This window comes from Scomber scombrus, chromosome 9 (genome assembly GCF_963691925.1).
Source record: "Scomber scombrus chromosome 9, fScoSco1.1, whole genome shotgun sequence".
Taxonomy (NCBI): domain Eukaryota; kingdom Metazoa; phylum Chordata; class Actinopteri; order Scombriformes; family Scombridae; genus Scomber; species Scomber scombrus.
The window spans coordinates 7412262-7694599 of record NC_084978.1 but is presented as its reverse complement, the minus strand read 5'-3'; the positions used below and the strand labels follow the sequence as shown (position 1 = coordinate 7694599).

The following is a 282338-nucleotide window of genomic DNA, read 5'->3' as shown; positions in this document are numbered from 1 at the left end:
GCATTTGCTGAGTGTGTTAGCATGTGATTAAAAGGTCGCAGCCTACTGAGGGGTGATATTTTAAAACACAAAAAAGTAGTCTAGGCAGTCCATTATGAGGTAATAAGCCCTAATTTATTACTGGACACGTAGTCTCTACATATAATTTGCTCTATAGTCCAGCACTGTTTCAAATATATGGGTATTTCATTACTGATAAATCATAGTCAGGAAAAAGCGATCATTGTTGAAAATGTCAGAAGTAAAACTGTTAATGTCATAATATCTAATTTCTTCATGGGGATCATTAAAGTTGTATTAATCTGCTCTTATAATGTTACTGCAGTGTAAGCAGCGATCTTTAATTTATTAATAACATCAATGATAATCTGTGGTGACATTTACATCAGGCACCTGTTTTAAAAGTCGTGGATTATAGAAAACAAAAATCGGCAGGTTTTTATCTGTTATGCTGTCTGACATTTCACTGAAGTGCTGTGAACATACAGTATGAAACTATTGTTCACTTTATTGTTAGACAGCTTTTTTTATGTGCCAGCTTTTCAGATAATGACACTCAGAACCCAGGTTTTTTAATCTGCTTTGAATTGGATTCATATACGGCTACATAAAATACGTTAATGAAATATATTTCTAGCTGGACGACTATTATCCAGAGTTACAGAAAACTAATCTGAGTAGCAGCTCATAAATGATGGCCCTATTATCAAGTTAATGACCCCTGAACAGCCTGATTTATTACAGGTGACTGTGGAGCACTACAAACTAGACACTAAACTGCTTGGTGGACATCAAAGGGTCCAAATCATTTAAAACAAGAATTGGCCAATCTCAATCAGTTTTTTTTTAAACATTTTTGCAGAAATACCTCACAATATTTAGTAGTAAGCTGATATTTTCCATACTGGCATTCCTGTATACTGCTATATACTTGTGTTTCTAATTACTAACTATCCATGTAGGTGTACACACTGCACAGCTATGTAAACACTAATTTCAGATTGTGGGTGGATGTACGTCAAGCCATTTGGTCCTCCTCATCACATTTGATTAATTTTATTCACAAATGTATAATGATTGTAAAAAGGTAACAACTTGCAAAACTAGTTATGAAAATAGTCATATATTGTTATGGGCTAACGTACTTCATGCTAATTTTAAATAATAGTCATATATTTAAATGTGGTGGAAATTACATTTATTCATTAAGGGTAAAACAAAAAAAAGTCAAAACTACCAATTATCTTATGATAAATGTGCAATGTGTCTCCTGCAGTGCGACATATTAGATAAACTTATAAGACTGTGATAAGTGTGATTTTAATGGGTTTTTTTTGCTCCTAGTTGAAGAAACCCCCAATACTGATTAAATAAAGAGAATAAGAAAGAATAAGAATAAGAAAGAGATGAGATACGATGGTAGAGTTTATAGTGTTAAAATATTTTTTTTTAATGTATGAGCTGTAACTAGAAAATTAAATTATAGACTAGTCAGTTTACTTACATTGTCTACCATGCTTGTAAGAAACACCAGTAACACCAGTAAGAGAATAATAATACAATAATAGTTTAATATTTCTATTATGAATTTTTCATTTTAACTTAACAATTCTGCAGCTGCTCAGCTTTCACTGAAATAAGTTATAAAACACATTTTACATGACATAGTTATTGAATATTTCTTGGTTTCAGACAGCATGTCAGAAAAAGGAAGACATTTGATATTAGATATTGTAATAGACATTTTTCACAGTTTTCTGATGTTTTATCTCATGATTAATTGAGGAAATAATCTGCAGATTCACTGATTATGAATTTAAGTCGTTAGTTGCAGACCTATCTGAATGGCTAGGAGCAAATTACGAAGATTTCAAAGATGCCAAAGATTAATGACAGCGCCATCTCAAGTCAGAGCAGGCATTAACGTTACATTATAGTCCTTTTTTATATTAGATTGTGTGTGATATGTTTTAAGATCACTATCAGTCAGTACATATTGGTGCCTGATGCTATACTGTACAGTATCAGAGAGGCAGTATGCAGTGCTCCTCCCCCAGGCGCAGATACTATATTAGCCAGCTGGTGTGACAGTCATCAACACAATGAGTTGACATTCACCTCACTTCTGAACCACTAATTGGCTATTAGGCCTAACTGGGTTTGATGGGCCACAGACACTTCTCACATCACAGGTCGGCACCCATCTACAGCGTCTTGCTGCTCTGGCAAGTGCCCACATAAGAGGGATCACTCAGTGCTGGTCAATATTTGGACCGCATGTCATTTGGGAAAACTTGTCAAACCTCTGATGTGTTTATGTTGTACTGTTGCTCTGTGGCTGTACTGTATGTAAGGTAAAGGTAAGTCTAAAATGACAAGGAACTGACAGATTTATTAATCAAGAGCATATTAATCAAAAAACATGTTGATCAATGAATAACTTCAGTTGTTCATCAAGCCAAAAATGCATCTTAAGTGTGCATTATCTGCTGCTTTTTTCCTCATTTATATCTTTGTAAAAATAAATAAAGTAGAAATTTTGAAGTGCTGGTCAGACATAAGAAGCAATTTGAAAATTAAATTAAACATCAGTTAATCTAAGGATAAACAGAAATATTAATTAATCACACAAGTCGTTAGTTGCAGAGCTTTATAATATTGCATTAACATTGTATTAGTGGTGATGTGGTTGTTTTGACTATAAATATGATTAATTATGAAAACAACTGATAAACAAACTGAATTATTAATACTACTACTTCACAATATATTGCAATGTGACAATACAATTACCAAGCACCTAATGGAACAACATTAATTAATTTACTGTTGTTATATTGTTGTAACTTTATTATTATTGCTTCAAGTGTATCAATATCTGATGCTACAGACGTGTATGATAATGTGGTGACTGGTGTGTGTGGGTGCTGTCAAATCACATTAATCTCTTAGGCACTTTAAACAAGCAGGTTTTCACTCGGTGCGGCGTAGAAAACAAAGGTTACAAATATAGATCAGAACCAGAGAAAATCAAAGGAGGAATAGTTGGCGATGGAATTATAGTCGTTTTTCACGGTCGGGTTCACTGAAAACCAAGATCTAAAATGCAAGATCTGCTGCATACAAACACACGGTTCAGGATGAATAAAAGGTAAACTTGCAGGTCAGAACATCAGACAGCTCTTTCAAGTCTGTCAGTGCTTAGAAAGAGAGATCGGTGCACAATGAGGGACATTACTGAGGCCTGGCTGTCACTGCTTCTTACAACCAACCGTATTAATCTGGGGCTCTTTCTGCGCAACATAAAACTGGCATTAGTTCTGCTACTATTTCTGTTTCTCTCCACGGACACCAAAAACCATTTCAGCCAGGTTTAATTACAGGCTTATTATCGGAGTGGTCCTTTGAGGTGGAAAATAGTGGGATGGGGACAAACCCACTATACCAACTAATGAGTAAAATTATGGATTGTTTTATATAAAATATGTTTAACCCATGGATGGTTTGATAATTACCTTTAAAGATATCCCTACCTAATGCTTTGGTGTTGCTGTTCCAGTTACTTTCATTGATAAGTCACCTGCACCAGATAAAGTAAAAGTGATTTCAAAATGTAACATTTGTGATTTATTCATGAACCTTCACGTTTGCTGTAACATATGAACAGCACAGTAAATATGGCAGAATAACTTTGTGTCAATGAGCGGAACAGAAAACTCTACGTTAAGCTTGATTTTTGCTAAGCTGATTTAATCTGTAACGTCATTTAAAAGGCTTTGCATAATCAATATTCAACATGTAATCATTTAAGGGTGAAGTGGAGCTGAAACTGCCTCCGAACCAAATTCTCATTATGCCCCAATTTTATACTTCAAAAGCTCCTCATATAGATGGTCAATAATTCATCATTAGCAGCGAGTGGTGACAGAGCACATCTGAATTTCTTAAACTTATCAAATTTATATAATGCACATACATTTTAAAAAGTGCCGACTTATTGCATGATTCACAGAGTAAAAGTTTGCTTGAAAGGTCAGAGGGCTTCAACTGGTGTGGTTTGCATAGTGAGGTGAACGCTTAAAGATTTTTTCGGGTTTTGTGGGAGTATATGTGTAAAGCAGCATGAATCGCCGAATGACCATCCTTCACTGCCTGCTGGCAGTTTAAGCAATTAATATAAACATCTGCCTCAGCATGTGCATACATGTTCTACACAAATCAGATTTTGTTTCTGCGCCTCAGTCGTGACAAATTTCTACAAAATCCTGTTTCACTTGACAAATACGAAGACTTTGATGCTTATGGACATGTGGAGTGAAATTAGGTTAAGAACACCATCCTGCATCTCTTTCTTCAATTTGACTGACATTCTCAATCTTCTCTTTGCCGTATGCACCAGCCACTGTTGTGTACTGTGTTGTGCTGGGAAAGCAGCACCACAGCGGGGGAGGCAGGCAGGATAAACAAACTGGTGTAAAAAAGCTCTGGACAGCCTGGAGGCAGCAGCAGAAGGAAGGATGAGGACTTAACTGAACTCCATCCTAAGCAACATCTCCCACCCCCTCTATGGTGGGCTGAGAGTCACAGACCATCTCCAGCCTCTGCTGAGTGTTGTAACTGGTCTTGTGTAATGAAACCAAATTGTTTACTTTATTGTGGTTCTTGATGAAGAGGCCTCATGCAGCCTTCACATAAAAGCAGGGAGTTAAATAAAGGACAGTGCTGAAATGAATAGCTGATTGAGAGAAAAATCTAAAATAATTCTAATAACTAATTATTCGATTTTTAAAAGGGAGTAGTTCCCCATTTTGGGACATATGCTATTGTGCTATTTGGTTGAGAGTTAGATGAGAAGATATTTCACATCTGTAAAATAAATGTGATGCTACAGCCAGGAGAAAGTTAGCTGAGCACAAAGATTGGAGTCCTATCTTGTTTAGAAATCAAACTTGTTTTCTTTTCTTTTTTTTTACCTTGCAAGGTATTTTCATGATTTTCAAATGTAATGATAACATGTTTGCAAAAAACAAACACAAATCAATTTTCACAGATTGAAAAGCTGCATTTTTCTGTTCTTGTTTACACACGTAGGACACAACTTGTTTACATCACGTCCGTTGTAGATTACATTACTCCATTCCTGCATGAAAAATTCTATTTAGGTAAAAGTACATAAGTATTAGGAGCAAAATGGACTTAACGTATAGCTTTGGTCCCTCTGACTGATATATTATTATATATTACATCATTAGATTATTAATACTGAAGCATCAGTGTGTAAGCAGCATGTTACTGTTGTAGCTGCTGTAGGTGGAGCTAGTTTGAAATACTTTATAGTTCATAGTTTGACCTATATGTTATAGTTAGCTAGTTTAGTCCAGTGGTTCCCAACCCCTCCAAAGGATCACAAGATAAGTCTGAGGGGTTGTGAGATGAAGAAGAAAAAAGTTCTGACACACAGTTTCTGGACTTTTTCCTATAATATTTGATTTGTGATGAAATACTGGATCATTTGGACATTTACTGAAATGAAACCATGTGAAAAGTTTAGAGGGAAAAATCTGGTGGAGCTGTTAACAACTCAACTCATCAGAAATGTTATAGGAGCAGCTGTGACTCAGGAGGTAGAGAGGGTCATCCACTAATTGGAAGATCAGTGGTTCGATTCCCAGTCCTCCAGTCCACATGTCGAAGTGTCCTTGGGCAAGATACCGAACCCCAAATTGCTCCCGATGCGTGTTAGCTTTGTGCCATCAGTGTGTGAGTGTGTGTATGTGTGTGTGAATGTGTGAATGTGGCTTATGGTGTAAAAGCTCTTTGAGTGGTCAGAAGACTAGAGAGGTGGTATATAACTGCAGTCCATTTACCATTTACAATGAAATGTGACCCCAACTACATGCTGCTTTTTGTAAAACATCAGAAGCTTAAAGAATTGGAAACCACTGGTTCCATCTTTAACAATGTGTTGTATTTTAAAAGCTTATAATAATATCCATTGTGCTAAATATTTATCGGAGTCACTAAAGCTGTCAAATAAATGTAGTGAAATAGAAAGTATATCCCTCTGAAAGGTAGTGGAGTGGAAATATAAAATAGCATAAAATGGACATCAAGTACAGTACCTCAAAACTGCAATTAAAGATCCCCTCCAGACATGTTTTAGTACACATAAAAATCCTCTGCTTGGAATAATAAATCCTGTCATCTTTCACAAAAAATCCTCAGCTACCATGTTAAAAACTCTTAAAATAGCACCTCCTCCTTCTACCTCATAAAAATTCAGTCTATTAATATGCAAAATTTAAACTGCTGGACACAAGATGTCTCCTAATGTTCATTAGAAGCTTCAGGCTTCCATATTGCACATGTGTAATTGTAAACTGATCCTGGATAGGCTCCAAAATAGCTGTGATGTCACAAATCACACTCTTAGGTAAACACCCTTAAACTCCAATTTAAAGAAAGCACAGAGACATTTTCCACTTTTAGCATGTGAATGTGAAAATAGCCTTCTAGTGTCAAACTCTGGTCATTTGTACACTGGAGCTCAAACATCCAAATGAAGGAACAAGAAGAAAAACACATTTTACTTAAATTACACTAGGCCTACACTAGGCCTAATTGAGAAAATATAGCTACTTAGTTACCTCTGAAAAACACAACCCACTGCAAAATAGAATACCTGTGTTTTTCCCCTATTTGCATTAGCAAGGAAAACTATTCTGTGTATAAATGCTGATTTCCTTCTCTATTTATTACTCTCCCTAACAGCTCCCTGTCCCTCTTCAACACAGGCATGCTCATTAAACTTAATTGGCTGCACCTGTGTATCATTAGCATGTGGCCACCACCTACCTGTCATCTCTTCATGGCACCACAACTCCACCCAGAGGTGTCATCAGGAGTCTCTCCTGAATGAAGTGGCTTTACCTTTCCTTTACTGTGCAGTATTTTCAATTCTGAAACGATTATTTCTGAAAATGTAACCGTTTCAAGTAGTAATGTGCTAGCTCATGTAGCATTTGATAAACCAACTTAAGCTACATGTCAACAGTCAATTCACATCACCTCTGGTTGTGTTGTTGAGGAGAAAATAATGCTGGAGCTGCACTCCCATCTGCTAAATGTGGGCGTTTCACTGCTGAGGTTCCCCAGAGAATCACTCCAGGTAGAAGCTGACTTTCATGTCCTGCCATCAGCACTTTTGGACTAAGGACAGGAGACACCAGGAAACACTGTGTGACTTCATTGCTGTTTTTGCTAGTTAATGTCAGTAGATGTCTTGGCTCTGTCTTTGTGTGCTGTTTCAGGGCTTCCTGCGGATCTTCTTGTTGTCAAAGTCTTGCTGTTAATTGCTGTTTGGCTGGCGTTGCTTTTGCTATTTGTGCATATTTGCATTGGTATTAATTATAAATTAACCTACTTTGCTGTTGTGGCTAAGCTCATTGTTCATTGGTGGCTGTTTGGCAGGTTCATTATGGTGTTTTCAAGCTGTTTGTTTACAAAGTGGTAAAATATGAATGCTCATATTTGAGTGTTGTGGGCACAGTTGACTTTGCTTATTGCCTTCAGGGTTGTTGCCATATTATTTTGACTTGTTGGCTGTTTGCTGCAAACTGGGATCTGTATAATGTGCTGTATATTGGCTTTTGGGATGTAAACGCTTTTCTAGCACACCACCCACTCACATAATCATTCCCTTGTAATATTGGCCTCATACATATCCCCCAAAACTGTCTCAGTCATATATATTATACATTCATATTCACATTTTCTTCAAATACTTCATATTAAACTACTGGAAAAGAAAATCAAAGCAGCTTGCTTTACTAGTCTGCATATCTTAATTATATCTAAAATACTGAGTTTCCAATTGCTACTGCAGTCATAATCATGTTCTGATGGTCATCTGCTTATCTTGTTACACAACATTTAAAAACCAAGGGTATTTCTGATTATTTTATATGCAGACAATAATATTAATTTCTGCATAACTGATGTGTCTTATCCTGCTGCCTATCAGGCGGACTGCTGGGTTTAGATTAATCCATCTTGATTTATTAGATAATGTAATTCCTATCGTTGCGAGGTGCTTTGTTCGGGAATGGCTCACACAGACAGTCACTGCTGTGTTGAGCTTTGTCTGTGCTGTTGGGGGGCCTACAGATCAACACTGGAGATATGTGTTCATAAAAATAAATCTGTTTTATGTGATGTGGCTGAATGAGATGAGGGGGACAGAGTGAACGTCACTCGGGATGGGGGGCAGGGTTGGGTTAGGAACAACTTTCTGTTCTGTTGTGTAATTTGCAATCTAAAGTATGGCAATAATTTAAATTTTATATACTTAAATCACACATATCGTACATTAAACAGAAAAGGTGTTAAGACCCCATCTTTACACAAGCACAAGAATTTAAGGCGGCTTTTTCTAGCATACTATAATATATTTTTGAACATCTGTGATGTTGATTTAAATATACATGATGATGAATCTGATTTTATGTATGTATATATATATATATATTTATTATGTAGGCTATGTTTTGACATTTGTGGCATTTTTGATGTATTGTGTTTTTTTGAAGTAAGGCCTTTGTAGTCCTGCTTGTTTCTATGTACTTTAATGAATTATTAATTGCTTTGAGATGATTATCACCCCGGGCATGTCATCACAGAGCCTGTCAGCCTATTGGTATGCATGATGTATAAATAGAGGTGTGTGTTTTCCATATTTACAAACATTCTGACCTGACGAAGATCTGAGTAGGATTGAAACATCAGATTACCTTTTGTGTTAGAGCTTGTGTGCAGGCGTTCCCTTTTTCACTGATAAGCATTCTAGTAGCACCTATACATGATGTGTGTACAATTACTCTCCTCCAACTTTTATGTAAAATGTCCCTTTTTTAAAAAGGTGCACACATGATTGAATGTGCATGTCTGTCCGTCCTGGAAGAGGGTTCCCACCTCTGTTGCTCTTCCTAAATTTTCTTAAATTTTTTCCCCTGGTAATTTTTGGGAGGGTTGTAGTGTTTCTTTATTTGGATCAATGGTGTATTTTATACTTAACTCATCTGCATGTAGTACAGTATGTTTTTAGTCTAAAGTCAGATATGTTCGGATGACAGCTGTAACAATGAAAACAATTCATTCGACAGCATGACATAGTACATTTAACCTACAGTAGCTTTACAGACAGCTGGACAACCAACAACTCAAATATAAAAATCTACACATCTGAAATACTGTTATAATGTTAGCTAAGAAGCTTATAATCTATACTATTCGCAAATCATTTTTGTAAATTCCACAATTTTAAAGTATTTCGAGTAGGTTTATTGACTCTCTCTGGCTTCTTAACCCTTACATACTCTTCAGGGTCCAATTTGACTCATTTTTTAACATTTGAGAGCTGTAAAAACACCCTATACACATTTCTTTTAGCTGGACTTTTTTCCCTAATGTGAACCACAGTATAAAAACTAAATGGAAATAAAATTCATCTTTAAAAAAAAATAAAAAAAATTGTGCAGATAATACAGTTTTATATATGCAAATGTACACGTTTGACCTGTGTTTATCTTAAAAAAAAAAAAATCTAAAATCAGTATTAAAACATGTATTCATCATATAAACTGTTCTCCTGGAACATACAATAGTGATTGTGAATGTCTTTTTTTGCTCCATAAGATTAATCAAACAAACATTTAATAATGGCTGACGGGACATTTATGAATGTGAATTGGTGTAGAGACTAATTGAGTGAGAATATGAACAGTATGTAAGGGTTAAGCGTGCCCTGTGAAATCATTTATTTCCACTTGAATTCATATTGTCCTGCTGACATTATTGCAATACTTCAGTTATATACTTTTCTTTGCACTGTCCTTTCACTTTTTTTTATAGCATTTACTACCTAGTAGGAATTGTATCGAAGGAACAAATCACTATTAAACATTGCTGTTTTTGACAGTTTGTGTCATGAGATGGTTATTGAAGCAGTGTATGTCTTGATGGAAGGCTTTTACAAAAATGCATGGCTTGTAATAGTATGGCTACTACTACTAGTGTTTCCATGTCTCTGAGCACTCTTCACAGATTTCCCAAACAGCTGTGCCATCTTTAGCTGCAGGCACTCTTTGTTGGAATTACAGGGACTCCCACACAGATGTCATGTGACCTCTCATACAGCAGGGGGAAGTGGAAGGCTGATGGCAGTGTCCAGAATACAACCCGACCATTTCCCCTCCGCCGTCTCTGGAGAACAGCCAATCAGCCTTCTGATATTAGTATTCCTGTATCCTGCCTTGTGTTATTTTCACCAGCTGCCCACCAAATATCTGAGTTGACGTGTGCATTTAAATGGTGTCCACTTGAGTTATCTTGAGCCATTAGAGTCTAGACTGCTGCTTTCACACAGCATTAAGCCAAATTCAGAAAAATATCACATTCTTAGCATGATCATCTGAATTAGTTACGTCTGATTTTCTGATGTGAGGTTCTGAAATCTTGTATGGGAGTTTAATTTGTCATGCAAAAAAATACAACTACTACATTTATTTATGCCCAAATACATTAGGTAATATATTAAAAAGGTAGAAAGAAAAACAGAAATAGAGAAGACAGGAGGGATAAAATAGATATTGTATGTCCCAGAGCAAAACTAAATGAAGTACCTACATGCAGTTCTATTGCTACATCCAAATATAATAAAGGCCTGAGGTAGCTCTGACCAATGGATCAGAACAAAAGTATTTCACATGAAAGGTTTTGTCATTCAAATTGGTAAAAGTTCCATCAGGATGTAGCAGCAATTTATTTATTTATTTATTAGAACTGCTGATGTTAAATGTTCAGTTATAGGAAAGAAAACAGAATCAGCAGGCTTGCTTTTGTGCACAACACACTGTTTTATCTTTTGCACTGTTCAGTGGGATAAATCGAATAGTCAGTTGGTTATTGTTTCATTGTGAGAGCACCCTCACAGCAAAATATAGGCTTCGGAGCACCCCATGATGTTATGCAGCAATCGTAACCAATAACAGGTGAAACTCCAGTGATTCTCTTTCACTACACACACATTTGGAGGGCAAAACGGCATTATATTAATTGTTGTTGCAGTAAGCGCCCAGCAGCTCTTAGCATAATTAACACTGAGCAATTTTTGCAGTGTTTTTCAGTCTTACTCTGTATATTAATACTTGCAAAATAACACATAATGATTAGATATCCTCAGGACAAATTATGCTGATGCAGCTGGTGGAAAAAGTGTAAAAATATATATATATTTCAGTTTCAATTTTTCACCATTAAAAGATTGGTTAGACAACTGACAAGCTTCACACTAAGTTAGGGATGTGGCAGTTCCTAATGTTTTGGGTAAGTTTAAGGTGTGAGGTCAATCCATTTTAGTCATGCCACATGTTTCCATAGTCACTGAAAAATCTCCCTCTTCTCTCATCGTGCTCTCACCAATTTCCCGTGGGATTCCAGTAATTCTTTTTTTGTTTTTTGTTTTTTTAACATCTTGGTTGCAGTCTGTGTCAGGCCGTACGATGAATGCGTGGGCGAATTGCTAAGATATAAATATTTTTTAAAACTACATGAAAGCTGAGGCACATCATCGTATTAATTTGTTCATAGACCGGTTATAGCGGTACAATCAGGAGAGACAAGTGATTGACAACAGAATAATGTTTATTATATGAATAGGAATGATAGTCATAAAGACTCCACATGGACATCATCCCAGACCAGCCATGAGATAGATCCCCCCATGGAGTCCAGACACTGGTGGTGGTGGCAGCCGATGACTTCGGATGATAATGATGGTGGATGAAGTGATGGGACTGCTGACACTGCGAAGACTAGGTGGAGAAGCGAAGGTGGTGGGCGCATGTAACAGCTGCATGCCAGACTACAGCAAACAGAGAGAGAGAGAGAGAGAGAGAGAGAGACACAAACACACATTTTTTTTAAAAAGCTACCAGATTATAGGCTAATGGTGGAAGTGTGTACACCCTCTGAGCATTGAAAATCAGGAAATATGTGAGTATAAGTGAGTATGACATGTGGAAAGTGCAACATCTATGTTTGGTCTTTTGTTGCCAAAGCTCAAAATTGGGTGTCCATGGACATTTTGGAAAGTAGGAGTATGATTTTGGATTGGCCACCAAAGATTTCCACAACCACATTTCTCACACAATTGTCACCTTTCATCTCACATAGCCCAAAATCCCACAGAGGTCTTTATTCAGTTTGTCTGATCTTTACCATACCATCACCTTACTGTAACTGCACTAATTTTAAATTATTTGCACCATTATTGCTATGATAGCAGGTTAGTATTTTGCAGGAATAATTAATCAAAAAACATTGCCATTACATTTTCAGAAACATTAATGATTGTCAATTATCAGTATGCTAATTCTGTAGATTGTGGTTGTGTCAGGTTCTGTCAGTTTGTAGACACTGAGCTTTTCTAAAATTGAAGAATCTGCTGTAATTTAACTCCAGAATGACCTGCCTATCAGCAGCAGTTAATTAGTATTAGTCCGGCTTACTGTTACTACCATAAATGAGTTTATGATTCTTGTTATGCGTTAAAAAGGCATGAAACATAACCTCAATACAAAGTGGACATTTTGGATGCTCAAGATTCACAGTCTCAGGTGAAATGACGCCTTAAACAGGCCGTTTTCTTGTGGTAAAGACAGATACGTCAAGTATTAACTGTGTATATAACTGCAGGAAAAGCAAATGATAACTCCACTTAAAATGTTCTCATATGGCTCTTTACTGCATCAATAAATCCATTGAAGCGAGGAGCATGTTTTTTCTCCAGCATCACTCATTAACGTTCAAAGGGATGGCGCTGTTTGAATAGGCTGTATTGACAGATGTGATGTGACTCTTCAATTCCTTATCAAATAATAGAATGGAGTAAAAAAAACAACAATGGAGTGATGAAACATGTCTCGAGCCTAGTCCTGTCTAATGTGAAATGATTCTACTGTTTTATGGATGATTGATGCTCTATCCTGAGAAAAATAGTGCTGCGAACATGACCAATTTAGTCCACTGTTCCCAGTGGACCTTGTCCGGCCTCAAAGCTGTTTTTGTTTTTTTTTCAAAACTGACTTAATATGAATAACATTTGAAAACTGTTGGTTTCTTTATCTCAAGTTCACTTTGTGGGCATTCAATGAAGACATTTTGTAACTCCAATTGGTAGGGGGCCATTGAAAGAGCATTGGTCCTTGACTGTCCTAATATTTAGTTTCAGTGCTCAGCATGCACTTTTTTGTGAGCCCTTAATCAAAGTCTAAATTACCAGTACCACCGTCTGTCACCTCTATAAACCCCAGCTCAATGCCACGACTCAGAGATCCAACACGCCGCAGTAATGCAGCTCTAAAACCTCATATTAAAATGTACCGGACATATACTCCATTCAAGGATTATATGGAAAACTGTTTGAAGGGCAAAAAAACCTGTTGCTGTGCTCATAAAGAGAGGTGATGGCATAAATATTGTTTTAGACTTAGGTATTATGACCTTTAGAATTTTTCAGTGTTTGATTCATGAAGTCACGGCCCCCTAAGGCTATTGGGCCCTGACTAGCTTGATATTCGCCTGAATTGCCTTCGGCTAAGTGTCCTGGGTGTATGTGTAAAAGAGGCACAGTGAGAAAGCCGTCTGCCAGGCATTTTGGAGGTCAGCTCCTCTGCACTATAGAGCCTGTGAAAAGCTGATTGGATTTCTAAATTTAAAAGCTTGACTCTCTGAAATGAAACACATAGATATGGTTCATTTGTGTTGTTTTTGACCATTAACCAATCAAAGAGTGGGCAATCTCACTCAAACCTTAAATGGCCAAATTGATTTGACATAGCCGCCAGGGAGGAGAAAACTTTTCAACAAGCTGAAAAACAAGAAACTTTGACATATTGCTTCTTTAAGTTATGGTTGCTATACTATTTACATATCTAACAGATGTGGGCCAACATTAGCATTCATTTGAGCTCTGTTTTGGTGCACTTGATGAATATTTACTCACGACATGTCATATCTTTTGTGGCTAATTAACATCAATCGTGTGAGTAACTTGATGACTTGACGATTTTGCTGTTGTCGGGTCTGTGTGCTCTCTGCAAGCTGATGTCTGCACTCAGCCAAAGATCATTTGTGAGGGAAGAAAGTCTACTCTGTGTTTCTGTTGTCTCAACAACTGCAACAGAGAGCCAAGTCTTATCTAGCAAAACGATCTAACACATCACATCACACCAAGTTCACATGCTCTCAAATGAACTTTCATTCATAATAATTATCATTTAGACTGATCAACTTAATAGTTTGGAACCAGGACTGTCAGTATTTGGATTAAGTAGCTGATGAAATTTAAAGGTGTGACAAATGTTGTGTCCTACAGTTGTTAGCATGCAAGATATATATTGAGTCAACACTGCATATCGACTGCTGAAATTGAATTGTATTAGGAGTAATTTTAAGAAAAACATATTATTATTTGTTTCTTGTTTCTCAGATAGTTCTTGTAGATAGTAAACTGAATATCTTTGGGTTGTGGAGTGTTGTGGACAGAATAAGACATTTTAGCACATCATCTTGGGCTCATGAAACTACAACAATTTATTACCATATTCTAGGATTAGAACTGTTTGTGCTTATACCATGATATAAGGGAGTGTGGTCATGTTGGTTGGCATGTAAAAGCCAGCATGGTATCCAGCCACCACCCTTGGAAAGACAGGCAATCCTAAATATGATTTGGTGCCTTACCAGCATGATTCAGATTCTGCACCCCTGCTGAGGCTAACAATGTAAAATCGAAGAACACACCACACTCTGCCAGTGTGGGTGCAGGCATGTGGAAAAAAGCATATCTAATCTTTACTGCTGCTGTCAGCTGTGACCATTAGAAGGGGGGATAAATTACACAGAGTGGGAAAGTGTGTTAAAGAGCCAATTAGTTCTTATAAAGTGTTTTCTTTGCATTTACCTCAGTCTGACCAGCTGACAGCTCCCCGTGGCTATAGCTTGCATGTTTTCCCCCAGTTTGTTTGTTTTTCTGGATACAGGAGAACACTCATGCTTCATTAGTTGAATGTGGAGAGAACTCCCCTGGCAGATTCCTTTGTCACTATACTTTACAGTCCGTTCAAAGTGCTGTCACTGTAGCTGAGAGCAGCCCAAAAAGCTGAACACAGAAGAATCCATCATCTTTTTTTGTTTTTAGAGGTTGACTGTTGTGTGTACCGTAAACACATTGTAAAGAATCCTCAAGACACTAACCTAGATACACAATGATGCCTCTCCATGTGCAGTACAACTAAAATTAACTATTATTCTGCTTTTAATTTTCTTCATTTATCAATTAGTTGATTGGTGAAAATTGGATGTCAACGTAAAACCCCAAATGTTGTCACAGTCCACAAATGAAAGATATTCAGTGTATCATAGCAGAACTAAAGAAAGTAGAAATATTCACATTTGAGAAGCTGGGAACAGATCATTTGGACATTTTTCTTAAAAATGACTCAAAACAATTTGTTGATTATCAGAATAGTCAAAATAGATACATTTTCTGTCAATCGACTAATCAAATAATAGACTAATTGTTGCAGCTCTTCATATGCACTTTATACAATAATATTAAGACGTGTTTTTTAAAGGAAACAGGAAGTATAAAGATGCAATTTTGTGAAGAATAATTCAGTGTTTAATGTCTTCTTTCAGTGTAACGTAATATGATGTCACTGACAAATGTGTGATATATTATATCATATAGTGTACTTGTAAAACAAGTAGGCCAAATTTGCATATTGCACACATGGCAGATTTTTTGCAATTTAGTGTCTCCGCTGACAGTAACTGGCAGCACTCATGGCAGTGTAGTGTTGTTTTATGTAATTTAACGTGCATCAACACTACCCTGTGTAGTAAATAGGGAGAACTTTATGACAATAACCAAGTAGAAATGTACCTGGCCCAGAATAAACTGTAAATGCATTATAAGCACCACAGTTGCAGTGGCCATAGATGCTACTGAGACTGTACTAAGCATAATTGAGCCTCAATTGTTATCTTTTGTTGAAGAACCATACTAATATCATACTGCCTCATACCAACAGTAGTAAACCAACATAAATTAGGCTTGCAAATAACAAATATCAGAAAACAAGCATCTAACCTGAAAGCCTTTCTTCCAGTTTTTCATTCTATTGCTCACTTGATGTTGTGTTTGACATTATCCGTAGACCATTTTATAAAACAGGATTACAGTTATGGTTTGTGGCACAAAATATCAATTGCTTATCACAGTTAGAAATAACTCGACCATGTTGCTTCTTTAAATAGTAAATATGGAATAAATCATTACTGGTACATCAGTTCTAGAGCAAACCCATCTGTTGCCACTCACCATATTGATTAAAATGCAGTTGATCCAGACTCTTTCTTCCATTTCACAAAGCAATTGCTTCAACACACCACAAAGAAATCTATACAAAAAAATCAGTTTTGGATTGTTGTATAAATCTCAACTGATGCCAGCTAACTGAAAACTGTAGTTCTAGATACAAGTTGAGGTCGGTCTGAAGTGGATGCTAAATGAGCCACAAAATCAATGTCATGGATTATTTCTTCAGATAAAACATCAATGGAATTCCTGTTTTATTCGGTTATTAAGTTTTGTTAGCTTCTGTTAGTGTTTGCCATTTAATTTTCATTTGAAAAGGAACACTAAATACACTGCACTACCTTTTCAAAGAGGCATCAGGTGATATATATTATTCTAATCAACTTTTTTTGCCAACCAGGAATCACAGCATTGACAAAATGTCCCCACTCATTGTCTTTTATGCATTATTATGGCCTGTAACTGACACTTATTGCAAAGCATTAGTTTAATATTCCAGTGAGCCGGGGTTTTTTGTTTTGAAAAAAGCAGCCTGGGTCAGGAAGTGAAATTACACCAGGTGAAGTGAGGATTATTAGTATTGATCAGCAATCCCCTGCAGGTGCAGTTTGTGTGTTTGTGCAATAAATATTTAACGTACTGCTAATTGGAAAGAATAGGGAGAAATCTGTTTGTTTGAGACTTTAAATGCTAAACTTGATCAAAATATTTACTAAATTCCAATATTATTTAGTCAGAAGTGCAATGGAAGTGTGCACTTTCTGTGTCTATTCGTTGATAATAATGTATTTCATGTTGTAACTAATGTCTTACAAGAGTTACTCAAATAAACAAATACAGCGTATATTCAAACCATCTCATATCTAATTCACTTGATATCTTTGGTGCTAATTTATGTTTTTTCCTTTGCCATTTTTTTATGTTCGAGTAAGTGATTTGTTTTGTATGTTTTAGGAACAGGTTCCAATGTAATTCTTGAAATCAGTTGTGTGCTCAACAGCCCCAAAACTGGAATTTGCCTATTTCTTGTCTTAGTAAGAAGAAACATTAAAAAGATTCAAATTTAAGAAGATGGAAATCAGTTTTCTAGGAATTTGCTGAAAGTCATAATGGAATAATTAGTCACTGTTATTTAAAAAAAATATCGAAGTGATCAAAGTTATTAACTAATTATTTCAGAAGTAGTGTGTTTACATACATTTTAAGTATATTATCGGTCGCTTTCTACAGTTGCAAATATTAGAGCTGGAGCAATAAATAAATCTGTATGTCAGATGATAAATAACAAGAAAATACATGGCAGAAATATTAAGAAATGTTTCAGAATAGTTTGAAACAAAACAACAAAACTTCATACAAGAAGTTAATCTGGACATAAGAAATCAAAGTAGGCTTTCTATCAATGGGGTCTAAATGGGAGCATCTTCTGTGGACCATTGCTAATGAGCTCATTTGCATTAGTAATGTCCAACATTAAGAGTGTCACAAAAAGCCAGTATAGGTGTTGGCTCCAACATGCAAAATGGCTGTCCATAGCTTGGTGGTTTGTTTTGCAAAGTGGCGAGCGGGAGTCCATCCGATGAGGATTGTGGGTAATTAGCCATTGGGGCAACAGCTGAAAGTCACGGTCTCCCTCAAAGCTGTCGTCTGTTGCATGCTGATAACATTGACATGTCCTCCTCTCGCGCCACATTCTGCTGCATGCCAGACAATGGGAGGGGAGCAGAGAGGAATAGAAACGGAGAGGAAAGAAAGGATGGCAAGGAAGACAGTGATGGATGAAGAGAGGGGATGACCTTCGCTCATTAGTGAAGCAACCTTCTATAATCGATGAGTGGTGCAGTTGAAAGCATGGACACCCAGCTTCTGATACAGACAGTTCGAAGCGGAGACATTGGAGGGTTTTTATAATAAACTTGGGATGTAAACTTGAATGTTCCAGTAGTTATGCAACGTGCAACTATTGTGTTATTTGAATAATGCAATAAATTTAAATTGGAGTTGAAATGTGACAACAATTTACATATCAGGCAAACTGTATGGCTGTACAAAGTGCTACTACCATATTAAACCTTGCACTTATTTCATCATCTACCTCTTATAGACATTTTACAAAATACAAGTTGACTTTAAAGCAGTTACACAGCTGTAATACTTGGGAAATGTTTGTGTTTCCAGGAAATTGCTGCCACCAGAAGTCAAATGAATAAGGCATTTGTTGTGTCTGACATATTTGTTAGCAAGTGGGCTATATCATCTCTTGGTTTAATAGTGCATGAAAATAAGTATCAATATTTATCTCATCATAACCATAACTGCACACATTTATATTCTGTGTACTGGTCTTGTGAGGATAGACTAACCAGTTGGTAGTAGTGTCTTACCTTGACACAGTGCATAAAATATTTCAGTAGCAGAGCAAAGTAGAGATAATTAACTCGGTTTGGTTGAATAGATGTTGATCAGCTTGTCGGGTCTCACCTGATCTGGTTGATACTACTAATACAGTCTTTTTCAGAAAAGCCAGTCAACTAGAAGTAATAAGTTTCACAGACACACATTGAAGTCAGCAGTATAGACCTTATAGTGAACAAAACTAAAACTGACTTTTCACAGTGGTTCAAATGAGGTTCAATAAAATTCTTCTCTTCTCTGCTTGATTTTTCTTTTATGTTTCTCAATAGAAGGAAGCGAGATTGCTTTCATCTTAACCTGACTCCAAAACAAGATTTGAACGGTACACACTTGTTTTCAGAATGACCAAAAAATACCAGCTAACTTCAGTTTATATGCAGCTTTGATTAGAAAACAAGCTGATTTATTTAGGAAAGCTGAGGCGGCCCATAACTTGGAAAGTAGTTTTTTCCTGGTATAAAGCAAAGCATGAATACCAATCCAGCCTCCAAAACATGTCAGTCCAACACAAGGACTACAATCTATCTCATGATGCTGATTGCCAAGGTTACAGACACAATATATAATGTTTTTTTAAGGCTGGATCATATACGGTTGTCGGCAGACACGTCTTAGTCTATTCTATAAAATATATGGAGGTTATTAAAGCTTGAATATTGTCAGATGTAAAGTACCCAACCTGGAATTTCATTCATAAATTAATTGGCTGTAATGTTTATTGTGGAGGTCTACAGGGGTCCACTAGGTCCCAAGGATCCTGAGGCCTTACTTGGGTGGAATCCAAATTATAATAAATCTGAGTGGGTCGGGTAAGGTCCTTTTGTATCGGAGATTCATAGTGACTGACTATTTTCAGTATGTTGCCTCTTAAAGCTGTTCATAATCATGTTCATGGCTTTTGAGAGTTTCATCAAGCTTTTAACCATTCAGTAATACACTGTGTGTCACTGCTGAGCTGACAGAGGTGCTCTCAGTCACCAACAAAGAGGAGAGCTACTGCTAAAAGCAACTGGTTTGGTTTGTGACAATGGTGAGTCAGTCCTGTCAATTCACTTTGAATATTCTGTGCTAAATATTAATTTGTGCAGGTACTGAAAAAGTTGAATACCCAAATGGATCTGAAAGGACTGAGAGGGCTTGCTATTATTTCAGATCACAGTGTGCCTTTTGATTTGATTGTAGTGTGCAAACTCTAAAATGCAAGTGTTGGTGTATTCTGTCTATTTGGGCCAGTTCATTTGGTCTCCATTTTGAATCCTGTCTAATTATCCTCTGATTTGGACAAGGTCTCTTTTTTAATTAATGCACACTGGTTTTGGGTAGCTTTCCACTGGTTTTCAGAAAGAGTCCAAATTTCTAGTTTGCTGCAAAGATGCTGATGTTTTCTGAGCTTTCACTTGGGATCTTGTTTCATTCCTTCAAAGATATTTTCTAAAGTGCATGATGGAATTAGTGGTAGTGTAGTAACTTTTACGCACTTTTACTTTGTGACAAACATTGTAAACATTCAGTCTTCTTGGCAAACTCTAGGTTATTTGTCCTTCTGCTCAATTTATTAGTCTTCAATTTGCTTGATTTGTGTAATCAGACTTAGTTTTTTTAAAACAATAAAACAATATAATATTTCCCTGTAAGTTAAAGGACTATTATAACGATCAACCATCCCTATTAATGTATTTTTATTCATCTGATTACTCTTGAGCTTGGTAAGCTTTATCGTTAAAGCCTTTTCAAAACATCCCTAGGATGAAAGGCTGTATAAACAAACTACCTTGAATTTGAATGACATTTAAGAGGTTTCTGCACTTTCGGCCTTCAGTTCGAAATAAATCTAGAGAGCAGACGTGACTGCGCCCCAGCTCCTCTATGCTCTAGCCCAACAGATGAGCAGATCATAGCATTAACTAGGGGCCCTGCTAGTAAGGTGAAAAGGGGGAATATTTTCACAGACACCCACAGTGGTGGAGGTCTATCAGACAGGTGAGGTGAAATAATATGCAGCTGGGTGGAAGACCTGGAGTCAGATCTTCAGCGATCATGTGTTTGGCTGTAATAAGCTGGGAATTAGATTCAATTTGAAACTGCCTTAGAGGATGCCTTCAAGGGTTGTCTACATGTGATGCTGCCTGGGGTGCAGAAAATGCCAAGACTGCCACTGACCAAAGTACTCTCCCAGCAAAAACATTACCTACAGCCGCAGTCACAGTCTGTCTGTGTAATGAGCAACTGATCAATTCATTCAGCCTTTCACACACCCAGTCCCCAGCCTCATTGGGCTGCTCTGTGGTGTGTGGAATATCAACTAAGTATGTCAACAGGAAGTACTTTAATGAGGTCAGAATAACCAGACTGAATGGAGGCATTACAACAATTCCTGTGACCTATTAGACCTTTGAATTCTGCTTGTATTTTGTTTGCTTGTGGAGGAGGATGTGTCTAGTTGGAGTTGTGATTTTAGACCAGGGACTTGAATCTCTTGACCTCACTCTGTCAAGGAAGGGATATATTAACAATGGAAGGGCTGATATTGAATTATACAATGCACAGCCCTTAATAAACTCTTGAGTTCATGGTCATTGCACATCCCACACACCCACATGCTCATTCTTTCTCTGGTGTTATGTCAAAGGTGGGCTTTTTATGCGTGTGTGCTATTGAAAAGCAAGAGGAGAGAGACAGTGTGAGGAAAAGGTCAAACACAGATAAAATAATTAGTGAGTGAAAAGGACTGAGAAAAAACAACGAGGCAAGTGCAGAATTAGTTTGTTAGGGAAACTAGAGAATAGAGAGCTGCAGGAACAAAAAACTGGTGACCGGACAGACTGACAGGGCAGCTGGGAGTTTTTGGATCAGGACAGATCTGACCGGAGCAGATCAACCTGGGAACCCAGCTGTTGTCCACCACCTGCCACCTTCCACAAAGGAACCAGAGACTACAATGCACTGCATGTTTCCCTTTGCCTCTCTGTGCCCTAACAAATGTAAGCTAATAATCCAATTACAGAACTAATTTGTGGATGCAATCTAGTTAAAGTGAGGAAACTCTTAACTTTGCCTGATGAATTTGAAATGGCATAGTGTGAAATTTGCTTACACCACGGCGGGAGATAAGCGAGACCACCAGCTAAGGATTTGAATATGAATATGTTCATGGAACTGGTGTGTGAGTCACTCACAGATTCATAAACTCATTCGTTCACATTTAGCAGGCTGCAGATTCTCCTTTTGAGGGAGCTGTGCATTCATTGTCAGACAAGTTGGACAAAGTACGTTTACATAAGTAAGAGCAGCAATGGTCTACACAATACACTTTCAAGGAACTGGTTTTTGGTACTTTCAGGAAGTTACTGCTTGGTCTACACGTGCAGATGTAGACATGTTATTGGCACCATGCAGCAATGAGACTTACAGTTGTGCTGAACTTTGACATTGAGAATTGAAGGGTTGGAACAATCTGACTGTGGTTACATGCACCCCAGCTCTCTTTTTTGTCATCGCTTGAGCAGAATGACATTTCTTCTACCTCCGTTGATTGTTTAGTCTACAAAGTGGCAGAATATGGGGAAAATTGTCCTTGTGAATTTCCTACAGCACACAGTGTTTTTAATGACAAACAGTTCATATTGTGTCCCGAAATGAGTACATGGGATGAGGGGAGTAACAATGATCTAACCCAAGGAAAAGGAATCAGGATAAACAGACTTAAATTACAAAAACAAGATTTTAAACAGATATATAATATATACAAAGACGCCAACAGAAAGCTACTTTTTACAAAAGGAAGAAAGTATAATTAATAAGGGAAAAACCTAAATCAACTGCTTAACTGAGTAAATAAACAAAGTTCAACATGGACCAAAGAGTGAATGAGGAAAACAGTAAGAGCGGTCACCCTCCCCCGAGATGGGAGTAAATGCAATAGCTAAGAAAAAACACCACAGCTCGAGTTACTTTTAACTAGTTTTGCAACAAACACACAGCACAGAGCTGCCGAATGGCCCGCTGGCACCGTCTGCTGACTCTCAGGTCCTTTTAATCGTCAGCCTTAATCAGCGAGTGGGCACTGGTGTGCTCAGTCACGCACATTGACCACAAGGAGGAGAGAACATAATGGGAGAATTGAGAAAAAAGGAAAAAGAAACACACCCCACTTCACCCATAACAGTTCAAAAGATATTCGATTTAAAATCATATCAAACTGAAAAGCATCATTAAAGTGTGTTTCTATTAGCTACAAGAACTTTCTCTCACTTTTCCTCTAGGACCACCAAGAGGTTGGCATGCCACTATTACTATTATAAATAACTATTGGTTGCCATGACACAGACATGGTACAGACATTCATGTCCCTATCAGGAAGAATTTTAATTACTTTGGTGATCCCCTGAACTTTTTATCTAGTGCCATTTTCAGGTCATAATTTTTATTTGCCTGATACTGCAAAAAATGCAAAACTAATTCACATCAGCCCTATCTGTGCTGACACACTGAATTAGATGATAAAAACCGTAAAAAATATGCCTGCTAAAATTAGCATGTTTCCAATGTGGTTGTTACCATTTAGCTCAAAGCATTACTATGCCTAAGTAAACCTCACAGAGCTGCTAGTGTAACGGTATATATTTTTTTCTTCTATTGTTAATATGGAGGCAAATTGAACAACAATTGCTGTTGTCAGGTATTTTGTCAATTATTTGACTAAATGTGCAGTGGTGCTGTAATTGAGAAAAAATAGAACCTCATTGTTTCACACTACCACAGACAGTGGATATTAAATATTTTAAAAGAACTATTGACAAGTGGGATAATGTGCAGGAAGTATCTCTTTTATCCCCTTCAAGCTACATGAGACCACTCCAAACTGCACATTTAATAAGAGCCTGTATAAGAGCCTAATGCCCACAATCAGCTATAATTCAGGAAGCCATAATCCAACAATTTCTTAGTCTTAACACCCTAAAAGAGGCTTCACCCATTGTTTTAGGAGCACCCCTTAACCACTTTGGTTGATCTTTCATTCTCCTGCTATGGGTTGGTGAAATTCATGTTTTGCACTGAATTCTTCCTCAGTAAGTGCTCACAAATAACTTGATGTGAAACTGAAAGTGTGGATGCACTTAAATATTATAGGAGGTCAAAACTAATTTAACATACTGTTCCATAAGAAACAACAAATTATTGTAAAAGTTAAAAGATTGGAAATAAACAGTTTTCAGCACAAGCTCAGACCCTTTAAAGCTCTAAGGGCACGGAATATTTACATACTTTGTACACTGACATTTATTTACATATTGTTTAACTCAGGCAAAAGCTGAAAAAACTGTGGTACAAGACATTGCCTTGTTGTCGAATTCTCATTATTTTATACTTTTTCAGGTTTTTTTTTTTTTTTTTAATCTTTGAAATGTTCTTGGTGTCATAGTAACTTCTCTGATGTCTTCAAGGTAAATTGTGTGAGTGTATAAAGAAATGTGATAATAAATCTATACATAAAAACAGTTTGCACAATGATAGCGAATGCTTTCATAAGCAAAAGTTCCCCACTCGAAATTGCATCAAATAAAAATGTAGCAAAATTCACTTCTGCATTGCATTAGTCCCAGAAGATGTACAATGTAATAACGGTAACAATAGTAATTGTGTGACAGTGTACTTTCTGCATTGCTGGTACTCTGTATTTATAGGTCCTTCAGGTTTGACATTACAGAGAGACTGTAATGACATCTCCTTTCTCAGTCTAATTTCCAAGACTCTCCAACTAAAAGTGCATCTTGTTTTTGGTTGAAATTAAATCAACCATATTTGAAAACAGCTGTAGCTCATGTGACAGGCGGCAAGATGACCTGATATAATGGGAACCACCACGGATTCCATGTGGACTGATGAGTTTTTGTCTCAAATCTGGGCATGTAGTCTGCACAAGGCTTGAGCATCGGTTGTTGTTAAGGAAACCAGTTGTCTTGACAGACTGCTCATCTGCTGTCTTGCTGACCCATTCAACAATCCCTGATTCATAGCAATACAGTAATCAAATTCTCTGTGCAGGCTTTAACTAGTTCAGCGTTCCTGCAATATTCTTTCACTCATGGCAGCCCACCATGCCTAAATTTTCAGTGCCTCAGCAATCCCCTGTGTGTAATATTGCCTTATTTATTACTGTTTACATACAGTCCTTTCTGTCACTCAAACGGCATTGTCACAGCGGGGGCTCCATTTTCTTCTCCTCTGTTAATTTGGCTATGGTGAGGAGCAATTTGGGTAAGTTAAACTGTTATTGATAAGTGCTTGCGACTTCCTAAATGTGCATCACAGTAATTTGTATTTTAATGTGATGGCAGTGGCAATACTGTTAAGACAGACATTAAAATGGCAGTGAGGTTTGCTAATGTTACCAGAAGTTGACAGAATATAGTTTTTCTTCAATGTGAGAGAATATTAACTGTTTTGATGACATTTGTGCAAACACAATAAAAGAGAGAAGAAAACAAAACAAATAGGGTTGACTTTAGTTTGTGAGCAAAAAGAAGAAAATAATGGAACCATGCACAAATTTAGAGGTAATATTAAAATACTTTCTTACAGTCTTGTGGTCACTGTAGACATATGAAATAATGCATAAGGGAGATATTCAACTGTCAGGAAAATGATTTAGACTTAAGTTGTAGTAAGCTATATTAGAATTATTTCTCTGGATGTCTGTCTACCCAGTCAAGATAATTCAACTACTGTGGTCACCTCAGTAGCCACAGGAACAATTTTTGCCTGTACAGTAAGTTTCATTTACAGTTACTTACTGTCTCAGTCGTTTGGATTCAATCTTTCTCCCACACATCACTTCAGAACTTCAGAACAGACTGTGCTCTTTGTGAGCTTGCATCAGGCTGAAAAGTCTTATGACATCTATGCAGATTAAGATGTGCTTGCTTGTGCTTCTCCTATTCATACTTGGCCTATTCACTGTACGCACAGAGGATTTGGGATGGGCCTTTGCTTGCAGATGAGTTTATTCAAACCCTTTTGCATCTTTGTCCTCTTCAGCTGCTTCCATTGTCTTTTTTCTATCGCATTTCCATCAAATACTTCGTACTTTAATGCAATTTTGTTTATGGTGCTGCACACAGATTGAATTGGCAGCTTGCCCTTGGGGTTTTTACTGGATAAAGAATATACTGTATAAAATATACTGTGAGTGGACACAATACAAACATCTGTGCATTGACATGCAATCCTACAAAATATGCCTGCAATGAATACTAGCTTTGTAAAATGCTATATTATTTTTTAGACTACTCAGAGAGGATTTCAGAGGTTTGATGTGTAATTGTGTTGGATTGTGTGAGGTGTGTGAGGTAACAACTAACAATTCATAGAGCACATTTCTTTGTTTATGTAATTTACATACAGATTGAAATATGGTATAAATATCACACTATTAATATCAATATCACAATATTAACAACATTATTTTTCCAAGAGACTCAGGTAGCCTAGGGGTTTAATAATTTAACCATAACATCCACAGCTTGAGTTCTTGGATGTCTTTCCTCATCTCCCTCCCCTGTCTCTCTCCCTGCTGTCAATTATCCAAGAAAGATATAAAATGCCCCCCAAAAAACTTTAAAAGGAACATTTTTTCCAATAACGGTGTATAATACAACATAGCAAATCTATGCAATGTCACTTAAAATAACACAATCATTGTATAATGCAATGAGGTGTGCCCCACTGTGAAGTATCACATAAGACCTATAAGAACTATTCACCTGCATTCTTTTTTTTTTTTTGCGTGATTGCAATGAGTCCCCTGAAAGTCAATAATCCCAGCTCAACGTTGTGCCCTTAACTGTAATTAGGGTTTATGGTTCTCAGACTTTTTTTTAAACAATAACTCAGTGAGAAAAAACACTTCAGACTATAATGAAGTAGTGTTCTTTCTGGACTGAATGGATGTCAAAACACACCAGTGGATACAGAAACCAACTCCAGAGCCATAACAAGGGACAAGGGGTGATAATTAGGCCTTATTATTATTATTATTATTATTATTATTATTATTATTATTTTTGCATATCAATACTGTGCAAACCTACACTGTGCTCAAATCCACCCCATAGTCACTCTCACACACAGTCTCTCTGTCATTGTTCTCTAAAATGAACTAAAGCAAGTGCACAGCGTTCTTAAAAAGACCATGCTTTATATGGTATGTCATCATTTTCCCTTCACTTCACAGAATTAAAGCCTCGCTGTCTCATTTTCAAGCAACACAATAAATGATGACTGTGACATCATAACAATAGCCACTAGTGGTTTAAACCTGTTTTTCTGGCTTATTTGTGGCTAAGTAGCAACTAGACCACAGTCATGATCGTAGACGAAACAATTGGAAGCACACTCCAAATGCTGTGCGGAAATTCAGGGTAAGGAGGTCAAGCATCATTACACCCAGCAAGCCTTTTTCACACTGAATATTTGTTTAGACAGGCAGTTTTAATCAGAAATCAGGGGTTTCATTCCAATAATGGCCACACATTTGTTTGTTTCTGCATCAATTTAGTCACAAAAATAAAGGTTCATGTTTGGAACAAAACTCTTCATACTTGGGGTTCAGGCCATAAGAGACCAGTTTCTGGACAAATGAAGAGGTCTCTGGCCTTGTCAGTGGCATGAAAAATACATCCCTCCTCTATGTTGTGTGACAAACATGTATTTTTCACTGCGAGTAGAAAATGTAATCTTACAAAGAAGAAGCAGCAACATCAAAACATTCTCACCATTATCTTTGCCAGCAGCCAGAGATGTTGGGTAGAAAATGAAACATCAGTCAGCCTAAACACAAAGCTGATCACAGTATTGTGTTACTCATGGAAGATATCATCAATGTGTAATGTTCAGCGCATTGAAGACAATGATTTAGTGACTTCTTGTATTGCCTTTATCAAACTCTAAGACAAACCAGAGTCCAAATCTGAAGCTGCTGTGTTCAGCTTAATCATGTAGCTGGAGAAAGTACGTCACTAATCCACTGCTTAGACATGAACTAGAGAGACAGGTTTCCTGGTCAGACAAAAACTGATATTGACTCTTGAAATTCCCCCATGACCGCATTACATTCTGGTCCACTGAAGCTACTGTTGGGGGAAAAAATGTTCTGCGATGAATTTGTCCATGTGTGCTGTTTCTGTTTATTGTTGGCAAAAAAAAGAAAAACAAAAGAAAAAAAAAGTTAGTCTGAAAAACTTCCAATTGCTTTGTGATTCTTGTTTTTACTGTTGATGTTTAAGATAAATTGAGGCGTTTAAAGTAATTAGACTTCACTCAAGCTGTGCTGGAAAGTTCATGATGTATCATATGGCTTCAATTTGGCTAATTAACAACAGAAATGAGAATATAGTATAATATACAGTATATAGTCTTTGAGACGTTTGTCAATTAGATGAAATTAACAGTTCCAGAAGTGTCTGTTTATCTCATAAGTGGGTTTGTGTTTTTGAAAGATTAAATTGTTTTTCATAGAGGTGTTATATTATATTGGACTGCATTTCTATCTTAGTTTTCGGGAGATTTTCTCATATTACTTATATTTGTTAAAAAATGATTTGATTATCAAAAAGTTGCTGATTCCTGATCAACTAATCGATTCATTTACTAATTTACTTTGAGTTAAAATGTTGTAATGAAAGTCAGGTCACAAGCTGATGGCTATTCAGTTGTCTATTCACTTTCATTTTCAGCTCACAAACATGTTACCTGTGAATATGACATGATCTGTACCTCCCACGATTATATTTATTGGATGAATTCACCAACCCAGACCAGTCCTCTATTAACCAATCACTTGGGTATAGTGCAGGGTGCTGTATCATGTAAACATGTCCAAACATATTTCACCATTAACAGTGTAAGTAACCCGCAGGTATGTAGATTGGTATGTAGATTCCAGTTGGGGAAAACATGTGATATCCTGAAATAAGGAGGGTGTCAGTAATCTTCTTATATCTCATAAATTGGAAAAAAGGTGGGATAATCACAATGGTTTATGATGAAAATTACTTGCCAATATATGTTCTGTTTTGTAGAGTGGTATGGTTTTAAAACCACTGCAGCGCCCCTTTGATCCTCAAGTTAAGACTCACAACTCTTAATCACAACATCCACAGTTTGATTCAGGCTGTAGACCTTTGTTGCACATACCCTTCTCTTCACCTGTGTTTCTTGTCTCACTACACTTTTGACTGTTGAATAAAGGCAAAAAATACCACAAACATTGCATTTTTTTATAGGAATTATATTAGTAACAGAAAATAATAAATAATATGCATCACATATTGCATTACTTGTAGCTGTATAATAACAGATCAGTATTTGTGTTTTTTTTTGACCAGGTTGCTATCAACTGTGGCTAATATCCAAGCCATGCTGCCCTGTGATACAGACAACAAACAACAGATATTGAGGTTTCATGAATTCGAGAGGCTGCCAGCTGCTCAGCCCTCCTCTTAGGTAATAAGATTCAGGACCCATCGGCCTGCTGTCTAAACAGCCAAGGGCTAGAAGGTATGTGGGCAAAGTGTGTAGGTGTGTGCATGTGTGAAAGTGTGTGATGAAGGGTTTGGGGTGATTGTCATCAAAAAGAGTCACAGTCCAGCCGCAGTAGTGATGATTTTTGCTGTCGCCTCTGGTGAGTGGAAGCTGTAACTCATTCCACTGTCTAACAGAAGCAATCACCGCCCCGGGACTTTCCAAGGCTCCCAGGGACCCACTTAATATGGACCTAATCCTCACATGATATGCCTGCTGTACACTACTGCTATGCAAGTAGTGAGCTTTAGCAAAAAATGGTTAGGAGGGATTTTCTTGCACAGTAGACCATCTCTGTTGTCATCTGCTCAACTACAGATTAAGATTTTGTTTTCCTTCTTCCTACTTACTGTTTATTAAAGTTGTCTCTCCACTCTGGAAAGCGTTGACATTCCTGAGCTTGACACCCAAGTGGGGCAGAGTCCAGAAAATACTCTGTCTAATTGAGTAGCCTAATATTATGGTTGTAACTGCTGCCAGTCTCAGGTTTACGTGTCAGTGTGTGTTACATCCAATTTGACTGGACTTGCTGTCAGTTCTGATAACACAAACTGTGAGGTGCAAGAAAATGACATGTATTGCTAGTTGTTTCATTCACCACTGCTGGTTAATTGGTGGCAAACTATGCCGCTGTCGGAGTTTGCGTTCTCTTCTTGTTTATGTCTGTTCAGGTTGACTGTCCTCAGACCAAATTTACTTCATGCACATTAGGTTGGGGTTGGTTTTTCAACAGGTCTGTTTTAGATCAAGCCCAAACTTTCAGACCTGTGAAAACCTCTATTACCGAACACTCACATAGCCATTATTCTAACACCAACAGATTGGTGGTCAGTGGTCAGATTAGATGGTAACATACATGAAGTGGACTGGGCTTTACTGTCAAAATCCCAGGATCATGGTCCTGAATAGTAAATCTTGAGAACATTTGTTAAATACACATGCAAACCATTTCCTTTTTCTGTAATAGCAATTTATATAAGTTGTCCTCTTTTAAACACCTGCACTCATCAACTCCCAAACATTTCAAATAAACAAAAAATGAAACAGACCATAATATAATTAAGTAAAACTTTTACTCCCTGGCATCAATGTTTTATTTCTTCTAAAAACAAAGAAGGAAATCCTGACAAGATTCATGAACCCATTTACCTGTTTGAAAATTTGACAAATCACACTTACTTGGTGACACAAAGGTCTGTGTTGTTATTTGATGCCCATTGATCCTTATCAGTCCACAAAAAATAAACCAATCTGCATGTTGTATGCAGTTGTCTCATTATTCTGGCTCAGAGATCTGTTTACGATAATTTGTTGGCTGTGTCCCGGCGCTGTAACGTTGCTGCCAGTTCCCCAGATGCGCCAGTAATATGACATGTGAAGCTGATGCCAGCCAATCAGAGGGCAAACACACAGGGACACAGTGTCTCCCTCATGAATGTATTCATACCTTAATACTAGTTGGCAGTTAGTTCAATGGTCATCATCAGACATGAAAAAATCCCACATTTAGTTTAAAACTCCCCTGGTAAGTATTTTGTATTAGAGTTCTAGGCTGGCAGACAGTTCAGTAGTTTAGTAGAAGAAAGACTTTGTAATCCCATCACAGATAGCTGTACAAGAAGCCTTGAGCACTGCATTAAACAGTGGACATACCAATATTCTCCCAAACAAACAAGGTTACAGTAAACATCCCATCTCCTCTGTCTGACCCTAACCCGCCCGACCAGCCAATCAGAGGAGAGAACAGTTTCTCTTCAGTTTAACCTTGGATTACTCCTTGGATCAGTTAGTAACAATTAACCAATCATTGTGTCACCTAGGTAATCAAAAGCCCTTTAATAAAAAGGCTTTAATAAAAACAATTTAATTTAATAAATAAATAGCTTAAGTTTGTGGTTCATCTATTGTTTTTAAAATACATACAAGGTTAAAAACGAAATGTAAATAGTTATACTGTTCCTTTAACTATGTGACCTGCAACAGCCAATCATTTAACTAGCTCCATATAGGCCTACGGAGAGAGAGAGGGGCGGCAAACCTGTCATCGGAAGTTAAAAGAAAAACATTTTGACGCTGTAAACATTACTTTCCTCACTTTTGGTACGATTTTTCTCTCCTTTTGCATAGTCTCCATGCCGAGGATTGAAGGGGACTAGGTGAGTTAATGGTCCAAAAATGTGTTTTGCTTATTGTTACTACATTTAGATGTTTGACCCTCACTATGCAGGATGATGTGTACAGAGTTTGACAGCTGAAGGCTGTTTTCACATTCTTCTGCTGAAGACGCAAATTTATCTGCGCTTAGCAGAGTTTAAGGGATGACCATAAGAGCATGATTTGTGGCATGGCAACTACTTTAGATGCCAGTGTGACTGCTGTGACTGGCTTCTAAAAAGGTGGAAAGCTGGCTTACACTGGTGGAAAGTGTGTAGACTAGTAGTTTTCATTTGATATTATTTTTATTTTTGGAAGGAAACATTTGCATATTCACTGTATATGTCAATGAGGGAAAATGAGACTGTGACTTTAATAATTCTTCAAGTAACTACATTGTTTTTTGTTTTAATTGAAGAACTTTGAAAATAATGGAAAGGAACAACTGTTGCCACATAGTTTGGACAGAATCTGATTTTGTGATGTGTGTATATAGTGTAGTAGATGAATGTACAGATGGACAGCCGGATCAATAGTTCCTCCCTTGAAATAAATGTAAAACTACTATCTGTTTCAGCTAGAAAATAGAAGCTTGTTTTGTGCAAGAGTTGTATATATGCTTATAAATTATTGAAAGGACAGATGTAACCATGGCCAAGGAGTCATTGGCTTTCATGAAGGCCGTCTCATCAAAATTAACTTATTACATGGATGCATGCATGTTTGGCTTAAATGTGTTTTGGCCCTGTGGGCAGTTTGAGCTGAAAATCCCTCACAGACAGATGTCAAGGAACGTGACATGCCTCAATTAAGACAGTCATGAAATTTCCAGCCAGAACTCTCAACCTTGAATGTGGTAATACGGTCCAGTCCTGGAAACCCTGTCTAATTAAACTGACATAAGGCAAAAACTCCTGAGACTTAAATTATCAGCTAGCCCCCTATTAATGACCAACTAATGCCAATTAGAATTAGTTGATTGATTGATGTTTTTCAAAGTATTCATTTTATAAGTCAGCAGCAGCACTAAGAAGAAGAATAACTTAGTTTATCTTCTTGATATCTTGGTTGGCTTTACTTTCAACCTAAGGATGTTTTGAGACCTTGTAGTCTAATTGAATCTGATTAGTTCATTTTCCACTGCTAGGCGTTAAGGCTGATGTGTCATGTCTGACACACGGCCTAACCCGCACCCCCACCAGCTCAGTTGTGGTACCGGATAACAACATCACCATCCCATGGTCTTGCTCCGGAGGCTGCCTCTTGCCAGTTTGAGGATCCTCGGTGTCAGTATCCTTGCATGTTCATTGACACCTGCTGGACATTTTTTGTGTGTTGCAACCATGTGCTTTTGTTTGTTTTGGGTAATGACTCCGCCCTCACCTGTCATGCTTCCATGTGGTCATTGTCGGCCATTTTGTGCTCACCTGTACTCCGTTAACTCCTAATGATTAGGCCTACTTATTCTGTGCTCTGTCAGCCCCAGTTTGTCAGATTGTCCCAGTCTTTTGTTCTGAGCACATCTACCGTTGTTACCTGCTTTTCCTGTCTGCCAACCTGCTTGTTTGTACTCTGCCTGTGAACCTGGTTTTTGGATTTTGCCTGCCGATTTGGATTATCTGCCTGTTTGGACTGCTTATTTGGACCTGACCCTTGCCTGCCTCTAGACCACTCTTTGGACTGCCCTCTAGTTTGTCAGCTCTTTTCCTGTTTCAGTTTTGTGGCCAAGAGCCTGCATTTTTGTTGAGTTTTTTCACCGTTTGACGGGACATTCTTTGTTGGAGTTGTTTTTTTGACTTTTTCTGTTCAATTAAAAACTCTTGAATTTGGAACTTTCTGCATTTGGGTCCGAACTTTCTACAAAACCTGACATTACAATCTGACCAGATAATGGACCCAGCAGAAATAAGTAAGGTTCTTGATCGGCATGGAGCAACGCTGGGGAGACACCAGGCACAAATTGAGTTTGTTTCCAGGACGTTGGAGGCAGCTACAGCAAGTGTGACTGACCTTGCTGCTAGGGTGCAACAGCTCCAGTTAGCCTCCTCAGTACCACCTCCTCCAGCTGCTCCAGCCCGAGAACCTCGCCTGCCTCCACCTGAGACTTACTCAGGAGATCCAGGATCCTGTCAGTCATTCCTAGCTCAGTGTGAGCTGATTTTTGGACTACAGCCATTGACTTTTCCTTCCGATCGTTCTAAGGTTGCCTACGTCATCACCCAGTTGTCTGGAAGAGCTCGTGAGTGGGGAACGGCCATCTGGAGCAACCAGGTGGCGATCCAGGATGACTTCACTCAATTCACTGGTGAAATGAAGAAGGTCTTCGATCGCTCTAAACAGGGAAGGGAGGCTGCTCGTGAGATCCTTAACCTCCGTCAAGGCCGCAGGTCAGTGTCCGACTTTGCAATAGAATTCCGGACTCTGGCGTCCTCTACTGGTTGGAACCTGGAAGCTCTGTATGATACGTTTTTCAATGGACTTTCTGAAGGGATTAAGGATGAACTCATTCCCCGCGATTTGCCTTCATCTTTTGATGGCTTGGTGGATGTGGCTATCCGTGTGGACACTCGGCTAGGTCAGCTTCATCGGTTGAAGACAACCAGTAGTTCTCAGCGGACTGAGCTTCGTCGAGGGTCCAGTTCTCCTCTTCAGGTCCTTGAGGGGGGATCAAGGTCGTCCACTCCGGCTCCTCCAGAGCCAATGAAGATAGACCGGACTAGTCTTTCACCAGCTGAGAGACAGCGAAGGCTGGAGTCTCGTGCCTGTCTGTACTGTGGTCAGCGTGGCCATTTTGTTTCAACCTGTCCTGTAAAAGACAATGCTCACCAGTGAGGCGGGGAGTACTGGTGAGCGCAATTCCCTCAAGGATCTCCCCATCCCTTCGCACAGTTCTGCAAGCAACTGTGATGTGGAGGAGCCATCATCACACCACCTCCGTCCTCATTGACTCTGGAGCTGAAGAGAGCTTCATTGACGTATCACTGGCCACCAGATGGGGAGTTCCAGTAACCACCCTGCAAGTGCCATTGACTGCCTCAGCGCTAAACGGGACCTGTTTCGCCAAGGTAACCCATATCTCATCCCCGGTGAGTTTGATGCTCTCTGGTAATCACACTGAGGAGATTGCTCTTTATGTTATTGATTCACCACAGATTCCCATAGTTCTTGGTCACCCTTGGTTAGTCAAACACAACCCGCACATTGATTGGGAGAAGAATTCTATTTTGGGCTGGAGCCCATTCTGTCATTCCCAGTGTCTGAGGTCTGCCCTTAACCGGTTCCCTGTTTTTCCTGAGCTACCTGAGGAGTTTCCAGACCTGTCAAGAGTTCCGGAGGAATACCTAGACCTGAGACCCGTCTTCAGCAAGTCCAGGGCAACTTCTCTACCACCTCATCGTCCATATGATTGCTCTATAGAGTTGCTTCCTGGAGCTTGTCCGCCTCGAGGTCGTCTGTACTCTCTGGCGCCCCCTGAGAGAATGGCCATGAACAAGTACATTGAGGACTCCCTAGCAGCAGGTATTATCCGTCCCTCGTCCTCTCCAGCAGGGGCAGGGTTTTTCTTTGTGGACAAGAAGGATAGATCATTAAGACCTTGCATTGATTACCGGGGCCTCAATGATATTACGGTTAAGAACAGATATCCTCTTCCCTTGATGTCCTCAGCCTTTGAACTGTTACAGGGTGCCACAGTGTTTTCTAAATTGGACCTTCGTAATGCCTATCATTTGGTGAGAATCAGGGAGGGAGATGAGTGGAAGACGGCATTTAATACACCCACAGGGCACTACGAATACCTTGTAATGCCGTTTGGACTGACCAACGCCCCAGCTGTGTTCCAGACTTTGGTCAATGATGTACTGCGGGATATGGTAAACAAATTTGTTTTTGTTTATTTGGACGATATTCTGATTTTTTCCAAGTCCCTTCGTGACCATGTCCATCATGTCCGATTAGTTCTTCAGCGGTTACTAGAGAACCAACTTTATGTAAAGGCTGAGAAATGTGAGTTCCATCAACGCTCCACATCGTTTTTGGGCTTTGTCGTCTCTGAAGGTGGTGTTGGGATGGACTCCTCTAAGATCAAGGCAGTCATTGATTGGCCTACCCCTCAGTCCCGCAAGGATCTGCAGAAGTTTCTGGGTTTTGCAAATTTTTACAGACGGTTCATTCGTAACTATAGTTCTCTTGCCTCTCCTCTAACTGCTCTGACATCCTCCTCTGTCAGGTTTTTCTGGTCGGAAGTGGCGGAGAAGGCGTTCCAACAACTGAAGAAGCGTTTCACCTCTTCTCCCATTCTGGTTATGCCAGATCCTTCGTGTCAGTTCATTGTTGAGGTGGATGCCTCTGAGGTAGGGGCTGGAGCTGTCCTGTCCCAGAGGTCCAAGGAGGACAGTAAGCTGCACCCATGTGCCTTTTTCTCCCACAAGTTAACGCCTGCTGAGAGAAACTACGATGTCGGGGACCGGGAACTTCTGGCGGTCAAACTCGCTCTGGAGGAGTGGCGTCATTGGCTAGAGGGCGCTGAGGTTCCTTTTCTTGTGTGGACGGACCATAGGAACCTGGAGTATTTGAAGTCTGCCAAACGACTCAACGCACGCCAGGCCAGGTGGTCTCTTTTTTTTAGTCGGTTCAATTTTACCTTGTCTTTCCGTCCTGGGTCCAAGAATGCTAAACCTGACTCTCTTTCTCGACAGTTTAGTGCTCCAGATGCTGCCCCTGCCCCTAACACCATTTTGCCTTCTCACTGTTTAGTGGGTGCAGTTTCTTGGCATATAGTCTCTGTGGTTCGCAGTGCCCAGCAACAGGAGGCTTGCCCAGCTGGTTGCCCCCCTAACCGCCTGTTTGTCCCCAGTTCTGTCCGTCCTCAGGTTTTGGAGTGGGGTCACTGCTCCCGACTGACCTGCCATGCCGGGGTTAGGAGGACTATGGCATTTCTCCGTCAACAGTTTTGGTGGCCCCGAATGGTTGCAGATGTCCAAGCCTTCATTGCTGCCTGTCAGATTTGCGCCCAAAACAAGAGCTCAAATCAGCCACCTGTCGGACTCCTCCAGCCGCTCCCGGTACCCAGACGACCATGGTCCCACATAGCCTTGGATTTTGTGACTGGCCTCCCGCCTTCTGATGGTAACTCTGCTGTCCTGACTATTGTTGATCGGTTCTCCAAGTGTGTGCACTTTGTCCCTCTGCCTAAACTCCCTTCTGCCAAGGAGACAGCTTCTCTCATGGTTAACCATGTCTTTAGGATCCATGGAATGCCTTTTGACATGGTGTCTGACCGAGGTCCTCAATTTGTGTCCTCGTTTTGGAAGGAGTTCTGTAGGCTTATTGGAGCCACCGCCAGCCTCTCTTCAGGATTCCATCCTCAGACCAACGGCCAGACAGAGCGGGCCAACCAGGACCTTGAAAGGGTTCTTAGGTGCCTGGCGTCCCAGAACCCCACATCCTGGAGTCGGCATTTGGCATGGGCTGAGTATGCCCACAATTCTCTCCCTGTTGCATCTACGGGTCTCTCCCCTTTTCAATGTTGCCTTGGCTACCAACCACCTCTCTTTTCTTCCCAGGAACTTGAGGCATCGGTTCCATCGGTCCAGGCGTTTGTCCGGCGGTGCAAGGCGACGTGGAGACGTGCTCGAGCCTCTCTGTTGCGTTCGGGTGCCCAGGTCAAGCGGTTGGCAGACCGCCGAAGGGTCAAGGCCCCCCACTACAGGAGCGGTCAGAGGGTTTGGCTCTCTACCAAGGACCTACCTCTCCGAGTGGACTCACGTAAGCTGGCTCCCCGCTTCATTGGGCCCTATGTCATCGAACGGGTCTTGGGCAGATCTGCAGTCCGGTTGCGCCTGCCCCTCTCACTTCGCCGAGTCCATCCCACCTTCCATGTGTCCTGGGTCAAACCTGTCTGTCACAGTCCTCTGTCTCCCCCGGCTGTGCCCCGCCCTCCCCCCCAGCTCGTTGATGGGGGTCCTGTCTACACTGTCGAGAAGCTGATGGATGTTCGCCGGCGTGGGCGTGGTCTCCAGTTTTTGGTTGACTGGAAAGGGTATGGGCCAGAGGAGCGGATGTGGGTTCCCGCCCGCCACATTGTGGATAAGACACTCATTAGAGACTTTCGCCAGCAACACCCACGCCATCCTGCCTTGACGCCGAGAGGCGTTCGTTGAGGGGGGGGTAGTGTCAGTATCCTTGCATGTTCATTGACACCTGCTGGACATTTTTTGTGTGTTGCAACCATGTGCTTTTGTTTGTTTTGGGTAATGACTCCGCCCTCACCTGTCATGCTTCCATGTGGTCATTGTCGGCCATTTTGTGCTCACCTGTACTCCGTTAACTCCTAATGATTAGGCCTACTTATTCTGTGCTCTGTCAGCCCCAGTTTGTCAGATTGTCCCAGTCTTTTGTTCTGAGCACATCTACCGTTGTTACCTGCTTTTCCTGTCTGCCAACCTGCTTGTTTGTACTCTGCCTGTGAACCTGGTTTTTGGATTTTGCCTGCCGATTTGGATTATCTGCCTGTTTGGACTGCTTATTTGGACCTGACCCTTGCCTGCCTCTAGACCACTCTTTGGACTGCCCTCTAGTTTGTCAGCTCTTTTCCTGTTTCAGTTTTGTGGCCAAGAGCCTGCATTTTTGTTGAGTTTTTTCACCGTTTGACGGGACATTCTTTGTTGGAGTTGTTTTTTTGACTTTTTCTGTTCAATTAAAAACTCTTGAATTTGGAACTTTCTGCATTTGGGTCCGAACTTTCTACAAAACCTGACACCTCGGCTCCTCCTGGCAGCTAAACCCAAAGCACTGGCCAGGTCTACTCCCCGTCATGAGCTTGTCTGTCATGGGTGGGGTTAAACACGGTGGCTAGCGGCCTTATCGCCCTTATCCACCCTAGGAAATTCTACATCCTGGATTTACAAGACTTCCCCCGATTGGACTGTCAGTCGCTCGCACTCAGGCCATGCTGGCTATGCATTCGCTCCTAGGGATAGGGACGGACTTATAGCCGCCGCACTTGGCGCAGGCTGCTCTCGGACCATCCATTTGGGGTGGGTTGCAGCTCCACCACCTGCTCTTCACTGCCCAGAGCCACTGGTGTAGCACTACCTCCATCACCACCCATGGTCCAGCTTCAGGGGTACAGCTCCTTCAAAGACAATACTCCCCACTTAAGATGATGATTATCAGTGACTCAAGTCAGCAAAGACTTTTTCCTTCCCTGGTGCTATAATCTCAAATTTAATGGTCGAAATCCCCCAACTGCTCTCACAATACTCGAATTTTAAACAAACAGTCATACACATCAGCACTAATGTTACTGTCCGGCAGCAATCAGAAGTGCTCAAACAAGATTTCATCAGATTGTCAGGTCCCTGAATGGGACTTCTCTCCAGCCGTATACACTCTCTTGGCATGTTTCACCAGACTCCTGCAGACTCCTTCAGCTCCATGGTTGGCTCCAGCTTCACTGCAGGGTGCAGAACATTGGTTTTATTGACAATTTTAGTTTGTACCGGGAACGAGCTACACTTTTTAAAAGGATCGGTTTACATCCAAACTGACTGGGTTCTTGCACGCAGCCAATATTCATCACAACACTGTGATTAGCCCAACTGTGTAACAGTCAACATACTCTAGTACATCTGTCACAAACTCTTCTTCCCTAACAGTACATGACTTTGCAACCAGCACAAGTACTGTACCTTACTCCCGCTCTTCCTACTGGTCCACCATCATAGTAAATAATAATTGTTCTCAGGTTAGAAACCACGCTGTTCCACCCATTGTCTTGTAGTACAGCTCCCCCTTTTGGCCTCTGGTTTCTCATATAACTGTTATCTGGAACTCCAGATCCAGTTTGTCTGTTTCCACTAGCAAGTCTAGGGGTGGTCATAATAAGAGGTCACTGCAGTGTATTAAGTGTTTGCCTGATCCCCAACTCCCTGTTCTGTGAACTGCCCCTCTAAAATGTGGCCTGTTAAATGGCCGTTCACTTTCCAATAAGACCTTTATTTGTAATGATTCTATAACTGCTAATTGCCTGTACTTTTTATGGCTACTGAGACCTGGCTCACTCCTAATGATGTCCCCTTGATTGAGGCTTCCGCTGCTAACTTTTACCATTTCCATATCCCCCAGCGTTCAGGTCATTGTGGTGGCATTGCTGTCATCCATAGAAATTGTTTGTGCTCTTTTCTGTTTTTTTGATTCTTTCAGTTTTAGTTTTAGTCGCTCTCTCTTGTTATACAAAAATATGATACAGTACTCATCCTTGGTGACTTCGCTGTCCATTCATGAAGTCCTATAAACCCTCTCTCCTGTGATTTCCTGGATCTTATTGATCAATTGATTTTCAGAGGTGCCATACATGCTTAAAACCATATTACTTTGGTTTTCTTCCCATAAATGTGAAGCTTGTCTACTTTTATGTCTCATATCATAAAGCTACTGTTTTCATGCTATCAATGCTGATTCTGCCATTGATTTCTGTGAAGCTTTGTCCAATACCTTAACTTCAAGCTCCTTTATGCAGCAACAGTGCCCAGACACTCTTGATAATTATTTCAACACTATCTGCCCCTCTATCCTTAGCCATACTGCTTTACTTAAAACCAGAAAGAAAAAGCATAATCCTTCTCCATGGCTCAATGAACGCACTCAGGCCCTCAAGAGACAATGCAGAAAAGCTGAACTATATGAAAGGATAATAGGTTACAATTCTCCCTTGACATCATAAGCAGTCACATGGTCAACTATCAGATTGCTGTTAAAGAGGCAAGATCAGCATATTTCTCCAGTTTGATTTCCAGTAATTCCCATAACTACAAAGTTTTATTTAAGGTTATTCATTCTGTTCTGTGGGCAGTTCCTCTACCTCTAATATTGATGTTGGCCCTGAATTAGCGAGGGTATTTCTGACTTATTTTGTTAAAAAGGAGGAGAACATTAGGACTTGGATCATTTCAGACACGTGTCTATCTGTCTCCCCCTCAAACTGTTCAGTGCTGACTCAATTTCAGCCAATTTCTCCCGCAGTCCTATAAACCACTGTCTCTTATATTAAATCCTCCTCCCAGCTTGATATTATTCCCTCTAAACTTTTAAAAGATGTATTGCCCACTGCCAGTCCTTGCGTTTTATCAATTATTAATTGCTCCTTTGCCACTGGTAATTTTCCTTCTTATTTTTTGAACATGCAATTGTGAAACCCACATTAAAGAAACCTAATCTTGACCTAGTCACCCTTAGCAATTACCAAGCTATTTCTACATTTTTAATTTAATTTAATTTTAGAATTCTACACAGTATAGAGACAGCCTTAGTTAGGGTGACAAATGACTACTCCCTACTCCCTGCTGCAGATAAAGGTGAATGCTCCATTTTGGTCCTGCTAGATCTGAGTGTGGCCTTTGATACAGTAGACTACTTCAACCTTCTACAACATTCAGAAACTTGGGTTGGTCTAAAGGGGTCTGCTCTCAACGTACTGTGCTCCTATTTGTCTAATAGAATTGTTTCTGTTGTTGGTAATTCCCCATCCTCTGTTTCCCTGTTCACTCATGGCGTTACTCAAGGGTCAATTTTGGGGCTGTTACTGTTCTACTTGGGTCAGATCATTAATAAGCATAATGTACAATATCACTGTATGCTTGCATTTTCTGTTATCAATTGTTGGACTCTTGTTTTTCAGCCTACGTTAATTAAGAAAACAATGGTTTTACACAGGGCTGTCCATGACAATTTTTTCTTGTTTAGATTTCTGCAATGCCCTTTACTCAAGTATTACACAGGCTTCCCTCTATCGCCTTCAACAGGTTCAAAATGCTGCTGCTACGATTATGACTGATTCAAGAAAACAAGATCATAAAGCTCCAATTCTTCTACATTGGTTTCCCATTCATTTTTGAATTGATTTAATTTTTTTTCTTTACTATTGACCTTTAATAACCCCCCCCCCAAAAAAACACTTGGTTAGGGTTGGGAAAGATCATGGTTTGGGTAAAAGAAAAATTGCTGAAAATGTCCTGATGTCTTCTTGGAAATACCTGGTCACCAAAGAAATGGCTGAAAATGAGAGTCAGGTCATCTAAACTACATTACTTTAAATGTTGATATGATACGTATTAATGAAATTTTGATAGGCTACAAATTAAATGTATTGAAACATACAGATTCAACATATCCATGGTTTGCAGACACAATGCCAATGTGTTATTCTAGCGACAGGGCTACTGATAGTGAATTTCTGGTTGTTCCCAGAACCTAGTTGGTGACTAAGGGCTATCGGGTTAGTCTGAGCCCCCAAACTCTGGAACAACTAACCAGAGTTGTTGATATTTTTTATCACTAGTGCTATTTGTTTGGGCAGGTCTGAAACAACTGCACTGAGACCCTTTGAGGTCTTTGTCAGTCCCAAACAAACTCTGGTGTGGTTTATTTTTGCTAGGTATGTGATCAAACCTTGATCCGACCCAACTACTAGGCACACTCTGCAAGTTTGAGTCAAATGACTCCTGTAGCTATAGGACACGGATGAGAAAAATCTGCAATTGCTCGCAGCTAGATGAAGAATGAATTGAGGTCTCACTGGGACTAGTCAATTTGGCCAAAGGACCTCCTTCAGGATCTTCTTACGGTGTTTATGTTCTCCCTCTTGCTCCATACGCATCTTACCAATAAACGAAGTGTTCTCACGTGGCTTGTAGTGATGCATTTTGGTTCACCTAGATATTTCTCTATTTGGAAAGACACAGAATCAAGGGGACAATCCACCAAGTTTACGAACTCATCCACTGCTGTAATGCCCTCAAAGGAAATTACCGAAGCCCAGCAACTAAAGTAAACAATGGAGTATGACATGCATACCAATTAGGAAACCCTAAACCAATAATCTATGTTGGAAAATGACATGACTGGATTTGAATTCATCTTTAAATGCAAATTACCTGAAAGCCAGTGGCAACAGGGCAGTCCATTAGCTGGACTATTAAGGTTATTGCCACTGTCATTTCTTACCAGTGCAGTTTAAACAATCCTAGTATTGTATTAGCAATGTTGGTTTGCCCCTTTGGGCATGAAAAGAGAATATTACCACTGGTATGTATTCTGAAAGCCTATTATTTTGGGATATTCATTTGCATAGTGTGTCCTTTTGTTCTTAGAGTTTGCCCTGTAATTAGACATACTGTATGAGGCCACACAGCTTCTAAACTTCTGTGGTTGAGCCTGAATAAATTCAATATTGCTCATCAGTACGTGGTTTGCCTACCTTTTTCATTTTCTCAAGCATTATCAGAAATTGTTATGCAGTGTTAGAAAAGAATGGCAATGATGCTTTCATATTATTTGGTGGGGCTCATATTAGTACCATGAGTGAGTATACAGTAAGGAAGGAATTTATAATGCTGTTAAAACCTTGTGCATTTGTACGATTAATTGTAATATTTCTATATTAACCCACAGACCTTGAGAACAAATAACTTTTAAAACATTGCAGTGATGTCCACTATGCCAAAGCATATGTTGTGTTAAATCCCATATAAAACTAAGAGATTTGGCATTGAGCTATGTTGGCTATATGACACCAAATTGTAACTATACACATATATATATTGGTAACCTAATTAAAATCCAAGTCTATCCACAACATTTACTGTGCTATTTAATTCTTATTGCACATCCATATCTGTGATGAGATAAGCACTCACTAATTGGCTGTTTCTGCTCACAGATCAGCAGCCACTGCTAGCTCCACTGGAAATAATGAGCTAATAGGATCATGGAAAAATTGCAGATTGGGAACCGCTCATATGAATCAATCAATCCATCACGTTTTTTGTCACATGTAATCATATAAAGGACAATAACAGTGAAATGTAATCCTGCCAGTTCCTTCAATGTTTGGATTAAAAAGAGTTTAAATAAAGTAGTTATAGTAATAAATATATGTGTATGATTGAAGGAGTGGGGGGGTAGCCTTAGGCAGTTACCTCATTTAGAAGCCCCCAGTCGCCTGAGGGTAGAAGCTCTTCCTGAGCCTCTCAGTGCTGGCCTGCTGTATCCGGTACTTTCTTCCCAAATGCAGCAGGGAAAAAGGCTGTTAAGGTGGTTTGTCTCATTCTTGCCTCGCCTGGTGTAAATATTCTTTAGGCAGGGTAGAGCACTGCCTATTGTATGTTCAGCCAAATAAACCACTATTTGAAGGGCAGTGATGTTCCCTGTTAGGAGGCTCTTGGTGGTACATGAGTAGAAATTCCTCAGTATTTGGATAGATACTCGGAATTTCCTCATGCATCTGAGGTGAAATGGTCTCTTGTCTTACCATTCTCACCACTGACTCAGGATGTAGAACCCACGTCAGGCCCTCAGTGTTGTGGACACCAAGGTACTTGAAGCTGTCCACCCTCTTTACTGAGGACCTGGGGATATTAAGAGAGACATTGTTCCCTTCCTGCTTCTTTGCAATGTTCTCTATCAGCTCCTTACAGCCTAAATACACCAAGCACGGATGCTTTTTTCCTCTATGCATAGCTACGCAGCCCTCCAACAAGTAAAAACTACACAGAACTGGGGAAAAAATTAGTAGAATATTTATTCAAATTATACCTCATTGCACCAGAGAGCAGATGCAACGCAGCAGTGCAAATCTATGTTTTTTTTTTCATTGCATGTTAAAAACAAATCAGTGTGTATCCATGATCCTGTAGTTAAAACAATCTAGTTAATTGATTCAGTAGACTAACGGTTAATATAGCCTATGCTTCCAAACTCTGCAAAACCAACTGCATTATCACTATGCAAAACTCAGTATGGATCCAGTGATGCTAATCATCTGCGTGGAGCTCTCCATGAGTGAATGAAAACAGTGAAAATAACGTAAGTAATCTGTAATCTCTATCTATGCTTCAAACTGGGCATTGCTCGTTCATCTACTCCCTTCAGGTAGGCCTTCTCATTGGTGTTGGAGTTGAAAATGGCTACACAGCCATGTACATGGAGTGCAGCAGTGGGCTCAAAACACAATCCTGGTGCCTACCCTCACCACCTGGGGTCTGCTCATCAAGAAGTCATGGATCCACATGCACAGTGAGGTCTTTAATCCATAGTCCTTGAGTTCTGTGATGAGCCTGGAGGGAACAATGGTGTTAAATGCCGAGCTGTAGTAAATGAACAGTAATCTCAAATAGCTCACTTTCTTGTTCAGGTGAGATAGGGTAGTGTGGAGGATTTGTGACATGGTGTCTTCTGTTGATTGTTTGGGATGGTACACAAACTATAGTGGGTGAATGGACTGTACTTACTGTATATATAACGCTTTTATATTTCATGTCACATTCTCCCATTCACACACACATTCATACAATGAATGAACATACTGGGTTAGTCCCTTTTCACCTCATTTATTGCTTTATGATGCTGTTTATAATTGTCCATGTTTCCAAACTGCAGCCCCAAGTAGTAGGCTGCATGTGTTTATGGCATCCCTACTGGTTCTGGTAATCCATTGTTTCTAATGTTGGAATGACTTAACTGTAGTTTTGGGTACAGTTGCTTGTTTCACAAATTAAATCCACCATAGATTTAGTGAATTCATTGATGTCATTGGTTATGTTGATGGTAATATCTTGGAACGTGCTCCAGACTACATCATGTAGTGCAGACTGTGTGACTGTGGATGCACATTATGTCCTCTATTGTGAAGTAATTGAGAATCAGTTTATTCTATTCAAGTTGTCTAAAAAAGAAATCTGTGGTCAAATCTAAGAAACTCTGGGTTTATAATATAATGTGCGGAGACCTTGACTGCTGAGACCTTCGTTGCTGTATTATTTTAAATCATTGTTGTAAATACAATTTATTCTCAAGACTGATTGACTTCATTTCAAAGGTGAAAGGCCTCATATTATGTTTTTGAAAGCAAAATGTTTGTAAAATAAAATCTCTAAAATGTTATATAAACACAGCACCCTGTTGGCCTAATGGTTAAGGCACATACCACATATCGGTGCAGCTATGCTACATGTCATACATCTCTCTCCCAACACTTCTACACTGTTAAATAAAGGCAAAAAGCTTGACAAATATTATTTAAAATGTTACACAAAATACATGCACGGAGTCCTGTACAGTAGAAGTTTGCTATATGTTACAGACTTCCTTAGATGACACATATAGACTTATAGCATGTCTTGAACAAATCTTACAATCTTGCAGTGGCAGCCTAGGTCACTGTCAGATGCTTTTATTGTGTTGGTTGCAGGAAATTGCTTTTGGTTGGGATGTATTAGAGCTAAGTCAATATATTGCTACATAAAGGAGTACCTCTTAATTGAAAAGCAGCCAAACACATTGAACTTTCTCCCAGTTGAAAGAGCAACACTTTTGCACTAATAACAAGTGAGAACAGCTAGAAAAACAACACAAGTATCACAATAAGAATATTGGAATTAAAGTTTTTGTTTGGGATATACAATATATCTGTTATATTGATTAACCAAATCAATACAAAATACTGTACATAAGCAAAGGTGTAGTAGATTTCTAAATGGCCCATAAAACTGCTGTATTTGCACATAGCTGCAACAAACACCAGAGCAGTGAGATTACAGTTATAGTGCATAATGTAAATAAATGACAATTTATCTCAGAATAAAACAAGCGCAAAAAAAATATAGTATCTGTGAATATTGGCATTTGCATCATTGTCATCTTGCTGCTAATCAGTGATCAGTGCATGTTCTGTGTAGAAATGTATTAAGGGCCCCATTTACACCTGGTAAAAACACGTGATCTGTATCTGGATTATTTCAGATACAGACACGTTGGACTGCTGCTTGTATTACACGCCTTGGCATGATACCAGGTTTAGATCTGACTATGGTTTTTAGATAGACTTGAAAAATTGTTAAAATCCTTTCCTTTTAAGGTAGATTATGCATATCCAGAGTTTTAAGGTAATGCTATTACACCCTTTAGCTATTGCAACTCAGCATTCACCCTGTGATCAGAGTAATACCAGTCATATCCTGTCTGGATGTAAAACGAGTTGATAGACCTAGCACTATAACATGTTATCTGCAAGTGCTCAATATGCAGGAAACTCCAATTAAGAGAAGATGAATGGCTAACATTTCATACCCTGCAATTGAAGAGAAACCCATGAGTCAAATAGTCTTTCTCTGTGGGAGGATGATGCAGGGTAGGATAGGAATTTGATATTATGAAATATGGGTAAGTATGCCTAGTCTCCACAGAACTAATCAGCGGCAGTGCAAGACCTGAACTTTTGTAATCCCAGTCTGCTCTTTCAGCCAGATTTGGGTTCAGTCAATGTGGGATAAACTGGTTCAAAGTGTTCAGGACGCGCTCTGTGATTCAGTAAATTGTTGTCACAGTACCATCTATCTTTAACCTAGCTATTCTTGATGGCACTGTGGAGATAAACAGTGCAAAATGAGATTCTGTAAAGACAAAGCAGAATTAAAGCTGGAAGGGAAAATTAAATCAAATGAAAAACACTTTTAAATACACGGATCTCCAACTTTGCTGTAAAGCAATACACAAATACAACTTGTCAATGAATCTATATATTTTAGACATTTAACTACCGAGGGATATAATTCAATGGGAATATTAAATTAACAAGTTATTGCCCGACAGAAGGAATTATGAAATGTAGTTTTTCAAGTCAAAGCACAGTAAGGGGGGAAATAGTTCTAAGTAAAGCCAATATCTAGTTCTGTAACTCTGACAGAACACATGGAAGATGGTTAGTTTCCTATTGTTTCTGTAATGATGGAGGGCTGTTGATGAGGCGACTTTTTCTGATCTTCAGGTTGCCAAGGTGACAGCTGTTGTAGGTTCAGTGAAGCACTCTTTAGGAGGGTAAATACAATGTTTGATAATCTCTGACTAGCTGAGGCCACATAATAAACACACAGCAGGGATGTGTGTTTTGGTCTTGATGCGTTCAGTTGCAGGCTGTAAAGATTGATGCTGGAGCTCTACCCTACAGAAAATGATCTTGGGGAAAGTCTTGAATACAGTTTTTGCATACTGGGAGGAAGGCTTGAGTGCTTAATGTGAAAATGTGTGTACAATTTTACATAATTTTTTCCCACTGTACTATAAAAATAGTTTACAAAACTAATAGAAATTCCAAATGGCAAATGGCATGCAATGTCTTAAGGGATACTTGTTGGCTTTAGGCATCTTTGCAGTCTTTCTTCTTAGTTCAGAGTTTCTTTCTGGAGCTTTCAGCTCTCAGCAAAAGTGAAAAAGACAATGCCTGAAATGCAATGAATGGGCCAGAACTTGGCAAGGCTGTGAGTAAAACAGAAGAAGCCCAGACAAAGAGCCTAGACAAAGAGTTGTAAGGCATATTTTGGAAGAAAGAGGATCCTTGGCGTGCTATTGGAGGGGAGGTCATGATTACTAATTAATTTCTTTGTGTTAAGAGGAAAACTGTTCTTTAGCTAAAAAAGGGAATCATTTTATTCCCATCCTATATTTGAAAGATACACACTTGGATATTCACTCATTTCTGTCGGCAGTGTTGAAATATCAAGAACACCAGCGGGAACACTTAGAAACGCTCACTGTGAATAAAAAGTAGAGGAGGAGAGATACATGTTGACTTATCTATACATTTATGACCTGAGATGGTGTGAGTGAGTAGAGGAAAGGAGGTTGGGGCAGTCAGTTTGTATCAGGAAAAAGAGCAAAGTCGTTAATTCCAAAATAGTCAATTTCCTTTTATGGCTGGTGGGAAAGACCGGCTTTTTTGTTCTATTCATGGTCTACTTGTCATCGTTCATACCTTGAGGACAGGGGTCATTGTGTGTGCGCTGTGTATACACACACTGATGGACTGTTACACTAAATCACCCTAATGTTTTTTTTAGAGAATCTGACTTCTGGAGCGCACTGGTGGTCGAGTGGTGAGAGCGCAGCTACATAATGGCAGCGTCCCTGGTTCGAATCCGACCAGGGACCTCTTCTACAGGTCATTCCCTCTCTCTCTATCTCCCTGTTTCCTGTAGGCCTCTCTGCTACCTACTGATTGAATAAAGGCAAGAAAAGCCCAAAAATAAAATCTTAAAAATAGAAAAAATCTGACTACTTATGTTCCTGTGACAAAAAATGTAAACATAATTTAAAAAAACTGTACATCACAATCTCACAGACTCTATAGTTTGTGTGGTGTTCAGGAATGATTGGCATTTTAACTTACAAAAAAAAGCAAAAATGTGTGACTAATTAGTGTGTGATCGATTCCATCAGTTGACTAATTTGTAACAGTACATTTCCCAATGTTGGCTCTGTACGCCGACACATTGCATTTATAAATGAAACAATGACTACAGTGTTAAAGTGCTGACTTTCAGCACTTTAACACTGAAATCTGAAAGTTTAGTTACAGAGTGTTAACATCCAGATTGGGTTACAAGTGTAGAAATGAACATGCTCAAACACTCCTAAAGCTGACTGTCAGCACTTTAACCTCCTTCATTGTTTCATTTCAAATCCAATGTGCCGGAGTAAAGATCCAAAGCAATATAAAATGTGTCACTGTCTGACTACTTACAGTAGACTGCACTGTAGATGTAATTGGTTATATCTGACCTAGATCTTCATCACTGTAATGGAGCGCCTGTATCAGACATGATTTATATTTGCTTTACAACTGGTGCTAGAACTGTCTGTTATAACTCACTTTAGGTCTGCCAGACCCTTTTTTGCACATATTTCCCTCCACTTTCTTCAGAAAATGCTTTAAAAAAAGAAATAAAAGCATCAACCATACAATAATACAGTATAATTTAGTATTTTTTTGGTTGGTGTGAGTCTAAATTAGCACCATTAGTAAAAGTGTACTGGCACAATCGATCAGTTAAGCCCATGATAAGGCCGTGTAGGCATGGGACACAATTGTGCCATGTTTACATTATCACAGTAAAACAGCTTTTATGTACTCCTCCTTTGTTATTGTCTATGCAATGTATTGCTACAGTATTGTGCTTCTACTGCTGCAGAAAACCGTTGCTGGTCAAAATATCAGCCTTCAGATTCAGTTACAAGGTTTGTTACAAAAATGCTATTTGAGTCTGTATGGTCTTAAAATGTTCATATTATACTCTTTTTTTCTTTTCTTTTTTTTACAAAAGGATTACACAAAGTCTTTGGGGGAAAAAAAGTAATTTCGAGTGGCAGTGTTATTGGAACAGATGAGAAAGTAGAAGACAACTAGTAAAATAAAACTAGAGCTACAACAATTTATGTTAATCAACAGAAAAATAATTGGTACTATTTTGATAATCCATTAATTGCTCAGTTTTAAAGCAAACATGTCACACATTCCCCAGTTCCAGTCAATCATTTGTGAAGATATGCTGCTTTTCTTACTCTAATGTGGTAGGAAGTTTAATATCTTTGGGTTTTGGACTGTTGGTTGAACAAACCAAACAGGTTTAAGGTGTCATGTTATTGGGTTCATGCAATATTTATTCACTTCATGTTACTTTAGGCCACTGATCATTGTTTTTATTTCTACCAACCACACATCATTAAACATCACAATACACCATCACTTCAAATCTGTACACTGGACCTTTACTGTATGTTCTTGCTGTTAATGCTTTTGCACCTTTTAAGTTGTATCTTTGTAGTATTTTATTATTTACTGCATTTTATACTTTACTGTTATAGAAGCAGCAGAACGCTGGAGGCAGCAGATACTCAAGAATAACCCTTTATTCCCAAAAATATAGCGGGGGAACAACACAACTGAACAAGAATGAGCAGATAGAAAAAAAGGACATAACTAAGACTCAACTGAAATTCAGGACTTAAAAACTAAGTTAACTAATGAGATGATGAGGTGCAGATGGGGAGATGGTTGGAGAAGCACAGGAGAGGGGAGTGAGGTGACAATCAGGAGAACAGACAAGGAGCTGATTGGCTGGGGTGAACATGGGGAGCAGGGCAGGGCTGACAAGGCTGATCCACAGCAGGTGTGCAGGGCAGGGCAAATGAGGCCAGATGCAGGGCAGGTGTGTAGATGGGCAACGGAGGGAAAACCAGGCTGGGGAAACGAGGGGTATGACCGAAAACCAAAACCCACAAAACACAAACACAACCTAAATAGACAGCACTTTAACCTCCCCCATCTGCAATAAACAAACCAAAAAAAAGTCTTAAATACAAATGCACCATTTGCGGTTGGTGTAATATGAATGTTGTTGTGCTTGCATAATGACTAAAGTTATTGAATTGAATTGAATGTCACCTCGGGTGTGAAGACACTGACATACATTTTTCCCTGTTGTCAGATGTTTTATAGAACAAACAATTAACCAATTAATCAATAAAAATGACAGATTAATCAATAACGAAAATAATCATTATTTGTAGCCCTCTGGTCGTAGACAATGCAGAGCTGGGTGCTGCTCACGATGCGCCTGTTCATTTCTATTTTGACCATACCTGGATTGCACAGCATTCTGAAATCAAGGCTGAAAAGCTAATGGCCCAGCTATGAACTGAAAACAAAGTTAGTAATGCCATATGTGACAATTTGTGCTTTCATCAGTCATTTGATTTCAGCATCCCAGTGGAGAAAATGCTTCATTGTTCCTGTAGTTTTTTTTAACATTGCTCTTGGGTTTGACTGTCACACGTTGCTGAGTCATGTAGAAAGGAAACTGATATTGGTTAATAAGCTTTGTTATCATTAATGTATATGCTTTAGATAGTCCTGAGCCTTAATCACAGAGAAAGATACAATCCATCAGCCTCCAGACAGATCAAAACACATCATCTGGAACCTGTGTGCTACTACAAAATTAAAGATATTATCTGTAAACACAAGATATCACTATCAAAATATGCTGACATCGCTCCTACAACTTCAAATTGGGTTTTGTTGTTGTTGCAGTACTTCATTTATAAATTGGTCCATTTAATTATTTTCATTTGTGTGTGTGTGTGTGTCAGTGTGAAAGAGAGTAGTGCATCCTTAAATATGAACTATGATTACCTGCATCACAGTTGTACTTACTTTCTTCATCCACTTAGCAATGTACAGAAGATAATTTAATTTTAAAGTAAAAACAAAAAAATAAGTTATTTTACCGGTTCATATGTAATATTGCAAAGCGATTCACAATTTGACAAAATAATTCCTCTAAATGTCCAACTACTGAGAGAAACCTTAAATCTTCACCATAACGACAGTTTTAAGACAAATACAATTATTTACATTTTCAATACAATCTCAAAACCATCCAAAGAAAAAAGCTAGAAATACTCAGAAATACAGTTTCCCAGAACTCAAGGTAACATCTTCAAATTACTTGCTTTTTAAATATTTTTTTTTACAGCTAATAGTACAAATCTCAGAAATATTCAGTTTATTCTTCCATGTAGCAGAATGAATGAATGGGTGAATGCTCACATTTGAGAAACTGAAACCAGCAAACATTAGTTTTTTTTTCCACTTGAGAAAAACTAATAATTTCAGCTCTACACATGCATCAATGGGATTTAATGGGTGATCTTGATTCATCTATTCTGATACCACACTTATATACCATGTCTAATTCGCTAGAAAGAACCAAAAATGAAGGTTCAAAAACTTCTGATGAATAGTACAACTACAACAAAGTCTTCTTTTAAAGATTTGTATTATATGCTATGCCTTACACCACCATGCATAATGCCCACTCATCACAAAAGGAACATATTTGAGCCACTGAGAATTGGTTTTCTCAATACATCCTTCTGAGTCATGTAGAGTGTAGTGTATGGGGCCATTTCATAAAGTCTGATACTGGCCGTCAGGTTTTGCTGCAGCAGCCATTTCAGGAGGTCACATGACATAATTTAATGCTCCATTCCACAGTTATAATTGACTGGTTAAACTGTTAAGTACGCAGGGAAATAAGGAATCTCCCAGCCACTGTGAACTGTTAACAAAAAGGTACACTTCCTGCCCTGCATAGACTCCAAACCTCATTAAGAACCAAAGCCGCAATCTGTCTTCTGTTGCAATTTTGTCCTTTATAGCTTCCCTTGTCCTTTTTTAAACTTGCCACATTTCAAAGCAGATGGGTTACACCCAAAGATTGGCCCGCTACTATTCATTCTCATTCTCTTTTTTTAGCACTTCTTTCCACTCTGGTTGTTCCTACATTGGGGTAATTACCATTCCGCACTCTCCTGAAGGCTCTGGCTGTAAAATTCAATCAGCAACCAAGCAAGATTTAACTCCCAAATTCCCATATGTTGAAGCAGTAAAGCTCTGTCAATTGATTTAGCGGTAACATTCCCTTTCTCTTTTGGTTCAAACTACCCTGACACTGGCTTTTTATATGTGATTCCAAATAATATTGGAAATAGATGGACTTTGCAGGACTGTGGGGAGGGTTGAAGAATAAGGCTCTAAACAGAACTTTTTGCAGGTAGTGTCTCAGTTGTTGCTACTAAGCTGAGCCACATTAAGCGTGAGAATGAATTGAAATATTTGGATGACACTTTGTGCAAAAATATTATAATACTAATGATTATGCTTGCAGCAGTAAATTGCTTTTAAACTTGCCTAACATAGATGAGGTTTGAATTTGCAAACCTTGCACCATTAGACCAATTAAAGACAAAACACAACTCCATTTGAGATGAGTCTAACTTACTGTGCTCCTGCAAAGGCTAATGTTTTTCTCTTTTGCCTCCACACAGCATGTTTTGTCGCATGGATTAAAACCCCCAGCTACGCATTTGCTAATGTCACATCTCTTTTTACTCATTCTCCTGCCTCTCTCTTTGCCATGGTGACAAAAGGTAATAAAGTACCTGCAGAGGGAGCTGCGTCCTCTAAAAGGTCTTTTATCAATCAGTGTTAACTACCTGCCATGAGCTTATTACTTTGGGCCATATGTGACACAGCAAACCCATTACAAGTGCACAGTCAGTTTGTTGAAAAGCCAGCTAACAGCTATGGTGAGCTTTTTGCCTGTTTTAGCCTCCACTGAACCTCAGCAGTTACATTTAATGATCTCAGACACTGGACACTGTTCACTCTCTTTTCCTTTTTCCTGCACTTTTCTTATCTAATATAATCTCCTTTCCTCACTCAAATTCTATCCTTTCCCTTCTGAATATATATAGGTATATTTTGATGGTAGACCTTTGCATAATTTTTTTGATTTTCCTCTCAAAGTTTTGAAAACCTGTTGGGCCTCATGCCATACTAGATGACATAAAAATGGATAAGCAGTCATCTATAGTAGCAGTTCTCAGTATGCGGTCCAAGGGCCCAGAGAAGTCCTTGAGCAGTTTAATTTTCCTGTAAAAATATTCCCCAAATCATTGAAGATATAGTATATTTGAATAACCACTCTTAGGTCTAAAGCTACTTTTCTAGCTACTTGGAGTCAGAATAACTACACATGGATACGGCAAACCCACAACCTTAATATATTATTACCTTGAATGTAGCTATGACTAATGGATTAGCAAGTTGTTCATGTCCAGCAGAAAGTAAGCAGTATTATCATTGATCTTGGGCCACTTTTCCAGCTGATGTAAGTCAATTAAATATTTACTCTAATATCAGCTCTGGTTTAGACTCCACCAACTCCTGAGAAAAACAACTCGTTTCTAGATATTTGACTTTAAGAACAATGAGATGTAAGAGGCAAAATAGCCCCATAGAGACAGATTTTAGTGGATTTGTCAGTATGAATTGCCTCTTTGACAACACACGTAGTCATTTTAATCACAGTTTGTAATAGCTAATATTAATTACTGGCACTTTAACTATTATTGCATTGCTTTAAACGATTTTGGTAAAATCTGTTAGTATGTGTCACTTTGATGAGATACTTTTTCTTTTCAAAAACATCTGGCCTATAATTTTTTTTAAACCTCAGTTTTTGGTCTGAAAACAAGTTTATTACTTGTTTTTAGAACAAACATAATATCGCCCCCCTTTTTAAATGTAAGGTTTTTTCCCCCGGTGGACAAACTTAATTGGTTGCTGGTCTTGGCTATTAGACAGATGTTTGATAATTCTAGCCCAACACCTTTCTCACAGCGGACATTTTGACTTGTCAAACACAGGTGTAACTGATATCATTAATATTGGCTGCATTCCATTTAGGTGTGCCAACACCAGGGCACTGGTGGTGTGCATGTTGGCTCACTGGTTGCTAAATGGAGCAGAGCCATCATTAATGTTATTAGTTAACACCTGTGCTCGTCCTTCAGATGCGAAAAAATTCTGTTTGGCTGTGAAACACGACCAAATTTGACAGTGATGCTTGCTGTACAGCTGAGGTGAGAGCTGGAAAAGTAACACATGTATCTATGCATTTATACACCGTTCTCTCAATTTTCAACAAATGTTACACATATATTTCACATTTTAGACCCCACAAATTGCCATTTGTTGTTATCACTGAGTTGTTAGAACCATCTTTTGGCTTAAAATGACCACATGGGATCAGACTGGTAAGCTGTATTTTAAAACCTTAATAATGTTAAGCACCATAATTACACTCCTCAAAGGCACTGACTCCTGCTTTGAACTGTGTCCCACTCTAACAAACATTCACTTAACCCAGTGGAGAATTTCAGGTCAGCAGACATTAACAGCTCTATAGAGCACAAACTATACATTTTAATTGAGTCATTTTTCTTTGTCAAAATGTGCATACAAGGACAGGCGTTCCTTGGGGGGACGGGCTTGACGTCACACACTAGAATCACTTGAGCAATAGTTGATCTACATACACTGTTTGGATGAATGTAGGATGTTTTGGGGCAGCAGATTAGTGGGTGGATTTGTTTAACCGGAGATTCAACCAGTATCTTATACGGAAGTTTCAATACTTCAAACAGGTTTTAGACGATGATCTCAAGGAGAAAATACAAAAAAAAGTACCAAAAAGTTTCCAAAAAACCCTCCTTCGCTTTAGAGTCGCTTTGGGAAGAATGTCAGATGATGCAAGCGAAGACTAAGGCAATGCAATTACCCATTTCATTGCTCATTCCAACAGCATCCAAAAACCTGAGAACAGTCCATGATGACATCGCTTTGATCTTTAATTAGCGAATCTGATCTGGACAGTGCTATGAATCTTAATTATCTACAGTAGAAACCCCCAACACATGGACACACCTTAATGTATGAAAACTTAATGTATTGTGTTTGATTGAATTGCACTCTGTTATTTCATACGAAGGAATGTGGTACAGTTGAACCCAGTTGCTGACATAATTCTCAAAAAATCCTGTATTACCACATTTGAAATGTGTCGAAGTAAAAGAAGTGACAAGATTACATGAATAAAACAATAATATTTAGCATTCACTTAGAACATCTCCCAGCACATACCGAGCAGCATTTCCCTCCCCAGTTCATTTTAATGAAGCGGATTCCCTGAAGTCATCTGTAGTTACAAGGTAAAATACGTACATCACCTCTGCTAATAGCTGTCAAAATATGGGTCCTCATGCAGAACATCAGTATACAGACGCACCGTGTGAGAGACAGTGACAGAATTCATTAAAATAAAATGTTTATATGCAGCTTATACTGGTTGATAATAATCATATTTTAAAATAACCTTCACTGATATCCTTCAATCAAATAAATTAACGTACACATTAACATACAAAAATTAACACCAAATGAACACATACAATATGATAATAGATGCTTGCATGTCTTGAATCACAAGGAAAAGCTTTTTGTATTTGTTTTAGAGGAACTACCAAGAAAGAGTACAGTTTGAGCTTTTTTAAAATGCTCTGCATAGCAGAAAACAAGCACAATTATATATCTGCAAGAACTGATAGGGGCTGTTGATCAATATAAATGACTCCTGTGTTACTTTGCCAGTTGCTGACATTTCTGGCTTTCAAAACTAATTTTCTAACCAATTTAAAACTCATTCCGCCCACTAGACTTTGAAGCCCTTGGTTAAAGTCTTTCAAGGCAGACCTGCAGAGACACAAATGTATTAAACAGTAATGTGTTAGGTACAATTAATGTATTTGTCATAACAATCTTTCTCTTGTGTGATTGTAACAAATTGTGTGTATTTTGGCATAGACCATAAAGATTTCTACATGTGCCCTCCAGCAGTTTGCAGTGTGTTCAGTATTGTACCTGCTGCCTGTACTGAACTGTAGTATTAAAAATGGGCTGCTACCCAAACATGAAATAAAATCTTTTATGACCATAATTAATCAGCTGATAAAAGTTTAGATTGTTCTCTTTGTCAAACACAATGCTTATGATGAGGTTTGATACTGGCTGTGTTGTAAGTAAAGGGTAATTACATTGCATTATCTCTTTCACATCTTAATCTGTTATGGTGCATTATACAAATCTGTGTCACGTTTCACATAATCATAATTCATCCTTTATAGTTTTTGAAATGCATGTTTCACAGCAAGAATTTTTCAATTTCTATCCCATACCGTCAGTATGCTTAATTAAAATCACTGACATTTTCACCTTTTGTTACATTGCTGTGTGAAACAGTAAATGCACTCATTAACACTGTAGGGAATTCAACATCTGGTGAACATTTAGCACCAAATGTTAGCATATTAAGTATTATATTGTAAGATTTATATCACATCAGATGGCAATTGTTAAAAAAATATTCAGCAACTGTGGAGTTTCATTTTGTAAAAGTCAGCCTTTTGCAATCAATATTTACACACATGCTCTGTATACATATGCACACTGCATCTGTCCCTGATAGAAAAAAACTGAACCACTGTAATGAAGACCCATGACCAAAAATGGCAGGCAGTGTAGTAAAATACCATTAGCGACCCATACTATACTATCATTTTGCACACATATTGTGGTTTTAGATTCAAGCTGATTGCTACATAATTCCCCTCTCCCCAGATCTAAATTAGCAAATGTGCATTAGCAGGTAATTGTTGGTTCAGCTGGATTTTGCCTTCACAGGCTGAAGACATCATAAAAATCTGGAAGCAGCAGTGCCAGGAACGAGATATTAGTCCCCTGCTAGCCGCAACATGGCACAAATGGTCTTCAAAAAAAGAAGCTCAGTGTGGGCAAATCTCCCTTAGAGGTGAAGATTTCCCAGGGTAAACTTGACAGTCTGCGAGATCTGTTAATGATTCCCAGTTCCGACCTTATTGTGTCTGCTAGATTTATGTCTTGTTCAAAGAGAGGAGTGAAACCTCATATCTGTTGTGGGGAATCAACAAATAAACTGTAACTCTGCCCGCTTCACAAGGCCAATGCTGTTTATTGATACTCCTCCAAAAAATGTGGCATTGAACCAAGAGTGTCTTCAAAAAGAAATATATTTATGGGGAAGTGGCATTGAATGAGCTTGGTGAGGGATTCTGTTCGAGCTGGAAGAATATTTATGAGCATTCGCCATGTTTTAAGATTACACTGAAAATGCAAATACTGAAAAATGTGCCTCAGGTCATAAGTTAGGATTTCTTGGGTCGGGAGCATTGTATATACAAAGTTAATATAGCATGGAGAGGAAGAAAAACAGAAAGAAGTGAATTTGTTTTTTAATGCATTAAAAGAAAATGTATGCCCTGTAGCGTTTGTGATTGAGTTGTAGGCTTAAATAAAGTTGAAGCCAATGGCAGCAGACTTCTACTCCACGGCTGGTCCCAGAGGGGTTGTACACAGTGAAGAGTTGTATAAAAGGTGAAAGTATAGCCTTTTTCACAGAGTCACAGAGGGGAACAACAGTAACTAAGGGTAGTGGAGGATGACAAAAGTGGAATATCACATCTGGGCAGGGAGGGAATTAATATCAGCCTTTGGTCATACTCAGTCTGATTGGTAAGTTTATCCACTGCATCTTCCACTTGTTCTCGTATTATCAGTCATAATTGAGGCTATACTGTTTCTTTAACCCATCAACTGGAGCTCAACTAATACAACAACCACGCTAAGATAGGGATGACTTAATTAATTGCAAATATTAGAATATGTAGGCTAATAAGTAACAAGAAATGGTGATACAGAATTATGTTAATGTTTTATGTTTATATTTTTTTCATAATCCCAGTTTGTCAAATATCAATATTGGTATTCTCAAAAATTCAGTTTCAGCCAAACTACAACATTAATCAGCATGATAATTACCAAGTACCACATTCAAATACTCAAAATTGCATCTACTCATTCTGCCTCATTGTAAAATTCAGAAGCTATAAATATGCAAATACTTTCATTTCAAAAGTTTAACTGCTGAAGGCAAGATATTTTCTAATTCACTGAAAAGTTCATTCGCAGTGCATGTGTACTGGAGGCTTCTAGTTTCCATATCTTACTTATGTAAGTTGCATACTGAATTACCAACAGTTTGATGATTTGGCAGTTCATTAAATAATCAGAAATTAATTCTATATATTCGTGTACATGGACACACATTTTCACTTTTTTCATGACACGCAGCCAACTTTCAAACTGAGTTTCAATTTAAAGCATCTTCGTGCGTTCACTGTGTTTTTTCTGTCAGTCAGGGCTTGCAAACTGTTACAAATCACCATTAAAAAATAATGATGTTTTATGATGTGGCATCGCTTTGGTGAAGGTCTGGTTAGGTTTAGGCACAAAAATCATTGGATTAGGGTTATGGAAACATCACAATTTGGATTGCACTTACATGTTCACTTAAATGGTCAATTTACTAACATGACTTCCTTAAAGTTAGGCAACCTTTGTGCCTTTTTGTCGAAACATAAACACCATGAAAACAAAAAAGTCCCCACTTGCGGTTAAAAACAGAACTTTTGTGGTTTGTGTTTGTAAATTACTGATTCGATTTTTTGAATATTTCACAAACTGCGGTGAGACTGAGTCAAAACCACAATTGGCGCTAAACTAGTTGTGATGTCCAAAATCATAGGTTCACACCGCTTTCAGTGATTACAGAGAAGATTTCCACTTTCAGAAAATTCTTGTAAAAACATACGTGTCGCTTCAAACCCTGCACACAAATACATCCTTCTTCACAGTGCAAATCAAACATCCAACTAAAGTAACAAGAAGATAAACATATGTTTGAGTGGAGGGGGATTTTAGCAAAGTAGTAATTTTAAACCAAACCACAATTTTTCCCTAACCTTAAACCTTAAAGTATCCTGAACCTAAAAAGTCACTTTTTGACTTAAACGTAACCAGATCTCATGAATTGAATTGTTGCATCATAAAATGTATTTTGTACCAGTGTCCTGTAATGGTTTTGGAAGGCACAGACAAATGATGTCATCCTGCTGGTAAATGCACATCAGTAGCTCCGATCAAAAAACATTTCTGGACCAATGACATCATTTTTTGTTTAATTTGGAGGATTACATCACAATATTCCAGAGTCAAAAATTATTTCTTAGTTTAGTTTTGTCCGACCAACAGTGCAAAACCCAAAGATATTCAGTTTACCATGATCCCATGAAAAGCAGCAAAATGTTACATAGGAGAAAGTGGAAATGACAAATATTAGATTGATTAAAAATAAATAAATAATGATACAACCCATACTGAATACACATTATGGAGGGCATGACAAGCACAACGGTGCCTTCAACATAATTCAACACAATTATAACAGAATATTGTCATGATTTAATTCCACCATAATCAATGTATTATATAAATCAATATATTATTATACAGCCTTTAAATTGTGCCATCTCAGGATAAACTGTCAGTTGTTGCAGTTGACAAATTGGTAGTTTGTTGGGCATTATTAATGTGTTGCCAGTTAGAAGACAACATTTTTTTATTTTCAAGTCAAACATAGTTATTTAAAATAACAGAGGCAAGGTCCAGTCCTACCACACAATGCACTGTCTCCAGTTTGTTTTTGTTTCTTTTGTTTTGCTGTTTTGGAAACTCAAAACAAAAAACACAAAAAAAAGAGGGGAAAAAATAATCTTGCAAGTCTTCTACTTTCTCCATGCAGTTGCACCTTCCCATAATGATCTAGTTATTTGTACAGACCCATGGTTTCACCCATACCACAACCATCTATAACTATAAGATATTGTAATCTCCCTGCTATTCATTAAAATATGAGGGCAAGAAACCATGCACGGAAATGGGCATTTGACAGATTTAATGAGACTGGCTACGAACAATGAGCAGTTGGGGTCTATGGCAGGGCGATTCACACTTACTCAATTTAATGGGGAATTAAATTCAACTGACAGACAAAGGTATTAGTGAGAGTTTGTCACTCCCACCTCCCTTCACAAATGGATAAAAATTCAGTAAATTAAGTTGGGGGCAAGACTGAAAGTTGAACAAAGGAAACTGCTTTCTTATGAAGCTGTGGACTGTTTTCAATGCATCGAACAATATGAACTCCATGATAGTGATGTAATTATGATACAGTCATAAGGTACAGTGAGATTCTGTGGCTGTGGAGTAGCGGGTGTGGGGGTGTCATAATTGCATTTCATTATAAAGAAAGGCTTTACAGATGATCCTTTTCATTAAATGTTAATTAGCTATCATACATATGTTCTAACTCATAAAAGAAAATGTAATTTGACAAAAGTGATTGATTGCAAATTGAGCCATGTACGAGATGAACTTAATTTCCTCAGCTGATCTTCAGTTCTTGCATATTTTTAAAGAAATGAACAAATTATGCTTTCATTAAAATATCAGGGTGACAGACAGCATGAGATCCAATAGGTTCATCACCTCTGCACATCTTATATTTTGACAGTAGATGTATAACTTTGCCAGTGATCAGCCCTGTTTCCTCACATTCAGAGCAGCTTATTTGACTTCTTGAGGGTTTTTTTTCCATTTAGCTCACTTTAATCAACTCTAGACACTAGAATACTAGATACCTGAAAATACATGTCTCCATTAAATATCCTTCAAGCACTGTGGTTTAGAGGATGTACCTCCTGTGGGAGCTGAGGAAGTTCAACCTTCCAAAGTCAATGATGATGCACCTCCACACCGCCATCATTGACGACTGCAGCATATCATTGGCTTTGCTGAGTAGAGGATTAGGTGCAACCTGCTGTCCCTCCCGGACCTGTGCGCCTCCAGGACACCGAGGCGAGCAGGAAAGATCATGGCCAACCCCTCTCACCCCAGACATAAACTTTTTTAATGGTTCCCCTCCGGCAAGAGGCTGAGGTCTATCGAGATCAAAACCTCTTGCCACAGGAACAGTTTCTTCTCGATTTGCAGCTGGCCTCATCAACAAGGCCTCCTACTGACATGAACTCTATCCCACTCATAGACACCACACTTTATGTTAAATGAATATCTTATAATCCTATATATTTTTTTTTTTTTCACCCATCACATCTAACATGGTGCCTTTCATTAACACACACTTCTACTGCCATTTCTTGAAAACAGCATACATCTGTTTACATGAACATTTGCACATTCCTGGTCAAAATGTTGTACATTTAGTTTTCCTCAATTTAAAGTTTAAAACTGTAGCAGCTCTTTTCACGTATAATATATTTCACATATTTATTGCAATTTTTTTTTCCTGTTATTTATGATTGATTAATTTTTTGTATATTTTGATTGTTATGCACCATACACCATGATAAATTCATTGTACAGTATATGCAAACCTACTAGGCATTAAACCCATTTCTGATTCTATTACTATGGAAGCTGAAAATGGCTGTGCTTCCAGTTATTTTTTTATGCCGTTATCTCAAGATCATTAGTTAATTATCTCATAATCTTGTTTTGGTTGGTTAATTTATCTCATTATCTCCAGAAAACAAAAGGCTGATTTCTCGAGATAACAAGATTATGACTTTAGTTTTCTTGAGATCATGATGTTTTTACGGAGAACTCAAAATTAATGTCTGGTTCACTTCATCACGCTGATTTCAGCCTTCAAGATCACTTACATGACTGTAGGGAGGATTCATCCCTAATTCATCAAATACTTTATAAGAGTAGTAAGGGGTTACTGTAAGCCTTATTAGCAAACTATCAATTTATAATGATAAATTATTAATAAGTATCTCCATATATATTTGTGCATTCACACACTGAGACAGTTTTTGGAAAATAACCTTTATTGAATGTGATAGGCAACATTTATTTTGCCTGTTTCATGATGTCTTGCCACAAAATCCTTACATATTAAAGCAATGTCATAGTTGCCTAGCAGATGGTTGCCAGTCTGACAATCAAAAGCTTCAAAACCGTGAACCATCTTCAACACAATTGCTTGATATGATTCACAGCTTCAGAAAGCTTTGTTTCTCCCATCACTAACACTGGCTCCCCACTCCTAATCTTTGATAAACATTCTAAGTAATGAGAGGAAACCTTTTTGTTTTCTCGTGATAACGGGTTGATTATCTTGTTATCTTGAGATAATAAAGCTCATTTTCTTGATATAATGAAATAATTAACTCATGATCTTGAGATAACAGCATTAAAATATAATTGCAATCAAGGCTGTTTTCATATTCCTCTGGAGAGGCTCAGCAGCCAAACATTTCTCCGTTCTCTGTTTAGGAGCAACTGAGATTGACATTGAAATGAAAATAAGCTGATCCACCGTAATGGTCAGTCCATCATAAGTGAGCCGGGTCAGGTTAGGCTAACCCACTGTTGCTAACTTTGGTGCTAACCCCATTCACTTTTTCAGTTGTGGGGAAACAAAAGACGAGACTTTTCTGTGCTCAGAGAAGCTGCATCATTTATTAACTGACACACTGTAGTCTTTATCTACTGCCTGATTGACAACTTAATGCTAACCTTTTCCTCTTCTCTGCTCGCATTCACAGCCACTTTTCTGCCGTTCGCTCTCTCCACTCAACCATGCACTGACTATGCACTACGCACAGCCCTATTCCTTAAAGGAGCTACGATACAAAGGTTTTCACAGGCAATGACACAGAGATTGACTCAGGTTCAGAACAGCGTTGCACAAGGCTCCCAAATGCCACTGATTTCCATGTGATTGGATATTTGGAGTTATTTTGCATTGTAAAAAAAAAAAGTTTAACCCTGTGGGGGTTCCTGTTGCAATTATAGGGGAGGCACTGGTATGCACACTTTATGGAAATACATTTAATATATATTACATCAGTTACTTGTTGTTGCAAAGCATTAAGTGATGCTAATATTACTTATATCAGTACCTCTACACCAGTAGCAGTGGCTTGGGAATTGAGGCATTAACAATGAGCATTGGATCCTCATTTCTAATCATCTTGCTACTGTCCATAATATATGCTTAAAATTCCCCCATTTGAGAACAATAATAATGATGATGATAATAATAATAATAATATAAATGAGTATATTTTAATGAGTTTATAATCACATGAAATTTTGAATCATTGTGTTTTTTGTTTTTCTTTTACCTTAGACTGAGTCCTTTCTATCTATAAAGCGAGCAGGCCCTCTACCATTGGAGCTCACCTTGTTGCACCGCCATGTTTCTACAGTAGCCCAGAATGGACAAACCAAACACCGGCTCTAGAGAGGGCCTGTCACATTGGTTGCAATCACAAATATTGAAAAATGACAATCAGCACTATGAGTGATGGAAGTTGTGTAAGTATATGAGTTGGCGTTAGGAAGGCTTCTTAATCTACAGTATTCACTCCCAGTAGTCAAGAACATGATTGTAGCTGACAAACACAGGGAGTCTATACAGGCGACAGGTATGGGGGATTGGGGAGGGGGGTGTTGAGATGGATTTCAGAGGTAATTAGAGATGACATTCTCCAAATAATGCAGTCACCATCAAAGTCTGTCTCTCCAAAGGAGCTGCTAGTTTCTTGGGAAAAGGTTAGGAAAGACCCCTGAAGACTGCAGGCACCAGCTCCCTTTTCCCTCTGCTTTAGTGAAGCCGATGGCTGACAACTTGCTGACACTGTACATTATCACACTGTAAATGTCACTGAGAGGTACATGAAAGTGTCTGATTGACAGAGGCATGAATGGCAAGGAACAGGTGGGTAGAAGAATGAGGGTAAAAAATGTAAAGTTGACGGCCTGTTTTAGCTTGTCTCTTTTTCATAAAGAAGATATGAGGCAGTAGTGGTTGCTCAAAGGGGCTTTTAAATAGAAGAAGTCACCAATTTAAAACCCCAGAAAATATATGTGACTACCTTCTGGTGTGAGATCCAAAAGAAATATCTAATGAAAGAAAGAAAATTGAATCTCATCTAGTGCTCCAAGAATTGACAGTGACATTTTTGTTTTAAAATCTAAAATTCCCCCAAAAGAGGGTTACAACAACCACTCTAGGAACCAATACAGTGTAGGATGGTTTTGGTATACTTACTTCCATCCAGCCATTTCTTGCACATTTTACCAAACACACAGACACACTACACACACAGACAAGACCTATCTGAAAAACGCCACTTAGTAAGATTTAGTAAGACATTGCCAATTATCTTTTCCCTTTCTACAGAGCCATATCAAAGGTATGTGCTCACTGAAGAGAAAGGGAAGGAAGGAAAGGAAATGTGTTTGAATTTCTCGCCCATATTAATAACAGATAAGACACAGCAGTGGAGGGATCATGGTCTGCATATAATCTGCTCATTCAATTCAATCCAAAGAACAGACAAAAACATCAGAATTTGGTCACAACTTAAGGGAAAAAATAGTGGAAACCGCTTATGGTGATCACAGTTACAGTGATCAACGGCTTATATAGATCAGAAAGTGTTGGGCAGATTCATTCCTAAACAAACTGTTTAAATAATTTGCTTACAATTATCAAACAGTCCACTTACAGTGTTCATTTTGGGTCTTTTCATACATGACAACATAAGGGAGAAAAATTAAAACTGCAGTACTTTTTTTTTAATGTTACTCTCATGATACATGTATGATTTGTGCTTAGTGACTGAAGTCCATCCTTAAAAACACATTGGTGAGTAGCTACAACAAAATATTTCACCTGTGAGTTTTACTTAAATAAGGTTAGTAGGCTATCTGTCATTAAGAATACTTCCTCTAAGAACATTTTCAAATGCCTTACCCATGAAGTGAAACCTAATTTCCAATATTAAATTGTCATGTCTGGCAGAGAAACACAGTACAAAACAAAATAATAGAAAAACAGAAATACAATAATTAGTGTGGTTAAGATGATTACTCACCCCAAGACGAAAACAGAAAAAAACGATTTTCTATTTTTGATCCACACACATACAAAAAAAGATGATGAAATGTTAATCAATTTATTGTTTTTCATATTCAATATTGAATTAAATGATTGAATAAACGGATGACACATAGACCGGTCATGCCCGGAAGGATATACGATGCAACACACAGCACATCCTTCCTTGGCTCAACCTAACAGTCAGAGGACACTCGTTTATTGCTGTGCTTCCATTGCACACATTTAATACATGTTTTTAAATACACAACTAATATCAAAGAGACTGAATTTAAAACAAATCCTGTGCATGGTATCCCTATCCCTCATTTCCATTCTCTTATCGTACAGCTTAAGATAAAGATTATATTTTAACTGTGTGTTGTAGATGGTTTATGAGTATGGAAGCTTATAGGGAAATATATTAAAATAATAATGTAAACTTCAGAATGAAAACCTAACTGTACCATGTTCATGGTAATGAAGGAACATGGCACCCAGTCTAGCTAATTGATGTGTTTTTTGCCATGTTAGTGGCATGACTATAGGGATGCCAACCAGCTGCTGCCACCAGCAGGTTGACATGTTTGGCTTTTAGCGAAATATCTTAACAGCTTGCCATGAGATTTGATACATATATCCATGGTTTCCAGAAAATGTATCCTAATGCCTTTGATGATCCAGAGTTTTCTTGTTACACCACCATGAGGTTCCACCAACTATTGGATGGATTACCATGTCCCTTGCAAGATGAATCGTTATCACCTAAAAGCAGAATATGTAGGATTAGTTGGTTGCAATTTGTAAACACAACATTTAAAGTTGGCCCCTCCTCCCCAGCTCAATGACACCAGAGGCTATAATGCAGTGCAGCGCTATGTCGCCTCACAATTTACATGCTGTTATTGGCTGGGGGCTACACACCCACTGTCCAAAGGCAGATGCCTAAATTTCTGTGTCCCAACACAACAAAGTAAGAAAATAAAGACAGAAGGCAGAGTGTCTGCAGATACAGACTCACCTCGCTCTTATGTTGCGTGATAAGTGATCATTTAGACATTGTTAATCCCACTCAATCTAACTTTAAGATTTGGTATACCTTAGTTGACCCTGTCCATGTGTTATCTACAACTATAGGTCTTGCTGGTATGGACCAAGCAGCAATTACCATAGTTTAAGGCTTAAGCCAATGCAGAAGTATCTTAAAGTTCAATGTCACTGATGCCTGGTTCCAAAAAAAATGCCTGGCTCCAAATGACTCTCAGTCAAAAAGACATCAATCCTTTTTTTCAGCGAATCATTATGGTCTCAATCGCTAAATTTTGCCCTTCTAATCTAAGTGTGCTGGTGGTCATTTTGGAAATTATTACTCTGTTAATAAGATTTGAAGTCTTTTAAGAAGGCTTTGGAGTTTGCTGTGTGGGTGTTGATTGACAACTGTAATTGACAGTTTGCTCGTGTGCTGCTCTCCAAGTAGTAGCTAATGTTACCTCAAGTGTGCACCGTGCAGTGTTACCAGTAAGTTAGTGTTCGATTCAGTCTGATGTAGTAGGACGTGGAGTGTGGAAGGCAACACCTTACAATCCTAATTTGTAAAGTCCTGGCTCCAAATGGAAAAGATGGCACTAACCATAAGCTACAACTATGGGCTTCAAACAGGCTCCAAACCAACGGGTGATGTCACACCTTACTACTTCCTTTATATACAGTCTGTGGTCTGTACACATACCACTATATGTTGTTACTTTGGGGTAGTCCTAGGCTACTTGGGCTATAGTGCAGGTCACAGGATGATCTGAGCTCATAGTTCACACAGCCAATCACGAGTCAGTTTGGTGAAATTAGTGATCATTTGTCTGGTATCTTCATGTAATGTATAATACAGTATTTTATAACAAATACACATTTGGAATTAGAAGTGTGGTATATTTAAGATAAGTTTGGTTGTTTACATTTCTGAAAGAACACAACACAGGACAGAGCTTATTAATTAAGGTACATGTTTGTTGGCTGTTATTTACATTACTAGTGAACTGCCGAAGGCACCTTGCCTGTGATTATCAGACATGTCTGGCACTGGGCTTTCTGTGCTTGTGTTAGTGCAGCATGTGCCAGTACTTGTGTGAAGACAAGGAGATGATTTTTGTAGAGCTATGGGGTGATGACATTTTGGCATTTTAGTAAAACAAATGTGTGTGCATTATTATCTTCCATTGAAGTGACTGCAGAAATCATCTGTGTCACCATCTGTCGCTTTGTTGATGTTTGTCATTCTAACTCTGGTGAGGGTTCAAACTTTTCTTGTTTTTTTTTTAATATAAAAACATCAGTCAACAGAACTAGATTTTGTTGTAACAAAATTTGTTTTAGGTGGAATATGTGACACCAAAATTCATCATATTGCCCTCTAATTTTTTGGGAACATACACGATTTAAATTGTTAGTTTAGTAGAATACACAAGCACTCATAATTATTGTGTGGTACCTACACTTGGTTGCCTCTCTAATCTAATTTTAACGATATTTCCAATGCAAATCATTAAATAATGAAATTAGTGTATTGTGTGCCAGTAAATGATTAATGTCTTATCTCTGAACGATGCACATCTTGGAACAACTGCTTTAGAATTATACGCTTCATTAAAACAGTGAAGGAAAAGTGGGGGGAAACGCGTCCTCTGGCAGGAAGTACACTTCTGTGTGTATGAGAGTATTCCCAGTGCAGCTCAGCAAATATCCACCATGGCACCGAGCAGTCTGAATAATGATGATTCGATAGTATTAGGGGACCACTGCGCCCCCCAATTAAATGATACAAAAGAGATAAATACATTTTGTTCTCAGAGTCCTCTCTATCAATTGTCTAAAACGATCAGATTTAGTCATTGCTTTCTGATTGGGGAAAAAACAACAAAAACAACCAATTCAGGAGGTATTTTGTCTCCCATTTCACAAAATATATTGACTCATCAATACATAATGCCATCCCTTTTTTTTCTTCTTGGAACTGCTGGCAGACAACCACACAAGCGAGTCTCTGTGATTTCAACCCACTAACTCAATTTGTGACACAGCAGAGCGGTATGGATATAAAATGTGTTACGCTGTATCCCCCTCTTTCATTATATTTTGATGTGCTTTTGGGCTGCCTGATGCTCATATTGCAGATCTTTTGGGCACAATGCTGACACATACACCTTCTTCCAGCCTTTGTATTTCCGCTCCAAACAGCCCTCTGCCAATCAGGACCCTCAAATGTACCACTGGACTTTCAGAAAAGAGTAGAGGGGCTTTTATTTGCTGATGTTTGAGACCTTCATTTTCATTTTCCATACTAGCTTTTCACATTTTCTTGTTTTTTACATCACTTCCTATGAGCTTTATGGTCCACTGGTCTGCTCCTTCCCTATGCTGTGGCTGACTTAAGTAGGGAGTCCGACTTAGCTGTGGAGTTGTTGAGAATTACTGCTTAAAGTGCCTTCATGGGCCACACACTGCTGTATAATGTCGGCAGTAGGGCTGATCAGTTTCAAATCATCAGTATACAGTCACACACAGAATAATAATCAAATTTATGTTAAATGCAATAATATCATGGTAAGTGTGTTGTTTTATACTCTTATTCAGCTTATACTGGTCTTTTAAACAGCCTTTCAGTTCAACCTCTGTCTAAGACAGGCTGTTTTAGCTCCTGTCTCTTTAAGGCCCCCCTTCCCAATGAGCCCACTCTGTTCTGATGGAAGCTGCCCTTCTGCAGACTGCTGCCAGCTCTGGAGGCTACATTAACAAACAATAGTAGTCAGATGTTACTTATTTTCACCTTCCTTTTAATCAAAATATAAACAAATACTCAATACATCCGTACATGTTTGAAACTGAATCTGATTTGAAATATTCATGTGGACAGCACAAACAGCCCAAGGAATAACCTTAGCAATAAAGATTACTGAACAGATGGTAATTTGTGAGCATGCACCAATGTCCTGATGTCACTTCAATGTGGAAGTATAAGTAACTTTACAAACGTTTCATTTAGATCAGGATGAAGCAGAGAATATTTTTCAACCAGGCTCTTATTCCCATGATTGTGGCCAATCTGACTATCGTTCTGACTGAGTCAGGCTAATTTTGCACTCACAATCTCTGTTGTAGAGATTCAGGAATTGTATACTCCAGTTAAACAAAGTATTTCAGGGGAAGCAGGGTGATGTTTTCCAAATAAAAATGTTTACACGAAGCATTTCAAACAATTTAGTCTGACTGAAAGTAAAAACAGAAATTAGCCCCCTGGATTAGCTATTGTAGCCAACAAGCATAAGGATCTACTTCAGGGGCAATTTACCGCCAAAGGAGTTATGAGAAAAAAGAGAAGAACAAAAAAAAAAACAAGGTTTAAAAGAACTGCAGTTGTATATTTTATTACTTCTGTGTGTTTTACATGTGCGATAACACATAATCTGTATTAAAGGATATGGCTTGAAATAGGCATTCAAGGAATATGCAAATATTTTTTTATTTCAAAAGCTTAACTGCTGGACGATGTCTCCTACTTAACTGAAAAGTTCATTCTCAGTCTATGTGGAAGCTTCAGGGTAATACATCACACATCCCGCTCATACATACTTGCCTTGAACTCAGTTTTAAGGTGAGCACAGTGAACCTTTTCCACTTCTGCTGATGAATATGAAAACAGCCTTTCCATGTCTAACTTGGCACATACACCATTCAGCACAGTGATGCTCAAACATAGGAACAAGAAAAAAACATTTTTGAGTGGAGAGGGACTTATTGAGAATATCAATGGTGACTGAACCTCGACCTCCTTGTCAATAACAAGCTGTTTGTATGCTTATGCAATTCCCTGACCTCCACACCATTACTTTCATATTCACTATGTGAACATCACACTACTCCCTGCATTGATACTATGTGTTGCGTACTGACGATAAATCATACAATCTTACTTATACTGTAGGAGACAAGGTTTGGACTCTGCCACTATTTTGTTGGCAAGTTCTTGAGCTCGACCATTTTTCACATTTTATTTTGCAAGGAAATAGTCTACAATTTGTAAAATTGGAAATGGAATTGAAAAAGGAAGCCCAAAATGATGCAAGGAAAGAAAAAAATTTAAAAAAAAATGAAAGGAACAACCAAATACAGATCATACCTGCAAGGACCACCTGTTGAAATGTGTCCAGTGAGTCTTCTTTCAGCATGTTGAGCCCTTGTTCCCTGTTTCACCTGCACATTAATATTGAGCATACAGGTGACAATAGTCAAAGTTTCTGAAGGCCACAGTCATTATCATTGTGCCTCTGGTTGTCTCCTCATATGTAAGAGGTAGTTCAGTCATTTTTCACTCACACATCTGGCAGGGATTGTTGAAGGAACATGCCAGATGTGTAACAGTGAGTATACAGACATGCTGACAAAAACTATTCAACAGAGATTTCCCAACAGCTTGATTTCACACAGGATCAAGTTCATTTCTGCTATATTGTTGCCTTCATACTGTGCTGTGCTGCCTGGGCTGTCTCTGTCTTCCCGCTCTGAGTTTTTATTGTCTAATCTGTCTCTTCCCTGTTGTTCTTTATCTTGTTCTATTGAAGTTGTGCAAAAAACAATAATCAGAGACAGTTGTCGGTGATTATGAAATTTTAGAATGAACTAATTCAGAATCTATTTTAAAATGTTGGTGGCAACTCTATCCCATTTTATTAGTATACACCTCTAATGACTTTATGTGTAACGTATGAAGACTTGCAAATTGTTTTGCCTGTATCATCCTGTGGTAGAGAGTATGTCTGCAACTAATTTCATTATCTGTTCTTTTTTTTTCTTTTGATTGATTTGATTTCCAAATGTCCAAGAGGACATCCTAAAATGTTTTGTTTCGACCTCCAGTCAATAACCTTAAGATATTCAGTTTACGACTAAAGCAACCAAGACATTATTTATATTTAAGAAGCTGTAACCAGATAATCTGGGATTTGTTTTCTTAAAAAAAACCTCAAAATGATTATTTAATAATTAAATAACTGGCAATTAATTATCTATTGATTGATTAATCATAGTAGGTCTACTAGAAACCTAACAAACATTGCAAGCCAATGCAGGTAATAGTCTCCTCTGAAAATGGCTCTAATCTATTCTGCAATAGTGAAATATGTAGAAGTGTCGCCAAAATAAAACTACCTATACATTCTATTGGCTAATTTAAACATATCTTAAGTCATGTCTTGGTCCACTTTGTGTAATTTAAACTTCTGCATCCCTCAAATTGTAAATACCAGATGACACCACTGCACTAACTAGCTAAATACTGCAGATAACTATCTATAGTTTTATGCTGACAAACTAGCTAGAAGAGTACTTCATCTTAAAATAATTAAAATACATTTTCCAACTGAAAAGCAAAGGTCAAGAATCTACTGTTGGCAGTCAGCCTGTGGGGATTTACAGTAAATGCAGTGTTTTCTGGCTCTGTGTTGCCTCCTATCTATCTAGTTAGAATAAATTAACATGACAATGAAAGATACAGAAAGATACACTTAGACCTACTAAGTGCAATATAGGCCTTGATTTATGGCCTGACGTGTACAATACCAGCATCTAATGTCTGACCATTAAATCAGACTTCTTGTATTTTTTTGTGATATCATTGTTGTCTTTTTCTTCTCTATGTAATTTATTTTTAATTCAATGAAATGATCTGGTTAGTTTGAGTTTTGGTTAATTTTGGTTAGTTGGAGTTTTTTGTTTTTATAGCAATGTTATCTGCTTGTTTTTGTATTTTCTTTGTCTCTTGCCCCCTTCTGCTTCTTGCTCTCTTCTCTTTTTTTATTTGGTTGATATGTTTTGGTGATTTTTTATACTAAAGGGGAGGATTTTATATAAGCCCCTTGGGCTTCTTTTCCTCTCCTGCACAGTTATTTGCCTTTGTACTGTGAAATATAATGTTTGTTTTATTATTGTGCATATGAACAAAATAAAAAATAGCGTATGTGTATGTATGACTATGTGTGTGTGTGTGTTCGCCCAGGACGAATCGCCAGTACTTATGTTGGTGCTAAGGAGGATCTTAATATAGAAAGAAGGGAAAAAGAGTAATCTAAACTTTCAAGATAACAACATGACTGGGGAAATGTACCAATTTTGAAACATTTTTGGTGGAATACAAAGCACAAAAGTAAAGATAACAAATGTGGTTGAGAGGATGCTAAGTTTATCATAGCAACATACTGTGGATCTATACATTATTCAATTCAAGCAACATGTCAACTGAGACAACCGAGTAAATAAAAGTTAACTTTAGGGTCTGGTGCTTCATTTAATCCTCTCAGTGCTTCATCCATCTGTTTGGCTATCTGGTAAAACATGCTGAGCGATGTTCGCGGGCGACTTGATACTCATTTTTGAATACAGATTCCCTGGATCACATGCCAATAGAGAAAGAGTCATTATAATTCTCCTGCCTGTGTCAGCCTCAAAAGAATTCTGCACTTTTGATAGTGGCAATTACAAAGTTATATTGCCTGTGACAACAGATGGCTTTGAACTGCTGTTTGAAAAATGGGGGCCATGATCAAATTAGCCACGCTGAAAGTGTTACGATCAGTGAAGGCGGAACCAAATGCAAAAACAGACAATGGAATTAAGTAATATAAAAAGGGTTTTAATGTTGGAATAAAGGGGAATGAGGATGGCAGGCAAGGCAGAACAGAGAGGTGATGGTGGATGGTGAAGTCGGGCTAAACAAGACAGGTGGTCGAGGGAGTGAGCGTTCCTGGCTGAGGATAAACTTTTGGGTTTAGTAAGCAAGCAGGTGGGGCATGAAGGCAGCGGGGCGAGAGGGTTGTGATCCACTGTAGTTGAAACAACAATCTGGCGATGTGTGGATGGACAACCCCAGTAGATATACTGCTGAGTTGATGGAGGGCAGATGTCAATGTGTTTATTTCTTCACTGGCTGTTTATGGAGGGGTTTAGTCACCAGGCAAAATATGCGAGTTAAGGATATCATAAAGTTTGATTGTTTCACAGATCACTAAGGTAGACCTATACATTAATTCCTTTGTATCTTCTAAGGACAGTGGCTAGATCAGGAAGGATTTTTTCCCCCGTCGAGGCTACTAGCAATCAACCATGTTTTCCCTTAGATGTTTGTAAGGAGTTTGATGTTAATATGTTTCGTTTGGGGGGAGAGCAATGAATCTCAAGTTTGAATTTTATAGATCTTTAATGTCTTAATCTGTTTAAGTAGGAGGAGGTTTATGATGTCAGTAGCCAAGTTGGCTGGCATAGGGAACAACCCATGCAGCTCATTATTTTCAGTTTGTCCCACTATTTCAGTCTCAGTTGCAAATGTCGTCGCTGCACTGCTGTGGAACTATAGGTCTATGACGACATTATGTCAGATTATTTAGCAGAAAGATGTAGTCTTTGCTTTGTTAGTTTCATCAACTGAACTAAACTATTAGTTAAACTAAACCACAGACTGCATGTAAAGATGGACGTAGTGAGGTGTGATGTTGGTTTGTATTGGAGCTGGATTGAAGACCAGAGTTGCTGCTCATGGTTGGTGGCATCGTTTCATTTTTTAGACAGGACATTTTGAATAAGGAGTGCAAGGTGTTGTCTTTCACACCCTGGGAGCACGCCTCGCTACCTCGGATCGAAGTGAATGAGAGCTTAATGGGGACACCCAGCAGCGCACACTTGGATTTTATGTTAAGCTTGGATGTAATATCGTGAAAGCAGCAAGTGAGCAAACTGTCACTCACAGCTGTCAGTCAACAGCCACACGGCAGACATCAAAGCTACTATAAGTCTTCAAATCTTATTGACCGAACCATTGTTTCGGAAATGGCCACTGACAGTGAACATGTTCATTTCTTCAGACTTCAGACTTTTGTACTTCCCTTCTTCTTCCTTCCCTATAAACAGGTTAGTAACCTTGAGCATTTCAGCATCATTATGACTAAACTGCTCTCTCATCTCATCTAGATGCAAAAATCTCATTTACATGGCACATCTCTGGGAGAAGAATTCCACACCCCAATATTGCATTGCAGAACTAAATGGATTTCCAAGTGCCTTCACACATATTACCACATCTTTATGTGTTTTATGTAGACAGCAATATTACTGCAGTGGAAAGGATTGTGTAACACTGAGTTATCTATAGACACTTCAATCAGTTTACTGGTAATGAAGTTGCCAGTGGTTGAGTAATTTATTGGTGTGGTTCTCACTATGCTAATGGTATTTTGCTTCATTAAGCCACATAGTGTAGGCAGATATTTTGTCTTAGGGGTTAGCTGTTCAGGTTTCACTTTTATTCCAGGTGATAATTTGCTCCTTCTTTCCTTTGATTTGACATATCAGCTTCGGTTACATATGGTTATGGGGCTCATAATTTGTTTTATAATTCACTTTTATTTTATATGCACATCAGAAAATAACTTACCACAACAATATGCAAGCCCATTTTATCCTTGCATCATTATCATTGCAGCAATATGCATATATCAGTATTATACTGTACTCCAAACAGCAAAAGTAGGGGGGGTTGATAGTGTAAAAAATCATTACCCTGACAGTCTTTTTCTTCATCTGTAAACAATACCTTTAACCAAGTTCTCTGTGAGTAGTGCTGGCCATGAAATCATGAAGCAGCTTTACAGAGGTCATTACTTTTAATGGCTACATTGATGAATGATGGTGTTGGATCCGGTTGATGAGGTCAGGGAAGGATCTGAGTGTGGCAATACCCCTGTTGTCCTCACAGGGAACAAGTTGTATGACACCTTCATACATCAGTGTGTATGTACTGTACTGTATATGTATCTTTAGCTTTTTTGTGGGGAAAAGTAAAGTTTAGTTTGTAATAAAGTTAATCCACACTAATGGCCACAGTATACTCGCAGCAGAAATCAGTCTCTCAGCAGGTTTGTACAAACTAAAGGTTACAGTTGCTAGGAAAACAAAGTACTAAACTGGCTTTGCAGTGTGCGCATGTTTACTGGGAAAATTAATTTAACACTTTTAACAGCCAACCTGCTGTGTGCAATTAGTCTTAAATAGTACACAGTTTGTTTTGTCGCCTTGGAAATCTTCAGTGTTATAACCAATCAAATGGGCTCTAAATCCTTGCATTCTCTCAGCTGCCGTTGTCACTCTTTTCTCACAGCCATTGTTGTTATTGCTATTGCTTGATTTTTATCACCACTACGGATGTTTTCCCTTGGTTTCCTCTTTAATCTTCACTGATCCCACTGTGTTAAAATAAACACAAATACACAGTATGTATATGCAAATTCCTATATAATGATACAGTAAGTTCAGCCAAGGTTCTGTGTCTGAGAAAGTTTTTTTGACAGAATATATAGGATATTTGTTTTGTGAACACTGTAAATGTTGTGTAAGCCACACAGGAACTAACAGGAATCACTCAGATGGATGTGAGAAGCTGCTACAAATGAAATGTATAACATTTTCTGCTATTCAGCAGTGATTAAGTGCACTCGCCAAGGGGAAATCACATAATGATCAATTATTGTAATTACTTCTTAACATTTATTGTTTATATGGACTCTATCCTTCATCCAAAAATCAAATCCCACACTCCTAAGTTGATAGTTATAAATAGTCAAAGATATATTAGAATAGGAATCATAAATAAATACAGTCCACTTCTAGACTTAATCAGGTATAAGCTTGAATAGGATTGTTCATTGCTTCGAGGCCTATTGACTAAATGCAAAGTTGTTCTGCACGAAGGTCAGATAGTATTGGCCATGAAATCTTCATCAGCCATCATTTCAACTTTCACACTGAGGATAATGTCTCTGGTGAAGAAAAAGAGGAAAAAATAAACTTTTTGGTAGAATTCTTTAATTAAAAAAATAAAACATCAAGGTCAGGGGTGCTGATGGCCCAAACAAGTTGGATCCCACCTTGTTGTTAAAGGGCCAACTGACATATCAGGATCCTGTGACACAATTTTAGGTGCAATTGTAATACTGTTGTTAGAATCCACACCATACGGTTACATAAAAAATAAAAACACAATGAAATGTAATTGTTTTCTTCTTGCACAGGCCTGTTATCTCACGCTGTAAACTCACACAATTAACCACACATGGTTAATGAGAGGTCCAATGTGAATATTATCATGCATATTAATCAGCTCTATAAAACAGTTGCTTGTAAAGACAGATAAACAGCCAGCCTGCAAAGCTTAAAAAACACTGTCACTGAGGTTAAGGCCAGTCAGGCCACACTGTTAGTCTGGTGGGAGCAATAAGACACACAGAACCTGTTGAGTGGCAGCAAGTCATAGCAGTAATAAATACTGACAGCTCAGACAGCCAAACCATTATGCAAATTTATAGGTATAGTGCCAGATATTAAAGTGAACAGCCAGAAGCACATTGCTGTGCATCAAACAAGGAGCGGTTCCACATGTGGGCTACAAAAAAAAGGAGATGAATGCAATCCATGATGGTGTCCTACAAAAATGAAATAGAAAAATAATGATTAAATACATTTTTTTTAATATTTAACAAATAGTTGATTCATTTAAAATAGCTTTTAAGCTGAAATGCCTATTGTTTTGTTTGAGATACTCAAATCCCTATCTTTGTAAATATATTTACTAATAATAATAAATAAATATTATTTAGCATTTTTCACTATCTCATTGGCTAAATATTTCATGGATAAATCAATCAATTAATCAATGGTTAAATTGATAATAAACATGTATCATTATCAGGAGCCCTAGATTTCTAAAATAGGTTTTTAAGATGATTAAATTATTACTTCATCATATTATGTTTATGAAAGCCCAGGAAATAACTATTATGATTTCACAGAGCTGATACTTTATCAACAAATCCGTTTTACAGTGACATGATCACATCTTGACTCTGTCTTAACTGAGTCCATTGGGTCTCAGCTCAGAAGAAATAAAATTAAAGTAAAACACTCACAATAAATCAGTATTACTTTGACTACTTACAGTGCTTTGATAACTTCTTATCATTTAAACTTCTGGTTTTCAAAGTCACATCACACAGCATTATGGTTACGCTGTGATGCCAACTTGGATACTAAAACTACCTTTAACTGTGGCCAAAAATGCTCCCACGTCTTGGTGAACTTAATTGAAAAAAAAAAAAAATCTACTAAAATAATTGATATGCAGTTTTCATAAATGTACGAACAAAGATTAGAGAGAATAATGGACAGCCAAATTATGAGGCTGTTTGACACATTTGTTGTTCCGCTATGATTTAATTGGCTCATGGTCATATTCAGACCTCAATATTTAGCGGGAACAAAAGGCGAACTCCAAAGATTGTGAATCACTATGTCATTAAAATGTTACCGGCTCTCAGAGTTACCGAGCTTGGTAGGTGACTCTTATTGATTTATTCACCAAAGGCATTTGGTAGTTTGAGAGTGCTTATTTCAGAATATGTATTAACAAGCCTATTTGTCAGGTTATTCAGAGAAGATTGCAGAAATTACTTTTGGGATAATTATTTATTTTGCTATAGAAAGCCATCTGCTTAGTCAAATATAGATGGTAGAGGTTACAGGCTTATGTACTATTATGTTAAGCTATTCTGGGATACTCAATTAGAGTATGATAGGTTCCTTTTAAATAGTTTAATCCAAATTAGACCTTAACCAGAGTATGGTCTATAGCCAATGTGCTTTGTGCATGCAAAATGTAATAGACGAGAGAGAAGTAAAGACATTTCAACAGTAGAAATGGCTGTCGATGGATGTGTTGGGCGCTGGTGGGATTTAACCTGTGACTTTGTAATTACAGCACAGTATCTTTTAACCACAAGGGCACCTCCTCTCTACTCTACTCCACCAGGGAAATCAAATTCTGAGACTTTCCCTCTGGTGTTTGGTAATGAGATGCTTTGCATTATATTTTATTGTTTTGTCCTTGGTCTTCACTTTGTCTTTTTACATTCCGCTACATCTCATCTTGCCTATTGAGATGTTTCAGTACTTCCAGGTTTGGGTATCTTGTGTCCTCTGAAGCTCAGTGGGCAGAGCGTTGCACTAACACTGCAAGGATTAAGGGTTTTATTACATGTATAGCTCAATAGATAGAGCATCATCCTGACACTGGCAAGGTTAGGGGTCTGCTGCACAATGTGACAACTCATCATAACCATGATGCTGTATAGATGTTTGGATTAGAGCTGCAGTACAGGGAAAAGCTGATCTAGAATGACATTTTATCTATTTATAATACAGGTAAGCACACAATTGACAAGTTATGGAGACAGGGTAGCCTTGGAAAAAAATGTAATGGCGGTCTGTATTGTATTATATGTTTGAACCAGGGGAGCTTTACAAATCTGAAAAGTGTGGAGGATGAGTAAATAAAAATAGAATAACCTTGTCATGTTCAACCCAACAAATAACTGAATAGTGAGGTTTCCTTAAGTGTGGGTTTATGTTGATGGAGCATGTATCTGCATACAAACTGGGGATTTAAATTATTTTAATTATGTTTTAGGCACTTGAGATGTTTAGATTCTTATCTATAATGCAATACCATCACTTCTCGGTCCCAAATTTATTCTGCAGCATGACCCCAAACATACAGCCACAGTGATGAAGAACTATTCTCAGTGACAGGGAGAACAAAGAGTCCTGCAACAGATGATATGGCCCCCACAGATCCCTGATCTCGACATCAGCGAGTCAGTCAGGGATTGCATGAATAGACAGAAGCAACCTAAAACCACAGAAGAACCAACCTGCCATGTACCTTGGAAAAGTGTACTCAAGTGCTATTTTAAAGGCAAAGTGTGTTCACACCAAATATTGATTTGATTTAGGTTTCTTCTGCTTACTGAACTTTGAAATTAATTACCTTAGTTTTAGAGGCCAAAAACTCAGAATAATCTTTATTGACTAAGTATGTTTATGGATACAATTTTTTTTGTTTGTTAATGTACTTACACAGAATAATAACACAACAATCTCCAGAAATATACCCAAGGAATGAGTATGGTGAAACTGTTGCTGTGGACTGTAAACAGGATGCATAGTATTGAACAGCACTGTATGCATTTTTTCCCCCAGGATGTCAGTCATGACTGAGTACGTGCTTGCCTTTGTTGGTTGGGTTGATGAAACAGAGTAAGATTGGTTAGAATATCAGAGTGACCCATCAGAGGCTGAATAGGGCAGGTCATGACTTTACCATCCTAGGAAGAACAATATTTATTTAGCAGTGCTTAACTCCACATTTTAACACTGAATTTTGTGGTGTTCTTGTTGTACAGCTAATAGTAACAAGTACAGTATCACTGCCAATTCACAATCAATTTCTGGATGAAATGTGCGCTGCATCCAAATATCATTTTTCATTGTCACTTTGGATGTGTTTGAATTGTGTTGAATGTGTTATGGTGTAGCACATGTTTCTTGCACTGTTGCAAACCCCATGCAACAGCACTATTAAATACATTAAAATCTGTATTGGAACCAGGAAAACAAGATTGAGAAATGAAAGTAAGATCAGATACGTGCTAAGATAGACAGTGAATAATATTTCTAGGGGTTGTTGGCAAGTTTATGGCCACTAAATTAACATATATTTAATTACAGACTAGTTATCAACTCTTGGGTTGGTTTTGGACCAAACTAAAACATCTCAACAACTAGTGGATGGATCATTTGTACAGATATTAATTGTTCCCAGAGGAGGAACCTGAATGACACTGTTTTTTCCTCCAGCACCACTATGAGGTTGATAGTTATGGTTTTGAGTTAAATGTCTCAACTGCTGCATTGATTTCCATGAATTTTGGTACAGATATTCACATCAGTACGTTTTTCACAGCACATGACGTGCAGTGCAAACACATGGCCAATTGATAACATTATGTATTGCTGGTTCCTATTAAGTTTTCCATATTCATGACTCTGGTATACTGTATGATGATGCTCTTATGCGGCCTTATTGGACTCTTCAACAACATGACCTGGCGATCATCAGGCCATGTCAGGTTTCTTGGTTTGTTTTATTGCTAAATACCTGGAAAACTTATGTTATTTCCACCAGCCTAAATATACTCCATGTGTAGTGCTAATTAGCAAATGTTGCCAAACTAAAAGAGTAAACCTGTGAAACATTATATCTTTGTCATATAACATTGTCACCATTCTGTCTCATGCAGTGCTAAAGTTAGCATAATGTTGGCACCATTGTGCGTAAGTGCAGCCTAACAGAGATGCCAGAATGGCTGGATTTGTTTTTCTTGTTATGTTGTACGTAGAAGCACTGCATGATGGTGCTAGAGTATAATATACTGTTTTTTGCTTTATGGTTACTGTAAATGTTTTTTTATCATTAGACAATATTGACATGCTAACATGGTGACTATAGCTTAGCTAGCTATTGCATAACCCAGCCTATCATACCTATGCATTTCTCTAGGTTTGCTGAGACAATGATAAGCTCAAACGTACACACTTGCTGCAACTGTTTTAGAGGAAATGATATTATAGCGACAGTGTTTTCCTGACAATGTGTTATTGCAATGAAGAAGGCAGCAAAATGTTCATGCATCCACATGCATGCACTCAGGAAAACACTCTCCTAAACCTCTTTATGTTGAAGCTTTGTGGTTCTATATTTGTGCCTCTCTCTCCCTGACATATTTCTCACTCAGGAAAGCTATTGATTTAGATTACTCGATCCTTAGCGCTTTGATGTTTCCGCGCACCACGGTGTCCTGCAGGACATCTTTGTCTCCTCCACACAAAAACATCCTCATCAGCTCCACCGTGTTGAGAGATTATCTTCCAGCAGGTTTCACTTTTCATCCTTTCACACAGACAGATTGCTTAATGTGTGAACCAATGTGTGGAACGTCAAAAATAAAACATTTGACGTTCAGTGGCTGCAATGCTTTATGGTGCTGCACATTTTATTAGTAATGCCATCAATTTCACCAATCAGTAATTTTAATAGTGAATACAAAGAGAGTAAAAAGATTATCCAAGGCAAAAGTCATAAAGTTAAAAGACATCTTAATTAGAATCATTCACATAGGGCAATTTAAAAAGTAGCCAAAGGAAAGTCCGGAATTAAGATCAACAGATAAATGTATGTGCTGCAGCAGTGACTGCAAAATTACTCACCAGCCAGGGTGTTTTTACAAGGGCTTTTTTGCCTTTGTGAAACATGCTTCATTTTTTTCAAATGCTTGAGAATACCTTAGTTTTATGTTGCATTACAGACCTTTAATGACCTTAAAAAAAAGCAAAGTAAACAGCTTAATTTATAATGAACATGTAATGGTTAAAAACACATAGATTTATAATCCCAATCAGAGATTATAATGTGTGAATGAACACACCATTAACAACATCACAGTTCAACATCTCCACAACATTGCTGATTATCTGACATGTTATGTATGAAACTTTGTGGTTTAAAATAACATGCACTGTTACAGTTTGGGTAGCTTTTTTAGGCACATGGCAGACAGGGAGACGGTCAAGATTTCTACTTTCTTTTTGAACTGAATGTGACTCAACTGGAATTAAAAATTGTCATGGTGAGCACACACCAGGCAGTGAGTCAAGACTCTGTTACTGCATTGCCTATTATTCAAATGTTTTCACAAACATTTAGTGTACTCTTAAGCTGCAATATGAGAAAGCTTTGTGACCAGACCGGCATTTTTTCCTGCTTGGAAATGGATGAGATACTGGCTATGTCACATACAGCTGTTATCTCATTGGTTGCACTTTGAAAGGTCAGTGGCAACTGAGGTAAAAGTTTAAATGAATTGATCTTTGAGGGCAGCACTCAAGCAGTGCATGACACCAACGGTAGCAATTCTGCCTAGTTAGCTGGTACTGCTTTCCCCATAGGAAAACAATGGCACAGCCGGTGAGAGCAGTTTCTCCGTTGATCATGACTGAACACCTTTAGTAGCTGTCACAGCTGCCTCACAACCTTGCTACGCTTGAGCGGGAGGAGGTACAGAAGCCTAGATGTCCTAGTCGTTTCCATTTCACAAGTCACTCTTTGAATACAGAGCAAAACACAGTTTACAAAATGTATTAAGTCTTTAACTGTTTTCTTGTCACCCCAATTTCAAGGGGAATTTTACATTTTGAGGTGCATTATGCAGCTAGCCCGCATTAATTAGTACTCACTGTTTTTGTTTGATGACCCAAATACATAAGGATAAAATTTAAAGCAACGTTGGAGGTCATTACATTTCAAAAACAATTCTGTCATATAAGCAAAATATGATTTACAAAGTAAATTACATTAAAATCCCCAATTTAAATTCTGCTGTGGATGAACGTCACCCTTTTATCAATTTATTGTTTCGTTTCATTCAGTGAATCAAAGGTAAATATAAACATGGTTGGGGATCTTCTCAGTGGCCTTGGTTTTGATTATGTTGTTGTCAGCCCTAGTTGTTTTATGACTGGGTCTAGATTGGTTTCTGCTGGCAAGCCTTGATTATGACTGCCACACTGCTCATTTCACAAATGAACAGCTCAGCAGGCGCCACACCCTTTTGTATCATCAATGACATGCTAAAACTGCTCCCACAGCCCAAAGTCCCACTGTTGTGGAAGAGCACCAGCTGATGTTTAAATCTTCTGTGCAACAGTATGATGCTGAATTGAAGATTTACTGTAGGAAAATCACACAGGAAGATATGACAATAGAAATATATGCCCTTTTTTGTCTGATACAACTCCTGTGCTGCATTTCAGCTTAGCACCAGGCTGAAGTTTGAGGCCATTCTAATCCAGAAAGTTCAACATGTTGCCTCAGGAGTCCTGTATTTCAACGGTACAATAGCTGTTGGACATGTCACCTGCTGCTGGTGTTTATTTGCTACAGGCTAAATGGTATGAGGAGCCTGTTATGAGTTCCCTCATCTAATCCACTGCTGGAGTTATTTATACTGCTGCATTGTCACTGTGGAGCCAATCTCATCAGGAGTGTGAGCACCAAAAGAGTTGTCATTGTCATGTGTCATTGTCAGTGCAGCTCTACATGCTGTGCCTCAGTGCATTTCTCATCAGCAAAAATGCCTTATCTTTCCCTTTCACATATGGTCTGGGGTAGAGAATAATGCTGCCTTTTAAAAAACATCATAAAGACAAATCTGATGTGGATTTGACCTTTTAACCCAGCCCGAAGGTGGCAGGCGATGCAAAGCAAAAAGATAGAGAAAGCCAGTTGCAGCCTGGCTGCACTGCAGTCCAGAAGCAGGCGAATTTACACTCAGATAGGGTGTTGGGGGAATACAAGTCTCTGTTTGTTCCATTAGTCTCCTCCCCTGGCACATCCTATTCCTTCAGGGAATTAGCCTGTCGATAAGAAAGCATCAAACACGCAGCAAAGGATAGAATCCATTTAACCAGCCTTTTGTTTCCGACATTTTTCAGCCGCCATCTGGAAAATGTCATGGCAACCTTATCACAAAAGTCACGCGCTGTAGTGTCGACAGTCGGCATCTGACAGATAGAGGAGTGTTGGAAATAATGTGACATGTCAGTTCATATATGGTCCAATCAAGTTCCTGCCATTTTGCTGAGTTGGCCCTAACAAGCTGTGAGTGCTAACAGAGTCACTAGTGCAGGGATGATTGTTGATGTGTTTGGTTTGTACAATTTTTATTTTCACAGTATTCTTGTCAAGAAAATTGTTGCAAAAATGAAATATGATGATTATGATAGTCTGTTAAAATGACTTTCATCACTAAGAAGTTATCACTAGCATTAATGATGATAGTTCTGCAAAACAGGACAGCGAAAGCACTTTCAATTCTACCACCAGTAGAAAAAGAGTATTCACTGAAGTAGTAGAAGTGTTTCTTGAGGAAGTGGTGTAGTAATAATGGTCTTAGTGGTGGTGATATTATTAGTTCTAAAAAGACGACAGTGGTTTTGCAGTTTTGGCAGTAATAGTAAAATAGTAGTGGTTGCAGTAGCAGTAGCAGATGGGGTAGTAAAAGAGTAGTACCTGTTCTTTCCTCACACCCACCACTGAGATGCTCTTAAGCAAGGCAAGCAGTCAAAGTAGTGGCAAAAGTGATGTTGGTGGTGGTAGTCGTAGTAATAGGTTTCTTTCAAAAAAACTCCCTTAGACAGACATCTTCTTCCTCCCATCGGTCAACATTTAGAACTCATTACTCATAAAACCCATGATTGATTATGACTGGGATCATTTTCAACAAAAATGGTAACAGTTTTTAAAGAGGAATCAGTCTTTATTCATTAAAGATCCTGTGCTTTTCATAAAGTTTTCATTGTACTTTTATTGAATTCTTTTGTGTATTTTGTATTATTAATTGTGTTATCCAAAGGTACTTTTAATAATGTAATATGACGACACTGGTGTACTTTTAAAACATCATGAAAATACCAGTCACTATAGTATTAGTAGTAGTAGTAGTAGTAGTAGTAGTAGTACACCAGTGAAAAGTGACTTTATAGACAAACAAGAACACATGGTTTTTCCACATGTCCGTAACAAAAATGTCAGCTACCTTTTTTGAAACCTTCTGTGTACATTGTTATATAACATGCATTCAATGTGGTAGTACTGCATTTTCTCAAAACACTTGTCAGGTATGTCACAGTGACTGAAGCACCACACAGCCGATGGCATCTCTATTTCAAGATGTCTCTATTTAAAACAAGTATCTCATGAAGACAGCACCTTTTTTATTTTTAAAGTGATTCTTTCTTTCAGCAATTGCAGTATGCCACAGTGTAGCAGACAAGCAATTAGTCCACAAAGGCCAGACAATTACGAGGACCGCAGCAACACTTCAAAGAGACCTGGGCATAAATCCTTAAGGGCACAATACGCATCCCCTCACACGTCTTCGCTGGTCGACAGTTTGTTATTTTGTCTGTTGCTGCTGCAGAGAACCAGCTGGAATGGGTCCGTTTGAGTCTCCGTTGAGCCTAAGGCGAGATAAAGCGACACAATCGTCCTGCAAACAGAGAGGGGAGAGACCTGTCAGTAATTTTAGAGGAAGGCAGCCTCCTCTGTTACCATTTGCTTTCCTGCTGTGGGGCTGCTGTGAATACTTACACTCTGCCAAGTTTGACCTCCAGTGATGTTGCACTCTGAATAGACATTTGCATCTGAATCAACTGACTCTACCCTGCACAACATATTGTCTTATGGAAATTAAGTCAGTGATTAAATCAACTCTATTATCTGTAAAGATGGCCGGATGGTCTAATAGTAAGATGGGCTGTCTTATGACTGGAAGGTTGACTCAATCATACCGCTGCAAACACACTTACGTATTACCAGCCATTTCTCCTATTGTTGTGTAAATGTAAATGTAGTTGTGAAAGCGATAAAAAAGGTTCCAAAGGTTTACAACAGCCTGTGCAATTTTAGTTTTCCCGTGATTATTGTACATTTAGTGTCATATTACATGAAGACAGAGAAAAGCTTGGTCTTGTTATATGAGTCAATATTTTGAGAACCAAAAGAACTGCTAATGATGAGAAGCTGCTGCGCTCAGTGTCTTGCCAATGCTTGATTACACTGTTGTTGATTGGAAGAAAAACACTATCATTAGATCAAATTATAATGATTTGTTGCAATTGCAGTCTGATATATTAATTCTTTTTAAGTATGTAAGGTGAACTATGTGCAATAAATCTGCCAATTGCAAAAGTTTGTACTGACAAAATTCCTTTTCACCCAAAGACTTGCACCCAAAAACCTCTAAAACACTTTTTTTTTCTTATGCTTTTTAGAGCTGTCTCCTGGTTGGTTCATAAAATCTTTATAGATTTTTTTAAACCTATGAATTTGTTATCAGGCAAGGTGAGTTTATTTGTATATCACTTTTCAACAACAAAGCAATTCAGATTGCTTTACATGAAACATAAAAGGCTTCAAGAAAAAAACAATCCAATATAAAAAGACACATATGGATGGGATTTAAAAGGAAAAAAATAAGGTAGAAGATAAAATAGAATAAAACGTATTAAAGAGAATAATAAAATATAGTGCAGCTACAGTGCAATGTGAGATATGAATATATAGTTCTGAGCAGGTTGAAGCCACTTTTACATACGTTCACCTTCTGTACTATTTTTATTATGAAGATCTGACAAAATAACAGTATATAAATGACAGAAAATCACAAAAGGCATGTAATATCCCCCTCAATAAACACAGTAGCATGGGATAGATGCTTCGATTTGTATTAAATTTCTCCTAAATTCACACAGCTAATAAATAATCCTACCAGCCCCATCCTGTATCCCCATCCTGCGGGAAACACCTTTTATACATAGTTTAGATTAAACCATTTCACCTCTGACCTACGTTAATTAGAAATATATTTTATATGATAAGGCTCCTGAACACTTCCCGTTAATACTATATAATTTACATTTTTTATAATGTCCAATATGAGTTCATTCCAACATTGACATTTTGTTGAGGGATTTCGATTGTAATAGTATACATTTCCTGAAGTCATAGTTGGGGTGTAATAAGTGACTGAGCTCTTTATACCACTACTAATTATAAAAGCAGAGGATTCAAATACACATAAAAATGGCATTGAGAGATAAATAATGTAGAAAGTCAGGGTTTATTTTAGGAATATCCAGGCCAGAGGCTTACTACAGTATGAACACTACTGCTGATGTAAGCACCACACTTCTTTGCTTGTGACCTCTTCATGCAAAGTCATGTCTGCTTGTGGCCCTCAATGACTGGTTGCATAGCTATGAGTTGTGAGTATTCCTCTCACAGGATGATTTTCAGTGGCCTGGGCAGGTAAAATCATTTAGTATTTCTCAAAATAACAGCAAAGATTTTATGAAAAATAATATAAATATACTGTAATTGTGTATACCAGAATTCTGTGCTTTCTTAATTGCTGTAATCATGCTGTAACCCTTGAGTTTTCAGAACCACTGTTCTAAAAGGTAGTGATTGAATATGATTAAATATTTCCTGTGGATCTTTATTGTGGTTTATTGCAGTATGTTTCTTAGAATAGCATTTTCTTTCTTTTTTTTGTTCTCCTCAAACAAGCTTGATTGTCACTGTGGAATAGTCGTCATGAGAAGGAGCTGCATCCCAGTGAGTGAGTATTCAGCACAAGGGTTGTATTGAAGTTACTACAATTAATCCAGCTCCCTAAGGGCAGATGACTTGCAAGGAAATGAAGCCAGGAACCCCATCCGTCATTCTGGGAAGACTTAATGTTGACATTTGGGTGGTCCCATTATTTTGACCTTACCTTGTATGTAATTTATCATAAAAAGCGCCTGCTGATCAGAATAGCTGTCTGTTTCAGCTTTGAAACATATATATCAAAGTGCTTTTCTGAAATCACCGGAGCACAAAATTACAGCTCCAGTTACCTGACAGAGGCCTATCAAGTTTGTGATTAGGTGTCCAACCTGAATGTGAACCAATATCCAGCCGCAATTGTTCTCTCAGCCACCAGGCAGACCTTGGTTGATGATGTGCCTCCTTGAAATACAGATGAGTCATGTATGTCACTAATCATCTGCTCACTGATCACTACTAATCATTCCCATCGTGCTTGGACTCGATTGAAGCGGCACACCACTTGAATATTGCTGAATATTTAAAAGAAGCTCTTTCATCCCCATGCAGAAATCATATCTGTTGATGCTTGAATATGTAACGTGTTGACTTTCAAAGATCCTTACATTAAAGAGATTTTTTTTCCCGTGCATCTGCTTTTTGAACCAGCACAAATCATTTTTCTCTCAGGTTAACATCTTTATCCATTACCTCGTTGCTGCTATTATGTTGACACCCCAATAGAAAATTGACCAGAGAAGCAGAAAAAGAAAGACTACTTCCCTGACTTGCGCCTGCTAAAACGAATAGTCTTACATCTGAGTACGCTGTTCTGCTTGACTGGATTTGTCTGCCAGCTCGCTTTTGTCAGAGCCCGACAGAAACCAAGAAAGAGAAAGAAAGAGAAATATGGAAAGGGAGACTGGGAAGCTTAGCTCTGCCAGATGCTCACTTGCCACCTTGAAGAGACAAAAGACAGAACCAGAGGGTTCAGGGCAGCAAGATCATTCCTTCTTTCTCTTCACCTCATCTTTATTCACTCTCCTGTTCACCTGCATGGCAGATGCTGTATATCGTCAGGAGCTTCAAAGCTAGTGGAAAGTGAACTTACTGTGGCTTTCAGACTCCCAGGCTCCCTGAGGATCAGCTAAATGAGCAAATTCCTAAGAAATCCGGTTTACTGAGGAAGACCAATACCAAGAAAATACTCGGGCAACCAGTCCTTTACTGAAAGGAGGTGTCACACTTTGTGGGTGGTGGCTTTATTTTGTAATTAAGCACTGATTACCACATTGGCAGGCTTTTAACAAAGCAGGCTTTCATTTATTTGGTGAGTGAGTATACATATTAATTTACCTCAATGCTGTACCATCAACAGTGCATTGTGTGAAGTGTAAAGGACTGCATTATTAATTAGTTTTCCTTTTTACTTCTAATGGCTTTCACTGCAAACAAATGGAAAAACAATATATTAAATTTGCTCTAAATGGTTAATTTAAAAAAACGCAGGTGTAGAGGAACATATCCAGCAGCAGCGTGAGCAGCCATTCATCATTATGTGACAAACAAAGCTGGATCTTGCCAGTGGAAATCTGAATTTAGGTTTTCTGTGGGCCAACAACAGTAGAGCGATGTAGAGAGAAGCAGAAGAGGAAGAGAGATGGGTTCGGAGGACAGGAAATGTAATTAAAGCAGAAAAGAAAAGGAAAAGGAAATGTGATAGTGAAAGGAAAACAGACATGGAATAGGGAGGGAAAACAATGTGAGGGGTTATGACTGGAGGTAAGAAGAGGGGTTGTGAACAAAAGAGAGTGTAGCAAGGACTCAGGAAGATGGAAGAAGGCAGAAGGGGGTGGGGGTATGGGGTAGGAAGAAAGGACAGTAGAATTAAAACGGAGGAAATGAGGATCCTACAGGGGAAACAGAGACTTTTGGATGTCTGCCCTGCTATTGTAATGCTGCCAAATCCCCTCTTGGACCTGGGAGTTGCTGGAGCAGCTGAGACAACTGTGGGAGGTTCTGAGATGCTGAGATTTCATCTCAACTAAATATCTACAGCAATGATGAAAAGGCATCTGGATATTATTAGATTCTTTTTTACAAGTGATGCATTTTACACAACTCTTTGTTTGACTTTGTAGTCAGATTACATTGCACAGGGATGAAATTGAAATAATCTGTCAGAAAACCTCCGGTGGAATTGTCAGTCTCTCAGTGGAATGTCGAATCGACATTTCTTAATGACTACTGAATCATGGTCAACAGAGGAATGCACGATAAAAGCTTAAAGTGACAACCTATGATGAATGGTTGGACTGCTGTGTGCTAGCTGAGTTTTCCTTTGAGGAAAGTGGTGTCACCCAAACAAGTGGCATGCCCAGCTGGATCTACTCTTTATGAGTCTTGGGATGCCTAAGGGTATGGTCACACCAGGAGGCAGAATGATATTCCTTTTTAAGTTGTAGCAAAAATAGACAGTACCAGAAGCTAGCTAGCTCCCTAGCTACATGTATAGTTAGCCATACTACTGTGCTAAGCAGCTCGCCTACTAAACATGAAGTGCATTTAAGACTACACTGCAGGCCTGGACTGGCCATTCAATAATGGGCCGGCAGTGGCTGCCCTTTTTTTTTTTTTTTTTTCTGCGTCTCGCAATGGTAATTCTCACACATCAAATGCATACTGATGCCCAGTGGCTTGTGACTTGTCTGTCTACCTGGCTGGCCCAATGATGGGCTACACAGGCCCAGGAGTCCCACCCATGCACTTTTTAGACCCCCCCCCCCCTCGTCCAATCAGCTTTAATGATGACCAATTGTTATGACAGGTAGAGAAAAAGACAGAGAGAAATAGCGCAGCACAACACGCACGCAAAATGGAGAAAAAACGAAAAGGTGGTGTCGAAAAATTGCGAGAAAAAAAGAAAAAAGCACTAGCTCAAGATGCCGCGAAGAGTGGTAATATTTTAAATATGTTCGCTGCGCGGGCCAGTGTCGCCTCAGGGTCTTCAGCTGCAGCTGCGGGTCCCTCTCATCAGGAGGAGGAGGAGGGAGAAAGTGAGGCTCCTGCAGCCATGGTGCTAGAGGAGCTTAGTGGTGGTGATGGCAGGTGTGTGCTAGGCTAACACGTTGTGGATAAACAATTAACACCGTTAATTGTAATAAACATTACTTGACACAATCGCAAACTCTGCATAGCGTGGAGTGTTAATGTACAACTACATCTAGTTATCTAAAGTATGGGAAAATGATAACCATATTCATATGATTAATTGACGCGTTTATTAACCACTATTTTATACTAGATGTGGTTTGAGCATGTATAAATGCTATTTTCACAATTTGTAACCTATAATTACATTCCCCAAATCAGAATTAAAGTGTTTTATGTATCATCATGCACCTTTCTTCTGTACACAGTCCAATTTGGTCAGGATATGTGATACAATAAAAAGTATACAGTATTATTGAGATATTAAATATATTGCAATATACTGTGATTCCTTGGGATTTTAACTGTAAATTATGTATCAAAATTAAAACTTTAACAATAAGATAAGCTCAAATGTCTGATAATCTATTTTAATTTTTATTGATGGAGAATTGTAAAGCAAACATATGCTCATGAAAAGTCATGAGTGTAGTACACTGACAATATCAGCTTGATTATAATCATGACTGAAAGTTGTTGATTTATGCTTTAGCTAAAATGTGATATGACAAATTTGATAAGCACCACTTCAAAGATCAGGATCTGATAAAGGTTCCCAAAGAAGTTCTTGACCACTAGTTGCGCTGTGGAGATAGACATAAAAAGGTTGTAAAACATTCAAAAAATGTTTAATGAAGAAAGAAATGCATTCAACATATTTAGGCCATAAGGATACGGACAATGCATTTACCTGAGAAACACTGAAGATAAACATTTAAGCAGTATTTGTTTGTTGGTGTGCTTCACAATGTGCCTTTAGAACATTTTGCAGGTGCTACAAATTCTTGTTCACTAAAGTGGAGCTTCAGTGAAATGATGGATACTTATCATTATTATTATTATTTTTAAACTAAGTCAGATAAAATTGCTGTAAACTATCAAAATGGTGTGAATGAACACAAAGCAAATTTTGATTCCTTGTTGTTTTGTTTTGGCAAATTTGACCACATAATAGTTTTTTTTGCAGTCTGCATTTATTGGTTTATAACAGCCAGTTGATGTAGCTCGAACTGATTTTGTCCTTTTGTGATGTAACATATTGCATCACAAACATTGCATATAATAGATTATCAGTGCATTTTAGAGTTTGCTAAAACATGGGTGCAGTTACAGTGGGTGAAGCCTTAAAGAAAAAAATCCGTCTTAAACCTGCTCAACAAAATGGGTTATTTTCTGGGTCTTTCTGAAAGCTTTGCATTTTTCTTGCAAAATAATGCATAGTTTCACCTTTTCAGGCCTCTGAATTATATTCTAATTAAACAGGGTGCACACATGCACCCTCTGACAGGTGGTCGAAGGTAGATTTGCTCTGTATTAAAGGGTCACACGCAAAAAAGGTAACCTTTCACAGCAAACACAATAAATAAAAAGGAATATACACTGTATGTCCAAACAAAGCAAAGCAACAAATGACAAACGTTGACACCATTAAAATTATACACAGCTATAGTTGTGCTGTTTATTTTAGGTTTTATCTCACCCTGATTAACATCTTTTATCAGATTTTCCGGTGGAAACTTTATGTGTACTTTATAGTTTACAGCAGGAGCTTTATTAAATATTATTGGGTATCCTACTGGTTCTGCAAGAAAGAAAGCAAGAAAAATACAAAACCAAACATGGCACATGGACAAGCAAAAAAGAAACATATTTTTGAGAAATGACTCTCTTTCACAAGGGAAAGATCTTTTTTATATAAAAGGACAAGGTCATAGACAATGATGTTTCATGCATATTACAGTATCATTATACCTTAATTTAAAGTCCCTCAGACAAATGAATTTTTTAATTGAATATTCTTGCAGAATAGATGGACTCAGCGGAGCTTTATCATTCACCGTCTCTCCACTCAGTGTAATGAGTTTTGGTGATGGAGTGGATTCCAGATTGGCCAATTGAAAAACAGATGTGCAGCCATCAGATTTACACTCTTCAGTTATCCCATCTGTCCAAAAAAAGGTGATCATATGTCTAACATAGATGTAATATAACGTAAAATAAGCACACACTTGCTTTTAGAGCAGCTGCTTAATGTTACAACACAAATCAGAAGTCCTGATCATAACCTGCAGAAACAAGAAAGCGAAAGAAACTCGGCGGAGGAAAGAAAGTGTCATGGGGAAAAAGGAAATGAAGTTCACTTTGTGTTTGATTGTTCTTGTCTATGATGAGTAATGAACTTTACAGAAAAATGGATTTATTTCTGCAGATTTATTTTGGTTAGATGATTATCATAATCCTCCAGAGTTACTGCAACAAAATGTTCTACAAATTTAACTAAATTGTTATGTATACTGGAAAGTATGTAAATGTGATTTGTTCCAGCTCACTTATGTTTGCTATACGTCATCATTGAATGCATCTTTTGAGCTTTGCTTTATTTTCTTTAATTCCATTGGATAAAACAGTCCTTTAATTCCAAAAGTGAGCAGGTTAGTGAATCCCAGAGACAAGGAGTGAATGCCTCACCCAAGACCTACACAAACTGCCCTTTTACTTATTTATTTTATTTTTATGTTACTTTAAGTGGGGTTTTTACAGCTTGACACTGGCCAAAATCAGACACTGTGACACAATGAAGTTTAAACAGACCTCCTGAGAGACCCTTTTCAGACCAAATAAGTAAAATTATTGCCTGAACTAAAAGGAAAAATGACCTGTTGGGTCATTTGAACTGGAGAAAGGCTTGAACCACTTCACACAAACAAAGACAGAAAACTGTCTTTTCTGGTCTCCTTATCTCTTATAAACTCTGGCTCATTCCTGAATGATTCCTTACTGCTTCTCTTGTATTTTAGCCAAATCTGAATTTCATGTGTAGAAATGTCTAATTTGAATATAAATCATACCATTTTGTTTATCATAAAATTACAATAAGAGTAATATGACTTTGAACACTGTGTAATAATCTATTGATGATGATATTACAAATTGATTTTATTATATCTATCGCATATTGCATATGCGATAGATATAATAAAATCAATTTGTAATATCATTACACATTGCCCCTTGAAATGTGCATGTTAAGACTGCATTCATTTTTACTTGAGGTAACCTAATTGCTGTTTAACCTATTGTGTTTAACACAAGTACATTATATTTGGATAGGGAAAGTAGACAATAAGTCATAGTGAATGAATGTTTGAAGAATTTCAGGTTGAAAATCTTCTTACTGTAGAACCTCAAGTTAAAGGCCACAATTTCTAAGTAATTTTAAATTTCTATCATTTAAATACCCTATTTGTCTTTTGCTATATAATCCCATGCTTTATGAGGTAACATTATGATGTTAAGCTATTATTAATTGTCTTTATTTGTCTCAGGAAATTGTTGTTGTGGTTTCTTTTTAGTGCAGAAGAGGGAGATCATCATTTCAAAGAACTTATGGTTTTATGAGACTGATTAAATGATCAATTGATAATGTAATTCAAGGTTTAATGTTTCTTTTGGACATTAAATGTGTCCCTTGGACTGGTTGTGCCCGAATAAGAATTTTATATTAATTGAAGCAGATTAAATTCCTACAGTTTACTTTACTCAATATAGGCCTTGAGTGATAATAAAAGAGTAAAGCTATCATTTAGGGAAAGCTGATTTGAAAGCAGCTTGGGCAAAACAGAATGTACTTTCCTCTCAAACTAAACTTTTGTGAGGAAAAGGTGCTGTTGGTGTCAATTACAATATATCACATTATGTAGTCCTTCACACCTGAAACAACATGACACTGAAAATCAATCACACAACTTTTTTAGTATTTAACTTTCAAGCAAAATAATAAAGGTATATATTTTCAGGTCTAAAATGTTATTTATTCAACAAAGACGTAGCATTAGACCCAATGTTCTGTGTCCTACTCCTAGCTATTCTAGTGCTAAAGTTGATTAGGAGTATCACTTTATGAAGTTAGATCTTAACAGCACAGACTGAGAGGTGCGCTTACAGTAAATTGTTTTGTTCTGGACGTTCAATGAGACTATGATTAACTGAGACTGTACTGATCTAAAGTAATATTTTGTTTGTGAGGAAAGATTCTTGATATCAATTGCTTATACAGCTGATAAACCATTCAATTACTCAATCACCTTGCACCACCTTTACCTATTCTGACACTGTATTTGTGCTGACGATCTTGTTTAATGCTATCATCACTAGACTTATGTTCAGTTATTCATGGGACTACCTTAAATCTTGCGACTTGAGGCATGACACCGGGAAGAATCAGAATCAACTTCATTGGCTTTTAAAGTATGTTTATGCATACAAGGAATTTGACTCCTTTTTCTTTGGCTCTTAATGTAGTTACACAACATTATCTTCAAGAAAATACACATGGACAAACAGCCAAAGCAAGGACAAGAAAGCCAAACAAAGATAATTAAACATAAACAGATCACTATTATGTACAAGCAAGTAGGTGAGAAAAAATTATACATACAGCACATGCAGAAACAAAAAAGGGACAACATTCAATGTCTATATACAAGGTACAACAGTTTCTGCAAGTTGTAAATAAGGATATAAGTAGTGCAATGGTGTATGCAAGTGCAAACAGTGCTGAATAAATATTGAATTGGATGACATAAGTTACTATATGCATATAGTGAGTGGTTATGATGATTAGGGGTGTTCACTTTTACCAAACCACCATCATTCCCTAACTAAAGTGTTTTGATAGCCTCACTCAGAAGGCAGGATACAGGATACAGTCCCCGGTCTCCAGTGTCAGGATCCTGTGCTTTATACATGCACCATCTACCAAGATCACAACATGAGGCCAGTGAACATAAACCAGTCAGCCGTAACTGTCGATTTCCTGCAAAACAACCAATTGTATAAAAGTGAATAGGAGACATCAGTATTCAGGAACAATATCCCACTATTTTTGCTTTTACTGCTTAAAGAAAACATAGGTTGTTTGAATAAATCACCAATGGTTTTGTTTTTTTTCCCATGTGAGCACTGTCTCCAATTATTTTACTGCAGGAAAAAGGTTTCAATAATTAACAACTAATCCTCAAAATTCCTCTTAAGTTTTAATCATTGCAGATGTAAAATTAAAAAGATTTTGTAATCCTATGGCTTTTTCAGAAATCACTTTTGTGTATAATTTAGGAAGATTTTTTATATACTTTCCAATTAACCCAGCATTACTGGCTTTCCAGTTTCAAAATTGGATACAAAGATTAGTGACAGCAAGTCGTGCATGCATTCAGGCAGGTGTAGAAGGGACCCATGGAAAGGAAAGGAAAGCACTAAGCACTTTCCTGTTGAGCCTGGTATTACCATCATGAGAATGTGAGGATGGTTATTTTTATAAGAATAATGGTGAAGTCATAGTCTAATTAATAGAGAATCTTTGTATTTTGTTGTACTTATGTTACAAGGAGTGGAGGGCTTTGTGTGTGTATGCCTCTACATCTCCATACAGTCCAGATTTTGTTAGTATAATTTGTGCAGTTATCTGTTAATGAATGAATCTGCTGTCTTTTGGCTTCCGCTCCACTCCATTTTATCTGCAGTCAGATCCAGTTGCGGTAATGCACTGAGACATGATCAGGCCCGGCATTCAAAAATTAGAGTTTAAGAAAAAGATGAAAATGGCTTTCACGCCCGAATAGTCAAGTGAATTCAGGATTATAATTTACAAGGCTCTTCTTTGATTCATAAATCACAAATTCAATTAATTCAGCAAATACCATTCAGGAAATGCAATTTAATATTCCCCTAACTTATTAATATTGGCTGCAATTATTCTTATGAAGCTAAAAAATGTACTATTTTTTATAGTGATACATGCATGATTAGTAATCCACCTTTGTTCCTTGACAGAACTTTAAAAAAGGGACCTAGCAGCTGGAGGCCAACAGATCTGTCATGGTTGCAACCTTTTTGTAACTCATTCTGTATTCTTAAATCATGCATAGTCCTCTCATGCCTTATTCATCTCTTTGGCATTCTCACTAGCCACTCTCACATATGAATAGGTACTATATGAAGTAGAGGTATTGATGTCCAACTGAGTAAATGATTCACTTTCCCTTTCCTATATAGATGAGCAGAGTGAATTGCGAGGAAGGTGTGAAACACATTGCACCAGACAACAGAATAATTTTCAGTGTTTTCAAAGACTAAACACAAAGGGACATAATACCTGAAATTATTGGTATTATTTTTCCTTCCAAAGCATGGTTTTAAGTGCCGGGAACAAATAGAAAAGTATCTGAAAGAATGTGCACTGACCTTCCTGTTTTATGGTCCTATGTTAATTTTTCATGTTGTGCAATGTCTCTTGAAGACAAAACATTTTTTGTATTTACTATGCATGAGTAATTAGGCATTTTCTAGATGGCTCAGTGTGTGACTCAGCATCATTTTGTATGGCTGGCACATCTTACAAAACAATAAAAGAACAAAGAGGATAAACACAATGTCTCTTTTTGTGCTTTTGCAAAAATGATGTTCCATTTTCATAATACTGTCGTGTCATGCAAGTGACACAGATTTATTTTATTTTTGAAAAGCAAAACGTTTAAATGTTATGTTTTGCAAGTGGGGAGATTTATGGTGTCACATCTGATTTTACAGACATATGGAAATAGGGAATGATGCTCTTTCTTTGAGTCTTAAGCTACAAAGTCACAAGCTGAGAAGATTAAAATGTAACTTGTATGATTAAAAAACAACATTTTTATTATGCTTCTATGGCGGATCTTATGCTGTGCTGTGTTGTACAGTGAACAAAGGATGTGGTCCTTGTTCCAGGGACTGTTATTCTGGACTTTATTGTAAAACACCAACAAGGGCATCAGTATAACTTTCCCAACATATATTAAAAGTAATAAGAAAAAACATTCATAGGGTATCTTTTGCAGAAATGCAATTGACAGTACAAGCAAGCATTGCAAGCAACATGGGAGACCTACTGCACTTTATGCATGCATAAAAAAATTAAAAAAGTTGTAGACTAGCTCTAAAATGGAAAAACATTGATACATTTACATTTGTTGAAACTAACTGACATAAAACAAGCAGAAACAAAACAAGCAAAGAATTTGCATATGCTCCCAGGGGAAAGTCCATAACAAAAAAGAAAGTAAAGCATTGAAACATATGCAGTCATAAATTAAGACACACACTAAACCTCTAAACAAAACACAAAACATTCTCCTTTATATGAAAGTGTACACATTCAGGATTAAAACACATTTACTCCCATAATAACACCAAAAAAAGGAGAATTAGGAAGTAGCATGTCATCTTACAGGATTTAAAATGTCCTGTTTATAATTAAGCACAATAATGCACCTGTTACAATACTTCCAAAAGCTGCAGCCTAAAAATATGCAATGCAATTGGCATTCATCATATTGTTCCTTTTTTCTCATTTTCTACTGCTTTATCAGTCCAGAGGTTTAAGTCTCAGAAAAATGTAGTCATACAATGCATGTCTGTTATACTATGTGACTAGTATAGATATGCATTATTTGAATGCAAATTCTCTGACACAGGGAATGAAATTGGCTGAGGAAATAGAAAGCCAACGTAGCAGCAGAATTCCATGCCTCAGTACACTGTAAGGTGTCAAGAGACTGAGTTGGCAAAGCCCTGCTTTAGATTAAAGGCTGAGTGGGACCATTTCAACCAATGGTTATTCAGTTCATATTAGTTCAATGAAGTGCACAAGTCGAGATAAATGCCAAAAAAAAAGAAGAGGAAACTGCTAAGACAAGTTTTTTTAAGTCGCGAAAGCTGGCAGGAGTTTTGCTGCACTGTGGCATTGATTGAGTCGTTGTCTACACCTCAGCAACCTCACTCAAGATTATGTGAACAATGACGATGTTCTGTCTGTGCTGAGGGAATTTTTCAGGATTTCTCACGAATGTTCCACTAAGTTTATGGCAAAAAGAAAAAAATAAACAAGCAGCTCGTTTGATGGCCAGTAGTTGGCTGCCATTCTCCATCGTCCAGACCAGAAGAGGCTGATTATATTGCAGGTACATCACTATTGGACTATTGTGTTGTTCCAAAATGATTATGTGCTCTTATTAAATGCCACAAGAGTAAACTTAATCCTACCCCGAACCTTCCTCACACCCAAACAGTCCAAACCTGTATGAAAAAATCATTCACAGTTATTAAAGGTGTCCTCTTATGTGTTGTTTCTCCCACTAAATAATACAGGATAAATATAGAAACAGACGAATCAATAAACGTATCTCAATTAGGTTAGAAAGTTTACGTTTTCATAAATAGAGTTACAAAACTTGTTTTTTTTTACCTTCTTGATCCACACCTTTATTCCTTTTAGTCCTTCACACTTGATCCTTGAGCACAATATATGAAATGAAAAATACAAGTCAATATGGACTCGAAACTTTCCCATCTGCTATAAAATAGCACTCAACAACACATTAAGGTTTCTGTATGGAAACAGCAGAAGTAAAATCACAGAATAGCCATGATTGTGTTTTGTACTTACTGTATTTTGGCTCCCTGCACTGAATGATGCAGAAAATATGTTTGAAAAAGGACTTTTACAATGCACAGCCAATTGCCCGTGTCATGTACCTAACATGAAAACAGAATTGAAGACATTTTTTGGCTAACAACAACACTGTCATGTTGAAGGTATTTATTGGCTTTTTCCAAAACCCACACAGCATACAGCTAAACAATTTGGTCCGCCTTATGAACTGTAATTTCTGCCATGTTTCTGTCAGGGATAGTTGAAGATTGTGAAACCAGCTTTGTTGGTTTTGTGCTTCTAGGATGTTTTTATTCCTTCAAGTGAGATTTTTCAAGAAATGGAGCTTGAAATATAAGTTTAATTTGGACAGATCTCTTTATATGCCCTCATTAATCCATTTCTCTGCCCTACAGTGACCAATTATGGTTTTTGGTGCTGAAGTAAAGAGCAATATGCGACTGTTGAATTTTTATCACAATTCAAGGAGAACATATGGAGGGAAAATGAATGGGTGTAGTGCAGGATTTCCCTTGTATATAGTGATTAACTGTATAATGGGGAGTTTTGCTTGCTTTTGGTCTCCCTCTCATTATCTCTGTAAATGGGCTCTCTGTGTGGTAATTAAATGCAGTTCTGCAGCGGAAAAATGCAAATGAATAGGACAAACAGAGCAACAAGTCTTGGTAGTTCCCTGTGGACATGCCAAGCCAGGAAGTGATTCAGAGGCAACAAAGGAAACAGCATCCATTGTGATACCAGGAGGAGCACATTTAATATTTTGTGTCTGTTCTGTTGTAGCAGAACATAATGAAGTACTTCACTTTGTTTTTGTACAGTACAGGGTGTTGATATCCCTGCACTTGTTAAGAAGAAAATTAAGCAATGCAGCTCTGCTTATTGGCTAAATGTGAGTGTAACAATTAAAATGTGTGATTTCAAGAGTGCTATACATTGCACAGAGAGTGTTTGATATGTACAAGTATAACTCAGAGTCCGAACCTAAAAGATTTTAATCAGACCCACAGAGTTATGCCCACGGTAATATAGGTAACTGCACTGAATTATTTTGTCATATTTCCATAATAGCCAAGGTCAAATAAATAAAATAAAATACAAATGCCAAAATGTGCATACAAATAATGGCAACCCATCACAGCAAATGTCTCATGAATTTCACTAGCCCCTCAGTGGGTCGCACAGCCAAACAAATTCATCTAGACAGCGCAGCATGTGGAGTATATGATGGACAGATTTTGACAGGTGATGTTTATCAAGTGAACATGTCAGTAAAATATGAAAGCAAAGAAAATGTGACATAGTTTATTTTGCTCTTAAATTCAACGCAAATGTCAAAGTCATGAGAGTGAAAGAACTTATGTAGTTGATGTTTAATAATATTTAATTGTAACATTGCTGGATATCTGTACTTGGGAGCAGCAGAATAAACTACAATCACAACATTGTTATCATCCTATAAACACCTGGCAAGCAAATTAGCAACATATTGGCTTTTCATAGAGTTACAGAGTGTTTTTTCCCCCTTAATAACAACTACTGTGACATGTCAAAATGTCTTATGTTGAAAAAAACCTGTTCATTTACATATCCAGCAACAGACTAACATTAGTATTGATTTGGAGTTGTGTTTATGTCCATACTCAATGGATAACATAAATCTGATATTCAAACCCAAGTTTTCTGATTTGTAAGCAGGTTGAATAAAGCCGGCTGGATATGGATGGTATACATCAACACCTGACATAAAGATTTGACTCTTTACTGCTAAATGCTCTGTCATGTTCAGCAGCTATTGCTGAATATTGCTAACATTGTTTAATTTGTGCTGGACCGGTAGTGCACAGTAGGTTTATCAGAGCTTTTTAAGGTGTCTGCATGTGGCTGGAAACAAGATAGATGGCAGCGGTAAAACTGCAGTAAAACAGTAAAATAGGCTGAAAAACCAAAACATTGAGATAAAGAAACAAACACTAAAACTGAAGGAAATGGACGTTGGGAGAGGGGAGGGAAGGGGTAGTGCACCTCCTGCTTACATGAATATCTTCTGCCTCCCCGGGCCCTGACCAATTCAGTGCCCTAGGCAAGATTTTAGCTTGTGCCCCTCATGTCACAGCCAATTCCACCACCAGTGTCCATACACTGTCACAGATATTCTCACAGAAAAGAAATTAAGAGATGAATTTAAAAAGGAAAAATAAAAACTTATTTGAGGAGCCCCTGTGGATGGATGACATCCCTAGCCTTTACCTATACCACCTATGCCATAGGCCGGGTCTTGGGTTATTGTCAACCTAGTGAGTTTGTCACTAGATTTAAAATATATATATATATATATATATATATATATATATATATATATATATATATATATATATATATATATATATATATATATATATATATTCCATTGACGGACTTGGAGAAAAACGAGGGAAACAAAACAATAAACACATAACACACACATAATACACACATACACAGTAAAGACACACATGCACCCACACTAATTATTTACAGTATAACACATGCTGTATACACACCTTTCTCAACATTTCATCTGCAGAACTATGCAAATTGGTTCTCATGGTTTCAACACAGCTATTTAAAATTGCAAAGACCTTTAGAGCTGGTCACAGGATTATTTCCTCAAAGCCACTGCAGGCATAAAAGAAATGTTGGCAATAATAAATGACAAACATGTAGCCTTATGAAAGGTACTTCTCTGTTCAATATATCCTAAGAAAAACTCCCAAAATCCCAAGTGAGGGGAGTGTGGTGGGTTGCAGGCAGGCAGTCTGTTGAGAGATTCTGCAAGTATTGGCTGGCTCTATATTATTTTGGGAAATATAAGCTTGCTTGCTCCATTGCATTTAAATTGCCTCCAACTCACCTGCGCATAGCGTTCTCCTGGAGGGAATAGCTGTTTATACTTGTGCCATATGTGTTGTTTTCTTTCCTTATCCATAACAAAACCTTATTTTATTGAGCAGCATATTGTAGCTGTAAGAACTATAACTTTGGTCAGGGGATGTGTGAAAAAGATTAAAACCTTATTACAGCTTCATCATTAGTGAAACATCTGACAAGTTTGTGGCTGAAAATGTAAATCAAACATCCCTACGGATTTGGATGCCCAAACACTTTGATCTCGCTTCATGTGCCAGTTCAAGCACTTCACCTTATGAGTGAAAAAAACGAAAAAAGAACCAGGTCATGAAAGCCGAATATCTAAAGCCATTAAGATGTGTGTGTGTGTGTGTGTGTGTGTGTGTGTGTGTGTGTGTGTGTGTGTGTGTGTGTGTGTGTGTGTGTGTGTGTGTGTGTGTGTGTGTGTGTGTCATAGCCAGGGATAGAAAACTCAGGACAAGACATGCATCAAATATTGTATGTGTGATATTAGACAAACTATTTTGACAAGACTAGACTGGTGATAAGTGAACTGTCTTTCTTATTTATCTTCTCTTGTCCAGTCAGACTGAAACAAATGAAATATGTTTTCATAAATAAAGGCAGGTTGAAAGGAACAAATATCTCAACAGCTACATTGGTTGAAACAAGTGTTGGTCTGACACATCACTAAATAATGAATTACCGTACATTAAATAAACCTCATTGACCTCTTTGGAATTTCTCTAATTAATTCCTATATGTATCACTCCACTTTGTCGTTTTTCTCGATCAATCTTGGCCGAGCTGGTGAAAATGAACACATCCAATAGATTAGCACCACTTAAAGCCTCCCTTTCATTGGCAGACCTTTATATGAGAAATTACTGTGCTTGAATCAATTTGATTTTCCCACTAACAAAGAGGCGTAATCCTGTCACCATGTTATAGTTTTAAAAAATAGTAAAAATGGTATCTTGAAGTGTTTTGGTTACATAAGTCAAACAAAAGCTATAATAGCATTATTTTTTGTTAAAGATCCCCTCCAGTCATATTTTAAGACATATAAAATGCTCTCTTTAACATAATAAATTATGTCTGATATATTTTTTCTGCTAAATAAGTTCAATTACCCTGTTAAGATGGTTCAGATATAACTCTACACCTCTGCCTTCATTTAGTATGCACAGATTTATGAATATGCAAATAGTCTCGCCTCTATTCAAATCGTCACCCAACCCTAACCCCTCCGCCTCTCGCCTGCAGCACACTGATATTGTGCATATGTGTTCACATCCAACTCTGCTCATCATCACAGCAACCTATGCTTGTCCTCTGTTTTGTTGGTTACTGCGAGCCACACAGCAGCAAGTGGAAATACAGGAGTAACTCAGATATACATGTTCAAAGTGGAAACCGATTCTGTAGAAGAGAAAGAGAGGGTTGTGTAAAAATGGACATATTAGTATGACAACGTATTTTATGTATCACTCTCTATAACATTAGAAACACAACAGTGATAGATAACTAAGTCATCAATCAGCTAATAATGTTTTGCTAATGTTAGATAAACCTTTTTCCCATTCGCCAGCTCTGACAAGCTATCAACCTTGTAAAAATAAACACCCAGGTGTGCTGTTAGGAAGAAATGCATAAAGCGTCTAGAGAAAGGCATCCAGCTTATAATTAATACCGTATCATACTACCCCTCATGATAGGTGTTCATATGTTTACTGTGTTACAATGCCACAAGAGCAAGAAAACATTATTATCACAGCTTATATATAGCTATGTTTCTTTGGTCTCTGATGCAACATATATCTGTATGTTTTGATGTTGATAAGGATCTAAGGGAATTACCACATTACATTACTAATTAATAATTAACTCTGTTACATATGTACAACTGATGCTTTTAAAATGAAACTCTCCCACCCTCTTTAAGGCTTACAATGACAATGCTGATCTTGAAACCAGGTCTCTACAGGGTGTTCACCATTTAGACCAATCATTGTAATTAGATCAGACACAAACATACTTTGTAATGCCTTAGCCCTGGGATTTCATAATATTAGAATAGTTCTAGTGAACATAATTCATGAATTTGTTTGCTAAAGATACAGCAGTATTATCACTGGATTCTCTGCAGGCCTTTGATATAATAGAATGGTCATATTTATTTAATATCTTGACAACATTTAGATATGGGAAGAAGTACCTTAAATGGAATAGCCTCTGTCTCAACATATAGTACAGTTTCTAAACCAGTCATTTTAGATTGATCAACTCACCTGGGATGTCCTTTATCACCAGTGTTGTTTATATCAAAGCTGGTGAGAAACAACATTTAGTTTGAGCCTGTGTATTTTTTTGTAAATACCATGCTAAATGACAATAAAGAAATTACGATTATGAATTACGATTAAGACATTAGCCCTGCAGCCTTGGCAAAATGAAATTAGACAAACCTGTTGGGCATACAGCTAGGGAGCATAGAATATCTCTATATGCCAATGACACAATTCTTTTATTTAACAAATCTATCTGTCAGTATCCCAAACTTAATGCAAAATATCAAATAGTTTGAACTCAAAATTAGCAATACTAATATTGAACAAAGAATAACATATTAAAACCAGTAGTAAAAAAAACATTAACTAATGCTGTGGAATGATTCACATACATTGGTGTCAAAATCCCTGCTGTAATGTAAACAATTATTTAATTAGATTGTTTTTCAAAAAGCTACTGTCCTCATCTCAAAATAGTAAGCAAACCACATGACTTTCGGTCCAGATAACCAGATAACCTCTATTCCAAGGTTGAATTTTTTGTTATTATTATTATTTTTATTAGATACACATTTTAATGATAGTTTTTCATTTTTCAAGCAAAACTGCCAGCCATACTCTGGTTCCAGTTTTACAATTGTGGTGATTTGCTGTGTTCTTAGTAATTTTTATATTTTTCTGTTAGTTGGAAACATCTAAGAAATTTGGCTTTAATACAGATTAATGATGATTAAAACAAACCTGCAATGATTAGTCAATTATTTCATTATATGATTGGCGGGACATTAATCCCCAACTATGTTGATAATTGATTTATTCCTTTGAGTCGTTTCTTAAGAAAAAAATATTTCTTCAGCTTCTAAAATGCGAATATTTCTTGCTGATTTCCTTTTATTTAAACATTTTATACACCAAAAGCCTGATTTACTGTATTCATTGAGAAAGAAATTCAACAAATAAATCAGTGATGAAAATAGTTGTTAGTTGCAGTTATTTAACTTCCATGAGTGTAATGTGGAGGCTTGAAGCCTCCAGGGCACATACTTTTCTGTGATGTTGGAGTTCAGAAGTTTTAAACTTTTGAAATGAAAAAATGTTTACGTATTTATAGATTCTGGATTTTCAAAGAGGCAGAAGTAGTATATGTAATTTTAAGTATTTTAAGGTAATTAAACTTTTTCATGTGAAAAACTATCATCATTCAATCGTCATCATCAAAGCAAAGTATTTTTATATATAATATCTGGATGGTTTATTTAACATTATACTCGTAAATAAAACAGTCAGTCAGCATACAGTCGGCTGATAGTAGGAGCCTCAGGGGATTTCCTCAGGCTGATTCCTCACCTCTGAGCTCAGAAACTGGCTTATTTCAAGTTTGTTAGACATTTTCTTTTTTCTTCTTTTTTTGTCACCTAAAAAAACCAGTATAATGCATTTTATTTTATTTTGATTTTTTCCACAAGTTTCATTTTGTTTCCATCTTTGAACATTTGAATAGTTTTAACCCTTTATAGAGCACTCATTGAAATACTTGGAAACTCAAAATGGTCAGTGAAGGTACCATATATGGTCCCTCACCAGTCTAGGGTAAAACATTTAACAAAATATCTATATGTTAAAAAAAATCCACATGGTTCTACAACCTCACAGAGAGGCATTGGGAGGCTATTTTGGATGCTTACCGAAGTTACCAAATATAGTTATTTGCCCGATAAAGGATTAATATTAAAGATGATTGTTTAGTTTCTTTGTAAGTTACTCTTGCCTGACTGAAGGAGTAATATTAGAGTAGCTACCCTTGTCTTCTGACTGCAGCCATGAATGACCAGAAATCATTATAAGCCAGCAAAAGACTGCAACTAATAACTGGTCATGTCAATCCAAGGAAGACAACAACGCCTGAGCTACCCTGTTTATTGCCCAAGCAGGATTGCCAAACCGATCATTAAACTACTTCGCATCAGGTCATTCTGCTCCTAGGCTGTTTTCCTTATCCTGTGAGCTAATCTGTCAGCGAAAACCTTTAACAGCAGTCTGAAATAAAACTAGGCCTAGTCATCTACAAACACTCATGCACAGCTCAGGCCTGTCCTGCATTGCCCCGCTGCACAACCACAGCGTACTACAAGCTCAACTGAAACAACATCTCTGCCGTGACAAATCTTCAGCACAGAAAACATAACAAAGTTTTAGATTAAGAAGTAGTAATTGATTCATCCTGAAATAACAGCCGATGCAGCTGCATACAGAATCCCAGAGGGTAGACAGAGGCAAGCTATGTATGTACAAGCTCAAGGCACTAAATATGACATGTTTTGTCAGTTACATCATGGTACCATCAGACTAGCATTTTCTTATACTGATGTGACATTCATAAACTTAATGTTATTTTACCGGCTGTCATCGTCAGGTAGACTGTGCTGTGGAAGCACATTGGCCCCCCTGGGCTACAGGTTAGATCTCTGAATAACTCTGAGGGTAGTTGGTGAGTTTAATGTATTATTCAGTTATGTTTTTTAAAGACACAACACAGCTCTCTGTAATATGCATGAGGTATGAGGAATAAGTCCATTGTGTAGGCGTGAAGTGTGCACCTTGAACAAGGTAACTAGGATTTAGAAGGACATCATCGTCACATCCCTAACCTTAACCCTGTTTGATTGTGCAGGTTGATGTATGTGCAAAGTTTTAGAGCAGAAGGCAGAAAGTGGAAAGTTGTGCTTGAGTTTCAGGGGTGTATGTACAAACTTGATTTTGTAACATTACATTAATTATTAACAAGTATTTCCTAGAGTTTACTTTCCATATTCTAACACAACTTGGCTGCAATACAACACTTGCTCTCAGAATTTGAAACATTTTTGACTTTAATAAAGTTAAACGATTACATTGTGAGTACTGACCAAACTTCAGTTCCCAAGAGAAAACTATAAGCACGAGTACTTCTGTCATAGTAACTCGGTTTTGTCCATATCCATAACACTCCCCAACACCATATTCTGAAGTCATTTTTATGTATTTCTAGTCGTAAACTGTGCTGTGGCATTGGTAAAGCGTTGGCTCCTCTTTGTCCCACTGTTATTACAGATATGTCTGAATTAACTGCAGACACTCAGCTTACTCATGGATGAACCTCCTCTGTTGAGCCATGACATCTATCGCTTATGGGAAATGGTGCATGTTAAAGGTCACTTCAAACATAAATATTGATTAAACAACATTATTAAATCGTTTTTCAAAAAAACTACCACACTTGTCTAAACATATTAAGCAAAGCATATAATCTCTGGAGAGTGTCTTTAAGATTACGGTTATTCAAACGTTTGGTGAATTATTGAACATTTATATTTTAGAACATAATTTATAATTTAAATAACAACAACAAACAAACAAAAAACAGTGTGTGCCAGTGAGAGAATATGCCTTTTATTTATTACATTTCTGAGAGATATACCTTCTTCTGCAACTCAGGTTTTGCCCAGTATCAGTGCTGTATTCCTCCTGGCTTCTTGCCCAGAATAAGTTTACATCAAACCATGCAATTTCATAAAAAAAAAGGCTCACTGTATTTGATCCAGCTGAGGCTCTTGATGCTTTTGATGACTGGTTTTATGAGAAAATTCCAATAAGAGGTGTCTCAACAGATTATAGCTTACCTTGTCCCTCAGAAAATGGACAAAACAATATTTCTTTGAAAACTTTCTTAATAAAAATAAGAGGAGTTGGTAAACTTTTTATTTATAAGTGTAAGTATTGACCATTGACTGTAAATAAATATGGATGTCATAACAACTCCCCAAACGTGAAGCCAAAATATCTCCTGCAGTATCTGTATTAAGTCCTGCCCTCTCCAAGTTAGCAGATGGGACGTCATTCAAACTAAAAAAATCAAAGTACACATCAAATAAGTTTGTTTTAATTAGTTATTTGATGTTATTTTAAGGTGGGTGTCATGTCACAATTGACAGCTAGAACAGCCGCTCTCAAACCTCTGTCAGGTGGTAGTATGACGTTGGTCCATGGGACACGCCCCCTAAACTCTCCCACTGCCTGATTCTCCTGCGTAGACCCTGGCTCCAAATGACCTCACACAAGCAAGATGGCAGCTCCATGAAACAAGATATATTGTCTTCACTTTTACATAGCAGTAGAAATTGAAGATGCATTATCCATATTTATATACAGTCAATGGTGTTAGTTATCCTGAAGACAGTTTTAGGGTAATGTTTTCATATCAAGATCACAACTAAATTATATTGTTTTAGGGTAAGACATAAACCTAATACTAAAACTACGAAGCTAACATAGCATCCTCATGAGGGGCCCGACAAATACACGCTGCTGTGTCTTTATCATTATGGGAAATGAGCTACCAAGGAAATCTTGTTCTTGTTTAAGTGTCACATCTCTTCAGCTTCATTTGCTCAGCAGGAACAGAAGGAAATAATTCTGACAAATGTCCAGGCCACTTAAAGACCGGTGATAATGTACAGACAGATGGATACAGTAGATATTAACAGTCGGGTTCCAGTGATTGTCCTCATTCAGATCAGCAGTCTCACTCTTCAGTTTGGAGCTTTACATATTGGAGGAGTCCCTCTCGGGCTAAAACCACAGGACTTTTTCCTTTCTGTGCTCTCAGACTTCCTCTCTTAACAGCTGGCTCTTTGGCTAAGAGCTGTCAAGCTGGAGAGAGCTGTGTGATGTTTCCTCCTGGCAGTGATAGAGCTCCTCTCTAGTATGGTTTCCCCTGGTGCAGGATGCGTCACGCTGTGTTTGGCAACCCAGGAGACGGGCATCACATCTGGTCCTCCGCTCAGCAGCGTCAGGCAGCGAGAAGTAAATTCTCCTAATGACGACCAGCTGGCCAATGGCCCGATCCGCCAGAGCCTGGATGTAAAGCTGGCCTCCTGCTCTAGTGGAGGGAGAAACCCTCCGTATTTTGTGAAATGGTGAACATTTCAGGTTTTTTGTATTCGGTGCCCGAATTGAAATGTAGAAGGCGAAACAGAACATGAAGCTGCTCTGTTCACTGCACTGTCTTACATTTCACTCTACTGGCAATTTTGTGACTCCAAGGTCACAAAACTACTGCAGTCTGAAAGATTTTGTACCACAAGGACTGTCAGCCAAATAAATTATAGATGCTAAGAAGTCCACATTGGATTCTGTTAATGATAGATACAACATAATAGGGATTTAACTCACAAGAGTCCTAACAAACGCAGTGTATTGAATGACAGTCAAACACCTGGAGACCTGAAGTTTAGACACAAAATAGCTACACAGTCCTTATAGTTTATATTTCTCTACACAAAAGAAGAGAATTTAAATAGGACATATCATTTTTTTTTGTGATTTTCTGATATCTTTTAGGCTGTTAGGATGTTGGACTTCTTCGTTATATGTGGTCAAAGAGCTGTTCTCCTTATGCAACCTGGGAGATAAATGGACAGTGAAGACCTTTTGTGACTAAGCCGCCTCATCCACAAAGACTCATCCACAGCTTAGGCCTGCCCCACGCTGTACTGCTGCCTAAGCCTGCACAACAGCAGCTAACTACAAGCTCAACCTCTATGCTGCGACACATTTTAAACATAGTCGGCATAAAAAGCTTTGTGATCAATGTCAATTAACTGTTTTAAGAAATCAGAAATGACTATCTTAGATAAGTTAAACCCCTACCATGTATTTATTACCATTTAATTATTGTTATTCATTTGTTTTATTATTTCCTTTGGTCACTGAGTTTTTCTGAGGTCAAATGTTTCTTTAACATCAAAGAGGTTGCCTAAAAGCATTCAAACAAATCCTTTGTAGTATTCTAACACATATAAAATATATCCACCGTATTTCCCACAAATGTCTATAACCGGATACCGCTGACAGTGAGCTGCTGTAGTCAAACATCTGCAGTGATGAGATACAGAAAGAAGTACAGAGGAAGCAGTCATGCAGCTATAGAGTACTTGCATGATGCTGCAGAGCTTGCTTAGAGACATGTGATGGTCATTTCATGCCTTTTAAGGGCTCAAAAACCACACCCCTGTTCCACTTTAATGGTTAGAAGGAAAAAGTTGAGGTGGTACAGCAGGGACTAACTTACAGATTGTTCTGTTCAAAGGCTCGATGTTCAAACGAGTCTCGACTGTTGTTAGGCAAAAGGAAATTACAGTTTTAATTTTAGGTTGTAGTGATCCCTAAATGTCTCTAAACTCTTTGGTTAAACTCCAAAGATATACACACAGTGTTATATTGAGACATGATGAAACAGTCATGAAAGCATGAAAGTAAAATCAGCTCCGACTTTATATTACTGCTCCATTAGTTCTTCTCAGCATTGGGGTTTGGGGATTTAGGATGCTTTTGTGAGACTGTCATAGATATTTTGCATGAATATATAAAAATCATAAAAGAATACATTGTATTATGGCTGGGGTTCATTTAAAGTTCTTCGACATCAGTGCCAACTTGATTCCTGTGTTTCTGTGCAGATATCAAAACATTTTTTTTTGTGATAATTCATCTTGAGGATTATAAATCGTTTTTTTCTATGCATGTAAAGCCAAACTTTTCGTAGTCTTCATTTTCTCTAAAACTAAACCATCAGTCTATAACAGTATAGCTACAGTAATGCAATTTACATTTAGCAAAATAACAGTTTAAGTGTGTGAATGTCTGATCAAATAACATACACAAATCCACACAGTGGTGTGTTTGTGAATGTATAATCAATACTCTGACACAATTCTGAAAGGCAGGTGTGAAAACTGCTGAGGAAAACCTATGGGTTTCACCTTGAGGAGCCTTCCCTCTGCTGCCTTTTAGCTGCACACTGAACAGCAAAAGGACAGACAAGATGCATGTTTAGCGGAGGTGGTGGCTCCTGTCATGGTCAACCTGGGTGCTATCAGAACGGATTCAGTCAGCTGTGTCTGGATGACAGGTCTCTGCCTGCGTGCCCGTCACTGCTGAGTGTCCACAGGCGTCCTCTGGCCTTGGTGTCATGACAGCCAGCTCAGCAGGACAATAGGACAACCAAAGGAGAAGCAGTTTCTGCTGTCAGCATCTTAAATCACTCATCCTGGGCAGCTGCCATCACCAGATGCCCAAACCTTTTCATGTGAAAATCAACTCAAAATCGATATAAACATGAGAACAATAAAAATCTACATCTGAAGTTCATTATGTAGCATAGTCTGCATCATCCAGCATGTTAAAAAATGATCAGCAATGATTTACTCACATGACCTTTAAAAAGTTCTGTTATTTGCATAGACTGGCACCCAGATCCCTGAACACCCTGAAGGACTGCTAAACACTGGCTTAATGACCAAAACCACTAAAAATCCCATCTGTTGAAGGAACAAAAACAGAGAGGAAATATAGAGAAAAATAGTGCTGAAATTATTCTTTGAGTAATTAATTACTATGGATGATCAACTAAAAATGAATCCGCAACAACATGGGGCTGAAGTGCTGATGTTCAGTGTTGTGTAAATTGTCTGAAAACACCACAGATATGAAATAATACACAAACACTGCTGGGTTGAAGATTAAACAAATATTATTGTACAATAAGAAGACAACATACATACATCTCAACGAGCAAATAGTATGCCTTAACAATTATAGTTTCTAAGAGAACAAAGAAATCATCTGTGATTGGTCAAACATATCAGCCATATGATTTTACCCAATAGAAGATGACCAAAAAGCAGAACATATATGCATATGCACATCTTACACTCATGCAGCCCCAAAACCTCTTAGGTTTAGTCTTAGGTCGTAAATGACTTCTTGACAACTTACTAGGGTCCCCAAACCCAAAACGCTGAGCTTCTACCTTATTTGGATGTAGGCCAATATAAAAGAAGAGCAGTGGGCCTCCTAAAGATAACAACACACATTGTGTGATCTTACATCTACAGTCTTAGATTTAAATGATCAAATCAATTGTTGATTCTTCTTCACTTTTACATTCAGATTCATGGAACATCAGCTCTGTAATTCTGATTATTGAAAGCTGTCGCCTTAATGGCTTTGAAGGAAGCACATGTTTTGATTTTTTTTTGCTTCATACATGAAGTTTAAGTCATTTCAAATTTCCAAATTTGCTGTTTCTAACTTCTCAAATGTGAGAAAGTGCTGCTTTTTAAAGCCAAACTTACAAAGGATTAGATAAACTCTTTATTCACAATACTCTAAACTCTCTAATGGGCAACATTCATAAAATTGCATTGTTTTTATTATTTCGATATGGCAGTGTTTATTTGTTTCATGCTGAGTGAATGTTCAGTGGGAGAAGCATCTGTTTTAGCTGACATTTTAACCGTGTTAACAGCATGGGTCCAGGGATGTCAGTGTCTCCCAGTTGACCACTTTGGTAAAAAAATTATTCAAATTGGCAGCTAATATTAACAAAATCATTGCAGATTCATTTTCTGTTCGTTAATAAATTGTAGCAGCTCTTTATATCCCGACAACCTTTGAATGCCATGAAATTTGATACAGACATTCGCGGTTCCCTGAGTATGAATCCTTATTACTTCCTTTCTCTTTATCTGTGCAATACTTTAGAATACCTGCAAAACTGGGACATTCCCATCTGCCTCAAATGTACTTTGCATTAATTCAATTGTTAGCAACAGGCTAAACTAAGATGGTAACCTGGTAAATATTATATCTGCTAAAAATGAATATATTAGCATTGCACTCTAGAGGATATGAGCATGCTTGTGTCAGCATTTAGTACAACCTCACAGAGCAGCTGTAGAGTCTTGTTCTGTTCTGAATACTGCAAATAAAATAGCAATGTGTTATCAGTCAGACAATACAAGCAATTTGAAGGAATTACCTTCAGCCTTGTCATTTTTTTATTCTCTGGCATTTTATGAACTAAACTACTAGTTAATTGGATGTTTAATTAATCATTAATGAAAGTAATCACACTTAAAAAGAGCAGGATTTAGGCAGCCTGTAATGCATCCAAAGTACATGTTTGTTATTGTAATTAAACCAAGTCTATATTAACATTTTGCTTACTGCACCACTGTGACAGGTCCATTTTGCTTTTATTTCCAGAGAAAAACTCAATTTTCTAACTGCAACCATCTACCGCCACACAGAAGTACACTGATTATTCTGGATGCAGACAGAGAGGGAGAGAGAAAGAGAGCAGGCAGGAGAATGCAGGATGAGGACTTACAACCAGCACAAGGTGCAGCTCCACCAGTGGCCTCAATCAGTCACCGGTGGCTCGGTATGGATGGAGCAGAGAGGTTGTACTTTTGACAGGCCCAGTAACATGATTAAGAAGCCAGAGGCATGATTGCAGTATGTGCCTTATGAACGGAATAATAGAGAGAAGCAGAGTCTGGTGCTAAATTCTCCTGATGTAGACGAGACACAGGAGTGCAGTTGGGAGGAGTCCGAAGCCCTCCCATGTGACCGGGAGAAGATAAAGGACTGACAATAGATAATGAAGGAACTGCCAGGGCCTATTTTCTATGCACATGGCTGTTTTATTGAGGGGGATTCAGTAAGGAAGAATATTAATATAAACTACCAGCTTGTGTGACTCAGAGATGAATATAAATTGGGACTGGTGGGGGAGGAATGCATTAGGGAGCGTTTATCAAGAGCACAGGGGGGGGGCATGTTGATCGTGAGAATAAGCTGCACACTTTTGGATTGAAGCTTCGGCTCTGTTAATCTCTGGTGTTCAACCGTACACATGTCATCAGCAACAAATGGGCCTTCAAAGACTTGCATGTACACACATTTATACAGCTGTATGCTGTGTGTAACATTTGTACACTTTACACTGCTTCTCCTGCTGCCCAGTTTATGCTTCTTTATACCTCCAATCCATTACATCTTATATGAAAATGCTGTACCTATCTGACAGCTGTAGTTATTAGTTAAGATTGCAGAATAAGACAAAACACATGATCAGTTTATGTTAATGCATCAGTAATAATAATCCACTAACGTAATATAAATCTCTGAAAGGGCTTGATCTCATTATGAGTACTTTAAATACTTTAAGTACATGTTTTCATACTTGCACTTTTCCTGAAACTTGCAAAAACTATATATTTTTTTTTGGGCCATGTGGAAACAAGTTGTGAATACTCATTATCACCTTCTGAGTTGATATGTTGAATTTCTTAACAGTTGCTTATTTAAACATTCAGCAGTTATAGAGAACTTTATCATTAATTTTGAGTCATGTTTTGATCCACCTGGTGAATGTAAAGTGTACTTCCTGCATCTGCAAGTATGCCAGGGTCAACCAGGGTCTGCTTGGGTTCACCATAAAGTTCATCATCGGAGGGTGTACCTGTAAGCTCTGTGCAGAAGTCTACACACCTTCAACTTGTAATGCTACAATCAATAAACACCAATCTACTACATATGTGTGGTAGTAGTGGACTCAAGAAAGTAGTATAAACATAACTACTATGTGCCTGTGGTGTCTGCAGCTGTCCATGTATGAATCCCCTTGGGAGAATATTCGGGGCTTAAGTCCAATATTTACTCCTCTTTAGCTCCGTTTTTGATCTCTACCAACTCCCGAGGGAAATATCTGGCACTAACTGTGTGTTTGCTGTTTGGTGCTGAGCAGGTAATGTACTGTGGGCTTTTGGAGCTTTTATGCTGAAAACAGCTGCCTGTTGCAGCTGGAAATGACGCTGTGAGAGCGCTGGGATTGAGCCAAAACACTGAAGTTGCAGCCAAAGAACTAAACAATGAGCTGAAATTCGCTATAAAGCTCGGTGAAGCCGAGAGGAGCTGCAGAGTCACTGATAATTTTTTGTAGGCTCATCACTACGAGCCACACCTCTCACATTACACATTGTCATTTGATAAATTCTTATAAAAAAAAAATAATAATAATATAGTCACTTTAATTATATATTTAAATGGAGAAAAGTTGTAGTACTGTTTACTGTGCTGTATATACTGGTAATGCTCCATCACTTGCTTGAATATTAATCATCTTAATGACAAGTTATCTTTTTTTGCATCATGTTAAAAGTGATGTTTTTACTATTAGATAATAAAGATGACTGAATTTTAGAATCAGCAGCAGGCCCAAGACACGTTTACTTTATACCTAAAATGAATGATATAATGAATACAGGAAACAAGCAGAGAATGTGGGAGCCTGTTTTCCTTTGTCATAGACATGGGTGAATGTGGTAGGTTTTCATTATCAGTGGAAAGGTTTATCTGATGTAGAGGTTGTTCAGATGGAAGTACCTCTCCACATGGATTTCAAAGATAAGGGTGCAGCCTTATGCACTGTAGAGGATCCTTTTATCCAAAACACCTAACAGAACCTGGAGCCATATACATTTTAAATATGAATAACACACAGTCTGAGAGTGTTGCCTGTGGTGATATGGTGTACAAAACATAACTGATAAAGTTTTTTGCAGTAAAGTTTGCCTGAAAAGAAGAATGATATTTCACTGATGTCAATGATGAATGTGCTTTAAATTAGTAGAAAACAGAGCTCTAAAACATCTCTCATCGGTTTAATACATTTTGTGTTTAAGTCCAACCAGAAACGTTTGGGGTGCAACTAACAGTTGTTTTTAATTAACCATCAATTCATTAGTTAATCAATTTCTCCATAAAATGTCAGAAAGCACTAAAAAACATCCATCACAGAGGCCAAGGTGACGTCGTCAAACTACTTATTTTGTCAGACCATCTGTCTAGAACACAAAGATCTTCATTTAAAAATGATATAAGACAGAGAAATTCAGAAAATGTTCACATTTGAACAGCAAATACTTCTACTGGATAATTGAAATGATTAATCAATTCAGTAAAATGGTAATTGTTTGATTTTTTGGAAATATGGTTGGAATTTGTTTGGGTCAGAAAGTATACAAAAAACCGGGACTCAAATACCAGCTTCATGATTTCTATTATCTCTGTATAATAAAATCACACCTCAAATAACCAGTTTATCTTCTGCTCACCATAGCAACAGTTCTTCTGCATAATGCTGCCACGATATAATAACTATGCCGAGTACAAGCAAATGGTGAAGAATACATAAGTAGAACAAAGCCTGCCTTATTTGTTATTTAATAAAAGGCAATGGTATAAGCATAAAATACTCTGAGATGTCCTTATATACTTTATGAGTATCACAGTTTACAGGAAACATACTCTACTTCCTGTTACTCAGCTGAGCCTGCAGTTAAGCCAAAACATGTGGGTAGATACTATACCCTTGGCAAGCACAATTTTAAGGTACTTGTGCTTAGCATGAGTATTTATACTTTCCTCTATTACATGCATCCTGTAACCTTTTTGAGTCATTAAAGTCTCAAAAATGCCAAATTCTCTGGTTCCACCTTCTTAAATGTGAATAGTTTGAGGATATTTTAGGTTGCATCTCAGGAAACTGTAATCAACATTTTTCACTATTTTCTGACATTTTATAGACCAGACAACTAATCGCCTGACTGAGAAAATATTTGACATCTTCATCAATAATGAAAATAACCATTAGTTGCAGCTCTACACATGAATAAAATATGATCCACCATTATAACAGACTAAACTAACCAACAGCACCATATGCAAAGCAGTTAAGATTAGCTGCACCCTGTCCAACCAGACCAGTAAAATGATTGTCAGTAATAATAACTCTCTGAGAGCATCCATTCGGCATAAGGAGTGTTTTGCTTTTTATTCTGATGAGTTGCCAACTATTGAATTATTTGCTGACACATTTTTTTCTTTTTTAATAATTTGACTCCAGCTTCCCACATATGAATGTTTTCTGGTTTCTTCAGTCGTCTGTGATGTGGACTTTTGGTTGGGACAATATCGCCTATCTGAGTACATCATCTTGGGCTTTGGGAAACAGTGATTGACATTTTTCACCTTTTTCTGACATTTACTGGACCAAACAACTAATCAATTTTGTGAGGAGTAAAATCTTGTATCTTTTATCGATGGTAGATATTTTTTATTCAGCCTTCAGGAAGTCATACGTTGAACTGTGTGTCCATTTTATGTCACAATTTCCAAAAAGTTCACAATATCATCATTATCTTACTATATTAGACCAAAAAAGACAACATCACCCATCCTTGCATAAGGTTGTTCACTGCCTATACTTTTCTTTCTTAAGTCTAACAGTTGCACTTTTCTTTGCTACAGTAATTATAATAATGCGCTATATTAGATGTTTCTCTGGAAGATAAATGTGTCTTGACCTTGCTCTTGTAGCTTTCTTTTTGCATGATAATTGGCAACAGGCTGCTTTGGCTCCTAAAGTAAACTTGTCAATGTGTCATTATGTTTATAAGAAGCTACACAAAGTTTTTTTAATGAGGAAAAAGAGCAGATAGTGCACATGTTTTTCATGGTATAGATTTTATTGTTGGATAAAATGGCAAGCGTGTTTTCTCTATATAAATAACAACCACATGAAGGAACATACAAGACATGGCTATATGGACATGAAAGCAGTGTTCGTGATCACAATGTGCTTGGTACAAGATGTTTTGTAATGACAGCTGTGTTTGTTTAAAAAGGAGTGTGCTGATTATTTGCTCGGAAAATGAATAGAACCTGCGTTAATCTGTACAATAATGGGAATTCAATGGACTCACAATCAGCTGCTATGTACAGAACATGAATAGAGAGAAAATTTGGAAAACAACATGTGACAGAGGGTAGAAATTGGGGATCAAATTAAGATAAAACCAAAATATAGAGAGAGTTTAACAGGAAAGACAGGATGACTTTATATAATCTGTACACATCAAAAGTTCATACTAAATTTGAGATACAGTTGCCCATTGTGATTCACAGAGTCAAAGAGTGCTAGGGTGAAAATGCATAGAATGTGTCCAGCTAGGAAACGGTTTCATTTGACTTGCCAGCTATATATCTACTGCGGGAGCATTTAGAGAAAGTTGTTTCTCGTTTTCAAGCTTATCATCAAACACCCTCTACACAAAACACCACAACTACCCACTCCGCTAGCTCATCATTACTTCACATTAACATTCACTTGAAACCCACTGTCAAACAGAGAATACAATGCATGTTTTCATAGTTTGTTCTATTATATTCTAAGATTTCTTCTTCTTTTTTTTTTTTTGGTTCAGGGATATTGAAATTATGATTGATTTTCTTCACACACGAGTGCTCTATTGACTCATTGCTAAGGAACATTTGAAATAATTAAGTTTCACAATGTGTAGTGTATAAAGCTGGTACGATTTTACTAACATCACTGACTTTCATTTTTCTGCTTTGGACTGAAAAGGAAAACAAAAACAAAAAAAAACAAATCAAAAAATCATTCAAAACCTTCCAATGCTGGTTATAATTTCGCATTAAAAGGTTATAGAGCGCACAACCATAATGAACCACTCAGTCTCTCAGTCTCCACTTCAAACAGGATGGGATCACAGCAAGGGCTCATTTTAATTAGACTGAGTCGGCTGCATCGGATGGACGGATGGATGAGAGCTGTAGATTGTAGGAACCACGCTCACCACGAATGAAGAGGTCAAAGGAAGAGGTGTAGTCTGCAGTCACACTGGGAATAATTACATTAATTCCTCTGATGGAGGGGAATTTTCCTTGAAGGCACAGGAAAAAGTTTGGGATGGGTAAACTTAAATTACAAGATTCAATCTGGACATATGCAGTATATATATATATATATATCGACTTTTGCCAATTCTCTTAAATATTGGTTTTGTTGAAGATTAGCTACAGCATTCCCACACGTTGAATACAACCAATTGTGAATAATAATGCAAAGTTGCACATATCTGCAGAACACTTGCGGATTCATACTAATTTTTCCTGAAAAATGAAACCAGCAAGCAACTTTATGTTGTCTTGGAGATAAACCACTCAGTGGAAATAATATCTTCACTTGGTTTTAAGATAATATTGATTAAATCATTCGTATTTATTTATTTTGTTTTTGTTTTTGGATGTCAGTCTCTCATCCAATGACTTACAAATGGTCAATTTGGTTTTGAATTGTGATTTTCACTATCGCGCTCCCACAAAATAAAAAAAATCTGCAACAGAATTCAGTGCAACAGTACCTTTTGAGGAAAAGAAAGCTCATTGGGTCTTGAAGTTATGACCTAAGAATCCCCAACCCACACCAACACGTTGCCTTTGAGGACATCAGTGATCTCACAGTTGAGCTTGTTGAGCCGTCCGTCCAGGATGAAGAGGGATTCTCTGGACGGGGTCATGAGGTACTGTCCGAACAGTCCGCTGCCAGCCATTACCCTGTTCCTACTGCTCCACGGCCAGTCGAATGACTTGATGGCCTCTTTCAAGCTCTTAATCATCTTGACTTTGCCGGTGCTGAGCTCCACAAACAGAACATCAGTTTGGCGGCCGGAACTGCCAAACACGTTGTACTGGTGGACCTCGGTGAAGGAGCGCTGGAAGGCCAGATCAGATAGGTGAAGGTTGGTGTGGATGTCGAAGGGCTCCTGGATCTCTCCGTGCTCTGAGATAATCTGGATTCTCATCAGACCATCGCCGTCATCAACAGTCACCAAGTAGTGGCCGTCTGGAGACACAAAGGGTGTGCCAGTGACATCGCGATTCTGACCGATCACACTATCAGTCACACTGTCCAAGATGAGTTGGGGCTGGGAGGCACCGGTGGAGTCGGGCTTGCAGTTGACAAAGTAGTAGCCGCCAAGGTGGGTGTAGGCCACAGATTTGGGAATGCAGTTATACTCCCGCAGGCTGATGTTTTTAACGTACGACAACGTCTCCAGGTCGATCTTGTAGAGGACAGGCTCATTTCGATGAAGGATGAGGCCAAATCTGTTAGCAATAAAAAAGAGAAAACAAAAAGAAGAATAAATCAATAACACATTTTTGTCTTCGAATAAACCGCAAATTATGAAATTTCTTACAGGTGCTAGCGCTGTGGCTGTAGGGCTCCGTCAGTTGGCTGAAAAACTACGTTGGTCCAGACTGAAATATCTCAACAACTATTGGATGTACAGCAGTGAAGTTTTGTTCAGACATGCAAGTTCCCCAGAGGATAAATCCTACTGACTCTGAGCCTCTTTTTTCCCTCTACCTCCAGTATTAGATTGAGGTTTTGAGTGAAATGTCTCTACCACTTTTAGGTAAAATGCCATAAAACTTGGTTGATATATTCATGTCGCCTTCAGGATGAATTGGAATCACTTTGATTAACCGTTGAATTTTTTCTCTACCACCATCATTAGGTCAAAAAACTTTTTACAGCCTCAGTTGTGCTTTGTGTTTAGTGCTAATTAGCTAATGTTAGCATATTGATATTAACATAGCTATGGACTTTTAGTCATGTTTATGACCTTATCCAGAGGAACAGAGCATGCTAAACCCAAATTATAAATGGGTGACAACTACAACTGATAATGCATTTTAGGACTGTCTACAGCAGCTTCCCAATCCTTTAAGATGATTAAAACAGCAGGACATCTAGTCAATTCCAAGTAAAAGTAATTTAACAATGTAATTCAATCATACATGGTGTCTGAAAGTCACTTTTCTTCCTATTTTAAGAAAGGGATTTGCCAGTACATTGTGGTGATGCCGTTTGTCTCCAAGGTCCATGAATTATCAGGCAGCAAGTATAAAACATCTTAAAATAAATCAGCTCAATTCACATATCAAGCTAATATGAGAGAGGAAATGTAAATTGATTTGTACTGGATAATTATGGAAACTGCTAGACTGGTATCACTGAAAACAAAAATGATGATAATGATTGGACTGTACTGGTCCCTGACAATATTGGCAGTCTAGCATCATCTACACTCCACCCTCTGATAGAATTATAGCAGTTTTATGTGTGGCCATTGATCAGTAAAAATGCTACTCATTACAAAAGCCCAAAGAATCTGTTAATGGCATATTACATTTTAACAGCTGAAGAGGGTAGAAGAGGAATATGCAAGAAGCTGACAGGCCTCAATTAAATGTGAATACCAGCTGATCGATGCTGACAGGCACTTCAATCTTGCCGTCATTCATCATCTTTTATGCCATTTGAACACCAAGCTGGCTGTACCTGTGAACACAAAATGGCTGTTTGAAAGCCATGGAGCACATTATCATCCCTGTGGAGGGGAATCATTGATCTAGAGATCACTCTGTCCACTGTATCCAGCCAGGAGGCTAAACTGAGTCAAAAGAGACATCTTATTATTATCTTTTTTCTCTTTGTGTGGGCATCATCGAGGGGGGAGAAAAAAAAGATCTTCAATTAACAGAACGTTAAACTATTTTTTGACATATGTAGACTGTTGGGTGGATACTATACATATGAATTCTGAGTTTAGCCCCACATTGATCATCATTTTAGACTAATACAATATCTGATGAATTTGAAGTTTGTCCCATCTGTCTTGAAGTTTAAACAGCGATTCGGTGAGGGTCAGTGGACACCAACTGATATCCGCTCAATGTAGCATGAATAATGATGTAGAGCTGGTAGTTAGAGCTAACCAGCCATAAGCAGCTGCCGTCCGGTGGAGCTTTGACTTTCACTAGAAGCACATTCATATCCTTTGTCAAGGTTTCTGTGTAGTACTTCTGTTGCAACTGAGCTACTGGCTCTACTATGAGAGGCTCTCCGGTGTGTGTGTGTGTGTGTGTGTGTGTGTGTGTGTGTGTGTGTGTGTGTGTGTGTGTGTGTGTGTGTGTGTGTGTGTGTGTGTGTGTGTGCATGCATCTGTGGGGGGTGTCAGTATGTAACTCTACTGCTCTGAAAATCCTGTATAGCTGTGCATATAGCACTGAATGATCAGTGGGGCCCATGTGTTGTATTTACTTCCACAGACAGGGAATAAATCTTTGGGTTATTTGTATAACCTCGGTTCTCTAAATGGTACGATAACACCTCTTTGCCATCTCTTATCAGGCTTGCTTATGCTACCAGCAGCTTTGTGTGAGAGGCACAAACTGAGGATACAGTTCCCCAATTTTCTGGTCCGTATACTTGGTGTGGCAGCTGATATATGAAATAGACCTCAGAGTTTTGCGTAATACATCATGATTAGAGAGGGGCCAGAGAATTTGGCTGGACTGAATTTTCAAATCCAAGCAGACAGAAAAAAGCTAATTTTGAGCATAAAAGGTAGTTTTTACACACAATGTGTGTATTATTGGAAACAGTCACCTGTATGCCAACACAGACCGATGTGATTATGTGTACAGTGTAAAAAAAATGATGTAATGTGTGTAGTTACTGTCCAAGCTTACATGATCAAGTCTACATAGCAAAGATGCATTATAAGCTGTGGTGAGCTTGTTTTAATATTATTGGAGTAGTATTTTGTGTTGTGGCTCATGCTGTGTTTGCATGTTAAGGGATGGATGGGATAGACTGCAAAGATCCCCATGTTAATGACTTGTCAGTGTCAACAAGACTATTTGTGGATATTGTGCCTTAAATAATAAACCACAATAGTGTATCTATTGCTACATGATCTTGAAACAATTGCAACAAAAATATTTTATTCAGATATTATCATCTTTTTCAAAATGTATTTGATCTCTACTGGAAACTGAAAAAGCAAAATGACTTCAGTGAGGGTACATTTGTTTTTTTTTTAATCATTCTCGAAAAATAATTATATTAAGCTCAAGCACAACTAAATGAAAAAAACAATCTTCAAAGACAAAGTCTGTAGTTATGATGCCATTGGCCTAGACTGCCTGTGGACTTCCTGTGATAACCTGAGCTCCTCTCTCCTCCTCCCCCTCTCTATTAGTTCATATCCATGTACCATTAATACATTTTACTAACTTAACTTCTTCCCAGAGTTTTTAGTGCTCTGTCATCTCACAGGTTCCTATAGAAGCCTGTCCTGTAGAGACGAGGGGAGTTTTTCCTTGCAGCTGTAACTAAGAGTTGCTCAGCAGGGAATGTTGGGTCTCTTTAAATTAAATTAAAGAGTACAGTGTAGACCTGCTCTATGTGAAGAGTGCCTTGAGATAGCTTTTGTTGTGATTTGGTGCTATATAAATAAAATTGAATTGAATTGAAATATTACATCCAACCTGTATTAAAAAAATAAGCTCCAAGGCAGGTGAGTATTTGAGTGGAAAATCATCTTTTTAAATGTACTGTGCAATTTACCATTTTTCATCCTCTGGGAGATAGACCTGGTAATTTATGGAGCAATGTTACCGCTGCCTGTCAAACACTGCTGAAATTGCTTTGCTATGCATTGTATTCAATATTGTGGCTGTTGTGACAGATCAATTGGTAATGCACACATACTGTGGTATGTTGGCAGGAGTTAAAGGTCAATGGTGCTTTTAATCTGCAATGACAAGATTATTTTCAACAACAGCTAGTTTTTTTCCCCCCTGTTGATAAATTAATAATCAGACATTGTTTGGCCTCACTCTGATGTGAACACAGCTGGGCTGCTTCATTGGCAGACCCAGATTGCTCTCAGCCAAACTGACAGCTGCAGTTTGTCGTTTGTACCAATGATTAATGCAGTAAAGATTTCCTCCTGGTTCTGCACAACAGTGCTATGTTCAACTAAAGCTACTTCACATTTTATCATCTTATCTTCATGTCAATATTTCCACTTTAAGAAATGACTGTCTGAACCCTAAAGTAACATTTGCTCTGCAGTTTATTTAAAGATCTGGAGGGCAGAACTCATGAACAGAAAACAGAACAATGCATGCTGCACTGTAAATGATATCTATAGTACAGCAATTCTTGTTCACCCATCCTCCGGCACAAAAACATAGAATCAACATCTCGTTCAGCTTGTTTTTGCCAAAAGGCAGTCTGTGCAATGATTAGAAATTTGTGAAAAATAGGTGTGGACTGCCTGAGCTGCAGGCAACTGTAGACGTGGGTAAAAATAAGAAATAACATATTTTTTGCTGACATGCAGAATTGTCTATCTGTAAGTCGATAGCGTTAATGATTGACAGCCCCCAGAAGTTCCTGCTCACTTTATAGTTGCTGCTGAGGGAAATCCCCAGTCATTAAACAATCCCCCGGAAGTTGCTGAATATATGTCGGGTGTTCACACACTGCTTATGTTGCTAAATCGACTAATCGATGCTGCTGTCCTGTGAGCAGATAAATGGCTGTGTGGGTACTAGATCAAAAAATCTGAGCCACAAGGCAGCCATTAATCTAAGAATTAATTTAAGAAAAAAGTAGCTGTCCAGATATAAGAACATCATCCATATGCATGAATAGATTTAAAAAAAATGTTGTGTACTTCAAATGTAAACTAATACAATCTCTTGGCAGTTTTTGCATCAATGTCTGGATTGGTCAGGTATTTTAACCAGTTCAAAAATAGACTCTCCTCTTTCCCAGGCTTTTTACTATATAACAATACATATAGACATCACAATATACAAATACACTGTGACAGAGGATTTTATCCATATTGCTCTGTAACACCAGTTCTAGGATTTAGTTTTACTTAACTCCCTGTCCACAGTCTTGCAGGTGTACAATGATTGAACATTTTAAACCCTATGGATGGATGGATGAATGGATGGATGGATGGCCATTATTAGCTGTTTTTTGTACCTAACAAGAGGTCCAATATTTACACGTAAAAACAGCTTTTCTGGCAACATCTCTTTGTAAAGATAAATGTGTTCCAGACTACAGCCATGTACACAGCACTGACAATAAGGCTTGTTGGCCAAAGGCAGTAACATACAGTACGCTTATTTTTAAGCAACTAGCTGGTAAAGACAGCAATTTTCAAACAAAACAAATAAATTGATCCAATTACAGCTGTGCTTCTCTCCAGGAGACTGTTAACATCTTGAAATCCTCCAGACCTCCTGCTTACTCTTGGCTTCTCCATGATGTGAGTCAAGCATTTGTGAACAGCCTTCCACATGAAGCCAGAGTGTGACTCTGCATCTAGTAATTCTGTGCTTTGTAATTAAATAACTAATCTTAAAGAGGAGAAGGAACTATCAATTCTGGCCTCTTTCATAGCCGTAAACATAATTTAATGTATTATTTTATCTCAGTGAGAGCAGGTTGCTGCTGCATATAGCGATTGCATCAGCACTGATGGGGACATGTGTTGTCATTGAAATATGTTCCTTCTGATTTCTCTCAGATATGATGAAAAAAGGAAATGGCAGCAGCTATAAGCATCATTGAAAGCGACATTTAAAATGAGCCGAGTTAAGGCTCCATCCCCTGCACAGTCCAAATGATGGTCATCAGCATTCATTTACCTTTCTGGCTGCTAAGCAACAAAATTACAGTACCGACCCTTGTTCGAATGACATAAATGTTAAAAGCAGTGTGCTCAAACACTCAGCAAATTGCTTAACATCACCTCTGGTTTCTGACCAGTTCACAGACAGAAACAGAGAGTTCCAGCCTGTTAGATAAAAAGACTTGGTAATTAAAAATTGTCAGTGGTTATTAATTAGCTTTTGGATCCATAAAATTCACATAGCTAATGTTACAAGGGTTTATTTTTAGAACTATGTCAGGTGAGCAGCCGCATACTCATCTGCAGCACAGATGACCCGTGCAATATTCACCTGAAACCTCCATTGACACATTAACAGAGAAGCACACACTTGCTATCACACAGTTCAGACATGCTCATCCAAATCATTATTGTAGTGCTGAGGCGCAATTGCTTTTAAAAGTGAATGAAATGCCAATGGGGTGAATTTAATTTGCAAATCAATTTGCATTAAGAGTTCTTGGATCACACTGGATGTACCTGATGTGGTTAATGATGAGGCTGGATGCAGGGATGAAGAAGTCGTCCACCCTGTCGAAGCGCCTGCCGACCGGCTGAGTGTGAACGGTGTGATGAGACACTCTTCCGCTGGCCTGATTGATCACCTGGTGAACACAAAGGATAAGGAGGTGGGTGTTTAACATGAGCCTGATGAATATGTGCTGTGCTGCTCATTTAAGTCTGTAACTCTTGCCTATTTGGAGCTTACAACCAGTAGGAGGATATAATCGTACAATTTACTTGTTTTTAGCATTAGCCTTATTTCAAAAAGCAGTGTCTTTGCAGGATCAATTGTACGCTTTAATATAGGATAAAACTCCTCAGCCTGTTCACCTGCGTCGCTGCTGAGATGTTGGTGCTTCACAGTGGGAGGTGATGTGTGCCGTTGTCATTGGTGTCTAAATAATGCTTGTGCATGCATGGAAGCGTGCAGACATGTGCTTGTGTGTAGGCAGGGTTCGCTTTGATTGTGCCACAATGAACAAAGCAAATAGCCACGGACCAAATCTGCACATAATGAATTTCTGTGCAGGCGATGACAAGCAGGATGTTCAAGAAAAAAACAGTCAATACTAAAGCTGAATTAAGATGAGGCTCAACAGAAACAAATAAATGTATCATTTTTTTTAATATAATTACCATTTCGTCAAATATGTGTTGATTCTAGGTGTAGCATGATTTTCAAACGTGTCATTGTGACCTGCAGTGTAATCTGTAAGTACTTGCACTATGTTTTGGTTCTTCACTCCAGCACATTAAACATAAACAGTGACTTAGGCATTACAAGTGCTGACTTTGAGCTTTCAATGGTGTTTATATGTCTTGTTTTCAAAAATCATGGGGCATTCAAAACAAGTCATAATTCCTCCTATAAAGGTGTGGTAACCCTTAAATGAAGCTGCAGAAAGTCAGCACTTTATCCTCACTGCTTTTCTTTCATTTGAAATCCAATGAGCAGGAATACAGGGCCAAACAATTGTTTCCGTTTTGTCACTGTGCAAAGTATAACGGACTGAATATTAATTGCTTCACATCAGACAAGAAAAACAAATCAACAAATGAAAACTAAAATCCCACAGAGAGTGAAGTGATTAATACCACATTTATCTTTTATCTCCTCTTTTTCCAATATGAAGAATTGGAGCAATTCGCATGTTTTGATTCTCTGTCAAGACTGCTATTATATGGTTATTGACACTATACTGTAGGTTTGATAAAAAAACAAAAACAAACTGGTATTTATTTCAATCAGCACTACAGACTGATGTGAAGTTGCTGTCAATCATCTCTTCATATTTACAGTTTTAGAGCTGAAGAAGTTCATCAATCAATTAGTCAACAGACAGAAAATTAATTGGCAAATATTTTGACAATCAATCAATCATTTTAACCCTAATCCTAACCCACCTTGGGCTTTCAGAAATTGTGATTGGCATTTTTTTCACATTTTACAAACAATGCAATCAAAGCCAAACATTTTTAGGAGATTAGTTGTAAATTAAAATAATTATTCGTTGCAGACATTAACAGGACACGTACAACAGACACATCTACAGCCCCTCTGCTTGCATTGGAACAAATCCTTAACAATGCCATAAATGTCTACATTTTAAATGTCTTATTCTTTGCCTTTCTACAGTTTCACAAGAATTAAATCCTACAGAAGAGGGAAAATATCTGATCATATTAAGCTGTGAATTTTGGACTTACCTGGAGAGTAGGGAAGTTCTTCTCCATGTCTCCCCAGCTGAGCAGCCACACCTGGTCGTGTGATTTGTCATAATGGAGCTTCACAGGATACGGGTCAGTGCTCACCGTCTGGAGGATGACACACAACCAAACCAAACCAAACTGAGCCTTTCAAAGACAGCTGAGCCACATAATAACAATTCAAGGTAATCTAGACTGCACTCTTGAAGAGATCCTTCTTTGATGTGCAGTGGTAATGCTTTTGAAAAGTTTTCCTGCAGACTAATGCATCAGGGGTTGACAGGAACAAGTCTTCCTTTAACAAGGCTGACTAGGGGTGTGCTTTTTATGTATAAGGTGTGTTTGGTGTTGAGCTGCATTTCAAATCAAGTGGTGACAGACACAATTGCTTTACCACACTGAAGTAATTGCTTTCAGTCTTTATCCATTCCTTGACACATGGCGGCAATATTCCAAGTCAGAACAATAGATGAGTTGCGTCTGACAGAAAGGCGCTCCTCATGCATTATGTCCACCTGAGTGTAGATAGATAGCCCGCTCAAATGGAGAAGGGAAAGCACATGGGAGATGAATGCATGCAGTAGTTTTACCCTCAATGACAGCAAGAAAAAGCAATCATCTTTTTCAAGAAAATAATTGCAACCCTGTATTCCCAAAATCCCTTTTTGACTGCCTCTTACTTTCTATAATATTTGTTTTACTTTGGGGCCCTAATAGTATTGTTTAGCGAGACAACATATATATTGTATCACTGAGAGAATAAACAGCTCCTGAGAGGCTTATTGCAAATAAAATGAGAATATCTGTTGAATCCTAACTAATCTCTGAGCATGTAGTCATCTGAGAAAACAGGTGTTTGTGTTGTTCTGTTTCTCTTGACTAACAACTACTTTCTGGCTGAGGAAGATTATCAAGATCCTCCGCCAATATGCTCTTGTAACTTCAGCACTGACTGCGGATGTGTTGGAAATGAGTCATGGAAAACATTACAGCTACTTCAAACATTTATCCGTGTGCGATTTGCAATTAATTGGTTTTAACACGCAAAATACAATGCACTCATTCAAATTCAATTACCTCATTATTATTACTGTATGCATGTCAATCATATTAATAACTCAATGATAAAAAGGAGAGGACAGAAACCAAAACCAGAGCTTGTTTCTCTTACTATTCCAGACAAGAGATGGGTTCAGGTGGTTAATTAACAGCTGCTAATATAATGCAATGAAGCTAAACCTCCAGGCGACTGAATAATGAGCTTGTTCAATCTCTGGGACACCAACCTGCTTACTGGCAGGTCCCTGAGAGGCCTGTGAGTTGTAAACAGTCATCATGGTGTCAGGAACATCTGCAGGGATCTGAGCAACTCTGGATTAACCTGACACACCCAAAAACCCACTGACACCGATGATTTAACTGAACGCGGCTCACTAGAGACGTGCCGAATGTTGTCAGGTAGGAACTGAGCTACTTTTTGAGGCAGCCTCACAATATTAAAAATTCCCTCAGGAAAAAAAAATGGCACTGTAAGGTTGGCATGCTCTTTGAGGGATTGCTTTTTACACGAGGAGGAAAACTGCAGGGGTTGCCATTTTTAGAGTATCTATGAGGGGTTGCCAGGTTACACTATCCATGAAAGGGTGGGACACAGGGTTACTTGGTCAACACATAAATGTCAAGGTAAAATGTAAGTCTTGACAGTTGCAGTACGTATGTATGAAATAGGTCAGGGCTTAGGTCTTAGCAGTTGAACTGAAGGTGAGAAAGCAGATCTTAAACCTTAAAAAAGCAGCACTTCAGACTGTTTGTTTGAGTGGAACAGAGCAGAGGTGAAGCATTGCCAAACTTTCAGAAGTGAGAAACCTAAAACTGTTTGTCATGTAGGGAAATTCAACACATGTGGATCCAGATCAGACAAAGTTCTTTAATCTGTAATCAAAGCGTTAAGGTTCAGTAGCATTGAAACCAAATCCAGCATCAAATTATTGAATCTTTAATCAGCTTTTGCTGGCTGAGAAAGCAGACACACTGTGGCAGCCTGATTAATGTTCACAACCTGTAGCTACAACCTGAAAATGAGACTAGCAGCAACAGATAATGAAATGTTGATTAAATATATCTGATCTAACAACGGATGCAGCCTACTTACTTTTAAATCTTATTTTTCACAAGCTACTTGATTCAAATACAGGAGTTCCTGATTCAAACTATTAAGTTAATTAGCTCAAAATATTGAGCTAAAAGCCAAAAAAGTAAAACTGATTCTCCTAAATTAACGTGACGAGATAAGTTCTCACCAAATCAAGTCAACTAATTGGTCTTGTTGAACTATAAAAGCATGCAATCCATTCATGATCATAAAGTGTTACTGGGTTACTGTTTTTCTCTCCTCAAAAATGATACAGACATTAGCTTGGAGAAGGCAATTAAAGCAGACGAGAGCAAAGTTTCACATAATCTGCCACCATTTATGTTTTCCCGAACTAGCAAGCAGCACCAGCTTTAAATGAGAAGCCTTCTATCTGAATGCTATGTTGCTCTTTGCTAATAAAGAGGAATGAGGAAAGATAAAAGGTTTGATATGAGATTTGTTGGCAGTGCATCTTAAAGAATAAAATAATTCGGCCAACCGGGAACTGGCTCCAAATTGAAATCAGCTATCAGAGCTCAGCACGATTTTTAAAATTGGTTTTGTCTTTGTTATGAGTCTGTTGACTTCGATGGAACTGTTCTTTCTTTATGTTTGTTATTTATTTTTGCTGATAGTCTTTTTTTGTTTTTGTCTTATGGCCTGCAATCCCACAAAACACATGTAGAAATACACACATTTCTGATTTTGGCAGCCCGGATAGATAGATTTGGCCTCCGGCTACATAAGTGTTGTTTTCGCAAGACATTTTTTTTTCTATTTCTTTTCCTTAATTTTAGTTTTTAAATTTGGTCCATGGCGTCAATTGTTGATTAAAAGAGTATTGTAATGCTCAAAAACTACATTTGAGTTCTAATTGTACAGGATGAACCCCTGCCCCTCCCTCTTTAACTTTTTCTGTTACAGTCACAACAGTTGATGAAAGCAAATGGAGCGCCCTTTGGAGCAGCATGATCCACGTCTCCCTGACCTGCCTGCACTGGTAACAGCCAGGTAACGGTAGCATTGTTTGTTTCTGATGTGAAATTACAGCCAGCCTAATTTAGCTCACCATTAAGCTTAACAACAAACAAGCTAGTCTGGCATAAAATGAGTGAACTTTGGTTTGCTAGTTCCCTTTTCAACTGAAACAAATAAATATGTATTACATGGTTAATAGTCTGTGCAGTCTATTTGCATATCTCTCCTCTCCTTTCCTCTTTCATCCTCTCCTTTCCGTTCCTGTCCTCCTTTCTCCCCTTCCCTCCTCAGGTCCAGCTGAAGCAGGACAACGAGACTGATAGTTTTAATTTTGTATCCTCTGCGGGGTTTCTACTCTGAGAAGGAGTCTGAATTTACTGGTGACCAGGACTCAAATGTAATCCTGATGAACTTTTACTTCCTGAGTGTAGATTTAGATCAGGTTCAGGTTGAAAAAAACTTTTGATGTAACGCAGTTTGATTCCCAATCGATTGTAAAATTTTAAAAGTGTGTGTGTGTGTGCACAGCCCTGTCCAACTGGTAGTTTAAAACAGCATGAATGGGCTTTAAGCAGCACACAGCGCACCACTTTTCCCAAACCTTGCATTATGATTGGCTGACAAAGACTGTAATGAATTCCTGGATGTCTCTTCTTACTCAGCTGTGTTATACAGCTGTTACCAAGCAACCAACTGCACCTTAGTTACTGTTGCCAATAAAGAGGAACAATATGCATCATCTCAACTATTTAACCAGATGTCAATTGTTTGATCTTACAAAAACCACAAGCAAACCTGGTCATGTTAAATGTTAGCTATGTTAACACCAGTCACTACAAACAGAAAATATGCCTTAAAATTACGTGTCAAATTACGTCTCATGATCGACTGTTTTATTTGTGAATTGGATGGCGAGTGATGAACAGTGCACTGCAGTTAGGTTGTATCAACGAGTATGTGGGAAAAAGCGCAAAGTGGATACTGCCAGCAATAACCAAAAGCCCAGCGGGAGAAAAAACTAAAAGAAGAAAAAGTTAAAATATGTCTTGCTAATGAGTAGCTTTTTAAAAAGAAGAAAGAATGAAGAAGAGGAGGTACTAATCCAGCTTTGGTGATTGTTATGTTAAGGAAATAAAGCAATTTATAGTTTAGACATTGTTTACCTTACTGAGTAATGAAATGTAATTCAGAGTCAACACCCGTATGTTGCATGTTGCGTATGTCTGAAGCCCACCAGTGCCATGATTAACACACCATAACACAGCACTTACTCTTGTGTATTTGTATTCCACTAAATTATTACTCAAGTTTCATATTGTGAGTCTAAGCATACCTAATGTACTAGCTGTTTCCAAAAAGTCTAGAAAAAGTTTTGATTGGGAAAAACTCAGAGAATGTATGAGCCCAGTGCTCTCAAATAATTGGGTTTCTGCTTGAAGGACAAGGTATTGTAACAAAAATGAATCCTGAGTAAAATGGGGTGATTTGATGAAATAAATTTCATTCAGCAGAATCTGTCACAGAAAGTAATGAATTATCAAAGCTTCTTTTGAAATATGTTGTATAATCAATGTGGGAACCTTTTTTTTGTGTGTGTGTGTAGCTGTGCAAAATAAGTGAAAGAGAAGGAAAAAAAAAACTCTTCATCCTAGCAACCTTGAAGTTCGCTGGCAGATACGGAAGCAGATTTTCATTTCTGTGAGAAAGATCTGACACTTTCGCGAAGGCACAAACAGGAACGATTATCACTTTTTTTTTTATTGCTCTGTGGTAAATTGTTAACCTCTCACATAGTACATATGTTGCAGAGTTACTGGCAAAATGAACATGAACCTGGTTTTCCAATTTAGTCTGAAAATTACCTGGACAGCCTTCTGAGACTGGATGTCAACAATGAGCACTCGATCCAAGGTTGGCTGTGTCACATAAATAAACTTGTCCTTGACATTGACCGCTGATGACCACACACACCTCTGGACTGTTTCTCCTGCTACAGAGGGGCACACTTCCTCCTGGAAAAAAAACAAAAACAAAGCACACATATCATACAGAGTCAACTAATTGCTTTTCACATCGCAGGGAAATATGTCTAATTAAAAAACAATTATCTTCATCTAATCGTTGTTCTGTGTTGTTTGCTACTTGCAGTCTTATCACCTATGCTGATGTGAGTCGTGTTATCTTGGCAAGTTAGATAAATTAGCTTTGTGAGGTCCTGCAAAATCTCTGTAATCACTCCCATTTGTTCACACGTAATCCACAGAACAAAGCCTGCGGACGATCTGTGGCTGTTCAGCTTCCAGTCCTGGCAGCTCTCTTCCTTCCAGGCAAACTGGGAACCTTAACCGGCCTTTCTGGCTCTGAAGCGTCCCTCCCCTTCGCCTCCTCCCAAGCCTTCCAAGCCTCCAGGCTCTGCCCAGTCGCCTGTTCCAGACTGTGGGATGATTTAGGGAGCTTCTGGCCGGCAAGGATGAATGAAGGGCTTCGGCATGCCAGGATGAACTCTTTTTCCATATTTACAACCACACATGCAGTCCAGTGACAGGTGCCTTCCCACAGGCCAACTTCTCTGTCAGAGGGGCATAAGGTAATGCAGGAACTTCATTGAACTCTATCGGGAATGAGGGGGAGCTGCAGCAACAGTGACAGAATTTATTTTCATCTTGTGTGCCGCCCCCCCATTCATTCTGTCCCCTGTGTTTTCCCAGTAGAGGAAGGTTATGATGGTTAATTTGGGCAGACATGCAACTATAACATCAAGTTAAGGTCATTTCAAGATGGAAAAAGCTAAAACAATGATAGTGCTTTGGTATTTTTGGCTTCATAACAAGGTTTTTAGTTCTTTGTAGCTGTAATGTCTGGCAATGTCCAGCTGAAAGCACAATCTGTCAGTGTGTTTGATCTAAAATAGGATGGGAACGCCAGTCATGAAAGCCAGAATTCCTTGCACTTGCTGAAGTTATCGTTGAGTCATCGGTATTGAACCTCATGAAACCCCTGCAGACCCACAACATGGTTATTTTGTGATTGGGGGCTGTAAGACCTTTAAGAGGTGAGAAATCGAGCATCTGATGCCCAGCTGAGGGTGTGAATGGAGGTGGCTGTAATCTTCCTTGTGTTTATGTGTGTTGCATATGTCTGTATGTGTGTGGGTGCAAAGCATGTATGCAATTTATTTAGTAACTGACATCTTCTGACAAATGCAGAGATATGTTTTTGCCCTTTATTATGGAAATGCTTTAACTCTCCAGATACACAACAGTATACATGTTTCATGGACTCATTAAAATCCCTAACCTACATGACATTAAGTAAAACTGGAAGATGCCAAGAACAAAACAATACTGCATCTCTTAATCATACTAAAAAATACTATCATGAGATTTTTTTTCTTCAAACAATTTAAACTCTTTACACTTGTGAATGTGAATGATGGCGTTTAAAGATCTAAACTGAGGAAAATGCAAATATATTTTGGACACAACATCAGCCATCTTTGGGGAGGAAAACTGAAGAAAACAGTATAGCATCAACATCCAAAGTGTCAAAAAGAGGAACTTCACAAGTACTTTTGTACTCTCAAGATGCATCTCTATGGTCTTAATCCAAACTGCTTTAAGCATAGCACCAAAAGTTGATTTCAGAATTTTTTGACATGTGTATAACTAAGTTGGAAATAAACTTTTTACATTTAATAACTTTATATTGAAGCATGGATTCATCAGAGAAGAAATAAATCCATTGAGGCTCATTTAACAAATTTTCACCTGGATAATGGTTTGTCCCCATGCATTCACAAATTGTGTTTCCTTCTGCACCGAGATGCTAATCATCACAGTTTAGTGTAAACAAGGCCCTCTTGGAAAACTAAGCTCAGAAAATGCTTTTGGTCATGGGAAATTAGGATAAAATTGAGAAGAAGTGTAAATGTAGTCTTGATTATGCACAAATCCTTTGAAGTCTATAAAACACCAAAAATTACAGTGTTTAGCCTTCAAGGGGGATTTTTAAAATCCAATTATCATATATATTATTGATTTGTATCCAATTTTCTTTTAAAAATGATAAATAAATTCTAGGATTTTCTTTTAAAATGAAAATAAAAGCTAAGCCCTACACATACAGTATACCTATATATACTATGTACACGCTATATCACAATACATAGCATTCCTTTATGTTGAACTAAAAAAGATAACCCATCGTAAAGGGAAGCAAAATAAAGATACTTCCTGGACTGACTTAACTTCAATGGGACATTGTTTTGCCTGATACCGCATGTATCACAGTAAAACACTCTATATAGCAGTTAAGGATAATAGATTAGCTGTGCGATTACCATAAACAAATCAATCAGCGCTCCTTCGCAATGGAGAAAACGTGAGCGCCATGCTGGGAGCAGGCTCATGTGTTCACACAGCAATCCCCAAGACAGCACTGGAACTGGCATTGCGGTGATCGCAGTGATTGATATCCTAATACAAACACACCTCTCAGAGGATCACTTGGCTGATTGTTGTGCATTCATGGCATTGCTTTATGTATAACAGCCATCCAATCAGCGCTGGTTCCTGGATGAAAGGCAGCTCAGAGGAAAGTGTCCATTCAAGAACACATGTATATCTAAAAGGTATCTATCAGTGAGCTGCTTTGAAAGCTTCAGCGATAAACAGTGATTCAGTGGGGAGTCTCGGTATAAAGATTCCGCAGAGAGGTGTAACCACCTCTGACTCCATGTGGTCTGTCAATGAATTAAATCAAACTGGCTGAACAGTGAAAGGTGGCCCCAGTTTCTGCTGGGTATGATTTTCTGTTGGCTAGCAATACTGAAAAGAAGAACATGGCTGACTAACAACAATAAAGCTGCCCTAATCAATATTTTTATATTAACAATGAAAAAAACAGCCATGTGTGATATGAAAGGAGTTGCTCTTAGTGATGAACCCACAGAGAAAAATCCCTTCAGCTCTATGGAGAATATTGGCAAACAGGTTTAATATTACACTTGGCATTTCAAGTTGCGCCTGTTTAATCAAACAGCTGTGACAAACCAACTGTCCACTACCTGTCCAGCACCTAACAATGGACAGGATGGAAGTTAAGGACTAACTCATGAACACAGTGAAAAAGGAGGGTATTTCGTTTTATGCCTTTTCTTCAGAAGTATGCAGAATCCTTACCCGAGCAGCTGCATTTGCATAATAATCTAGACTAAATCCCAGTACAAAGTACTGTATATTGACTGCTAATGATTGATTTCAGTAGCTGACACTTTAAGTGTTGCTTGCCAAGGCCAGTGAATAATAAATCCCATCATGAGTAACAGATTACAACATTTTTCTCTCAAAAACAAAAAAAAAACACTTTCCCATTTCCCCACAGGAATTCACTGTTATCTATATTTTCTTTTATCATGGTAAAGAAACAAATGTTTACGTCACTTCACTGCATATTTAATTATGTACTGAAATAATACAGTATACCATCGACGAAGAAATAAAATAAGACAAGTTCAGCCACTTCAACTCGAGTAGAGCTTGCAGACACACTGCACTCCATGCACCTTATGCAATCAGACGGTGTATTTAGAGTCATGCTCATCTGCCTCACCACTCACTGCACTATCACAGCTATTACTTGTAGTGTTAGTAATAGATAGGATAAGACGTTTCGCCTCTCATTGCAAAGACTTCCTTGGCCTTTTGACTTTTGTATGAGAGATGGAACGTCTTCAATAATCTTAAGAAAGTCCAGGTACTATTGGCTTTGCCCTTCTGGATATACCATGACCTCAATGACTGCGAATCTTCAGACATTACTTACAGCATTTAATCACCCCCACATTCACTGCAGCATCTTCTTGCAGAGTCTGCTTGTAGTTAATCCTGAAGGGGAGGGATGTTCATCAACACTCCCCAATCTCTCTCTGTGTGAGTTTACATGATGACTGAACCTATTGATGAGGTCAGAACCTAGATGCATAATATAAACTAATCTGTAATCTGTTACAGTATTAACATAAAATATGTTGAAAAGAAATCATCTAGGTTTCTGCCAACTCCTGAGAAAAATATTTGTTTCTCTAGTCAAGCTTGTATTTATTCACTGGTTTCTCTCTAAATTAGTGTGTGAGCTTAAAACTCTGTCAAACGCAACAGACCACTAACAGAAAGCTAAAGCTAAACATTACACACAAACATCCTGTAGTTTCAATCAGTTCCCTTTTTTAGATATAAAGTCGAAGTGAAATAAATTCACCTTTCCAGTGCAGTGTATTGTTCCCAATTGCAAAAACAAATTGTTTTGTTCGAATTGTTCTGAAGTTGCAACAGCTCTGATTCCCCTGAAGAGTCGGAGGATTATAGTACTATAGGATACCAAAGAAGTCTGATCTCTCAGGAAAAACAGTTGAACCTATGTCATTATTAAATTATCAAGGAGAAGTCTTTGTCTCTCTATGTGAAATGACAGTAAGGATATTATTAAAAGAAAATGTTTGAATGCGGAATTTAGCTTCTTTCCTGATTACCTGTGCCAACAGCAAAGCCAAAGTGCTCATAGCTCTAACTCTTTCAGACGACTGGTAGGGTCCAGTCCATCTTAAAATGAATCACTGTAAACCACTCACCTGCAGAGCCAGCAGCTTTTCACTGGGCTTAATATGTCGTTGTATCTCGCATGCCACTGGCTGGATAACTTTAATGCCGTCTTCATAGAACACGTAGAACATGTTTCCAATGCCAAGACCTGTAGGAGAGAAAAAAAATAGCCTTGTTACATACCTGACATAGGCCAGATGAGACTTCACAGCGTGTACATTTGCGACAGAAATAAGCCCTACAACATTGTTATCTACTTTCAAAGCATCGAATCATTTAATCCCTCACATCGCAGTTCAGTAACCCTATTACAAAAATTCAATTAACTTAGTTTAATGAATGCTGGAGTGAAGTAGAAGCAGTCTAAACGTACCTTCTTCCCGCCACAAAATGTTTGCCACTGTGAGGGAGAAAAAGAATAAAACACAGTTGAAAATAAATGCAAGAATCAATAAGGGTCTTTTTGTCAGAGCTAACACCCAAACACTAACTCCTATTGAGGCAAAGAGGAAAGCAGACTGCATGAAAGTTTTATGGAAACTGTCTCTCTGACACCTAGTGCAACAAACAATCGATAGAGCCCTCTGCTTGGAAATAATTTGATACCAAACACTGGAAAATGGAGTGCAGTCAACAAACGACTGTAAAACACTTTATGATTTTCGGTCGCTGCAAGCCAAGTAAGCTTATGGGGAGAGAGTTGAAATAACTCTAAAAAAAAAATCTTCAGCATCAGATAATCATCCATCAATATGAGTGTTATGGATAAGCCGCCTTAGACACCCAAGAGTAGTCCACAGGTTTCAGGCTCAGATGATTATCATAACTCATTAGGAGGGATTAGTGTGCTCATTCTTCAGTGGCAAACCCAGTTTTGGCTCTTAACGGGTAATTTCTCATTAAATTCATTTAGAGGTGACATACAGACATACAAATAGATATGAAATGAAAACACCCTGAGTGCTTTAATAGGCACCTGAAACACAGACCAGCTGTTCTGCTCTGAGGCTGCTCCAAAATCAGCCACCGGTCTCTGAGAGAAAAGATGTCATTACTTCAAATTATATCACTAAAGAGTGATGTAGGAAGAGGAAAATCATAAAGGTATTTTCCATGCAAATATCAGAGAAAATTCTGCTACACTCTCTTTTTAACTGTGACCTTCTCTCTCATTGTTCATCTGTCCCCCGGTCTTCTTTCTGCTTCCATTCCATCTTCCACTTTCAGGCGTTTTTCAGTCTACAAACCAATCTCCAGTCCAATTCACACCCGATTCTAATCTTGCCTCTATTGCAATGCTCATTCCCTCAGCCTCTTGCTCGGGTGGACCGATGCAGAGAAAGAAAAGGGGGGAGACAAAAGCCAACTAGACACCACTGTGCCTTTAGTCAACCTTAATCTTTCAAAAGTGCTTTGTCAAGTGTTTCCAGTGCACTCTTGCATGCCATTTAGCTCATTAAAAGTTATGCAAAGGAAGTGGTGTGTAGATAGAGGGACAAGGAAGGAAGGAAGGAAGGCAAGGACAAAACAGAAAGAAAAACAATACAATTTATTTGATATGTGCCAAAAATGGAAAATGGAGAAAATGGAAAAGAGGAGTTGAGATGAGATCTTGTGTGCTCCAGTCTTTCCCAATAGCCCACAGTATTGATGCTATTCATCACTTGGCAGAAAGACTGTGGCTGTTCTGCGCATACAAGGGGCCCATACATCAACTTCATCATCCATATAACAATACAAGCTGGCTGCCACTGTAGGCGGTGAGTTCACTCTTTCTGGCCATAATAACTGTGTTTCCACTGGGCTCCAAACACTGGGAAAACCACGCACACCAGCCAGCCTGGACTCTGTAGTTCCTTCCCGTCAGCAAGGTTACATAAATTCAATTTGTTTACAAGAGCACGCTGCTGCGACAGTGGGCCAAACAGCCTGTGGTGTTCACCGTAGTGGCATCACAGTTGACAGCGAATGCATAATATAGGTAGAGTAATTGGGTCACAGTGGATGGGAAATGTAAAAATGTAACTCAGGATGCCTTTTGGTTTGGAGGTTTTTTGCTGCTTTTTCCAGGGATTATCCTTAAAGTTTCTTGGCAACATTGACTTATACAGTGCATTTAATTTATGATTTAATTATAAGCACAACGCAAATACTTTATCTATGACAAGCGACTGCTCACTGCTGTAGCCAGTTATACTGCAGAGGCAAAACTTTCATGATACTAAAAAGAGAGAAAACTCGTTCTTCCTTTCAGATTTTTTTAAGCTTTTTTTTTTTCTATCTGTATTGATATAAAACAACTATCCTGTCAGTGCAATGACTGATAACATGCAGAGCAGGTACACTGCACAGTATATCCATCACTGCAGCTATCCCAGTAGGGTTTTAGATGCACCTGCCAACACCCACTTAAAGTACACCAAGGCCTGGATTAAGATGTAACTGAAATGCAACTAAAGCACAGTGGGGTTTTGAGGGTCAAATCGGTTGCTATGAAGTTCAGTCTTAAAAGGTTAGTACAAGACATCATTTTCTAGCATTAATTGCAAAATTTATACAGTCAAAGAAAAGTCGAGTGGCTCATTTTAAACAGAGATATTTCATGTCTTATTGAAAGCCTTTCTAATGTGAAGCTGATGAAACACACATATCAGTGATGAAAGCTTTGTGTTCGCCCATCTAGTCATATTTCTGACAGTGCAAGCAGTCTTTCACCTTTTATGTTTTACCCATGCATTCTTAAACCAGCAAATTCTCAAGATTTTTTGTTGTGTTTAGCAGCTCCGTGTTGGAGGGAGCTTGAAGACTGAGGGCTACCTTCAATAGCAAGTATACCTGGCAGTGCTATTCAGACTCAGGTAGAGGAATGACTGCACTAGAATTACAGCTGAAAGCCTGTGAAGGACTGAAGGCTGTATCATCTCTTTAACAAGAAAAAGTATTCAAGAATAATTAATCCTTAGAGAAAAATCCCTGAGAGATATGAAAAAATATACTGGAGTTAGGGTTAGGTTTAGCTTAAAAATAACATTTTATCGTGGTTTTTAAGTGTTGTGTTCCATCACAATCAAAAACTGCGACATGCAGGAGACATGTAGAGATAAATATCTATCTGTGCAATGGATATTACAGCTCACTTTTAATAATTTCATCCAATTAATAATGACTTTTACATTTCTTTATCTGATTTATAATGGTGTCTTTTGTCTGTTTTGCTCAATAATATGTACAATTTCACAGTATGGAAATGTTTTACAAGAGTTAAGGTGTCACCTCTATTTAACCTTTGACCTATTTGAAACCTTTAAGTTTGTATATACTTGTTTTAAAAAACAATTGCTATCCATATGTCTGTTTCTGTGTGCATGCTTGGTTTACACTGCTCTTTATCTTTTGCATCACTTTGTTACAGAGTGCATCATCAGAAAGCTTTATAAACTGCCATGTTGTAACCAGAGCTTAAAGGCAGTAAAAAACTTTCCACCGGATTTACAATATTCATCTCACAAAGCCTACAGCATGAAACTCAGTCGACAGGCAGTAGGCTGCAAACAGTGTGGATAGCGTCACTGCCTGGTTAGAGCCCCTTGTTGCTGACAGCGTGTCCAACACTGTGTGAAAGCCCACTGTGATGGGAAGGTACACCACTGATGGAAACATGGACAATATTTTGGCACAAGCTGATCTTCTCTATTCAGAGGATATGGAGCAGACGGCATGGCCGACAGTGTAGACTAAAATGGTTTTGTGAAGACTTTGGTGTGGAGCGGTGGCGGATCTCATTCGTGTGCCATCGAGGCCCTGGAGATTGCAGGGCTTTGTTCCAATCAATCATCTCGCCAGCGGATTTCACTGATTAGTTCTTCCTCTCTGTCTGAATCTGTGAAATCAACCAGTGCCGTGTTTGATTGGAAGAAAACACAATGAACTGCTAGATTTCAGAAAATGGTTGAGAAACAATGTAAAATAGTAATGAATAAGGACAACATAGTATATAGAAGATGGCATAAGATAGAGGAGGTGGTAAAAAGCACAGAAAGGACCATGTGGAGCATAGACAGCACAATCTATAAAACAATAAAACAATAAATGTTGAATAAAGAGGCAATAACATGGGATTTTTTGAGGAAACATCCATCATTTGGGAGCTGAGAGGGTTACTATTCAAAAACAGATATTTCTCAAGTTTAGAAATGTCCACACTTTACCATTACGGTCATACGTAGACTTTTTTTTAATTAAAAGAAAAGAAAATTCGATATCCTATGCAGTTTACTTGTTTCAGGAAATATATTAAAATGAGTCAAGGTAATTTGTTGGCAACAGAGTAATTAGATGTTGGAGCCAATACATTATGCTTGTTGAAATAATTTCAACACTTCTGCAGATTTCTTAATTGTTCTTCAATAAAATAATATATTTAAACTCAATAATGAACTGAGTGGAGATATTTTGCTGTGCTACACATAACCTCACTCTCCAGCCCACTAGAGCTTCTAGATTCTGTTCCCACTGAGGTAAGTAAAGGTCATATATTACTTAAGGGACCTCTAGTATGAGTCATAAAGCATGAAGTACAGTAAGGAGAATATACTGGAGTCGTGAGTGGAGACCAGAGTAGGATGCTAAGTGGGAATGTACACAGATATTTTGATGGGAAGTTCTGTTCCTACTTCTCATCCTGATGCTTTCTCACTCAAGACCTTCAAACTAAACAATGTAAACACTAAAGTATGTGAGTGATTTCCTTCCAAAGTGATCCATACAAGTGTTTTGTCATCTAGTGTGGTAGACGTGTACATCTGGAGAAAGAAAGCAGGTGCTGGACCAAATAGCAAAAGTCGGAAGAAGAGCATTGAGCTTGAAATGTCACGTGTGATATCCTATTAAATCTACCTGCATTGGTAGCTGCAGTGTGCAGACTTTTTTCTGCTTTTATAGACATTATATAGAGTACATAACAAACACATTTAAATCAAAATGTAACCAAATGTATGGGGACAAAAACACATCTTAGAGATTAAGTGTTTTGCTGATCATTATAATCATTATGAGTCATCTATTGGGTAGCTTTTTTCAATCACCCCCTTAGTCATTTCTGTCTGTGCCTCTTTTTCGGGTGTACTGTCACTATAAACAATGTGCAACACCTAACATTGAACTATTATCTATGAAGCTACATTAATCTTAGTGTGCCATCTATCATCATCTATTAGCCCATTAAAATGTTTTAGCTACTAGCGTGAGTGCTGAGACATGTCATGTAATGTGTCATTAGCCATTAATTACCAATATAAGCACTGCAAATGTCCACAAATCTTTTTAAAGTCCTGGTGATTTGCAAGGGTTCATGGGTAACTGTTACAGAACAATGACCAAAACCCAAATGCCAGCGAAGCCACAATGTTGTGTCCTCTATGTTAATTACCCCTTTAATGAGAACCACTTAAGATTAAAATGCATTCAGTGCAACTTTAGTCTCAGGCAGACACACAAATGTAATATAACTGCTGGGTAAATTGCTCACATAACAATAAAGTCCAATTTATATTGAGATTTTCTATATGCACAGTGAAAAAGAAAGAAAGATAGAGATGGAAAAATGCAAAGTTCTTCATCAATTAAGTCTATGAAAAAACAAGTGTCACTGAAGACAATAATGTCATGACTCTTGGAAATGGAGTTGGCAGACTTCCTCTAACAATAATAGCCATACAAAAAATTCTATAATTACAATTTCTTTATTTAGTCCAGAAGGGTATTTCAGCTAAAGAGGGCAAGAGGGGCAGAAGCATGAGCCAGTATATGTACTACTACAGTGCTCTGTGGGTCCCTGATATGAGGCATGAAATGCAGCATAATGTGGACTCATAACAAAGTGGAGAGACTAAAGCAACAAAGCCTTGCAGATCCTCTGACACTGCAGAAATAATTGGCACATTGTGAAGGGCAGATATTTATGCCAGTTTAGCGGCAGACTGTCAGAGATGGATGGTGCTCTGCCTGCTGTTGACAGACTCTGTTAAAGAGATCTCTGAATAGTGACTGCTCAGGTTTTCCCAAACAACGAAGTGCTTGGGTAAATTTGAGAGAAAAACAATTCACTTCAGTGCTGTGCCTTTGAGGAGAAGGTTTTGACCTCGGTGCTGCTCCTCTGTGGTGACGTTATGTGCAGAACATCATTTATGCCTCACTCATCAAATCATGTTTTTCCACTTCATCTCCTGCAATTATACCTTTTTCAGCCATTTGTCTAAAACCTTACTGAGTACTTTGTTAACTGGTTTATTTAGTTATTCAGCTCTCTCTTATTTGAGTGTTCGAATGAGAAGCCTTAGGCAGGTCATAAACACATTGATTTCACAGAATGAGATCATTATTTTCCTTAAAGTCAGATTTCTAAAACATTTCCAAGTACATTCACAATGTGTCATATGAATCTGTGTGTGTTTCAGATCAATGCTGTTAGATCAAGGGTAGTCTGGCACCACAACATGCCCACCAGCATCTGAACTTCTGTGGTATCAGAGTATGGAGCTCTTGGCTGAAAGCATCCAAGATCCAGCTACTAAAAGGCAAATGATACTCATTTTAATGATGTGAATCTTTTTTCTTGAGCCCCGTGATAACTCATTTAATACTTGTGAACATCAATGGTTTTCTTGCCAAAGCTAGACAAATAACAGGACTAAAGCTTGAATATTTGAGGAGACAGTGACAAATAAAAATAATGAAAATCTTCTGACTGGCAAAAGCTGTTTTTGAGTGTTACTGTTAACTGTTTGTTGGTTCCTGTGGTGTGATGATTACATAGCAAATTCCTCATGTCACCAGATTAAGTCCTGATTAGTGAATCAGAGAATGAAAAAGAAAATAGAGGTATGATGTACTTGTGTCCTGTCAAATGGATTGTGGAAGTTATAGCTTAAAAATGGTTAAGGGCATGTATTATATTAGACATGATCAAGTTTATCAGGCTTTGGTGTGCTTAAGCTCAAAACTACAACAACATTTCTGTTTTTTCTCCATATTTCTCCCTGTAGCCTGTCAAGATGTCAAACCAGATGCTGTTCTGTAAATGGGTAATAACTGGACCGATGATTTTACAGGGTCTATCTGGCCAGAACATGATGCCATATGGAGCTTATCTGGATTGAATGCGCTTAGGTCTGAGAGTTTGAATGAGGGTTCTGACATGACTGCGGGAAGTAGATGTTCTCAACCTGACTATTCATTAACTTTTGGTACTCTTTGTTGGTTAAAGGCTGCATTTTAACAAATGTGAACTGGCACTGATGTATGTAAAACAAGAACAGTAGCTAACAAAAACACATTTTTTTTTTAGATGTCTTTAACAGCATTACCATTAACATATAATTACATCATGTTTAGGGCTGAGTGCTGGACCTTAATCCTAGACTACAATGGCTAAATGTTTTGAAAAAAGAAACTGCTGCAGCCTTTTCGGCCATGATCTTAACATTAACAATATTGTACCCTCCTTGAATGTCACCATTAGTAAACAATAGTATAGAACCGTATAATAATATCAAAATAATAGTATCACTAGTATCAACAACTGCGTCAGCCCTAGTTATGAATATTTTCTGTGATATTATTTCTTATCTTGACCCAGCTGAAGATGTGGATGGAGTGAGTGTGTGCAGTGTGAATCATGCTATCAAGTAAACTACAACCACTCTCCTTCCCATCTGAGAGTTATTACCAAGAGAGGGATAGAGTTCACATGGGCTCTGCTCTAATAGCCACTGCTGGTGAAAAACTTAGATGAAAGTTCGTGCCTGGTTTCGTGTATTAGTGAGGCTGGCTGAGTGTTGATAAATATGAACAGCGGAGGTCAGCGAGAGGCCGCCAGTTGCTGAGATTCAGAGAGAAGGGAGAAACAAGGTGAAGGATCATTGAGGATGAGACAGACGGACGATATCGTGAAAAGGTGAAGCTCGGCCAGCTGCTGTTTAAAACTGGCTAACTGCTAATGTTTGTGGCTCTGTCAGTGAATGATATTATTAAAACATAATTCAATTCTAATGTGATCTCAAGTGCACTGGCTGCATTTGGCATCTGCCTGTGAGTGTTTTACAAATGCATGTTACCTCTGCCTCATCATTACTAGATGTTGTTTCTAGGAAGGTAGCTCATGCAAATGAGTATACAAGTGTTGTGGCAGGAAAATGAACAGTGAAAAGACAAGGAAAGGCAGGAATAACAATAGTCTTTGAAGCACATGTTGCTTTATGAATAAATACTCTTAAGGCATTTGTGAAGATTCTTCTCATGCTGCGTGATCATACAAATACTGTTGCTAGAAAAAACATCAGTGCTGATTTGAACTAAACTGCATTTGGCAGTGCTTGTAGATCACAGGCTGATATGTCTTTATGAGTAACCTGATCAGAATTGGTTTTCTTCATTCATTTCTTTGGTCAGGTTACCTTGACCGAGAAGAACTTGTATACAACCAAACATTTATTTATTCCTACCATTTGTAACTTTTCTTGAAAATCTGAAAATAGATAACCTTGACTGATAATGTATTTTTCCTTTTTAAAAATGTATTCTTAGTTTTATTTATTTGTCGTTATAGATAATATATTGTATATTGTCTGCATTTATCTGTTTGGCAGAGTTGTTTTTTTAGTTGGGATGGGGATTAGTAAAACATTAAAATGTTGATTATTATGTTGGCTTGTGTGCTCATAAAGAGATTAATATAACTATGTTGTATGATTTTAGATTTGGACTTGAGAACAATCACTTCAAAATGTGTGAAATAAATATGCACCAATTAATGGAGGTGTTAAAAGGTTTGTATTTTTGAAAGGACTCCCCCCATGCATGTGAGCATGAAGCAGCAGAGTGTGTTTAATCTGCAGATTTGAATTAATGTTGTTAAAGTAACACATCCAACAACTTGCTAAATGAACAGCCCTGTATACTTTAAGCATTCTTTCCAATGTAATCTGTTTCCACTAGACATAAAGCACCAAGTGCCAATCCACTAGTGTTATTTCTATTTTTATGTCTTTATTAACAGCTGCCTTTTAAACATATTAATATGCATTAACGAGACAAGAATCGCTCAGTTAAAAACAACTGCAGTGTTCAATTGCTGTGCCTGATAAGTTCGCTGTATTAACACAGAACATCACAATACCCAGGAGCAGCTTAGACTCTCCTAGTCTCTCTGCTCTGACCTAAACACTGATGTATTGACGGCAGCTGGCAGCTTTCCTAGAACATATCACCCAACTGCCCCCTTATTCGAGAGCCTAATATAAATATCTGTCCATCTGCAGTGGCTAATCAAATACCAAGATAATGCAAATGACAAGACAGGGTCAAAACTCAAACCTGCAGCCTTCTCACAGATTTAATGAGCGCTGTGTTTGTTTGTTTCACCTTCTTACATGAGCAGTTGCTCCGCTACAAACAAGGCTACACTCCAACCTCAGTGTCCTATACACCAATATTGAAGTGATCTGGTCTGTTGCATTTGGAAAGAAATGAATATATTGTAGTTGTTGCACTTTAAGTCTAAAATCCATTTGGTCACATTTTGTTTCCTAATCATTTTAAACTAATTTACATTTATTTCACACATTGAGAAACAACTAAGTGATTATAAAATGTAAACATTGACATTTGTGAGCAGTTTTCTACACACTGAAAACCCCTTTAGACTGAGTAGACACAATTTGCTTAATAGTCTACAATCCACTTTATTTCACACCTCACTTTGTTACCACACACACACACACAACCACTTACTTTTTAGCTGTAAAGTACTTTGTGATGGGCCTGTTATAAACGTACTTTAGACTACTGTAGCACTTAAGAAATAAATTTGACTTGACTTGACCTTTTGTGACTATTAAACTAATTACACTTCTAAAGCTGCACAATCTGATAATCTGTCTCTCATGGGCCCAGACCTCTTTTGTGTGATTTTACAGAGCTGATAGGGTGCTGTGGGTGCATGAAACATGTCTGGTTTGAATTTGACTGACTTATCTAGTTACAGCTATGGAGTTAACAGTTCTTTGTCCTGATATTCTATACTCAACATAATTACAGAGGGTAGGTATAGTGAAACTTCCTGGAAATCATACTGAAATGACTCAGTTACAAAAGGTGAATTATATCAGATTTGATGCCAATTAGCAGCATTTTTCAGCTGTAAAAGAAGACTGGAAATCTGATCTATGCAGGAAAGTGTAGAGGATATTCGAGGGACCCGAATTCATAAAATGCAAATAATTCAATATAAATAGATACTATAATATGAATATACTAGAATGACAAAACTATAACTTTTGAGGCACTGTTAAAGGGATATTAAAATGTAGGTATTTAAAACAGACCTATGACTGTTGGTTCAAACACAGCTACTGTACAATTCACATATTATATCATAATACTGAGGCTTGGAAGACATCATGCATATAAGCCACAATTCTAAAAAGCAGCACATAAGCTTTTGATAAGGCGCTGGTTTATTTTTTATTGATTTAAGATCAACTTGGAGAAATACATAATATGACAGAGTCATGGATCTATTATATTTTCCAGTGTTCAAACACAGTAGACGGCCACTGCAAAAGATGTCTGTAAAACCGTGACAGGACACCTCGAACTGCTAACAAGGTCAATAATGACTCTTTCTATTATGATTTTTTGATCCATGGAGATTTTTATATTTGTAAACATTGCTTCAAACTGAGAAAAGTAATTTAAAAATCTCTGACATCATCAAAATGTATAATCTGTGGGCTTAGCAAGGGTCGGAGCCAGTGGGGGAAACACTACTGCGCATAGTCAGTGGGCAACAACACGGTTTACATGCCAACTGAGCTATTTTTATTGGACTGAATGGGCACCATTTTTGGTTTGGTATCCAGCTCTTATAATACATCCATAGACAGTATCCATAACCGCTTTGTACGGGATGTGCGATGACCATAATAGTCCCCCTTGAAACCTTAGTTTCCTTGCTACAGTCATTTTACTTTCACCGTAATTGCAAACACTATGAATAATCTGTCAGCTACACTCGGAAGATATAAGGCACAACAATAATGTTGTGTATATACTGGATGTAGCAGGAATAAAAGGAATTTATTTATAAAAAAAAAAAAAAAAAACACCTGCAAAAAGGGCACCTTCTCTCTAGGAAGCCAAACGGCAGGTGCTCAACCCCCTTTGAGGTCTATCTATGCACGTGCCTGGCTCTTTGATATGTGAGTTTTCAAAGCCACATGAGATAACAAATAGATTTCCAAAGAGACTAAATCACCTGTGATCAAGACTGCAGGTGCATCAATCCAAAAAAAAACTACAAAATTATTTAATATGTCAAGTGAAACTTCAATCATGGCAATATGCAGGTTGTTAAAAAATACCGTTTAACTGATTTTTAACTTTTAAAATTGTAAAGCTGAACCATCTATTCTTAATCCTTTTTCTGTGTATCTCTAAAACACAGATTCTGAATGTCCAGGATAAAGGGCCGTCTACACTGAAAACGATAACTATAACGACAACGATGTGAGCGTCCACACTGAGAATGATAATCTGACCAAACTGACCCGCAGCACATGTTGAAGCGCAGTGTGTAAAAGTGCACCGATGCGGCAGTAACACACAGTATGAGCACAGATCCGCTTACAAAGATCCGCTAACTTTACTGTTTTTCACCTTATAATAGAGAACAAAGCTACAGCATCTTTGTATTAATAAAGACCTATCTAAATAAATCACTTCTGTCAGTCCGTGGTGAGAGAGGAGCAAACCTGCATTAAAATAAATAAATAAGGATTTTGATTGACAGTCAGTGTTTTCAAATCAAATCACTCTAAAAGTGATATTGTTCTCCTCTATCGTCATCGTTATTGTTGTGGTGTGGACTCCGCCATCCACTCGAATTAGAATGACATTTAAAAACTATACATGTATAGTTATCGTTATAGTTATCGTTCTTAGTGTGGAAGGCCCTTAAGTCCGGCACAATTTAGTGTTATTTTTATTGTCACAAAATCACCTAAAAAGACCAAAAGCAGCAATTATTTATTCTATACAGTATGATATTGTTTATTGATTATTGTATTTTCATTCTTCTTTGCCATAGAGCTCCTTGTTTAGGGCCATTATAGTTTATTTTGAGTAGATCATGCTTCTTGTCATGGTTCTGTCACAGTCTCGCTCTATTTTCCATGGTTGTCATTATCCACCGGTCCACCAGATGCCCTAAGGCTTTTCCCCTGTTTGTATACTGAGTGGGTGATGGACAGATAAGATAAGGTTGCAGACTATATTAAAGGACTACTTGAGATACTGTTGCTCATTGTACCGAAGCTTTGTCCGGGCATTTCACAGCCTAGTTTGTGTGCAAAGTGTAATCTGTACTTCTTTTGATTTAACCTGGTTAATGGTATTCTTTGTTTGAAGAACAGATTATTTTTGTAGTTGCATTTGGCCTGCTGACATTTTAAGCTTTCTCAAGTCTACTTATTGTGTTTTCTAGGTTTTTAGTTTCAGTTTGCTCTGACTTTCCCCTCCAGTGTTTATGTACTCCTCCTCGCCCTGCTTCTCCCCTCACACCTGCCCTGCATTCAGTCTCATTAGCCCTGCCCTGCGTCTTCCCAAGCCAATCAGCTTCCGACTTGCCCTTGTGTCCTGCCACCTGTTCATTGTTATTTCATTAGTTTAGTTTATATATAAGTCCTGGTTTTCAGTTGAGTGTTGTTGGATCCTTAGTTCTGCTTTGTTAGTTTATTCAGATCAGCTTTTCTCTGCCTGCAGTCAAGCCTAAATAAAGAGACATTCTTCATTTCATTCTAGCTGATGTTACCTGCATTTCAGTCCATCTCCTGACACTCCTTTGACAACATCAGACACTCACCAAGTATACCATTTCAAACATTTTGTTGGGTCTCTGTAAAATAAAGAGTACAGTGTAGACTTGCCTGTATGTGAAAAGTGCCCTGAGATAACTTCTGTTATGATTTGGTGCTATATAAATTAAAAAAAAACACTGTACCAACATCACCTTGGGCTTTGGGAAATTAGACTATACATGTTTTATTGTTGTATTTTATTATTTTTTTAAGCATTTTACAGCCCAAAGCAATTTATCAAATATTATATTCTTTATTTTCTCATGTGAACAGTCAAGAAAACATTATCTGTTTTTTGCCCATTCATAGGATTTGTCTATAGACACAGAAACAACATTTTGAAATAAAAAAGATTCTAAAATTCTAAAAATCACTAATATCAAGATGTTATTTGATTCAACAAATAAGCTTAAAATTGCTTATTTCCACGAAACAAGACTCCCTCCTGTATAAAGAGACTTATCAGAATATATATTTTTTAGGAGCAGAGGTGGTGGTTTCATTGTTTGAGGGCTGCTGGTGGTATGAGCTGACATCCCACATTAGCCTCAGCCTCAGCCAATCCAGGGAATATAGTCAGCTCCCATTTTCTTATTTAACACGTTTCTGAATGTAAACTGGCAGTTTTATAGTAAAACTAGATTGGGTCAAGTATGCAGTTAGTCTGATATTCAGGCCAGACGACAGTGTAGTAAAGTCTTTTCTTTCTTTCTTTCCTTTTCGTAATGTAGTACAGCCACGTCTGCCTGTCTGCTGACATCCTTTTGAACTGCCATCCTGTGGGGTTGCTCACTCTAAAAAGGCTCTACAATATCCAACTCCTAGCACCATTTTGGTCCACGTTAGAGCTTCAAAAGCTTCAAGCACACAAGTGACTTCTGACCTCACCAAGTATGATCCTCTGATGCGTGACAGGCTGGGTGGAGTAAGTGCCGTACCGCTGGGATTACATCTAAACATGTCAGGTCTGGCAGAGGTGTGGGACAGTGCAAGGGGGATGTGTGACGAGACTGCAAAGTTCCTGCATGTGCTGTTTGGGGAGCCTAATTATCCACAAGAAAGTACAATACAGTAACAACTGGTCTTGAGCCCCAAAGACAGATTCTGACATTTCTGAAAAGGTCGAAGTTAATTACTGAAGACTCTATTTCTGGGAAGGTACAAGAGGAGATTGTTTGTGTTGAAAAATGCTTTCAAGTTTGAATAAGAAGGTTACTTGCATTACAACCCTGATGTTTAATGTTTAGTTATTGACCAGTGTCTATGAATACCAAATACCACCTTAATCAATGAATATTCTCCCAATTAATTGTTGCACTGAACATCATCTAGAAGCAACATGGCATTAGTTCAGTTTTAGTTACTAAATCAATCAAGACAAAATTAACAACAATTTTGATAACAAAATCATTTTAAGTAATTTATCCAACAAAAATGCACACAGACAAAAGGGGGGGGGGCATGAATATTAGGTTCTGCTTCCAAACCAGGAGACAAGGAGAATATAGATAGTATCACTATTACTTCCCTTACAGAGGCTCTATCATTGCATCACAGGATATAAACTATTAAGAACTGACAGGTTAAATTATTAAGAGCTCCATTTGCATGGGTCCATCATCTCTTGAATAAAAGCAGAGACAGAAATCATGACTTATACATACAAGTTTTGCGTGCAGAGTCTTCCACAAATAGCGAAGAGATGTCCTCGTCCACACCAGCCTCGTTTTTAGCAATGCAGGTATAGGCGCCGGTGTCCTCAAAGTGCACGTTGCTGATGTGCACCTCGCTTCCATTAGCTTGGAGGAACAACAGAGGGAATAGACACAAAGACAGTTTGCCTTCCAGAAACAGATAAAAGGTGACTTCCGTGCTACCATCCTCAGCTAACATTACTCTGTTATATAACAGTTCTCTAATATGAGAGGAAAAAGGCAGGGAAGTTTGTTTCAGGCAGAATTCAAGAAGGTAGGAGTTCAAAGTAAGAATACGGCACAAGTCTGCCACATGCTACGTTTCTGTGAGCACTAGAACAGTTTCTGGTTTGCCGAGTTTTGTGTGTAAAAACTAAAAAGCATTTTACTGTACTGATTATTGCATGTACTGTAACAAACTTTAAATGTCTGCTTCACTGCCAGTTATCTTTAACAGTACAGTACAATACAGTAATTCAACAGCATGGAAACATAATCAGGAGTAAACAAACATGAGAAAGAAAATTCATATCAGAAAAAACTGATAAGTGTAAATGCAGTAATCTCTGACTCCTCTGTACCTTGCAGGGTGAGCTGTTTGGACAGCTTGGTTGTGATGTCCATGCCGTTCTTCAGCCAGGCCAGCTGGGGGCTGGGGATTCCCTCAGCATGGCAGCGCAGGCTGGCAGTGACGCCCGGCTCCCTGGCTTGGCTCTCAGGGTACACTCGAATGACAGGAGGAACTGAAATATGGTAAAAAGGAGGAGAAGACTGTTGAGATGGAGAACTGAAAAAATGAACCAAAGCAACCAAAATTCTTCTTTGATAAGACTCATCAAAATACAAATAATGCAACTTTTAAAACACGGGCAAATGTACACTCTAATTTGCACACACATGCACTTAGAATAGGACAAACACACTACAACTGACAACAACTGTGTTAAATAGTTCAGTGTCTATTTTAATGTATTCAGGGTGATGATCACAGAGGGAATAAAATATATTTTGTGGATGTTTTTCTGGGCCAGTGGGACTTTGTAGCGTTGACCTGAGAAGGAACAACTGGAAGGACTGTTGGAGGGGGTGACGAGGGTCCTGCTTAATCAGACTGGCATTCCTGATTACTGACCAGGTGTACACCTCAGATAGGGGAGTTTGGGCTGAACCAATTACTTTGCTGGCCTGATTAGTTATGCAAGAGTTTTGTTTTGTGTTTGGTAGTGAGGGCGTTGTACCAAGATTAAATGTTGAGGGCAAGTATATTTTCAATCAGTGTCCAGTAAACCAGGCTTATAATGTCCTTGCCAACATTATAAGTCCACAGGGAAGACTGAGGCAACCTTATCGAATGAGAAGTTTTAGAGAAGAAGCCAGGTCCTGTGAACTTTTGGTCTGGCATTAGCATACAATATCAATAGGATCAAGTATATTTTCAGCATTGCTTTTAGATAAGGTTAACATGCTCTGTGAAGCCAAACAAATCAGATAGATAAATAAGAGAGAGAACCTCTGTTCGGACATTATCGATTTGGCTTGGGAGCCATTGATTTTATGTAACCTTTTGTCAGCAAGGAGATGAGAGTATAGAAGAAGAGAAAACAAAATGTGTTGAGAAAGAAAAGGCACAGACTAAATGTCGCTCTCTCTGGCAAACTGTTCCAAAAAGCTGACTTCACACTTTTCTGCACATTGTGCCACTGTCATGCTGGAGTTTCACTTCTTAACCCTGAAGCAAAAATAAACAAAAACGATCCTGAATACTGTACTTCCAAGAACCATAAATCAACATAAATCAGTAAAACACACAAATACATTAATAATATGTATTTATGCATTGGCTGAGGATATGCCACAAGTTTTGCTCTACGCCCAGGGGCTAATTTGTTAGTCTTGCTCCACACAACATGGACAATATCAAAAGAATGAATTTGAATAATCTTTGAAAAGAAAAATGCCCTCTAAGAACAGCTTAACAATGATAAAACCTTTCGGGGACTGCCCCACAGAGATGGTGACTGAAACTTGGCCGGTGATAATGAAGTGTTTACAGGGGGGGGGGCATTAAAAGCAGCATGATTCATTCAACAACAGCTTGTCACATATAAGGATGTCAACCTGGCAGTGGTTTAAGTGAGAAGGAGTGAGGAGGTGAGGAGAACTGGCACTGTGAGTGGTACAGAGCTGGATTCCCTTATGTCAGTGGTAGACAGAAGGACCCTAAAAAAAACTTTTTGCACATTGTGCACAATACTTGACACCCTCTGCACACCACGTTCACTAGGCAGAGGAGTATGTTCAGTGGCAGACTGCTGTCGTGGTCCTGGTCAACAGACAGGAAGTCTTTTGTCCCCCCAGGCCAAGCTGCTATTCAAATCCTCCCAGCGATGGCAGAGTGAAATTGACTATCAGGTGTGGTGCTCCCTCTCCCTCCCCCTCGCTACCTGCAGTGTGTTATTAGGTTGCTGAGGTTGAGCTTTACTGTCTATGTGAGCTTTATGTAGCTTTATACCATCTTCTTGTTAATCACCTTGCAAGTTTCTGTCCATCTATCTATCTATCTAGGGACATCAAAACTCTCTATCTTCCCATCTTGTTTTGAACATTCCCTCATAGCCTCTGTGGCCCAAATCAGTGTCCTCTTTTACTGAAGCAGACTTCAGAGACACGAGTGCAGGATGGAAGTGAGAGACTTGGCAGAAACAGAGAAGGCAGACGTGCTGCAGAGACCATTTCCTGTGGGCGCTCGGTTAGAGGAAGTCTTTACTCAGCCAGGTGAGTGGAGGACTAAAGATTGATGCCACGGCCATCTGGTAACCAAGGCACTCCAGGGCTTTGGAGCTCAAGTCAACCTGACTGCCAACACGCCATCCACACAGTCGGCCACCAAAGACTCTTATGGCACCCAGGTTACTCGCTTCAGTTACGACAGTGTCCCGCAGCAGTAACAAGGGTGACTGAAAAGAACCCACGGTGACAATTATTTTGTACAATCTTCCAAGTGAAGATTATTATTCACATTTAATATCCTCACACATGTTCATACAAGCATATAAAAGCTCTGGTTTCATTTTTTAAAAGGTGCAGCTCATGTTCTTTCTCTGGTTCTATTATATGTTTTTTTTTTAATGTGTTTACAGCAAAACCACTTTGTGATGGGCTTGTTTGTTGAAATTGCTCTGTGAATAAAGACTATTTAAATATGATACCAATGCACAGCAGCATCTATCCATCAGTCTGCCTGAATGCTGTAAATATTTCAATAGTAATATACTTTAAGAGCAACACACAAATGTTGTAATTTGTATGTTCTGCATTCTCACAGAAAAAAAGATATTCTGTTGCCTTCATAAAACGTGACTGAGCACATTATTATTAAGAAGTTCCCAAAGCAATTTTGATTCTGACTCAGTTTAATTTAGTTAAATATTCTGTTTATTGTTCCATATCATTGAGTGTGTTTATATGCATGCTACAAACCCTAGTTTTGATGAGGTTTTTGAAATATCCTGGTCATGTCTTGTGCATGTAGAATAAATATTATATCTTTGCTGGAGAAAAATCTTATCTTGGTTTGGAGAAACATGGATACTAGCTGGAGGACTCTTATAAACATTGAGATACCGTGGCAGGTAAACACCATGTCCAGATTTCTAATATATATTTTCTACCATGCTCACAGGTGAGTCCTCAACATACGTTACAATGTATGTGAAGTAGTAGCACATATTCTTTCAAGGTCATCTTGGAAAACTTGCCACACTTGTTCTGTTGATTTAGGCGGTTAAAGTTTCTTCTGTCTCTTCATGTAATTTCAGATCAGGGCTCTATAGGGGCCATATAATCTGTTGAGGGACACCTCGCTCTTCTGAATGAATTTGGGACAGATCTTATGATTCTGTGATGGTATTGCATTATGGATAAAATCTAAACATCTAAAGTGCCTAAAACCTCTGTGAATTTCTGTACATCCAGTAAAATCCATGCAGTTAAAAACCAAACCGAGTTTATCCTAAAATGTCGAGGTAAATAAATGACAGATTTGCTGGATGTGGAGGAGAACAATTTACATACAAATCTAAACCAGGATACTAGACTGCCTGTTATAAGAGGGCAAGAAATGCTGTGTTTGGAACAAATTATCCGTGTATTGTATTGTATGTATGTATGTGTTATTATCATTATTATTACTGTGTTTTTTATGCGGCTACATTACATGGAGATGGCATTACATACTGTACATCAGATGAAATGCTGAAGAAAGTGCATAAAAAAGATAATACATAGTACATAGGAAAAAAAAAAAAAAGTATTATAAAAAATATACATTGAATGTCAGGATGTGTGTGGTGGTGGTGGGCCAAGATTTTGGAGTCATAGCACACACGCTATGTACCTTTGTTGCCGGCTTACAAACATAACAACCTATTAATCAACTGCCGTATAATGCAATTACAGTATGAATCGACCAGCTTCCCTTGAGCACTTCAATAACAAAACTTCTCAGGCAATCTCATTAATTAGTGTGCCAGAATTAAAACTAAAGATGTAACAACAAGCCTCATTGTTTGAGAAAAAAACAACAACAACAAAAAACAAACAAAAAAACCTATTTGTGCCACAGCAGTCAGTAATGGTTACATTCAGGTTGGTTAGTCAGGGACAGGCACTTCACTTCACGGAGCAAAAGCCTCGACACCCACACACAGCACAGTCACTGCCAAATCCAAGAAGATGTTTTTCCACATAAAATAAGTGGGGTCATCTTAAGTTCAAGGACATACATGTCAATTTGCATTCATCAGTTTTACTCTGTTGTGGAGAATATTGATGAATCATGTGAGGGAAAACACAAACATTATCAGGATGTAACTCTAACAGCTGCTTCCCAGATGTTTGGTGATGGTTTAATACACTAATCCATCAGTTAATATTAATTATTTTACAAATATATGCCAGGTTTAATAACCACCTTTACATATTTCTTTATTTGATATTCATTAATTTACTTTGCTTATATTTTATGTGATTTGAATTATTCTAAATATGCTTTAACTTCCTAAATGCATTTTTTTTTTTAATCTTCAAAGTCTGTATCCAGAAACAGATACCACAAAGGGGATTAGAAAACATCTTATGATCAGGTTGGGCTTTTTTTAGGGAGTATAATATCAGTGTATAGAGAAATCTTTTGAGGCTACAGAGAGAAAATGACTGAGATGAAATACAGCTCACATCTCATCTCATACACCTTTTTGGGTAAATTGCTTGTGTGATTTAAGAAGATGGAACTGGTTGGCACTTTCTGATGAGGATCTCGGTCTATGATCCAATTAGAGTTGGTAACACCACTACAGGAGTCACACAGGTTACAGTAAAAGTGTGGGTGCAGTGTGTAGGGGTGTAATAACGGAGCAGGTCTAATCAGTGCTGAGAATGGGTTTAGAAGTTGGCTCAGGCTCAGCAGAAGTTGCAGTTAAGCCCTCTGTAGGCTTCATGGACCTAATTCAACCTAACATCTGTGATGGGAGGGCCCCACCGCCTGCCAAAACTTTAATAACACAGCCTAGTTTCCTCAACCCTCTAAGAACAGGTACAGTATTCACCCTAGTTCAACACAGAATAATGACATAACTATGTTAGTAAACATAAGAATATTGTTGTAATATTAGTATGGAAATATTTAGTGAGCAGGGTGGTATCTGATGTGTTATGTCTCAAAAGTTTGGGTTTTTGGGTGCGTAGCTTTTGGATCCTGACTTCTGAATCTCAACTTACATTTTGGAGCTATTCAACAATTCAGGCAGGTCTGTGGTCGGGCCAATGGGTTTCTGTTTCCCACAGTTAGAGAAACAAATGACAGAGCAGAGCAAAAGGAAGGAGAGGGATAAGGAATGGGGGCATCATCTTTTTAGTCAGCTACAGAGTGAGATCCATGAAAAATAGGGGCAGAAAAATGGCAAAAATAATGGAAAAGATGGACACAGCTGTAAAGGTTGTTTTAAGTTAACTTACAGAAGTAAGAACTCTTAAAACAAACAACATTGCTCCAAACAACCACAGCTTTTGTATCAATGGATGAGTCATTGCTATTGATCAATTTGGGCAAAACAAAATATTCCCCTTCTACCCACTCATTCAGGACATTTGTCACCTTTGAAAATTTGACTTTGTTGTAAACAGATTAGTGTTAAAATGTTCAAAAGATTGTATTTTTATAGTGACAAAATGTGACCTCACAGATTCCTGCCTTCCATAACTACTAGCACAGTTTGTATTGTATTATTTCATATATTATTCTGTCAGGTAATCTGCTCTGAATATCTAGCTTACCCACCTCTATTGTTAAAATGTGACTGCTGTCTGTCAGTTACAGGTCACCGTGGTTACTCAAGGGGATAAGAGGGTTTGGAGGGCTGTGTCAGAGACTTGTGTGGGAGGGGACAAGTTTTATCAATGTTGCTGCAATTCCCACTTGTTTCCCATAGAGCTCAATAAAGGTCATTCCTTAGTTAAAGGCCCATTATTTGAGAAAAATCTCATGTCAGTAAATTCCCCATGTGCCTGTGAACGTGGCAGAGAAAGTACATACTGCGCTGTAGTCTATTAAAGCTCAGTGCAAATCCAACTAGTCGCTGACAGATGTCATTAAAGCACGTAAATGATTAAACGTCACCCTAAAGTAGCATGAAAGAATGAAAATGTGGCAAACTGATGGTGAAATCTATTTAATCAGCAGCAAAAACTGAAAGATGTACTTTATGTATGTAATTAAGTAAAAAACTAATTCTGCAGATATTATCAGAAGAATTGGGATACTTATTATCAGTGTAGGATAAACACTGTTTGCTACTGACATCAATTAACACAGAACGTGTTTTTTACATGAACAAAATTAATGCAGTAGACTATTAAACTAAAACAAATATAATTATAAATACACATAAATACTGCCTAATACATAATTGATATTAATATGATGACACCAGGAGATCCGCTGATATTTAGAACATATATTTGTTTTTCAAGCTTTCACTTTTACATTAAAATAACCATCAGGAGCAGTCAGAAGTGTCAGGGAACAACAGCAATTAAATGTACCATCTAGCTTTGGATAACAGCTTAAGCTATAAGACTAAAACTCAACACATATCTAACTCTAAACCTCTGCATCTCTGCATGTATGTATGTATCTATCTATCTATTCATTTAAACAGTTTTTAAGAAGCTTTGAAACCAATTAACAAGTTTAAATGTATAACTATATCATTAACAAAGTATCTATCTGTAGACAAAATTACAATAATAATGAAGATTATAAAAATAATAACAAATAAGATCCTAATTCTTAGTGAGACGTATTAAACCTCCTTGAACAGTACTCTAACAGCTTCAAAGGAAGTTGTTTATCTGATGTTGAGAGCACTGGAGGTTGACATGTGTCAATCTTATAAACTATTTATACTGGAGACATAGTCAACAGAGTAACTGAGCTTACACACCTGGTATTTATCAGCTGTTACTTTCCTGACACGTCGTCCTGCCGTGAGTGATGGTTTTACAGAAAGTTTGAAATATGCCTATTTTTTTAGCAACTCCTAATGACATTAATAATAACTAAGAAATACAATTAAATCATTACATTTTTTAAAGAATTTCAGAAAGCTTTTATAGGATCCAGTGTTTTGCTTGAAGACATCAATAAATGTGTTCACACTCATTAAATCTGCATCTTTCTCCAGATATCCGAATGTCTAATAAAAGGACACAAAGGAACCGTGACACTCTCCATTTCATGACTAAATGGAAAAGGTGTGCATTCTGCCTTTTGAAAATACCTAACTTACATACTGCAGCAGTGTGCATGTAAGAACTCAATTCCTGCGTGCAAAACCCCATTTCCTTTTCCTGGACCATTGTGAAAATGAAAGGACTGAGTCGGTCGGTGGGATTTTTCTACTCAAAACTGGATTCAGGCAAGATGTGAGGGAAGTTGTATTCTGATGTATTTCTGAGAGTGTCAGAAGAGCCACTGCCAGGAGAATGCGACACAGCAGGGCTGACAGCTCCATCATAAAGCTCCCCAGCCAGTTGTCAATCACTCAGCAAGGCTCCCATCGGCCATGGTGCTCTAGAAGATGAGCAGGCGTGCAGACACACACATGCACACAATAACACACAAACACCATGGCAGGACAACACTTGGCCATCACACTACTGGGAGATTTCCAACTAAGCCTGGCAGACTTGTTACAACTCTTCAAATCAAATTGAGTTTGTGGCTGCTGCTAAAAAACATGGCGGTTACAGCCATTCAGTGGTGAGAACTGACCAGGTAACTGTGAACAACACACTAACTCACACACACAATCCTTTGCCCTCTTTATCACATGTGCACAAACAGTGACACACACGCACATCTTGAGAAATATGCACACACTGTGAAGAAAAGCTTCCTTTCTGAGATACGATTTCTCCCTCACCTGAGCTCCATGCCTCCCGAGGAGATGTGAGACTAACAGCACAGATGACAGTTTTGTCCAAGGCCTGAATCCAATGCATGTGCACAGCTCAGATGGTAAAAACTTTTCAAGGTTAAAACAGAAATAAATATAGTAAAACTGCTGGAGCGACAAAGATCTGGGACAGAAATTAACAAGCATAATGGATCTCCAGGGATTACGGCTATTCGTTGTTTGTATGCTCTTTCTTTCCTCTCAAAAGAGTGTCATATTTTGTGTGTACGAGGTTTGGGTTCTTTTTCTTCCTTTTTTTGTGTGTGTTTGTATTTGATTTATTATTTATTACAAAAAATCTAAATAATGTAATTAAAACAGAGGAAATTTATTCCATGGAGGATTCGTTGCAAACAAAATTGAGAGCAATGAAAAACAATGATCATTGTACACGATGTGATGAAATATTCATTATTCCATGGGATCCACTGTGTCAGCATTTAGTGTTTAAATGACTAAAGTTATGATAATATTAATATCTTTACAAGTATCTATCAATTATATCTATTCATTTTAAAAGGTAGTATTGTAGTACAAGATTTTGAATTATTTGACAAGACAGGATTTCTGATTGCATTTTGTTTGTGGGAATTTGTGTTGAATTGAGAGGTCTAATTTCATTCAAATCACTTAGCCATACTATTGAGATATTTATACAAAAAGAAGAATTCAGTTTACATGTCTTTAAATGTTTGGCAAGAGTGAGATAAGTAAAAAATGATCCTTTTAGAAACTGATTCTTAATTTACGTATGTAAATGGCTTGAATGCAGCACCGACAGCTTTAATTCAATGCTCCACCAAGTGTTGAGCACTTGAAAGCCCTTCTCTATGGCCGCAGGTCACATTATGATTAATTTAACATTGGTCTAAGCTGGTCTGTAGCAGGTACACTTGTGAACTACATTATGCTTAAGATGGTTTTCATAACAGACAAGCCATGCCTGCATTAAAAAGGAAACAACACACTCATGTTTGGATCATGATGATTTCTGTCCTGGTTTCCTCATTGTTACCCAAAAAAACCATGACAACCCAAAGTGGCACAATCTCATGAACCCCAACAACACATTCCAACTCTGCAAGTCCATATACTCTAAACTGCTATCCTGTGTCTTGGCAAAGCAACAGTTAGTGCATTAGTCTTAGCAACATGCGGTCACACGTGGGCAATCATATTGTTCTCTCCGGAGAAAAACTCCAACAGTGCAGCATTCAGCCTTGTGAGCTGAATGCTGTGAGTATCCCCACTGCTCTGGAAAAAGGAAAGTCCAACCCTGATCAAGGATTCTGGTCCCAGAGCTGCTGCTGTGTTTATCTATGTAAGCCCAATTTAGCTCCACTGCTAGCTCTGCTCCCTTTCACTCTAGAGACACGAGATTCAAGACCACAAGTGTCAGTTTTGTAAGGCAAGGCAAGGCAAGGCAGTTTTATTTATATAGCGCATTTCATACACAGTGGCAACTCAATGTGCTTTACATAAAACAAACATTCAACAGAAAAAATTGGAAAAAAAACATGGAATTTGAGAAATAAAAATACAAACCAATCATAGTAAACACGTACACCCCCCCCCCCCCCCCCCCCCACACACACACACACACACACACACTAATAATAAAAACAAAGTACAGAAACATAGAAAGAGAGAGAAATAAAATACTATAATAGAGCATTAAAAATAAGATTGCAGCATAACATAATGATTTGCTTTAAAATCATTAAAAGGACATAGAGTGCAAATGAAAGATTAAAATTTAAAGTGCTTTGAAAGAGCTCAATCATAAGCACAGGAGAAGACAAGTGTTTTTAACCTGGATTTAAAAATATTCACAGTTGGGGCTGATTTCAGTTCTGCTGGTAGTTTGCTCCAGTTGTGTGCAGCATAACAGCTAAAAGCTGCTTCATCATGTTTAGTCTGAACTCTGGGCTCCACTATCTGACCTGAGTCAGTAGATATCAGAACCCTACTGGGTTTATATTCTACTAACATGTCATTCATGTATTCTGGACCTAAACCATTCAGTGATTTGTAGACCAGTAGCATAACTTTAAAATGTATTCTATAGCTGACTGGGAGCCAGTGTAAAGACTTTAGAACTGGAGTAATGTGCTCTGATCTCTTTGTTCTGGTCAAAACTCGAGCTGCAGCGTTCTGAATGAGCTGCAGATGTTTAATGCTTTTTTGTGGGAGTCCAGTCAGAAGACCGTTACAGTAGTCTAGTCTACTGGAGATGAAAGCATGAATCAACTTCTCCTGGTCTGTTTGAGACATAAAACCCTTCACTCTGGATATGTTCTTAAGCTGATAGAAGGCTGTTTTGGTGATTGATTTGATATGACTGCTGAAGGTCAGATCTGAGTCTATTAGCACGCCAAGGTTTCGGACTTGGTCGCTAGTTTTTAGAGAGAGTGACTCGAGATGTTTACTGACAGCAATCCTCTTCTCTTTATTGCCAAAAACAATTTTGTTTTTTTCAAACAATCTTGTAACCAAAGATCAGTACACCAAAACCACCACCTACACCTAACCTTGCAGGTGATGGGTCTGTGTGGGTTTAGGTTCATTTCAACAATACCACATAGATATATCACCCTCGATGGCTCCTTCCATGATCAATAATGTGGTGGCTGTTCTCAATTGGGCATAATTGAAGAATTCTCAGAAACAGTATAGTAAAGTGCAGTATGAAATGACTGTGCATGTAAAGTGCATCTGTGATGTATGTGTTATGTATCCACTAATAACTGTAAACTATTTAAGGCATCTTTGGAAAGACAGTGCGGCCAGGCCAAAGAAAATACAACATTAAAATTCATATTTTTTATATTTTACCCATCAGGAATACTTAGATTGTAAATTATGTTTTCAAAATGCATGCAGTTTTCCTGGGTGGAAAACTAAATTTATTTTTTCCAGCAGCAGACTTGGTTGGTGTATTTGACAATTCAACCAAGACTCTAATTAATCTACCCCAAACAACTATTTGTTTTCTGCTAAAGTGACTTGGAGAGTGGACAAACTTTGCAGCCACAGTACAAATTAGATGCAACTTTATTGATTCCTGTGGGTGAAGTGGGGTCACTGCAACAAAGCACAGGCTATAAATAAAAATCAGAGACAACATACTGAAGATGAATAATCACAACAAAATGAAGATCTTATAGGTAGGTGTGCATTGAAAATATATTTTAGTGACTGCCTGTAAATAAAAGCACATGGACAATACACAAAATTCATGTATAAAACCATAGAAAGTCTGTTAGTGTGTAAAAAGAGGGGATCGAAGTCTCTGAAATTCTGCTCTTCCATGAACTGCACATACTGTAGCTTAAAAAAGAAAAACATCCCTGCTCTCTGCCTGCTTCACAGGGAAATGAAAATGTTCCCTCAAAAGTACTTCCAGCCTAAATTTCATCTGTTATATTGAATAAAACTCAAAACACTGTATACGTATCTCTCGTGGCTGCAGAGTGATGGACAGCATTGTGAATCAAGTTTCTCAGGATTACACTATTTTTCAACTCTTTCTTAATTGACTTATAGAAAAATCTCAGTAGCCATGGCAGGGTTATAGCAGGTCCTTAGAGACTTCACCCAGACTAAGAATGTGAAATTCATAGTCTGCAGTAAAAAGGTCATCTGAAAGTTTCAGTATCAATTATGACCAAAAGTTACCAGTCTCACCAGAGCTTCACTCTGTTTTCATAAATAGACGACATAGTTTAATAAGACCAGCAGGTTTTGAGCATAAGAAGTACCATATAGCATTGCAATTAGCCTCCAAGTAATCTTTTCTTAGAAACATGATAATGAAGTGACTGTCTGTCAAATGTAATGAAGATGTTAAGCTTTCTGCGTTGACACATTGCGGTGTATTCACTTTCAGCTCATTAGGGAGAAAACAGGTTCATTCACACAAGCTCAACCACTACACCTTTACCCTCTTTATACTGTCTCGCTTTAGCATTCACAAGGTGGCTTCGTCATAGCAATCATACCAATTAGCAAGAAGTAGAATATGAAACTTTTCAACAGGCAATTGGTATCATATATATGGATGCACACTGAAGGTACAGTCACCATGTCCTTCAGTTGAATAAAAAGTGGAACGCTGTCAGTTCCACAAAAAAAGGGATGAGTGGACACGGGTCGGAAGAGGGTAATAAATTAATATTGGGAAAATACCCCAAAAAATGGTCCATTGGTCAAAGTCTGTTGCAGCAAACCTGAAATTGCACCAGAGCAAGAACCACATTACTGAACTGGTGCAATGGGCTTCACCTGAAGAGTATGAGACAAAATGAATGTTCACTGTATGTCACTACTCCTACGTGCAAATGCACATGCAGTAAGATGAGGACAAATTAAGTTCTATCTAGCTATCTGTCTAACATTTCTGTCATGTTACTGCACAGTTCATTTTATAGCAGTACACCATTTTTGTGGGATATTATTCATCTGAATGGGCAGATAAGAATATACCAAAAGTGTACCACAAATAATTTGCCATTTTGTGAGGTAGGTGATGAAAGCTTCACACAACTTACCTATTTGTTTCTAGTGCCTCCATCAATAAGCAGAGTCCTCCACAACTATTCAGAGACACTGTTTTGTCATACAACTGTGAAGAAACCCTTTGGAAAAGGCCCATTATGCACTACACATACTGTATGTAATACATAACGACCTAAATTATTTTCCCCTGAGTCTATTTCCATTTTTCTACTCTGTATTGTTGATTTCCAAAACAAATGACTGACTCTTTTTTCTTCATTCCTTGATTTTTTTTTCTGTTTTGTATTGGTACCAGCAATTATGTTTAATTTGGAGCAAATAAAAAAGGGGGTACTTAACTCAAGCTATCAGAAAACAATACAGAAACTCCCACTTTCAACAGATAATCCAAGTAAAAGATGTACCAACACAGCACACAATGTGAATGAAAAGTCTATATGGGCAGAAATATGTGCAACTAGAAAGTACATTTGAATCAACTTGAATAATTGCATTAAAAAAACTGAAATTGAAATGATTAGTTTAGAAATTAATTTGAATAAACTCAAAACAGAATGAATTGAAATTATGAAATTGATTTACTCTGAAAATATACTTGATCCTCAATGAAAACACCATTTTTTTTATATACTTTCACTTTCAGCTCTCACAATTCAAATTCAAATTTCAATGCAATTATTCAAGCTAAACAATACAAATTAAAAACATAAATGATTCATATTTCTAGTGACACATATTTCTGCCCATCTGTGCAGTGCAGAAAAAACAAAACAAAAACAGAACAAAACAAAACACAAAAAAACAGCAATGATCGCTTACAGCCACAGATGTTTCCGAAATGGTTTGGATTTCTCTACAATCTAAAGGCTCTAAAGGCTGTTTGAAGAAATCCTTTTGAAGAATGACAAGAGACTATGATGATCAGTTTGCCAGGAAAACAATAGTCTTTACAACAAGAGCAAATCTGTCTTTAAGTTGGCGAGAGTCTAAATCTTCCATCTGTTAGCCATGGTGTCTGATGGATTCAGACACACACCGATATTATACTCAAGAAAGAGTTTTCAGGATGGAAATCGATGTGTAGATCATAGTTAAGCATGTATCACAGACACCGTGCGGCAGATGAGAGCTGAGGATTAAATAATTTAAACTAAAGTGTGTTATGTGTATGTGCAAACCTCTTACCATTCACTTGGAGACTGTGGGTCTGAAACAGTTTCTCGTAACCATCGGCATGGCAGGTATAGTTGCCCATGTGGGTCGTGGTCGCCTTGGTGATGTACAGTGAGCCATCATCTCCAAAGTCCTGCCAGAGGGAGAGAGACAGAGAAAGTGAGAGTCTAATAACTTAGAGAAACTACTGATAGTCTTACAGCAGCAGTGCAGCAGTGATGGTCTGAAGATGTTTGGAGCTGGAAATGAAAGCTGTTTCAATGAAAATGCAACAAGCCTGCAGTGTGCAGATGAGAAGATAAATGTGGTTCATGTTTTGTAGCAGAGGAAATGGGGAAAAAAAACGACATCCATCCAAAAAGGCATGTTGTGAAGCAAACGTACGTCAATCTGTGCCAAAAGTTAAAGTAATTTGGTGCCGCAGAAAACAACCCAGGAAAATAACTGTCAGAGTCAGAATTAAGAAAAAGTGTTTTCTGGTTTGTGTCATTTTTCCAAACAAAGTGAAGTGATATGATGGAAGGGGACTAAGGCTGTAATTGATTGGTGTAGAAATTGCAGTGTTAGCTGCTTTAAAACCAAAACAACTCAAATGTAACGCTGCGTGTACAGAGTCAATCAAATTAACTTGCGCTGCTCATTTCAAATGTCATGTTGAGTCACCAAAATGCATGTTTTTAATCTTTATTTAACATGCACACCACAAAACAAATACTGTAATTAAACCAAAAGCTGTCCATGATATGAAGTTGCATGGAACCAACTGAAACATGATTAATTCATGCTGTGTTGTGATTATTAAGCTGGTAAACACAAAGAAAACAGTGCCGGACAAGGATAAGAAAGCAAACAGAAGACTAAATTATTCAAGCTGTAGCACAGATAGAAGCCCCCAAAGCTAATGAGCCCATTGATGTGCTGGTTTGATGAATCCGTCTCGCAAAGAATCTCCAATGTCTGCGGCCTTGTTAAGACCATGCTGCAATAAAAAGCTATCTTGACAAGTCATTGTAGCGAGTCTTCCGTATTATATAGTCTTATAGTGATATTATGTTCTTAAAAAGTGAAGAAACTGCTTCTGAGCAGCTTCAAGCAATTTTGGACTATTCATCAAATTTCCTTTGACTCAAAAATACTAAATTTAAGGAACTAGAGTAGCTTTTGGTGTATTCAGTAGCTGCAGGATTGAGACAGGCGAGCATGCACCATATGAGACATGTTTTTGGATTTACAGTTCAGTAGGAGTCATGATGAATAAGGTTGCAATGTCTAAACCAATATGTGTAATTCAAAATAGTGTAGTTTTCAGAATAGGGCAGCATTTATTTTATTTTCAATCATTTGCACTCATCCGTTTGGTGCTCAAGTCCCCTTATTATCTGTTTTCTTTTATACATCTTGTCTACCAGCCTGACCCAGTTAGCTTGGTTCTCTTTTTGTTTTCATTTTAGACAATTTTATATTATCTTACCCCGATTTACAGATGCATATGTCATAAATATATTAGATTGTTACTAGTTGTAGATTGTACATGTTAACTGTTACATGCAATATTATTTCGTTCACATTATAGGTGTACTGCTTTACTAAATTAAAATCTTATATGCCTTTGTTGTACTGTATATCTGTAAATCTGAGGATTTTTCTACAAGATTCAGGTTAAATAGTTGTGGCTGATTCCTTTTCTCAGAGTACATGTGATCAATGTACATGATTCACTTGAGAGTTACATGCCAAGGTTACTCCTATACTTTGCTGTAAGTAGAAGAAAGAGGCTTCATGTGTGTCTCATTCCTCACTTATAACAAATATTATTTTAGCCTTCAGCTGGCTCTGTGGTGCATTCTTTAGTGTAAGGTTGATATATAAGAGCCCAGTCTGTATAGTTATCTATCTCATCTCATGTTACAGTTACTTAGTCAATAAAATTCAAAACAAAAAAAACTGTATAGTAAAGAAAGAAAACAATGTTGAAATAATTTTCTTTATTTGTGGGAAAAAATACTAAAATCTAAATTAAATTATGCGATGATTTTACTACATTAACTAAATTAAGTGATTATGCGTCAAATCTTCAGGGACCACTTATGAACAAAAGAGCTGCCTTTATGCACAATAATCAGATTCACCACTTTCTGATTCTCAGCAGCTTTTCAGAAATGAACGTGCTCAGGCACTCAGCCTTCATTAGAGCTTTCTTCAGCACCCGCTAACTTGATGAAGGCCAAGTGCCAAAACGTGTTCAGTTCTGATTGCTGCCATGCATTAAAAAATCATTCAGAAGTCATTTAGTGGTGCGAACTTTTGCTCCTGAGAATGTCTGCGAGTCTGCCCCCGTGATCCTTGTTTCTTATAACTGAACACAACATTCTTTCATTAAAAAAATAAAAAAATAAAAAAACCTCTCAGCACTTGTTATTTACCAGTCCTCTTTTAAAGAGTTCATAACATGAACGGTGCATTTTCTATTAAAGTAGCTTTTAACATGCCAATCACATCTTTGCTGGCTGTTCACATCTTGGCATCTGATTCCCACTTTAATGTCTACAGACAAGTGAGAGTCACCCATTGTGTTTACAGGCATACAGTGTGTTTATCAGTTGCCCGGTATGCTCCGATCAAACCTACGAGCGCAGTAACGGCTCGGGCTGAGTGAAGCATCAGAGCTTCACAATATGAGGGGAAATCGATGGTGCGTTTTGGCCCCTTGGGCTGAGAGCATATTGTGTCACCTTCTTAAATGAAAAATGAATGGGGGGAGAAATGAAACTCAGAGGGGTGGAACGAGCCACAGCGGAGGCTGTCGACATGATTCCTCCACCGCACCTCACCACCCGCACCTCAGCTATCAGCAGCACCCAGCACCCAGCTCTCTGCAGACAAAAGCAGGCCAGGGTACGTCTAACTCAGTGGGAAGGGAGACAAGGGCAGGTGGAGGTGGATTTACAAATAGGCCATAGCCCTCAAGAAACTATAATTAATAAAGCTGTCACTGGCAGGTCACCTCTGAAAGGACACTAAAGAGCCACCTCATTGGATGGCAAAACCTCAGGTAGTGATGAAGCATTTCAGAAAATGGCCTTTGAAGAAGTTATGAGACTAGCCTTATGAAACTTTGTCAGAGGAGTACAATAGGTTGAGGTGTGTTTCAGAAAGTGATATGTTTTCTCACTCTTACATTATATTCAGGAAAAACTAAACAAACAAATAAAAAATAAACCTAAATTACGGAGAGTTTGACATTAAAAAGGGCAGTTCATCCAAATGACAAAAACCTTTTTTTTTAAAATTTACCTCCAGTGGTATCCATGCAGATAGTTTTAGTTCCATATACCAATATTTAAAGATTTCTGCTGCCGAAATGTAATGGAGTTAGATGAAATTGTGTTTGTGGAGTACTTAAAAAAAATTGAATTTAAATGTTTCAAAAGCACGAGACAATGTCCCTTGTTACTCTTGATACTTTCAACAATTTTATCCAGGACTAATTTCTAACTAAATAAAGAAAAAAAGGTTTATTGTGTTTTTCAGATAATCTAGCAATTACAGGGACAGTTTCAGGGAAAACACATTGATTATTATGAGATCATCCCATAATACATATTTTTTTTTTTTTAAATGTATTTTCTTTTGGAGGTGGAAGTCTCAGCGACCATATCTCAAAACCTTGTTGCATAAACCAAGCTCGTTTGCATAGTTTGATATCATCGCAGGCAGGTAAGAAGATATGAGATTTTTTTTTTTTTTTTTTTGGGTTATTTAGGTGGAACAACCCTTTAATAATCAGATAGTACAGAGAGGATAAAAATTGGCATGACAATTTACTTGCAACTCTCACAGTCAAATTCCAATCCTCAACTCATGCAAATTATTTTTATATCTCTGTGTTAAACTAAACCTGACCTTTTTATCTGCATTTTCATGATTTGGTGCTTGATTATAGTACCATCTATTGCAAGAACGTCACTAACTTTGTGGGCTTTTTGTGAATGGTAAAAAAACAAGAGTGAGGAAATGTCAGTTTGTTGAGACAATACAAAAAACTCCCTACCTGGGACGGGATCTGTTGGGGAAGAAGCAGAGGTCAAACATTCAGACATTGAGTTCAATCACAGCATCAAGGCACAAGAACGGTTTGTAAAGCATCAAGGTGAAACCAACTGTTATATACCATGAACTCTGTTGTTGTTGTATGATGTTATAGACTCAGTATATGTCTTATATCAGGATAGTATAGGAAGAGTAGTGTAGATAGGTGCAGAATAAATGACTTATTCAACAAAAAGCCCATCTTGATCAAAATTGGATTTATGAAACAGACCATTATGCCTAAGTAAGATCCACGTGTTATCTGCCATATAATGCTATACAATGTGATTCATTTGCACTTTGGAACCAGCACAGGAAGAATACAAATTGTGTCACATGAAGTGGCACACACTGATCAAAGCTGAATGTAGATATTGTGAATAATCACCTCCATCTAATGTTACATATGGCACATTTTCCTAACACAAAGATAATGTGAAACCCACCAGCATAAGTGAGCAAGAGCAAGAGTTAACCCTCATACAGACACCAATGGACAGGATCAGGAAAAAGACGAGTTAGCCTTGTACTGCTTCCCCCATTATAACTATTGATGGTAATACAGTCTCTGTCTTCAACACGTTTTACATTTCTAAAAGTTACATGTTTTTCTTCATGATTGGATTGGAACATTTTTGTGCTAGATGTAATGTATTTTTTAAGTAACCTGCCAAGTTGACTAATCTAGCCAAGACATATTACACCAGAAAGTTGCTGACATTTTATACATACTTACCTACAATCTAATCCCAAAATTGTGGGATTTACAAACTCCATATGAATTGCAAAATATCAAATACATTTTGCACCTAAATTATACACACAAGCACACGCACAGTACATGACTGTGTCTTTGGCTCGGAGGATTGAAATACTGACAGCACTGGATGATGATGATGATGCAATAGCCAGCAACTGTCAACTTCATGGAATTACAGTAAGCTGCTTTGTCAAAATTTAGAGAAGCTCTATGAACTCCAGGATACAAGCACACCACTAGGATTAATACGTGATTCAGTAAGTCTGAATGTCGACAAAAAAAATCTGAAATAACTACGGCCTAAACTGGGAAGGCCTGTGAGATTACACTGCATAAACCTCCCATGTGTGCTCACAGGAATATGACTCTAATTAAGGCTGGCAGTGGATGCTCACAAATATTAACAGCAAGCAATTAGAAATTGTCTGCAAGGCAATTTAGACTGGGTCTGTGCATGCCAGGTGGAGATGAAATCCATTCTCTTCTCGGGGAGGAACAACAGTGATTGACTGAAAGTCTGAGAGCCAAAAATAAATCTGGATTAAGCCCGTGTCGGTGTGTCGCTCATGCTCCATTGGTAGTTTCTCTCGGTTTCATGTGGTTTGCACAGTTTTCTGATGAACCGCAAGAGACTTTTAGCACTCATGCTGATTCATTTGCTGGTGGTGTTCAGTTAGTGAAGCTGCTCTGGAGGTAATCTGTGCCAAAGCAGAGGCTGTAAACGCAGGCTGTGTTAGGCAACAACAGAACAAATTTAACAAAATCTGACAATTGCAGACCCCAGTGGTCAAAGTACAGCCACATCTGTGGCTTAGTCCCTGTAGTAGTGTGACTCAGTCTTTTCCCCTTTCAACTGTCTCTTAACTTAAACATTCTGATACAAAATTATTGCAATATCCAACAATTTTAAAGGATAAGAGGTAATTCCAAGTCCTTGGTCTAACTATTGTCATTATTCCAGCTATTGATGAACTTCAGATAAAGCTTTTTTGGATACACTGTACAGCACATGGCAGCAGAGGTTCCTATCCCTAAGCTGACATTTCAATTGAAAATACACCTGTGCAAGATCTGATATTAGTCACTTGGGAAATTGATGACTGTGTGTGTGTGTGTGTGTGTGTGTGTGTGTGTGTGTGTGTGTGTGTGTGTGTGTGTGTGTGTGTGTGTGTGTGTGTGTGTGTGTGTGAAAAGCAGACAAAGACCACCCCTGGTTGGGACACTGAACTCAACTATGTGTCTTCAGGCAATATTGGGAGATGAAACAGAAACTAGTTCTATTGAATCTGCAAAAAAAGAAACAATTCTTGGGGAAAAAATAGATGAAGGATAGATCAAAGCCTTTGTTGACCTTACAAGACCTAGCACCTGTCCTTTTTTTCTTTTGCCTTTCCACCAAAAGGATATTCAAAGCTGTGTGTAAAGAAATTATCTGATTCGACATTTCTTTTTTTTGTTACAACCAGAGTTCGCATGTCTTTTCATATATGAACTGCTTTAAAATAGCCGTAATACATTATAGAATATGACAAAAAAAAAGGCAATCTGTGGAAAAGCTGTTCCTGCTATATGTGTGGCCTGAAAATCAACTCCTGGCTCGGCACCACTCTTTATAGAAATCACACATCACCAACAACCAGAACCAGCGCGCTAGTTTAGAGCCAGTTGATGGTGCCAAGGATGACTGGCGACAGCTGGGCGCCTCTTACTCATTTTAAGGGTCATCAACATTTAATGTTACATTAGTGGCTTCGCTGGGTCTCCCTTTATCTACTGTGACACTGTTGACTTAATTATGCACAGCAGTATCACACTCATCTTGGTCAGTCCTGACACATAGAGAGGAAAAAGGGTAAGGTGAGGGAGGTCTTCCTTTTCTGTAACCCGCCACATAAGTGTCTTTCCTCTTTTTGATGTGGATGAAAGTGACACAGAGGGCTTTCTGGGTCCGTCCATGCAGATTAACACACACAGAAAGACACACACACACAAGCTTTCCCCGACTGGTAAAAGTAGGTTCCTCCTCTAGGGCTGAACCCCTTTGGTATCCCTCTTCATCTTCTTTCTTTGTCTGAAATCACTGTCCCTCCCAGCAGTCTCTAAACAGAGACACCAGGAACACAAACTGACATCGTGGATTACTGTCAGACCTACAACAGAAAGCCAGCGCCAACAGCCAAATAAAATGTGCTGACAATCTGAGCTGCTGCCAAAAAACTCAGTTGAAATATGATGAGAAAGAAATATAGGATAAAATTATCTGAAATTTACAGCTCTTGCAGAGAAAAAAAAACAAAACAAAAAAAACGGCGACAGCTCTGAAACAGTTGTTAAAAATTGATGATGCCTCACAATGTGAAAACACAATAATTAGATCTGTTCCCTGAATGCGTTGGAGGCATTCGACTATGAATATCATCATCTATCCATCTCTCTTTCTATGTGTCTACCTATCTTCCTATCTACCATTTAATCCTAGCTATCTATCCATGTACTGCATCTATCTAATTATCCGCCAAGAAACAATGCATCATACAGTGACAGCTAGCTCTTACATTGATGTCTTCCAGGTTCAAGGAGTTTAGATATTGATGGTTCCTCTTCCACAATATAGGAGGCCTCCTCTCCCCTGTGATGGCGCAAGTCAACACAGCGCTCTGACCGACTGTTACTGTGGTCACGCTTACTTTCTGGTCATCTGGAAGGTTGAGCAGGTACACATCTGTTGACAAGAGGAAGAAAAAAAACAGAATATAAGAGAGGATATCCTAAAGAGATTTACACATTTTTTTGAGAAATAAGTCAAATTCATGTGTTAAAGCAATCTTGACCAAGTCAAGAAATCAAACAAGTCCACCTGTACAGTATGTCTGAAATATGATGGACTTCTTTTTCTTGTAAAAGCTTATAATTCAGAGCTATAAATCCACTGAGATACTTCACGCTGCATGAATTCATGTTTTGCGCACATTTTTCTCTTAATGAAGCCGGAAAACCCAGAATACTAAATATATACACTGTTTCAATTAGCTGTTGTGCTATAGAGGCAGATGTTTTTTTTTTAGCTAAAGATGCACTGAGGCAGCACAATTATTGCAATTTGCAGAGTAATGGGAAGAAATTAAGTTTAATGTTCTGGAAATACTTGTGTTGATATACTATAATGCAAGTTGTGCTTTTTCTATCGGTCTCTCTGATGACCCTGTGTCCACCACTATGAACCTCTTTTTAGCTAATAGAACAAAACAGACACTTTTGGGAGGCACCAGTGCTGCTGATCTGCTGACTGTTGAAATCTCATCTGAAGCATGCCGCTTTGTAACTAGAAGTTGGAATATTTTTACCATGTTCAGAGCTCTCAGTGATCTGAGAGTTTGAACAAGCTTGTCTCTCCACATTGTTGTAAAAGCCCAAGAGTGCATCCTTTCTGTTGAAAGTAACAGGGAAAAATAAAAAAGGCAGTGCTGTCAGGAGAGGTTCCCCATGGAAACATAGCCCTTCACCTCGACCAGAGTTAGTGCTTTGCTCGATTCAGTATTTACGGGATACCCAAAGTTTTTAAAAAATAATTCTGGTGATGATTAGATGTAACTGTGCTCTGTTGTGTTAGTTTTACCTAACACAGACAGATAATACATTGCTGGTAAGAAGTCACCACGGCTATGGTTGGTTAATACCTTTTATGTGCTTAGTATTTTGATGAGACAATGAGTACAATGTACAATCATCCATTCTTTCTCTTCTTATGTAAGGTGGCCTGTGAGATAATGCTTTTTTAATCTTTCTCTTGGGTAATGAGCAACGGAGCAAAAGGAAACAGAGACTCAATTTGTTCTGCTCCTAAGGGCATGAAATACAAAACCTAATGAAAGAGCAGGTCCAGCAGACAGTGCTCACTTGCCACAGCCCAGAGAATAAGGATGAGAGCACCTTCAATTACAGCATGACTCCAGTGGCCCTGTACCAATGGCTTCTGAAAGCTATTTTAACCTTCTCACTCATTTGCTGTGTTTGGTCCACTTGGTCTTTGAACTGTGAACTTGCTCACCCCTTCCAATCCAGGCCAATCAAACTAGAGCCATGAGACAACTCATACTTCTTTTGAGTGGGAAGCTCAGCGTTAAGACTTCTAATCTCTCATTTGGCCCCATGAAACCCTGTTTAAGCCCAGGCAAATCACTGCCAGGATTACATCAAAATTAGAGGATTAATAACAGCCGTTCCTTTTGAGTGGTGTATAAGTCTAAGTTCGGATGGTTACACTGTTAGCTGAGAGTTCACTTCAACTTTGTGGTAATTTGTGAGGATGGCAGTTGATGCTATTGTGTAAAATCAAAATGTTATTGCTTATTTAATTTGTAAATATACAAATTTTAATTTTTACTATTTGCACCACAAATACTGTAGTTCTGCCATTTGCCTTTTGTTCTTTCCATGCATAATAATTAGTTCATTGCATGTTCGAATTTTTGCCTTTCACATTTTTCTCTTCACTTTCTATTAACAGAAGCATAACTGTCAACTGTGATGATCAAGTTGCTCTTCCAGCAATAAATAACAACTTCTGGGAGCATGGGGGCCCAAAATATAGGTGAATATAAAACAGAGAGGCCTTTATATTTAATTCCCTATGTCTGATAAGCATGTTTGCTCATATTTTAGTACAAAGCCTCCTTGTTAATATATTGCTGGTAATGCAAAATGTAATTTTTTAGCAGTGCACCACAATGCACCATTATCCCCATATTTAAACAATATTGCATCGCCTCTGGCCTCCTCCCCTCCCTGTGATGGCCTGCTTTTAGAGAAAAAAGCAAGTATATTGATGCATTTATTAAATTATAGTGGTGGAAATGTAGCCAGTATTAGAAGGCTCTGCACATCCTCATAGAATTGGAGTTAGGTCCAGGTAACAACTATTTAACTGGCGTTCACATTATGTAACAGGGACTAGGAGTCTATCCACTTTTATTTGTTACAAAGCCTGTTTTTGGGGCCAGTCTTTATTTATTCACGTCGACCCCAGCCCTGGTGATTATCGGAGACCCACCCTTTTAACTGACTACTGGCAACTGTTAGAGGAAATACATTATACGTGAATATTGGATATTTTTTTTATAGCAATTTTAAATTCTATTGACAATAACTTCTGTGTTTGGCTCATACACTTAGTTTGTTTTTAACCGTAGCACTTTAGTATATTGGTAAGTTTAAATGTTTATCATTATGCATACACAGTCATGTTTCTCTAGCACACACACAAGTTTGTATAGCTATCTTAGTGGGAACATTCATTGACATAATGCATTTCAGTACATGAGAAATCAGGTTCAAACATTCATTAACAAGCCAATCCATCTTTCATTTCTAAAAGGCAAACATGAGCACATTCATTCATTAGTCAGTCTGTTTCATTGGTTGATGATGAAATGGCTTGTGATGGCCTGCACAGAGGGATATTCCTCTTGTCAGAAACATAACCCATCACTTGTATTGAAACTGGAAGTGTTTAAATGCTACATGAAAAGCAATAACTAACTTCATAAAGCAACTGAAACACTTCCCCTGCGGACACCCATAATGTGACAAATAATTTGATAAGACCTGTTTGATCAGTTAGGAGCTGTTTGAATGTAATAAAGACATGACAACAGCAGTCAAAAGGGATGAAATGAGAGACAACATGGCAAGAAAGAAAAGACTGGAGAGAAATGAAAAGTGCTGGGGAACAAAAACTTCATGGATTTACAAAGCTTAATTAAGACTACATTTTATCCAGTGAGACTGCAGAGAAGCAACTTTAAATCTGGCGAAACTTCAGGAGAACTCTTCAAAGAAATTCTCTCAAACAAAATGGTTGCCTCACAGCTTTCAGATACTGTGCTGTTTTAGTTGTGATTTTAAGTAAAATCCCACTCCTTACTGTCTCAACAAAGTGGACATACAGCAGAGAACAATGATCTAATGCAAAGGGTCACTAATGGGCGGACCCAGACGCTGTCGTATCTGGACCCGGACCTGTAACTGATGAAATATTCAGGATTGTTTAATTATTTTTTTCTATTTTAACGGGTGCAGCTTCTCCAGCTATTACGGTAAAGGTGGAGCGGCCCTCAGAAACTCACAGACCACTGTGCATAGCCAATCTTCTTACGTGACGCTAATGAGCCAATGAAATTTGTGCATTCGGACATGTGGAGAGACTTGACTGTCAGTGAGATACACATGGAGAAAAGGGTTAATATGTGTTGAGATGTTTTGTTATAAAATTAATTTAATGTTAAAATTAAGTTTATGGTTTAGTTCAAGTTAAGTTTAAAAGTAGAAAGGGATTCTTTTTTTATTTTTCTAAAACTAAGCACTTTATTTAAGAAGCATAATCAAAAGTTTTCTGTAATGCACTTTATTTAAAAAAAGAAAGTAACATGTATTTATCTTATTCTTTTTTTATTATTGTATTATCTAGTTGCATCCCGCAAGTTCAGTGCAAATACTAATAAATGAATTCTACTGTATTTATTTGACATTCCTCAATCTACCCACTAGACACAGATACTGATGAATACAACAATGCTACTTCAAGGTACTGAAAAATAACACGGACATTATGATGTTCTGGACCTTCACTTGAGGAAATGTTCACAAATTGGAGTATTTTAATAGAATACCCCTGATCTAATGCCTTAATTTAAATATTGTAAAGTTACTGAACTTGTCAAATGTAAAATTCTGGTGAGCATATTTTAATCCAGCAGGATGAAAAAAAAGAAGAAGAAAAAAAAAACGTAAATAAAAGCTACAGAACAAACTGTCAGAACAGAAGTGCCAGACAAAGCTGAACTAAACAGCACTAGAACATTTGACTCTGTTGCCTTGTTGGTATATCACTGGGATGACAAGTGTGCTGTGAAGAAGGAAAACTACTACTTTCGGTTACTTGCTGAGATCTTGGAAAGTGGTGACATTGCGAAAAGCAGGTTCAATCAGGTGGTACAAGCTGTAAACAAGCCAACAGTTCTGCCAGATTAGCTACCACTATATAGACACTGCTGACCCATTTTAGTAACAGAAAGGCTAACACTAACTCTGACCAAAGGACCCACACGGTAGGTCAAATTTGAGCCAGGGAATCCTCTCTAAAAGTTGATAGATGTTTACACCAGACATTGTGGCAAGTCATTTTACTGTTTACTTTCAGAACAGTATATTTTTCAACCTTTATAATCATCTCAGTGTTTGTGTATGTCCCTATCATTGTTGGAAAGTAAAATACATTAAAACTTCCCTGATGCAGAAAGTGAAGAATTAAGGAAAGTGGATCTTCAGTCACGCACGGCTAATCCATGATCCTCCTCCTCCTCTGACACTGATTCCTACTATAGCCAGCAGATCAACACAAGCATGCAGCCACTTGGCACTCTTCATGTTGCTGAGGTGGTTGTGGGTGGATACGCTGACAAAAATCTCCTTCAATAATGTCCTCCCTAACCATTCAATTACAGCCCCCTTGTATCTTAATGCTTTTGGAATTTGCTGCAAGCAACAGACTCGATTTGCTACTGATCCCTTGAGGGATAGAAATGTGTGAAGTTTTAGGGAGAATTTAAAAAGCAGGCAGATAGGCTCCATCATAGGTTTAGCTCTTGGATGGTGGTAGGAGGGGAGGGAAAGGAAGGCTAGTATCCGACCTGAATGAGAAACTCCTCAGAGAGATGGGAGTCTGGGCTGTTGGAGCAGACTCAAACATTTTGAGTCCAGCACCTCCTCTGTGAGAGATTTATTAGAGGAGAAAGTGGCCTTGGCTCCTCTTTTGGTCTGATTTGAGGCTTGAGAGATTCAGCCTCCTGGGTAGGATCAACCTTTGCCATCCAACCTGTAATTAGTGATTAACAGTGAGGTCCAGACTTTTGATTTACTCTGCTTTGCTCCTAGAATAGGGTATTGGTCAGTGCCACAGTCAGAGGTAAATCACCTATTGCACTGGAGGCAACAAGCTTGTCAGGTAAAATAGCCTGAGCCTCCAGGATGTTGCAAGAGGGCAGCTGCATGAAGACAAATTACACCAAGGTTGCTTAGCCAACCCTCTTACTCCTCCATCCTCTATCATGCTCTGTCGCTCTCTTTCTCAAATACATGCTAGCTCCCTCCATCTCTCTTCACAAATTCTCTCATTGCTTTCTAACATACTCCCTTCTCACTCTCCCTCAATGATGCTCAATATTACTAAGGCTGAACGGTTGTGTACCCCCAATTGCTTTGAGTTTGACATTTTGAAGTGCAGATAAAAGTATTTTCCCTGATGCTGAGTATTCATAACCCATATGCAAAATCTCAAAGGGGAAAAACAGCTCCAAAACAGAATACACATTCATATGAACATTCTCTGATCTTGGATGGTTGAGTTGATTTGTGCAAACTCTTTCCCAAAGCAGGAAGAATGGAGTTTTTGTTTTTGATACTGCAGATGAGTGACTTGGTGGACTTACATCTTTGACAGAGACAGAAAATAGCTGAAACACACCTACTCTCTTTGTTTCCCAGGGAAAATACTTATTGTGTCTTTTAATGCTGAACTGCATCCGCTAGTCCCACTACAAAACAAAGCCAGTCCCTCTGCAATAAGAAAACAATAACAAAACACTCATCAGGCGATTTTCAAGTGTACCCATCAAGACACACATGTTGACAGGGAAGAGGAAATGTGTTAAAACTAACCACAATGATTACTTTGTATGCAGAGGAAAAGTAGTCTGCACACTGAAAATGACAAGCTCCAACAAAAATGATAGCGTTGCCTGTAATTAATATTATATGCTACAAAAATATATATAGGATGTACATCAAACCTCACAATTATGCTAAAATATTCCTTTGAAAGGCATACAGTAGATGCATTGTATTATGTATGTATGTATGTATGTATGTATGTATGTATGTATGTATTAATATGTACGTACTATTGTACATATTTGCAACATAATCAAGCCACCATGGTTTTACTCACTGTGTATTTGTATTTATTCATTAAGTGTAAGTATATAACATATTATAGGCTACAGATACATCCTTAAGGGGCTGAAACTTGGCTTAGCACAATGTGTACTTTTTTATGTACATAGTTAGGTAATGGGATCATTTGGGATGATTTCTGTACTGCAGCATTTGTGTTCTTATTTCATCATAAATCATTTTATTTCACATGAATTTCCACTGTGTAAAGACCTTGTAAAGATAACCAAAAACACCTTCTTTGTTTCGTAGACAAGACACTGTAAACACAGACTATGTTAGTCTACTTTGGATTTTCTACTTTTTTACCTACCTTAATTTCATACTGGCATTGATTCATATTGTTACAGACCTGTTAAATGAAAGGTGGGGAGCTTATTTTATGTGGTGATAATAATGAACTTGTACTTTTCTAAAAAACAAAGTGCTTCACATGAATAAGTCTAGAGCTCTGCTAGCAGCTCTATGACACTGTACATGTGAGAGCTTTGTAAAGCAGACCAAAAAACTAAATATATAGTGAATATATGGTGAAAACTGAGTTTATGTGAGATGTCTTCATAAGAACAGAAGTGTAGTTATATTTAATTAAATCAGTACTTTTCCTATCTATCTTATGTTTCATTGCATGTGAGAAATAAACTAAACACTAAGAAATCAAGACAGGAAAACAATAGATGTAAATGTAGGAGGCTTGTTATGTCAACATCACAGCCTTGTAATTAATATCTTCTGAGCATCTTTGAAGGTATTAACTTTAGTTAACATCATCAAGAGACCATCACACTCTACATCTGCAGGAGTGGATGTATCAATGTAAATAAACCCATGTTTGTTTACATGGAAAAGTCTGCAGCTCATGGTTAGGTCTAAGAATTTTGGCATCATTTTGAGGGTGGAACTACCTTTGATGTGAATTATGAGCTTAAATGAGATGTATTTTATAATTCTGCAAACAGTCCCAAAACCAAGAAAGATACCCTAGGCATGGATACAGTGACTTGCCTTTTAATATCTATTCAGCATCTGCAGTCTCATACTTTTGCATATAGTACACCTGAATATATAATTGTTTTTTTGCAGCATTATTGCTATAACATGCTTAAATATTCAAAAAATACAGGTATTAGGTAAAAGGGCAAGAAGATAATTATTACCCTCTTCTTCTCCCCTCCCACAAACATTATAAGCATAAAGAGGGCTGTAAAATATTAACGAATGGACTTAGTGAATATTTTACCTCTGGTTGTTCAGCCTTAAGTCTGTTTCCAGAGCAGCTGTGGGAGAGATCCTGAGGGATGATGCAGCATTAGTATGCAACAGAGACTAAGAGGAGTTCTAATTGGACTAATTCTTTTTACCGCTACCTTGTGGAAAACAACAAATGAAAAATCCCCCCAACTTACTGCAATAGGTAAATTATAGTGCACTTAAGCAAAAGAATAAGAGAGGCTCTGATTGCATACATCCATCATGTTTATCCATCATGTCATGACCTCAAGAGCAAGCTGGCCATGTGGTGAAAGAGGCACAGCAACACCTCTTTCACCTCAGGCAGCTGAAGAATTTTGAAATGGAGTCCAAAATTGTTACAGAGGCACCACTGAAAGCATTGTCACTGGATGCATCACCGCCTGATATGGTAACTGCACCACACTCCACCGCAAAGCTCTGCAGAAGGTTGTGTGGTCAAGTCCAGGACATCAGCAGATATGAGCTTCTCTCCATCCAGAATATATACAATAGACAGTATGTCAGGAAAGCCCATAGGATTATTAAAAGACCCCTGCACCACCCCAACCATGGACTGTTTCAGCTATCGCCTGGCAATGGTCACTGCAAGCTGCTTGATATCACACATACATACACAAGCACACATATGTACATACACATAATATATACATATATTTATTTATAAGTTATAGGTAGGTCACACGCACAACACACTTAGCATACACATGTACAATATGTTTTATACTCTGCTTCTTGTTTATACTCTGTTCTTTTACTATTGCTTTTGCTATTTAAAAATATAAATAAATCCCTTACTGCATTGTCGAGGAACTGAACCTTAAGATTTGTACTCTCTTATACTTGCGCAATGAGATGTAACAATAAAAGATCTTGAAACTTTCACCCACATAGTCCCACATGGCTTTACACAATATTAGACTTGGAGTCTTTTTTAATAAGACTTTAGCATAGAGTAAAGCTTGTCCTCCATTATTCTGAAGAACATCAGAAACCATTGTGTATGTGTCTGTATTAGGAGGGCAGTATATGTGGTGCACTTGTCAATCATCTGCACCTGTTTTGAACTCAGAAAGTCTTACAGTAAAGTTTCCATCCAACTGGCTGTGCTTTCTACTAGTTTTACACCAGCATCAGCATCACAAAACACTTGAGTAGCTGCATGACTGCAAATGGTGCATGCCAACACCTTCAACTGGATGACAGAAGATGTTAAATGTTGAGAGAAGAAGGTGAATGCAGCAATCTGTTTACACTGAAATTCTAAACAATCCTGGCAGGCAGAAAAGAACACTGAACCTTTCTCAGTCAGAGGGCACAAAAAGAAAACAATCTGAGAGACGTTTTCTCCTCACTGGGAATTTAAACCAGACACATCAATGGTGCGTGAATGCTATTGAAGCATTCATTCATTTCATCCACAAAGACTCCACCCTCTGAAACAGCGTCACTGTCCTCAGGACGAAATGCCTTCTCAGCAGCTCAGAGAAGACAGCAGCCAGGCAAACTGTCAGAGTTTCAATGGACAAAGACCATTTTCAAGTAAGCGCCAAAGAAAACCACTCATTTTAATTGTTTTAAATATATATTTTTATCCCTTTTGCCCATCTTTCCTCTATACATCCATAGTGAAACTGCAAAGCTGATACAAAAGCACGGGTGCTTGATTGATCAGTCAATATACGGTTAAACTGTTTAGAACATACAGAGAGTGAGAATGGGATTTGTGTGATTTGAACTATGGAGATTACATTTGAAAAAGCCCAGCAGAGAGGGAGAAACATTCCCAGACTATGTAAAAAGCGCAGTGGGTGGAGTAGTAGTGATGCATGTCTCTCGAAGTTGATGCAGATTGTTATGTTTGGTAAGGCTTTCAGTGTGGATATCCCTTTATTTATTATTCTGTCACCCTTTTTCAATTCTAGTAATTATATGTTTTATTATTAATCTTGTTCTTTGAAATGTGAGACTTAAACAAATTGAGTTGCCTCTCCTAAAAATGAGAAAAACACATAAGTTCCTATGTGAAGGAGGATTTACAGAACTGTGAAGTGATCCAGTTTATCCAACACAAATGAGGTTCACAGTTAGCTGAACCCAGTTAACAGGAAATGCTCAGCTGTTGCATGACCTTGATACCATTATACAATAGTAATGGAATAATCTATTTAATTTCAAACAAAAACATAATAAGCCCTGTGTGTATTTGGTGAGTGGGTACTTGTAAAAAATACACAATGGCTCCAATATGTGTCAACAACTCCAACAGGAAAGGACAATCTGCCTCATTAGAAAAAGAAACAAAAAAGAAAATTGGCCCTTCTTCTTCAGTTGAGGATCACTTCAAATTAAAAAGAAAAAAAAAGTGATTCTACTTCTTTTAAATCTCGCTAATACATTCTGGGGACAGTCACACGTTTGCAAAATGAGCCACGAATTATGAAACCATTTTAAAACCACTTCTCACAGCCAGTGAAAGGAATGCTCAGCAGGGGTTTTGACAAGTAAAAGCCTGAGTATCCATTAATTGTGGCTGTACCATGTGTGCTGAATAACAGCAAACTTGCCTTAATGGAAAAGGAGCCTTCATATTAGTTAGAGAGTGTGAGTCAACTAATTTTCAAGTGTTGAAAACTTTCTATAAATGCAAGGATTACACCAGACTAACCAGACAAACACACAGGATTAGAGCTTTCTTGCAGTAAAGCAAAATGCATCCAAAACAAAACAAAAGGCAAATCACAACTACAAATAGGGCTGATACATTACACACACACACACACTGTTTGGTTAAACAAATGTTAAAAATACTTAATTATAATGACCACATAGACATTTGTCTTGTTTTTAAATCATGTAGACTCTATAATAAATGCTCCTTTACTTTGGTATCTTAAAGCAATGCGCCTGGATTTCTTTTGTGGACAGCACTTGCCTGCCACTACCTCAAATCAAAGTAGCGCTCCATCCCTTGTTTTTTATACATTATCTTAATTTGCTTAGACCCACATGTGAATATTGGTGAGTGAATGTGCTAATCTCTAAACATAGCCATGGCCAGCAACAGCAGCTTCCTTCAACCATAATGATAGTCTTTCCATAACTCATGTAACTCTCATAGATGTGATTACTTAAACTTGGATTGACCATCCAAACCCTTTTTACTTAAGGCCTAGGTGACCTTTAAAAAAAAAAGAAGATAAAACCAGTCACTAGATGTTCAGTATGAGCGTCTAAATGATGAAGGTGAACATACAGTTCAGGTGCTGTCCATCTTTAACTCATACAATCTGTGATGACCACATCAATATTACAATATGATGGATCACATTACAGCCCTGCTTAGTTTCCCACTAGTCCCTTTGGAATCTAAAGGGAACTCCAAGGCTTCCAGCCTCAGCAGAAATCAAAGAGCTGTACTATATCTCCTGGCTGTGTGTTCTGTCAGAAGGTGTCAGGGTTCAGATCAATATCTTGGCACCCAAGAAACAACAAGCAGGGGAGAGATACGTCCTACAGTGCGGCACAAATAGCATTACCCCTCTACTTGATAGATAGGCACAATTAAGGTCATTACTGGTAATCAGCTGAATAATGTGTACTATAAAGATAAACCTTACATCTAAAACACTGTACAGTTGACAGTAGATTATGAATACAAGTTAAGATGAGAAAATGAAAAATGTACACAAAGCAGGATAACTTGTGTTTCTTCTATTGAATACATAAATGAAGTTAAAAAAGTTAGGAAGCAAGGTGCAGTGCATGTACTTAGGACTTGTAAGTACTATGTACTTATACTTAGGTTTTTTAGAGGCAGAGGTGAGATCCAAGCCAACACACTAACCAAAGGGATCATTCAGACAGAAGATTCCTTCCAAGCACTTGCAAATTCATTTCCTTTGTTGTTTGTGAAGCAGCATGTCTAGACGCTTGGAGAATGCATTTAATAGGTGTACCCAAACTAATAACCTCAAAGAGTCACTCAAAGAGTGCGCATGCATCGGCATTAATTTCTGTCTCTGTTGTTGCTATTTTTAATTTTTACCCTTTTTTTATGTGACTTTAAAGTTTCTATCCTGTTAGTTTCTCTTAAGTTTAAGTTTTAAGCACTGCAATTTTTTTTAAGAGTCAGATGATCAAAGTCGTGACTGAAGTCCTGATTTTTACTTGGCTACTTACTACCCTGAGACACCATGTCATCTCTGTCTACAGGGTAATTATTTCAGAAATTGTCTCCCCCTGGTAAAGTAAAAAACTTAGGATGGCACCTCTTACCTCTACAACTGGATGCATTAACTGCACTCTGCTTAGCCAGAAGATTGTCAAACTGGAGGAGAGAATATCCTTGCTATACCAACTTAAAGGGGCACGAAAAGTTAATGGACTGCCTAGCAACAGCAGCCGCTAATGAGGTTGATCAGGAGACCATCATTCCCTGAACAGGTCTTGTCACTGATGCCGATGGGCCTGACCTCTGGTCTGATTTGACTGCAGATGCTGCATCTAATCCCTGACTAATTTCTGGAGAAAAACTTCCACTCCCTCCCCCACTCTCTAAAAACCAGACCCTTGGTATGTTGTTGTCAAAATGGGTAAGAAGAAGATCAAACACCTGTTGTTGTTGCCAACTGCGTTTGTAGGTGATCTGTATGCATCAGCTCCGTGCCCCAGTACAAAAACATAAGACAGAGGTTCCCTGACTATCCTTGGTGCCAGGCCAAAGGTCCTTGTCAGGGCAGCTCTTCACCAATGGGAACCCAGGAGTACGGCTAGCAGGCAAAGCTGTTGGCGCAGCAGGAAGCATATCCTATGCCCCACTAGCAACCCATCACATTGAGATTGTGAAAAAATTTTTAAATCCTGGACTTTCCACCTGTCACCAAGTCCACAGAGCCTGGCTTTACAGCAATCCACCAGTCCAAGCCACCCACAGTCTCTCCTCTACCTGCTAGGTTCATCACAGGTGGCCTCCCAACCTGTCATCCCTGTTCTCAGGGGGAATCATCACTCAACGCCCTAAAAGACTGTGGTAAGTCGATTTTCGTCTCTGGCCCTATTCCACCCTATGGCAGAGGAGTCGGCTGTTTTAACCGGACCTTAAGTCTCAACTCCTGGCTACTGTTAACGTGCCCAGCTTTTAAAATGTTATTCATAGACAATTGTGACCTCTTCTTGAAGCTCCTGTGCTTTTATAGTACTGATGGGATTCACCCAAGTGCTCTGAGAGCACGTTCTTTAGCTAGTAACATATTTTATTCTACTGTAAAACTCTTCTACAAAATAAACAATATACACAATAAATTTATTAAGGTGTCTCATAAAATACATAAAAAGGCCATCCTTCCCTGGCTAACTGAGCAGATATGGGACATTATGAGACAAAGGGATTGTGCTCTAAAAACAGCTATGAAGTCAGGTCTCAATACTGATATGCTTGTTTTTTGTTGGTTTCTTTTTTTTTGTTTTTGTAAACAAACTTAGAAATAAAATTGTAAATTAATGCATAAGAAAGAAACTCTAAATTAATCTTATATCAGAAGCTAAAGGAAATTGTTAAATACCCTGACTGGAATGGAAAAGAAAGGTCCTCAGCATCTTGAACTGAGAATTAATAATTAAGTTACACAAGATATAAAGTAAAATAAACATCCTTTAATGACTTTAGAAAAATCTATTGAAGACCTGGCAATAACATTCCGATCAACAGACACTGTAATTAAAGCACCGTATTATTTATATTCTGTCTTCTCTTTGAGTGAACAGAACATCATGAGAATAATAATAGATGTAAAGAGGTCAAGAGCTCCAGATGTCTCTGGAACTGATATTTATTTGATTCAAATAAAATCAAGTACTTTATACATTCCCATTGCTAAGCTGGTTAACCAGTCAAGAAGGGAATAGGTTTTCCCTCATTATCTAAAAGTTGCTGTGATTACCCCAATATAGAAGGATGGCGATCCTGTCCAATGAATAACTATAGGCCTATCAGTGTCCTGCCCATCTTATCTTAAGTATTGGACAAAGTGGTGGCTTTTGAACAACTAGAGCAACTGAATTTTTGTCATCATCCGCTTCATCCTATACAGTTTGGTTTTAGAAAAGTCAATCTACAGAAATTGCAAATTGTTATTTTACAGAAAAAAACAAAAAACAAACAAACTATACTGGACAGTAAGGTAGTTGGTGCCGTTTTATTATCAGGGAAAACTGATGGAAATTAACATTGTGCTACATCTGTTGCAATACATGTATTGAACACTGTCCCTGTTTTAAATAAATCAAATGAATGAAATTAATAACATTTAGACTGTGTTATGCACAGGCAAAGCACCCTGTGATTGTCCAGCCAAATTCAAAGGGCTTAAAAAATGACATTGGCACAAAAATGCAGTCACATTGTGCCTCATGTGAAGCAGCTTTTAAATCCTCTGTCTGAATACTAACATCTTACATCTGCCCTTTCATTACACTGCCTGGATATGGTAGTTGAAATCAACGTATTGACTGGTAACTCACAATATCAGGTGTACAATGTCCCACGCTTCCTTGTCATATTGAGGTTGAGATATCACTTCTGGGAACCTGTGAGCATGACCTTTTCCTAAATGTAGGCTATGTGGCAGTGATCACAGATGTTGGCTGGTCTGCTGCAGATGACAGACCTCCTTCCCAGCACTGAATCCACAAAAGTGGTTTCAGCTGGTTTTTGTAGACCGTATAGGTTAACTGCTCTATGCTATGCTTTACTTTTTAGGTTTCCTCATATACTTTGTCAAAAATGGATGACAACGCTAAAGGTTTGTGTCTTGATACTGCATAAGGTTGTTGTTAATATTTGACAGCCAATGCCCCAATGTATTGTGACACTTTCCTACCAAAAGTTAATGACACTTTATGATAGATGACACCTTATCTGTTTACCCGTGATGCACAGGGCCATCATTCACCAAATTATTCAACGATGACAAGGGGCTGACTATCAGTAGCGTGGCAGACATCAGTCATATCTGTAACATCATCTAATTAAAAGACATCACTTCTGCCAGACAGTTTCCTTACTGCTGGCTGAAGCAAATTGATTCTCAACCCCCTTCTAGTATATGCAAAGGAGGAATGAATAATGCATGGACATTAAAGTCTTATCTTCTGTCTTGACAAACAATGTTGGCACGCTTAGAATATTCCACAAAGGTGTGCAAAGGGTCCTTATTAGCAGAGTACTCAGACAGGTGCCATTTTCATGGGGAACCTTTCTATATTTACTGCTGTTCATTTCCAAGCTGCACCATAAGTCTAGACACACTGGATCAATGGATATGCTTTATGACAATGCTCAGTTTACGACAGCGCTTAAAGTATTTGCATAGATTTTTACAGCTGCCACTCAGAGATTATTTCGGCGCTAAACTTAAAAACTATTACGATGCAATGCATTTTTGCCTCAGGCTCTAAGACCATGGTCTATAAGGCCAAATCATTCCATGGATCCATGTCCATGTTACTCCGTTCTTTATGTCATTGATACAGTAGATGTTCATGTCATTATTGAAGATATCTTATTGCATTATGTCAACAGCTGTATACTGTTTACCAGATTTTTTTTTTTAAATATCTCTCTAACTGTGTTAAATTATATTGCTGTCTAATACTTCTATGTGGAAGAATATCAACAGTAACAAAATACATCTGATGTACTTTTGTTTTTTAGTTGATCCAATAACATAATAAAACATAATGTTTTTGTCGATTTAAATGTATTTGTTGATGCAAATATTATAGGTGATGTTAGATAGATGACTGTGGGCATCAGGATGAGCTGCATTGTCTCTACAAAACTTTGATCTGGTGGTTGTGGAGGTGATTTTTCATCCCACGTTGGTGAGCGTCTACTTAGCTGAGTTGCTGTGTTCCTTTAGGGGAATTGACCTTTAGCTTACTTAGACTCTTTATAAGGGAAGCAAATGAAGTTATGAACATTGAATTAAATGGCTTGGTAATGCGAAACGAGCCTCCAGTATACTGCTCAGTCTACTGAGAATTGACACTTGACACTTTGTAGCTCTGTGCAGCTTGTAACAGCTCTCTACTAATTTTTGAAGTTAGTGTACCTAGCCCAGATTTATAATCTTGAATGCTTTTGCTATTTTGCTCCATGAGTGTGTTATCACCCTGAGTTAGATGAATAAAATTCTATTGGAATAATGTGGATTGAAATATTCAATACAGTTGTTAGTCTCTGAAGAAACTGAATGTGTGACCTTAACAGCATTATCAGCCTTTTTTGTCAGCTGTCTCATTGGCATGCCAGGGTCCCATTCTTTAAAGCACCTAAGCATTTAGCACAATGACGTAGGTTTAACAATGAATAAAGTAAAGAAGACATCATCTGAGGACTACAATTACCTCTAAGTTTACAAAACACTAATATAAATTCAGTATTGGGTTAACAGAGGTGAAACAGCATCAAGCAGTCCAGCAGTGTGTATGAACATCTTAAGTTGAGTTGTTGGCAAAGACACAAAACATACTTTTATCAAGCATATTACTGCTCATTTGAATCCATTACAATCCTCACTCAAAAAAAATGAATATATTATACTTCATAAAATATCGTATGCATTCAGCCAGCTATCCATTGTTGCTAAATAACAACATTAAGTGGCACTGTATGAGGATAAAGAAAAGGGAAGTAAAATGTGTGAGAAAGGAAGGCAGGTTAAAAGAAACTCTGCCTCAGAGGGGGGGATTTAGTCACATGAAATATCCCCTTTCTCTGTGTGAGGAGTTGGAAACTGGAAGCGTGCAAAAAAGATCTGAAAACTGAAGGGGAAGTAGCTTGAGTTAGAGCAACTCAACTCTTCAAGGAAACCCAGCTCTCCCCAGATTGGCTGGAGCTTGTTTCTTTTTGTAATTTGCCAGAAGGGGTTTGCACCCACACATTTGCATAGTCTACAACATGGAGAATAGTAGACAAGTTGAGACTCCTTGGCTTTACCATTTGCTCTCATTCCTTTTTTTTTTTTTGTCTGTTCAAATGAAATTCTCTAAATACAAAAGGCTGATGAGATGAGGGTTGATTATGAATTCTCTGCCACTGCTAAATGTGTCAAGCCAGCCAAATGTCAGAGGATATTCTGTCAGAGGATATTGAGCTGACTGAAAATGTCAGACAAGGAGGAATCACCAAAGGAGAGCATGAGGAGGAAACTGGTGCACATGTGTTGGTGTTACTCAGATACAGCCGAGCACCTGTCATCATTATGTTGCTTAATGAGGGGGTTTGGTTCGAACTACTGTATCACAGTAGTTGTGACCTGGTTCCTTTGGCACAAACTCCATTTTGAACTCCTTTATCAACCTAACCCCAGTGGAACAAACATTTGAAGGCCGATAACATAATTGGCAATAATCTGGAGTTCTCACTGAGAAAACCTTTGGCAAGATATCAAACAATATTGAAGAAAAGCAACAGACTGACAGTTTAAAAAAGAAAAATTAAACTACTTTTAAGATTTCAAAGCAAACTGCAAACTTAATTAAATAAACTTTTATTTTATGTAGCCCATAAGGTTCATATACTTAAAGACAGATGGCTTTTATATGCTATTAAAAGAAAAACAAGGGGAAGAGAAGCATGAACATCAGTAAAATGTAATGAATGAAAATCAATTATGACGTTGAACAAATTTCAGTTGTTTCTATGGTTTCAACTTACCGTTTATGTTGCAGGTAGATCACAATTATTGCAATCATGTACGAGTTATTTATGCTTAACTGATACAAAATGTTGTGGATACCTTTGTCACAATGTTTATGGGCTAAGATAATATGAACAGTCAGGAGGTATTCAAAATATATCGACTGCGACTCGTGGATGAGAGATTCAGTTCTGCCACATTTGATCCATATTTTTACAGATAATTGGGAAATGTGGGACAGAACATATCATAAGTTCCCCTAATTTTCATTCAGAGACAATGTTATAAGCATTTTTTTAAACTTAGTATTATTGTTTGCAATTACACAAAAGACACTGACAAAAACCAAAACAAATCTAAACTCTGAACTTACCAAAAGCTGTGTAAAACTCCTCTTTGGTCAGGTGCTCGTCATCATTGACGTCGTTGTACTTCAGCAGATCGAACAGCGTGCACTCTGAGATGTCCTTGGAAAAACCTTCTTGCTTGATGACCTTCAATGAGAAAGCAATAATGCTCAGTCACGGTCGACATTACTCTTACTGTAGGTTTAATTATACTTACTTTTCATTATTGTCTTTTACAGAGGTTCCCAAACTTCTTGAAAACACACTACCTTTCTACTCTTCTTAGTGATTTCTTTCATATGGCTCCTCTTCATGCCCACCCACAACACACATTAACAAGCAACCTTTTCAGCTATAAATTGACACCATGAATATTGTTTATATGACTTTATTTTACCTTGGTAACAAAATAAATAACATTGATGTAAAATATGTGACATACTGTATATACAGTAAACTAACATCAATATTTAGAGAAATGATATAGGAAAGTTGTCAATCATTCAAAAAAGAGTCACAGATTTTAATAATGATTTTGAACTAAAATAAATAATGAACACAAATCAGCATAAGATAAGCATGTTAATTAGTTCAATGCATCCTATTCATGTTTATAATGTCTCTAGTCTCATATGTGGCATAAGAGCATATTTAACAGGTTTTTTAATATGGTGATTTCTATATTTACAGTTTATTTATCCAATTTTGATATGTTTGAAAGTGACATATAACAATGTAACGATTTTGTTTTTGTTTTTTTATCTTCAAAGGGCGCCAGGGTGTAGCAGCACCCACTTTCTGTATGAAATATTATTGAACAATACTTGAATGTTTAAAACTAAAAGGTCAATGCAGTGATTAATGTCTAACAGATACATGCTCAACATTTGCAGTGTAGTATGTAATCCTGATGAAGACAGCTTTATTGAAATGTTGCTAACAAATTGTAAAAAGTACATCTCTTAAATGGAATGGAGTAAAAGTATAAATGTGTCCTTAGTTACTTTCCACTACTTCCAGCAACCTATTATGTACAGTCTACCATAAAAGTTCTGGATATAAATGAGTAATGAGTCAATGTTACATTCCCTATTTAAGCTCTGTGTTGACTGTCAAAGGTGATGAAACAAAACAATATTAGCTGTCAGTTTATTCTAGCATAAACTAGGACTCACTGAGGTTTTGTCACAATAAACGATGAAAGGGTCCCAAACACTGTGCAGGTTTTATCATCATTTTGCTAAAACATGATCCTATTCAACACCCTCTACATGGCAGTGGCAGCGCAACATCCATCATACTAGATCACCTGTCAAAATGCTGATCACAAGGGACTGCTTTATACATCATGCCTCGTCCATCGGATCAGCGCACTTCCCTTCCCAGACGACTTAACCAAAATTTAGTAGTGACCTGTAATGGCATATTTTTACTCCATCCCAGGTACACAGGAGGTAAAGAGTAAGACTGATGTTCACTAAAAGGTGCTGATTTGTCTTCCTTTAATTATTTTATCTTATTATTTATACTTAAACTAAAACTGACTTTACCAAAATTTAATTTGTGATTTAAATGCTATGTATTTTTCATGCTATGCGCTGAAATTCAACAATATGATTGATTCTCTGGTATTTTCTTTTGGCTTGCTTTGACTCATCATAATGTAGGTGGCCTCTGACAGGTTTTTAAGTGGTATATAGTGGAGTCACAGTCTTTGATACTTAAACTACATTCCCTAAATATTCCACCACAACGCCTTACTTCTCACACGCTAAACTTTAATTCCTGTGGATATCTCAGATTTTTGCTGTCACTTCTCTGTAGTGTCTGACTATTCAACCATATTAAAACAGGGCTACTGACATGCTCACTGGCTTTCAGCAGACCATGTGAGCTAAATGAACTGAGACACATCATTGATGATATAACCAGCTGTAATGTTTAATGAGATGCAGCTTCTGCATGTTTGAAATCAAAGCTTAATTTACACAACCAATGGAACATTGGTTGGTTAGTCAGACAGAACACCTATCTTGCAATTAGCAGTATCACCAAGTATTTATTACTTCATAAAACTGTAGACTAATTTCAGTAATTACGCAGGACGTATTATATGCCATTTCGTCTACATGTAATATATATGAAAAAACTGCACTGTACAATGGTCTATTTTCAGAGGGCGTTTGCAAGGTCTCACCTGCATGCCCTTCACTAGCAGAATACCACTGTTCCTATACAAAACCACATGACTCAGATCAGGCAAGACCAGTTTACTGACAACCATCGAAAACTCTTAGAAATATGTATATGTTATGTTTGTCTTCTTAGTCAACTTCTTTTGTTTCCCTACAATCAAATTAAGGTACTTGTGTCAAACTTCTAAGCACAAACATCTTATGCATTGATCATTTAAATGCTGAAGGGTTTTCTGTTTTGCTGATCTAGAGTGTGTGGCTCTACAGTATTGTTCCTCTTTTATTTTCAAAGATGTGCAAGCTCATTATTAGCTATTTCGGTCTTAATCAGGGCCTGATTTGTTCTGTGACCAGAAAGAGCAATAAGGCAAATACAAATCGTTTCTGTAATATTTCCAGATATGAATACTAGATTAACTATACCTATGTGGAGGGACAAAAAGAACAATCTTCCTTAAAGGCAAGACCTTGACATGTATTTTAGTTGTAATGTTTAAAATTGAAATACCTTTAAATGTGCAAAGTAAGACAAAGATAACAACTTTTACTACAGGTCTCTACTTCAACAAGATGATATAACTTTTGCATGACAAAATCACAGTTAGCAGACAGAGCAGTCATATCTTTACCTTTATGTTTTATTGTATTTTTTAGTCAAACTTACTGTACAAAACAGCTAGGATGGACAAGGGTAAAGCAAGGTCCATGGCTGACTGTTTGCCATCCTCAATATCTTTGGGGAAATTGCATAATTTCACACATTATGTCTTTGGTCAAGTGATAGATACAGGCAGTGCATGAAGAGATGAGTTTTGATTTGCCATTTCAAAAGGGCACCCAAGACTAAAAGGGCAGTGACAATTGCTCCCTGTGCCCCTTCTGGTGCACAATCTAGCAAGTCAAGCAAGCCAATGTGAGGGATTTCCATCTTAGAATTTCAAATTAGATCAGAGAATGCTCCAATTATAAAGGCCGCTTTAGGGCACAGGGTGACAGCCACGGTTTTGTACTTTCAACTGATGATAAGAGTGTGATTTGCTTGTGCAGTGCTCCTTTTGAGGGTTTGTTCACACCAAATTTAATTTGGATAAATCTTCTTTCACATTCATCTTTTGTCAATAAGGCAAAAACTCTGCAGTTTTAGCTTAAGCGACTGAGTTTAAGAAAACATACAGATTACCCTGACAATGCAATCAAAGCAATTCAAAACCTTTATGTATTGTGTATGATATATGAAACTCACCTCCTTTGGAGGGAAAGGGAAACTGTATTTTCCGAGCTATCAATTTCTCTGAAATTACATTCTGAAATGCAGCTGTGAGAACAGCTAATACACCAATATAAAAAACTCATTAAAGACCCAATCCATAATTACATTCAGGCGCCTTTATGTTGATGCACTGTCAACCCACAACTGACTTCGTTTATTAAGTGATTTATCAGATTGATGAAGCTATTTTGCTCTAAATGTATCATGGAATTATTTATTATTCTGTGACTAATATTTATTATGCTGGGAAAAGTCTGCAGAAAACTCAAAAGTTTTCTCAACATTTTTAGGCTGTAGATATATGTAAATATTGTAGTTTTGACAAACAAACAAAGCTGTTTTTTGAGTTGCAATGTGATAGCAACAAAAAATCTTAACATTATAATCTTGTTTTTGTAGATGAGTTGAATAGATAGATAAAAAGCCAGAAGACAAAAAACAAGAAGGCCATGAATGTATGCATGTATGCAAAAAACCCACAAGGGCCACCTGCAATCCATTGATATTATTTCCGACCATTCCAGAAATCTTCCCTTCTACTCTTTTCTGTAAGAATTTGGGTTGTGTTGCTGACACTGTATGAAAGCTGCCAACATTCCCATATGTGTGAATGATAAAAATGGGAGGAAGGTTAAAAGCAGCCCTTGAGAAATCCCTGAAAGAGCTTCTCCATCTGGATGTTAATTATTACTGACTAGCTTGTGTCACTCAAATACCTAAGGAGAGGTGGAGTGGTACTGCTTGGCCTGGAGTAGAATAAATGGTAACACCAATAAGATTGAAAATCTGTCCAGAGAAATATTCAGTAGATAAAAAGGGCATATTCAAATTCACATTCAGTGCAAACTGACAATATTATTCCATAAAACACAGCACAACATGGTTTGTTGACTATGCATTTCACTCACTGAGCTGTGATTCTCCCATGCTGGCACAGGCTACCATGTAAATGTAAAAACATGTAAAAATATGTTAATAATATGAAAATATGGCAAAAATATCACTGCTTTCAGGAGTTATTTGACTGTGCTGAACTCAAAACACTAAAAAAGGAAAAAAAATCAAATTAATCTAATGAGACCTTCCTATGAGGGAAGAGGGCACTGACAAAGCTAACCAAGGTGACCCATGTATAGATGGGATATCCTATTTGATCAGCAGGAAACTGACCTAAGAACAGAAACTGGCATCACAGTTTTGTAAACCTCCTCAGGTTGCTTACCCTTTCAATTATTCAAATACTTTCTATATTGAATCAGTCCTCAGGTACTGGGAGACGTTATTTGTTATGCACAGAATACATTCCTTTCTTTTGGCAGCTACAAAAAAAGCTCTTTTTTTTTTTTTTTTTTTTTTTTTTACAACCATCCCTCTTGGCAGTGCCGGTCAAAGACTGCTGCCTCCCATGAGCACAAGGCTCCTTTGACCCATATTGCTTTTCAAAAGATTTACCTAAAACCACGCAGAACAGCTACCAGAGGGAAGGGTAAGAGAAGTAAAATGGACACAATTATGGAATACATCAAAGCAGCTGGTTTAAACACATGAGCACACGTGTGGTTTCCTTTTAGATGGATATTTAAATAAAATGCATCTGCAGTTTTGACATACTTTGAGAGGTGTTGTGGAGTGTCTTTACAAAGGAAAGTCTCAGAACAAATACTAAGCAGGTTTTTGGTAATGCTTCATTTAATTTAACTAAAGTCCTAATATTTTTCCAAGATGCTTCCTGGAAGGAGTCATGTAATCTGGGACTAATTATAGCTAAAATGCATGCAGTGCTCAGTTAGACTTCAATTTAATCAATTTTAATTGAATGCCAAGCTGGTTTAGCTTTTAGTCAAGGCACAGTGAATATGCAAAATGTGCATGTTTAATACACTTAAAATAAAGTTTCAAATAATAAATGAATGATGAGTTTACTGTGGTTTAAACGAAGCAGCCCTTTCAAATTATTGCAACTGATTAAGTTACCTGTGAAAGTTCGCTGGCATCTATTTGACCGTTGTTATCAGCATCAAAACGTTTGAACATCATATCAACCAGTTGCTTCCTGACAGCCATGTTGTCCTTGTGGGCCCCGTGGACGTGAGACCCCATGTATCTTTTATCATGCAGATCCAGAATCTTGGTTTTCAGCCGACGGTAGTCACTCAATCTACAGTCATCGTCTGTGTAACAAAAGGACAAAGGAGAAGTGCAACGGTTAGGAAGACAAAATGAAAAATCATTAACTCACAACATCACAATTCTCAACACCCCTCCTGTAAGAGTTGAAAGGACGGTGTGATTTTGCTTTGTTTGACTAAAACGTTTAAATGTTAATAGGATGTCTAAAAGCAGGTATTTCATTAATAGCTAAAATACTCCCATGAAACCAGCACATGATTAAAAGCATTGGACTTATGATTTATAAACCTGGAAGCAATGTTTGAAATCTCAGCCAATTAGTACCTGTGAAAACAAAAAGTCCCCCCGAAGACTCCCATTATTAAACAATGAGCAGCTGTTTATATTCAGCTAAACCCAAATCTGTGCATGTCTATGATTGTCAGCAACACAATAAGAAATGCTAAGGATCATTTTCCCGAGGGGGAACACAAATGGTGACAGTCGGGCCGTGTTTCATTGCCACAAATTAAGGAAGCAGCAGCAGCAGCTGCCCCCCCCCCCCACATTCAACACAAAGAAACTGATGAACAAATCCATCACACAGGTGTCAAGAGCTAACCCTGACAGCACAGAAAACATGATGGTGTTGTATTTACAATCCGCCATCAAAGGCACCAGATCAAAGAAGTCAACTACGTGAAAGGTTCAGCAGAGTAGAGTCGAGGCAAAGAGAAAATAATGACTAGAACTAGCGGTTGACACATGTCACATCAACTTCTCATTGTTAGATCTGGAAGTGTTTCTCCTCTAATAACAGTTATATTAGCTGATGTCAACCAACCCACAAGAAAAACTTTATTGTACGCCGAGATGCTTTTAAAATCTCAGGGGAGGAAGGTGACATCTCTGCCACGTCGCACGGTGTGATCACCTACTTGGGAAAATATGGAATAATAGCTGCTGTGTGGCATCTTCAGCGAGACAAATGAACTTTGTTGGGGATGATCAGGCGAGAATGATTTAGCGAGTGTGCTAATGAGATCTCCACTCAGTAGAACCGGGTACTTGCTGAGAGCTGATGACTAGTTTAGCAAAATCAGAGCCACCCAAGAAACAAATGACATGTCATTAATGGCTGCATAGGCATCTCATTTTTGTCTTTTAAATGTCTTGGGGCATTCCTTCAGCCAAACAACTTGAGCAATCAGCGAGCATTTAAATAAGATGCTTGGTGGAATCCTGATGCTAACCATAATTTGGATATAAGAGGCTGAGAGGAGTTATCCTAACACTCTGCCAGTGATATCAAATAAGCTTCCACGGACGCCATCAAGTCATTTCCATGTAATTGTTGTACGACCTTGTAAAGTCCTGAGGAGTGGGAACTTAATTCCTAGCACCAAAGTATTTTGTATTGTGACTGAAAAGAAATGTGTGAGGTTGAGGAGGGGGATTTGTGCAGCTTTTTATATTACAGTTCATATTTTAACAAATAAAGAAAAACAAAGAATGATTGTAAACAAGAGAATTAACTATAAATGAAACTGTTTACACATGAGCGAGCTTATTATCTTTGAGCGATCGATACCCGTTTTTAGGGAGGAAACCAAAGCAAATGTCCAAACTCTTTTAGGCACAGATGAGTGGAGAAACCTAATGAATGCAGATGGCTCCATACAGGACACAAGAGGTCACTGAGATGTGTGAAAGAGATGAGTCTCACATTCTTTGGTCATCAGATTTCAAGCCAGTTACCTATAGGAGATTTTTGACTGATGATGTGATACACAGCGATCTCTACCATCATGAAAGCACCTAAATCTTTTTAAAGAATGGTGTTCATCTCTCAAACTTGCCAAGGAAGCTGTTCTGGTAGGTCATGGTGGCCCAACACCTTACTGAGATACTTTACGTCGGTTTTTTTCTTCTTTTTGTTTTTCTTTACCATCTGTAAATTTCAATTTTTTTTTAAAAAAGGGACTGTTTTTCTGGGCTGTAGAAAATGGAAATCTATTCTTGCAGTGCTTTGTTTTCTGACAACAACTTGGAGAACTGAGTAATTGAAACCTCACATAGCCAGGTGGAGAGAATTAAACATATAAGCAAGGAGCTCTGGAACAATGCCTCAGTTTGTTTTAGCAGGAACACCTGTCAGTTAGATGCAAACTGACTTGTTGACAGATGTTACAGCTGTATGCACAGTCTGAAGCTTCCTGCAACTAACAGGGTGTGAACAACATCAGTGGTGGCTGTCTTCTCTACCAGACACTGCAGGTAACTAACCAACTGGAGGATCTGTTTTGTTACAAAAAATCCTTTAGCTGTTTCAACAATAAGCAGAGCTGGTTAATTCTTGGGAATAGAACCAGCAAGTTTAATTATTGCCCTCGAAACTGCATCAGCTGTTAGATTGCAGACTGTGGCATGCTGCATATCATGGGACAGAGTCTGTTTTGACAAGCGTCACTGCCAGAGAAGCTGTCTTGGTCACAAAAGGCAGAATGAATAAAATATAAATGGCTGCTGGCATACCCAAGGGATATGAAGGTCAGCTGCGTCAAAGGAGCAAGTACTGGCAAATGCACACACACACACACACACACACACGCACGCACGCACGCACGCACGCACATGCATGAACACATGAATGCCACACACAAACATACTTACACATTTGAGCACACAAACTCCTGTGCACATACACATTCTCTAACATGCATTATCCACACCCTGAAGTATCCAATCAGTAACTGTCTACAAAGGAGAGTGTCAGCATTAATTAGACAATGGCTTCCATTGTGTTTCTCAAATGAAGTTAGCTAACATGCCATAGTCCTTTTTGTTGCACTTTCGAGTCCAATCCATTAAGTCACATTTAGATCTACAGATAAAACACAGGATTGGGATCTCCTCATCTACCCAAATGGCTTTCACACTGTTACTATTAGTGGGACACAGTGTAATGCAACCTGCCTACTTAGTCCATGTGATTGTCAGGGTAATCACTCCATTTAAAAAAGCAAGTTCAATTATTTTATTCATGATGGGTTTTTTATTTATTTAATACATATATATTGCTACCTGCTGAAGTTGAATGATTCCAATCATCCATCTAGATGAACCCGAATAAAAACTCATATTGTCAGCAGACAATCATCTGACATTTTGTATTCCGTTCTATTGCATAATGGTAACAAATCAATACAGTATAAAAAGATAGCAGGTGATGAGCACAGTTTTTCAAAATTATCTAACTGTGACAAATAAAGAAGAGTAACACATGCCTTGTCTCTTCAGCCTCATTTCTGCTCGCTGTACCAATGCTATTAGCTCTGGTGCCAAATGATAGCAGAGTCAGCTAAACTACTCCTACTGTGATCCAGTCTGATTGCTATTTGGCTGAGAGGCATCCTAGTGGGGCGGGAACACTTTAATTTCCATATTTTTATGGATCAATAAATTGAACTGTCAATCATAACCTTCTTGTATGTTTGGATTGTATTTTTTGGGGGGGCGGGGGAGGGGGTTTGGTGGTGTGCCATTATAAAGTTTTTACATTACAGATAATAAGAAAGATGTGTTTATGCAGGTGAGCTTGAATGTAGAATAACTGAGAAGATACCATGAATATTAAATGTGTATTAATACTATCAAATGTATAAATGTTTCATAATTCTTTCTTTTTTTTAAAGAAAGAAAGAAGATCGATTGATGAACAGGAACGACAATAACATGATGTATGCACATGCTCATTTCAAGTTTATTTTTCCTTATCCTTACATAAGAGTTTCATGTGTCTTCTCACACATTCAACACTACAAACAGATTGACCTTCATGGAAGCTGCACTCAAAAGATCCTGAGTCTTTCTACCGGCTATTACAATCTCATGAAGAATGGCGAACATTTTCATTTATGTTTGATGGTTCTTTCCCCTATGGTTAAAAAGACAGGAAGTAGATTTACATTCATCTGTGAACAGTCCCCTTTTTTATTACTGCAGTTTAATTACTAAATATGACCCAATCTTCCTTTTCCCCTGAGTAATCTAAAAACTTTCCTTTCAGAGTTGTCAGGAAGTCTGCTCATTTATAACACATACTAATGACAACAGTCCTTTTTTTTGCTGTATCCAATTACAAGCTGAGTAAACACCGTTGAAAGAGAGTTAACTGTGTCGCATGTAATAGATCCACGAACTGTAAGGCTCAACATTAATCGTGGATGAAACACACAACATTTTCCAAAGTGGAAGGGTTCCTTTTTGGCACAGTTTAGTAATACCACATGAAGGACAGAGTTGTCATAGTTTGCTTTACTATTTAGCTTCAACTGCTCAATGACCTTGTTTGTGACAAATGTTTGGTCACATGGGCTCCACATGTGGCAAGAGGCCGGCCAGGTTCCTCTGTGAAAAGCCATTGCTTCTAATTAATTGCCTTGAACTGTTCATATAATGTGGAGGTCAAGTCCCCACCAGGATGGAGATGCGTGTCAGAGTGAGAGGACTCATATGCGCCGTATCGATTGAAGACAAATGATTTATTTGATTAAAACCATTTATCAAAAAGAGAAACACGGCAGCAGAAGGCTGCTCTTGTGTAGGTAAAAAGCTTTGATATCAAAATGCAAAGACAAGAGTCGAAGAGGTTTACAGTTTACACTCTCACTTTTAAAGTGCAATTCATTTAATTACTGCTACACTTTTGCATGGAAGAATCTAGCTTTACCCATTTTTTTTTCAGGCTTTTGAAGTTACAAGGAATGGTAAATCATTATTTGTGGAGGGTAAAGGGAGTTGTTTAGAAGCCTCTGATTAATAAATAGTGTTTGAAGAATACTTGGAATGGTCCTTCAAATAGTGTGTTTTAAGTGGTACTGATGTAGGACAAGGGGCTCTGTTTTTTAAAGCAGCAAGTCTGGTGTAAGTGACGCTGGTATTTTCTTGACCTTGACATTCAAGCTTTGACCATATGTTTGGCATTTTTGTATTGTGGCGAATTGGTGAGAGGCACAAACAAGCGGGACATGAAATGGCACAGCATGAAAAGCTTGATTTTTGGTGTCTACACAGCCCATTTCAGCTGTGTCTCATTGGAAAATCTGCTGGAACAAATACAATTAAATTATGATCAATGAAGTGGTCTGCACTGGACTGGCCATTTCACTCCCTTTATGCACATAACTGACACCCAAAGTAATAAGTGTACTCTGTCTAAATAGACCAAATAGGCTCCAAATAGCTGCTGAAACACTCAATTTTTTTACATTGAAAGTGTGGAAAAGGTGTTAGAAGTCACACTGAGATAGATGTCAAGAAATCACACTTATTTCTGGCACCACATCATTCAGCTGGTAATTTGATTATTCTTTCAAGAGGCTCCAAACTAAAAGCTTTGAGAGAAAAAATGCGCAGCAAATATGAGAATAATGTCATAGATGTAAATAAACTTGAAACTCTAGACACATTTAAATAAAAAATAAAGCTTTAATGTGATTAAAGCAGGAACGTCAGTGCAGCAGTCTGCACTGATCTATAATTTAGCAGGTGATTCTTACAAGTATCTGTCATCCTGCTTTAAAATGCACAGAAGACTTCCCCTTCAGTTGGTTATATCCCTGCAGCCATTAAAACAGGGCCAGAATATGGCCCAAAGGTGGACTTTAACACTGTAATACAACTATGAGATTGAGAGTCCATTTGCAGAGGGCAGAGACCAAATTGAGGATTAAGAATTATCAAAGAAGCTACCAAGGTCATAATAAAAAGACCAGATAACTCAAAATTCAAGTAATTCAGAATTTAGCCATCACATTCAAGATAATATTTTCTTTGATTTGCCATTCTCAATGAAAAGTACTGCTGTGTAGTCCATGAATCACTTGTGCAACAAAGCCTATACAACAACAGCATGATGTGAAAAAACTTTAACTACCAGCAACCATTTAATCCATTCCATGTAATGTTTAAAAAATACATGTACAGCTAACATGACCATGTATGATTCACATTCTGCACATAACTATAAACTCTAGACTTTTAACACTGTCTACTCACTATATAATCCCAGCTGAAAGACCAGAATGACACTCTTGTCATGATAAAAAAAAAAGGATTGGGAATTGTGTATGAAGGTCTGCTTGTTTTCTTTGTTCTCTTTTATATGCCACTTTTTATACAGACATACCACCATAGACTATTATATAAACAGGGTGGACAAAAGTACAAGACAATAATAATATTATAACCTTATTACATTTTCAACCTTCATGAAGACAGGATTTGTTACAGGCCTGCTGGACTAGACTAGACTAGACTTGTATTATTAGTTTAAACTTGAAACTGAGTGTAAGATTAATGCAATTTCAAATCTGTCATGTCAGACAGAATAGCAAATCATATTGCAATAGTACATTGTATGAGAAATATTCCTAAATCTAACTTCAATGTGTACACAATGTGATTATGAAGATTATTTTTTGGGCATTTAGCCATTATTTGACAGTTAGTGGATAGAGACAGAAAACAGGGAGAGAGAGAGAGAGATAGAGCTATGACGTGCAACAAGGGTCCAATGACCATGAATTGAACCATGGACGCTGCCATTATGTGGTATGCGCATCAGTCCAGTCAGTAGGCCACCAGGACACAATATGATTTCTCAAGATGTGTGAAATCTGTTTACTGCTCATGTATGTGTGCCATTACACAATATGACTTAACATGGATCACGTTTAAGTTCACTGCTGAACCCGAGTTTAAGCAATTAGTCTCCCATCAATAAACAATGTCCACAACACTAGCTTAAGGGCACTTAAGTGAATCTTAAAAACATGTAAATTGTCTTTGTCATAAATAGGAAGAACAAAACTCTGCATGAAGACCAGAACATAATGACAGTCCTCTGGGTACAACAGCACCAATCAGCAGGGAGACTCTTGTACACCCTGTGATAGTGATAAACAAGCTAGATGAAGCATGAAGGCTAACAATGTTTGCTTTTAAGTATTTGTTGACTTATATAGCCTACACTTGTGAGAAATGGAATGGGTCACTGTGTTGTAGAATTTTTTGAATAGTGAAACATAATAACTCCTGCTCTCTAAGCAGCTGAAAAAAGCACCACTGTGCATCATGCATACTGTGCCAAGCAGTGCAGAGAAACCACTCTTGCATGAGCAATCACTATAAATCCAGGTGGCACTCATGAGAATCACAAGTTACTTTGTGAATCCAGAAACTGCACATAAAACAAACCAAAAAAATGTCCTAAACATGCAGATCTCTGTTCAAAGTTATTTCACACAGAGCTGAAAATACATACTAATCCTTCCTAGAATAGTCAGAGAGAAAAAAGCAGACCTTGCATGCTATCCCCTGTCATTAGGTCATGACCAAAGTGAACTCAACCCACTCCTCCTCCACCTGCCCCTTTAAAAGCACTACTGTTTTATTTAGATTAAGAAAGATGGTGGCTCAGCTGAATAGCTGCAGTCAACACTGCTGAAACTGTCCCATCTGTGCTCTCCCTAAGCGCTCCTGCCCCACCCAACTCCAGTTTTTCTATCTCCGTCTCCAGGGCCCTGAGTACTGCCACGGCTCACAATACATCAAGACAGCACAGCATGACAACTGGGTTACCCAAATCAGAGGTCACTGATTGCAATCTTTAACAGCAACTAGAGGTGTCACTGCCGTAACACCTGGCTGAATCTGAAATGGATATCTGGGCAGTAGGGCTGCAACCTCGTCACAGCCACTCTGCCCAGGATGAAACGAAGACAAAAAACTCACAGCAAACCCCAGGCACAGAGAGGAGACTACTAGTGAATAAATCATTCACTCTTTGATTTGTGTATGTATATAAGAGAGTGAAGATATACAATACTGAGATTTACAAGTTCATTCTTAACCTTGGAGACATCAGTTGAGAAAACAATCTCACCACAAGGTCCATTTGAAAGCTGTCCTGGATCTTTTGATCATATCATATAATCATCTGAAGACAGATGTGAAGCTTGTGGATGGTTTTAATTATTAAACTCATGCATAATAACTACTGATAACTAATGAGAGGCGAGAAGTCCTTTTTCCTAAGCAACAAAAACACCAAAATGAGCCTTTTATGATCTGCAATCTCTATTAGCCATGGTTTTGTTAAATTTAGACAACTTAATACTTGGTTACAATTAAGGAGGATGTGGTCACAGTTAGGAGAGGCAAACCACTTTCTACAATGTCAAAATTGGACGTATAACTACCCCGACATCTTATTTAAGAGGTTTTGCACCTTTGGTTCATACAGAGAACAGTGGGAGACTTTACTTTGTGTTTGCGAGGTTACTTTCTGGGTGTGTGGTAACAGCTCAAGACAGATTCCCTCCCCTCATTCAGTCTCTGTCACTACTGTTTCCTCCCTGGACGCAGGTATAATTCTTTCCCTCACATCTTTCATCAGGAGTGCTACTCTTCCTCATGTCTTAATCTTTGATGTATTACCCCTCGCACCCCTCCTCTCTCACCTTGAAGGCGATCATTATCATCCAGGAGACTTTAGTCGAACCTCAACCCACACACCCAACTCACCCCTCCCACCCATCCCACCTTCATCTTCTTCACCAGGCTCTGACAGAAGCCTCCAGAGGTGTTCTGAGCCTCTAAGTATCCTTATTAAAGAATATCAGCTTTGTACCATCTGCTACTATACACTACAATACCCCACAACTTTCACTTTTACTGGGATTTTGTTCTAATTCTGGTTTCTGGCTATGGTGACTATGTTGTGTGCGGTGTGTCCTGATGCATCGTATTAATTCAATTGAGTTAATGGGAACCTATGATTCATCTTGACTTCTCTGTTGTATTTACAGGGTGGTATAGCAATATTGTGAGCTGGAGCTCCAATTAAATGATTACAATGCATGCATTAGTGAGCAAGGCTGTAACAGAAACAGACTTCCAAACTTTTTAAAGCATTATTCATAAACCTCTCCTTTTTTTGTCTTTTTTTCACTGCTCTATAGGGAAAAAATTAACCCAACTTTTTAGGGTGCAGGTTTGTTAAACAGATTTTCAACCAAATGGCACCACACACCCAAAAGATAATGAGACAGAGTAAGACTGAGATAGAAACACAGTTGAAAGAAGAATGAGGAGAAGAGGAAGAGACAGCGAGAAGAGTGAGGCTTTGTTCACATCTCAAATCAGATCTCAGTAGAGTTGATTACTTAGATCTTACTCCTTCAGCGACAGGTCTTGTTGACATGATAGAGGACAGTGACCCAGGGGCTGAACACGCCCTAGGCCAAGGTATCAAATCAACAAAACAGTGCTGCAGGTCTATATTTGGATTATAGCAGACAGACAGGGGAATATTGTTTTATTCGGTGTTGTGCCAAATATTTTGAGATACTCTGTTTTTATAGTAACCGTAAGCTATTTTCGCATATGAACTCTGGAAAATGTCCAGAGAATCCAGATCTTGTCTGAAGTTGCCCTTTTACACATGTAGTACACAACAGTGAGACGCATTATTCACAAAAGGGTTCCATCAGAGATTAGGGTTGCAAAGAGGCTGAACATTTCTGATAGATTAACGGAAACTTTCCATGGGAAGTAAAACTGGGGAATTTTGGAAATATTCCAAGTTGGAAACTTTCCATGGGAATTATGGGAATATATAGGAATGTATGGGAATTTATGGGAATTAACAGGAATTATCGAGAATTAACTGGAAATTTGTCATAAGCAGACATGCATGCAAACTAATACTTTTTTTTATTTTTTTGAATGACATTTTGACTAAAGCCAAATGATTCGGACATTGCATTGCATGTGTGAAAGCAGCTTATAGAAACATTTGACAGATGTAAAGTTGGGGCATAAATGATGTCACTGGTTGATTTCAAGGACCAATGTGTAAGATTTTGTTGCATGTAGTGATAGGGTTGCAGATAGCAACCAAACATATACGCCTCTCCTCACCCTCCACATTCAAGCGTGTAGGAGAACCTACAGTGGCTACAAAACTCATGAGAAATGCGAAAGACCCTCTCTGCTGTGTTTGGTAAAAACATGGTTGTCTCTGCTCCCTATATAGATACAAAGGGTTCATTCTAACATATTGAAAACACAATTCTTATTTTTAGGAGATTATACACAAATTTAAACTATTCGATTTTTGCAATGTCCATTCCACTACATCTAACACATTAGTCCTTTGAGGTTATCTACTCTTCTAGGTCCTTTAAAGACTTAAAAGACAGTAGATAATGGTCGTCAAGTTGAATCAAGTCAATGAATGAAGAAAACACACTTTTTTAAGTCTCTGAAGACATGAAAGCAGACAGAAACTCTCTCTTTTTCTTGTATGAAATGAAATGAACTGTGCAGCAGAGACAGTGATAGTATATTTTCTGTCCGCTGATTTTCATACAAACAAGTAGATCAGTCTGACCACCAGCCTGACTGAATACTGATCCAGCATTCAGTGGCTGTAAGGCTGGTTGCTTAGGTAACGGGTTTCGAGAGGACTTTCTTGTCATAAGCTACCATAGCTAACAGGAAGAAAGCCCTGTAGAAGTTTTTTTTTCAGTCAGTATACTCAATGCAACTAAAATGTAGCATACACAGATATAAGTCATGTGTCATCAGACTTGCGTTACATTTTAATTTCCACTTTATATCAAAAATATGCACAAACTCTTTCCTTCTTTGAAGATCAACTACAAATTAACAGCACTTTTCCAACATGATTGAGCTTTCATTCCATCAACATAACATTATTAACAACGTGAGAAAAAAACATTTTTAGAACCAGTGAATTGATTCAGAATTGTAGAAGGGAAGAGCTGCGACTCCCCCGGGAATTGATTAGTTCCTCCACCCATACTGGCAGAAGTTGCAATTTATATTTTACCCTGATAGCATCTTTGTACTGGGACATTTGTTGCTTCTTTGACTCAGCGTATCAATGTTTATGAGTTTATTTGGTCTCCAAACAGCTTAGCCATTCGGTAATGCTTGCACTGCATGGATACATTTCTACCCTGCCATAAGTCTGTTTTGGAGTCCGAAGGAGTACACGACTCTATCCAGTTTTATGTAATGGCTAGTATTATAGTAAGACATTACTGGACACAAACACACCCACAGCCTCCTTGCAGATCCTTACACTGACTGCCAGTAACACTCTGATTATAACAATACCTCTTGAGTCCTGCTTTTAATCACACAGAGGGGTCACCATTAGGTTAAAAGACTATATTATCATCTATCTAGCCACTGGACTCATAGCTGGGAACCATAAAGAGTTGCACTCATAGATCTACTGCCCCATATATGGCATACTCTGGAGCCCTCATTGATCGGGTCATAAAACATTCAGGTTCACAAACAGGGATAGAAAGACTTTTGTCACAACATTCACTTGCCACTGTTTCAGCATCCACACAGATCTTTTTAAGACGTCTCAAAGTTCTGTCTGGTTGCATGCCAGTGCAATTGATATAACTGACTTAAATGACCAAATACGGCCAAAAATTAAGCAGCATTATGCAAGTATGCCTGTTTTGTTTTTTTGTTTGTTTGTTTTTCCTAATAGTGTGCTCAAAAAAAGTTACACATTTGGGATCTTCGGACCCTTGCAAGTTTATAAGATCATTTGGAGTCTCATAAGAAATATATAAGACTACTTTGACACATTTTCATTAATCATATATGTTTCTGTCTTTGTTGAAGTGCACCTGGGCCAACAGTAGGGAGGAATAACCAGGTCCAGGTCAGCTGGATTGTAAAGCATTTATTCTATGTCCAGAACATCAATTTTTCTTGCTGATGGTTTGTCAGGAATCGAAATGTTTTGTGATGTATGGCGTAATCTCCCGTATTGGCAGCCAGCTCAGTCATTTCAGCTTTTGACAGACTCTCATTCAAACTGATAGAGCCATGAGGGAAAAAAAACCTTGTCTAACTAAAATCAAAGATGAGCTTTTATGTGCAGAGCATTGTGTGTGCTGAACATTACATTTCCCGATTGAGAAAGGCAGAAAAACTATACAATTTCACCAAAAACGCATACATCTTATCGGTTTTATATACACTGAATTATGTATGACCACCGTAATATGGCATGATATTGGTCACGTAATATCCTATTTGATCCTATTTAAAAATGTTGGTATGTCACGTTGTGGTCTTGAGGATTGACTTATAAGTTCTGAAAGAAATGAAGAATAGCATATAAGTTTACATCTGCCACACATCTTGAGTCACAGTTTCTCAAATGATAAGACAATCTCCTCTAAAGGTTGACTTGCTCATTTGCTCTGGAGCTATCAACCATGCAGTTTTTGCCAGCAAATGCAGTTTACTCAGAATAATGGAAGGTGTAGTGCCATGGCAACAGAGCAAATGTGCTGATAAAGACTATGTGGTCAAAAGCTCCAAGAAAGGCAAGTAAGCACACTTTTAGTGGGCTTTCTTTGTAAACCGCACTTTCCAAGGTCAAAAATGAGCTGCCAAGCTCAACTCCAAAGTCCTATGACAACTGAACAAATGTCATGTATTGATGGAGACTTAATCTTTAATTACATAACGGTATATCTTTCCACTTTAAAACACACAGTTTTACAAAAAGCAAACAATTCGTAATACCATCTTAAGTCTCATGCATAAAAGATAACAGCTCCTGGTTTTGATAATATCTTTCTGCTCATGTGTACACTAATTGTTTGGAGCAGACTTTCACTAACTATAGAACATGACCTTCAAACTTGTGTTTCTTTTAATGTCATCTTTTTTCCCGCAATTCCCCCCTCCTTTTTTTTCCTCAAAAGAGATCCATAGCTGACTTTATTGCATTGTCCACCACCTGAAAATCAAGCACATTTGTCACGTCACTGGGTCAGATGGGTTGTTCTATACATAGAAGGAACAGCGCTTTGATATGAGAAGACACCCACAATCCTGTAAGCGGTCAGCCCTCTCCCCACCACACACTCTCTTCTCTCTCCATCTCTGTATCTGTGACTTACTCACAAGCACACAGCTCCGAGCAATGTTGGCAGCTATTGTTCTCTTTTATTTTACCAAATTGTTCAAAGGCTTCATATCCAGGATGGAGAAAGTGGGTGGAAACAAAAAAGATTGAGGGGGCAGAGAGCAATAAAATGAAAAGTTTTCAGGATAATGGCTTGCACAGGAATGGGGCTTTTAACCGATACTTTAATGGAAAGCCATCTTCTGCAGACTCCAAAAATGGTTTTGGAATCCATAAGTAAACACACTCGCAGCAGCCTTCAATTGGTCAATTCATCAAGTGTCCTGAGAGTTTTTCAGGGTTACACAAGTTCATGTACTTCACATGAGGTTTTAAAAGAAATAACAAGAGTTAAATAAATTCTTAATGTAAGCCATGTTTTCATTAAAATGTACATTTTACAGAAAAAAGTTGGGAAAGTCAACAATCACTGTCAGTGACCCCTCCAGTAGTACTCAATCCTACGGGTGGGGGAAAAAATCGATACAGTATAGAATCACGATATTTTGCATGGCAATATTGTATCGATACACAGACGCCAAGTATCAACCCTTTATTATAGGAATTGTAAATGGAAATTGAAGTTTTTTTTCTCCTTTGAGGACATAATTTGCAGGTGAAAAAAGGTAATGAATTGCAATATATCGCAGCATATTGCAATTTATTTAAAATCGCAATAATATTGTATCGTGACACAAGTATCGTGATAATATCGTATCGTGGAGCCTGTGGTGATTCCCACCCCTACTCAACCCGTGACTGCTCCAGTGGAATACAGTAGATTAGTAAAACTTGTAGTCCAAGATGTTATGAAAGCTGTGCATCTGTGTAGCAAAGTGTTACTGGAAAAAATATTATGTACTTAATGTATGTGTTACTTACAATGTTGACTTTTTCTGTAACTCGTGGGTGTAACTGCTCTTATCTTTTGTCAGAAATCCCTCTTTTGAACATCAATGAAATTATTATGCACTGTCAACGTCTTATTCAGCACTACAGGGGGGAAGGACATCAAACATCTTTAATTGGCTAATTTGTCATATGATTGTTTGGGATCCGTGCCCCAGTCCTCTGCACAAGCCTTTGATTGAATAATTGGCCATTTCAGGCACATAATGAACATGCAAATTAATATAGGATGCCTTGAAGCTGAGCAAGCTATAAATAAACCCATCGATCAAAGACACGATTTCCTTGTCTTGGAGTGTACAAACCTGCAGGGGTTTTGGCGGTGGCTTCATAGGATTGCACTGTACAAAAAATTATGCTAGACGGTACCTATTAGTTCCAACATATAAATAGATTTGCTGCGTCTGCAGGGTTGAGGTCCAATGTATTATGAAGATAATTAACAATATAATTTCATATTTTCTTCTAGCAGTCTGAGGTACTGTCAATCAAAAATAACTAATTCAAACATTTATTTTCAAAAGGAACACGTTTTTGATGTTTTGATATCAAAGCCGAGTGTGTTTTCCTTCAAATCAATGTTGCATAAAGTTTATATGTAATATTTATGATTTACTTGTGGTTATCTTTGAAGACATCAAAAAACAAACAAAAAAACAAAATTTTTTGACTGCAGTTGAACATAGTGTTTGTTTGAAAAGAATACAGGATATATTTTTTATTTATTTCACTATGAAAATGAAGTGAACTTAGATTGTTTTTGTCTTTTATGCTTTCAGGTTTCTTGCCACTCGCAATTTCATTGCATCCATGCTACTCTTCATTTTACAGCTCTGACACGGAAATCCCTCTTGAAGTTGGACCTCTTGGACTATAAAGGTTTTATTATTATTATTAGGGTTATGTATAGGATTTTCTTGTGTGTCTAATGGGTCTAAAACAGAACAGTTAATGGATAAGAGATTAGGTTATCTATTTTTGTTAAATATGTCTTACTTACAGTTGAAAGTATGTGGTTATTTCTTTCTGTAAATTCTCCTGAGACTGAGATGTGTGTAATAAAGGCCTAAATAAATAATCAAATTTACATTTCAGTATCTCTTGCACTATAAAGTGAGGCACAAATGCCCAGAGAACAGTGAAAAGTAGGTGGTGCTAATTGTTATTATAAATAGGTTAAATGAAGCCCCAGGTGTCTAGACTACCACTGAACACACATAGATAATAAAAAAATAGGGAGGTGCACAACCAAAAAATGAACACTGTATAAATTAGAAGCACTTTTGTGGAAAAATCCTCAAGGGTTTTGTTTTTCTTTGCTGAAAAAGCACTCCAATATATTCTTATTTATAGATGCACACAGAGAGATTGGATACTGAGACAAATGTAATCAAAATATTGATAACATGTTGCGCACTCACCCCAAACCTCATATTTTCAAGATCAATGGACCAAATGTAAACAGCTTCTTTTTTCAAATTGTGTTAGTTTGTCATCATACTGGCCAATATATTACACGTGGATATGACTTCTGTGAAAGTGATGAATTATTAAGAATTGATCATTAATGCTGTAATGCTGACAGACACAATGAGAGCTGAAACATACTCTGCAAAAAATCTACATAAATACAAATTTAACAAATAAAACATACAGATGCTTAAAATAATATTTTGTCTAGCTCGCTGCATGAACTATAATGTTGGTAATGTGGGTCAAGTAAGCAGTTTATAACGAAGTAGGGTAGTAGTGTGATTTTATCAACCTGGATGTTGTTTGAAGTAGATGTTGTAATTAAGCACCAATTAATAACAAGCCTCAAAGTGATGGTTGTTAAATTCTCCCACAATTCACTTTGCAACACTTGATGTAGTTGTTATCGCCCTGAGATCAAGTCAACACTATTCTATAAAATATCTGTAAGCACGTGGAAATCTCATTACGACGAGGAAAATAAATTACATGCACACATTAGATTTTTTTTGGGAACATATGTGAAGAATGACAAGAAAAGATCAAGATAGTGGCATTTAAGTCAGATGAGATTAAATTCACATCAGAAGTAGTGGTAGAAACCCCCATCTTGTTTATGTCAAGGGCACGCTGACAAGTGCGGATGAAATTAAAGTATGGGGTCATACCACAAAAGGCCAGTGTCCTTCACATCTCTTTGTCTCAGAACTGTGCCGTCATCATCATTATAACTACGCTGCAGATCATCGTTGTATGGATAATGGCCCATTTACATGGCTAAGAGGAGGAAGAGGATCGTGACGAGTGCCAGATGTAAACAGCCTTGTACAAAAACATGTTTCCATTCATTTTGGCTTAAGTCTGCAGTGCTATTTATGGATTGTATGTGTGTTTTGATATTTACTATTGAGCTCTTGTTTTTCATTGAGTGTCAGTGGTCATGATGAAAATATTGAAAATGAAAAAATAGAAAGAAGATGATGTTTGGTGTACAAGCTTCTGATGAACCTTAACCTTTCACAAGGAGCCAGTTGTTAATTTACAATATTGCCAAGAACATGTTTTAGTTGATAAATTATTTTAAATACCTTACAAATGTGTAACAGGCTTCCAATTTACCCAAACTGCACATTTGGACTTTTAGATGCTTTTAGGAAACAGGCCTTAACGATAAAAAAAGGTGAGCTGCTCAGGAAGTCAAGATTTACTGTTGATATTGATGATATCAGCTTATATAAACCCCACTTATGACAGGAGCTGCTGTATAATATTATAACCAATGACTTACCAGCTAATTTAAGTGACATGTTAGGGATTCAGTGTTCTGTCTCTTGACAGGAGTCAAGGTTGTGAATAAACAAACTGAACCAGCAGCCTTTAAAATTAGACCACTGTAGCTGTGCATCCTTGTCAAACAGCTCAAGTGATAGCTGCTCCAGGACATGTTCTTCAGTAAATATTAACTCTCCTCACCATCTGTGGTGACTTTTCACCCTTAATTTACTATTAAAACCATGTAGTATAGTAGTCTTTATATATTTTGAACAACTTAGTCCACGATTGTAGGTTTCCATAATCTTGCTTTTTGATCAAAGTAAGGAAGCCTGGTGATCCCAGTCAAAGTATGTTAATTCCTCTGGACATTTTGTATAAGTCTGAAATACACATTTAGTTACTTTACTCAGATTTGTCTAATTTGTAGGCATGGAGTTTTAAATCACCTTGACATAACAATTCACACTCATGGTATGTTCTATTTTTGAACCTAATTTAATGTGTATTAATACTAGTTACGCTCTTCCTTCTCTTATGCATCCTTCCTGCTGACTGTATGAGAAGAGCTATTCCTGCAAGCGGAGACACAAAGAATGATGAGACCATTGTACTCTGAAATTTCCCTTACCATATCAGTTTTTTAACAAATGGGCCAGTACCAGTCCCTACAGCTACTATGTCATGCATGCACTGTTTTTCTAATGCATCTGTCTTCATTCAGCTATAATAAGGAGGGCTAACGGTGCCATGTATTTGGTGATATGACTATCATTAGCAGATGATGGTGTCACAGAGAAAAGCAGGAAAAATCAATGAAACGAAAGGGACAACATCTGTGTTTCACTGTGATGTTCCATCGCTGCTTTAAGAAGGCTATGTTCTGTTACTCAAAGTTTTCCAATTATCACATTTTTGAAGTTCGTTCAAACATTGATTTGTCCACTAGTAAAAATAGAAATGCTCAGTGTCATTGCTCCAGACCATAAACCTTTTCAGTGTCACCTGTGGCAAAGTGAATCATGGAGATACCATTCATTCCTCTTCTAAAAAGTAATTTCATTGCATTATTTCAATCATTGTAGAGCCATTAACCTGGCCTTGTACTTCTCCTTTCTCTGTCTCATGTCAAACATTAATTTTCTTACTGACCACTAAAAATGGCACAAGGATGACTGGTATTGAGCTTATGCAAGCTGCGGTTTTTCCAAGGCTGAGGATGTTGCTCAGTCTTAGCATCTTTATCTTTCACATAATGGCTTGTTTGCCCTTATTTTGTCTCTTTGTTAACTGTGATAAGGTTGTTGTCATAAATATTCATTTTAAAGAAACAAACATGAAGTGTACAATAGCATTTAAGCCTGTTTTCTTTTTGTTTGGTTGTTTTTGTTTTTTTTATAGTCACAAAGCTTGTGTAGCGTTTATGTGTGTATGGTGTTCTTATTTACAAAAAACCCAATATGATGCTGCATTAACTGATCTGATACACAGCAGATGAGCACATAATCTGGATAGATTGAACTGTAACATTAATCTTCTCTGCCATGAGTGCTACAGAATTCAAAAGAAACATTTACCAGTTGCTAGCTTTTAGATTTTAAGTCAGCATTCAGAATATTTGCAGAAAATATTTTACATTTCAATATCTCTAAACATAAAAGATTATAGTAACTATAAAAGCTATCAGTTTTATTAACCAAAAATATAAATTGCAGCTATTATTTCTAAAAAGAAAAGTGGATTTATTTTTGTTTAGGTGTTGTTGAGTGGTCTCAGATCAGTAAATTGGTAAGAAGAGCCAAACCTTTAATCCACAAAGCAGATCATGGTGTACACTGAATCTAATTTCTATGGCGACCGGCACCAAGATCCTGCAGCTGACAATGGTTTGGACGTCCTTGCAAACTTAATGATCCACAGTTCCAGGTTTTAATGAGGAGCTTGTTCTTTGGCACTGCTGTCTAAGACAATGCCAGGTCTCGTACAGAGGTCACAGCTTTAACGGCGCCATAGAGTCATTAAGAGAAAGCTAGAATGCACAGGAGGTTCTGAAGCCCTTTACTGTACACAAGCTCATCTCACTGGAGTGCCTCTCCAGTGGGAAAGACGCAGACACATCGTTAAGGTAGAAGGTCTCTAGAGGCGGGTGGCTATGATGCTTCATGAGCATGTTTTTCTTGGCAGAGCCCAGGGGAGTCGTCTACAAAGAGTTTGCTCTAGTGAGATACCAGGGACACATCGAACAACAAAAGCACTGTAGTTCAACAAGGCCTACTTTTATATGCACAGCCTAATTACAGATGCTTATTATTACTGTGCTGCATATGTGCTTGTCTGAAGCAAAATATTAAATGTAGCTGTGTTATATAGTATTAACATAACAACTGACTAAATATTTGATCTGTTTTAGCTTTGCAGAGATAAACACCTCAAATTAAAATAATGACATAATCACACCATATACATACATTATGATCACATTTTAGTTCATGAGCATAAACACAATATAACACCATTACCTGATCATTAAATGTATATTAAAGATTCATCAAAACTTTATTTTCTATTTCAATATTGTGTTTTTAAAAAAGTCATTTTTGCATGTGTAATGAGTAAAATGAAAAACAAAAAAACAAAACACTTGATTTCAATGTATCGGTAATCATTTTAAAATGTTTAAGGATACATGCTTGGCTCCAGCTTCAGATCTTGAAGCTGAAGCTGGACAGTCACCATGTACTGCAGCATGACTTCTCTGCTTTCACATTTCTACATAAATATGTATGGATGGTTGGTGGCCAACTCTATGCGTAATATATTTCAATCACAGGTGTAGGTTTCAGGGGGTTGGCGGGGGGTGAGAGACATGTTCTCATCAATGTCATCCTGTATTGATTTTTCCCGTTCAATGATTATGCAAAATCAGAAATGTCTTCTCCCTGAGTAATTTCTCATCCACAAATGTCCCTGCTGATTTGAGTACACAAGCCAACCAATGTTGTTCAGAAAGATCTAATTGGATTTGTTAAACCACTTATTTATATAGCAAATGTTAGGAAAAATTAAATGAGATAGCATATGTCTGGCTCCAAATTATGTCACACAAGCAACATGGCAGCTCCCAAAAAGGAAATATTTTAGCTTCACTTGTCCGTATTTATATACAGTCAATAGTGCCTATATAGGCTTATGAAGCATGAAACTACACATTGTTGAAGACAGAATGCTCTATATATTTATTTTACATTTAAGTGATTTGGCTAAATAAGCTGTTGAGTGAGACTGAAAAACCTTTACTCAAGAACATGTGTTTGTTTTTCAAGTATTTTCAGCTGTTTTAATATACTGCATTTCTAGATTCAGTGTAACTAAAAGGCAAGTTCGCGGGCAGAAAAGTTATCCAATTGTACTATATGATTATATTAGAAGTTGTAGCCTTTTTGGTCAGAAGTACATGAGTAGTAAAACAAAGAATATGCCTGCGAGGACATGAAGTCTGCAACAGGCCTTTGTAATGGAACCACACCAGCTAAATTCCATGTTGAAAAAACGCTAATGTAAAAATTTGATTCCAAACAACACAATGCAATAGCTGCAAAATGATGTTGTGCAACTGTACAGTGAGTAGTAAATAAAAAATTGAGAAGATCGGGCACGAAAGGTTTATTGGGAGCCAAATGTCTGAAGGTTTTCTAAATGTATGATCTCCCAGATAATTGGATGTGCTGAATGCAATGAAACCACTTGCTTGATGTGCCACAACCTTATCCCTAATTGTCTCTGCTCGTGGCAATTGCTTGCTGCAGCCATTGTTCGCCTTCATGCACACATTGCCCTCCGCAGATTGGACAGGCTTTTGTGCACCACTTAATTTTCAATCAGATCCGATCCTGGCTAAGTTGCCATGCAGTACGAGGGGAAAACGGGGGTCACATGTTCTCCCCAGTGCTAATGAGAAGCTTCAGTCAACACATGGCTGTCATTTTTTATCCAGTCTTCCATAGCAGATAAGAAGCACAGAGACGGTCTAGCTGACAAGGCCTGTCCATTTCCAACATAGACTCATCCAGCTGGGACCAGAGCCAATAGTGGCTAAACTTCTTTGCATATGGGTGTCAGTTCAAAAGTAATCATTTCCTACAGTTCTAAGTTTAAGCTTGCCCTGGGGGACTAATTGTCTGTCTATCATATTGATCCATCCATCCATCCATTTTCTTCCGCTTATCCGGGGTCGGGTCATATTGATATGAAGCATATTATTTTCAGTGATCATGAGATGGCCTTGACTTGTTTGCTGATGATTTGTGGTCTCATTAAGACATCACTATGACACTGGAATACAGAACTGTAGATAATGGTGCAATCTTATAGCTTTTGTTAAAAAAATAGGCACTGCACAATCATGTTTTACTGTACCACAATAATTCAACTTTCCAAATAGTATGTTAAATTCATATTTGTATGCAGAAATATTTGTATGCATTTATGCATACATTTTAAATTGCTAGAAAACCCTGAGTAAATTAATTATGTAAATATATCAATTGAAATGTCTTGGCATATGCCTAACACATTGTTTTTCAGAGTATTTGCATTTTTATATTTGATCAGGGGTGGCATAGTAGAAGAATGGAGAATTTTGCTTGAATTTTAGATCAGCCAAGCAGATGTGTGTCTAAAATAAGATGGCAGACACATCACCAATTAAAACTATGTTTACACTGATTGCTCACCACAGAGCTAGTGATGATAAATGATGAAATGACCATCGGTGACCGGCCGATAGCCATTTCATTAACTTCTGTATATCTAAAAATACGAAGAATATGAGCCAATTTGTGGCAGTCAGTAGAGCGTTCGTAGCACAGGCATGTCATCCATCTGGCACTGACAGTTCATTTATGCTGTTGTTTTTATTTAATTTAACAGCCTATGGCCATAGATAACAACCATTTTAATATATTGGACAGAGGGAATACCTTATGCTCTGCAAAGCTTTCCATGCACTGCCCATGGCAATACCTGACTGAGCGCCGCAGCATTAAAAGACGGGTTCAGAATTGTTCAAGTCTTTCTTAAAACAATAGTCCGTTGCCCAAATGAAAGACTCAAACAAGTCTTTCTTGTCATTATCATTCCTGTTCATAGTCGCCACTAGAAGATACTTTCATAATGAACTTACATTGCAAGTGATGGAGCCAAAATCCACAGTCCTCCTTCTGTATAAAAATGTATTTAAAGTTTATCTGAAGCTAATATGAAGCTTCAGTCATCCATGTGAGTCAAATCAAGTACAAATCTTTCAAGGTTACAGTCTTTTTAGTGCCTCTTTTTGTTACTATACTTCCACTACAGTTCAACACGGTAAGACTGTCCGAGGAAACACAAAGAAGGAAAATGTGTGATATGAGTAATTCATGCTGTAGCCTCAAAGCTTCAAATAAACGTTTTAAATGCATTATTTCACTTACATTGAAAATGCCTTTTAATAGACGGTATGAAAAGGAGGAGTGATTACAGCGAGGAAAACCTCTTTCAGTGTTCATAGGGGCACCTGAGTATTGTCTGAGACAGACTTGAAAAAATGTGAACCTATCCTTTAAGTGTCAAATGTTTTCAATATATTCCACCTCGTGTTAGGGTAAACGATCCTTTGTCAGATTCAGAATAAAAATTATTTTTAAGTCTGTGTAAAGTCAATTCCTTCATTTACTTCTAAACAAATTATACATGTTGGAAAATGGTTACAGAAAACATGTGAAAAGGCTGATAACTATGCAGTACTGAATTGTGGAGATAGAGTCTTAAACTGTTTCTAAACCTCTCATTTTTCCTGATTTTCTGAGCCTGCAAAAAACGGCTGCACCGTGATGTAGTGGTATGCCCGCGTGACCTTGGCCCCTCCCCTACTGTATAAGCCAGAGAGGCCGCTCTCCTCAGTGGTTAACCTGCCTAGTGGCGAGTTATTGTTACTACATCTAACACTACTGCTACTACAGTCTACCATTTGCCAGTTAGCTGAGTTAGCAGCTGAGTTAGCAGCAGAAAGCTCTCAGATGTAGCGTCCATGTTTCTGGTAGAGTTGGTGACTTTGATTGACAGGTGACACTTGGTAGGGGGCGGGGCTTCAGTGAACTCGGCGGGCACGCCCACATCGTTTGGGAGCAGAGACAGAGGCTGATTTTTACACACTTTTGAAGCCTAATTTCATATATTTGGCGGGTTTTTTTAATCATTCAAATTTAGCAGGGTGGTTAACAACACACTTTTCTGTGGTATGTCAAACTCAGAACACATATTTATTCTTACTTTACACAGACTTTGAAGTAAAGAGCTCATATGTCCGCCAAAGTTAAGCAACTCTCTTACAGGACAGAAAATGATTTACTATCATGCTAATAGGCTGATGGCCGTTGTATTAAATATACAGGTATATTAGGGGCATATACGAAAATTGTGCTACATTTTATTGAAGACATACTCATGACCATTGTGATATAATCATTTAAATTGTTTTAGGGTTAGGGAATACACACACACACACACGTGTTTTACATACATTGAATAATTTACCATGGGACAAAATATCGACACACACACAAAAAATATAACAGTAAAAATATCCTATTTACACACCTCATCCTATCTCCGAATTATATAAAGAATGGAAATGTGTCGGAGGGTTCTTCCAAGTAATCTGAAAAAATAACAAAAAAATGCTTCTAAGCATCACAGTTCACTAATTATGAGCCAAAACCTAACAGAATGGTGGTATTATTATTGTTCCAGATCCAAACTAAAAACTAAATTTCTTGCTTCTTGGCACATGGCCTATTTTTTCATTAAATTTAATTGAAATCTGTTTAGTAACTAACACAGGCAAACAGAGAGAAAACGGTACCGAAAACACAACTTCCTTGGCAGAGGTAACCAATATTAAACTGAAGGAAACTCATTATTATGCTGTGATAATAATGACTATATATCTCCATATTGTTAGGTAAATGGTTCCCATTAGCTGGAGGACAAATAATCAAGAGACACATTTAACATGCCATTGAGGGTACATTCCATTTTACCCACTCATAACCCTTGAATCATAATTACATCTGGATAAGGTTGTAAGCTCTATTTCATTTGATTAGTTATGTACTTCCTCTGATTGCCACATTGTCTTTTTTAATTGCAACAATGAACAAATTATCTGCAGCTGTGTAGTTTCCAGGTAGTCTGTCTGTTCTCCCATGTGAAGATTTAACTTAATTGTAAAAAAAAAAAAAAAAAAAAAAAAAAACATTTCATAATGTATTGTTTTATTCTTAAATGTTTTAAAGTGCTGATAAGAAAACAATGCCTTCAGCAGAGATTACTAATCGCTTCAACAGGTTCCCGTGTCCTTTCCCTAGAGCTCTCATCCAATGAGAAATTGATTACATATCAGTCACAGTAAAAAGAAAAACTGTCTGGACTGAGCGAGGGATGAGAAGGGGGGAAAAAAGTGGGCTTGTGTTTTTTTTATTTCTTCTTTTGGCTCCTGTTGATCTGATATTGATCGTCTGACATTGGTCAAATATCCCATTCTGCATTGCAGACAGATGCTGATTGGGTGTAGATGGGGTGGGTGGAGGCAGGATGACAGGACATGGCACTGATTAGGACTGTCACCCACCAGGGATGTATCATTGATCTGAATGCCTTTTTTCTGTGATTGGAATGAAACAGATGCTTCAATTGTTAATGTTGCTCTACGTACACAGGCTACTCTTAATTTATGCCAAGTCATGAGGCTGCTGTTATGAGATGGTCTGTATGTTTGCGTTTGTATAGTGTAGGGAATTGTTGTACAAGCTTGTACATGTTTCCCTCCCTGCAGCTTGGCTTTGTTCATCTTTGAATTTAACATTTAAGTGGTAGAAAGAAAAAAAAACTCAGTAAGAAGGGTGTGCTGTTTGCTTTTGTTTTGGTTTGTTTTGGCTTTACAATCTGAGGATGTTTCCCCAAAAACTCTCTGTAAGGAGGACCACAGAGAGTTCTTATGCAAAAGTGTTCAGATCCAAAGCCATTATCAGTCTACTATGAAGTTTTCAAAATGAACAAGTAAGCTAAGAAATCCTGTTGAATCGATGCATGAATGTTATGAATATATGCTGTTTGAGAGCAGTAAGTATGTATTCCCCTTCACCTTTGTTCCATCCAGGAACAAAGGAGTAGTCAGAGCTCTTACTCTACTAATGTCTAGCTTTAGACAAGGCTACTGTCCTGTAGGGAAGTAGCCTTGTTTCCAGGGACTAAGAATAATTGGTGTGTTTATACAATCAGTGGTAGCGAGCAGTCAGCCTTCTCGAGGGAAATATGAGCACTACAGCACTTCCACCTGCTCCTGCCTCTAAACCGAACTGTGCATTTCAGAAAGAGCTCTATGACAGGTTTCAGATTGTGTCCTTTGTTCTTTATGTTGTATTCACTCTGCAATGTTATACATTACTGTATGTGACAATATTTCATGCCATCAGTTCTTAGTATATTATACAATGTGTCTTGTGTTAGCTACATGGTATCTATGGTGTTCTTTGACACTGGTATGTGCTTGAATTTTGACATTAAATATTTAGATGTCTATCTAAATATTTGGCATCTCATTCAGGATGGTAATTGTTTTGCAAAGAACATTAGAGATACCCCAACTAATTACAACACCACCTTTCATGTTTTCCCTGTATAATACTCCCACATGGATTCATCAACATCATTATGTTCTCTATGACAAGATAAAAATGCAGATGCCTGAGCCCAGAATGGAGCTCCTATTACATTGTATAGTTTTACCCACAAGAACCATGTGCTTTCCAACAAGGCAATGTCAGGAGAAAGAAAAACGGTGTTACCTGATTTCTTCAACATTTGGGGAAACACGCTTATTTGCTTTCTGGCAGAGTTCCATGAGAGCATGGATACAACTCTTAAATTTCTCAGTTGAATACAAACTACAGCCAGCAGTCGGTTAGCTTAGCTTAGCATAAAGACTGGAAACAGTGGTAAACATCTACCCTGGCTCAGTTCGAAGAAACAAACAGAGACAAATCCACCTTTACCAACACCTATAAAGCTCACAAATGAACACATTATACATTGTTTGTTTACCAAGCCTCTGTGGCCGATTTTGATACCTACAGACAGAACTAGGCTTGTTATTTTCACATTTCAACCATGCTTGATATTTAACATGTAAGAGTGATATCACTCTTCTTGGCATTTTGTGAAATTCCTATATTTGCAAATTGGTGGAGAACTACTCCTTTAAGCCCACAGCCCCACAAGTAATATCAACAAAAGCTGCCGCCTCTCAGTCAGTCCTATACTTTTGGTGTTACTGCCAAATCTGCAAAATACAAAATAGTTATCAATTTCTTTGTTTTGTTTGTTTCTATGACTTATTTATCTTCAGTGGGGTGTTACTGTATTTTTCTGTCAACAAGCCAAAATGGAGAGCTTCACTATTTTACCAATGAAGTAGCAGAAGATTAGAAGAGAACTTCCTAATGATGTTTGGTCATCTGCCAAAGAGGATGGTGGAGTAGGCAGGCTTAGCAGCCAGCATTTGGCTAATGGTGATTTCCCACCCTGCTCAAGTCTCTTGCTCACAGATACTTCTGTTATTTCCCTTTTTCAAAAGGTATTCTTAATTTAGTTTAATGTCCTCATTCCTGTGGGTTAGGTAACCTAAATTCAGTCCTGTGTGGCTCAACATGTCAGGCATTGCACCAGCACTGCCCCGGGCTTTGCATTTGTTTCCCATGGGAGTACCTATAGTAAAACTGCATGGATGAAAGCATCCCTTATATCCTATTCAGTATATTATGTGGGTCATTTATCTTCATTCTAGTAAAAATATATCACCAGAATATAGTGAACAGTTTATTGGTAACCTTACATTTTGTCAAAAATCCCAAACACTTTTTCAGCAGGCACCCTTGTGCAGAAATTACGTTCAGGCATAATTTTGCAGGAACTTGCTTCTAATGTACATATTATGGGTGTGTTAAATTATATCTTATCTTAACATTTTTAGTGTCCAACACAGTGGGAATCAAACTCAATTAAATCAAATCCCACAGGGTACAGGGACCTCGCATATACTACATCACAAAGGGTATGGTGCAAGACATACAATATCCAGTGGACCACACACATCCTTCATTTGAAAAAGGTCATATGGGCTCTTACCTTTGTAGAAGCACTCCTCACTGTGCATGATGGTAATCCTGTGTCCTCTAAGACAAGAGGCCCGGTGGAGCTCACAATGGTTCTGGTACAGCTTTCCATCTGAACCGCACACAGGTTTATAGTGTGGTTTACAGTGATCCAAGCACTTACACTCCCCTTGGTCGGTCTCATGGTTGACCACACAATGACGCCCCAGGCCGCAGTACTTATGTTCGCATGGACCTGGATAGCCATTGTGCCCCATAAAACCTGTGCAAGCACACAGAAGGAAAAAAAGAGACAGGTTACTTTATTTTGTCTGACCACAATTTCCATCTATATGGGTGTCTGATACAACAGATGGTAAGCCTGGGTTTAAGCTCCTGGATCTCATTTAGGCAGTTTTAGTGCCCTCTATCCTCAGGCATTCCCCATGAATACTGGATGTTTTTGGCTGGACCACAAGGGCCAGCCCTATAAACGTGAAAATCTGTGACTGAATGACTGACTGAGTGTTGAAGTTACATTATTGGTTGATGAATGGTCAGTCATCTCAGCCGAGTGTTGCTACATCCTGTATCTATCATTTCAAATTGAAAGCCCTCTAATGTGTCATTCACAGTCCAGCTATATACTGAGTTTGTTTACCTAGACAACTCACAAATTGTCAGTCAAATCCATAAATTATGCAAGTTCACTACAAAGTGCCCTCAGTGGGAGTGAATATAAAAAACTGTTCATTTCAACCAAAACATCCACTGTTCTGTCATTAAATATCAGCATGTGGAAAAACAAGAATACACACTGCAAGAATATTTTAATCAAATTACTTTGAAATAATTAATCTGATTTATTATTATAATTTGCACAAGAGAGAAACTGTCCATTTGGATAAGTGTAACAATTTTGTAGTCTCACAAAAAGATCTAAGACCCTCTGATGAAGGATTTACTATTTTAGAGGCTATTCCAAATCATTGAGAGGTGAACAGAAGTGCACTTTTTAAAACTACTCACAGCAACTGTGCAACAGAAACACTAAACAGAATCAGATTTCTTCAAGTAGCAAGCACAAGGGATCCATTGTGGTCCAGATGTCAACAGAAAGTACAATAACCAAACATTAAACAGTTTACATTCAATAGCAGAGCAGTGGTTCATAAGCTTTGTGTCAGGATAAGATACATCTCCGACGTTGCAAAATGATCAACAAAATAAGAATGTAAAAAAAGAAAAACAAAATCTGCTGCACAAAATGAAACTTATTTTTTTCTGATTTCTCTTCAAACATTAATTGTTCATTAAGTAACATTGGATTATTTTAAGTTTTAATTGTACCTCTGAAAATCATTCAGTCTACATAATCTATGAAAATATTAAACCCAAAAACTCCGGTTGAATTGCTCACACCTCATCTAAAAGCTGTAAAAAGGGGTCACTACTAGCCATAGCTTCATTTTAATTCATTTTCAAATGCCAAACACTAGTAAAGAGTCCATTTATACCCTCCACTCCCCAATGTATCTTTATGTGGTACAACACTCCACAGTGAATGACTAGAGAAGAGGGAGCAGTTCGGATTTTGCAGTACCCCATACTTTCTTACACAAAGTGACCCTCATAATGACCAAGGCTAAAACATCATTGAGTATTCTGTGATCCGAACACTGAGGAGTTGAGAGTTTCAAATGAAATGAAAAGCAAATTAAATGTGGATGTGGAAAGTGTCCTTGAGCAAGACACTTATTCCCTGCAGACTTAAGGAGTACATTTCTGCAGAAAAACCCTGAACTCTAACCTCCGCTGTATGGAAGAGACAAGCAAAAGGAGAATTTCCCTATGGGGATTAGAGGAAAAGCAGGAAAGAAGGCAATAACAAAGCCAAATATTACAGCTTGTATGGTGTTTATACAGCATGGGAGGAGAGGCAGTACACAAATTCTGGGATCTACTGCAGGACTGTGTGGATGATGTCTTCATTTAAAAAGGGTTTCATGAGAACAATATTTGACTTTAAGAAAATGATCAGCGTGATTTTCTCGCGGGACAAAACTCTGTTGTGGTCTGCCATTTCAACCTGTAGAAACACTAACAAGGCTTGACAGACCACAGATCAGTCTGTACAATAGTCCATGAACCACATCAAATATATTGGCTTTCTAATAGCAGTTTGTTCACTCTTAGATTGCCCTTTGGAATAGTTCTCAAGGGGTGGAGGGCTATGATGAGCAGAGGAAAAAGAGGGGAAAAAATCTCAGAACCATCAGAGTGAATTCCTCTCAAGGCTGCACTGTTACATAAAGTTATCAACACAAGGGACAACCGGCAGCAACTGTCTACACAAAATGATAATAGGTTTGTCCACTGCTTACTCTTTTTGTGAAAAGGTCGCCATGTTTCAACACTTGTGTACTGTCCTTTAGAAAACTACACAAACTATTGAGGTTACAATAAAAATATACCTGAACTTGGTTTTCTAATCAAAAAACAAGTAGTGCATCTTAATGGATACAATGAAAGCTAAAATGTTTAAACACATAAACTACAACTCATTGCAGCACTGTGGTTAATGAATTAAAGCTCTGACAGACTCTGCAGCGACACAGCAAACATCCTCACGAAACAGTCTCATGATTCTTCAAATAATGTGCTTTGTGCATATTAAGTAAGAAATATACAGTATGTTTTATTATTATAGAAAGGAACACAGAAGAGAAAAGTCCAGAAACAATCAATGACACTGAAGACATCAAGGTGCAATTTTGCTTTATGACTTGGCTTAAATCCTTTAGTTAAGTTTTCATTCAGCAATTTCTGAGGGTAGTTAGCCAAACAAGTAGCTCCGAGTGTGAAAAGTGAAGCCAATGCGGAAGTGCCTTAAACCTGGATTCTTTATTATGGCCAGTAGGGGGGGAAACTCCACTGGTCGGAAAAAGAAGTTCAATTGTATGGAAGTGTATGAGAAAATGACCCTACCCCTCACTTGATTTATTACCTCAGTAAACACTTGCCTAATGAGTTTATGGTCTCAATTGCTAGATTTAAGTCTTCTTCAATTGAGCATGATGTTCATTTTGTAAATTATGGTCCCCTTTCGAGTTAAATGGATGATAAAGTAGTGCATGCTACATGGCATGGCTACCATGTGATTGAAGTCACTACCAATGTTGATTACGTAAATGGATTACATAACATAACCATTGTGTAATCCCAGATTCACAGAGTATAGGTATAACTGCTGCTATTCACAGTGTGTTTTCAGTTCATAACAGTAAATTGTAACATTTTGGTCACCTAAAAAAAGCATTGTTTAGTGTTTGGTTGTAGTAAAATACCATCTGAGGAGAACTGTTCAGTATTACTGGTAAGTACATTTTATTTTAATGGTTTGAGGGATGTTTTTTGCTAGCATAAATTAGCATTAGCATTATCGCAGTTAACCATAGACTGTAAATAACTGTGCTAACCAACCTAGCTAGCATAAGGCTCAACTCCTCCCTCTTGTCCAAATATGGTCACTTCTTTCTCCAAAAATCAAAGACGGCACAGTCAAATCCCAGATGGTGATGCTAGATTGCTAAACTCTAGGCTTCTAAATGGCAGCCCACAAACCAATGGGTGACTTCACAGTGACTATGTCCATTTTTATTTTATTTTTTGGGATGTGATGTGTGATGGGATGTGAACCTCTCTCTCTGATTTTCAGGTCATCTTCTTCGCAAACCTAGCTATCCACATCAAAGTCCTCCTTCACTGCCAAGTAATGTCACTTGCATTGAAACAAAACATGGCCATTGGTCATATTCCACAAGGAATTACACAGACATTAGAAGAAAGAAGTTAGTGACATGATCATAATGCGTAGAAGAAATATAGCCTACTGGGCTATATCTATCCAGACTGGGATCCTTAAACTTCACTCTCACACTGTGCACAATCTGTGTTTCACCATTGACCAATAAATATTGACTAGAGAGTGGAACTTTACTGCATTAATTAAAATCTATAATGCATTTGGCTTTGAGCATCATGGTCTCTTGATATATAAGCGTACACAAAAAGTTAAGACAAACACCCAGTGTCCACACATAGCCTAAGCAGATGGTTATAGTGATGTACTGCTTCTGAGCACAGATTTATTGTCTGCAGTGAAAAATTCCAAAAAATAAGCACTTTTTACTTGAGCAATGTCTGTTTCAACAGAGCCTTATGTAATCATGTTGCTAACTAAAAGCCACATAATTAAAGGGTTTGGTTTTGAGTAAAAGTTAATATAATTGCATGTATTTAAAAACCATGAAACCAAAGAATTGAAACACAGTGTCATTTCAGAGCTTCCTGGGCACCATTGAGAATTTATTTCATTTCACTTTTGACAGCTATGTAGTTTTCTGTTAAATGTATTCAATGTATCTGAAGCTCAGTTTTTGCAGTTGGGTGTCAGGGTAAACAAACAGACTTTAAGTGCTAAGCCTCATTCTCATCCCTGACATCTCCCCGCACACAGTCCTGCATTATCCTCTAGCCGTCACAGAGGATTTAGACGAGATACAAGTGTGTACACTGTGACCTGATTGGAGCAAGTCAATTTGCTAGTTTATTAATTCCCTGCGGTACCCTGGCATAATGATTATTCACTGAATTTGTGTCACACAGCCAGGCATCCTCTGCCACCAGCAGGGTCAGCGAAGGGCGCAGTCATTTGTTATCAGTATGCACACCCAACAGTCTGGTCATCATCTGACATCAGAGACAAATGAGGAATTGTGCACAGCCATTCATTTATTGATGACCTGTTACTTTTTCTGAGTGTGGACAGAAATACATGCTGCTCAGTGTTCAATGTGAGCAGGGGGTTTGTTGTTAGAATTTTTAACTGTAATCATGCACCTGAAAAACATCTACTGGGTGCATAGATCATGGTAAAGATGGAGACAATGTCATTTGGTGTCTTCCTCAAGGACTGCAGAGGTTTGTTGTCAATGCGATTGGTGGGTTTGCGTCTACTGAGCTCTGTTTATTTTATTAAAAGAAGTGATAAATAAAACAATGATATATAACTGTATGAAAGTTTCTGATTTTATCTTCTGATACAATATGGTATGAGATATGATGTGATGTTGAGTTACTCTGCTCTGTACAAGGTACACGACTTTCCAAAGTAGATTTATTATATCATTTAAAGATACTGGAAAGTGTTAGATACATATTTTTCCATGCTGCAGGAGGTCGAGGGCAGTGCAACAAAACAAGGATTAAATAATAATAATAATAATAATAATAATAATAATAATAACAACAATAATAATAATAATAATAATAATAATAATAATAATAATAATAATAATAATAATAATAATAATAATAATAATAATAATAATAATAATAATATAAACCAGAGTACTTGTATATGTAAAGGGTCGGTCATAGCCCTGCAGTTCCCCACAACTCTACAAAGCTGTATATGTCTGGCTCAAAACTTTACTGTATTGGTTAACTCTCATTGTGTTGTGTTCGGTTCAGTGATTTTCAGTGAGAAAGCTCTAAATATAGCACTAAATGGCAGGCAAAGTTAGGGTCTATCTGGTAAAGATAATAAAGTATTTACCAGCTACAAAGCCAGATATTTATTTCAGGAGTTAGTATATACCAATAACAGACCTAAAGAAAAGATTTATATCTAGTCAGTTTATAAAAGTCCTGGTCTTCAAGAAGTCCTGGTCTATGTTGTCTTCAAGAACACAACATAGGAAATATACAAATGTAAAAATATTAATTTAAATTGATATATCCAAAGCAAATTATTCATTTGTAAGATCTCTGGTAATATTTTTCTAAATCTTTACAGTGGCTAATCAGAAGTATTGTACAGCACATCATCACAGCCGTGGGTGCAAAGAATAATCTTCAGAATTATCTCATTAAAAATGGAATAGGCAGAAAGTGCGCCCTATGCAGTTAAAATGTTGACCTTTAGTCAGAGCATGTATGCAACAGCAAGGTCATGACATGTGACTGCAGTGTGCACCATTTGAAGGGCATCGTCCCTTGATCAATGCATAATGAGGTGAAGACTGCATGAAAACAGATTTACTTTTACATTCAGTCATAATCAAATTGTCATTGCAGATGGATGAAAGCTAGTATAATACTATCACATCAAAAGAAGAGCATAAGAAAAAACACAAAATGGTATAATGGAAACTGCCTTCACAAATGGGTGGTCTCTTTGTAAAGCCTTTTGAGTGGCCCTCTAACATATCTCATGCCCAAGCTGAATCTAAATGTTAACATCTACTTAAGCAATATGCCCCAGTATTTTGAAGCACATTCACTCTTGGACATACAGCCCTTTTCAACAGTCAATTCTGCATTTCCTATTTCGTTCTTTATTTCCTAAACCAAGAGTTTTCGTCTGGTACCCATCTGATGTTTTCCATTACAGCAGCTCAGAGTCCTGGGGGAAAGAGCAGAGTATGGTAAACAACAGTCAGAGATTCTAAGCTCACTCAGTGCACCGAGTTAAGCTGGCCCACAAGGCCCATGAACAAGAACAAGGGGATGCAAATCTGAATAAACAACTACTAAAACAATACTAAAACTTTACATGGCACATAAACAATGTCACATTCTCTCATACCAGCTGACACTTTGCTCAATTAAGTTCTTTGAAAGTTTTGTTGAGCAAGTACATAAGGCTCAGTGGAGCGCAGCAGATACTAGAATATTCAATAACCTAGAGTAGCAGCAGCAGTTAAGAGTATTTTTAGCCAACCTGTTGTCATGAAAGACAAGTCTTAACCTGGGTTGGAGGGGCTAGTTGCCTATTCCAAACATTCTCGAAGTGCATGGTAAATAGATTACCTAAATCAACAAGCAATAAAAGAAGAAATCAGCCAAGCAGTCCACCGAGAGGCAGGATGGTACAATCAGGACAAATAACACAGTAATGACTGGCATAGCAATGAGGAGTTATCAAATGTTCAGTTTGTTATTTAGCTTAAAGTGGGAAGAGGCAACGGTTTGTTGGGTTGCTGAGTTAAGTGGAGCCTGCGTAGAAAGCACCGGTACTGTCAGAGTGAAACAGGTGCAAAAAAATCTTGCATCCCTGTAAGATATTCTTCAATGGGCTGGCAGAACAGCTTCCTCCTGGTAAACAACTACATTGACGCTAGTTGTAAGAAGGCAGATGTCCCACTGTCCCACAGATCTCTGTTCATGCATCCAGAGTCTAGTAGCCAACTACTTCAACAACTTCCATGTCTGCTACACCACTTGGTAGATCTCAACTGGCTGGCAAAAGACAGATGGTCTGAGTAGTCAACTCCCAGTCTGATCACGGACTCCCAGCCCTAAAGAGTTACCTGGATGACAACACCACTCTCCTCCAGACCGCAGCATGCACCTCCACACTCCTGAAAAGGTTTGAGGAGTTGATAATATGGGGCCATATGAAAATAAAAGCAGCTAAGTCCTGCAGTCTCTCAATTCAAGCAGGAGTCAGGAATGACAACATCTCCTTCTCTTTTGATGGCGAGAAAATCATGTGTGAAATTCAAGGTTTGGTGTCACCAGTTCATCTTATTACAATATCTGATGTGGTCCCTGAAGTTGTATGACATCACCTCAACTACACTACAGCTCTGAAGATGGACTCAAAAGCCAACATAGCACAATCATCTAAAACACCAAGAGATTGTTGGATTGCTGAAGCCAGGGCTGGTTTTGGATGGGGAACCGCATTCTAGATGTGGTCCTAAGCCACAAAGAAGGAAAGGAAAGAACTTGTTATCTCTAAAGTTGTGAAGATTGAACAGGTGAGCTATAAAATCAGAGCTGTGAGCCAATGGCAACAAGGGAGCTGGAAAACCTGGAAGGCTGTGAACAGGGCCATTATGTGGGAGGATATGTGGAGGATGTCCCAAGAAGGGCTGAGGTTCCTTATGAGGTCCCTGTACCCTTCCCAGTCCCTGGAACCTGCAACCTCACAGACACTTGCTTTCTGGCTGCAAGGCAGCATAGATGCAGTGCTAGTACAGATGGTGCCACAACCTGGGTCCTCCATAAGGTAGCCAAAATCCACGAGGCACGCAGGCTGCAACCAAACAGGACCAGGCAGGTAACATCACAGCAATAGATGCAGTTTGTCAGGCAAGGGGGTAAGACAAGCAGCACGAGTTAATGGTCCCTACTGTCACCCAAAGACAAGTGGAACATGAGAGCTGACCTCGACCGCCGGTTGAAGTTCCCACAAGAGATCACCAAACCTTCCCTCTCAGGAGATTTGCAGGAGCTCAACAGTCAGAAAAAAAGTGAGTGTCAGAGTAGTGATGGAAAGATTTGAGTGCAATGAAATGCTCAAACTTGTCAGCTCTCAAAACAGAGACAACTGAATCTGACAAAACTACTCGAAGCTAATGGCTTAATGGACAGGTTTGTGGAAGGCAGATATCCATCATTGTCCAAGCACATTCATTGTGGTGTTACAGACCTGCAGGTGGTTCTATCACTCCACATCAACAGCATCTCATACATCCCATTACTATTCCTTTAGCCTTTTTTGGTTTGTTTTTTGATTTGTTTTTCCTTGTTGGCTACATCTTCAATATAGGCTCACTTTAATTGAATAAAATGAAAGTAATATTAACATATTAACATATTAAATTGCATCCATTGTATATTTTTAGCAAACATATTTGTCTGTAAATCTACACAACTATTGCCTTTTATTCTGAGTGATTAAAAATGAACCAGTATTATTTTTATATATTTTATATTTTTTAAACTTGATGTGGCCGTGGTCTAAAAAAAATCAGGAACTACCTGCTGTAGACTTTATTAACTATCCCTTTTTTCCTTTTAATTTATTTAAGAATGACTAATAATTAATGCTTTTCAATTCTGTGTAATTATCCTTGGGGTATCAATGCAAATCTGTGCTCAAAAACAACTGCTCTGCCAAAGGATGCACTCGACAAAAAAGAATAAGCTTGAAGCAATTTTTCTGCCTTCCGTGTTTTACTTTGAGAGGATACTTGAGGGTTTACTCAAAATCTGCAGCTACTACCATGTTTTACACTATATAGCTCCTGTGTGTAATGGGAAATAAACTCTGATTAAGTGTTTCCATGTAGAGAAGATGTTGATAATTACCCATTTTTTTCAAACTTCAGTGTTGAGTTTGAAAGCTTCTCATTTTGAAATATGGAGATGTATGCAGAAACTTCACCAAGTATTCTTGGTAAAGCTCCTCATTTGCTTAAAAACTGTTGTCATGTGGTAATAAGTGACAGAAAGGCAAGCCGGTTGTAGCTGTTATGTTCAACTTTTCACAAAAGACTCCCAATGCTTTTTCCCCCAATGTGCAGACCATCTGAAAGACCTGTAACCATCACACAGAGCTGTTGTGTTATCACCTGCTGAAATGCACTTCCTCTTCTTCCCCCACTCTATGCTAATTGCAGCACTATGACAACACTTTTACTCCTGGTGGCATAAACAACTCGTGAACATTTTATGAGAAGCTATTTGAGGCATAAGAGCTTTTTCAACCCTTTGGAGCCGAGATACGCACTATGTTTAAAACATTGATGACTTCCCTTCCACCTCGATGAGTCCGCTCCATAGTCCTTCCTCTGAAATGCAAAGCACCAGTGAAGTAAAGGAAGGGTGTGTTCATACTCTCTTTTTAGTCAATCACAACTCAATATGTGACTGCAGGAAAACACATTCAATTATTTTAGAACTTGTGGCATGCTTGATCTGGGTGTTGTTTTGTTTGTAATTTGTCTTTTTTTCTTTGAAAAGACACAGTGAAACATTTCTCCAGTTTTCATCATGTGTCCCTGTGTTAATTGCTCACTTATTTCTTGTTCTACGCCAAATATGTCAAAAAGTACTTTTTTATCAAAATCCCTGTCTTTTCTCTTTCTGTAAAAAGTTTGATGACTTCAATGAACTCAGTGGGGTATAAGAAAGTATAAAGTCAAATGGGATTTTGGGTGACTAGCAAGCCACACCCATCATATAAAACTGCATTTGACAGAAAGGGATGTAGTACGCATGGTGGTAATAACTAGTAGAGCATACCTTAAGGGATATCAGACATCAGTGGGCAAAACCTTTGCTTGTCTTATCCGGAAGAATGTGTAATTTACATCCACTTTATTCATTTCTCCCACATCCGCCTCCTTCTTATATAACAACATGGGAGATGGAAGTGTGTGTGGAGGCCAACATTCCTCTACTGCTCCATATTACACTGAATTTGCTTACCCATGCCCACCTTTTAGCAGCCCAATCAAATCTGAAAGATTTGATATGATTGATTAATTTAGACTAGTTCATTGTACACAATCCAAATATTCTGACTCAATAGAAAATGTGTCAATGCCGAGGCTAAAGACACCAAGGTTTGCTTCACGGTGACTTTATTGAATTCAAATCTAGTCTAAGTATACTTGAACAGAGGACAAATCTTTGATTAATAAAAGGAACATCCATCCCTTTGAAAGCACTGCTGATCTGAAACCTTGCCAGCCTTGCTCTGCATCTCTTCTTTTCCATCTATAAAATATATAACACTCCCGGTGAAGAAAAAGCGTTGAACGTTTGCATTCACATTTTAGACACTTAACTCTTATATGGGATGACTGAACAATGAAATGCAATTTTCTCTTTAACGGTAAAAGCGGATGTAGTAAAAAGTGTAAGAGTCAAAGGCACTACAGTATGTGCTGACAGGAACACCAGGAAAAATACTTCAATGTGCCTCAAATTATCATATACAATGGAAAGGTGTTGGATAAAGAAATAACAGTGAGGGCAAAGTGTATTAATTTTTTAAACAAGACTGGAACATTTTCAGTACAGGTAAAGGAGAAAGTTATGGGATAGGGGGATGTTTACTACTGAACATCCATCCTGTAGTTCCATTACAAACACATTTGACAGCACATGAATAGACTGTGGCAGGTGCAAAATCTTACAGAACACCCAAACCAGGTCTCATCCAATGTATTCATTTATGAATTCATGTCTGGCACATTTATCACAAAATTACTTTGCAGAATGCAATACAAAGGGAATACTGTAAATACTAATTGAAACTGTATGAAACCCACATTATGGCTTTTCATCTGAACCAGGGATAATATCTGGTTTAGTCCAAAAAAAAAAAAGAAGAGGTAATCGCCTGACTGAATTATATTAACAAGAGAGAAAAAGCACCACAACTAAGCTGAAGCAATTTAGTATTACATCTGAAATAGCATTCAAAGCAATAGGAAATGCAGAATCATCAAATAAAAAATTCCATAAATGACATTCTGCCTGTTATCTCTGACAGTCAATGTTGGTTTCTTTTAGCCATGAACATGATCTTTCCGTCGTGTTAAGATCATGTGATGATGACAAAGACAGCTACGTGACAACTGAGCCAACTTAAATTTGCTGATGAAGAAAGTGAGATTTATTTACTCATACAGGACAATGAACATACATCAACATTGACATTTTGTTGCCTAAACTTTACAAGAAACCTCTTCTTTCTCATCTCTCTTTTCCATAGGCAACGATCAGACATTTCTGGAACATTAGCAGGCTCTCTAATTTGTAGCTGAAACTGTCACTTTCAGCGGTTAATTTTAATTCTGTAAGTAACATGACAGACAGCCAGAATAAAAACATATGGCTGTTGTCTGGTTTATGTACTTACGCAAGCAAGTTTCTGTTCTAGGTCAAGGGATGTTTGTCAGTGAAAGAAACCTCACTATGTAACAACACTCTACAAACTGTGTACTGTGTGTTTTTTGCAATTCAGTGAGACAAGATGGTGAGTCTTCTCTCGTCAAACCATCAGCTGATTGTGTCATGTCAACATTGGGAGCTGGAATCAACCAGTTTATTCATATGGCATCAATATTTTAAACTAACCAACATAATAGTTCTCCATCAACACCACCAGTATTCTATAAGGCTGTGAAGTCATTAGGCTGCTACTCAGACTTACAGTGTTGCCGCCTTCTCAGCCAACGTAAGTGTGTGAAATGTGATAACATGTTTTAATTAAATCTTTGACTTTTCCTTATTTATAACTTTAATTTCAAATATTGAAAGCTGAACCTCAGATTACATAATGGATTTGACATTAAAATTAAGGCTATGTGTAGATCCACCCCATTATTAGTATGAGAAATACAACTTTCCATTATTGGTTCAATAATTGTGTACATTCAGTTGCTCTGTTAGATGTTATTTCTTATTACTTTTAGGCTCTAAAAGGCACAATGTAGCTGATACATTAGCTAAAGGAATAAAACCTACACAGCATATCATTCATTCTAATATGCACCTGCTTATGAAGGTTACTATACCTGTAACTTATTCCTTGTAAGTCGTATAATAAACTGCTATAACCGGAGTTAACTAAGCACTTACATATGTCTCAGCATATGCTACAATATTTACATTTATCAAATATGTGCAATGCCTACCTAGATGTTACATAATGTACCTTGTAATGGATGTGATGTAAAATGCAGTCCAGGTATTGCCTCTACCATCATAAAAGAGAATACAAAAATATATTCAACTGCAGTAACAAGACTAAAATAAATGTGTTATTTGCACCTTCGTAAAGTATGTGTGTGTGTGTGTGTGTGTGTGTGTGTGTGTGTGTGTGTGTGTGTGTGTGTGTGTGTGTGTGTGTGTGTGTGTGTGTGTGTGTGTGTGTGTGTGTGTGTGTGTGTGTGTGTGTGCTCCTGGCTGAATGAGTGTGTGAGAGAGTGAATATGAGAGCACCTGGCAGCCACTTGGCAACTTTCCGTCCCATTTCATTCCCTCGTCTAATGACTTGAACGTGAGTCTAGCTCTTCTCTCATTCTGTCCACATCAGGATGCAGCACTGAGAGCGTTTCCACCAACAACCCCATTTATCAGAGATTGCCGACTAATTGTAAGCACCCCACAGTACTCCCATCACTACCTCACATTACAGGGAGCTGTCTGGTTGGTTAGCAAACAGAAGAAAGGTGTATAGTTTCTCTTTCCATAACAGATATTTCTGGTTGCTGTCTTTGCTGTAATGGTTTAAGATGATTGTGTGAATATGTCATTTATATCTAAGGACCAAATATTAGAAAACTAAAATTAGGAACCTCCTACAACGTGAAATTACTTTAAAAATATGCAGATGATTATCTTTTGGTTAGTGCGGAGGTTTAGGGCAGTTAAGACTTTTGGTTTTTAACTCAATTTTGTTAAAAAAAAACAAAAAACAGAAGCTATTCTGTTGGGTAGCATAACCTTAACCTCCACATTAAGTTAGGGTAAGCACTGGTTTAAGGTTACAGCAAGAATGTGGAGTTTAATTTTTTTTGATTTTGTAATTTATTTATTTTTTTTAAGTTTCATCTAACCACTCAAAGTAATTGCAAAATTCAATGCTAAATGTCCTTGTTCAGAACATTAAAAGGACCAGTGTGTTAGAGTTAGTGGAACGAACTTGGCAGAAATGAAATATAATACTCATAAGTATGTTTTAATTATTGTATAATCAACTGAAAAGGAGAATCGTTGTGTTTTCTTTACCTTAGCATAAGCCCTTTGTATTTACATAGGGAGTGGGTCCCCTTCTACGGAGACCGCCATGTTGCACTGCCATGTTTCTACAGTAGCCCAGAATGGACAAACCATAAAAAGGCCTTTTGCATTTTTTGTGAGTTTTGCGGCTACTGTATGTTCTCCCACACGCCTGGAACCTCCCCGCTAGATGCCACTTACACACTGAACATTTTGTAACTTTGTGGTTCAATGTTTCATTTCAATATGACGTGTGAGATTTGAAAAGGAAAAGTACACTTGAAATACTCCTAAGAGAAGTACACAAATATTGTATTTGGAATATAACTTGTATGGTGTCTGTCTCTGCCCCAGGTTGAAAGGCTTAAGAGAAAGATCATGGCTTTTGTTACATAGACTTTGGAGGGTTATATTGTTTACACTCAATAGGGGCCTTTTTCAAAGGGCAGGAAAAAAAAAAGTAGTGTCGCCAAAAAAATAGGACATGAACTGAATAGTGAAGAGATTAAAGGACAAGCTGCTCCTGTCTTACAAAAAAACAACAGCAAGAGTTTTTTTTTTCTCGTTTTTTTTCCTTGTATGATGAAAGACATAAAACACCATCCACAATCTCAGCTAAAGAAAGAACAGAAGAAAATAAAAATTGCTGTTGCCCCTCCCCACCACCCCAAAAACTGCAGCGATAAACTAAACCCCCACTAAGAACAAGACCACAGAACAAGTGTAGTGTCAGTCAAATAGACTTTTTATATCGCTCTACATTCATACAGTGATATTAACTTTGTAGGGGGAAAAAAGAGACAATCTGTATCTCAGCATGTTAGAGACGCTAAGACCTCAGCTGTTTTCATTCATAATGCTTATTCATGCTTCCTGAATTTAACCCCTAATGCTGTCTTTGATATTAAGGCTGTTGTCACTGCTGTGAGAAATGTTGGATAAAGACTTTTAAAAAAATCAAGAGAAACGATTTAATCCTGAACAATAAGCTGTGAACTTAAAAAGTCAACTTTTTTTGAACATTATGTAAAACAGATTTCTTATTGAGTTATTTTATGTTTGATGTCTGAAGCATTTCTGCCATTCAGATAAAAAAGGTACATTAAAGTTCATCTTGGCTGAGAGCAATAACCGTCCTTTAAAATAATGTTCCTTCCTATGATTACTGTGTTGACCTTAAGCTGGGGAAAAAAAGCACCGCTATTGCCAAGCCTTCATCATTATCCACTGTAAGTACCATGAGTTCATGCAGATCACTAAGAATTATTGATGAATCTCAATTAGACTTGTCTCACTCCATTTAATTCTACATATTCAGGATATGGTTTACCAAAAATTATGTGTATCAACGTCCTGGGAGTCATTTCCATGCTAAGATGAGTGTTGAGGGTAATATTGTTGATCTTGCTAAATGTGCAGCACGTTATGCTTCCTTTGGCAGTACTGATGATCGCCATGACACCTATCACTCTCTTTTTTAACCTTGTGTGTTATTATTTTTTAAATAAGCAGCTTAATTCTTTTTCGAGCTCATTGAGCAATTCAAACAAGTTGCATGCCCTAACAGTATACTACGACGTGGCCTGATAAATGTTATTCTTATGGCCTAGGACAGTCAAAGGTCAATGTTTATGAGTTTTAATGACTACGATTTGAACCTGTTATGGAATCAGGATCCAAAATCTGTGGGACAAAAATCTGTTGAATAAAATGAAAATGTAGTAGTAAGAGTAATTGGAAAAGGAGCAATGTTTTTGTTTTTTTCTGGACAAAAAAAAACTAATTTCTTCCAGAACTCAATTGAAATCAATCAAGGTGGGAAGGGTTTCAAACTACTTAAGGAGATGCACGCTTGCATTGTTGAAAAAGGTTTTGACTTTAAACTTAAGAGAAAAAGCAGTCAAACAGCTAACTTAGCATTTAAAATGTGTATCCAGGAGTGAGCCCAGCAGAGCTTGAATTGACAATTAATGAAAAACTACTTTTCTCACAGAAATTAGCTCATTAGAAGTCTGTGCCCAGGCAGAGGAAACATTTGAGTAGTTCAAATTATGGTTCCCACAAAACCTGTCTAGCTGGTTTAATTAGGAACCGACTTAAACCTGGGACACAAGGTGAGTGCAGTTAACGAGCAGGTAGGATGAAAAACTACTGCAAGCTTTATCACACTATTTAACAAATCAAGTACATTAAGGCACACCCTGTAAGCTTGGAGTGTACCTTTCAACTTTTCCTGTTTGAAAGTACAGAACTTGGTATGTATGAAATTGGGAGCTTTAATTTATCTAACAGATATATTTTGGGTCCTTACACTGGGAAAACTAACTTAATTAGGGGGTTTATTAGTTTTTAATCCTTAATTGTATCAGATGTGCAAAGACAGCATTGTAAAAATCAACATAAGAAGTAGTGCATTAAAACCAAATTACAAAAACACATTATTTGCTTTCTTTTTCTGTAATTTGGGTAAACTGATCTTTTTCAAGGCTGCAATGAAAAGACTTGAGCAGCAGCTTGTGTGATGCTTTAAGCCTCCTGTGTCATCTACCTGTGTAAAGTTACAATGCCGAGCGTTGTGGATTATGTGTCATTCTGATGTCAAAACAACAGTATTTCTTTGTCACCACAGCAGTGCACCTTTTTTATTATTATCTTTATGTTTTCAATTGTGAAAGTAGCCTACTGTTATACAGTAACACATTTAATCCACATGCATCAGAATATCTGCTTTATCAACTGCTACTGTAGTCATTACTATTTTGGGAACAAAAAACTCAGCATCATTCAGAGAGAAACAACAATTTTGCAGGGTTTTGTTTTGTTATCTCAAACTCAGTCAATGATTAGCTTAAGTAGAGAATTGGAGAATGATAGACAGACAACCAAATGTAATTTTTTCATTATTAATCTTTTCGTGGGTGTGTTTTGACACTGCTGTCAGGTCATATTGTTATCAGATGACTTACTACCTGTAGCAAAGGATTTGGACACTGATCCAGAAATAAATAGATATGAACATCAATTTAAAACTGAGCATGAAGACCTGCAAAGCAAAAGCAGCCTAATGCCCTTTCAAGTGTAGTGTGACCATGAAAGGTATAGCCGGCTTTCTCCCCTGAGGACGTGACAGAGTTGTACCGTACAGTAATTAGGTCAGCCAAAACTGTCTTCTTACGGCTTAGTGGGTCAAGGAGCATAAGTGGCATGTAAAGCTAGCTTGAACCTCCAGTGGGAATTCAAAAGGAAAATCCTATAGGCCTTTATTTTGAACTATAGGCAACTCATCTAAGCCTGTCAGTGGTGTTCATAAGCAGATGGTGTTGTGCAGTCCCATAGCCTCTCATTAAAAACTACTTCACTCCATGCCCATAAAAAGACGCCACACTGTGACTCTTCAGTAACTTGATTAAGACTTACTTGATGAAAGCTGTTACAAATTAAATTGTGCAAAAAAAATTGAAAGGCTAGATGGAACAACAGGTAGTCTCCAAATAAATCTGTCTGAGAAACGTGCAGTGCAACGCAGCGTTCAACACTTCACCGTACAGATGTGACGAGTTATTAAAAGTGTAACCCGGGCCCAGGGGGTGCTGTGTAATTTTAGAATTAATATACAGTTTAGAGCTTGGTGTTTGCAGCCTCTGAATTATTCAAATGTACTTCTGCTATGCGCTTGGGTCTGGTGGGGCTAAGGCAGCTGCCATGCATACAAATTAATATATTATGTCAGTATATGAAAGAATGGGAGACGACATAGATTAGGGAAACATAAACACTGGTGCCAGGCAACAAAACAAGATGTTTGTTCTTGTGCAGAGTTGGAACCTGAGAGGTTGCACCGTACTAATGGGAATAGTGTGGATTGTTCGACTTGTTATTTAAGGATGATATTGCAGTCTGTCTGTGGGGAAATCTTTCTTCAGAAGCCATATTTACATGCATGAAGAAGTCTGCACATCACAAGGTTAACAAACCTAAACAATTCAACACGTCCTCAAGTTATTAGAAATCTGATGGAGCACTATATTAGTTTATAGGCATGATAAAATATCAACAACAACAGCAGTAAGACCTTTTTTAAAGTTCTGTTTTTTGTCATTTTATAAGAGAAATTTAAAGATATGTTATAGATTAGATTACATCTTATTATTCTTTTTTTTAAGTATGCAATGCCCTCACCAAATGTACTAAACATGCTCAAATACAATAACATGTATACACATCTCTAGAAGGTTTATATACATGCAAATGGCAGATGGACCACAATAGTTAAAAAGAAAAGAAAGATCAAAAGGATCAAAAAGGAAGTGTCTGGCTTTTTATCATGGACTGTGTAGTGTAAAATTTGGTGATAATTACTGACAATGAGCAATGTTGTATCTGCTAAAAGGGTACTTGATTGTTGACTATTATTTGCTGAAGATGTTCAAATTTGAAGGCATTATGTTAGACGAAGGTGTATGTGATTCTGCATTTAGTGAGTGAATAAGTACCTTATAATTGAATAAGTATGAGAAACCACAATATATGTGATTATATATACCATACTTTTATATTATTATTATTAGTAGTACTATAGAAAAGAATGCAGTAATAACAGTAAATGGGTAATATTGAACTTAAAGACATCTGTGATAAACATTGCCCACACAGCTAATACCAGCTAAGGAAGATAGGTGGAAGCACTTAGTAAATGGAAAAGTACAGGAACTGGAGGCGGAGAATGATGTAATCCGAAATCTCCTATAGCAAAACACCTGCTAGCATAGAAACGGAAGGAAGAGCCATAAAAGGTGTTTTAAGGCGTCTTTAGGATAGGCGCCAAGAACGTGAGTTCAAGTTGAGGTGAAAGAGGGTGCGAAGAACGTGAGTACGAGTTGGGGGGAGAAAGAAGCGGATTGGTTGAAACTCACTCCACCGAGGGAGGGGTCGAAACTTTTCTGCAAGAGTCAGCAATACAGATCAGGATAAAAGAGGCTCCGAGTTTTAGCTCTTTGTGTCATGTATGCATAGATTCTGTCTGTGTATGCTGGCTCCGGGTTTTTCTGTCGACAATAAAACTCTAACTGCATTCAGACTGGACGACTCCTGGTGACTTTTTGATTGAGTATTTTTTGGAACTTCTGACTTTCTCCGAAGACGAAGTACTCAGAATGATTTAGGCTCTACAACTGCAAACAGATAAAAATGTGGCAACAGTCCATCTTGTTTTGAAATGATTTCAGTCAACTTAAATTGATTGACAAATCTTGTGCCAAGACTAAAAGATGGGAAAATCTTTGACTATTTTACCTTCAGAATCAACTAAATAAGAACAACAAACTGAACCCCCTGAATAAAGGATGCTAAAAAAGCTCCCAGGTTAACACATAGATACTCAAAGGTAGCAGAAAAGCATTTGAAGAATAGTTTTGCTGTTCTTCAAGTCGCTGAAACAAGTTTGCTTGCTATGTATTAGGGTTGGGCGATGTCCAGGATTTGGACGATCGACGATGTTCAAAGCAAAACATCGTGATGGCATCGGCGGGGGGCGCGATCGATCTAATAAGCGGCAACACAGAGCTTTGCTCTCGCACGCGCTGCATTTATAGTCACACAAACACACACTGCTGTCACTCTAGTGGCACTCTAGGGGTGGGGGGGACCGGACCAACCCTACTATGTATTCACACTGGCTCTGGAAACTAAATCTAACATACTACGAATGTTAATGAAATATAGTTGGAGTTCAATTAAAGATTTTAAAACATTAATTTTATTTGTTGTCATCTCCAATTTCAGTGAGTGATATTCCTGTTAAAGCTGCAATCTGCACATTCAGAGTGCAGCAAAGACGTTGGAGGATCCAATGTCACATCTGTGTATTGGTTACCCCTCATGGTTGTTAGTATCCAGTGAAAACATCATTGGCCAACCAGGTAATGTGAACATAAATGCATTTTTTACAGAAGTGATGAGGTAAGACAGTGTTGGCACCATCAACTGGGCAGGTGTGACCCGACAAAGCTGATCAACTTCTCGGTACGGGTACAGCAAAATGTGCCATTTCTAGTGTTTCACCCCACTAATCCATAGCTGTACGGACGGATATAGTTATGTTATAGACATTACAGATTTTAACTTTGAATGTTTGCTCTTTTCTGTGATGATTTGGGTTAGAATAATATACTTCACTTGTAGTCATTTTTAGATATTGACTGTATCATCAAATATTCAGAGTGTAATTATAAGAAACCTAGTGTAAAACATTGTTATTGACCTTTACTTTTTCATCATGTTAAAAGCAAAACATATACACTTTTTTTTAATTTAATGCTTGGTTTATAACATGGAACATAATCTGTAAACACCAGCAATAACATTTTTTACACACAATAGGGATGTCAGGATTATATCAGAAGTTCCATCAGGTACTGTATTTCATATAGTTAAATCAGTCTATTTATTCCGTAAAATTGCATTTCACCAGCAGCCCAAGGCCTTGCTGCAGCCTGAATAACAAGCGTGGTTAGTGTGGCACACGCTCGTTGTGGGAGTCCAATTACAGAGCATCCTGGAAAACAGCTGGCATTTGTCTCTTTGTCTCTTCCGTGCTGACATTCAGTTAAAGTATATAGGGTGCTGCATTCCCTCGGTTTATAATTATTATTTTTTTGTTTTTGTTTTCCTATCCACACTTAATGAAGGAATACAATATCTATCCATCCATTTTCTGAACTGCTTCTTGTGCATCTTGTAGGGGGGTTGCTCAAGTTTGATCAAGAGGAAGACTTGGTGGGGTAAACCCTGGACAGGTCTGTAACAGTCTCAGACAACTGATCGCATATTTGTAAGCATGTACGAATATGGACCATGTCTGAGAGGAAATTCACCACTTTACAGAACAACAGACCATCAACTGGTTTAAATTTGAAGGGTGCAAAGTATTTATGAAATCAGACAGGCAAACACAGGCAAATATTTTAAAGCTACACTGAAAAAGAAAAGAAAAAAAGACTCAAACAGACTAAAAACAGACTGACTAAAAACTGAACTGCTGTTGAGCTGCTCCTGTGCCTCCTTTCATCTGCGCTCGCTATATGTCGATTTAAAATGTAGATGGTGACGTAGCTTGTAAAACTGAAGTTTTAATGGTAAATTGACCTCAGTTGTGTCATAATGAGAAGCCTTCAATGTAAGAAGTCATGCTTGAATTATATATGATTTTCCCTACAGTTTGCTTGCTTTCTCGTTATCGGGGCTGGAAATGAGTTTGCTGAAAACTGGCCAAAGTGAGATCTCCCCTCTCGGCTTACAGAACATGGCGCATTAAAGTGAATCACAGCAGACAGCTGGGGCCGCCCTTTATGGTAATGCACCCTCTACAATTACTGCTTCGACCTTCCCTGGTGTAGAAAAATGGGGAGACGTCTATTTAGCGGCCCTTTCAAACACTAAGTGGCAGACATGTTGGGCAGCAGGACCACCTTTTGCCTGACATTGACTCTTGTTTAGAGGAGACGGAGAAGACATTAGAAAGGTGACAGGTTGACAGATGAGATGCATCTGTCAAACAGCAAGAGGACCATGGTCCATTAATGCATCTACACTGCACTGTACCACACTGGTAGATGAAGCTGATAGGGGACAATGGTGTCAACTACAAATGGAACTAATGGTTATCTCCATCATAAATGACTTAATCATTTATTTTCTTTAATTAATCAAATAACCTTTTTATTTAATTTTAAAGGACAAAGAAAAGCAGGAAATGTTCACTCTTGAAAAGCTGGAACTAGTGACTGTAATGTTGCTGAGATATGACTACTATCAATTAGTCTACTGATTGTTTTAGCACTAGTGGGAGTGAAGATATTTACTCTAATTACAAGTTGATGTGGATAAGAGGTGAACTGATTATCTGATTAATCTGGGATAATATAAATTCAACAAACCCAATTTCTTAAGCAAAAGCTTTAGCCCTTAAATTTGAATTGTTGCTGATTTTCTTGACATTTTATGATAGTGAAATGTATTTATTTGACTGTTGGCTGAACAAGAGACATTTACGTATGTGAAATTGCTCTCTGAGAAACTGTAATTTTCCTTTTTTTTCTGACTTGCACTCAATTATTAGAGAAAATAACTGGCAGGTAAATCAATAATACAAATAATTGTTAGTTGCAGCCCTAATGTAGAATAGTTTTTACAGTAAAAGTGATTTAGTTTTTAGCTTGGAATATGTTATTTTAGCAGAATAATGCTAAATCAGTCTAAAAGCATCTTAACCTACCAAGAGAAGCATTAGAGTAGTTCACTGAGAAATCACACACTGCCCACTTCCTAGTAATGTAACTCTTCAACTCTGCAGCATCCCTCTCAGCTCAGAGATCTGCCACATGACCACAGCTTTGTTTTTGGAGTATTACAGGAGAAAAGACTGACCCCGAATGTTACCCTATATATCTCTGTTGCAATAAATGGTTAGTAAACATAAGTGTCCTGACTGTATTTGTTTTTGTTGTTTGTTTTTTGCCTTTTATACAATGAGCACATCATGAGAATTTAAAGACATCTTTCTCATTCGTCAAAGCTAAATCAAACCAGACTTCAAATAGGACATGAAATCACAGTAGCACTGGCTCCTACTGATGCTGATAGCTTTCATATGATGCTCCAAAGCACATTCAGATCTATATTTTGAGCTTTAAACTGAAACATATGTCCTGCGACAACCTTGTATCAAATATGAACAATGCAATCTGAAAAACAATTGAACATCAGAAGGTTGATAGATATTCTCTTCCCCATGCTCTCTCTCTCTGGCTTGTTTCAAAACCCTGTGGACCACTATCCACCACAAAGTTGAAGACACATTTTCTACTGCCATTTCTCCACACACACATACATACTGTACTGCACGATACATGCATTATTAATGGAGGATTCTCCTTTACAATATAAAATTGATGTTAAGGTGGTGGGCGGCATGAGCCACAGTTACTGTATGTTTTGTCTTTTGTAGTTCGGTCATGACTCACACGTTACAGTACATCTGCCATAAAACAAAGCGTCTCTGTACACTCTGTCCACATGTAAGTTATATGTATGCTTGATGCTTTTTACATTCACAGTTTTTAAAAGTGGCTGACAAAGTGAAAAGGGTTAGGGTTTATTTAACATATATATATATATATATATATATATATATATATATATATATATATATATATATATATATATATATATATATATATATATATATATATATATATATATATATATATATATATATATATATATATATATATATATATATATATTTATGGGGTTTTTTTTTTTTTTATATATATATATATATATATATACACAAGACGACACTAGCCACAGCATCGGAATATGCTTGGTTTAATGTGTTAATGTATGATTATCAACTGAGATTTCACTGTCGATCTGAAAAATTGGTTAAAAGAGGAGATAATAGAGTGCTAGTTTTTTTAATGGCTTTCCTATTGTGAAGATTTGTTAAAAGTGCTCTCTGTATCTGGTGTTCTCCGGTGCTCTCCATTAAAAAATACCACAGGTTGGCCAAAGGACCATACCACAGATGTACTTCAGTCATGCTGTGGCCGACCCATGACAACAATGCTAAGCCTAACCTGAATGATGTACAAGGCTGTTGGGACATTGTATGTGACTGGAAAGGAGGGGGTAAAGCAGATGAAGGAATGGAACAAAATAGAAACTCACCCTTTATCCTTAAGCTCTCAGGGATCCCATCCTGCTGGAACAAAAACAAGAAGAAAATGGGGAAGAGATCACAGTTATAATAAACCTCACAAGCACAACATCAGCAATACGACATGAAAGCTTTTTTTTCTATTTAGCTGAATGAGTGAGATCCTTGGGGCTACTGCAATAGAAATGTGGTTCTATAGGTATCTTATACATTTACCGACGCCTTTTTTTTGTTTCAAATGTTCAATTGAGTTCACATCAACACGGGCGTGACGTTAAGGTCCAAGGATTTCACTCAGGCTGCAATAACTTGTGTGAGGCAATCGAGTGGTGCCGGTTTGAATGGCAATTAATGATGCATTCACAAGCCAACATTAATGTGCCATTATGTTAAGTGGTCATTTGCTTCACTCACATGTACAATGATAAACCCTTCTACTCATTACCACAGTCACTTCCCCAATGATTTTATTTTCTGCAGAGACTGTGAGATATTTAATTTTCTTCCTGTGTTTCTTCAGAGATCTCCTTGGTGTTGTGCTGTTTTCCAAAATGAAATTTATTACATTAACAATTTATTACATTATTTACATTTTGCTATCTAGTTTTTCTTCCTTCTTTTTCCCATTTTACTTGTTTTCCCTTTGTCTCTGTCTTCCTTTTTCTCCTTCTGTCTTGTTAAAACTGGATGCCTTGCAAAATTTAAACAAATTGGCAGCTCAAATGTGTCCAAAAATAACTGAACTGTACTTGATAGAAGACAGTGGAGTCATTTTGGGACAAAAATTACAGTGTAAAGACATGTATAAAAAAAAAGAGCAAACAACCGTGACCCTTTCAGTGGGTGCACTATAAAATCAGCTGGATTTAAAGCAAGCATAATGATGATGAGTGTAGAAAATGTTGTTATCTGGACTACTATTCTGAGTAGCTGCTCTCCACAAACCATGAATATAAAAGAAAGAGGCATAAATATTTGATTTCGCTACAGTGAAATCTGCATAGCTCATCCTTCTCGTTCTTTTACAGAAAAATTCAGACTCTTTTTCTACCAGCTCGAGCAGGGTGGTGTTATGGAAAAGATACATTATGCAACAGGTCTACAGTCAATAATTAACACTGGTACCTGCCTACTGGAAATAGTAGATAGACGCTTACCCAATTCCTGTGTGAGCTGAAAATATGCATACTGTGCATGTTCTTGTTATATGCTCATCTGATTTTAAATCAATAAATGTATGTGATAGATTTAAAGCATTTTACACATGAGGATAACTGTATCCAATTCATCTCACTAGTATCACAGTTCACCTTGATTTTTAAATAAATATAATGTATACTCATCCATGAGACTAGTTATCATCGCTGCCATTTTCTCCATACTGTCATTCTTATATTTTCAAAGAGTGTACTGACTGCACTCTTCTGCATTCATAATTGCTGCTGCTAATGACACCCTCATCAGAGGATATTACACCCACATGAGCAATAATGTACTTAACAAGTCCTGAATGTAAGGTGAAGGCTTCCTGTGGCAACCAATGCTGCCTTTAAATACGACAGTTGAGGTTCATGCACTGCAACCGAAAGCAAAACAAGAAAATACAACAATGTCAATTATGACATCTACTTTGACAAAATTATAGGAAAACAGTGTAGTGAAATAAAAGAATAACTGCCTACTGCAAAGATTTACAGTATTTACATTCTATGTGATACTAAAGGGCAGCAATTAGATGCTAATGTGATTTATTTAATTTGCAGCTCAAATTATGAATATGTGATGTTTTGCTTGACAATGACTTAAATGAATACTCTAGCAAGGTGAATTAGCTAACATATGTGTACAGATCAATAATGAATGAACCACTTCATGTGTGAACTGAGAACCAGTGACAACTTTTTAACATTTGTCATCTGGCTTTACGGTCATCTTGTTCCACTTATTTTGATGTGAACATCAGTTAAAATGTTACAATGACACAATAACCTAAAACACAATCAATAAACATCACAATGTGGTGAAAAGCTGTCCCTTAACGTCACCTTTCTGGATGTTTTACAAAACACTGTTGACTGGTGACCCAGTTGGCACAAATCACGGAAACACCTGTGGCTCTCTGATATGCTTAGTATCGCCCCCACCCTCTAGAGGAGGTGACATTTAAAATTGCACTACAGGTAGGGAAGATATCAAATGGTGTTGATTTGCATATGGCAGACAGTGTTCACACTTCATTTGTTTGAAGAGAGTGATTTCCCCAGAGCCACTGGCAGGCCTGTCCCTGCTGCCCTGAGACTCAGGGGGACAGTGAAGCACCCAGCTGTACAACCCGTGGTTCATCTGCCCCTGTCACAGCTAGCTGGCTGATCGCCCACATCTCTCTCTCCCTCTCTCTCTCTCTCTGGCTTTATCTCCTAACCCCCCTCTCTCCACCCCACCGACACCACCCCATCCCTTCCTCTCCTCTCTTTCTCCTGCTTCAGATATCACATCCTCCACTCCTCCGCAGGTTCAAATTTCAAGTACACTTCAACTTTTAAAGTAAAGCTACAAATTACAAAATATCTGTGTGGCAGATGAGCAGACTATACAGTATAATAACTGGGAGTTTAGATCAACCTGTTTGGCCATTTTCAGACCAATTTCACTGCTCCCTCGTTGGTTTCAGTGTTACCACTGCCTTTGGACAACAGAGGTGCTGATGCGATCAGCTCGAAGAAGAAAAAAAAAACTCTGGCATGATTCAACATCATTCAGCAAAAAACTGTTTTGGCAAAATCAAGTCAAAAAGTATATTCCTGGTAGATTACTTTTTAATGTGAATATTTGAATTCTACCTTGCACTCATTAACAAAAATGATAAATTACTGACACCATGACAATTCACTTTAGAGCCCTTCTTCATAGTATTATAAAAAGGTGTGCTGTGATGTGGCATCTGATACTGTAAGTCTTCAAACTCACTGACTAAAAAAAAATAAATAAATAAAAAAGACCTTGCAGGTCAAAACACTGCGCACATTTTCTTAGGAACTTGCACATTTCAGTGTGGACAACCTCTCCTTGTGAATGTGTGGAATATATCCACCATCTTGACCTGTAGCGATACATTCACATTAACACAAACCCTTCCATTTTTTAACACTGGGCTGTTTTTTTGGCCTGAACACCTGCCTCGATGCCTGAATTTCCCAGTTCCCCAGAAATGTAAGCATTTGCTACATGTGGCTGATTGTGAACTGGTAGAAGCTGGTGAGGCGTTTCCCCACAGTAAGACCCCACTTATCAATAAACAAGTTAAGTGAGTAGCAAACCAATGAAGAGCGAAGATAAGCATGCAGCTGAACAGATTTTCAAAAACACAAGTAAGCAGCAGCATGGGCATCCACATCCTGTTATTGTTATAGTAGACTGGCTGCATACAGTGTCTGCTTCTTCAGCCCCTGTGGAGACTTTACAGAAGCTGGTTCCCTCAGCCTCAGGCTGCCTGCCATTTGAAAGTAGACAGCTCATCAAGATGAGTGACAAGGGTTGGGGCTAAAGCTGACCAGCTAAGGAGGGGAGGGTGAAAATAATACTGACAGTCGTCACACTTAAACCAAACATTGCCTATTGCAGCTTTAACTGCAGCTACTATACATCAAGCTGTTGTTTTTGAATTATGCAATTTATTCTTGTTATTTCTCCTGTTCCCTGTCTCTTTATCTCAATCTCATTTGCCCAACCCACCTCTTACTCTTTTTCTCTTTCTCTCTCTCTCTATCCCTCTCTCTCTCTCTCTCTCTCTCTCTCTCTGCTTATCCCCTGTTAATCTAGATTTGCCATGTGGCCAAACCAGTGCAGGATGGATGGGGCTTTGCACACGGTTGTCCTTGCCTCCATTTTGTTTGTCCTGACATAACAGCTTGATGTCAGAGCAACAAACATTCAGAAATTGCTTTTGTCCCTCATGTCGAGCAAGCATGGCCACTTTTCTACACATTTCACAAATTACAAAACATCAAGCGGCTTCATCAATCATACTGTGATACTCATCTTGAAATTGCCTGCGTGAAATAAAACTGTATAACATAACATCTCTACATAATAGAGGCTTGACAACAGTGAACCACGAGTGGTTTTCCCATTAAAACCAATTATAAATAGGGCTGCATTCTGGTGCACCTGATCTGTGTCCCATACTTGACCCCATGTGGAGGATTTCACAGTGAATTTCTGAAACATTACCATGGGAATTATGGGTAGAGCATGTGACTACCTGTTTATGGCCGAGTACCCTCCGGTGATTGAAGTCTTTGTGAGGAAAGCTTATAAGGTCGTATGTGATCCTGTTACCCTTGTCACACACTGTCCTTCAAAGCACAGGGAAAGGCATAGCATTAACACGGCCATCGGTGTATCACAGCTTGTGGTGATGAGCTCAAAGGCCACGCGGCACACGTCTCTGATAGTGTACATGAAAAAATGAATCCACTTATGTTGTTATGAAAAAAAATCTTAGAATTTTTGTACTATCACATGTACATGAAAATGTGAAGCATTCGAGATGAAAACACTTTTAATAGCTGTCATTTTGTAAATAGGGACTTTTATTACTCACTATTCTTTAAAAGTACTAAAAGAATAAAATATTTGAGCTGGCAACCACGTCCTAAAGTTTGATATTGCTTTTCTACAATACATCATTTTGAAACAACCGTTCTTTAATGCTGCTCACTCAACTGTATTGACAGGTGCTGACCTGAGTCTCTCTGCAATCTAGCCAACAGCAGAGAAAATTCTCTAGACAACAAAAAGGCCTATGACATATTTTGCAAAAGGGCTTGCAATGTGGCTATTTTTCATTGCGGGGCTGTAAATTTCCACAGCTTCGTTTGACAGGCGGATAGATGAGCAGAGTTTACCTCTGTCCTCTCACAAGACGAATTGTAATGGTATGCAGATGCTGTAATGACATTCCTCTGCGATGTAATCACAGGGCCTAGCACATTAATTTCATTGGAGTGGAAGAGCACATACATCATTTTTGTAGCCCCTCGTCAAACTCCTGCTACATGTGGACATACATTACTTTAATTATTAAAGTCACTGCCGTTCCAAACTGGGGCAATAAAAACGAAAAAAATCAGAGCAAGTCAGTTTCAAAAAGCAAAACTATACTCTGTTTCACACAACAGAAGGTTAAGAACTACACACACCATTTTCAAAAAGTGCTGTGAAATGAATCTACTTTAAAAAGGTAAGTTTGCTTCATGCTAATGATATGAAATTACAATGAAGAGCATCTAGTACACGTACAGTGCAGTGCAACAGAGAATAATGTGAAACCAGGGATTGTTGGTACTGTATTGGAGTTGGGGGGGGGGGGGGGGGGGGGGGGGGGGGGATTAAAGCACAACCGGAGAAAATTGCAATGCAAATACTGATGTCAACACAGGAAGAAAGAACTACCTCCAAGATTTGTGTCACAGTGTCTATTAGCATACCTCTGAAATTCTAAAGCCACTTTAAACTCCCTGTATTCATTTGTCAAGAGGCTTTGGCTACTACAACTACACAAAGAATAATGTTTGTGAGGCCAATTCCTGAGTTTAAGAGCAAAGCATGCCAAAATGTAGCCCATTAATAATTCAATGGTTAGTCCAGCCCAATCACACCTCTGAAAAGTTTGCCACTACAACTGAGAATGATTTTTGCCTTTTCAACGAAAATGTTCATGTCACTCAGCATAATTTAGGATTTACCACTCTTCAGCAATTTAAACTATATTTACTTCGACCAAATTTCTAAACAAACCTAGTATCCTGATTTTAATCAGAGCCCTTCATTCTACCTAACTGGGACTCTGCAGATTCACTGTAATTTCCTTGAGATAAATTATAGGTAGCACGACACTATTCTGCCAAGATCAGTTACACTTGCTGCAGAAACACATTATCTACCAATAGAATCTTACACCTTAAGGTGTGAACAAAGGCTAAGGAAAGCTACATTTCAACCTCGAGACTTCAAAGCATTTCCTTTATAAAATGAAACTGTTAGACACTGAAATCTGGAAAACTTCAATTTTTCTTGCCTCTGCTCAGCCCAGGATGAGTAGGATCTGGAGCAAAGCCAACACAAGACAACAGTGCATAACCATGCCAAACTAGAGATAAGAAATACAACAGTGATGTGTTTCTTTATGAACAAAATCCAAAAGCAGACACAGGTGGACTTTGCCTGTGTTCCCCTTGGCATAAAGCTTTGCAGTCTGGCAGAAGTGCTATCTTTGCACTTACTGGGATCTTATTACAGGATTTTGGGGTATTGAAGTTTTAATCTCTTTATTTCCTTAAACATGCACAACTTCCAGAGTAGCTGTGGCTAAAAAGAAGCAGAACTGTTGTATAGGTGGTATCTGCAATCCACATTTTTAGAAAGCATCTCTGAATAAATCCTCTTCAGAAGGTCAGAATCTGTTTGACCATTGTGCCGATTCAACAGCTTTGCATCACACCCAGCTCCTCGCTCAACTCTGACACAGTCCAATGACGTTCTTACCATCTGTTCCCTCTGTCTCTCTCTGCGTCTCCCTCTCTTTCTAGCTACCTCTCACCCCCACCCACCGTTTTGCACCAGTATCTTTGTCTTTCATTCCCATGCAGACGTTAACAAAGCTCACTGAAACTAATTTAAAATGCAGTATTTTGTCAAGATGACTGCTTTGGCGTAGAAGGGAATATACAACCATTTATTCTTCATTGTCACTGTTAATTTTTATCTTGGATTGGATAGAGAGGAGAAGTGTTTGCTAGCGAACAACACTACAAAGGGGGCTTATGGGAAATGTGCACTGAAGGACCACAATCCAACTAATGCCTCTTGATAAAACACTTTGTTTTCCCCAAGTCCCCATCTACCAAAAACAGTCAATTTCTTTCACAGTCTGGTTGTAATTGATCATTCTCTGCTACTCTAGTGTTTTGTAACTATATTTACTGAAAAAAAAAACGAAATATACGACTAGTTTAGAAGAAACAGAATATAAGTTGTTCCATGAAATGTTGCGAACGTTATTAATAAAAGCTGCAGATGATGCTTGTGGGGCCTGCCCCTTATCACTGAGTCAATATGCATTCAATTACATCTTTTAATTTAAACGTTCAGCTAAAATGCCATGCGAACATCCTCCCTTCTTTCAAAGCTTGTCTTTATCTTTGCTCAGCTGTGCCTAGCATTAATCTGATGTTGTCTTTGAAAAGACAGTCCCCTGGCACAGGGAGGGATAATGATTCATCAAGTATTTTTCGGTGGGCAGAAAAACAAAAACCACAGGAGAGACATCTAATGCAGTAAGAAAGTGCCACTGTAATAAGTTTCATACTTGGCAAAAGCACACAGTCCTCTTGTTATGGAAAGCAAATGAAAAAAGGCGGCGATCAATACCTTGTGTCGGAATCTCACGACTGGTCGATAGGGCGGCGACCCAAATTCCTCTTTGTTGGGTCTCCCGTCGGTGCTGAGCACAGCGAGCCCCAACAGTAAAATTGCCGCCGACCACCATCTGGCTGTCTTCATTGGTCTTTTCCTGTCAAAAACCAAACAAGAATGGTGAGTGCTTGTCTCCCAACACTCTAGAGGTTCAGTGCCAGTTGGCTAAAACAATACATCAAGTCCGCTGTAATTAGTGTAGACAATGAGAACTGCAAAACTGTCGCTGCTTTAAACCAAAGCTATCAATATGTGCCCCACACTTGGAGAGGAGATTAGATCTCCTTTTGAATCAATTAAGGGGAAATAGACGTCATGAAAAAATCAAGATAAAGAAGACAAAGAGCCAATATATTAAGGCAATTCAAGTGAGGGCTCTGGATTAATTAGGCTGAGTGTCTAGGTCAAGCAACTGTGATGTAGTAGAAAGATTACATCTTAGACTGTTTCTTCACACCCTTGCAGAAATGCAGCCCAAATATATTTATTTAATGGAGTGACAATATTCACTTTTTGCCCTCAATATAAATGCATTTTCAATTATTCATTTTGCTGTGTAAAAGAACAAGTTTGACCCTTACATGACATGAATTAAACAAAACAGTGTTTGTCTGGAGAGAGAAAATGTCAATGTTAAAGGATGTAAAAATGTAGGAAATACACAGAGAGGAGGATATGTGTTAGCCAGGGCTCATACAGCATAACACACAATTTAACACACACACACACACACACACACACACAAATACATGCACACAAGCTTTATGTGAAAATCTGAGACGCATTTCCTTCCGTCTTATTTTTATCCCTCGTCTTTATCTGCATTAATGCCCTCGCTTCTTTGTGCAGCATGTCATAAAAACATCCCCTTTTGTTAGAAGCGCTTTATAAATAAATTTGACTCAACTTGACTTGTTGATCTTCACAAGCAAACACTGAGCTGTACTTTCTAAGCCGTCTCAAGTCACCAGTGCCTGCTCATCATCCTCCAGCAAAGGGAAATGACTGACAGCGAGACCCTGACCCTGCTTCCTTGTTCTTCTGGAGTGACAAAGAGTCAGACAACACAGGCACTGTTGTGGCAGCTCTGAGGGCTCACACGCTATTCACTGGAGGTCAGGGGTCATGTTGTCAGAGCAGCGTGTCACTGTGATGTGCCGGACAAAGAGAGAGTAATGAAACTTTATTTCAGTGTTATTTATGACTTTTATTGAACCTGGCTTCCCAAGAAAAACAGGTCAACAGAAGGTCATAGTGTCAGTCACCAAAAATGACTTAAAGTTACATTTGAGTGAAAGGCGCCATCTAGCAGCACCCAGAGCACTAGCGCAGTTTCCATGACATCTATCTAAGGTGACAAATTAACTTAATCGAAGGTGGCAGGTTGGGTCGGGGGATGGATCCTAACCTGCAAAAAGTAGAGTTAGTGGACTTTGCTGCAGGAGACAGCTGTTCGCTTCCTGTTTCCAACCGTGAGTAGGGACCGTTTTTTTTCAAAATCATTAATACAATTGTCGTGGAGTTCACTGCTGCCATGACGACGAAGGTTGCCCAACTTTAAGGAAATAGTAACTTCAGCCCACATAATATTTTAACCCAACTGTGATCTTTCTCTAAACCTAACCAGGTGGGTAACCACCATCATTTTCACATCATAAAACATCATTATTTTAACCGTGACTTGACAAATGATGTCCTGCGGTTGACTGCTGATAGAAGTGTCTGATAGGAAAACGCTCCTACGAGTCGTTCTGGAGTGCATGATCAAACGACCAGTGGAGAACTCTTTGCTGCAGATTTTTAGCTTTGAAATAAATATCATTCCTTTTTGAACCTTTTTTTTTTGTATGAGCAGATTTAAAGTATCCTGTTTATGTACTGTATGCAACAGATGCTATTTATTTGTTTAACCCTTAGAGAAATTGGCAATTTTAATATTTTATTCTTTATCAAACAAGCCTATTTGCCTGTAGATGAAATGTCTTGTCATGCAAGTCTAACACTCATGTCACTGTCACTGTGGCAGGGAGGGGGCATTGAAAGAGTCTTTATAATGTAGAAGGCAGGGAATTTTTCTTTTAACCCCAGAGCTAGTCTAGAAATTCAGAAATCTCTGAACCTTGTGAAGTAATCGTTAAAACATTGGTTATGATCAACAGCCTTACCAACCCCCTGCAGACAAACTGTATTATAGTCGTTTCGTGTTATGGGGCACTGAAAACTGTACTTGTACTTATTGCCTCTTTAATGTGATATATTCATCTCTAAAGTCTCCGGATCCAGGTAGGAACCCTGCCTGCAGCTGCTCCTGCTCCACTTCTCTGGTAACACAGTCTTTTAGACACACTAGGTGGATTACCATATCTGCTAGCACAATCAATCAACTTCTATGTGGCGTCCCAGTGTTAAATGGGTTATTAATGGACTAACTTTTGGCGGATGCTGTGCCTGAGACAGAGACATATGCACAGTTTTAAGAAGTTTAACTGCATCATACAGCACAGTTCCTCAAAGGCATTTAAGTCATTAAAATCATTTATCGTAACACATAACTTTAAAGTTGTACTTCTACTTAATCTGGAAGCTGTTCTGTATTTAATTTTCATTAAAATAGCAAAAATGACCTTCGCTATGGCATGAACACTGCAAATTTAAATGGTTACTGTCCCAAACTAGAGTGAACAAAGAAATATGTTGTTTTTTTTATAATTTTGTTTTGGGTTTGTTCAGTTTTTGTGAGTTAATTGTCTTGTCATTGAGTCTATTTCTTTTCATCTTGTGCATCATTACCATTAACGGAGCTCTGACATGACAATCTACACAGAGCGATGAGATGGAAATGAAACTGAAGGCAAAAGTTGGACAAAAACTAAATTATCATTATCACTATTGACAGGATATAATCTGTTTGCAGAAGCAAAACGTGCATCTAATTATTTATTTCGTCTACCCCATTTATATCAGTGAGAGTAACACTTTGCGTATAATGAAAAAGAAAATTCCTCCATAATTAACATGAAGTTGATTGAAAACCTCGTAAAAAGGCATTTTCTTCCATTCGTCCTTCATATTCATAGTTTGCTTAAAATGAAGTTGAGGCTGTTTTCATTTTACATTTAAAGCCTATTCAGAATACTTATCAATACCAAGGACGTTTTGGGACTAGCCTAAGATGCAAAAAAGTACTGTATAATAAAGCAGTGTACATGATGTAATACACTCTGAAATCCTCTCATTAAAAAGGAAAAGCTAAATAGAGAGCTTCATTTTAAAAAAAACTAATGTGCTTGTTGTGATAATTTGAAGTGTAAATGGACCCTAACTTAACTGCTATCAAATCGATGCTGATGATGTTGTATGCAACTGTGCAAGTCCTTGTGTGTGGGTGTAAGAGTGTGTGTTTGAATAAATACTGCATGTCATGAGTCTTTAAAGAATGGGAGACAGAAACAGTCCACAAATTTATCCTGGACCCCTTCAGGGAATGCCATCATAACTTTAGCCTGTGGTTTTAAATTCCCCAGAGCACGTCTAAGCGTTGGCATTGACTTTCAAATGAAGTCCACCTATTTCTCACTATGTACACAATGCATCGTGTCTTGACAAGCCCCCGTTCCCCCAAATCCATCTCATTCTGCAGATTTTTGGTACTCGATGCACTCGGTGAGAACAACAACAGGAATGTCCATACAGCCAATCCTACAGATACTGTGTGTGTGTGTGTGTGTGTGTGTGTGTGTGTGTGTGTGTGTGTGTGTGTGTGTGTGTGTGTGTGTGTGTGTGTGTGTGTGTGTGTGTGTGTGTGTTTGTGTGTGTGTGTGTGTGTATTACCTGTCTGCACCATACTGGGTATTAGTTGGTTTGAATTAATGTATGGATTGTAATTTACTATCAGCTGTCACGCATGTTCGGTAAGTCATAACTCTGGAAAATAGGAATACAAAATTAAAACATGCTATGCATTTATGATTTTCCCCCAAAAAGGTCTTAGTTCAGGAATACTACTCTCCCACATGACTATTATAAGTCAGCTTAGACTAATTCTGACTTATTGCTGATAACTCTGCAATTTACAGCTTTCCAATTACAGTCAACTTGTCTCAAATATAATTAAACAAAGCCCTTGAGAAATGAGGAATTCTGAATATGGCTGATGGTCCACAGGGAACATGTCAAAGTATTTTTCTCTCACTGTAGGAGAAGCTACAGCTACAAGACTGAGAACATACAGCTTCAATAACCAGAACACCATATGGCATAAGTTTAAATATTTTAACCTTCAGCAACAAGGGCACTGAACCAAACTCTGGTAGAGTGTTCAAAATACAAAAACCACAGCTCCTTTCAAGCATCTGTTTTGCATGACTACCGCTCATTTCTCTCACAAATATACAAACAACAACCAAAAGGCTTTTTGCTTTTTTTTATCTCAACAAAGCAACACAACTAGGCCTGATTAGAAGTGATTTAAATCTCAGAACTAGGAGGGAAAATTTCACTTTTTCACTTGACAACATCTTTTTGGATGTACTTGGGGGAAAAAAACATTATTTCCCTTTATAACATTATTATGTAACCACCATTTTTAAAGTTTAAACCTCAGAGTGGTGCAGACACAGAATAGTGTCCCATTTACAAAAACAGAGACCTATTAAAGTCACCCAATTTTCAGCTGTTTGATATACAGTGGAGGAAATAATTATTTAATCCCCTGTTGATTTTGTAAGTTTACCCCCTTACAAAGATATGAAAAGTCCATAATTTGTATGGTAGGTTTATTTTAACAGAGAGAGACAGAATATCAACAAAATATCCAGAAAAAAACATTAAATAAAAGGTTATAAATTAATTTGTATTTGATTGAGTGAAATAAGTATTTCATCCCCTACCAACCAGCAAGAATTCTGACTCCCACAGACCGGTTATGTGACCATGAGGCACTCAAATTAGTCTGGTCCCTTTAGGAAAGTTCTCCTAATCTCAACTCGTTATGTGTATAAAAGAAACCTGTCACAGAATCAATCTCTTCCATTCAAACCTCTCCACCACCATGGACAAGACCAAAGAGCTGTCAAAGGATGTCAGGGACAAGATTGTAGACTTGCACAAGGCTGGAATGGGCTACAAGACCATCAGCAAGAAGCTTTATAAGAAATACACCACTGCTGGCGCAATAATTCAAAAATGGAAGAAATACAAGATAACAGTCAATCACCCTCGCTCTGGAGCTCCACGGAAGATCTCACCTCGTGGGGTAAAGATGATTCTGAGAAAGGTGAGGGATCAGCCCAGAATAACACGGGAGGATCTTGTTAATTAACTTAAGGGAGCTGGGACCACAGTCACCAAGAAAACCATTGGTAACACACTTCGCCATAATGGATTGAGAACCTGCGGTGCCTGCAAGTCCCCCTGCTCAAGAAGGCACATGTACAGGCCCGTCTGAAGTTTGCCAATGAACACCTGAATGATTCAGACAAGGCTTGGGAGAATGTGATGTGGTCAGATGAGACCAAAATTGAGCTCTTTGGCATCAACTCGACTCGCCATGTTTGGAGGCAGAAAAATGCTGAATATGACCCCAAGAACACCATCCTCACTGTCAAACATGGAGTTGGAAACATTCTGCCTTAGGGCTGTTTCTCTGCTAAGGGTACATTAAGACTTCCTCCCATTGAAGGGCCGATGAATGGGGCCATGTACCGTAGAGTCTTGGATGAAAAAGCTCCTGGCCTCAGCCAGAACACTGAAGATGGGTCGTGGATGGGTCTTCCAGCATGAAAATGACCCAAAACATACGGCCAGGGCAACAAAGGAGTGGCATAAGAAGAAGCACATTAATATCCTGGAATGGCCTAGTCAGTCTCCGGACCTTAATCCCATAAAGAATCTGTGGAGGGAGCCGAAACTTTGAGTTGCTAAGCGACAGCCTCAAAACCTTCAGGATTTGGAGAGTATCTGTAAAGAGGAGTGGACCAAAATCCCTCCTGAGATGTGCACAAACCTGGTGACCAACTACAAGAAACGTCTGACGTCTGTGCTTGCCAACAAGGGTTTCTCCACCAAGCACTAGTCACGCTTTGCTTGGGGATCAATTTCACTCAATCAAATAAAAATGTATTTATAACCTTTATTTAATTTTTTTTTTTGGATTTTTTGTTGATATTCTGTCTCTCTCTGTTAAAATAAACCTACCATAAAAATGATGGACTGTTCATGTCTTTGTAAGGGGGTTAACTTACAAAATCAGCAGGGGATCAGCACTGTATCTAATCCAGTGCACATATATGATATCAATATAAGAAATAAGAGAGAAACTCAAACTATTACCCTAAACCAGAAGTCATTTTGATTGTTGTGTCCCCTTAAAACAAATACAATGACTACTTCCAACCCACAGCCACTGGCTTCATATTTTTAGAGGTTGAGGGTAGGTTTTTTTTGCCCTTTTGTTTTATTTGATTCATTTACAGGACTGTGTACAACTCAAATTATCCAGTAATTTACATGAGAATATGGGTCGAGAGAATCCAGAGAAAGTTGGATTCAGAAATTAAAATGTTTGTCACTGTATTGTATTCACTTCCACATAAAAGTAACAACATGAGAGTGTGCCATGTTCTACACCTTTCAACTCGCCAAGTTCCCAATGAGCTGTTCAATTGGAAACAGTATATGAACACTGTAGTTGTAGCATGCAGCTCCCTGGTGTGAGCGCGCCAAGTATGTGTGAATAAGGATGAGGGAAAAAAACAACATGCATGCTCTGTCAACTGACCGTGAAAAAACAGCCACTAAAACACTCTCAGTGTAAGACTTTTCAAGGTCACTGTGCTGGTTTGTGTTATTCACATTAGATATTAACACAGTGTACCAGCCCTTCTGACATTTTAACATTGAAAACAACAATTTAGCCTCAGATTAGACTTGTTCATCCTGCTATTAAACTAATTATACTGTTAACTAAGTAAGTGAGATGAAAGTGACATTCCAAAGACAACATGCTTTGAAAGTCCTCTATTCACTCCCTTTAAAACGTTCAGTAGATCATCCAGTTAATATTGTCTCTGTCTTAATTATGGTGTCACATCCTTCAATACCTAGATAAACTCTTTAGAAAACACACAAGGTCACATTCCTGCCACATTAGCTTATCTTATTTTTATTCTAACGCTGCCTCAAAAACAACCAAGATACGACAGAGAGAAAATAGCAGAAAAGGCCCTGTGAGCTCGCTTGCAGTCATTTAAAAATCAAAGCCTGTTCTGCAGGCTAGACGATTTTCTTCATAACATTATTCTGAATAGATTGCCATTTTTGCAAACAGTTTTTGAAATCTGTCAAGTGTTGAAATGACATTTGAAGCTTCATTCATCATTTTCCTGTAGCAGCAACTTTTCAGCACTTTGGCAGGTATATCACTTTTCTAAAGTACAACACGCAGAAAGTCCAAGAAGGAAAAATAACTATTTTCTTTCATTGGTTCGCTGTTATTTATCCACTTTGCTGAGCATGCATGAGGGTTTTTCTGCAATGGGACTGCTTCAAAGTCAGCCAGTCATGCAGATTTACATCAGGAAGTGGTCCAGTACAATCAGAACTGTCATAGAGCTGAGCTGCTTACCAGAGGTTAAGTGTCTTGCTCAACAGACCCGCTGCACTAGATTTAGCTGCAGTAGTAATTTAGTCAGGGGCGCCGCCATGGATTTTGGGCCCCATGAAAAGATATCACATTGGGCCCCACCACCAGGCACAGGCCACGTCAACCATGCGCAATTGCTGTAACCCCACACGCAGAACGCAACAGTCCCATTCAAAGCTTTAAAATACTCTACCTGTGCAGGCTTGTATCTATCTTGTAGTCCTGCATAATATTTACTGACATTGAGTTGTGAACATATAACACTGTGCAGACATACATGTTGCATTCTGCATTCAGTGGAATTCACTGATGCACTCTATAAGTATGTCTATGTGCTTTAGACTTTTATCTTTTACAGTCTAAATGTAGCCTAGTCTTAATGTTAAAATTATTACATGGAAGTAACATAAAATAAATATAAATGAACCTCTTCGATTAAAATAAATTAAAATTATCATCAATAGCAGGATGTAACTAATAAACTAATAAAATCAAGAAAACTACCAGTCCTTATCATTGAAAAGGATTTAATAATTTTTCCTTTTTTTTCATAATTATAAGAAGAAGAAGAACTTCCCACAGACCCACTACAGTTATGCTCAGTAACATGTCATTCAACACAATGCTGCTCACCTCCTCATTATTATGGGGGAAGGGGGGGCAGGGCTGAGGAGTCTGAAGATCCATCTGTTTGGCCCTGGCACCAGGAGCAGGGACAAGTGCAACTGCTTTAGTATGAATGGCTGCAAAACGTTTACCTGTCAGCTATTATAAACCATCACCAGTAACTAATGTAAGTGGAGCCAAACTAACATTAGCCTGTTTCACTGTGGACTAAACTTAGCTAACATATTAATTTCCACCACTCATGGACCACACCCACCTTTTTTGATAAATATGTTGACATATTGTCGCCGCCTCTGTTGTCTCTATTTCTTTTCTTTGCTTTTCGTTTTTGGAAACCTGACTGCACTGTATGAAGTTTATTTGTTATGCTCATATAGCTCTTCCTCACTGACAATTTACTGCTAGAGAGCGCCACACCTGGTTTGGAGACAGGACTGAACCACTTTATGTAAACAGAGGGGGGTGTTTGGGCAATTGGGCTATTTTTTTGCTAAAAAAAAAAAAAAAATGAAAAGAAAAAGAAACCGTTTATTTAATGAGTGCAGTGTTCCATTGTTTTAATGTGTAGTAGTGATGAATTATGATAGGTTAATAAACATTTTTTACTAATGTTCTCCACTTACTGCACTGTGTGTGTGTGTGTGTGTGTGTGTGTGTGTGTGTGTGTGTGTGTGTGTGTGTGTGTGTGTGTGTGTGTGTGTGTGTGTGTGTGTGTGTGTTTGTGTGTTGTTGGAGTGATTAGCTAACAGCATGTTAATTATGTCAATCAGAGCATTTGGAAAATTAAAAGTGACAAAGACTGTTCTAGTTTACATCAATGAGAACACAACTGACATCCGGACCTCAAGACTCTAAACCAAGATGGCAATACAGCCAAAAATACCACACCTTTTACATGTGGTGAATTTTAATTTTAAGGTTAAAATACCCTTTTTTTAATACTTTCTTAACACACAGCTTAACACACAGCAGTGTCAATGTCACATTTCAGATGTATGTGAGCTGCTAACAGCACCACCAAATAGTCATTTTTCCCTCTAAACTTCTCACATGATTTAATTTCAATAAATGTTCAAAATATCCAATGATTAGAGAAAAAGTCAAACAAATTGAAAACAGATATGTGTACCAGAACTTCCTGTTATCTTCTTTCTTCTCCTGTTAATCATCTCATGACCCGGCAGATTTATCTGGTTACCCTTGAGAGCGGCCCGACCCCAAGGTTGGGAACCACTGACTAAGTAAGTAGTTCAAACTAGCTCCAAGTCCAGCAGCTACAAAAGTAACATGCTGCTTACATGCTGATGCTTCACCATATATACTAATATATCTTTCAGAGGGGCCAAACTACTATGGTTACTGCAATACTTTAACTACTTTTTGCTGATAATACTTTTGCTTAAGAAAGATTTTTCATGCAGGGCTTTGACTTGCAATGGAGAACTTTTACTTTGCTGCATTGTTGAGCCTAAGTAAAGGATCTGAATACTTCTTTCACCACTGCAAACAACATAACAAAATCAATTCTGAACAAAGTGAATGAGGGTTTGGTGCCATTCCACTTTGCTGAATATGGTATTTGCCCATAATGACATTAACCAAATCTACTGCATGTTAAAATGTCAGCAGAGTTAGAAGGTAGCTACAGCGCATTTACCTAAAAATGTTGTTGCTGATGCAGAACCATTACAATGTCTAAGTGGGGCATCAATTTCAGGCATTTGGTGGTAATAAAGCTGGGTTTTGTAGGAATTTTAAAAATACAATCAATAAAAAGGCAGGAGAACTTCTTAGCAACACTTCAGGAGAATTTGTGTCAAGGTCTGGCCAACGTGTAAAGTAACACATACAACAGGTGCAGGTAAATTCAATTTAACTCAAGTAAATCCTCCTCCTTCTGCTGCTACTCCTTCAGTTTTAATGGCAGGCTACAAACCAAACATGACTCAACCTACCGTACCAGAGTGTGTGCTGTGAATCTAATGATGAAATTATTGATATTTTAGATGGTGCATGTACTGTAGCACAAAGTAATACACCAAAATCAACAAACTTAAGGGATAAGTGTTGAAATGGAAAATGATCATGTTCACAATATCAACTATCAGTGAAACATTGTTTTAATGCTTTTGTATTTAAAATCCATCCCCATCAAGTTGGATGACGGTGTACTCATATATGGAAAAATACCCAATGTTTGTCAATAAGATATCTATAGGCTAATTAACAGCAAATACCTCATTAATGGATGGGTTCCCAGTTTTTCAAGTCTGTCTTAAAACAACAGTCAGGTGTCCAAATGAACATTGAAATATGTTTTTCTTGCTGTAATCATTCCTCCTGTTCATACTGACCAATAGAAGATCCCTTCATTATGCACTTATATAGAATTTAAGTGACGACACTCTCTGTGCAAAAATGTATTTTATCTGAAGCTAATATGGAGCTTCAGCTGTCCAAATTAGTAAAATTGAGTAGATATATTTCAATGTCACTGTCTTTATAGTGACATGGAGGAAATTTGAGGCTAAAACACTGTAAATATGGCAGATATCTTCTTGATGTGACTAACTCAGACTGCTGAAGCCTCATATTAGCATCACATGAACTTTTAAACGCAGTTTTGCACTAAATTTTGGGTTTCAAAGTGGGTTTTGCCCTCTATCACTTACATTTGAAGGAGATCTTTTAATAACCAGTATGAACAGGAGGAATTTGAACAGTACTAGTCAAAATTTTAGACACACTGGACGGTGTTTCCAAACTTTTGACTGGTCAGCTTTGCTCATTCATTATTATCAATTTTATACATTATCAGATCTTCATTCAACATTGTCAAATCTTTACTCTTTCTTTTCATAAAGTTTCATTACATATTCTCATGTTTCATTCAATACTTATCCAGCAGGTGTATGTAGTTAAAACTGCCTAGAAAGAAGGAAAGGTGAGTTTCTTGAAAAAATACTGCAGCTTTTCAAGCAGAGGCAAAGGCTGCTGATTTAGTGGAGATTGTTAATGATGCAGACAGAGATTTCATTTTCAAAAGTTATGAATCTCTATGAAAAAATAATGTCAACTATCCAGATAATAAGCCTTATCTAAGCTTATTCATGTTTCAAAACTGGTTGGCCTCAGTAGGAAAAAAAACATTGTCTTAACTAGGCCCATTTCCAGTCAAAATAAAGCCCACCTGTACAGTTTCCGAGAATGGATTGCAGTAGGGGCATTTCAGCCTGTTTCAATGAGCAGCGATGAGCTGGTGCTTCCAGTTTGCTCAGTAAACCAATGATTTCCGAGAGAGGCTTGTTTGAAATTATTCAAATTGTCAGTGAGGTCACTGGAGGGGAACTTGAAGTCAGCAGATAAACTGCTCTGCACCCCTGCCCCGCCCCCCCCCCCCCCTTCTTTCACCATATGCTTCAGCTGACACATCCCTGACCCCCTGTGGGCAGATCTCTTTAAGCACGCTCAGCGGTATTTTTATGTACGGTTCAATTTGGTTGGAGTACTACAGTTTGTCTCTGAGATATCTGGAGAACACTGGAGCATCTGCTGTGTGTTTGCTGCCCAAGCACCCTGCCACAGCATGTCTTATTTGGCAGAGTTATCATGGCACTTCTCATACTCATACATCCCCGGCAGCACTGTATACTGATAAAGGACTCCTTCAAGTTCAAAGCACGTCCAAAACCACAGGCGACACTCTTCCCCAAGGGTAGTGCTTCCGTTTGGTCCTTCCTCCCCTACAAATGCTGAAAACGCTGTGCTGAAAACGCATCTCTCAGATAAAGCAGTTATTTAGAACAAAGGAACAGAGGGATGACTTTGAATGTCATACATGCATAAATTAGTGTCTTATATAGACTAGTCTTCATGCACAAGGTTTGTATGGATCGTTTTCAAGTATATCTTATAGCCTACTACTGCTTGGTTATTATTTTGGTGTATCAAGGAAATGTCAGCTGCCTCTGTAGTCCGCACATTTATGATGTGCATGAAAATGAAGCACTTGCGGTTTGAAAAGGAAATGCTGTGAATGTTTTGCATAAGGCGACAAAAGCATTTCACTGCAGTTTTTTTGTGGGTTCTGGACGAGAAAAAAACAAACAGCTAGTAACTCAAACAGACCACTCCACATTTCTGTTTTGAGCAAGACTTGCAGTCACCAAGCCAGTTAATAAAAGGGCAAAGTGACTACATAAAAAGGGGCAGCAGTTGCCTAGAGGTTACAGAACTTGGCTGGTGAATGTGAGGTTGTGAGCTTATATTCTCAGACCAGCTCAGAGGAACTGGGTGTTTGAAGTAAAGGGGCAACAATCTCCACTCCTTCAGAAAATACTGCCGAGATTCCCCCTGGGCAAAGCACTCAACCCCAAATATCTGCGGTGAAACTACACACTGGTCAGTAGTATAAGCAAGGGAGTATGTGTTCCCAACTTCCCATTGTATTTTATTTTTATTTTTAGAAAAGATGACAATTTGATATTTGACCAATATGTTATATAGAGAAAATAGCACTTGTACAATAACACTTTTTATTTTACAAATCTCATATTTCCAAACGCCAGCCTCATAACTCTATGCAATAAAATGTACAGATGTACATGCTACAAACCATAAATTAAAGTTGAACAGTATATCAGCCGTAAAGCTTTTACAGGATCAGAATCTTTTATTCACCTTTAAAAAAAGAAGCCATTATCCAAAGCCTTGACAATTTCTCAGCTCACTTGCAGGTGGTTATACAACGCTCTTTGATTCACTTTCAGACTAATCAAAGATGTTATAGATAAGATACAATACTGATAACAAGGTTTGTAATTCATTAATGGTGCTATGCAGGATAAATGTGAAATTCTTTATTATTAATTCCCAGAGCAACTGCCAATCCGTTGCCAAGTGCATGCTGGGATCGACTCTGGATACCCAAAATAGGAACAAACAAATGAAAGAGATGAAATAGGAAATATAACATATTGAAATACTATGTATCATTTGTCGTATGAGTCAGAGGGTTTTGTGTAATAATGTCATATTTATTAGATTCCTCTATCATTTCCAGTGTTTGAATTCAGTTTGTGGAATTAATTTATAACGTAAGAGAAGCAGTAACTTTTTGTTGAAATAGATTTTTTCCATTACCTTAATCTTATTATCATTAATTTTTATTTATTTTGGAACAAAAGTCACATAGCCTGCAACTTTTTTAGAAGAAAAGCAGAAATAGCTACTTAATTAAGGGATGGAAAAGTCATATGTTACATATTCTTCACATTCTTAAAATATATGTTCATATTTTTTCAGGTCTGTCTTAAAACTAGTAAAGATAGTCAGGTTCCATTAAAACAATTTGGGCTTGATGGTATCATTCCTCCCGTTCATACTGGCAACTAAGAGATATTTCCCTCAAGCGCTCGCAGTGTAAAGCTGCATTCAAACCAACTACTCTCCTTCTTTTACTTATTCTCTGCAGCCCTCTCATTAATTTGAATGGGCGTTAGTGTGTTGACGCAGTGGGGGTGCCAACCAGGTTCAACTTTTACTGCAATGCAACACAAAATCATCCAGCAAAATTGGCCAGCCACATAGTTGCAAGTGCACATTCCTTGTGGATTTCTTTGTGAATACTGTGATCCTGCTGTTTACGTCTTGCCGGGACAAAATGTGAAAAAGCTGCAGCAACGATAACTTTTCCAGAGTTGAAAAATCCTGTGTGAGAGTATTATTAACTGTTGTTTTGGCATCAATAAGCCTTTAAATGACTTCCTGGATTGTATTTTATTGTCTCACCTATACAACACAACCTTGCGTTGTTTTAATACAGGGTTGTTTTCGGTCTGAATGCAACGTAATTGATGGGGGACAAAATCCACGGTCCTCGTTCTGTGCAAAACATACAAATGTATCTGAAGCTAATATGAGGTTTCAGCAGTGAGTTAGAAAATCAACTTACAATCTTTCTAGGACAAATTCCCTCTGTGTTTTTCATCATGGAAACACTGTCGGGGAATACAAGATGGGAATAAAGAGACTGTAACTATTGAAGATAACCACTTGATTTGATTAACTCTGACTGTCAAAGCCTCACATTAACTTATGTTCACTTTTGGACTGTGGTTTTTGTGCCTCGTCTTTTCCATTGATCACAATCTAGGTAGGTAAAGTCCAGTATGAACATGACATGTGAACAAACTCCATATGTTAGGAAGACCTTGTGTTGGGATAGTATTGTCAAACTACTGTTTCCAAAGTCAAGCATGAACGTCGATGCTTAAGGTAGCCTCTTGCAATAGTACGGTGAAAACCCCTACCATATACCAATTGCTCTGAACTGCTAGAATGAAAATTAGTCATGGACTGGATATTTATGTGATATCAGTAGGCAATACAGAGTAGTAACATTCAGCCTTCAGTAAAATCCATAATGCCAAGTGGTTTTGCTTCCGTGAACCCTGGAAAAGAGCTTTTCCTGCATTTTAACCACAGGATCCTTTTTCCTTCTGGGTCATAGTTCCTGCTTCGCAAAAAAAACTTTGTGATCCCAAGGTTGTACTTTCTGATGGTTCAATAACTATCAGGTGGAGTTTGTAACGATAAAGGTCACTGACCGGTCAAACACAAGCCTTGAGACAGCAACAACTTGTATACATTATTTCACACTGCAAGGAAACAAGTACTGGTTTGCAAGTACAGGAGTTTGGATTGGAGTAAAGGAAGGAAAAACAAAACTAAAATGTTGTTTTACCTGATGATTGTTTCAATGCACATGCTAAAACAGTACACCAGGGGTGGCACTAGCCCCCCCTGGGGTCCCCCCACCACTGTTGGAATGTACTTGGTCAATATTCATTTTCTACTAGTGGAATTGTTTTCTTATCCAAAACGAATATTTTGCTGTGATTTGATATTTGCCAAATTATTTAATTGTTTGCATGAGGCATTATCTTCACTTCATCCAGTCTAGACCCACCTCTACCTCTCTGTTGTGATTTTGGAGCACCATGTGCTGGTGTTCATCACTGGGGTTCATTCAAGCACTGTGTCTGAGTGAACGAGCTCATCAGAACTAGGAAGGTGGGTAACCTACAGTGGAAATAAACAGTTTGGGCATCAATACTGTATCATTTATTATAATTTAGAGTCTAGATCTGTATTTAATAACATTTTTTACCCTTTTATACCTTTAACATGTTCTTTATAAATTATGTGCCACACTTCCTAATACTGTGCCCCAGCCTGACCCCCCCCCCCCCCCCCCCCAAAAAAAAAAAAAAAAATGTCCAATGAACATATCCAAATATCTCACGTTACATTTGAACCAACTCAACCAGAAATAAACTTTAACTTTGCATTGGTTTCACACACTGACTTGACACATCTCATCACCGCCTCCTTCTCTGCAAAGAATGAGGCAACATGAACACTTTTCTCATCAACCCAGAATTAGGTAGTTTGAAGCCACCTCCTGACAAAATTATCATTGTGTAATCACCGGCCATTCATCCATAATGACATGTTGAAAGATGTTTTGGTGAGTGGATGTACAATGTCTTTTTGTTATAAGAGCCCTTCCTCTGCAGACACCCAGCTGTGCAGGCAGCTGTATCTGCTGACAGCTAGCAGGGTTTCAGCTTTGTATGCAGCCTTTAATCTTCTCATGATCTCAACTTTCGTAATGCACATTTACATCCAACAAATTTAGCTCATGCTTCAAAGCAGTCCAACTCATATGTGACCTTTAGGTTATGCTCCAGTGTCTCTAACAATTAGTGGTCCGTGCTGATTGTAGGAAAAATATAGAATGGCTGTTGCTTAAAGAGTGAAATGAACAGGGTCAATGACCCTGTAAAGCACAATCAGGTCCTTTTGATTTACTTTTTTCAGAAAGAGATCAGTGTTTTCATGACAGATTAATTGACTGAAGCTCCTTTAAGCCACGTCTTTTAACTGTACCCTACTATTGAAATGGGTAAAATGCCAGCGGAAGAAAAAGACTTCATTATCCAAGTGCTATTCACAGCAAGATAATGAGCAACAATATATACAATATATAAAAAGAGTTGAAAAGGGCTCCTTTTTGAAAAGTGTGACTTTGCTTTTCTTTCTTTTTCTTTCTTACTTTATTTTATTATGTGAGGCATTTAAAGTTGGTTATGTAGCTTTTTTCAGTTTTATCTTTTTTTCTAATTTTCTGATAGATCATTTATTAAACTTGACACCTTGGCCTAAATTAGACTGCATGTTATTGCAGTTGGGCACAGATTATTTGGACACCTCTTTCAATGTGGTTTAGGTTTAAGTGTTTGTGCGGAAGCTGTGACAAAAGTGCCAAACTAAAGGAACTACTAAAATAACATAAATCAGGGTGTTTACATGATCAAATATAATACACCAACTGTACAGCAACTAAATGAACATTAAGTTGAAATTTTTTTTCCGCTGATGTTTGCAAGGTCGAGAATGAACTCTGAATCTCAATAATTGGGTTTGGGTTTGCTGGTGGGAAGCCAGTGAGGGATGTCTATCTAGCTGCACCTGAAGCAACATCATTTGCGAATGCTTTTTGTGTTGAGTAGCTAACTCTTAAGTCTAGGATGCCAGTTCTTCTTTTTTCAAGTTTATTATCGCTCCAGCAACTATCAACACTATAAATAGTATTTTTATAGTAATGAAAGTATGCATGAGTTGTACTTAATTGGATAAAACATGCAAAAACACAAGTATGGTTCTTTGAAAATATCGTATACCAGCACAAAAGAACATCGGAAACACTGGCCTCATAATTCAAACACATCTCGATCAAATGACAGTCCCTACATTGTCAAATCTCTGAATTCACTGCCTCATTTAATAACCATTGAAGACCTCTTTGGATCTATGAACCTTCACAGTTACCAGACTTCAAAGAGGCTACTTGCCGTCTACAACCCCGCTTCTGAACCCTTTAGGATACTGCTGCTCCGATATCCCCGACTCATTAGACAGGAAGCACAGCTCAAAATGCTGAGCGGATAACAGAAGTGCATCCCTGTGCCACCAGATAACAGATAAAGGAGATAGGCCCTTGTGTAAATGTGTTGGCTCAATGTTGTGATGACATAATTCATTATCCCATTCTTTTTATGAGGCTGTTATCTGTTTCATTCAGATATCTATCCAAACGCATAAAATGTGATTACACTGAGCTTTGAACTTATGCTGGTGTATTGTGTCTCCCCTCTATATCCCCACAGTTATACCACAGTCAGAAAGGCCTTCATGTACAAGAACGTCACGAATGCGTCCTGGGAATCTGTTCATTGTGTCGTGTGTGTGTGTGTGTGTGTGTGTGTGTGTGTGTGTGTTTGTGTGTGTGTGTGTGTGTGTGTGTGTGTGTGTGTGTGTGTGTGTGTGTGTGTGTGTGTGAGTGAGTTTTCTTTCTTTTCATGCCTACATGACAGCCATCTTTTTTATACTCAGACCTCTAATTTAATTACATTTTTATATACTCTACCCCTGTTAGGGTGAATAAGGGAGTGTGGGAATATGGGAATGTGTGAGCCAGTAAGGATGGCAATGGTGGATGAGAAAGAGTTATTTTTTTCTGCCCTGGCAGTGACTGCAGAACCCAAGAGCTAAATCATTTTCAAAGTTAATCTGCTATAAATCTTGGCAGGCAGTCGAAAAGGATAGGATGAGAAACTTTTGAAATCAAATGCTGAATTTCAATGATCTTCGCAATAAGAAAGTAGCTGCTTAACCAGAATTCTACAACATCAGAAACAAAGCAAGGCAGGTATTTCAGTGCTTTAGAACACCAGCTTTTCATTTTAGTCCCACTTGACTCTTACATTGTATATGTGTGTTGTCAACTGTGTGAGTCTGGTGAATAAGCAAGGGGATTTAGAGCAGGGAAAACAATACGAAAGTCGTGAGGGTAACGAGAGTTCAGCTGGTCAATCACTGGAACACTAATGAGCTTCTGATGTGTTTCTAACATAGCAGCCTGCTTTGTTCTCAGCAGGACTTTAGATGGGCGAGGGTCACACTTCTATGTGATGTCTGTAACAGGATTTGTCCTTGTCAGCATCACATTTTTCTTTTTATTTATTTTCTGTCTAGTCCGAGACATACAAATAAAAAAAATGTAGACGAAATGTGTTCTGCAAGCTAGATATAGAGATGCACTCCTAAAATATTCCATGAACAAACACCACTGGAAATAATGGATTTTACTGAACTGAGTAATATTTGCTTTTTTATTAAAAATATTATAATTACACATTAGTAAATGTAATCAGCAAGACATTTGCAGTTGCATGTTTTTGAAGCTGTTTTATTAAATTAAATCATTACTTTGTGCTTAAATTTACATATATTTGAAGTTAATTAAGCAACTTTACCAAAACACTAGGATCTATTTAAACTTGAAGTGAAATTTTGGGACTGTATTCTTGGCTTCTAAAGATTTTTAAGCAATTGTAAAAGGGCTCTAGATTTTCTGAGAGTATATCATTTGTCTTTGATCCGCCCAGGCAGTCCACTAAGAAATGCCAGAAAGCACACTGTGACCAGTCCCTGGCTGCCAGTTTGTACTGTATGAAAATTTGAACTAATTCATCCTCAGAGCCTGCACATTATTCATCACGGCTCTGAATAACCACCCAGTGCGAAAATGAAGTGATTCTAATATATCTTTTGTCATGCACAGGATTTCTGTCTGGCTTGGCACAACATCTGAGAATTATAAACAGCCTACTGTGTACTATCAGCTTGAATTGTACCCTCGGATTCAACCAAAAGCCACAATTATTAACAATTAAGAGCATGAGTGAGCACCACAACAACACAAAATATTTCCGACTGTCGTTTCGCCAAGCGGATGTTTTAGGACCTTTCTACGCAGGAACTCCAGTGTGCACCCATAAGTTCTGTTTGACAAAGGTTTGACAGAGGGGACTTGGACATTATATGGTCCACATTACAATCATTTATGATCGCAAGAGTCAGTCTCTACATACGAGGCGGTGGCAGGAAAGACCTTGACTTTTCCTTTATAGGCATTTAATTTATAGACCATTCCAAATGTCGTGAAGTACAGGCTGTTGCTACAACTCTGGCAGGGGCACATGGCTCTCCCATTGTTAACAATCATTACATAATCTGACTGATGTGATTTACTGTACTGTGCCCAGAACAATGCTGTCACACTTGGCCACAGTGGCGGTGAACAGTGAACCATGACCTGTGATGCCATTAAAATGCAACGCATGGCCAGACCACCCAAACACTCATTTCCCCTAGTATCAAGTGCTTCCAACAAACAGCAAACAACCACATTATTATCTCCAAGACAGACTGTTACTTGTCCTATCTAGCCTGGGCCAGCACTGCCAACAAGCACCCCCACCCACTCAAACATCTTTTACAATACCTCAAGCCTCACTTGCCTTCAGCCTCTTCACAGAACATTGACAGGATTAGCAGTAACCCAGAGCCTATTGACCCTCAACCTTAAGGTTTTTGCTACTTCTATTATGGTCTGACCATCTGCCAAAGAGCACTGAGACATAGAGAGATAGAGCCGCCTCAATATTCCTCCCAGCCTTGGCTTCAAAAGTAGATACAAAAAGTCTTGTTCTGCCGTACTGTATGAAATGAGTTATGACAATAACAATTTAACAATCCACTTGGAGCTCAATCAAGACATGGAGTAGAAGAGGTCATGCTTCAGAAATCTAGAGCTGTTTGAAAAGTCAGAAGACCAAGCATTAGACTGCAGCCTGAGATTGATCCCTGAAGCAAAGGAAAAAGAAATATGATCCAGCAGAAATGTTAACAGTTTGAATCCAATGCACAAAGGGGAGACACTCTCATACATCATGACTGCAATTTAAACACATACTAATAATCTAAACCACATTATAACTGTTTTCATCTTCAAGGGATAAAAAAGGGGTTTTCTTTGTGTTCACTTACTGCAACAGTGGACCCCTATAAAAGCGAAATGCAATGTGCACAATAGAGAAAAAGCTGGCTTTCACGTCATCAAATAAACCCCCTTCTTGCCAAGAGACATAAGAATGTCAGGAGGTAGTGTCTCTTAACGTGGCAGCGGGATAACATATCTCAATGTGTGTGGGTCTACTGCACAATAAAGATTCCACATATTGAAGAGGAGAGCAACAAAGACAGACACAGAGACACAGATGTGAGTTGGCAGCGGTTAAAGCTTAGCTAAGTGTGGGAAGAGGGGAGATGGAAAAAGGGAAGGCAATGTCAGATGTGCTATTGTTAAGGAGGGTTGGGGCTGAGCTATTGAGAGATGAAACCTTAACAGTTTTATTATTATTTTTAACAGATTTTTAACAGGAAGAACTGACGATTTTCTCAATTGCTTATATAGGCAAATATGACTTCATGACCTCTGCTGCTTTTGAAATTTGACCCCTGCATTTTAAATGGCTATAGCCTGATGGTTACAAATGGAGACAGTGACCATCTGTGCCAAGTGTTTTTGGCCAGAGAAAAAGTACATGGGGAAAATTTAAGATGTAAATACCATAAAAATAGTACCAATGGTACCATTATGAAAGTGTTTTACTCTCCAGATTGCTCCAGTGAAGTCACTGCAGCTGTATAGGGCAACTCCCAGGTGTGATGTAACTGTGAATGTGAAACCAGGCTTCGCTCAGAAAGGAAGAGCATCAGCAAATCTTCTCTGATTAAATTCAGGGTCAATACAAGTGGGTCCTTTCAACAAAGACAGAATTCAAACTGAGAATTGTTTGAAATATTAATAAAGAGTAGGTTCATATTCAATTTCATGGTTCAAATTACAAAAGAACATATTTTCTCTCTTACCTCTAGTGGTATCTTTCCATAAAGATAACTTTGGTTAGTCAAGACTAAGACTAAGCAGTGTGAACTGTACACAGTTGGACAGTACGAGAGGAGTAGTAGGCCAGAAGTACGTTGAGTATTGATTGACAACTGTGCACTCCCATCCCTTGTGTGGGCTTCAAATGTGCAATCAGTAAATGAATACCGAGGAAGATATATTTGTTTAACTTGGGTTAACTGACACTTTAAATATCAAACATAGCTTTCAAAATGTGGCCCACAGTATGATATAATGATAAATTCAGAGGTTTTTTTTAATGTGACAGGATGTGTAAATCTCCATGCATGAACGCTGCCACGTCTGCACCTGCACAGCATGACTCCTTGTTTCATTAAGTTTAGTTCTGTATAGTGGCATGAAAGGAACCAAAACATTATGGATTTCATAGATCCCCACCATCAAAGGATGTTGGTGGGGTTTCAGTATAATTGCCTGATCTCCCACTTTTGTTTAATATACTAATGGCTTAATAGGGACCATCAGATGCTTATAATAAATGGTACAGTAGCCAGAAGAAGGCTAGTGTAAAATGGAAAAACCTGACTTAAAAGTGAGTTGTGGTATTTGTGGATGAATCTGATATTTGTACGGAAAGCCCGGAACAGTTCTTGCTCTTCAAAAATGTCACATCAAGACATCGCAGAGAGTAATAGGGTAACGTTTTTTGCACCTGTTGCAATGACAAACACCTGAGATTATTGTGAAGACACCTAAAATGGTGTCATTATCAGTGGCAACACCCACCTTTAACACTCTGTGTCTTCTCAGAATCAGAATCAGATTTATTGGCCAAGTATGTTAACACACACTAAAAAACGTAGCTCCCACCCGGCAGTGTCTCTCAAGCAATACAGACAATTCAAAACATAGAAGCAATATACAGATTATATAAAATACAAACAATATATATCAAGTGCATGTGTGTGTGGCATTGTGAACAATATAATATGCATCATCTACGAGAATGAAATTGCGCTGTATGCAGAAACAAGAGTAGCAATGGGTGATACTAGTCAGCGATTTATGGGGGTAGTGGCATGATGAAAGAAACTGCTCTTGTGTCTGGGAGCTTTGGTACACAGGGTCCTATAGCGCCTGTCAGAGGGGAGGAGTTGACAAAGGTTTTGTCCAGACAGTGAGAACTCTGTAATGATTTCCCCTGCCTATTTCCTGGTTCTTTAAGACTATAAACACTGGATGGAGGGCAGGCAAGCACCAAGATTTCTTTCTGTTGTCCTCACTGTTCACTGCAGTCTGTTCCTATCCTGTTTTGTGGCTGCTCCGAACCAGACCGTGATGGATGTGCACAGGACAGATTCAATGACCGCGGTTTAGAACTGGTTCAGCAGCTCCTGTGGCAGACCATACTTCCTCAGTTGCAACAGAAATTATATCCTCTGCTGGGCCTTTCTGAGTATAGAGTTGATGTTGGTCTCTCACTTCAGGTCTTGAGAAATGGTAGTTAGGTATGCCTCCGAAAGTCCACTGTCATCTCCACAGTCTTGAGCGTGTTCAGCTCCAAGTTTTCCTGACTGCACCAGAGCACAAACTATTTTGCAGACTTGTCGCCATCTTGGTTGAGTCCAATGACTGCAATGTCACCTCCAAACTTCAGGAGTTTAACAGTTGGGTCCTTGGAGGTGAAGTTGTTGGTGTAGAGGGAGAAAGGACACATCCCTCTCAAAGATGAAATGCTGCAGTTTCTGATGATGTTTCTCTTCTTTTCAGTGAAAAGCAATATCGAGTCAAAAGCGTTTTCCTCCCCATGGTGCCCAAAGAAAGTCTTTGTAAAGAAAGCAGGGCAGCTCCATTAACACTACTATATTCTCAGCTGGCACCGTCTACTTACTACCTGTTGTTAAATGGCTTAATTGAATCTTGATGTGGGGGAAAAAAGGAGAAGGTATTTTTCTGGTGTTGGTGTTGTGGAGCAAAATATCTTCCCTGTGAGAATGTTCTGACATGGAAAACACTGTTGTTTGGCTTTGTCAGCATCCTAATGGATTTGATCGTAACTGTGAACTGAGAGTATTGGTATCATTTCAGTGTACAGTAGAGTCATATTCAAAATATGTCTTATCTCTCGTTCTACATCCTTATGAATAAGAATAAGTTGTTCATTAATAGTAGCACATTAATCAAATATCCTCACAATACTCTGAACCATATATATAATGTTAAGCCAATATAAATTATATATTGCTTAATTCCTGATTCGTATTCAAGTGGAGAATTAATTGACGAGTAGCTTTGAAAAACAGATCCGCTCGTTCAAGTAATGTGCCACTTGAAATAGATTCTATCTTGTGGTTTCAAAGAGCTTTCAAAGATAAAATAAATGCATTTTGGGAATAAAGGGATTGAAGCTGGATTGTAAAAGGCCTACAGATGGCTGCCGAACGTTCAAACTGAATGGTTTCTGTAGCATTCACACTTCCTCCACAAGAATTTCAATTACTGTTGTAATTAGTAGAGGAATGTGTTGGGATCAGTAGTTTCTCTGCGCCATGTGAAGCACAAAGAACGTCAATACACAGGAATTATAGTATAGCTCATTGCATGCACACTTTTTATTGTCCCTTTCTGCCTTTCAGTGCTTAATGTAAATTAATGAAGTTGTCACCAGACTAATCAGGATTCAGTTTAGTGACACCTTCCTCACGAAAAAGGGGGCAAACATACATTACACTCACACAATAATATGCATATCCCATATTTTATGATACAACCATATAGGAACTCTGAAAACTATATTTTCTTGTATTCATTGTCCTGTATGGATGATATTTTTCTTGAACTAAGGCTTAGGCTTCTATAATTCCCACAACAGAAAGCTCTTCAAAGGGCTTTAGGCTCTAACTCTGAGTCATATCGATAGCAGAACTTAATCTGGTTTTAGGTTAGCTCCAACTCCATCTGCTGCACCGTCCAGGGGATAAAAAAACGACCCTAAATTTCATTCGCAAACCATCAAATAACACAATTAATGGCCATCCGCGGCGCAAGAGCCTGCAATATACAACCAAATGAGTCAGGCGCAAAGCTGAGGATGAAAAACAAAAGTATAATCCCTCTGCTGCTAACGGTGTCACTCAAGGATTAGTGTGCCAAGGGAAAAAAAAAACACACTAAGTACTATGCTGATAAATTAAAAGCTCTGGGCAACGTGGCGTGCCTCCAATCGTTTCAAAAACATTGATTGTGTTACAATAGAAAGTGTTTGTGCTTCAACGTGAGCGCTCTGACAGTAAAACAGCGACAAATCTCAACTTCAGATCTCCCGATACCAGTTTATTTGAGCCTCGGGACCTGGCGACAAGTAAATTGAAATGGTAAAAGCTTAAGGCAGTAGATTGGAAGATATTTTTTCTGAGTCAAGGAGACTGACCTGGTGGATTATTAGAAAAGAGTTGTGGCGCCTCATAGATGATGAGGGTTAAGCTCGCTGTCTGATAGCGAGTCAGACAGAGATTACTTTTCATGGATGGTGCTCCGGTCAATTAGTCCACAACAACAAACGAAACACACAAACACACACCACATATGTAAACAACACGATATATATATTTTTTTTATTTTTTTTACCTGTGTGTCCAGACGTTAAACATCCAGGAGGATAATCCACACGGGGTTAGTGGAGCACGAAAGAGAGCCACACTTCTCAACAAACTATTAATGATAATCTCGAGCTTTGGTCAAATCCACTGCTGATGTAGAGTAATTTCCGATGTTCAGAGAAAGAGAGAGAGAGAAGAGAGAGAGAGAGAGAGAGAGAGAGAGAGAGAGAGAGAGAGAGAGAGAGAGAGAGAGAGAGAGAGAGAGAGAGAGAGAGAGAGATGTCCTCGCAGGGGAAGTTTGCACCTATAAGCAACCAAAGGGGAGGTTGTAAATCCTTTCCCAAAATACCACCAGTGTACAGCGGAGCCGACAGAAGAGGGAAGAAGAAGAAGAAGAAGAAGAAGAAGAATAAGAAGAAGCAGAGGGCGATGAGGAGTTCAGCACCACGGCAGAGTGGACAGTTCCGTCGGCGTAGCGATCTCACCTCGGCCGCTCTCGGGTCTCTTGTGCGCCACTGAGGCAGGAGCCACCAGCCCCAACCTCACCTACTGGCTCAGTCCCGACCGGATTTACATACAATCACGCGGGAGGGAGGGAGCAGAGGGAGGGATGAACCAATCCAAAATACCCCGTACTCGGCAGTATAAGCAAAAAATTGAGGACAGAATGTGAAGCAGCTCAGTCAATGCGTGCCAAGCGAAACTGTCCTTGACTAATATTGGAGGAAAAGGAGAGAGGGAGAGAGCGAGAGAGAGAGAGAGAGAGAGAGAGAGAGAGAGAGAGAGAGAGAGAGAGAGAGAGAGAGAGAGAGAGGTTTCTGTATACTCACACATATACTCAGACACATACAGCAGCGCACCTCCAGTGATGAAGTGGTCAATTAAAATGTGCTGTATCCAACGGTTTATACTGCACTACATCATAACACTGTACTGTTACTGTATGACCTCCAGGTGATCATCATGAGACGAGAATGGCAGCTAAAAGTCAGATGAGTGTTTTATTTATATGTCCATGTCATTCAAGACCTTATTGGACACAGTACAAGCCTCTAATAAGAAGAGTAATCATTATTATTATTATCATTTTTAGGAGTAGGTGCTTGTAAGACAAAACACATCTGTACTTAAACACTGAGGATACAAGTGAGCTACAAACTTAGCCAGTTATTTGAAGCCTTTAGTGTTTCTTTTCTTTTTGCCATGGATACACTCAAAAAACACAACTTGTAGGATTTACCTAATCAAATCCTCATAACAATTTGCACTAATATAAACGTAACATTTACTGTCGCAATATTAAGTACATCTCACTTGCCAGTATCAAGTATAATGAACTTAATTCTAAACTTAACATCCATGAAACTATTAAATAAATGTTAATCAATAATAGTTAAGCATAAATATTAACTAATTAAGTAAAGTCTAATTGATAAATGTTAAGAAATCTTTTTATATATCACAAATCATACAACTACAAAATAATACAATACGTTAAAAAAATGTATTTTGTCAAGAGTAAACATTAATGAATCACTCCATTCAAAGGACCTGACACAGTCAACAAGCAAGTGCATGTAGTAAAAAAATATTTGTTTGAAATGACAAATGGTGCCCCTGGGGACTGGAGCTTTTATTTTAAACAACTAAAATTTCAGCAGTTATAAATGTAACAGTGGCTTTACTAGCATTAGTCAACAAAACATGGAGACCCCCACTGATATGGTTTTACAGTGGAGCTAAAATTACTATAGCATGACTGAATGCTCATTCAAGTGTCAATAAAATCAAATCACCATTCACTTAAATAAACTTACCAGAAACTGTAAAATAAAATATCACTCAATTGAAAGTCCACATGGACTTAGAGAGACACCAAAAAGACACCAAATGTGTCCAGTGTTTCAATGGTAAAGCTCTATATTTTAGAAAAGGGCATAACAAAAACAATGTATTTATTCCCAGGCTCAGTACATAATAATCTGCCACACTGATTTTAATTTAATGTTAGGAGACAATGTTATCAATGACTGGAACTGCAGCTGTTATTGTGCTGTGATCCAAGCATAAACCAGACAGTTGTGGCTGCAGTAAGTTTAGTGAGCCAATAAGGGTGCATAGATGTAAAGTGACCAATGATTCAGAAAGAGAGTTTAGATATCGGATGGTAGTTGTTGAGATCAGACACATCACTTAGTACACCATAAGGGTAGCCTACTTCTAAGACGCTGTCTCACAGCGCTGGAATCAGCTGGTTTGGTTAAAAATATGTGCTAAATGTGGACAGATAAAGGAGTCGTTTAGATGAAGACAATATGGGTAAAGATGAATGCATGTATTTAACCCAAGCAGAGCTTTGTGAACATATGCACAGCTTATCAAACTAAAGGAACATTTGCAGCCAGAAGAAGCACTGAGGCATTGAGGACTCCCTCTG

At 38.0% G+C, this 282338-nt stretch overlaps 1 protein-coding gene across 1 annotated transcript; it reads right to left on the bottom strand.

Moving 5' to 3' along the window:
- Window positions 1-119901: 119901 nt before the first annotated feature.
- fstl5 (follistatin-like 5) lies at window positions 119902-255279 on the bottom strand. Its single transcript, XM_062425847.1, has 16 exons — window positions 255148-255279; window positions 247728-247758; window positions 224440-224688; window positions 197385-197581; window positions 191972-192092; window positions 174190-174356; window positions 170837-170848; window positions 166798-166918; window positions 153160-153321; window positions 152549-152683; window positions 138344-138370; window positions 138000-138118; window positions 133234-133383; window positions 128260-128367; window positions 126529-126653; window positions 119902-120604 (listed from the first exon to the last, which is right to left on the bottom strand). The coding sequence occupies exons 1-16, from the start codon at window positions 255277-255279 to the stop codon at window positions 119902-119904; spliced, it is 2559 nt and encodes an 852-aa protein (XP_062281831.1).
- Window positions 255280-282338: the final 27059 nt, after the last annotated feature.

Coding starts and splice junctions, on each gene's coding strand:
- fstl5 (XM_062425847.1), bottom strand. CDS start 255,279: ATGAAGACAGCCAGATGGTGGTCGGCGGCAATTTTACTGTTGGGGCTC. Junction 126,654..128,259: donor AGAACTTCCCTACTCTCCAG/GTAAGTCCAAAA, acceptor TGTGTTCACCAG/GTGATCAATCAGGCCAGCGG. Junction 120,605..126,528: donor CTCATCATTAACCACATCAG/GTACATCCAGTG, acceptor TATTGCTAACAG/ATTTGGCCTCATCCTTCATC.